The 288,358-nt window shown below is 34.7% G+C and overlaps 3 protein-coding genes across 9 annotated transcripts; 1 reads left to right on the forward strand and 2 right to left on the reverse strand.

Moving 5' to 3' along the window:
• Nucleotides 1–21,019: 21,019 nt before the first annotated feature.
• On the reverse strand, nt 21,020–25,367 carry LOC141548001 (uncharacterized). Its single transcript, XM_074276739.1, has 2 exons — nt 25,243–25,367; nt 21,020–24,378 (listed from the first exon to the last, which is right to left on the reverse strand). The coding sequence occupies exons 1-2, from the start codon at nt 25,362–25,364 to the stop codon at nt 23,292–23,294; spliced, it is 1,209 nt and encodes a 402-aa protein (XP_074132840.1). The 5' UTR covers nt 25,365–25,367; the 3' UTR covers nt 21,020–23,291.
• Nucleotides 25,368–42,764: 17,397 nt separating this feature from the next.
• Nucleotides 42,765–126,063, forward strand: SMARCAD1 (SNF2 related chromatin remodeling ATPase with DExD box 1). Of its 6 annotated transcripts, none has more exons than XM_074274538.1 (24): nt 42,765–42,965; nt 43,500–43,769; nt 60,819–60,996; nt 62,266–62,416; nt 65,414–65,477; nt 71,841–71,935; nt 80,649–80,750; nt 83,049–83,199; nt 84,263–84,654; nt 91,583–91,782; nt 98,640–98,730; nt 99,764–99,863; nt 106,665–106,724; nt 108,327–108,402; nt 109,801–109,936; nt 110,476–110,613; nt 111,357–111,452; nt 111,542–111,659; nt 111,846–111,967; nt 116,149–116,337; nt 119,393–119,511; nt 120,780–120,962; nt 123,737–123,846; nt 124,716–126,063. In XM_074274538.1, exons 2-24 carry the CDS (start codon nt 43,547–43,549, stop codon nt 124,775–124,777), a joined length of 3,156 nt encoding a protein of 1,051 aa, XP_074130639.1. In that variant the 5' UTR covers nt 42,765–42,965; nt 43,500–43,546; the 3' UTR covers nt 124,778–126,063. The 6 variants fall into 6 exon arrangements, with proteins under 6 accessions (XP_074130639.1, XP_074130640.1, XP_074130641.1 ...); XM_074274539.1 differs by lacking the exon at nt 42,765–42,965 and adding an exon at nt 43,010–43,280; XM_074274540.1 differs by lacking the exon at nt 42,765–42,965 and adding an exon at nt 43,010–43,240.
• A 549-nt stretch (nt 126,064–126,612) lies between these two features.
• On the reverse strand, nt 126,613–163,739 carry HPGDS (hematopoietic prostaglandin D synthase). Of its 2 annotated transcripts, XM_074274545.1 has the most exons (6): nt 163,659–163,739; nt 148,521–148,662; nt 145,334–145,426; nt 144,332–144,441; nt 133,477–133,575; nt 126,613–127,099 (listed from the first exon to the last, which is right to left on the reverse strand). In XM_074274545.1, the coding sequence occupies exons 2-6, from the start codon at nt 148,651–148,653 to the stop codon at nt 126,935–126,937; spliced, it is 600 nt and encodes a 199-aa protein (XP_074130646.1). In that variant the 5' UTR covers nt 148,654–148,662; nt 163,659–163,739; the 3' UTR covers nt 126,613–126,934. The 2 variants fall into 2 exon arrangements, with proteins under 2 accessions (XP_074130646.1, XP_074130647.1); XM_074274546.1 differs by lacking the exon at nt 133,477–133,575.
• Nucleotides 163,740–288,358: the final 124,619 nt, after the last annotated feature.

A 288,358-nucleotide genomic window follows, 5' to 3' on the forward strand; every position in this document is an offset into this window, starting at 1 on the left:
AACCTGTAACAACAAAGTCATTGCTGAAATAATGATTTTTCCACTGTTGGAAACTTTCATCAAAAGGATAAATATACTTACATAGCTTAACTTCATTAGGCTGATCATTGCATAAATAGCTTGTAGGATTAAGTTGGTATATACAATGCCCATATTTCTAACTATGCTATTAGGAATTTGGCCATTTATTTTATGATGATTTTTTATTTATATTTTAACCCCTTAATTGGAAGCTCCTAAGAATTTCAATATTGAGGTAGAACACATTATTAAGAGGGCTGTTCTCATAAGGTGGTAAAAAAAGAGCCCTATATTTGAAAATCAGATACTTCAGTCAAAACTCTGCAACTTAGTATCTGTTTGATCTTAACCACTTTGGACATCAGTTTCAATAAAACAGAGGGACTGGATTAGAATTCTTTCTATTTCCAAATTCTATGAAAATAATTAAGTATGAATGAAAATATTGGATTTAGAGTAAAAGGGAGAAAAAAAGATAGAAGTAACATTATAGAAGGTAACCCTGGATTTTGAATCACAAAACCCGGGTTGAACTTTTGACTTTGTCACTTATTTACCAGTGTCACTGTTAAAGTCTCAGTTTCCTTGGCTGTAAAATGAAGAGTGTAGGCACTGGACACTCAGTTGCCAGCCCAAAGCCTTTGATTCTGTGATCCTTCCTTTTCTGTACTGCATTTCAAAGAGGTGATGGCCTTTCCAGAATCTCTGCACTTAATTAAAACCTTGAGTTTCTCCATCTCTAATGACTCTTTCCCCTTACCTATGAACAAATTAGGGTCTCGATGAATATGGATAAATAGGAAGATGCTAAACAAGGTAGTGAAAGCCCTCAAGATTAAAGCTATGAAAAGATAAATGGAAGAAACTTACAATAGGCTGAAGAAGAGATAAATTGGACAAAAGTTGGATGACAACTTTTATTTAAAAAAAAAAAAAAAAAAGATTTCCCTTGACATTACTAATTTCTTTTCCAACATTGTTCTCTCTTTTTACTGCAAATTGTTTTCACTTTTTACTATTTCTTCTTCTGGTCCATGCAATGTTTTTCTTAACTTTATTCTTCTCTTCTTCAACATTATCTTTTAAATGCCAAATTGATAGGTCTTTGTTTTTCAGGCTTCATCCTCCTTCACCTTTTTATCAGTGTTGTTTAACACATTCTCCTCAATACTCTCACCTTTCTTGATTCCAAGTTTTGTTATCTATTTGCAACCTACTTAAATCCCTTCTTCAGTTCAACTTTCTTCTTCCCTCTAGGTGTGGGTATCCCTAAGGCACTGTTCTTTTGCTCTTTTTTTTTTTCTCTCTGTATACTTATTTTCTTAGTGATCTCATTCACTCTTACTTCAACTATTACTTCCACAAAGATGACTCCCAGATATACATCCAATCTATATACTGATCCTCTGAGCTTTCAATTTTTTAACTTCCTTTCAGATTTTTCTGCCTAGTTAATAATACCTTAAATCCAACATGGTTAAAATTTCTAATTTCTAGAGCCCTTGACCCCCTTGATCATCCTTTCTCAATATATCCATGACAGATTTCTCTTTGTCTTCCTACTTGTCTTATCACATCTTGTCACTTTCTTTTACTAGACATACATAGTCTTCTCACTAATTATGGTTGAACTAGAAGGCTCTGCCTTGAGTACTCTTTTTTTTTTTAAATACTTTCAGTGATCTTATCAATTTATATGGTTTTAATTCTCTTTCTCCATCTCTCTCGCTCTCTCCCCCCCTTTCTCTCTCTCTCTCTCTCTCTCTCTCTCTCTCTCTCTCTCTATTTCTCTGTGTGTGTGTGTGTGTGTGTGTGTGTGTGTGTGTGTGTGTGTGTGTCTTTGTGTGTATGTCTGTATGTCTCTCTCTTTCTTTCCACATCCAGTTCACATCCCAAGTCTCTCTCTATATTGCCAGTTGCCTAATGGACATTTCAAAGTAAATTTCCCATTCAATTCTAAAATTCAACATGTCAAAATAGAATTCAGCTTCCCTCCAATATTCATCATTTCCCCAAACTTCTCTATTTTTGTTGATAGCATTATTATTTTTCAGTTTCCTAGGTTCAAAATCTCAGTCATCCCAGACTATACATTTTCCCTTATCTCATGTATTCAATTAGTTACAAAGTCTTGTTGATTCTACCTTTGTAACATCTCTTGCATCCATCTTTTCCTTTCCTATTCATATAGCCATCTCTCTAGTTCAGGCATTGGCTCTTGCCAAAAAGTGTTGCAATGGCCTCTTTTTAAAATTTTTTTATTTTTAAAGGAATCATTTATTTGGATTTGTACTTTGTTTTTCATTTGATTATTTTGACTAATAAGGAGTTGTTTTTTATTTTTATTTTTTAACTTTTTAAAATTAATTTTATAATTATAACTTTTTTTGACAGTACATATGCATGGGTAATTCTTTTAGATGCAATTTTTTTTATTGTTTTTATTTACCAGATATGTGCATGGATAATTTTTTACAACATTATCCCTTGCACTCACTTCTATTCCGAATTTTCCCCTCCTTCTCTCCACCCCCTCACCTAGATGGCAGGCAGTCCCTTACTTGTTAAATATGTTATAGTATATCCTAGATACAATATATGTATGCAAAACCAAATTTCTTATTGCACAGGAAGAATTGGATTCAGAAGGTAAAAAATAACCTGGGAAGAAAAACAAAAATGCAAACAGTTTACACTCATTTCCCACTGTTCCTTCTCTGGATGTAACTGATTCTGTCCATCATTGATCAATTGGAACTGAATTAGATCTTCTCTTTGTTGAAGAAGTCCACTTCCATCAGAATACATCCTCATATAGTATTGTTGTTGAAGTGTATAATGATCTCCTGGTTCTGCTCATTTCACTCAACATCAGTTCATGTAAGTCTCTTCAATCCTCTCTGTATTCATCCTGCTCGTCATTTCTTACAGAACAATAATATTCCATAACATTCATGTACCATAATTTACCCAACCATTTTCCAATTGATGGGCATCCATTCATTTTCCAGTTTCCAGCCACTACATAAAGAGCTGCCACAAACATTTTGGCACATACAGATCCCTTTCCCCTCTTTATCATTTCTTTGGAATATAAGCACAGTAGTAGCACTACTGGATCAAAGGGTATGCACAGTTTGATAACTTTTGGGTCATAATTCCAGATTGCTCTCCAGAATGGTTAGATTCTTTCACAACTCCACCAACAATGTATCAGTGTCCCAGTTTTCCTACATTCCTTCCAACATTCATCATTATTTTTTCCTGTCATCTTAGCCAATCTGACAGGTGTGTAGTGGTATCTCAGAGTTGTCTTAATTTGCATTTCTCTGATCAATAGTGATTTGGAACACTCATATGAGTGGAAATAATTTCAATTTCATCATCTGAAAATTATCTGTTCATATCATTTGACCATTTATCAATTGGAAAATGGCTTGATTTCTTATAAATTAGAGTCAGTTCTCTATATATTTTGGAAATGAGACCTTTATCAGAACCTTTAACCGTAAAAATATTTTCCCAGTTTGTTACTTCCCTTCTAATCTCATTTGCATTAGTTTTGTTTGTACAAAAGCTTTTTAATTTGATGTAATAAAAATTTTCTATTTTGTGATTAATAATGATCTCTAGTTCTACTTTGGTCACAAATTCCTTCCTCCTCCACAAGTCTGAGAGGTAAACTATCCTATGTTCCTCTAATTTATTTATGATCTCATTCTATTTTTTTTTTATTTTATAATTATAACATTTTTTGACAGTACATATGCATAGGTAATTTTTACAACATTATCCCTTGTACTCCCTTCTATTCCGAATTTTTCCCCTCCTTCCCTCCACCCCCCTCCCCTAGATGGCAGGCATTCCCATACATATTAAATATGTTATAGTATATCCTAGGTACAATATATATGTGCAGAACCGAATTTTGTTGTATGTTGTTGCAAAAGAAGAATTGGATTCCAAAGGTAAAAATAACCTGGGGAGAAAAACAAAAAAATGCTAACAGTTTACACTCACTCATTTCCCAGTGTTTCTTCTCTGGGTGTAGCTGATATGATCTCGTTCTTTATGCCTAAATCATGGACTCATTTTGATCTTACCTTGGTATGTGGTGTTAAGTGTGGGTCCATGCCTAATTTCTGCCATATTAATTTCCAGTTTTCCCAGCAGTTCTTTTTTTTTTTTCTTCTAGTAACCCAGGTTTATTATCTTTTTTGTTTGCTTATTTTTTTTAATTTTATAATTATAAATTTTTTGACAGTATATATACATGAGTAATTTTTTTTTATAACATTATCTCTTGTATTCATTTTTCCAAAATTTCCCCTCCTTCCCTCTACTCCTTCCCCTAGATGACAGGCAATCCTATACATTTAACATGTGTTAAACCTAGATACAATATACGTATGTAAATCCAATTGCACGTTAAGTATTAGATTACGAAGGTATAAGTAACTTGGGTAGATAGACAGTAGTGCTAACAATTTACATTCACTTCCCAGTGTTCCTTCTCTGGGTGTAGTTGTTTCTATCCATCATTAATCAACTGGAAGTGAGTTGGATCTTCTTTATGTTGAAGATATCCACTTCCATCAGAATATGTCTTCATACAGTATTGTTGTTGAAGTGTATAGTGATATTCTGGTTCTACTCATTTCACTCAGCATCAGTTCATACAAGTCTCTCCACACCTTTCTGAATTCATCCTGCTAGTCATTTCTTACAGAGCAATAATATTCCATAATTTACCCAACCATTCTCCAATTGATGGGCATCCACTCAGTTTCCAGTTTCTAACCACTACAAAAAGAGCTGCCACAAACATTTTGGCACATACAGGTCCCTTTCCCCTCCTCAGTATTTCTTTGGGATATAAGCCCAATAGCAGCACTGCTGGATCAAAGGGTATGCACAGTTTGATAACTTTTTGGGCATAGTTCCAAATTGCTCTCTAGAATGGCCAGATTCTTTCACAGCTCCACCAACAATGTATTAGTGTCCCAGTTTTCCCACATCCCCTCCAACATTCATCATTATTTGTTCCTGTCATCTTAGCCAATCTGACAAGTGTATTGTGGTATCTCAGAGTTGTCTTAATTTGCATTTCTCTGATCAGTAGTGATTTGGAACACTCATATGAGTAGCAATAGTTTCAATTTCATCATCTGAGAATTGTCTGTTCATATCCTTTGACTATCAATTGGAGAATGGTTTGATTTCTTATAAATTAGGGTCAGTTCCTTTAACTGTAAAAATATTTTCCCAATTTGTTACTTCCCTTCTAATCTTGTTTGAATTAGTATTGTTTGTAAGAAACTTTTAGTTTGATGTAATCAAAATCTTGTATTTTGTGATCAATTATGATCTCTAGTTCTCCTCTGGTCATAAATTCCTTCCTCCTCCACAGGTCTGAGAGGTAGACTATTCTCTGTTCCTCTAATCTATTTATGATCGCATTCTTTATGCCTAGATCATGAACCCATTTTGATCTTATCTTGGTATATGGTGTTAAGTGTGGATCCATATCTAATTTCTACCATATTAATTTCCAGTTTTCCCAACAGTTTTTTTTCAAATAATGAATTTTTATCCCAAATGTTGGTAATCTTTGGGTTTGTTAAACACTAGATTGCTATAGTTCACTATTTTGTCCTATGAACCTAATCTATTCCACTGATCAACTAGTCTTTTTCTTAGCCAATACCAAATGGTTTTGGTGACTGCTGCTTTATAATATAGTTTTAGATCAGGTACAGCTAAGCTACCTTCATTTGATTTTTTTTTTTCATTAATTCCCTTGAAATTTTCAACCTTTTGTTCTTCCATATGAATTTTGTTGTTACTTTTTCTAGGTCATTAAAATAATTTCTTGGGAGTCTGATTGGTATAACACTAAATAAATAGATTAGTTTAGGAGTATTGTCATCTTTATTATATTCACTCAGCCTATCCAAGAGCACTTAATGTCTTTCCAATTATTTAAATCTGACTTTATTTTTGTGGCAAGTGTTTTGTAATTTTGCTCATATAATTCCTGACTTTCCTTTGGTAGATAGATTCCCAAATATTTTATATTATCGACAGTTATTTTGAATGGAATTTCTCTTTGTATCTCTTGGTGTTGGATTTTGTTGGTGATCCAAAAAATGTTGCAATAGCCTCTTTTTTTTTTTTTTTTTTTTTTTAAGAATTTTACATTCAAGAAATGACCAGCAGAATGAATACAGAGAGACTTTGAGAGACTTACATGAACTGATGCTGAGTGAAAGGAGATTATATACTTCAACAACAATACTGTATGAGGATGTATTCTGATGGAATTGGATATCTTCAAAAAAGAGAAGATCTAATTCAGATCCAATTGATTAATGATGGACAGAATCAGCTACACCCAGAGAAGGAACACTGGGAAATGAGTGTAAACTGTTTGCATTTTTTGTTTTCTTCCCAGGTTATTTTTACCTTTGGAATCCAATTCTTCCTTTGCAACAACAACAACAACAAAATTTGATTCTGCACATATATATTGTATCTAGGATATACTATAACATATTTAATATGTATGGGAATGCCTGCCATCTAGGGGAGGGGGTGGAGGGAAAGAGGGGAAAATTCAGAACAGAAGGGAGTACAAGGGATAATGTTGTAAAAAATTACCTATGCAAATGTACTGTCAAAAAATGTTATAATTATAAAATTAAAAAAAAAAAAGAATTTTGCATTCCAAAACTTCCTTTCCTTTATCTTGACAAGTGTGATGTTTTATGTAACCCTGACTCTTGTTGCTTAGTAATTTAATTCATTCTTTGTGACTACTTACAGTATGTTTTTCTTTGACCAGGAAGCTCTGGATTTTGTCTACAACATTCTTGAAATTTTTTATTTTGGGGGTTCTATTAGGTAATTAAAATGTAGCTCTAAAAGGAAGAACTAAGGCAATGCTGACCTAAAACCCAAAGTACTGTGACCTTTCCTTTTCTATATTGTATTTTGAAGAAGTGAGTGCATTTCCAATATGTATACATCACCAAAATTATTATTTAAATTGTTTCTTTGGCTCTGTTTACTTCTCTCTGCATCAATTTATACAAGTCTTCCCAAATGCCTCTAAACCCAATACTTTTTGTCATTTCTTATGGCACAATAGCATTTCATAATCATAATTTGTTCAATGTCTTTCTATTCATAGGAATCTACTTTGTTTTCATTTTGTATTATAACAAAATATAGCTCTCATTTCATTTAAATTACATTTTGTATGTCCTCCACTATTTTTGTATTTTTCTCATTCCATGACAAAACCTTGCTTTATTCTGAGGCTGTACTTGAACTTATGGAATTATTCTCTTCTTAGGAATTTGTCTTTTGGACTTCTCTCAATCTACAGTATTTCTTCATTGTTATTTTCTTTTATTTATTCCTTTCCTATCTCTACTATTCCAACTTTTTGCTCTAATCCATTTTTGTAGATAAGATTGGCAGGCCCTTGTTAGTTCTGGAGATTGTGGCTAATACTAGGTCTTAATTTTGTGGGAGTCCCTGGGTTTTAATTCATTCTCTTAGTGTTATACTATATATATATATATATATATATATAGTTTTAATTTGGACCCCATTTCTGTCTCTTTTCTCAGATCAGAACCAGTTGGTTCCATCTGTTGCTTGAATCTGGCAGACCCCAATTAGATGTTCTCCAAAGTTTCAGATGTTTCAGAAAATAATTTCTTTTTTTTTTTTTTTTTACTTTGTAGACATTGCTGTGACCTTTTATTGTAGTTTTGCTGTAGTTGCCTAGGCATCATACTGACTTTGATTTCCTGGTTACTAGTCTGAGGTATGACTCAGGTATAAACTGTCTAGGTCCTGTACTGCCAGGCATTGGCATGACTCTATCTCCCCCTATAATTCCTTGTAGCTTGTGCTTTATGTCTCTCTCACATATAAGTTGGTAATCTCTATATACATTGCTGTGGAACAAGAAAGCAACCTAAAGGAAACAACAAAGGCACCCTGATGGGGAGCACTCTGAGAAAGCAACATATTTCAAATAATTAATTACTGTCCCTACTATATGTCAGAACATGATGATATATTTAGCCTATGATCTTGAGCCCAAGAGCCCTTCATAACATCAGTTCTTCTTCTAGCAGAGTCATTATCCAGAGAATCAGTATCTGTGAAATGCAATATGGCAATTGTTTCTAATAATGCTGTAGCCCTTAATTCCTTAGCATCCATGGTCATTGAAAACTGGGGGGAGGGAGGAAATCATCAGTCCCTAAGTCCTTTGTTCTATCAAATTAGTCATTATCAGAAATAGATGTGAATTTATGAGTAGTTATGACATTGTTGAATTCTTTCTGCTTTACCGTAAGAGATGTCCTGATTGCCTTAACTGCTAGTGTTCTACTTATCAAAATATTAAACTACTTTGTATCTATTATTTTATATCTGTTCTTTCTCTATATTTATTTATATATGTTTTCTTCCTGTTAGAAATGTAACTTCCTTGAGAGTAAAGATTGTTTCATTCTTTGAAATTGTATCTCGGCATCTCAGACATAGGAAACATTTAAAAGATGCTCGATAGATGACCATAACACCCTCAACATCTACAGACCATATTTTAAGAAATCATAAGTGAAATTGCCAAGAATCATTAAAACCAGACTCAGAAGGCAAAGTAGAATTTGAAAGAATTCACCAGTTAGTTACATCTTGAAAGAAACCACAGGAATCTCATGGCCAAAATCCAGAGCTCCCCAGGTCAAAGAAAAAATATTGAAAACAGCCAAAAATAAAGAATTCAAGTTCCAAGAAATTATAGCCATAATCATACAAGACTAAGTAGCAACTCTTATAAAAGAAAATCTTGGAAATCAATATAACAAAAAGGCAAAAGAGAAATGCTTACTCCCCCCAAAAAAAATTCCAATTTACTTTGTAAGACTAAATATAATCTTAGAGGGGGACAATGAACATATAATGACATGGGAGACTTTCAAATATCTCTGATGAAAGTATTAGAGTTGATAGAAAATCTGAATTGAAAACACAGCAGTAAAGAGAAACCTAGAAGGATAAACCCATTTGAGCAATTATAAAGGGCTAAATGTTTAAGTCATGAAGAAATTCTATCCTAAGAGAAAGAAAAGACAAGAGTCCATTTAAAATCTTAATGTCTTCAAGGGTCACAGAAAAAAATTAAATGAGAAAATCAAGTTAGTTTTTTTGTCCTTTGTCATACAAACTACTATGGCCCTTATAGATAAAAGGTGTTTCCTTAATCTGATTTTCACCCAAGTTCCATTCAGCCACAAACAGTTGGATTTGCTTTTACAAAGAATACTTCAAAAGAGATGATCACAACTATACAAATTTAGTGCCCAACACATGGGGCCTGCTCTCCCTTGCCCCTTATAATGCTTCAATGGTGAAAGGACGTTAGGTTCATAGCCTAATCCAGTTCATTGAAAGCACAATCCCAGCCTCAAATCCAAAACTTCCTTGGGCTTGAGTATCAGCTATCCCAGCTTCTCCTAGCTTCTTGCTGGGTGGCTGGCTGTTACATCCTGCCTGCAATCCTATCTCCAAGGTTGCTATGGTTCCAACTTTTTGGTTCAGTGGGCTTCGTTACCTGTTTTAGAACTGAGGGCAAACAACAAGAATAGAAACAAAAATCCCATGCACATTTCTCAGCCAAAGTAAAAGGAGGAGTGGAAGGTCTTTTCTCTCTCACTGGTTCAGTAGGCAGAGTCCAAAAAGTAGGTGGCCTGTGATCTTCATTCTCTGAATACAGCAGGAAAGAGTTTCAGGCATTAAAAAGTGGTAGAAAAATAGAAGTCATCTCAGTCTCATTAGTTTTTGAACTGACATCTGATTTAGTTAAACAACCAATCAAAAGAGGCTATGCCCACCCACATGTCAGGGGATGAAAAAGTTTACATATTAGGCAATAGATACATGTTTCAAAAGTTCTTCAGGGTGCCTCTATATTAGGTGATCTGTGAATGCCCAGACAAACCCAGATTATATTCTGTTTTGATGGGTTTAAGAGAGGAAAGAAAAGGGAAGGGGGAGAAAAGGAATATACTAAGGAAGAAATGGATAAGAAAAGAAATGGGACTTAATATGTCATATAATTGTAGTATGTGAGAAGATTAGAAAACAAAAATAAAAGATTGGGAATCACATGAACTTACACTTATCTGAAATAGACCAAGGAGAACTAGTCAGTCAATCATTTAATTGCCATTTATTAAGCACCTACTACATTCCAGGCACTATGCTAGGCAGAGTGAGATATACATAGAACACACGATACACTAATACACTAAATTCAATGAGAAAATAGTCATGGATAGGAACCCACAGTTTCCTTTTATTGTCTTGTCTCAGTTTCTCTAAATTGTCCTGTCTCAGACAATGAAATAACATCGATACTTAAAAGATACTCAGTAGTATAGCATCTAAGTACTTCAAGGAAAAATTCAACTAATGTGAAAAATGGACAGAAAAATTGTGCCCCTCTCAGACCTAGACAAATATAACAAAAGATAATTTTGTTATTTGTTTTATTTTATTTAAAGAAGTTAAAAATATGAATGGAACTTCAGAAAAATTGAAATTTAATAGATTTCTAGCAAATAATGAATGGAAACCAAAGGGAATATTAATATTTCCTAGGTATATAGGACACTATTTCAAAAGTTGACAATGTGATGAGGCCTAAAAATCTGACAAATAAATACAGGAAAACATAAATATTATGTTTATTGACCATAATTTTTAAATATTATAATCAATAAAGGTTCTTTGAAGAAAGTATTAACTGAAAATTAAATAACAATGCTAAAAAATTCATGGGAAAGAACAAATTATGAAAACAAATAATTTCATCAAAGAAAATTATAAGGCAACATACATAACTCTTGAACTGAAGTAGAGGTAAGAGAATGAGAAATGGTAGCAAAGGAATAAAGTTTTCATCCTTGAAGCCTTCAACTCAAAATCACAAATATATAGAAGTGAGATAGAATGAATGTGCTAGACTAAGATGATAGGACTTTTTTTTAACCTTTTCAATAAGCAGTTCTAGCCAAACCCCCGTTCCTATATAATGAATATCTATAAGGTTGTTGATTTTTTTTTTTTTTTCACCCTTCCTGGTGGCTGAGGCTTTGATCCCGGATTGGACTCACATAGTTTGAGATTTTATTTTGAGACCTGATATCTTAGGGTACTTAAGGAGACTGAGGTGTTATAAATCTCTGTCTCTATTTCTCAGATTCTCCTTTTCTTCCTCCTTCTCCTCTTTCTCCTCCTCCCTCTCTCTATCCCTCCCCTTTTTCTCTCTCATCACATAAAAATGTGTATTATATTATCTGTATTTTTGTCTTATCTTCTAACATGAGTCCAAGTTCAATGAAGGCAGGTACTGTTTCACTTAAACTTTGTGCACCTAATAGCAATGCATATAGTATAGTACTCTGCACACAGTTGATATTCAGCAAATGTTTATATAGCATTGTTATAGTACCAATTCCCCTTTTCACTAGGTTTTTTTTTTTTTTTATGTTAGCTCACTCAACCTAATATGCACTTGAAGTCTAGTAGATAGGGAGTTCCCAGCTCACTCTTTTTGGGGTAACTTGGATAGAGAGAATTTTCCTAGACCCCCCATCTCTATGTCCCATTTACCAAGTCAGACAAGTTGAACTCCATTAATTCCTAATAAGAGGACAAAACAGAAGACAAAACAAGAAAAAATATAACATTTCACCAATAACTTGGAACATATTCACTCAGTGATGCACACAGTGTTCATGGGAAGATAGTAGGCATAAACTTATAGAGTCATAACAGAGAGGAACCTAAGTTTTTTAAATCACTTATAACTCTGGTTTGCTGTTTTGATGTCTTTTTCTCTTGGACACAGTTTGCCTCATTTGCTTCTTTGATAACTGCCCTATTCAGGAAAATCATCTTCTAAGTCTCTTTAGTCTCCTATTGGACAGGACTGCTCCTCTTTAAGATTGTTGAGGTAGCATTATACTTTTCCAGCAACATTCAGGATCTGAAAAGGATTACCAATTCTTGGCTGGACTCTAAGGGGGGGTTTCTTTATAAAGACAATGAAGGATGAATTCTTGGACAAAAGAGAATGAAAGATAAAAAGATTAGCCATATAGAAGTACACAGAACAGAAACTTTTGATTTTCTTCTGTAATAGTTGATTACGCTAACTTTTGGGCAGCAGAGGCAAAGTAAGTTACATTCTCTCCCAGAGATCTCCAGTTCTCTTAAAGAGGCTTAAAGTCTGCAAAAGACTTACCCCTACTATTGGTGTTCCCCCAATTGTAGGTTTGTGGGTTCCCTGCAAACATTTGTCCATTAACAGATTAGCTTTTACAAAGGAATGTTTGTTTCAAATTCATATTAAGAAATAGACTAATATACTCTACAACGTATGGAAGGCATAATCCCCAATCCCCATTCAACTCAATCTTTGAGGATGGGGAGAAGATTAGATTCATGACTTAGCTCAGTTCTCATAGACCATAGTTTCAAGTTATAAGTCCAAAATTCCCTTAGAAGTTGAGATCCTGGTTTCTCCAGGAGCTGACTAACTAAAACATCCCATCTGGAATCCTGGCTCAGGGGGGTTCATGACTCAAATTCCTGGATCTAGTGTAGATTACTGCCTGCATCTAGAAACAAAGAGCAAATGAAACAGAACAGAAATCAAAACACCTCAAGCCAAGTAGCCTAAAAGGGGGGAGGGGCATGTCTCCTTCCCACTTCAGTTCATGGATCCTATTATGTATATAATATTCACCCTCTGTATGCAGCAGGAACTTACTCTCAGGCAAAAATTTGTCAGTTTGAAAGATGCAGCCTGTTCCAGCTATGCAACTAAAAGATGGAGACTACTCCCGCCTATATGGTTAAGAAAATGAATGGATCTCTATATTATTGATCTGGCTCCATTACAATTCTATGTAGCTATTGGGGGGGAGGGGGAACAGGGAATATTGCTTCAAGATAGAGAAAAAAATAATCCTGACTACATTTTTTCTTGGTAAAGACAGTTAATGAGTTTGACAGTTTTGAAAGAAAAATATATGCATAGAATAAGTTTGGATTACTTCAGAGTTATGAGGGCAGAATTCCCCCTTATGGAAATTGGTATTTACTTTCAAATAAATACTATTTGGCTTGTCTGATGTTTAGTAACCAGGGAAGAAAAATAATATTTACTTTGGTTTTATGGTATTTAGATCTTTCCATTCTGTGACTCATCATAGGAGCTGTATTACATTATACAATATTTCAAAAATATCAAGCAGTTGTAGGATCCATTTTCAAAATGCATTTCTAAATTTCCATCTGGCTATTTTTCACCACAATCATACCACATCAAATATGGGATATGGGAGAAACATCCACCTCCAGTGAGTTAAAAATTAATTACAACATTCTTATTTGAAATTACAAAGCACACACACATACACATACACACAAAATTCCTTCCTTCACCATCAAATCTAATACTATGGTTAAGCATTCTAGAAACATTTTTTTTTTCCACTGCCATTCCCTGAAATGCTAATAACCATAAGGTAGGTACCTTAACCAAAGCATCCTTTTGAAAAATTGACTCCTTTTTTTTTTTTTTACATCATGTTTTTGCTCCTTTTTTATAATCTGAATAAATAGAAACTATTGTCATAGCCTTCTTATGCAAATAAATTCAGAAAAAAATTGTTTTAATTTCAATTTAGGTGTGGGAAAAGGCCCATACACAGGGAGCCCATTTTTAAATAAGCAAAAAGTTTGACTACTAGGAGCTCTTCTCAAATATTCACAGGAGTTTGAAAAAAGGGAAATTATAATGCTATTTGTTCAAAATAGGCAACTAAATTATCTTACTCTTATTAGAGAAGGCTGATGTTTATGCATTCAGCAAAAGCCCATATTTGAGTTAACTTTTCTGAATAAAATGATATTCACTTTGTTTCAATGCTCCAATGTGATGTATACCTATTTGAACCCCTATCCTTTCTTAGGACAGTGATAGGTCAACTGAATACCCCTATATTTGATAGTATACTTATCCAACAACTTGATGGTGGTAACTATCAAGATAAGCTTAGCTTTTTTTTTTCCCTCCTGTACCTGAGAAGCAAATATAGCACCTCTTGTAGTCTGAGATTTTTGAACAGGGACTGTCTTTTTTTCTTTGTAAATTCATTGTTTAACACAGGGTCTGATACATTGTAAGCACTCTCTTTTCATACATACTTAATGATTTGACTTGATTTTTTAAAAAAAATGTAGTTAAATGCAAGTTAAATCTAGATCATGATCCTAAGTAAATTAAAATAAACTTTGTTTTTGGTTCATTAATAAAGACATGCTCTCAGCAAAAGATTAGATACACAATATGCATTAGTAATTGAGCACAATAATTGATCAACAGGATGACCGACAGTTCTGTAGGATTCATGATAAAATACAGCATCCACCTCCAAATAGTTAATAGACTCAAAGTGTAACTTAAATTATATTTTCTTCTTTTATTTGTTTTGGGGAATATGTGGGCATGGTTGGATTAAGACAAGGATAATTCAGGAATTTGCTGTGCATGGTCATGTATTTATAATTTGCTTTTCTTTTCTTGGTTTCTCAATGAGTGGGGGAAGAGTACATGGGGAAAAAAATTCCAAACTGAAAATAAAATTGTATTTAAAAAAAAAAAGAAGACATGATCTTGAGTTTCTTCCTTCTTTTCTCTTGTTTCTTTTGATTTGAGTTGTATGATAATGCCATAGATAAATAAGTTTCTATGAATAAAACTTTTCTTAGCAAAAGAAACAATCTATCTAATGTTTTATCATTCATATAGTTCCAGTATGACAGATGACTATACAATGTTACTATTAAACATACACACAGAACTTCTAGAACAGATTTCTCTTTCATGTAGTTCTTCTGTAAGAGAAGCTATGGCATACTTTGCATTCCTTCTATGCCCTATTGCCTTAGATTAAAAACATAGATTTGCACCCAATGGAAAGCATCAAATACAATAAAATACCATTCCCAGGAGCTGATAACTCAAATTATAGTCATGTCCAGGAATACTATGCACACAGATTCAAATATTTCTTGTGAAGTTTTGCTAAGATGATATGTAGAATCAATGTAGACTATGGCAATTTATAGTTAATGTTTACTTTTCAAGGAATATGTCAGGCAAATTTACTTAAGAGTCTGACCCATCTGTGAACTTTAACTACTATAAACATTGACCTACCTTGGAAATACGTTGGATTTCTACCTGCAATTATTTTTTTTAAATAATATTTTCCCCCAATTACATATAAAAACAAAATTTAACATTTGTTGCTTTTTTTTTTTAAGTTTTGCGTTCCAAATTCTATCCTTCTCTCCTTTCCCATTCTCCTCCATGAAAAGATAAACAGTCTAATATAGGTTAAATATGTGCAACTGTGTAAAACATTTCTGTAATAGTAATTTTATGCAAAAAAAAAAAAAAGAAAAAATATGTTTCATTCTGCATTCAGATATCAGTTCTTTCTCTGGAGGAGGATAGTATTTTTCATCATGAGCTTTTGGGAATGTCTTGGAACATTGTATTGCTAATAGCTATGTCATTCATTTGATCATTATAGAATATTGCTGTTACTGTGTATAATGTTTTCCTGGTCTGCTCATTTCACTTTGCATCAGTTTATATAAATCATTCCAGATTTTTCTGAAAGCATCCTGCTTATCATGTCTTATATTCCAATACAATCATAAACCACAATTTATTCAGCCATTCTCCAATTGATGGGCATTCCTTCAATTTCCAATTCTTAGCCAGCACAGCTGCTATAAATATTTTTGTACAAATAGGTTCTTCTTCCCATCTTTTAAAAAATCTCTCTGGGATACATATTTAGTAGTAATATTGCTGTTTCTAAGAGGGTATGCACAGTTATAGAACTGCTCAAAATTGCTTTCCATAATTGTTGGATTGGTTCAAAATTCCACCAACAATTTTGTCTTTCCCATATTTCCTCTTTTCAAGTCAGGGTACCACTAAACTTCCAGCTATTAAATTTTGCAACTTCATTATTGTAGTGTCCCTGTCGTCTCTCAATTGTAATCTTTCTCTGGGAGGAGGTTTCTTTTCTCTGTGAATCTTTTTCTCTGTAATCAGGTTTCTTGAGAGGCTTCTGGAGCCTCCAGCCAGAGCGAAGGTAGAATCTCAAATCCTCTTCTTCCTGAATCCTGGCTCTGAATCTCCTCCAGCTCTTGTCCTTCCCCAATCCAGACTGCTTGTCCAGGCCTAATGTTGTCTTCTTTTATCCTCCCAGAGATTGGGCCCATGAGAACTCAGGGGCCTTCAGGAAATACTTCAACCAATGAACTTGCTCCTCTTAAAGGTGCAAACTCCTTTAAACATGTAAACTCCCCCCACAGAAGTCCAAAGGTGCAAACTCCTTTCAAAGGCCTGAACCAAAAGTGTGAATTCTGAGCTAGAGAATTGTTTAGATAACCTGAATTATCACCTTGTAATCCTAACACCTCCCCCTTTCTTTTGATTTAGAACATAGGGTGGTCACGGCCTTGAAAAAGACATAATTATAACAAGGAAACTTTGTTAAAGAACTAAAGTAGAATTTCAGTGAAATGGGGCAAATGTTTAGAAAACAGCCTTCTGTTTCTGTTCAAGGAAAATGTTTAGAAAGCATTATCAAGGTTATGAAAAGTAAATGATTGATTAAAATTTTGGAGGAGATTACTGAACTTTTAAAAACTGTGCAGGTCATATGTCCTTGTTTTTCTCTGGAAAAAAAAAATTGGATCTAGATGAATGGGAATTAGTAGGAGAGCTACTAGGAGAGCACTACAATTCCAAATCAAACTTAATTTCCAAAGATACACTTCATACCTACAATTTAATCCAAGTGGCTTTAAAAATTGTTATACTAAAGGGAAAGAAGAAAGAGCCAGAGGGGAAGGATCCAACTAAACTAGGTGAAGAGGATGAATCAGATAACAATGGAGTTAACAATGAAGTAAAATTCTGAACAACAGGAGCATTTCCTATCTCCTCCCTCAATTAACCCTTCAGGGGTGGAGCAAGAAGGAGGAGAGGAAGAGGCAGAAACACAAACAGAATTGCCTGTGAAGCAGCCTATGACAAGATTAGAAAAAGCATTGATTAAGGCTAAGAGAGAAGGAGAGGATACAAATGATTTTACACCTGCATATCCTGTGAATGAAGAGATTGATTCTGTAGGTCAAAAAAAGGAGAAGATATACACCTTTAGATTTGAATAAAATTAAAGATTTGAAAAAAGGTTGTACCCTTTATGGGGCTACATCAGCTTATGTAAAAATGTTACTAGATGGTTTGTCTTATAAAGTCCTAAGCCCAAATGATTGGAAATCCATAGCAAGGACATGTTTAGAACCTGGACAAAATCTGTTGTGGCTTGCGGAGTTTCATGAATTATGTAAGATCCAAGTCAGACACAATTTGGAAACAGGAGTTAACACACAATTCAATTTTGAGCAATTAGCTGGTGAAGGTCAGTATGGAGAGAATTCAGAACAGATTAATTATACCATGACAGTGTATGAGCAAATTTCTAAGGCTGCAATAAAAGCTTGGGGTTCCCTCACCAGACAGAAAGATCGGGGGGAGGCTTTCACTAAAATAGAGCAAGGTCCCAATGAACCTTTTGCAGATTTTGTGGGACGTGTGCAAACTGCTGTCAAAAGAACTATTGGAGAAAATGCAGCTACAGAAATAATGACCAGACATCTGGCTAAGAAAAATGCCAATGAGATTTGCAAAAGAATTACATGGGGACTAGACAAAGATGCTCCTTTAGAGGAGATCATAAGACGCTGTGCTACAGTAGGAACAAATACTTTTTATACCCAGACTATGATGAACGTGGAAAGACAGGGTCCCTCTTGGCAAAGAACTTCTAGAGAAATTCATCAATGTTTCCAATGTGGAAAAGTTGGGCATCTAAGAAAGAGCTCAATCTAGACATGGAGATAGAGTGGGAAGACAGGATGAGAGAAGATCTAAAACCCCATGTCCAAAATGTCACAAGGGCTTCCACTGGGCCTCCGAATGTAGATTGTTCCAGGGCAATGAGAGGCGAACCCCAGCTCCAAGATCTCAATCAAAAGATAGGTGGGGCATGATGGCAGCTGAGGTGATACCCAAAGAGCCTTTCGAAGGTCAGGACTCTTAGTTGATCAACCAGCAAAAAAGCAATCACAAGGCAGAAAGGAATTACCTGATGTCAGCCAAAAAGCAATCAGATAGTAGAAATGGATTACACTTGGGGAGAATATAGGCCTTTTAAACCAACAGGGCAGTGTCCAGTGCAAATAGCCCCAATTTAATTGCCAGATGATGAGAAGAGATTTAGAAAGTGGAAAATAGAAGGAAATTAGATAGGTTAACTGCCTGGGAGAGAGGGTTTGCTTGTATTTATACAGACAGAAGGAAACAGATGGAGAAGGAAACATATGGGTGGCAATAATCACCTGGAGAGAGACAGCAAAAGAAAAAAACCTCAAAACAAAGGAGAAGATCTAAAAAACATCTGACACTGAAAGAACATGGCTGATAAGACTGTTAAAGGATTTGAAAACCAGCAGAGATCATTGGATTCCTTGAGATGAAAAATTGTTGAAGACTTTAAGACATGTAGGACTTTAAAAACTTGCAGGAATTATTGGATTCATGGAACATCAACTAATGGATAATGGACTTATGGATATGTATAAATTCTCAATTTATGATTATTTGATCATGTTATTTGTTACATCACTTCTAGCATGTGTTATTTTACTATGTGTTTATGTAACTTATGTAATTATGTATAATACCCCCCATATTGATGATTTATGTTTCAAGGCCATGATCACCCTATGTTCTAAATCAAAAGAAAGGGGAGATGTTAGGATTACAAGGTGATAACTCAGATTGTCTAAACAATTCTCTAGCTCAGAGTTCACACCTTTAGGAGTTTATACCTTTAGACTTCTGAAAAGGAGTTTACACATTTAAAGGAGTTTACACCTTTAAAAGGAGCAAGTTCATTGGTTGAAGGAGTTCCCACAAGCACCTGGGAGTTCTCACAATTCCATTCTCTTCAAGGATAAAAGAAGACAACATTGGGCCTGGAGAAGCAGTCTGGATTGGGGAAGGACAAGAGCTGGAGGAAATTCAGAGCCAGGATTCAGGAAGAAGAAGAAGAGGCTGGCTGGAGGTTCCAGAAGCCTCTCAAGAAACCTGCACACAGAAAAAAGGATTCACAGAGAAAAGAAACCTCCTCCCAGAGAAGGATTATAACTTAGAGACCACACATTATCGTTCTCAATTCCTCACTCTTACTCACAGCTATCTAATAATTGTTTCTTGTTTCTATCTCTACATCATCTCTCATGTAATGTTCTTTTCTTTCTACTTACAAAAGTCATCATCCTAAATTCAGGCCCTTGTCACCTCTCACATAGACTATTATAAGAGCTAATTAATTGCTACCTCATGTCTTTCCCTCTCTAAATTTGCTGGAAAAGTGATTTTTTCAAAAGTACATATCTTCTCAAATCTACCATACCCTGTAAACTCTAATGGTCTCAAATTACCTTCTCACAAAATGATAAATTTCTGGCACTAAAAATTCTTCACAATCTGGCCCCATCCTATCTTATCTGTTTTATTGTTCATTGCTCCCCTTTCTGTATGCTAAAATTCAGGCAAACTGTCCTTGTCATCTCCCATCTTTAAATGTTGATAGTACAAACAGTATCTTTAGGAGAAATCTAATTTTAATCCTATTCTAGAAACAAAGATCAAGAATGAACTCCAATCCACCCTTAGAATGTCCTCCTGATGCTTTTCTAGTGGCAGTGCAGAGTTGTGGGAATCCCCTTTTGATCAGAGGTACAGGTTCAATATGAAAGAATTCACAAACCCGAAAAGTTTGAATGACAGAGGGAAGTTTTATTGGCACTGAGAAGTCAGCTTTGCTAGGAAGACTGACTTCCTCAGTGTCAAGGTCCTAGCAGAGAAATAACAAGAGGCTTTCGTCTCTTCACAGAGGGCTGGAGTCCTGGTAGGCAGCTGTATTCAAGAGGAGAGATCCCTTGGCAAAGCAACTACTTCAGGCTTCTGCAAAAATGTGGAGTTTAGAATTGTCCTTTAAAGAAGTCTGAGACTAAGACTGAAAAAACAACCACTGCCCCCAGGCCTAGATATTTGGAATTTCAAGCTACTCAATATCAGACCCAGATCTCCTAGTTGAATGTAAATCACTTTCAAGACTTCCTGAATGGGGATCTGGCTTCCCAAAAGATCAGTGTGGAGGGGAGGGAGGAGAGGTGTGATTTGCCTTAGAAAGGCCCAGCCTGGAAAATACACCTTCTTCTAGACTCTCTAGAGTCTGGGAGGCCAGGAATCAAAGGGGACACAATTTCATGGTGATTATTTTATAGAATAAAGGGGTCACAGCTTCACCCCATCACTCCCTCCTCATCTCTACCTTTTAGAATCCCTTGATTCCTTTCAAGATTTAATTCAGGGGCTATCTTTTGTATGAAACTTTTCCTGGTCCTCCTAGCTACTAATATCTTTCTCTCAATGTCACATTGTATTTGTTTGGAATATATCAATTCATGAGCAAATTATTTTTCCCTCTAGATTCTAAGTTCCTTACAGGCAACAACGTTTTTCATTCTTATCCTTGTATTCTCAATGCTTAACACAATGCCAGATACATCATAGGTGTTTGCAGTTAGGTTTCTGTTGTGGGTCTGCTTCCCTGCAGCTTCACTGGAAACTGAAAGTTTCTTACTGCGCGCCTCACGCTATCACCAGCCTTCGGACGTCTCCGGCCCCGCTCCGGAGACAGGAGCGGGGAATAAGCAAACAGAGAGCCAACGTGTAGCAGAACTGGTCTTTATTGTCTGCACCCAAAATGTCTCCCCGAGTTGCCGCTGGCAATTCCTCTTATAGAGGTTCTCGGACCCTCCCCGAAACCTCCCATCGTGGGCGGGGCCAGCTCCCTTATCAATGCCTAGTCGGGTTTCTCCTTTTATGGCCAGGCGACTCATAGCTCTACGCATCCACAGACACGCAGCTCTAATAATCAACCCGGAGCTGGAGTTGACTGACATTAGGGCGGCTCCCTTCCGCACAGAGAAGATCGGTTCTAGGCCCTTTACAATTCCCCCTTTTTGTTTAAAAAGAGGGCGGTCTAATACAGCCATCACAACTCGGAAGGACATAAATGGAGGTAGAGCACCAGGAATATCAATTATGAAAATATCAAAATGGAAAATATTCAGAGCACCAGAAATCGAAACACAAATAGATAATATCAAAATACATGTACAACATTAGGCTCATTGATCAGGGATTGATTACAAATCTCCTTTGGCATTTAAGACATTAGATGCCTTCAGTTCTGTCAGAGACCGACGTAGTGCAAAAAGTATGGCTCGAATCATTAAAGGCAAAAAACACAACATAAATAACACAAGGACGAGGGCAACACACCCGAGAATTAACCAGTGAATTACATTGTGATAGTCAAGCCCATTCAACCATGCCATCAACGAGGAGGTCGATTCCTCCCATTGCTTATTAAAATCAATTGTCACATTCTCCAATCCATTTATAATTTTGTCAAGGGCCATTAATTCATTCTGTAAAGACGTTTGCATAGAAGCATTACGTAAAAGACATTCAAGATATGCATAATCAGAGGAATTATATAACACAGGTAAAATACAAGAGGCACGATATAAAAAGCTACAAGTAAGTTTCACATATCGGGACAACAAAGCTTGTTGTTTCACTAACTCCAAGGAAACATATTGCAGTTGAGTTATTTGAGAAATCAGCATAGAGTCTATGGCCTCCTGGTGTCTCCAGGCCAAGTCATTTTCAGTCATGTACTTCTGTAGCTTCTCCGCCACAATAGTCAATTGTGTATTCAGTTCTCTTATCTGGAATTCCTCTGAGATACTCAGAGCTAAGGCTGCCAGTGATAAAAACATACTGCCACCTTCCCGTTTTCCTCTATGGTGCAGATTTTTCAATAGTCCTCGAAGAACCCCTTCTGCTGGTGATATTGCAAAGTTCTTAGCTAAAATAGGATGAACGGTAAACGGTGGCACTTCCAGCAAAAACAGAGTGCTATCATACAGTAATGATCTTTCAATACCTCCTATAACATTTGTATATGTCCCATTTGTACACACTACCACGTACTCCCCTTCTGCTTTGGTTATCTTATAGTTTGAATTCAAGCATATCAGGAACAAAGCATTACCCAAAGTCCACAATTGTCCTTCAAAACTATAACACAATGTACTATTTGGAAAAACTCCCCCTCTGCAAGTGGAATTCTTGTTGCCAAAAACCCGATGCCATTGGGTAAAAGTCAACTCCCTGTCCTCATTATTAGATATATGTAACTGCATTTTTATCTTATTTGTAACTAATCCCACTTTCCACAGATGTGGCTGTAGGACATGATTAGAATAGAATACAGGAGCAATCAGTTGAGAGTGAGAATCGGCATTCCGATCCCAAAACGTCAAGTTCACAGTGCCATTTTGCAAAGATATGCTTTTCCTCATTAGTCCTGTACTGCATTCCCTTAATTGACCAAAAACTACACCCAACCTTGAGTCTATACAACTCGGCAAATCAGCACGTCTCTGTCTCACAGCATTCATTGTATTTTTTCCATGTATTTCCTTCATCTGCACCATCATACTGGTACTTATATTATTTAACTCATCATTACTGTGTAGCAGATGACTTCTATTCAGCCTTTTCATGGTTGCACACCAATCATTCCCTTGTCCCTCAAGAACTATGCACAGTGGCAAGTGGGTTGTCATAAAAGTTAGGCTGTCTTTACTTTGTTTAAACATTTGAGGTTGTCGCTCTGGGTACCCTGGGTGAATGTGTGAGCCTACCAAGAATGAGCCATTACCAGTCAATTTTAAAGGGATACTTTCATGAACCCATGTCATCATTCGTAATTTGGGAAGATTAGGAGTTATAGCCCAATGAGTTGGTGCCTTAGCCACGTGTAGAGTATACATTGGAATCATACCCTTGCCATCTTGTTTCTTACCCTCCGAAGGAGGGCGTGGGGTGATAGGGGGACTCTTCAATAAAAATATAACCCCGCTGTTAAAGGCTAAGGTCTTTTCCCCAATTTCATTGGTGATAATCGCGTCATAGCAGGATGCCCTCTAGGTATCATTGACGCTATCAAACATAATAAAAAGGCGGCACCGTCAAATGACTGAACTCTACCTTTAAAAGGGAAGCAAGTCTGCATCTGATTAACCCTAGAGTGTTTAAAGCAGGTAGTATTTTTCCCTAGTAAACTTCCAAACCTTTCTCCAAAATCCTTCTTCCAAACTCTATGCGGCAGCACCAGCAGTTTGGTAGGATGTTCATGTAGAGGACCATTAATTATAACTGAAATATTCGTAATTGCTAGTGTCAGACCTATCTTCCATAGGTGATTCTGAATATGCCCTTCCACTATGGGTGTTGGTGCAACCAGTACCGGTGCCTCATCTGTCTCCCCATTCCAAAAGCTGATATTAACTTCTGGCAAAAAGGGCCCTTTACGAAACACGCCCGTGGAACAACTGATCAAAGGTGAAAATAAAGGCGAGTTCATAACCAGGGTACAAGGGGGAAGGGGACTTTCAACTTCATCTTTTATCTCATGTTCCACGTGGGGAACAGCCAACATCTCAACTATCATCTCGCTAGTTAAGTCATTTAGGTCGCTCGTTTTGTGGGATGATTGCTTAATTCTAAAAGGTTCCAGCATAATGCATGAACTTATCTTTAAGTTATATGTCAGGCATAAAGGGACATCCCGAGTAATGAAAGTGAGCTTCTTAAAATGTTCCTTCCATATTTTTGATTCTTTGTACTCCCCTATCCCTTCCAAAAAGGAAACATTTCCTAATGTGGCTAATGGTATAGGCTGATGACGCCAAGTGACCATTTGAAAACTAGACAAATCTGCAATCATATTTCTTTCCTCACTCTTCACCCCTCCTATCAGGCTACTTAATCCTAACAACATGCATGCAATTTGATTCATTTGCATTTGAGTTTCTCGTCTTCCTTCTCTTCTCTTTGCTCGTTGGGTTCGGTTTTTTCCATTTCTCCTCCTTTCTCCTCTGCCCCGATGGATTCGTCTTCTTTTTCTCATACCAACCTGGTCCTTCTGATCGGGATCCATCTTTTCTCTTTTTCCCCTGTTGAGACACAAACAAATCCTTTGCCTCTCACAATAACTTTGTAAGGGCCTTTCCAAACGTTATTCTCATCCTTATACATTATCTTTTCCAATCTTAATTCTTTGGAATCATTTTCCGATTTTTCTGTCATTGATTTTCTTTCTGGTTTATTACCCATGGTATTTTCAACTAAAGCCTTCATGGCCGGTGTTAATCCCTCATTGTCAAATTTCAAAAAATTGATAGTGAAGAGAGCTTTATCAATATCTTGTTGAGTTATTTTCTTGCATCCCATTCCCCCTTTTTGTTTAATGAGCATAGTTTTTAAGGTTCTGTTCATTCTAGTTAATTTTCTTATCATGTCTATAGACAAAGAAGGATTTTTGCCAAAAATTTATATAAGGGTTTGGCACATACATCTGTGCAGGTGCGGGTTACGGAAGGGCTTCACTAGTTGACTCGTTCCGTATCGTCTGTATCTTGACAGTTCTTTATTAATTGTCTATGCCCAGAGAGGGAGCCACTCTTCTCTGGAGCACAAACATCTCTAGGAATGGCTAGTTCCTAGCATCTAGTGTCAAAAATATACGGAGTTCATGGAACGGTCAAGTTCCCATAATTTGGAAGCTGAGGCCTGTTAGATTTGAGTGAGCTTATAATCCTAATATGAAATTTTAAATTTCTTAATCATTTGGCCTTAAGATCACGAAAATAATAAGAGGACTGAGCTAGTGGGGTGAAATTAGAGTAAATTAATTTCATTTTCCAATACATATGACAATTACACATACATAATTACAGAAAGAACAATAATAATAATATGGTATGGCTAAACTATTAAAATAAATGGTAGCGCTACCTGATCTAAATAAGAAATCATACCAATGGTGGTTAGTATCCGATGTTACTAAATGAGAGGCCTCGATAAGTTGTCCTGCAGCTATAAGAGTCTGTATTTGATGTTCATTTAATGCGCGCTGATTAGACTCTAATAGTTTCTTCATAACTTAAGATCTGTTTAGGATATCCATATATATGAAGTAAAGCAAAGTAATCAGGTAAGACAAAAGGTAATACATGAAATTAACACATAACAGCCCATATCTTAACTTGACAATACACAATAGTTCCAGTACACCAAAAAAAAGTACACATAGCATTTTCAGGTCATTGTTTTTCCATGCTTCTGGTAAATTAAACATATAATCCCACATTGCAACAATCTCTGAGCATTTTCTTTTTGTATCTAGGTATACATATTTTGTAAAGAGCATTTGGTCCACTTAAATAATTTACTAATATTTCCAGTAAAACCCAAACTAGTAATAATACTATCATCAAAAATCTGTAGAAATTGGCCTTGATATTATAATGTATTTTGGTGGAGTAGGATCGTCGTGGGCAACTATTTGAGCATTTACAGTCAAAGCCTGAGAAACATCTTGTCCAGCACTGCGCAGTCTGCTGACCAAGATTTCAAAGTCTATTGAATTAACTATACCAAAACCAGTTCCAGCACCACCAAATAAAGTGTCATACCAGGTTCTTTTCTTTCTAACACAATTCATCAGAGGAGGAAAAGTTACATTATTGGTACAAGTTTTAGGAACTCTTATGATTGATGGAGGATGTTTTGTAGGAGGGGGAGGTGTCAGTAATAGATATTTTATCTAATAGTGAGGTTTCAATACCTCTATCAAGATTTTACATGCACAGTTTATCAGTTGCTTTTCAATGTTTGTCTCAGCTTGTTCTCTGCATTCAGTTGGGAAGTCCACACCCTCAGAGTCCACTCTCTTTCCTATGTAGCACTGCTGTATCTGGATCTGGAACAGTCCTTTCCAGCTCAGGGTCAGCTTGTCCTCCTTCCACGTCCTAACCAGGACCCCGTCTCCAAGCTAGAACTCATGCACTGTTGAAACCCTAAGGGAGGAGTCTGAGCAATAAGCCTGTTTAGTTGTAAAGTTTTCAGATGTTAAATAAAGACATAACATATTTCCTTAAAAACAAATCCTTGGCTTCAAATATTGGATATAAGGAAGAATTTTGAATCCCTTTAAATCAGTTTGCTTTCTTCAACCAGAAACAGCTGCAGCTTCCTATTGCTGCTCTACCCCTGCAAAAATACGTTCCGTCTCACAGTCACCTCTCCGTGACTACCTTTTCCAACAAGTTCCTTCTTTTCCCCACTGATTTCTTCTTGAAATCATTTGCTCCCACTAATAAATCCTTCTTAAATCACCTTTATTCTCCTGTCCCATCTCTCTGTTTCTCTCTTCCCAATGCCTACTTGCTCAAACTTTCTCTGACATACTTTAAACACTTCCAAACCAATAACTCTTCTGACTAGATGCTTCATTTAAACTATTAATTAATTTTGCAAATCAATCTCTCTTGTCCCTTTTCTTTAATCACCTTTTTTTTTTTAAACTTTAAACTTCAAGATTCATAACCCATAATGATAACAAATTACCCAATGTTTCAGAAGCAAACCAAATAGTTTTTTTTTTTTTTCTTCTGCCTGAGTGCTTCAAGGCCACTAGTAAGAAGCTTCCCAGGCGGTATTAAGCAGATAAGATTGTAATGCCATTACTCCCCTTTTAGCTTTGAAAATCTGCTTTTCAGAGAAAACTTTCCCACCAGTTTAAAATAGTCAAGTTTTTTTTTTCTTTTGTTTTACTTACAAATTGGTACAACAGGTTAAAAAGTTTAAGATCACAAACAATTTTTAAGACCAATACATTTTGAACCACTCTGAAAGAATTACTATTCTGAATGAATTTCAATTTCCACAATTCAGCCTATTATTTTTCTAAGCCTGTAACACAGAGGCTGAATTCTTATCTCTTATGAGCTTGCTAACTTTTAACACAGAACAAAAAATTCAAAGCAGACAAACATACACAGACAGACCAGAGCTCTATTTTTTCTATCCAGGCTCTGCATGCTTTTAAGTTAAGATCCACTCTATTCTTTTTACGGAGTTTATATAGCTATGAAGCATATACTCCTGAATCTGTTGACTCGATATGGGCTTTAACTATTTTTTGTCCCATGCCTCATCTAACTGCGTCTAAGCAGTCAGGCTGTTTGCTTCTTCTTGATTCTAAAAATCAAGGAGCGCGTCTTTCTACTTACCTTTCCTTGTTCCAGCGAATACACTGCCCAGGTCCCTGTTCAAGGTGCCACTTGTTGTGGGTCTGCTTCCCTGCAGCTTCACTGGAAACTGAAAGTTTCTTACTGCGCGCCTCACGCTATCACCAGCCTTCGGACGTCTCCGGCCCCGCTCCGGAGACAGGAGCGGGGAATAAGCAAACAGAGAGCCAACGTGTAGCAGAACTGGTCTTTATTGTCTGCACCCAAAATGTCTCCCCGAGTTGCCGCTGGCAATTCCTCTTATAGAGGTTCTCGGACCCTCCCCGAAACCTCCCATCGTGGGCGGGGCCAGCTCCCTTATCAATGCCTAGTCGGGTTTCTCCTTTTATGGCCAGGCGACTCATAGCTCTACGCATCCACAGACACGCAGCTCTAATAATCAACCCGGAGCTGGAGTTGACTGACATTAGGGCGGCTCCCTTCCGCACAGAGAAGATCGGTTCTAGGCCCTTTACAGGTTTCCACAAATATTGTTAAAATAGGATAAAGGGAAAGGTGAAATATTTTGTTAAGATATCACTAATCAATCACCATTTGAGTCAAGGAATTGGCTAAACAACAAAATTCCTGACAAAGCAGCCCAGACCTAAGCTGGACCAAACTGACTAAGGTCAGTGACAAGGCACAAGCCTTCTTGATGGAGGTTGAGGTCCCTTTAAGATTCCTTTCTAATTGCCCAAACTATGGCTGACCTTGATTCACAAATCCTGGTCAAAGGCATCCCTTGAATATCCGGGCCCAGCCCCATTATCAGCTCAGCTTCCCCCAACCCTCACCTGATCTGAGCTAACTGAAAAGCCCTTACCCCCCCCCCAAGAACTTGGGGGGTACCGTCCATCATCTTCTAGGTATAAAAGAAACAAGCCAGAACGCCCTCTTTGCAGGAGCCCTCCCAGCCAACACATGGTATCCTTCCAGCCATGTAACGGTTCCTGCCCGCCCAGCGGCCACCTCTGGCCCTGGCATCTTTCTAACTCAGCTTTACTTCCAAATTTCTATAATAAACCTTTTATTTATCAATCTAGGTTTTCGGGCTTGTAAGTTCATTTTACAGGGGACACTGTGCCTCATGGGATTATCTATGCCCCGAGAAATGGGGTTCCCCCTTTCCTTTTCCTCATTAGTTGGTGGTGAGAAGGCCGTTCCTCCTGCTCGAATTCAGGGCAGAGACTGGGGTCTTCTAAGGCTTAAGTCTAGAAGAGATTTGCATAAAAAGGGCATCTCTGCTTTTTTCTGAGTGTCTGGAGGCAGGAGTTGCCTTGAGAAGAGAACTGAGAATCTCAGGTTAGCAAGATAAAGGGAAACCAACAGGTGTTATAAATTAGTTTTGTTTTTACAGATCTCTATTAGTTGTCCAGTAGCAGACAGATGACCAGGCTAAATACTTATTTGGCCAAGCATTTAGGATGCAATGATTACGTATATGACATAATTGAATTGCATTAAAAATTTCTATTGACCATTGCTCTGATCTTAAAACCAGTTACATGAGGAAAAAAATGCAAGAACATAAATTCTAAACAAATATTTATCATAACCTTATGTTGATAACAATAAAGAATTTGTCCCCATAGGTTCATATCCAAGTAGATTATATTCATACAAATTATTTATACAAATCAGTTTGTTTTTAAAATACCCAATGCAAATACAATCATATACAGAATGTCTAATTCCACATAAGAGAATTCAAGAAGTTAGCAGTTAAACTTTTAGAAACAAATAAATATAAATTCATAAATTATGGATGACATTCACAGAAACTCAGGCTAAGTTTGAATATTGCTCTTTTCCCAACCTTTTTGCTTCAAAGGGGATAGATTTGCTGGGTGTGTCCTAACAGCAGGGAGGCCCCGTCAAGGTGGGTAGAGATAGATTTGTTAGTTATTAGTTCAGTGGAATTTATTGAGAGGCAGTAACTGGACCCCGACTCTATAGCTTTCATTCCCTTTAGGTGTCCCTAAGAGAGAGAGAGAAATATGACAAAAACTTTTATTTCGCCAGAGTTGTGCCATGACATCTCAATGAGCAATGCTTGGCTTGAGCGTAGAGCTCCAGACAGCGTCAATCAAGTCCCAGGAAAATGACCTGTCCCACCTCGTTGATAGAGTGTGGAGGGTTTATGTTACCTCATGAACTGGAAGACTGAAATAGAGGCAAGAGCAATATTGGAGTAGGTCTCTAGAGAGATGACATAATCAGTGGAGACAGCATTTTGATAAGAGATTCCCATAGCTTGGGATGGGAGAGGCATTCTGCTATTCTGAAATATAAGATCTTATCAAGTATTCTGATAAAGAGGCAGGGGGAGGTTTTGTAGAACTAAGAGGCAGGGAAATTGAGGCAGGACTGAGTCAGGATAATTAGGGAAACTGAGTCAGGACAATAAAACAAACCAGACTAAAACTAGAAAATGCAAGGACTTGTGGCAAGGACCATTTCTCCTCAATAACCCCAGAATTATTAGCATAGAACAGCACTCCTTATTCAGAGAGAGACACTCGCCTTCCTGTTTGAATCTCTGCAGTTGGGGGGCATCTCAGCCAGAAATGGAGAGTCTTTAGGTCTGTGGTCATTTGTGCATTTAACTCAGCCTCTGCTGTGTAGCAGTGCTCAAGGCAGTCCTGCTGCCCTGAGAAGGCACCCCAAGTCAGGGGCTCCGAGAGAGAGACAAAAAAATGGAGTTTGAGAGCTTCATTCTCTCCTCTCTCTCTCTCTCTCTCTCTCTCTGGCTCTCTCTCTCTCTCTCTCTCTCTCTCTCTCTCTCTCTCTCTCTCTCTCTCTCTCTCTTTCTCGGGAGGACAGATTTCTGAGTAAATTATGCAATTAGACCAAGACAGGCCACCCCAAACCATTAGAGTCCTGATGTCAAAATGCTGAAATAATAAAGGAATTAGGGTAACAGGGGGAGAGAAACAGATCAGAGAGGCTGCCAGTCCTTGGACAGGTGTCTGATTTTTGGTTGTTTCTAAAGAATAATCCCAAAGACTGAATAAGGGATTTCAAAGTTAAAACATAACTCGGCAAATCATAATCTAGCAAATTTTAAGGAAAGAGTAAAATAGTTTCCAATTCGGCCTGAACTGAAATAAGACATCAGTTTTTCCCAATTTCCTGACCAGCTGAAATCTCAGTTTCCTTCCTCCCCTGTTTGCAGAAATTATCAGATTATACATAACAGACTAGTTAATTTCCTGAAACAGCAATAGTAAACAGTTTTATGCAGCAATAGTTAAACAGGTTTATATAGCAATAGTTAAAAGTTTTCTCATACAGAACAATACTCAAACAGTTTTGTGCAAGTCCCCCAGTTTTAACAAGCAGGCCCATATCAAAACCTTCTCTTTGGAAGAGAAATCCCACGTGACCCCTCCCTACTCTGTTAGAAGAGGCAGAGAGAGGGGAAGGCAGCTAGCCTCAGGCTACAGGTACTTAATGCAGAGAATAGTGGCTAAGTGGAGGACAAAAACCCTACTTCCACCCATCTTCTAGTGATTAGGGTGTGGGAGCGTTTGGGGCATTTAGAAAGGTCAGACCCTATTTGGAGATAAGTTACTCCTGAAGCAAGTTGGGGGTTGGTCAAGTAGAGAGAGATTGGAACGCTACATAGAATTCAGGTGTTAATTTAGCCATTCTCTAAAAGGCAGCTTGAGGGAGAGTCTATTCCTATTCTATATCCCGGACTTCCTGGACTGAAGCCAGAGGAATTGAGGCAAGAGAGACAATTTAAGGAAACTGAGGCAATAAAAAGGAACTGTCGCACACCAGAACAGAGAAAGATTCTAGCGAGGTGCCAAATTAAAAGTAGTTAAGGAGCATTTAAATAGTTTCACTCTTTTTAATTCACCCCTGCCTGCCTGAAGTCAGGATGGGAGGGAAAAAAAGGAGAAATCAAAAGAAACTATTCTCACTCTCTTAACAATTAATTTGCCTGGATTCAGAATTTAGTTCCCCAGCCAAAATTACAAAGATGTCCTTTCTGAAATGATAGCGTGGCCAAAGCTGCACTTCAGAAAAGCCCTTAATTATTGGCATATAGGGCATAGGGGGCATAAGATACCAATGCTTGAGAAATAGAGTGCTCTAGGAGTTCCTGAGACAGAGAAAAGCTGTTCAAAAACTGCTCAAAGTTTATAGGCTTTAGAGAGCAGGTAAGTATGCCCTGAGGCTTAGAAAGAAAATGGGCTGTTTTAAAATCCTATATCCAGCCTAGAGAGCATGGTCAGGAAACCAAGTCCCATTTTAAAAGGTATGGGACAAGCTAATTCTCTGAGAGGACTGGAAGCCTTAGCTCCTTTAAGAGCCAGGTAGAAGCTATGAGAGGGGAGTTTCTAGAGATCTTGCAAAGAGTCCCCAAATCTCCCCACTGTACCCCAAGAAGGGGACAGGATGGGAGCATTTAAATGGCAGGTTAAGCCACATGGGAGAGGTTGGAAAAGAGAGAGGATGGGGAAGGGAGAGATGTTATCTTACCCAGTGCTTCTCGGATGGCGAAGGTGAAGGCTCACACAGTTGGGTAGAGACACATCTCCAAGTTCGCCCCAATCCATTGACCATCTCCTTGTGGCTACAGCCCGACCACTACGGTTGAGTTTGAGAAGGGCTCAAACACAGATTTCTCCCCCAGAAGCAAGGAGACTGCTGGCCTGGGACCTGAGAGAGATGGCCACTTGATTGGGGTGAAGGGTGAAGAGACACTCTCTCGTGTGTCAGAGTTGCAGCCTGAGGGCAGGCTTAGAAATGCCTTGGAAAAGGTCTTTTGTCTCTAGAAGAAGTGGCCTGAAATGCAAGTAGTCTCCACGGGAGACTTTGCTCCAAGCCCAAACCTGGTCTGAGTGTCCTATGTTTTAGAGATAGAGTGAGACAAGGGAAGGAACACAGATATTCTTCCCAGAAGCTGCTTGGAACTCCTAAGGACGAAAATTGGTTCTGAGAGACCTGAAAAGGTCTGAAAAGGTTAAGGTTAGTTTTGGGGGGTAACAATTTTCAGGGTCCCCGGGTGGGCCACCAACTAATGAAGGAAAGGAAAGGGGGAACCCCATTTCTCGGGGCATAGATAATCCCATGAGGCACAGTGTCCCCTGTAAAATGAACTTACAGGCCCGAAAACCTAGATTGATAAAGAAAAGGTTTATTGTAGAAATTTGGAAGTAAAGCTCAGTTAGAAAGATGCCAGGGCCAGAGGTGGCCGCTGGGCGGGCAGGAACCCTTACATGGCTGGAAGGATACCATTTGTTGGCTGGGAGGGCTCCTGCAAAGAGGGCGTTCTGGCTTGTTTCTTTTATACCTAGAAGATGATGGACGGTACCCCCCAGGTTCTTGGGGGAGGTAGGGCTTTTCAGTTAGCTCAGATCAGGTGAGGGCTAGGGTAAGCTGAGCTGATAATGGGGCTGGGCCCGGATATTCAAGGGATGCCTTTGATCAGGATTTGTGAATCAAGGTCAGCCATGGGTTGGGCAATTAAAAAGGAATCTTAAAGGGACCTCAACCCCCATCATTCTGACATATAGAAGGGACAAATAAAGAGAATTGTAAATTTGATCAATTGTAACTGTTTGTAAATCCAACCAAATTGTAACTCTGTAAATACGATGAATCTAAACTTTGAAGGGAAGAGTAAGAAACCAAACTAACAATATAATGCTTACTCCCCATTCAATACTAGAGATATCTCTTCCCATGAGCAAACATGCTTGCCATGAGAATCATTGAATAAAGGATTCTTCTCTCTCACTCTAAAAAAGCATTGGTTTTAAAGCTACTCCTGAGCCTGCTTGCAAATGGGGAAGTTGTTGTGGGCCAGAACTCTGTACTTGAAACAAGGATTCTTACAAGGTGCTTACTCAGTGAAATTGATAAGATAATGGTTATCTGGTTTAGCATGGTGATTAATAGTTTTCCAGTTCAATATGATTGATTTAATCTTACAACAGCTAAATGGTTCCCTAGTGATATGATTTGTTTATACTCCATATACTGTAAATTAGTGGTCCTCAACTTTTTAAGTAGGGGGCCAGTTCACTGTCCTTCAGACTGCTGGAGGGTGGACTATAATAAAAACAAAAACTCACACTCTGTCTCCGCCCCTCAGCCAATTTGCCATAACCCTGTGGGCCAAGTAAACATCCTCATCAGGCCACATTTGGCCCTCAGCTGTAGTTTGAGAACCCCAGCTATAAATGACCTAATTATAATAGAGCATATAAACTGGGACAAACTCAATCAGGATGGGACTCAGAGACAGACTCCATCTTACACCACCATGGTGGATGTCTTCATGAATTTACCCCATTGAGACCAAGGCCAGTCTGAAAAGCTCTCCAGAAAGCTGCCCATCCCCAGGCAAGGAGACAATAAAGAATTTGGACTTTATCCCTATTATCCTGGTGATTAATCTGCTAAAACGAAGGCTAGTCCAGAGACCTCCAGAAAACTAACCAGAACACTACAGTAGTAGGCAGTAGCAGCTCATCCAAGGCTTACTCTCCAACCTTGCTGAGTTCCAAGGAGTCTTTTGATAACAATAACTTTTAAATATATACTTGTTAATGGATAGTCATAAGCTAGTTTAGCCATTCTCCATTTTATGGGTATTTATCTTTTCAGTTCTTTTCTATAATAATAATTTTTTAAATGCTACTTTTAGCATTTTGTTGTACATGGAATTTTTTTTTCTGCCTTTGATCTCATTTCAGTTTAACAGTGGAATGTTGAGATTGATTTGATTTTGATTTAAAAGCAATGGATGTTTTAATAGTTTTTTTTTTTTTTTAATGGCAATACCAAATCTAAGCATTGATTTTTAACTGAGGATATAACTTTTGTCCCCATGGTTATCAAGGGACCAATGATCTATTCTGGAATTCTGATGATTGATTTTCCAGATACTTATAATGTTGTGCCACAATTCCCTTTTATTGTCCTGACTCAGTTTCCCTAAATTGTTCTGCCTCAGTTTCCCTAATTGGGTCCTGCCTCAGTTTTCCCAATTGTTCTGCCTCAACCCCCTTAGTTGCACACCCCCCTTGTAAATCCCCCTCCGGTTCATTAAGACTGATATAACTCAGGGCTACTTGCTCTAAGGTAATAAATTGTCAATGTGTAAACTCAAGATAAGGGAAAGTTCAGACTTCCTGGCTCTAAGCTGGACATATCCTTAACTCCCAGTTTGTTAGAATTTATAGTCCTACCCTCCAACCTGTCAGTACTGGATTGACGGTCCCTGCCTGGAGATTCTGACTCACCAGAATTTGGACTCCACCCCCCTGCCTTTGTTTAGCTTCTGGGTATAAATATTTCATGGAGAACTCACTTTCGGCTGAATGTTTTGGAAGTCAGCTCTGGGGGCAGTATGCCCCCAGCATGATCTCTCCCTATCAGAAATACAAATAAATTATTAAAAACTCTGTAATCTCTATCCTGTCTCAGTTTCTCCAGCGTTATCTATGTTTTGTTTTGTTTTTTAATTAAGGAAAAGAAAAAAAGTGTTTTCTTATATCCTAACACTTATTTGTTGAGGATTAAATTCCCCTGATTAGAACTCCAGTTGTGTTACTAAGAAAAAAAAATTTCTTAGAAAAAAAGTTATTTTCTCTGAAAAGTAGGAGAGGAAAAGGGGAAAGGAGAGGAGAAATAACTTCATTTAATGACTTTAAGACTTATGATCACAAATATCAAGTGAAGCATTACACAGGAGATTTGCTGGGGATGTTTGCTAGTTTATGGGGAAAGGAAATATATGGGGGGGTGGCTCTAGTGACAGAAGCAAAAATAGCAACAGCAGCAAAAAAAGAGAAAAAGGAGGAGACAGTCATTAAAGCATTTTTTTAGTGCACAGAAGAAGATAAATTAACAGACACAATGAGAAGTTTTAAAAGTTAAATATATTACATACTAAAAGAGGGAAACAAATTATACATAATAGAGATTCTCACTTGTAAGCATAAACCTTTTTGGGGGCGGATACTCATTTTATTAGTGTTAATTAAGTTCAGAATAATTTTTTTTAACAAAAGAAAATGATAGGCTATTTTTGTCAGCATGCAAGAAGTTATGAAAAAGGTAAAGACAAAAGTTTGCTATTTCAAATCAAATATATTCTGTAAAATGTGAATTTACATCTCAATTCTTTGATTTCCAAAACAATAATCATACAATTGTTAAAATTAGTGAAGGCTTCCAGGGTCAAGTTGGTCTAGTTCAAAGTATTTGGAACGTCAAAGTAATTTTATTCCTTTGGTCCATTGCCTAGTTGATCACTAATTCCATTAAGCTACTTGCTGACACCAAATGTGGGTTCAGAATACTGAAGCTTGGAACTCCATACAAAGATTTAAGTATTCCTGAGGCTTTGCTGAAATTGATCTGGCCCACTTTAGAGAGAAACCCCATTATTCAGTTCAGACTGTCATGCCAGAGAAACTGAAGCAAGATAGAGATAGAGAGTATTTAATATTTTATTGAAAGGGAGAGATTACTGGGACCAAATGGGTCCATGCTTTGGTTCCAGGGCTGAATGAAACTATCATCTCCAAAAATCCAGCAAACAATGTGAGTTCTCAATGACATACATACACTCGACTCAGATACAGGCGGTAGACTGAGGTGGGGGCGGAGTAAGAGTTCTGAAAGAGGGAAGGGACTACCAATCTGGTTCTGACAGGATGTGGGGAGGCATCTTGATAAGAGGATATCTGATATTCTGATAGATTGGGATGGGGAGAGGCATTCTGATATAATAAACTGTAAAATCTTTTATCCTAATAAAATATTCTGGTGATTAAGAGGGAGGGGCTGTTTTGCAGGATTGAGCAAAACAATTGAGGCAGAACAATTCAGGGAAACCAAGGCATGACAATTAGAGAAACCAAGTTAGGACAATTAGGGAAACTGAGTCAGAATGTTGAAGGCGGTAGCCCCTTTGGTATTCCTTGTTTGATCTCCAACTTCTTTTGGGACTTGGACTTTGATGTGGTCAAACTAGTTTGGGCTATCTGAGATGGCCAGGGTTTTACAGCCCCCCATTCTAATCTGTTCAAACAGACCAAATGGCATCAGGAAATTCCTTTTTGGGAAGAGACTTCTGTCTCTACTCAAAAGATAACAAGAGAATCCTTATCTTAATTTACATCACTCTCAGGAACTTCCCTACATCACTGCATAAAAGAGAGAACAGGGATCTTCTCTTTGCAAATGGCCTTGTACCACGCAGCCATTTTGCCCCCCGGCTCTCCAGTGTTTCCATTCTAATCAATAAAGACTGTTTCCTTACAGCATTAAGTAGCAAATTCCTTTGCTGCCGAACCCGCCATTGGTTACTTTGGGGAAGGAAGAAGAGAGAGAAAAGGAACTGACCTATCTCTGTTAGACCACAATTTACTCATCATTTACTACTCATCAAGAACAATAAAAGAGAACTGTGGTACAATGTAACGTGCTCTCCTGGCAGTTACAATTACTAGTCTGTCCTAGACCCACCAGAGTACCTTTGACCACTGTCCTTTGCAGTGTGAGCTCTACCCGGCTCGCCTCCTCTGAGGCCTTCTAAGGTCTCTGGCCACAATCTCTTGAATCTATAGTTTAATAACCGGTAGCGCACTCAAGAACAACCACATGTAATCTTAAAAGCCTTTATTATACCTACTCACATAATGCCCTAGCTGATGCCCTGACTTGTTGGTTCCCTAGTGAACACCTGGTCAGAAGACCCATGTGTTCACTACCAAAACCCTTACCTCTTTCGGCTATCCATCTTGGCTTGGCCACCCAGGCTAGGAGCCAGGGTGAACAGCACGAGGTTAAAGAGGGCGGTTGCTGCCTGCAGTGGGCTTATATAGGGCCTGTGAGGTCACACACACAGCCAATCAGCGAGAGAGTCACCCATTACGAAGCTATCTCAATATGGCCAGGATCCCGCCCAAGGGCAGTCCTAATATCCACAGAAATTACTTCTGGGCCTCAATCCCGATGCACTGTGTCCGCCCATTTAAAGGGCCCTTACAATTCCCTTTCTCTTATTTTGCGGGAACCGCACATCTCACCAAGCTAAACTTTTAGCACCAGCTATAGTTCACTTGGTCCATGAGATGACAGAGTGTTATGCCCAAGGAGGTACAAAGCAGCAGATCAGTAAACAGAAGTATGACAATGAGAACCAGGCTCAACAGTGGCCCAAATGTTCAACCCATTCATCAAAGTCATACTCGAGATAAGCCAAAGAGGTTGGATGCCAATGAGGTAGGATGTCAACACTGAGGTGGGAAGTCAACAAGGTAAAACATCACAATTCTAGTCAACAAATATCAGTAGGTAGGTTGTCACAATTCTAGTTACATTTATCACAGTTCTAGACCAATTCTAGTTTCTTACAATTTTCTGTTGCACTTTTCACACTCCTAGAACAATTCTAGCTTATCACAATTCTCAATTGCACTTGTCACAATCCTAGAACAATTCTAGCTTATCACAATTCTCTATTGCACTTTTCACAATCCTAGAACAATTCTAGCTTATCACAATTCTCTATTGCACTTTTCACAATCCTAGAGCAATTCTAGTTTCTCACAATTCTCTATTATACTTTTCACAATTCTAGAGCAATTCTAGCTTATCACAATTCTCTATTGCACTTTTCACAATTTCTAGAACAATTCTAGTTTCACAGGTGCACATAAGCAAAGTCATGTCCAGTAACATTGTCTCAATAACAATGGCAGGTGGGTGTGTTGGTTTTTCACCCACTAATTTAAAAGCATAGTCCTTCAATAGAAAGCATAGGGCAAAGCCTCTTCCCAGGCCACCATATGTAAGTGGCCACAGGAGAAGCAAGCAGGCCCATTGTCCATTTTTATTGCTTGTGGCACGCCCATAATTGCAAATGCTTGTATAAGGAATTCAGTGACCACTCGGGCTGTCTCTTTTGCTGCTGGTATTGCAAATGTGAATCCTGAAAAGGTGTCTACCACGACATGGATAAAAGATAGACGACCAAAAGATTTATAATGGGTCACATCCATTTGCCAAATTTCATTAGGTCTCAAACCACGAGGGTTCTTCCCTGGAGGGAGTGTAGGAGCATGGAAAGGAAGGCAAGCTGTACAGGCTTTTACTATGCTCCTAGCTTCTTCTCTTGTTATTCCAAACTGCAAACGTAAAGCTCGGGCAGCCTGATGATATTTAGAATGAGACTCTTGTGCTTCTTGAAATAAAGGAGTACTGGCCAGCATGGTTAGAAGGCTATCTGCCTTTGAATTACCATCAAAAATAGGACCTGGAAGTCCACTATGGGAATGGACATGCAAAATATAAATCTTACCTGGATGCTTTCTCACTTGCTCTTGAAGCTCTTTAAAGAGCTGATATATATTGGAGGCTACAAATTTTATTTGGGCTGTGGCAATTCTTTGTACCACACCTACTGAATAGGCTGAATCAGATATTATATTTATGTCTCCTGGATAATAAGCAAGAGCTAGAATGATTGCATACAATTCATTCTGCTGAGTGGACTGAAAAGGAGTTCTGATTACTCTCTTTATAGTTAAGTCACAAGAATACACAGCGCAAATATTATGTTTTGATGCATCTGTAAAGATAGTTGGTCCTTTAAGAGGAACTTTAGAAACCTTTTCTTCAAGAATCCATTGCCAATTATGTAGCAGTCTGGTTATCTTTAATGGAGACCCGTGTGCAAAATTTGGAGCCATGGCTAATAAAATTTGCCACTCTGGGATGGTTTCGCAGCACACATTAACTTGTGCATTAGTATAAAAGGTATATATCTTATCAGGTCTTGTCCCAGATAATTGTACTGCTCGTTTAATGGCCTTTAGAGAAACTTGGGTGGTGGAACTCACGCTCACTTGCACTCGTGACCGGGCGTTGGAGGCGAAGGTAAAGATCTAGAATAAAGACGTTTAGTGATCCTGACTCTTGCTGATTTCTGGAAAGATAGAGTTCCAGCATTTGGCGCCCAACGTGGGGCGCCATTTGTAACGTGCTCTCCTGGCAGTTACAATTACTAGTCTGTCCTAGACCCACCAGAGTACCTTTGACCACTGTCCTTTGCAGTGTGAGCTCTACCCGGCTCGCCTCCTCTGAGGCCTTCTAAGGTCTCTGGCCACAATCTCTTGAATCTATAGTTTAATAACCGGTAGCGCACTCAAGAACAACCACATGTAATCTTAAAAGCCTTTATTATACCTACTCACATAATGCCCTAGCTGATGCCCTGACTTGTTGGTTCCCTAGTGAACACCTGGTCAGAAGACCCATGTGTTCACTACCAAAACCCTTACCTCTTTCGGCTATCCATCTTGGCTTGGCCACCCAGGCTAGGAGCCAGGGTGAACAGCACGAGGTTAAAGAGGGCGGTTGCTGCCTGCAGTGGGCTTATATAGGGCCTGTGAGGTCACACACACAGCCAATCAGCGAGAGAGTCACCCATTACGAAGCTATCTCAATATGGCCAGGATCCCGCCCAAGGGCAGTCCTAATATCCACAGAAATTACTTCTGGGCCTCAATCCCGATGCACTGTGTCCGCCCATTTAAAGGGCCCTTACAGTACAAGACCTCTTTTAGGCAATAGTGGTCATACTCATCCATTAACAAAAACTTGAAGACTCCACTAAGGCACAGAGATTAGGAGACAGAAAGCAAGATGAGAAAAGCTCCAAATCTGGAGGCAACATTCAAGTTATTGGATATACAAATGTCCAGTATAAAAGAATGAAACAATCCTGAAGGATTCTAAAACTATTTCACTTTATCCAGCCCCATTTTATTTTAATTGATCTAATGTAGATGATCTAATTCTGTTTTCTCTCATAGGTATTTCTAATTCTTAGCCTTTTTTTTTTTTTTTTAATGTTATATGATAAATGTAATTCAAAGTCTACAATAGAAGTTGATGTTCAATCAGTCATTTACCAGGAAAAAGCACTTATAATGCAAGGTAATGGGGGTAGAGGGAGTAGTCACTCAAGGAATGAATGGACAGCCTATGCCAAGTTATGGAATCAGGAGAGAATATCCTGTACCGAGAACAACTAGTAGGCCATTATGACTGGAATGTAGACTTTTTGAAGGGTAATGGTAATGTGTAATGTGGGTGTGTGAAGTAAATTAGAGCTTAAATGCCAAAGAGAAGTTTGTATTTTATCATGGAAGCACCTAAGCTTAACAAGGTAAAGATATAATTAGACCTGTTCTTTAGGAATATTATTTGAGGGAAGAGATAAGGACATCAATCAGGGAATCTCCTCCAATAAACCAAGTGCAAGATGATAAGGGCATACATAAATTGGTGGTGACTTTGTGAATGGAGAGAAGGGGTCTGGTACAAGAGAGTTTGCCCTGGTAGAACTGACAAGACGAAAAAATTTTCAAAAATGAGGTATGAGGGATGAGGGATTTTAAAGAATGAAAAATGACTCAAAGTTGCCAATCTGGTGACTGGAAAGATAATGTAATTCCTTGATAGAAATAAACTAGTCTAGAAAAAAGATCTACTTCCATTTCTGATTGGCTGATTGCTGAGAACATATCCTTCCAGTCACCCAGTTTGCCTACCTTAGAATTTCCTCTTATTTTCCTAGACACAATTCCAGGAACAATTTACTTTCTATCGAAAAAACTGTCTGGATCCCCTTAGCAACTAGTAACCTCCTAATCACCTTTTATCTAATTTTTATATACCTATAGAAAAATATCCTTGAGGGCTAAATGGCTAAATGGTGGATTCCAGAATCGTGAAGATTCATTTCCCTGAGGCCCAATCGAGGTTCCGACTCTTATTAGCTATGTGACCCTAGGCAAGTCACTTAACTCTGTTTACTTTAATTTCCTCATTTACAAAATGAGGTGGAATAGGAAAGGGTAAATTGCTCCAATACCTTCGCTCACAAAACCCCAAATTGAGTCCCTAAGAAGACGGCCCAACTAAAAAAGACTACAACAAAAGCAAGGAAATGACGTGGGCATCTTGTTAGGTAGTGCAGTGGAAAGATGGCGGATCTGGAGTTGGGAAAATCTGAATTAAAATCCATTCTGAGAAATTTGTCAGCGGTGGGATACTGGAAACTCTTAATTTATTTGGCTCAGGTTTTTTGTTTGTTTGTTTTTTCTCAACAGTAAAATAGATCACCCCAGCTCTTTCCTAAGAAAACTGCAACAAACTCTAATGAAACCGCAGGATAACAAAAGGATAAACACTTGTCCCTTCCCTCCTTGCCCCACCCCTTAAAAACTGGGGGGGGGGGGGGAGAGGTCTCAGGAACATTGTTTCACTTTTTGCTTTATAACCTCCAGGGCTCAGTTAGTGCTTACTGATTATACTGATTGCAGAAACCATCCTCCTGCCTTTTCTCAGAGATTACTTCCAATTTATCAGCTACAATTTTTATTTAGGGAAGAGTCATTTTCTTGAGGGCAGGGATGGACTATTTCTTCACATTCCTAGCATAGAGGAGCCCTAGTGGCACATAATAGGTGTTTATTAACTGATAACTAGACAACATTCTTTCCATTTGTATCCCCGGCTCTTAGAACAACGCCTAGTCCCACATCAGATGGCAGGATTATGGATTTAGATTTAGAAGAGACCTTCAAGGTATGTCATGCCCTCACCTTAAAACCCTGTAGCTCAGACCTAAAATGATTTATTCAAGGTCCAACAATAGGTGCTTAAAGAGCACTTGACCCCGTGTTTTTGTTTTTGTTTTTTGGGGAGGAACACTGAAAAGCTAAGTGAGTTGATAAATTGACTTCAAGTCCAAGTAGAAAAGAAACAGGATTTTAAACTCAGTTGGGAAGACAAATGCTTGTAGTGTTACTAATTATCTTTTATAGATGAAGAAACCGATGTTCAGAGCAGTTCTGGGCCTCGGGGCCAAAAGAAGGCACCGTTCCTGAAGCTCTTTCCACAACTCCACACATTCAAGGATGGAGGAAAGCAGCCCTCATAAGGAGCATAATCCAAAGGGCTTTCCAGAAGAAGGGACGTGGGAATCCTCCCGCCCCAAACGCAGCACCCAAAGCAGCAATTGTCTGGGAGGGAGCAGCGCTTGCGCTGACCGTAGCTGAGACGGGGTGGAGTGTGTAGAGGGAAAGGGAGACGCGAAGCGGGGAAGGGAAGGGGAGGTAATAGAGTGTCATAGCAACAGCGCGCACTCCGGACTCTTTTCCGCTCGCGGTCGCGGGTGTAGGGGGACGCAAGGGCGGCGCGTTGCGTCATCAGGACGCGCACGCGGAGTTCCTCATCGCCTTCGCCGTTTGTTTAGGTCCCCTCCCGGCTGCCGTCGCCCATCTCCTTCGGTGTTTTAATCTCCCCATTCAGCTTTCTTTCCTCCCTCTTGAGGCTCCAAGACCCCACGTAGTGCGGTCCGAAAAGAAGGACACGGTCCCCGTGCCTCCCTCACCAGTTCCCCGACCTCCCCGGGCCAGCCTCCTGTAGGTCTTCTTGTTCCTGCCCTCTTCCTCTCGGCTGGGTTTGCGTTGCGTCAACTTCCGGGCGGGTCCCCGCCAGCCGCCGCCGGGCCTCTGCCGCTGCCGGGCCGAAGCCCCTTTGTGTACCCGCGGCTTTTCGTGGCGCGGGCCCGACACGTCCCGCGCGGGGCAGGGGGAGGTCAGGACGGGACTGACCGCGAGTTCGGCGGGCCTGCCTTGGCGAGAGTTGGAGCGGGGAGCGCGGTGGCGGGAGCCCGCGGGGCCCGTGGTGCACTGGGGTCAGCGAGCGCGTGCTGCCGGGGAGGGTGATGAAAAGAGGTGTGCCGTCCCCTCCCTCGCTCCCCTATCCCGGGCTAGGCCCCGGCGCGAGGCGGCTGCGGCGACTCCAACTCCGACCCTGCTACATCCCTCCCCCCCCCCCCCCCCCCCAAGCCTGCTGCCCATTGTCCCGCGCTCTGGGTTGGATTGCTGGGCCGCCCTCTGGGCTCTGGGTCTCACGGCCTCTTTGTGTTGTGGTGGTGGTTTTGTTCCCCATAGATTATCCGGGCCAGCTCCCACAGGGTGGTCGGTAGGTTTCCATCACCATGAGCCTCTTCAACCTGGACCGGTTCCGCTTTGAGAAGAGAAATAAAATTCAGGAACAACCCGAACCAGCCCCCCAGTTGCCTCCTCCTCCTCCTACCCCTCCACCTCCTTCTCAGGTTGAGCCTCCTTCACCCGTTTCCACTATTATTGAAGATGACGATCTTGAAGGGGGGAAAGGCAGCAGGCCAGGAACACCAGATTCAGATATAACAGAAAAAACAGGTGAGTCACACCGTTGCAAAATTATGTAATATGTTTGAAAGACTGGGATGATAAGCACAAGCCATTTTTTATTCCTTTTCACAATCACTTAATTGACCATAGTTCACTACATCGTAGACAAGGCCTTGCTGCCTTAGGAGTGGTATACATCTTCACATCTTTTCAGTCCACCATAGAAGGTGAAGGATAATTTCAGGATAATAATCAGGATAATCGCTAAGTCAGAATAATCGCAACTGAAGAAATCACCAGTAAAACAAGGGTATTCTTGGTTTTTGTATACTATTTAGGGTCACTTGAATATGGTGAATTTAAAGGAGCATTGAATCTGGAATCTTGAAAACTTGGGAATCTCATATACCTCTAATTTCTGAAACATTTTTTCTCATCTGCAAAATGGAAATAACAACACTGCAGAGATATACTTCCAGGAAAAATTCCATGGAGATGATGTTTAAGTTGTCACAATTTTGCACCTCAGCCTAGCTGTAATCTAGAAAGGACAGATAGTTCAGGTCCTAGAAACTCCTTCCTTCTAGACATCCTCTAGAATGCAGATGATATATAAAGTCCTTTGTTGAGTTTTTTAGGGGAAGTAAAAAATTTGGATAAAGATCTAACAATTTAGAGTTGTCTGAAAAGTGAGTAGTGAGTTATTGAACATGTTTTAGCAGCAAGTGGATAACATTTTGTTAAGAACATTGTAGAAGGGATTTCTAGTTTTGGTGAGAAGTGGTGAGATTTGGTGAGATTCTATCCTAACTCTTGATTCTATGATTATCAGCTTTTGGAGCAATACAGTTTAGAAAGGAGAAAGCCAGAAGTGGTTTAGTTTTTAGTCCGGATATAGATTGAATAGAAAGAAAAGAAAGAGATTACAGCTTTTTTTTAATTTACAAGAAACTTCATTTTGGTTAGAGTAATCTTCATATTGTACAGACCATTAATAATGCTCTCTGTCTCTTCAGTACTTTTCTTTCTCCCTTCTCCACTCCCCCCCAAGTGTCTTTGTAGTCAGTGGCACTCATTGAGTCTTCTTTGGGCAGCATTTAGGACTGAAGTTTTTAGTTTGTTTAAATTATCTTTTTAAGGGTTAGCTTAAGTGGTCCCATGAATGGAGCACCAGTCCTGAGGTCTGGAGGATCTGAATTCAAATTTGACCTCAGACACTAAATGCTTCCTAGCTGTCTGCTGTCTTGGGAGCCTATGATTGAGTAGATTTAGGTCCCCTGGTTCTTAGCTCCATTTATCTACTATTACTGCACTCACTGACAGAAGTTAACTACCTTACCTCCCATCCTAGCTCCTAATGGATGCTTTTTTTTTTTTTTTGGAAAAAAACAAACAAACAAACAAACAATTTTTTTTTAACTATGAAATGTTTGTCAGAAATGTTTCAGTGATTTCAACTTTACATTTCTTTGAAGATGGATATTGAAGGCAGTTGGTTAGCTTCATTTTTTAATGAATCTTTTCCCTTACTAGACTTATTAAGTTGTTCACTTTTCAGTTCAAGATTTATCTTCTGTTTGTTTTGTATAAAATACTGTACAGATTTTAAAAAGGACGACATTTCTATCCTGCAAGATGCTTACTATTAAGTGTTGTTGGAAGAGGTTTATATTATATCTGTTTTTGTTTGTTTGTTTGTTTGTTTGTTTGTTTTTTAAATAAGACTATTTACATATTTGATGGTAGTCTCAGATTCTGGAAGAGAATTTCTGAGAATTGTTGTAGCTCTTTCAGTAGAGGCTTGTTAATATGCTATAACAGGAAACACTAGTTTTGAAGTCAAAGGATCTGGGTCCAATCCTAATGCCATGTGACCTTGGTCAAGTCATTTCCCCATTTTGGCCTTAAGTTTACTGGTATATAAAATGAGGAGGTTAGACTAGAGTAGTGCTAAGACCCTTTCAAATTCTAAATGTCAGTATTGTGACTTTCACGTGGTTGACTGTCAGTGTATGAAACCAGATAATTTTGAGTTAGAGTGCTATATATTCCCTTCTTTCTCTCAGTCACCTATAAATGGAATGTTCTGCATCTAGAAGATTTGGGGGCATATTGTGTGACTATTGGGAAGTGACTAGCATAGTGTCACATAGTAAATTGTGATAAGGTCAGAATTTCAATATCATTGTTATGGGAAACTTCCTAGATGAGCAAACTCCTTCTACCAGTGCAGGTCAGTACCTTCTTTATACTGAGCTATGAAATGACTCGCACATGGTCACACAGCCAAGATATATTAGACTGGACTAGGGTTTCTTGGCTTTGAAGCTTGCTTTATCCATTAGACCACATTACTTAATTGTAGGATAAAATATTATCCTTGAGAATATGATAATAATATTTGATTCTTGCTGTTTGTTATCTATAGATGTTTTCTGTAATTTTTCCCTCCACATCAGGTTACCTCTTAATGATTCCAATATTATTTTTTTTCCAAAACTTTGAGTTTTCACTTCCTTAAATTCTCCAACTTCCATTTCTTCTCTACTTATCTCCCATCCTAGCTCCTAATTGATGTGGTTGATACACTGGGATGATCATGTCTGATGTCACCATCCCCCTAAACTGTTTTATGTCGAGGATATGGTACAATGCTATGGACTCAAATCCTGATGGTCCCACAATACCTTATTGTTCCCATGTTCTTGCTTCTTCCACAACTTAGAGTTTCTGATTTCCTTTGTTGTTTCTTTTGTTCTTGAAGGGGACCATGATTTCAGGGAAGTGATGCTGTGAAATACAAGTGAATTAGATTTAAGTGAGGGAGGATTGTGCAAGATCACCTGACTCACTTTTCCCTCCAGAGCCATCTGGGTCCATTGGCAAGATGCAGATCCAGACTACGAAAGATGACTCTGGAGGAAATGGGAGATCTTGGCCTTTTTAAGTTAGGGTCTTCAACTAGTCTTGGTTTGACTGAGGCTGTACCCATTCAGTGATTAAGGCTAGGTAACATTTGAGGCAAAGAATTTCCTCTTTCACCTAATCAAAAAAAGTAAAATTCAAATAATTAAATCTGAGAGGGAAAGACCCTCAGGGTTTCTGGTCAAAGCAGAAATGATTATTATTTACATTCAATCAAAGTCAAACAGGACCCTGATATACTTGATTGCCACCTTTTCTGTTTCCAGTTGTGCTTTCTGTATTTTCTTCTTCTGATAGCATTTGCTTTCTGATATTGCCTTATCCCCCAAAAGTTTTTCTCTGGGTTGCCATGTTCATCTCTTTGTGTGTCTCTTTTTTTTGTCTCTGTCTCTCTTTCCATATAGATGTGTATGTATATGTGTATATGTGTGTGTGTGTGTGTATATATATATATATATATATATATATATATATATATATATATATATATATATATATATATATATATACACACACACACACACACACATATACATATATAATGTACAATTAACATATGAGTGGTTTTATATATATATATTTTTTTTTTTTAATTTGTTTTCTCTACCACTAAAATTTCCTTGAGGCAGGAACTTGGGCTTTTGTTTTTGTATGCTCCATCACTTAGCACCAGGTACAATTTGACAAATGCTTGTTGATTGAGTTTTGTGACTAAAGGAAAATCATTTAACTTCTCTGGGTCTCAGTTTTCTTCTCTGTCCCGGGCCCTCTCCTTCTATACTATCTCACTGGGTGATTTTATCAGCTCCCTTGTTAGTTTATCATCTATATGAAGACTGATTCCTAGATCTCTAATTTTGAGCTCTAGTCTCATACCTTTCTGTGCCTTTTGAACTTCTCAAAGGCATCTCAAATTCAAATTCATCTTGTCTAAAATAGAACCAATTCACTTTCTTCCCAAATGTTCCTCTTATTCCTAGCTTTCCTACTGCTATTCAAAAGGGTACCACTAGCTTCTTGTTGAACACTTAGACCAGCAATCTCATCTTCAACTCTTTACTGACACCGCATATATCAAATCTGTTGTGAATTTTCTTGTCATTTCTAGTTTTGCAATATCTTCTTTCCCTTCACAGGGATCATGCCCTCTAACAACTACAGTTGTCTCAGGGTTCTGTTGTGGATCCTGTTCTCTTCTTCCTCTATACTTTATGATCTCACCAGATCCCTTAGATTTAATTGCCACATTAAGCCAATAATTCTCAAATATACTTTTCTTGTCCCAAGGCTCTCTGACCTCTAATCTCACATATCCAACTACCTTCCAGACACTTCAAACTGAGGTAAAAAATTTCTGCCTGGGTCTCCTGTCTCAAGTCCTTCTCCAGTTTTTGCTCTTAAAGTATTTTTCCTAAAATGAAGGTCTCTCCAATCAGTCAATAAGCATTTATTAAAACCAATTTCGAGGCAGAGAGAGAGGTGTTATAACAAGAATTGTCTCTGTTTAGTTACATAGAGTGAGGAGTTGAATAGGACAAGATGAGTAGAAGAGTTATGGTGACCTCAATAATGAGAATGTTTGGAAGAAGGATGGGTTTTGACCAAGAGTTGATAATAGTTATTTTGGACATAATGAATTTGAGATGGATGGAACATCTAGTTTGAAATGTCAGATAGGCAGTTGATATAAGATTAGAACTGGAAAGAGAAACTAAATTATAGAGTTGTGGTAGTCATACATAGAGATTGCTAATTAAACTCATGGAAACTGATGAGAGAGGTTAATAAGAGATCATGGGCAGGACAAAACCTTGATGGCATAACTACAGTTGAGGGTTGTGGTATGAATGATGATTCCAAAAAGATACTGAGAATAAGTCCTTAGGTAGATAAGAGGAAGAGACAAGAGCATATTACTCCCCAAACCTAGAGGAGGCAGTAGTCAGGAACATTAAGTACCATAGTAGACTATTGCAATTAGATATTTTGATAAGGTGAAATCAGCAGGCCATAGCAGCAGCTTGGGGATGGTAGATGAGAATAAAGAATGCAGGAACTTCCAGGTTGTAAACCTTCAAGAATGGGAAACTTGTTTTGCCCTCTATGGTAATAGGGAAGGTAGGAACAGGAGAGGGGTAGGGGGAAAAATAAGTTCTGTTTTGGACCTGTTCAGTTTAAGAGGTCTGCTTGACATTGAGGTCTTTTTTTGACCTCAGTTTGAAGTGTCTGGAAGGTAGTTGGATATGTGAGATTAGAGATCAGAGAGCCTTGGGACAAGAAAAGTATATTAGAGAATTATTGGCTTAGCGTGGCAATTAAATCTAAGGGATCTGGTGAGACCATCAAGTATAGAGGAAAAAGAGAACAGGATCCACAACAGAACCCTGAGACAACGTGGTTGTTAGAGGGCATGATCTAGATAAAGAGTAGGGAACCCCCAGAAGGGGCATTTTGTTGGAGAAGACAAGATGGAATAAGACTGCTTGAATAGGTAGCCTTGCTAAAGAGTAAGGACTCTTTATCATGTCAGACAGAGATGAAAGAAGAGTGGCAGAAGAAATAAAGGAAGAGGGAGCTTACAGTGAATGGCCTCAATTTTTTCTGTGAAATAAGAGGCAAGCCTATCAGCTGAGAAAGTTGGGGTTTGGAGCAGTCATGTTGGGTTTGAACAGATATGAAAATAGAATTATCTAGCAACAGTGAGGGTCCAACAAGGTTGTATAACTTAAAAATACTTCACTACTTTCAATAGCAAGCTCACTTGTTTTGTGAATTTATCTAGTTGAAGTGAATTTTTCTCCTCAAGTTTTGTTATAGTACTTTATCTCGTTCTTTTCTTTCCTTTGATCAAATTTAGCCTGTAAAGTCATAATTTTCACTTGCATGGTCTTGCCCATCAGAGATATTTAATGCGCAATTGAATGTTGTTATAAAGTTAATGTGTTTTATTGATTTAGCCAAGAGGAATGTTTTGAATCATGCTCAAACATGATGATAAATTTTTAAAAAATAATTTTCATCTATTCATTCATTCATTCATTCATTCATTTATTTATTTATTTGCTGAGGCACTTGAACAAGTGACTTGCTCAGGTCAGGAAGCTAGGAAGTGTTAAGTGTTTGAGGTCAGATTTGAACTGGGGTCCTCCTGACTTCAGGGATAGTGTTCTATCCACTGTGCCATCTAGCTGCCCCCAATAATCTTTTATTAATGTCTTTTTTATATCACTATAGATGTCTCCAATTCTCCCCCCACCCCCCCACCCCCCCTTTAGAATTTAGCAGATACATGGAAGGGATTCTATTCTAATCTATCAAAAACATACATTTTCTTTTTTCACATTATTGAGGTAGAAATGCTTCTGAAAAAAATGTTTTTTTGTCCTTGAAGTTAGTATAGATATGTAGGCCTATAAGATTATTTCTTATGGATATTATCTTTGGCTACAATTAGAGCAGATTTTTGTTAGATAAATAGAAGTGTCTACTTTCTGTGGTTCCTAGTCAGAGCAACTACACAGCATTGTTTTGTTCGTTCTTACTTTGAAAATTAGAAATGTCAAGTGATTTCAAGTGGCTTGAATCCTTATGTTGAATCCCCTTCTGTAATTTCTCCCACCGAGATTAACTGATTGCCAGGGCCATATGTACCAGTCTTCCCCAGCAGATAGACAAGAAAAGGAGACTTGCGTGCGTGTGCATGTGTGTGTCTGTGTGTGTGAATCTTTCTACATCTCTGCCTCTCTCTACTTGCCAATGGCAAGGCTGGCCATTTATATTTATTCTCATCTGGGATTACCTTGTGTTTAGCCTACTCAGCACTGCTGAGATGAGTCTGCAGAAGGGAAACACCTGGAGTTAGTGCTGCGGCTTAAGAAAAGGTCTAGCAAGAGGACACATTCCTCACCTTCTCAAGGAAACACCTGTAAGACACAACTCCTGCCTCAGAGGCCAAGCCCCTTTTTACCTCCTGGGTCCACCCTACCATCTGACATGGCATACATGGCAATTCTCAAAAGGAAATTCTCTAACACCCTTCTTCCTTAAGTGGTTGTTAAATATTAAAAGCCAGCCTTGTGTAGGAAGCCCTTTTCAGTGATTTTTCTGCACTATAACTTTTTTCCTTTAGTCTGATTTATCTCCCCTGGGATAGCTAAATGACATAGTGGTTATAAAGTCAGGAGGACATGAGTTAAAATGTGGCCTCTGATACTTAAATTTGTGACTCTGAACAACTCACATAACTGTCTGTTTTGTCATTTATAAAATGAGCTGGAGAAGGAAATGACAAACCATTCTAATATCTTTGCCAAGAAAACCCCAGAATTTTTCTTTTTGGGCTTAGGAGTTCGTTCTGCTCAGAATTTGGTTCTAACTGGTAAATGATGTTAGGAAAGTCAACCAAATGATAAGGTTTATACCTAAATAAAATTAGGATTAATTGAGGTCTAGTGGCAGGTTTGGGGTACTGGGAGTCAAGTGGAGCTCCCTTGCAACCCCTTTGGATTCGGTACAAGGATACAAAGTTAAATGCGGCAGTGAGAGTCCCCTGTAAATGAATTTACAGGCCCAAAAACCTAGATTGATAAAAAGAGGTTTATTGTAGGGTTTGGAAGTAAGGTTAAAGTCTGGTTAGTAAGAGGTTTAAATAGAGGAAGAAATACACCAAAAGCGGCGGCCAGAGAGTCTGTGATGCTGGCATGCTTCAACTCTCTGACTAGAGATGATTCCAGCTTGGTTCTTTTATTTGCTTGAAGGGGCATATGGGTGGAGTTGTAGATTGATTCCTCAAGGTCAGAACCCACCAGGTGGGGGTTGGGCTACCTGAGCAGATAGTGGGGGCTGAAATCTCAGATCGGATAGAGGCTGGGTGCCAATTTGTAATGTTCTGTTGTCTCAGAGACTGCCAATCGCTCTCTGGGAGGAGATCTTATGTCTCAACTCAATCTCTCAGCCGCCAACTCTGACCTAGAGTAGAGACTTCTCTCCTTGCTCAATGGTGTCTTCTTTTATCCTCCCAGAGAATGGGCGTGTGAGAACACAAGGGTTTATGGGAAGATTACTTCTACCAATGAACTTGCTCCTTTTAAACATTAAGCTCCTCCCCAGAAGTTCAAAGGGGTAAAACTCCCTTAAAAGGCCGGAACTAAAGAATTGTTAAGTACCGACTTAGCACTTAGTAAGAAGTAAGAACCTAATATCTCATCTCATTAGCACTTAGTAAGAACCTAATACTTTTCATTTCAGATTTTTAAATTTTCTTGAAAATACTGTTGATGCCATTCTGATTTTTTTTTTATGTACTTTAATCTTGATTACAAAACAAAAACATAAAATATTAATCTTGATCTGTTCAATGGACCGCTTAGACTGTGCTAAGTTTTATATTGATTTCATCTTTGAAAATGTATTTTTGTTTGCAGTTTTTTTCTGTGTCGAGATCTAGTAAATTACTTGAAAATGAATTAATCTAAGAAAGTAGATAAAATGATTTCTCACAGTTGTGAGACACCATTGCTTTTTTTGTGTTGGTCATTCACTAGTCTCAGTTATAGTTCTAATTTCCAGAATATAATAGAACTCTTCCTAACTTTCTTAATCTTTAAGATCAAGCAATGTCTTAATTTTAGAGTCTCAAACAAAAAAGACTTTTAATCTATCTTTATAGCTATATTCTAAGCTAGTCTGCAGTTCAGATACAACTGATTGGCTTCTTGTGATGGTTGTCTTCTGAATACATTGCCAAAAGAGAAAATGAGTGTCTTCTTTCATTTGGTATTGCCAAGCTGCCTGTGAAGATGCTATGATGAGGTTAATGGAGCTTAGAGAGTTGTGCCTTCTGGTCGGCACAGGTGCTTCATGAAGGTTCTTCATGAAAGCATGAACCCAAAATATTGAATGGCAAAAGGGAAATTTATTGTTGGATGAGAAGTCAACTTTGCTAGGAAGACTGACTTCCCAGTGGCAAAGTCCAAACGTAGGCTCTCATTGAGAAGAGAATGTCTTCACAGCGGGCGGGAGTCTTGGCAGGTATGTCAAAAAGGCAAAGCATACTATTTTGGACATTATGCAAAGAATGAGTGAACAGAAACCTATTTTATAAGCAGATCTTGGTGGGGAGCTGGGGGTATTTTGAGCTGATCAGACCAGGATCTCCCATTTGAATGAAATTACTTTGAAGGCTTTTTCCGCCAGAATTTGAATGGGGATCTGGCTATCAATGGGAGCTACGGTTGATTTGATTTAGAAAAGGCCAGCCAGGAGGATAAGCTCTCTCTCTCTTAGACTCCCTGAAGTCTGGGAGGCCAGGAATCAAAGGGCTCAGAATTTCAGAGATTTAATTTTACAGATGACAGTTTTTGTTTTTGGTTTTGTTTTGTTTTGTTTTTTTAACAGAGTTTACCCCCATCAGCCATATAAAAGAACTGGATCATAGAATGCTAGAATCTTAAATTTGGAAATAGCTTTAGCAGTTTCCAGCTAAGTTCCACTTCTTTTTTATTTATTGTTTAGGAATTTACACTAAATACTAAAGATCTGGTGACTTGCTTAAATCCAGTATTAGGATCCATCTTTTCCTATCCCAAAACTAGTACTTTTTCTTTTCTATTTCACTTCCTCCTTTGATATTCATTTGAACCACAATAGTGCTATAGGTGTGTCATCTTCTAGGTAGTCCTGGAGACACCCTACACTTTCGGTAATTTGCCTTTTGTGTTGTCACAGCTAGCCTACTCTCTAATGACTTAATAACTCTTTGTTTTTACTAAGCCCTGAGGGTTATTTAGCTCTTGGGATAGCTTGGTAGGGATGGGGTAAAAGGCTACCTGCAGCTAAACTTTGCTCTAGTTCAGGTATTTTGTTTTTCTGGCAGTCTGGTGTTTGTTGGGGGCAACTGGGAGGGATGTATCCAAGAACCTAGTAACACCAAAAATCCTGTTCCCCCAAAATGTTTTGAGGGTCTTTTTTTTTTTTTTTTTTTAAATAAAGTTTTCCTTTTAAGACTGGCTTATTTACCATTCTTCTTAATGGTCCTTCTTTATCTCCCTTTTGCATAGATAAGATACCCCTCCTCCTTTCCTCTTCCCACTTGTCTGTAACTTAAAAATTCCTGGCTGCTTTCAAGGCTCTGTTCAGCTGCCATCCTCAAAATGAAACTTTTCTTGATCTTGTCCCATCCAGATTGTCAGTGTGCTCTCCCTCCCAAAATTACTTTGTATTTATTTTATCATGCTCCCCTTTCCCCCCATCTTCTGTGTGATACTCTCTATCCTTCCTCTCCCTCCTCCTTGCCTCTTTAGAAATCAGGTCCTAAAAAGAAGGAAGATTTCTCTTTGTTGGTTGTTATATCTACTTGCTGTGCATAAGTTGCAGGATATTAATGGCTATAAATGTTTATAGAATTGAATGTCAAATTTATGTAAATTATCTCTGAACAGTTCAGTTTATAAACTATTCACATATTGAGTTGGTTCATCATTTCTACACCTAGAAGTTTGCTCTAGTTTTTTTTGTTTGTTTTGTTGGTGGGGGCAGGGTGGAGATAATACAGAGTATAGAGAAAGGGAAAAGATGCTTTTCAATTATAGTACTACATTTATTTTTAACCAATTACATACATAAGAGGAGAGCTTTTGTGTAGGATTTATCTACATTTCTTGTACTTTGAGTAGACCAAGTTAAAATATTTTTATAATCTCATGTGGCCTCTCAGCACCTATTTTCAACATTGGAAAAACTACAAACCACAACTTAATTTTGACCCTTTTTTTCTCTTTCCCCCTACTTATTTTTTTTTCCTTTTTAAAAATTGAACTTTACAAAATAAAAAGCAGAATAGAAAAAGAAAATAAAACTAACATTGTTATTTGCTCAGCAAAACATCAAAGAAGATTCAAAATATAGAACCTTTTTTTTTTTTTTAAAGCAAATACTGATAATTCCTTGACTCTACTTGACTATACAGTTCTGAATGTCACTCATCTCAGATATTCAAATGAATCTGTAATCTCATTGATTATAGATTTCTTTTTATAATGTCTATAATAAGGATTTTGTAGGAATCTTCAGCAAACTCTAGTAACATAAGTTTTGAGATTCTCCATCTAGTCTAGGTTTGGAAAAATCACTCAAACTCCATTACAGAATGTGTGTTTCTTGAACTTCTAATAGTTGGTCAGATTGGGGTTTAGGCTAGAAGCAGGAAAAATACTTTATCATGGAAAGCACACTAGACTTGGAGTTAGAACTGAGTGTGAGTGTCTCTACTATTTGATGAGGCTTTTGGATCTGTATTAGGTTTGAACTAGGTTATCCTTCTAGGCTCCAACATTCTGTGATGCTGTGAAAATGAAGATTTATGTTGTGAATTGACCAATGTTAGAAAAATGTTTGAGCTGTGTGTGTGTGTGTGTGTGTGTGTGTGTGTGTGTGTGTGTGTGTGTGTGTGTGTGTGGTTTATAGGACAAAAAAGAAAGAATGACTTTTTCCTTTCTAAAATAAATGGACAAATCAAAAGAAAGACAAAAAAATAGTGACGAGGAGTAAACTGAGGTTCTACTCCTAGGTATGATTATCTCTCTCTCCTTCCCCAAAATAACCAACTGAGTGGGTTTGGCAGCAAATGAATTTGCTACTTAATGCTGTATGGAAACAAAGTCTTTATTGATAGTAAAGGCCTTCAGGAAGACCAGACTGCCTCCAAGGGGACATCAGTTGACGGGCATTGGCTAGTATACACCAAATGCAAAGATTTCATTTTTCAACCTTCCTTATATACATAACTAGAGTCATCAAAACAATGTTTGCACAGAGATATTATCCAAGAGGTTCCGGAAATATTTGTCAATAATACAAGAATTCTCTGTTGTTGTAAATAAGACAGGAATTTTCTTATTATTGTAAATAAGACAAGAATTTTCTGTTATCTTCTTCTGTCTCTCCCCAAAAAGGAATTTCAGATCATTAGAATGGGGCTGAAACCCAAGGTAGCTGGGGGCTGGGTACAGCCCAAACTGGCTCAGATACAGATCTTGTAAATCAAAGGCACAAGGAATCTTAAAGGGGTCTACGCCTGAATCAAATAACTCTCCATACAATACTGTGCTTATTATTGAATTTTTAAAAGAAAAATGCTTCCATTGTCTGGAAATTTAGGGGAAAAAAACCAATGTTCTCTACTCACTTCATGATATTTCATTTAGCATCAGTTTATATAAGTCTTTCTGGGCTTTTCTAAATTCAGCCTGCTCATCATTTCTTATAGAATAAAAATATTCTACTACACTCATATACCATAACTTATTCAACCATTCCCCAACTGAAGAGCATCCACTCAACTGTACAATATTAGGTAAGAGAAAACATATTTATAAGTTATAAAAAAGACTTTTATCATGACTGATGATCTAAATGTTTGTTACTTCAGTTTTCTTGTGAAATCAGTTTTAAAGAACCACTGCTATGGTGTTTAAAACCTTGATCTGTTCCAGAAGTCTCTTGATTCAAGCTTCAAAGTTTATTTATCTATCTCTTTCTCCTCTTCTAATGAAACTTTATTTTCCATTTCGTATATGTATGTATATATATATATGTGTGGGTATATATATATATATATATATATATATATATATATATATATATATATATATATATATACATATATATATATACATATATACTTTAGCTAAATTAGAGATTAAATAGAACTTTTTGGACCAGCCTGAAATCCTAACCACTATAATATTCAAAATAGCTGAGACTCAGAAATGAATTTTGGAATATAACCTATTTGTAAGATCCTATGTATTGGATTATATGGTAGGGAACTTCTGTATCCTGAACATTATAACTTAGCCTTTTCTTGATAACTCATGATTACCATTTTGAAAATGGGATACTGAGACTTGCTGCAGATGTTACTTGTAACTTGGTGGGACATAGCTGGCCATTATTCCTGTGCTTTGAATCCACATTGTTAGAGAATTTATTGGAATTAGCACAATTGTTGACTGGAGTAGGTACTTACTATCTTGTCATTTCTGAATAGTTTTATTAATTGGGTAAAGCTGTATAGGGAATTCAGAAATTCATTGGGAAAAGGAGACCATATGTACAAATATATATATATATATATATATAATATAGACCCATATATACAACAATATTGTGGAGGGAAAGAATTGGAAACTGAAGGGATACTTATCAGATGGGGAAATATCTCTGCAAATTGTGATATGATTGTGAGAAAATCCTAATGTACTATAAGAAATAATGAAAGGGACTGTTTAAGTTTTTTGTTTTTGTTTTTATTTTCGTTTTTGTTTTTATTTTTCCCATTAAAGTCATGTTGTGAAAGAAAACATAAGACTTCCTTCTTCCCCTCAAGAAAAATAAAGTTTAAAAACTATGCTTCAATCTGTATTCAGACAAAATCAGTTCTTTCTCTAGGTTTGGATAGCATTTTTCATCACAAGTCAGCCCTTCAGAGTTATCTTAGATCATTGTATTTTTGAGACTAGCCAAGTCATTTACAACTATATTGCTATATAATATTGCCATCCCTTTATACTTAGTACATTTCACTTTGCATGAGCTCATGGAAGTCTTCCCAAGTTTTTCTGAGAGCATCTTGCAGATAATTTTTTATAGAACAATAGTATTCCATCATAATTACATACCACAATTTTTTTAGTCGTTCCCTTATTGATGAACATCCCCTCAATATTCAATTCTTTAGTTCTGTAAAAGAGCTCCTATAAACATTTTTGTACATATAGGTCCTTGTCCTTTTTGCTTGTCTTTCCTCCCCTTTTTAGGGATATATTCTTAGTAGTGATTTTGCTAGATCAAAGGGTATACATGGTCTTTTATAGCCTAGTTCCTATAATATGGGGCATAGGTCCAAATTGCTCTACAGAATGATTGAATCAGTCCACAATTTCACAAGCAATGCATTTATGTCTCATTTTCCCCACATTCCCTCCAATATTTACCATTTTCCTTTTCTGGCCTTTTAGCCATTCTAATAAATATGAGGTAGTGCTTTAGAATTATTTTAATTTGCATTTTTCTAATCATTGGTGAGTTAGGAGTATTTTTTATATGGCAATGAATAGAATGAATTACTTTATCTCAACACTATTCATATGTTTTGGTCATTTATCAATTGAGGAATGACTCCTTTTATTTTTATAAATTTGAATCAGTTCTTTATTTATTTGAGAAATGAGACATCAGAAAAATTTGCTTCAAAATTCTTTTCACAGTTACTATTGCTAACTATTTCTCCTATTCTGTTCTTTCACTTTTCATCCTGTCCTTCCTCAAAAGTATTTTGCTTTGGACTACCCACTCTCCCAATCTGTCCTTCTTTCTATCACCTTTCCCCTTCTACTATCCTCTAGGGTAAGATAGATTTCTTTCTTTCTTTTTTAAATTAAGGCTTTTTATTTTCAAAATGTATACATAGGAGGCAGCTAGGTGGCACAGTGGATAGAGCACCAGCCCTGAATTCAGGAGGACCCGAGTTCAAATCTGGTCTCAGACACTTCCTAGCTGTGTGACCCTGGGCAAGTCACTTAACCCCAGCCTCAAAAAAATTAAAAAAAATAAAATAAAATAAAAATAAAAACCAAAGTGTGTACATAGATAATTTTCAACATTCACCTTGGCAAAACCTTGTGTTCCAAATTTTTTCCCTCACTTCCTCTCACCCCTCCCCTAGTAAGTATCCAATATATATTAGTAATCCAATATATATTAAACATGTACCATTCTTCTACATATATTTCCACAAATAGTAAGATAGACTCTTATTAATTAATTAATAATAATTATTCCCTCTTTGAGCCAGTTCTGATAAGAGTAAGATTCACTTACTTGCTCCCTTTCCCCAATATGAACTGGTACAAAATGAAGTAAGCAGAATCAGGAGAACAACATACAGGATAACAGCTCATCAATTGTTCTGATCAATATAAAGATTCTCATCAATTCCAGAGGAGTTAGGATGAAAAATGCCATCTACCTCTAGATAGAAAAACAGATGAACTGAATGCAGATTGAAGCATATTTTTTTTCTTTATTTTTCTTGCCTTTTTTCCCCTGTGACTTGACTCATTAGTAAAATATATTTTTCATAACTTCATATATATATATATATATGATGGATAAAATATTTCTTGCCTTCTCAGTTGGTTGGATATCTAAGATTATGTGATCTTGTGGTTCTCTTCCTTTGGGAATTTGGTAAAAAAGAGTTTAGAAACCTTAGTTTTGAAGTGAAATTTTGACATATATGAAGAGGGCGTGGGAGAAAGATTGGAGTTTTCATTGTAGTGAAGGAAGAATAAATAAGAACTAAGAATCTGGGAGACAGGAGATGTTGATGAGTGCTATAGTAGCAGGTGTGGGGACATTGTCTTATATCATAAGTACCAAGAAGTAGAAGAATGGTATGGAAATGGGAGAGTTTCAAGGGTAAATTTTGTGATTTTTGTTTACGGCCAAAAAAGTACTCTTTTGTTCTGATAATGCACAAGTTATGTAATTTCTATTTTAGTTGAGAAGTAACCAATTGAAGTTTGATAGATACTTTATTTTTTTCCCCACTTTAATAGTATTTTTTTCCCCAATTACAAATATAGTTTTCAACATTCATTTTTGTAAGATTCTGAGTTCTAAATTTTGTGCCCTTCCTCTTCCCCAAGACAGCAGACAATCTGATGTAATTATACATGTACAATCATTTTAAACATTTTTTTTAAAGATCATTTTAGTTATATTAAATTAAAAAGTTTTTTACAAACAAAACTAATGCAGAAAAGATTATAAGGGAAACAATAAACTTGGAAAACACTTTTACATCCAAAGGATCTGATAAAGGCCTCATTTCTAAAATATATATAGATTTTTTTTTTTTTTGCTGTGTCTTTCATTTTTTTCTTTTTTTTTTTTATTAATTTTATAATTATAACATTTTTTGACAGTACATATGCATAGGTAATTTTTTACAACATTATGCCTTGTTCTTTCTTCTGTTCCGAATTTTTCCCCTCCCTCCTTCTACCCCCTCCCCTAGATGGCAGGCATTCCCATACATATTAAATATGTTATAGTATATCCTAGGTACAAAATATATGTGCAGAACCGAATTTTGTTGTTGTTCTTGTTGCAAAGGAAGAATTGGATTCAGAAGGTAAAAATAACCTGGGGAGAAAAACAAAAAAAAAATGCTAACAGTTTACACTCATTTCCCAGTGTTCCTTCTCTGGGTGTAGATGATTCTGTCCATCATTGATCAGTTGGAATTGGATTAGCCCTTCTCTATGTTGAAGATATCCACTTCTGTCAGAATACATCCTCATATAGTATTATTGTTGAAGTGTATAATGATCTCCTAGTTCTGCTCATTTCACTCAGCGTCAGTTGATGTAAGTCTCTCCAAGCCTTTCTGTATTCATCATGTTGGTCATTTCTTACAGAACAATAATATTCCATAACATTCATATACCATAATTTACCCAACCATTCTCCAATTGATGGGCATCCATTCATTTTCCAGTTTCTAGCCACTACAAAAAGGGCTGCCACAAACATTTTGGCACATACAGATCCCTTTCCCCTCTTTATTTTTTTGGGGGGATATAAGCCCAGTAGTAGCACTGCTGGATCAAAGGGTATGCATAGTTTGATAACTTTTTGGGCATAATTCCAGATTGCTCTCCAGAATGGTTAGATTCTTTCACAACTCCACCAACAATGCATCAGTGTCCCAGTTAAACATGTTTTTGTATTAATGTTGTAAAAGAAAAATCTTCCCCTACGATACAGACCCAGTAGTAGCACTGCTGGATCAAAGGGTATACAGTTTTATAGCTGTATAAAGGGTATACAGTCCTGTAGGCATACTTCAAATTGCTCTCCAAAATGGTCAGATCACATACAAATATTTTAATCATTATTAAATAATAAATAGGTTCTTGGGGACTTGTAGAAATAGTCTTGCCCCCACTATTATATAAATGACAATATAGCCTCAGATATGTCAGGTGTCATACAAATAATTATTTAGAAGTTTGAGTGACTATATTGCCCTGCCTCATTTTGTTACAAATAGAAACATAAGCTTTGCAGTCTAAATTTCTTTAATAAATAATTTTCTTCATACAGAAGATTCCAGTGTACCAGAAACTCCGGAGCCTGAAAGAAAGTCTGGTGTATCATATTTCAAGAATCAAAAAGGTATACAGTTTATCGATCTGTCTTCTGACAGTGAAGATTTTGGCTCCCCAAATTGTTCCAATATAAATCAAGACGAAAAGTCTGGAAGAGAACCGGTGATTATAGTGTAAGTAGAATATTTTATTTCACAAATATGAAGCATTTGCATTCTATTTTAAAGTGACACTTCATGAATGGTGCTGTATTTGTCCTCTTTCCTCAGTAGTATTGTTTAGTTTGGCCATTTCTTTGGTTCAAGATAGACTTAGATCCAATTTCACTTCATTTATTTATTTAAGTAAAGACTACATTTCCCAATTTTGCCCAGTTTGCAAATACAGGGCCCTACTTGATGCATCCAATCCTCTTTTTTTTTTGCCGTGGCCAGTTCTTGCTTCCTATAACACAATGGTCCCCTATTCCTAGGGGCTTCATTATATTGATAACAAATTTAGTGAGAATGCTTCATCAGCTTAATCTGTTGCAGCACATATTTTCTGAGCTCAAGAGATTCCATTTTTAGCCACCAGATAGTTGGTACTCAGAGATACATTATAGTGCCTAGCTATAAGTTTTATTTTTTAGGGAAGTTTCATGCATGTAATGTCTAAAGACATTTAACTCCCTTATAAATAAATTTTGTATTTGGTTAGCTTGTACAGTTATAGATATTTACTTTACTTTGTGTGTAAAGTAAGTACAGTGATACAGAAGGTAGGCTTCATAAGCCAAATTGCTTTTCCTTTTCTTCCTCCTTCACTATACTTCTAATGAGCAGTTTTCAGAGGGAAAAGAAGATAAGGGAGAATCACTTTCTCATAGAAAATTTGAGGGGCAGCTAGGTGGTGCAGTGGATAGAGGCCAGCCTTGAATTCAGGAGGACCCTGGTTCTGGTCTCAGACACTTAACACTCCCTAGCTGTGTGACCCTGGGCAAGTCACTTAACCCCAGTCTCAAAAAAAAAAGAGAGAGAGAGAGAGAAAATTTGAATAGATTTTAATAATGTGTATATGTGGGGAATGTTGATTTATCCATTTAACTGTTAATTTATGAAAAAAAGTTACATTTCTAGTTAATGTAGACTGATTTTAATATTGGCAAAAAGGAAATTAAAAAAATATTTTATGGAATGCATTATAGGGAAAACTAATTTCTTCAATTGTTAGTACCTTCCCTTTCAAACTCTTCATTATTTTACATTTATTTATATTTAATTTTCTTTATATTATTTTCTGTATATCTATAATTATCCTTGTCTCCCCTTGGCATGTTTCATTGTGTCTCCAGCATAAAAAAAGTGACAACTGGCACATAGTAGTCCATTAATAAATATTTGTTTATTGCTTGAAGTAGCAATTTTAATGAATAGAAATGCCTTTTCTTCTGGAAATGTCAGTTCTGAGCAATCTGAAGATGAACAGACTGAAGAGTATACTAATATGACACAAAGAAATGATGATATCTCAGAATTGGAAGACCTTAAAGATGCAAAGCTTCAGACTTTGAAGGAACTATTTCCACAAGGAAGTGACAGTGATTTAATTAAGGTAACAATTACTTTTCTTGGGGGAGGGGAAAGGGAAGCTTCTTCCATGACTTTGAAGATGTTGCTAATTGGCTTTAAATATCTTACATGTGGAGAGGCAAGCACAGTAAAATTTATTACCTTTTTTGTTTTGGGCAAATATCATTGCATTGTGTAATAATGCTATCATGTATATATTATATCTTATTGTAACGTACAGTATAATACTGTAAAATAAATGCCAATAATGTACTTGTCTTGACATTAAATCTCATGTTATAAAAATATATATATTTGCACATAGTTGGAGAAATAATCTCAGTATTTCTGGCTTAGATTTTGTTCTTGTTTAGTCCAGTTTCCCCACCAAATGTGGGAAAAACCTAGTGAGGAAACATCAATTAGGTATTAGTTATAGTTATGCACTATGAAACACTAACGGGCAGGCTTAGTGACTTGCCCTTCTTCAGGGCTACTTAGCCTAGTGATGTTAGATTTGGAGCTGAATAGCCAGGTACTTCTGACTGAGCTGTTCCTCATCCCATTCTGTCCCTTCCCCAGTTACTCTCTTTCTTGTGTATTGGCTTGGTGATTCATTATAGGAAACCCTCATTAGACAAAGTCATTTCACTCCTCTGGGGTTCACTTTCCTTATCTGTAAAATGATAGCATAGGACTATACCATTTCAAAAGCTACAATCCTAAGAATCAATAAGTTTTACTAGACAAGAGTTTAATATAAGTATCACATTATAAGAAAAAGCAGAAGTCATAATGAAGTCTGTTAGGTAGGGAATATATATTGCAATATAGTGGGGAAACCCTGATTTTGGACCCAGAGAATTTAGGTTTGACTTCTAGCTCTGCCTCTTTTTAACTGTATGACCTGGGGAGTTCTATTTATTTTTTTCAATATTATTCTCCTTATCAAAGATGGTGGAGTTTATATGAAAAGAATCAAAGCTTGCCTAAGTGATGTTTAAGTCTCCTTGAAGCCTGAAAGTTATTTGATTTTTATGTTGTATATTATATTGATCCTTCTAACTATAACTTTTTTCAGTTTCCAGCAGTGCTATCCTGTTGCTGGCTCTAAGTGATAGAAATGTAATTGTTTAAGTAGCCTTTATCTTTTCTTTTATTTGACAAGTTGGGGATGCTACAGCTATTTGATGGTACAGTAGTGATTCAGAGACAGTCCAACTTAAAACTCTGGATTCCTTTCTTTCTCATGAAGACAGTTTCCTTAAAGTATTTTCTATTTTAAAGATTATGAAAGTTCAGAATCAGTTATGGAGTTTTTAGCAAGATAGTGATCAATTTTCATTAATTAGGCATTGAACAAGAAAGTTTTTTTTTAATGTTTTTAAAGAAAATTCTTTGTATAATACACTTTTGAAGGTCTGATGATTAAAAAATGTTCCATCTGTAGAGATAGAACTGATGGACTCTCAATGCAAATTGAAGCATACTTTTTCTTTATTCTTCTTGGGGTTTTTGTTTTGTTTTGGGGGGAGAGTGTTCTTTCACAATATGATTAATGTAGAAATATGTGTGCATAATTGTACATGTATAAATCGTATCAAATTGCTTACCTTAACAAGAAGAAAAGGAGAGAATTTGGAATTCAAATTTTAAAAATTAATAATTGATTCTACACATAAAGGGGGGAAATCCTAAATTAAGAAAAAATTGCTTATATAATTAGAAAATTACTCAAGCTGATAGCAGAAAATTTGAAGGTGGTAGGTTTCCATATCTTTTAAAGGTATTTTAAAAGACTTTAGATTATTGATTTATAGATTATAGTATGAGATTATTATGGTTGTAACAAAAAAAAAAAATCCTGCCATGATTTTATGGTTTCTGGATTTTTCTTTTTATGTCTCTTTCATTTCCAAATGTATCCCTTCATCTTTCTCTTCCATTTCTTATAACAAAGAACAAAAGACACGAAAAAGAAGCAGTTCTACGAGATTAACAAATCACCTGAATCTGATAGTACAATCAAGTGTTCCCTATCTCTGCAAAGAAGAGAAGGAGGTGCTATGCTATGGACATTTTGGAAATGGGGAAGACAAATACCAAAGTAGAACATGTAGAGTATAAACTAGCTGGAAAAAAGTCAGAGCTTAAATTTGAATTGTGATTATTTCATTGTATACAGACAGAATAAATTATAAGATAATCAAAAATAATTTTTTAAAGACATGCTGTTAATATTACCATATGGACAGAGAAAATCTAACTTGTTGAGTCTTTTAGAAGTAAAATATTAACTATGATTTTTGAATCATTTTGATGAAGTGTAAAAATACAATGATCAAGTCTCTGTTCTATTGTGACTCTGACCAAGTCACTTCATTTCCTTGGGTCTGATTTCTTCATGTGTAAAGTGAAGAGATCACACAAGAGTTACTTATAAGAGCCTTTTCCTTTTTTAAAAATCATTAATCTTATGTGGAAAAATTAGTTTATTGATATTTTAAAGATCAGGAAAAAATAAGATCATTGGGGTTTTTTTGTTTTTTTTTTTCTCCTGAGAATATATATGTGTATTTAGATATATATATATACATGCACAATGCTTAGAGATGAAGCAAAGGGATTTTTTTGGGGTGGGGGGGTTGATTTGGTTTGGTTTTAATGCTGTAGAAAATTTCTCATAATACTATAGTAGACAATTTGTCTTTTAAAAGTTTTAACTTTTATGAAGATAGTGGATAATAAAGATGGAAGTTTTTGAGATCTTTGTATTTTTGCCTTTTTATTGTATCGTCTATCACAATGTCTGGGGATGCTTGGGGACTGAATGATCATTTTTGAATTTTTTCCGCACATTTTTAAAAAAGTATCAGAATGAATAACTCATAATTTTGGCATATACCATATATCCTTAAGCTTTTCTTTTATCCATCTGTGGTGTTTATTCCTTAAATATCCTGAACTCTATTACTTAGCAAATTTGGCTTGGAATTTTTGCTTAATTCTCACAATTAACATTTTCTTTCTTTTTAATCAGTTAATTGAGTCAACAAGTACAATGGATGGAGCAATAGCTGCTGCATTGCTGATGTTTGGTGAAGGTATGTCTGACTTGCTCTTAAATTGGGTCAGTTAATAAAGTACAAGAATAAAGAACTTTTTTTCTGAAAGTATCTATTTTGATCAACAAATCTGTTTCTTGTTTTTCAGAAGGTCATACTTAAACCTATATCTCTAAAATTTAATGTTCTCAAAATACTAATTTTGCATTTTGTTCATCAGTTTTCTGCTTCAAAAACAAATTGTCATTCTTTTGTAAAAATTACTTTATTCTTCTAGTGTCATTTTTAAGTTTCAGTGATTTGGTTGCTTTGGAAAATCCCACTACATCTTTATGTGCTTTACATATGTCCTTAATACATGTGTGTGTGTGTGTGTGTGTGTGTGTGTGTGTGTGTGTGTGTGTGTGTGTGTGTGTGTGTGTGTGCGCGTGCGCATATACACATCTTTTACTTTTTTATGTAGACATTTGTAGATCAAAAGAAAACAAATCTCATTGAATCTTAAATTTAGGACTACAAAGAACTCTAGGGATTTTCTAAACTAAACTCAGATTTTGCATATTAGAAAATGGAGGGCTAAGATCCATAGAAGTTAAATAACTCTAGGTTTACATGGGTAGTATGGTAGTATGCTTCAGAGAGAAAGAGAGAGAGAGATTTTTTTTCTTTTGGAGGCAGTTGGGCTTAAGTAACTTATCTGGAGTTATACAACATGGGTCTAAGGCTGATACTCTATTAACTGTGCTGACTAGATGCCTCCTTATTTTTAAAGCAAGAATTTGTGATCAAGACACATTCAAGATCATGTTTTAAACTTTCATTGTCTATATCTGCATTTCAAGTTGATGTTTGGCATAATGACCTTGAGACTTTGAAAAAATCATTAAACTGAGATTGCTTGCTTTTCTCATTATAATGCTCTTAACATTTTAAAAAACATTTTCAATGAAGTAAAACAAGCCTTGGTGAATTTTTGTTTTGGATTACATTGGTCATCATAAACAAATTATATATATTACATTCCATAGTAAAATGGACTTCTGGCAGACATTTATTATGTATCTGTATATTCTAGATGCTATAGTAATCATTGGGAATACAAAGAAAGGGCAAAGGTGGGTTCCTGCTTTCAAGAAGCTTACAATATAATGAACAACAAACAGTTGTGTACTAGCCAGATATATACACAATAAATTGAAAATGATCAACAGACGGAAGACAGAGTTAAGGAGAATTAGCAAAGGCTTCCTTTAGAAGGTGAGATTTTTATTGTCCCTGAAAGGAAGCCAAGAGGTAAAGGTAGGGATATTGAGAATTCCAGGTACAGAGGACAAGCTTGTGAAAATGCCAAGAATTGTGTCTTAGTAGCAAGGAGGCCAGTGTCACTGGATCCTAAATTAAATTGGAGGGGTGTGGCATGGAGTCTGAAAGATATAAGGATGGGGAGATTATAAAAGTAGGAATGCCAAGAGATTTTATATTTGATGTTGGAGATAAGGAGTTGATGAGTTAGTAAAAGGTCAGACCTGTTCTTCTGGAAGATCACAATAGCAGATGATGAGTAGAGAATAGATTAGAATGAAGAAACACTGGTGTCAAGGAAATTAATCAATAGGCTATTGCAGTAGTTTATGCATGGAATGAAGACCTGTACTGGGGTAGTGGGAGGAGAAAAGAGGCATATAGGAGAAAGATGATAAAGGTAAAATCTATAGGCCTTGATAAAGAATTGGATGTAGTGAGAGAGTGTAATAAATCAAGGATGACACCTAAGTTATAAGCATGGGTAATTGGGAGGATGTTGTCAACAATAATAGGAAAATTAATAAGAACAGGAGTTATTTTAAAGGAAACGATAATGAATTCAGTTTTAACTGAACGTTCATTGAATGTTAATACTTCAAGACATCAAGTTCAAGAAAAAGAGAGAAATAAGCGTGGAGATAAGGACTGGATAAGTAAATTTTGAGACTCATCAGTATAATTGAATTCATAAGAGCTAATAACATCACGAAGTAAAAAAGTTTAGAAGAAAAGGAAAGAGTTCAGGTACAGCCGTGCAGTTATACATGACCTAGTTGAAGATCCAGCACAAGAAACAGAAGGAATGGTCAGATGGATCAGAAAAGAACCTGGAAAAAGTAAAGAAACCTAAAGAGAAGAAAACCTAGAATGATTTTTAAGTATAAGGGAGAAGAGAATAGTGGACCTCCTTTTGATACTATAAGGCAGTATCAAAGACCCCAAAAAGTCAAGAAGCAACAAGATTGAGAAAAGGACATTAGATTTGAGAGCAGTTTTTGTTGAATACTTAGGTCAGAAGCCAAGCTGTACAAAATCACAAAGAGATCAAGAGAAAAGGAGATAGAAGTATCTGTTGTAGATGGCTATCTCTTGCAAGTTTGTAACCAAAAGGGATCAGAGTTGTACAAAAAATAGCTGCCAGCAAAGAGTTTTTTTTTAAATATTAGGGAGACATGGATGTTTTTATAGGCAGTAGGGAAACAGCCTACCTTTATTAAGCTGAGTACAAGTTGAAAAGTGCTATTTTTCCTTAGAGTTTACCTCTATATTGCTAGCATGAATCTCCCTTGGAAAAGAAAACACTTGGCCATTATAGTGCTGTCATAAGTCTTTCAATTCAGAGTCTTAAATGGCTCTTTCACATAGTGACTTTAAATATGTTCTTTCTTTGAAAATGGCACTATGCTTTAATTGTAGCAACAAGTGTTTTTCAAGTTAAAATTCTGTGCATTTTGACATTTTTATATTAAAATAATAATTTTGAAGTTTGTATAGTACAGTTTGCCTTTTAGCCATTTTTGGAAAATTTAGGCATCATACTGTTATTTAAACTGCTGAGAGCAGATGTTTAAGGTGGTAAAATTCTTTATTAACAAAAATTACAGCTCTTGTTCTTTTTGGGCAGGAGTAAGCATGTCTAGGGAAATTGGCATAAATCATTTGACTTAAGGCTTGTTTTTTAGACATGGAAATGTCACTGAACACCTGCCTTCTTGCCTCAACAAATATTTCTTTTTATAAGGGGAACTCATTAGATTAGGTGAAAAATAGGTGAACTCTCCTTTAGTAAGTTTTATATATATACACACACAAAGATCAAGAGTACATCTCAGTATTTTAATTGTTATTGCAAAAGCCTATAGTCTTCAGAGGTATGGTATATTGAAATGAACATTAGATAATTAAGAAGCATTTAAGTGCCTGCTATGTGTCAGATACAATGCTAAGGATAGAAACTCAAAAAACAGTTCTGATTTCAAGAAGCTTAGTCTAATGGGAAAGACAACATGCAAACAGCTATGTCCAGGTTTTAGAGGTTAAAAAGACCTGAGTTCTAATAATGATTGTGCCAGAAACAATATGACTTTGGCAGGTAAAAGGGGGGATGCCATTTTTAAAAGATCATTCATCTGTAGCACATTCTGCAAATTGACCTTTCAGCATATTTCTTTCAATTATGAATTTTAATAGGAGATGAAACTTGGGTTATTAATAATCTGTTGACTAGTTCTTAGGGAAGTCTTTGCTTTTATCAGACAAAAATGAAAATTTAGATATCCCATGTACAAAAGAAGAGCAATTCATAAAATTACCTACCACTTAGCAAATTTTTATCTTTTCTGCCTTCAGTGATTTAATATCGCATTACTTTAACCTTCACTCTTGAAGTAAATCTTTAATATCTCTTTTACCATTGATACCTCCTCCTCTCAGCCCAATGTAGCCACATTCAGATCCCCTCTGTCCTAATAATCAAGCAAACCTCTCAGGTTTAAGATTCTTTTAAGCTACTATTTGTGCTTCTAAATTATAGAGGCTTATTTCATTCTGCCCATTTACTTTTTTTTTACTTCTAATTTTCAATCTATTTTTAGTATTTTCTTTTTCAAATTGATTTCCTAATTTTTCTCCCTTTTCTATCCCACTTATTGAGAAGAAGGCAAGCAATGTAATAGCACTTATACGTGTGAGAAATCATGCAAAACATTTTTAATTAGCCATTAAAAAAAGAAAAATTTACTTCATTTTTCACTTAGTTCATTAATTCTCACCCTAGAGTTTAGGATAGCATTTTTATCACGATTTCTTTGTATTGATCATAAAAATCAAGTCTTTCATAGTTAATCATCATTAAAATATTACCATTTATTATGCATAGTGATCTCCTGTTCATTTCACTTCATTTTGCATCAGTTCAAATAAGTCTTGCCATGTTTTTCATTTCTCACAACACATGTCATCAGCATTCCCTCATTTTTCAATTCTTTGTCACCACAAAAAGAGCTATAAATATTTTTGTGCATATAGATCCTTTTCTTTTTCCTTTGATCTTTTTGGAATGTAGACCTGGTATTGAAATCTCTGGGTCAAAGGCTTAGTTTGAAATTGGAATAGTAATAATAGTAGAACCATTTTTCTGTCTTTGATTTTCTATTTGAATGCACACTAAGTAAAATTCTGTTTCTTTTCATTGTTCTTTTATTCTTTTTCTCCCCAACTTTTTTAGCGGTTCTTTTTGGTCTGGTATTTAATAAATATCTAAAAATCTTCAGACCAGGAAGACATATCTTCATATCACCTGATAGTTTGGTTCTCATTGTTTTATTTCCCTGGCATTATAAATAATTGCATATCAGTAGTTTATTAAGCACTTATATAGAGTACTGAAAAGGTGGTATGATCCTGGAAAGAGTTTGTCATCTTCTTGGGGACTGCATTCTGGTCCCCTGTAGCAATAAGTGCTGTCATTCCTCTTTGCTTTAGAACTATGAGTCCCTGCTCTCTTGCAACTAATCACTAATCACCTCTCTGCCTTGGAAATGCAATCCAAAACAATGTAAAGGCAATAGAAGTGCCAATCAGTGCCAGCAAGTAGTCCCCTGTAATCTCTTTTTAACTAATTGTCCAATCCTTTTATCTCTGAGCTTGAGCCTCCACCTAGGTGTCATAATCTTCTGTTGAACTGATAAGGCTTCTTAGGCTGGAAAAGTAAATTACCCTGAGCTTATATTGATTCTAGCACTCCAAATTTTGAATTAAAGTGCTATTTTAAAGTCATTGCCGGGCAATGTTGGGAGAGTTTAGCTATATTGTCTCTAATCTGCCATCTTGACTCCAAGGACCATTTGTTTCTTTGCCCTTGCTTTCTAGCTTTTTTTTTTTTTTTTTTAACCATAATACTTCATTGAAACTATTCTAAAAACTACTGAAACATATTTTTTCCCCCTTCACTGGCTTTAGCGTTCCTCAAAGCTTTTTACCCCCCTTCTTACCCTTTCTCCTCTTTTTCTCTTTTCTCCCTGTGTTTTCCACTGCTTACTGATTTCCCATCTGAATATCCCATTATCTCAAGCTTTTCTTCTGCTTCTTTCCAGAATTACAATATTGACAATTTATCAATAGTACTGCCATTTTCCACTCATCTATTCCAGTAACAGAAACTTATAGTTCATTAAATTTATAGTCATTCCTTATTGTCTGTCTAAAATCCAGATTTCTGGCATTCTTGATTTGATTTCAATCTGTCTTTGCGTTCTTTTTACATCATACATCCTGTACTTTTCCACTTCTGTGATTTTGCTTGTACTGTTGCTTATACTTAGAATGTTCTGTCCTTCAGCTCAAATGCCTCTGTGCAGCCTTCCATAATTCTCCCCAACTAAAAAATATTTTCCCTTCTCTGATATGATTTCTTTTGTTTTGGCATTGTAGCAATTAGATTTTAGTGTTTCATCTTTTTATATTTGGAATCTAGCAAAAAAAAAAAAAAAAACAACCCACAGACTTTGAAAAAATATGCTTTTGGCTCTAAAAGTAGGATAAAGGATGAGTAAATAGAGGGCATTGATGATATCTCTATTGAGATACTTCTTTTCACCTTATTAATTCACCATTGAGATCAAGAACTCCAGGCAGAATATTTTTATAAAGACCTATCCAGACAAAAGATAGAAGTTTAAAATTTATCAGTATTCTAGGCTGAGTGCTCTAGTCTTAGTTAAAATTAACATTTAAAAATGTTATGATACATATTACTAATTATTGGCTAATGACTTGATTTGTCTGTTAAAATAGAAATTTTAGAAGATGTATACAAACATACACATACAATTCATAATGGGTTTTTTTTTTTTTCCACTTTAAAACTTTACATGAACCTTTGTTATCCAAGGGGTGCTAGTTGGCCAACCATGTTAAGAGTAGATTGGAATTAGAAAACACATTGTGTTGTCTATTAGTTTGGGCCACGTTCTAGTAGATGGAAGTAGCTTTTAGAAGTTCCTTATTTGTAAAAGGATTTTACTCATATTCCATAGTACTAATTGTGTGGTCTTGTAGCATTACAAGCTTTTAGTATGATTTTTCTGTTTCTTAAAGGTATACCTCGGAAAAGAAAATTAGATTCATCTTCCTCATACACCTCTGAAGATGAGGATGATGATCAAACTGTAAAAAGGAAACGATTCAATCCTGTAAGTTACACTTTACTCATATTTTTTGGCTCAGAATACTATTATAGCTGATGTTTTCATCTAAAATTAACTTAATTCCTTAATTTCTTTTCTTGGTTAATAATCACATAAGAAAGTTTCCCCTTCTACCCAATAATCTGTGAGGCTTTACAGATATTTTTGTTCATTTCTTTGTTTAGAATTCTAAACAGTATTTGGGTTACAAACTGTTTTGAAGACTTGGTAGTGGTTACAAACATGGTAGCATGTTTAGAAAACTAATCAGTTTTGACAGATCATTTTTTAAATAGATATTTTGAATGAAGATATTAAGACATGTTGGATGTCTTTTTACATCTTTGGATGTGAGTGGTATGGGTCTTGAAAAAATTCTGAAGCCTTTTTATCAAATATCTTAACTGGTATAATAGAGCAGATAACAGGGTTTAACATGGTATTCCTTCTGTTGCTCGTTAATCTGTCATTTTATTTTCAATGTTTCTCACTCCTATGTTTATAACATAGCTGTCAATACCGAATAACTTTTGTTTGAGTTAACAATTTATGGAGATAAGGAAGGCTTTAGCATCTTCAAACTTATGTTTTGGTGTTTTTTGTTTTTACTGAACTTAAATACCAGATGATATGGGAATTTCCATATAGTAGAGCAGAAAAATTATTATACATTTATAAATGAAACTTCAGATTTATAATGTGTATAGCTTGTTTTTTCTGTTTAAGCTTATACATCAAAGTGTCTTGTGCTTCCTTCTGACCTTCTTTCTGTACAATGCAATTTTTTAAAAGATGCCTCATTCACCCTCCTTTCCTTCCCCTTCCCTCTCCCCCCTCCATTCTTTATCAATTTTTCTTTATTATTCCCTGCCCCTAGTGGAGGTGGAGAAAGAAAATTTTTGTAAGCAATTTGCTTTTCAAGCAAAACATTTTCCCACATTTTCTGTTTTGGAAGAAATATGCCTCTTAAAGCCACCTTTTCTGAGGTAGATACCAATCAGTACTTTGGGAATATAATTTTTCTTTCCTCATGACATCAACTTTGGCATCTTGTGACATAACAAAATATCAATTTGATCCTGTGATTTTTAGGACACACAAGGTTAATTTTTTTAAAAGTTTGGAAATGTTTGGAAATCAGTCTAACATACACATTTTATTTTCGTCCTAGTAAAATTTCTTGTAGAAAAGAACTCCATTTTGCTGTATTCAATGGCTAGTGAGGAAAGGCAGTTGTCATCTAAAGCAGGGGTTCTCAAACTACGGCCTGTGGGCCAGATGTGGCCCACTGAGGACGTTTATGTGGCCTGCCGGGTTATGGCAAATGGGCTGAGGGTTGGAGACAGAGTGTGAGTTTTTGTTTTTACTGTAGTCCGGCCCTCCCACAGTCTGAGGGACAGTGAACTGGCCCCCTATTTAAAAAGTTCGAGGACCACTGATCTAAAGAATGCTTTGTGATTTTGAAATCTTCAATGAGTTAGGAAATGAAAACAAGTGTCCTATTTTGAGTATAGGTGTATTTTAGGCACATTATTAGAACTAAATCTCATCAATTTATTTTATAACAAAGGACTTTTGACTTTGAAATCTGTAGGTCTTTCCTTTCTTTATAGAGGATACCTAGCGAAGGATTCATGAAATTATGTGGACCTTGATGAAAAAAATAGCATTCCTACTCTCTAGTTTCTCAACTAGATTTAAAGCAAAGAGAATGATTTGCATAGTAGTACAGATTTCATCATTAAATAATCAGTAGAATCCCTTATTACTTGTTTTTGTTGGATTTGATATTTTTTTTTAATCAGTGCTCAGGCTTGAGGTTTAGATTTGTGCAGCCAAACTTTTTCTCTCCCTTATTATAGCTGCTCTTGATCATTTGTGTCTGCTATTAGTCAAATCAAACAAAGATGATAAACTTAATTTTCTTTTTTTTTTGTGATAGTGATGAAATTTTGAGCCATGTCTTAAAATCTATTAAGAAAATCTAAGTATTCTTGCCTCTCCCAGCTGATTTCTGATAAATTATTTAGAAAGTGATAAGATTAACCTAAAATTGAGTGTGCCTTCTTAAAATGCGTAGCAAATTAATGATTTTCTATTTTCTTTTTCATTAGATTCTTTTGTTCCCCAGAAACTATTGGAATTCCTGAAATGATTAATAATTGCCAAATATTCTGGATAATAATAATAAATTTGACTACCTCTGATAATACATCTAACTTCCTTCTGCAGATAAATGAGAGGCAATATGAAAATGATATATTGGCACACACGCACATATTCATTTATATTAATATATATTTTAAATGTAATAGCAATTTATACTATTTGAAACCAGCACTATTCTAGGTACCTTGGAAAACAAGAAAAATAGACGGATAACACTTGGATTATTAGTATTTCTAAATCAAGAGTATAGTTCGAAGAATCACAAAATAAGAGAGTTGGTAGAGAACTCTATTGTTTCTATTTAAAACCATGCCTGAAAGAAATCTCTACATGTCCGCCCCCCCTACCCCCCTTTACAGGAGCCACCTGCTGGGGATCTAATTCTGTCCAGCAGAATAGATCCCTTCAGGTGAGAGGATGATAATGATAGAAGGAGACTGTGAGAGGCATTATCTGACTTCTCTCCTCTTCCCTCTTTCCTCCAATTTATTTTATTCCCAATTCACAAGCAACATCTGCCTCAGTAAAGGCTGATTTACAATTCATTCACATATGTTATGATTCACAGCTGTAGGGGCTTATAGAGAACCACCTGACCCCTTAATAGTACAGTCCCCTTTAACCCTTTACAGTCTTTGTGGGTTTCACACTTAAGGCAAGTCCTCTACATCTCCTTGCCACATATAATAGTTTCTTTTTGAAGGTCTCCAATTAAATTAAAACTTAATTAAGATGAAAACATCCTTGAGACCTATTTAATCCTGATACAGTTCTCAATATATCTATCCAAAATTTGTCTCTGTAACTTAGACACATCGCTTCTGGTTCTGCCCTTTGAGCTAAAAAGAACATGTCAAATCCCTCTTCTACATGATGCTCCTTCAAATACTCAAAGATAGTTATATCATCCCTGAGTCTTCTCCAACCTAAAATTTCCTACTTGCTTTGTTCATTTGAATATGAAATAGAGCATAAAATCAACATCTTTGGTTTAAAGTGACTGTACTTTTCTCCAAATTATCTATCATGTAAAGTAAAAATAAGCATTTAATTGATAAGATATATCAACATACACATATTTTACCTTTGGGGGGAAAAATCTTATTTTAATGGAATAGTCTATATAAATGTGATATAAATATATGTGTGTAATATATACATGTGCCTACTGTTAATATAGGATATTAGTGCTATGAACTTTCAAGAGAGGATATAAATAGTTTCATAGGAACACAAATTTAGACCTGGAAAGGTGTATTAGAGATCACCATGTCCAATTCCCTTATTTTCCAAAAAGAGGAAATTCAGATTCTAGCAGATTAAATGATTTTCTAATATAGTACAAGTAATTAGTAGACTCATCTAATGCAGTGCAAATAGTAAGTTAGGATTGGATGACGTTAAGATTACAAGATTGAATAACCTGGAAGGATTGTGGTGTCCCTAAAAGAAATAGAAAAGTTTGAAAGAGAATTTAGTTTATGGGGAATTCTGTTTGACATGCCGAGTTTATCTTTATTGCTTAGATTTAAGGAAGTATAAATTTATTTGGAGGAGGACAAGGAGGGAAATAGAAATTCTTTAAGGAGAAGACTGGCTTACAGTATGTAGTATTTTAGATGTTCAACAGTGGGGTATTTTTAACACTGGATAAAGATAATCAATCTCAAGATTGTTTCATGGTTTGTTTGTTTGTTTTTTACTTTATATCTCTGGTGCCCTGCTCAATGCCTGCAGAATTAAACTTAATACCTGCCATATCATTTGTTAAGCACTTATTCTACCAGGCACTGTGCTGTTGGGAAGATAAAGAAAGGCAACAATAATTCCACTCTAATTTTGGGGTGGGAGCACACATAATGCAAATTTGTATGTAGATAAATATATCTGTGTTTGTCATGTTTACACCATGTATAAATGGGGTTATATGGAGATAATCTTAGAGGAAAGGCCTTAACATTAAATAAAAATAGGAAAGTCTTGCAGAATGTAGAATTTTAGTTGACATTTGAGGGAATCTATGAAGTGGAGGTGTGGAGAGAGAGAATTCCAAGCAAAGGGGTAACCAGTGAAAATAAACTGGGTCAGAAATGGAATAAGAAGAGATTTGAAGTAGAGAAGCCAACCAACCGACTATTATAATAGTGATAAAGTGAGACTATACCAGCATAGTTATGATAGCAAATGAGATAAGGGTACATATAGGAGTGATGTTTTTGAAAGTAGAAGAAACGGGGGCAGCTAGGTGGCTCAGTGGATAGAGCACCAGCCCTGAATTCAGGAGGACCTGAGTTCAAATCTGGTCTCAGACACTTCCTAGCTGTGTGACCTTGGGCAAGTCACTTCACCCCAGCCTCAGGGAAAAAAAAAGGTAGAAGAAATAGGACTTAGCAAATGAAATAGAGATAAGCTAAGAGAATGAGGATTTGAGCAGGACATCTGGTTTGTGAGCCACTGATACCTTTGACAGTAACAGGAAAATTAGGAAAAAGGGAGAGGTGAGGAAGAAGATATCTTTGCGTTTGGATGGAAATCTTTGAGTTTAAGATGTTTGTAGGACATTCATTTTAGATATTCAGTAAATAGGCAATTGAAAATGGGACTAGTCAAGAGAAAGATTAGAAGTAGATAAAGACCTTAATCATTTGGTCAGAAATGATAGTTAAATCCTTGGAATTCATTACTAGTAGAAATAATGCAATATAGGCAGAGTGGAAATAATAAAGACAAAAAGAATAAGAGGCCCAAGATGATTTTGGTTAGGCAACAGTGGACAGGACAAGTTTGTTAATTGTTTTTATTGACTTATTCTAATTTTGTCTCCCATATTAGCATCTAGCACAATGTTGATGCCTAATAAATACATATATATATATATATATATATATATATATATATATATATATAATAGTTTTAATAGTATTTCTTTAGGATTTGTTTACTTTTTTTGACTTTTTTTTTTTTGCCCCCATTTATAAATGTTTCACAACATTGTATCACAGGGCCTCTTCATTTTTCTCTTTATCTTTCTCTTGGTAATCTCATCCAATTCCCGGTTTTAAGTGTTCTAAGCAAATAATCATGGCATATCTTCTCTCTCCTTTTTCCCACATATCTAATGCATTCCCAAATTTTGCTGTTTCAGTTCTATAACCTCTCCTCAAAAATCTCCTCTTTAGTTCAATTTTGCCTCTCACCTAGATTATTAAAACAAATCCTCTCTGTATTTTCCAGTCTCAGGTATCTTTCTCCTTCACACTATTTTACATGTTTGTTGCCAAAAATGAATTTCCCTAAGGGCAAACCTGGCCATGGTACTCCCCTATTCAGTCAACTAAAGTTAATTCTCTTGCTTCTGGGATAAAATAGCAACTCCTCTCTTTACTTTTTTAAAGTTCATGCAGACTAGCCCCAAACTATTCCCCACTTTTTACTCTGTCATGAAGCCAAATTGTTCATCTCTCTATTCATCACATATGATACTCCCACCCATCTCCATGCTTTTGCCTATACTTAGAATACTTTCTTTTCTCACTTTTAGAATTCCTCACTTCCTTCAAGTTGCAGTATGAACAGCATCACTTCCTTGGAACGCTTTCTCAATTCTTCCAATTTCTCTCCTCAAAATATCTTGTGTTTGATTACTTTGTATTTAATCTACATTTGCATATTAAAAATAATCTTTCCAATTACATGTAAAAATGTTTTTAAACATTTTAAAAAATGAGTTCCAAGTGTTTTCCTTCTCACCTCCCCTTCTCCTTTGCTATAGGTTTTACATATGCAGTCATGCAGAACATGTTCACATTAGTCATTTTGTTACAGAAGACATAGTAAAAGATAAAAACAAGTCCCCTCATTCTTTGGGTATGGTTAGCATTTTTCATTATGAGTCCTTTGGAATTGTCTTGGCTTACTGTATTGCTGAGAAGAGCTAAGTCATCCACAGTTGATCGTTATTTATTGTGTACCATGTTCTCCTGGTTTTGCTCACTTCACTTTGCATCAGTTCATGTCTTTCCAGGTTTTTCTGAAATCTTCTTGCTTGTTTCTTAAAGCACAATAGTATTCCATTACTATTATATATCACAACTTGTTCAAGCATTCCCCAATTGATGGCATTCCCTCAGTTTTCATTTCTTTGTCACCCTAAAGTGAGCTGCTATAAATATTTTTGTATACCTTAACCTCTTTTAAAAAATCTTTTTGGGAAACAGACCTAGTAGTGGCATTGTTGGGTCAAAGGATACATACACTCTTATAGCCCTTTGGGCATAGTTCCAAATTGCTCTAAAACTATTGGATCAATTTACAACTCCAGCATCAGTGCATGAGTATGCAGTTTTCCCACATTCCCTCCAACATTTCTCATTTTTCTTTTTTGTCATATTAGCCAATCTGATAAGTTTTGAGGTGATACCTCAGAATTGTTTTAATTTACATTTCTTTAATCAGTAGTAATTTAGAGCATTTTTCATTTGACTATAGATAGCTTTAATTTCTTTATTTGAAAGCTGCCTGTTTGTATCTTTTGACCATTTTTGGTCATTTTGACCATCAATTCAGGAATGACATAGTATGAATTTCATTCCATTTTGTATATATTTGTGTGTTTATATGTGTGTATTATCAGAGACACTTGCTATAAAAATTGTTTCCCAGCTTTCTGCTTTCCTTTTCATCTTGGTTGCATTGGTTTTATTTGTATAAAACCTTTTTAAATTTAATATAACCCAAATTAAGTATTATGTGTTATAATACTCTCTTATTTCTTGTTTGGTCAAATTCTTCATAGAATTGACAAACTATTTCTTATTCTTCTCCTAATTTGCTTTTGGTATCACCCTTTATGTCTACATCATATACCCGTTTTAGCCTTAATCTTGATGTATAGTGTAAGATGTTGATCTTCATACATAATTATATATATTTTAGTCTCTGTACTTATATATCAGAGGTAGGATAGGTAATGAATGAAAGAACCAGCTTTGAATCCATAAGGTTCAAGTCCCACCTCTCTGACACTCCCTAATTATGTGACTTAGAGAAGGATGGAAAGAAAGGAATATTTAAGTGTTTACTCTTGTTAGCACTATAATAAGTATACAAATATCTCGGTTTTCACAACAATCCTGAAAGTTAGGTACTGTTACTATCTCCATCTTACAGTTGAGAAAATTGAGGCAAACAGGTCACTTGATTTGTCCAAATCACATAGCTAGTAAGTGAGGTCATAGTTGAACTGGCATCTTATTTCACACTCAGTGTTCTATCTGCTATGCTATCTAGCTTTTCAGTACAGATTTCTTTTCTTTTTTTTTAAATTTTTATAATTATAACATTTTCTTTGACAGTACATATGCATAGGTAATTTTTTTTTCTTTTTTTTTTTTACAACATTATCCCTTGTACTACTCCCTTCTGTTCTGAGTTTTTCCCCTCCTTCCCTCCACCCCCTCCCCTAGATGGCAGGCATTCCCATACATATTAAATATCTTATAGTATATCCTAGGTACAATATATATGTGCAGAACCTAATTTTGTTGTTGTTGTCAGTACAGATTTCTTAACCCCTCTGGAGGAATCTAAGATAATAGATTGCAGAGAAGGTGCTGACTTTCTTTAGTAGAGGAAGTAGTAGTAGAGGAAGGACATCCTAAATCAATTTAATCACAAGTTCAGTCCCTATTCACATTTTTAAACACATGAACGTATACACTCTTCCCCTTTTCAGAATGTGTGGCCCTTGTGAGTAGAGATTGGTCTGTTTTTACACTTGTATCCCAGTGTCTACTACAGTGCTTGGCACAGGGTTTAATAAATACTTACAGATTGAGCACTAAACTGAATTCAAGTATCAACGATAAAATCAAGCAGTTGACTGCAGTTTGGGGACATTTCCCCCCTTCTTTTCTTCCATTGATTGACACTGGCTACTTTAATCTGTCATTGAAGTATAAAAATTATATCCACTTTGTTTTTCTCTATGTTGTAATGTGTCCTTTGCATCATTTATATATGTAATTAAGCCCGATCAAAGAATAGATAAAGTAGGTAAAACTAAATTTGGTTTATGAATGATTGACACTGAATGGAGTATTCAAGTATGAGTGAAACAGAATGTTTTTAATTGTAGGTTTAACTTATCCATACTAATTTTTTTTTTTTTAATTGTCATGGATCTTAAAGAATTTGTTTTGATTTGTTGGGTTTTTGTTAAGAATATCATAATATGTATATCAGATGAACTTACTATAAAATAACCTAATTGGGGAAATATTGTAAATATTTTCTAAATAAAGAATAATTGTATTTTAATTTTAATAATTGTAATTTTAGTATTTTAAATACCTAAACAAGATATTCTAGCTATTTTAATTACCCACTTTTCTTTTTACTCTTTTTGCATTAAAATAAGCACAAATAAACTTTGGATATTATCTTTCCCATTTCTGAGATCTCTAAATATTTAGGTTTCCTAGGCAGGTTAGAACATTAATTTTTTTGATTCTTGCTTTTTAAAAAAACTCCTAATTCTGATCTGAAACAGCTTGAAGAGTCAAAGGATTTTGAAGAATCAGAGGATAAATGGGAAAAACAGGAAGCAATTGTAGCAAAGTTACAGACAGAGTTCCCCAGTTTGGCTAAAGAGGTGAGTAGACCTTGAAAGACATTTAACAAATTCCCACATGTTCATGCTGAAAATGTATTGGGTTTTAAGTTTTTTTTATTCAACTTCTATAGATTATATCATCTTTACTGCTAAATACTTGTCCCATGGTCCCCACACAATTGTTAATTACAACAAAAAAATAAAATAACGGGAAAAAACAGTTTAAAAAAAATTAACTTGAACATCAGACAGTTTTGTACAATGAAAAATTAGGAGTTTGAAGTTAGCCATGTATATATAGCCTTTAAGGAGTGAAGTCAGCGTGTGAAATGCGTTAGCTTGGTTATTGGCATTACTATACTAGTAAATAATTTTCAGATTGACTATTATATAAACAATAGAGAGTTAATCAGAGTTCATGTTTAGAACTCATTGTAAATTATGTGACGGGTAAGAAACTATCAGTGTTTTGAAAAGGCATATTTTTCACTTAGAATTATATAATTAATTTTATTAAATCAAAAAGTATTGGAATGTTGTTTATGTGAATGCATAGAGGTAGTTTATCAGGCAGCTTAGATGGCACAGTGAATGGAGTACTGACCTAAGGTAGAAGACCTTAGTTCAAATATGATTTAGATACTAGCAATTTGACCCATGGCAAGTCACATAAATTTTGTCTGCCTTAATTTTCTCATTTTCAGAATAATAGCACTTATTTCATAGAGTTGTTGAGCTAATATTTGTAAGGTGCTTAGCACAATCCTGGCACATAGTAGGCACTTAATAAATATTTGTCTCTCATATTCCTTTTTAGATTTCATGAGAACAGAGTTTTCATTACCTCAATTTTAGTGCTCCCCCAGGGTCTAGCAAAATATATTTATTTGAAAGGCTAAACTGAGAATATAACATTTGAAACTACAAGAAAATGTTTTTATTTATATTTGGGTGAAGATCTGAAGTAAATTTAATAAATGTTAATTATTTCTTTGTGAATCATTTTATCATCTAATATGGAAATTAACCATTTTAGCATTTATTTTCTAGATTATGATCAACAAATTTATCTTGTCAGCTTAACTTTACTATTCCTCTGCTAGTATTTGTAACACCTATCTGTGTGGTATTTTAGAAATAAATTTAATATAAGTGGAGAAGTAAATCATTTGTGGAAATTATGTAACTTAGTCATGACATTATAAGTTTTTATGACTTTTTGTTTGTTTTGGCATTGTGAACGAAGAAAATGAAGTATGGAAAGTGATTGTGTCATTTACAGCTAGATTTTGATTGGTGCCAATAATGAATCCTAGATATTTCACTACTTAGAATTATAATTATGTAAACTCCAGTAATTGTTTCCATCCCACTGGAAATATGAAGTGAGATTTCATGCTTCAGGGGATTCATTATTTGCATTAATTGTAAATGGCCCACAGAACTAATGCTATCTTCTATCAAGTTACTGTTGGTACCCATTGCTATCAGAGGGATTATTTCAATGACAAGTACAAAAGACAAATAGCTGGATATTTTTTAGAGGTGTCTTATTATTTCTCCACATTAACCACAAGAAACCCCCCCCCCCTCCACACACACTTTATTCTGACACATTCTTCAAGGTATTATTATCAGTTATATTACACCCAAAAATTATTACAAGACTTACACATAGTACCATGACTTTTCGCCATCTCTATACATGATGTGTTGAAATACATAAGAACATATGGTCTTTTCTTCCCCATGCAGCAAAGTTGATGTTGAGGACTGTTCACACTGAAGCTCCATATCTGGGAATTTGACTAAGCCTTGAGAGTTCTTGATCTTGTTTAGGCTAAAACAGACCTTAGAGTTTTTTGTGTATTTTTTGTGCACAGGATATAAACCATATCCTAATTCATGCCTTCAAAAGATTTTTTTTTTTTAAGTGTGCATCCTCTACAGCACAATATTAATTGTTCTGTAGGAATTTTAAACATTAAAAAAAATAATAATACTTAGTCCTAAGGAATCCTTTGTATTCTCCTAAAGAAGAATTTAGGTATAAAATCCTATTTTACTTGTTCTTTAACTTTTAAAACCTTTAAGTGTCTTTAAAACCTACTCTTTTTTTTCCTCTTCTTTAAATATCTGAATGATTAGCTGACTTATGCATAACATAGACAGATGTTAAAAATCATGTTTATTACTGTTAATTGACCCCTTCTCTGATTCAAAATTAGCAATATATATATAAACACCAGAAACATTTTTTTAAAAATCAAAGATATAAGCTGGTTTTTGTGGATTTTATGATTAGGATTTTTGAAAATGCACATGCATTTATTCTAGGAACTAAGAGAAGTACTTAAGGAACACGAATGGATGTATAATGAAGCTTTGGAATCTTTAAGAGTCTTTGCTGAAGATCAACAAGGTAAATCTCTGCCACATATCATCATGAAGCATACAGATTTCACAACTACAAATAAGGTAGCAATGGGTAAGAACACAAGAAGAAGCTTACTAATAGGATTAATTTACCTATGTAATTTTTTTTGTTTTTTTACATCTGTCACTTTTTAAAAAAATCTCTTTTCTTCTATATCTTCTATATCTATATTCTTCACTTTGATATTAAAACAAATTAAGCAAACATAAGTTTCCTCTATACCAGCATAAATTGTTAGCCTACTGTTGGGAACTGTACTCATTTTGTTCAGACAGCTACTACTTTTCCTTTAGAAGTAGAAGAAAGCTCTATCAACAACAACAATAATAATAAGTAATAGCTAACATTTTTATAGCAACTACTATGTGCCAAACATGGTGCTAAGTATTTTATTATTTTATTTGATCTATACACATCCCTAAGAGTTAGGTAATTTTTATCATCCCCATTTTGCTATTGAGGACTTTACGCAAAAGTAAGTGACTTGCCCAAGGTCACACAGCCAGCAAGTTTCTGAGGCAGGATTTTAACTCACACCTTTCTGATTCCAAGATGAGTGGTTTAGTTACTGTGTCACATGCTATCTCAAGATAATATTCTTACTTGAGGTCAGAAGTAGTAGGATGTGGGATGTAGGATGCCTAGCAAATAGATACCATTCTTCTGTTGCTGCATCCATCCTGTTGCTAGTTGAAAGCAAATGGAAAGTAAATAGTGACTAAAATTGGCAAAATATATCAACTTATTTTACAGAGAATTTCACTGCATTTAATTTTGTTAATTGCTCATTTCATTTACATTTATTAGTTCAGCCCAACAAAATTGTACTTATTGTGTGCAAAGTGATTTGTTTGTAGTATTTATCTCATTATATAGCTCTTACCTAAAATATTTAATACCACTTAATATTATTGAATTAGCAAAGCTTAGCTCGTTTTTCACCATTAAAAATATAGCTTTTCAGAACTCAATAATGTAAAGAAGAATCCTTGTATTCAAATGAAAAAATTTGATTATATGTTTACACTCTTATTTCTGAAAAAGCTAAAATGCTTTGATGTTTTGTATTCTTAGCTTATATTTCCAATAGTTTTTGTCTTTATCATATTTACAGATGTACAGTATCCTTCAAAAAGTGAAATTTCAAATGGAAAAGCTATCTCAAGAAAAAGTCAAAATCACCTTAAAAATACTTCTAAAACAAAGATGAAACAAAAATGTGCTGTTAAAGCACAGAATGGTTTTAACAAGAAAGGCAAAAAAACTTTTTTCAATCCTAAAAAGGAAATTCAGGATTCTGAATATGATTCAGGCTCTGATGTTGGGAGCTCTTTGGATGAGGATTATAGCAGTGGTGAGGAGGTGATGGAGGATGGCTACAAAGGTAAAATACTTCACTTCCTACAAGGGGCTTCAATTGGTGAACTCACTTTGATTCCCCAGTGTTCTCAGAAAAAAGCTCAGAAGATAACAGAGCTCCGGCCCTTTAACAGTTGGGAAGCTCTGGTAAGTCTACATTCTTTTTTTTTTTTTTTTCCTGCCCCTTTTTTTTTTTTTATTCACAGTACATTTATAGTCAAGGTATCTTCAGCCCAGAAAAGCATAGATGGGTGGCCTTATCCTGAGTAGGTTCAAACACTACATTTGTTTTAAGCCAATAGCATTTCAAATAGTGTCATATGACCTAATTTTGAATGAATTAAGGGGTGATTTTCCTGAAAAACCCAAGCTGATTGGCCAGCAATACTGTCACTCATTCTTTTGCATAGAAACTTGGTTCATTTCACTGCAGAAGAAGAAATTAGAGCTTACATTTAAGAAGTTGTTGTTTGCTAGCCTGTTCTGATATGTTTCTGCTAAAGAACCATACAGAAAGCAAGAATGTGGCAGAATTTTTATAGCAATTTCTTGAGGAGCAGCAACAACATCCAGGGAATCGCCATGATTCACAATGCCAGCCTAAGTGTTTCAAGCTTCAACATAAAAGAAGCAATTGCTTGTTTTATTTTTCTTTATAAAGCAACTCAATCCTTAACATGTTTTTCCTGGTTAAACAATGCAGTCATTTAATGGAGCCTAGCAAGCTTCAGTATTTTTTTGTTTTTGTTTTTGTTTCTGTTTTTTAAATTCAAAAGATAGAAAAAAAAAGTGTGTGGAAGCGTACAATTGAAACTTTAGTTGAGGAGAAGACATAATTACTGGTAAGTACATTTTACATGTTCATGTTCTAAAATCTCATTTCTTTTTCATGTGTCTTATACATTGTATCTGTGCTTTTTTGAGTTTCATGTGTTTCAACAGAATGTCTTCAAATTTTATTCACGCAAAATGCATAAAAGGAAATCTTTAAAGCTTGTGTCAGGTTTTGCTTAAATTTTTATGAGAACTTGGAGTCTTATAACAGTCATTTTTTTAGGCCTGTGCAGCAATAATACAAACAATTCACTAAAAACTTATTGTCTTGTAATAATTTTAAAATTAAAAAAGAAATGAAACTTATTTTCTAAGAAAGCAAAAGTTATAATTTTGTTTAATCTACAACTATTTTGAGTGGCTTTAAGGGGAAAAGTGATTATGTTGTTTAAAAAAATGAAAAATAGTAAAAATGTATTTGAAAAATACTGAAATGCATCATTACAAGTATTTCATAATGAAATTCGTTTTGCCTGAAGCTTTTGAACAGAACATCTGTCAAAGCAGATCCTTTCAAAACTTGTTTGGTTTTGCCTGAGTGATTTCTTTACACAAGTATTTGCTAAAGGGCTCTCTTTCCTCTTTGCTGTTTTCTTTTACTTGGGAGTAGCAGGTTATTATAGACCTAAATTGCTTGAACTTGTCAGGCCATTATTCATTATTTAATAAAGCAGGCAATTGTCAGTACCCTTATGTTGTTGTAGCCACATGCCCAAATATACCAATACAGAAAAATAACTTGTAATATTGTGGCAGATGTGGATATGCCAGATACTGTTCTATATTCAAAAGATAACAGAGGAATCAAAAAAAGTAGAAAGCATATTTTCCTTACCAATTAATTGGTAATATTGCTTCAAGAGAATTAAATGAGGCTCTAAAATTGTTTGTAATATTTTCCCTGTTTAAAAAAAAGTAAACACAGAGGGTGGATTATGTATTAGATATCTACTTACATTATGATTTTCTTGCCTAACAATTTTTAATTATCTTAATCATGAAAACTAACATTATGTTTTAAGGGATAATACTCTACCTGACCAGAGCCAGGATAAAAATGTTAATGATGATTTGTTAATAATAACATTATTAAACTGAATTGTTAAATTTTCCAGATTTAGGCAAATTAAACATCTTCATATTGTAGAAAGCAATGTGTTTAAAAAAAAAAAAAAAGTATTCTAGTTTGTCTGGAACTTTTAGAACCACCCTAGGAACACTTGAAAAATTTTGCTCATTTTTGAACTTTCACTTTAAAACACTTTAATCAACAAAAGACTTTTTTGTTTGTTTTTAGTTTGGACTGATTTCATCAGTACAGAGATTATTCTAGTGCAGATAAAACAATTCATTTGTAACTCAGGCAATATAGAAAACACAGAGAGTGTTCAAATAGTATGGCTTGAATGTTCAGAAACTGGGGCTTCCTAATTCATGTCTGCTTCTCTATCCAATGTATTATATGCTTTCTTGAAGAAAAAATGTAAATTAATATAAAGCTTTATAATGAGAGCCAGATTGGTATAATAGTGACCTCAATGACCCTAGACAAGTTGACTTAGTCTTTTGAAGCTCTTGTGCACATTTGTAGACTGGTAGTTTTGGAGAATTATCCACCCTTTTTGGTAAAGGCAGATGCCTCCACCAATGAACCCAAAAAGTCTGGCTTTCCTTTCTCTTCATCCTGTAGTTTCCCTATTATCCCATTCCACATAAAATCCCCTTCCAGCTTTAAATTTTATATTTTTGTTATTTTAAACAGAAGGGTGAAAAAGCAACTTGCTATTTCTATTCTGCAGTTACCATAAAAGTACATAGAATTTAGAGCTTTTTTGTGAATATTGATTGAAACAGTACATGTAGTTTGATTTCATACTTACATCTTTTTTCCCCCCAGTGAATTGTAGGAAACAGTTCATTTCAATTCAACAATTTTTATTATTGTTATTATTAAAAGATATAACTGAAAATGAGTGTTGGTCTTTTAGAAATCTGTAATTTGTAATATTATTTTACATAGATTTTACAAACCTTAATAGTTTGCATCCCTCAGTTTTTAAAAAAAATTATGGATTATATGCTATTTTGATCCCTATCCTGGGTTATAGCTCAAAATATTTCTCAGAATCATGAAATTTTAAACTAAAAGAGACATTAGCTTATCTAGCACAACTCATTTTTTAAACAAATATAATTTCTTTGTTGGAAAGCAAATGACACAGTAAGATGTATATTTATTTTAATTATTTTTAAAAATCAAAGCATTGGTTTACTTTCCCCCCAAAAAATCAATAATTCATTCTAGTGACTACATAATATTTAGGTGTTTTTTTTATGATGATGTACCACCGAAAATGTTTTTTTTATTATTTTGAAAGCTAAATTTCTGTTGTTTCTTAATACTCATTTAAAGGGAAACTAAGCAATTATCAAAGAATTTTTTGCCACAAGGCAAAATTTTAATGTAAAAAAATTATTTTGTAAATTTAAGTATTTAAAACAATTCTTATAGATGTATTTAATAAGATCTCTAAAGAATACATCTTTGTTGTTATAGTAGGGATTAGATAATTCATTGGAAATTTTTATATTTTTAAAGTTATACCAACTTTATGTGTTCCTTGATTTTAATGAGTTTCTAACTCTGCAGAATAGTAATGAACTATATTGGTCTTTTGCTAGTATGTTACAAACTAATGAAGATATTTGAAAGGTGCTAAGTTAATGTTAAGTATTTTCATTAAACTTAATATATTTGTCAATATTTTTACATGAGTTTGGGAATAATCTTTATCCAGAATGTTTGTTTATATTTTTTATAAATTAAAATGTTCTGTTAATATTTTTAGAACTATAATTTTAATATTAGATTTCTTCTATTGTCAGGATGTTTAGAATTCTGTAGGAATATAATCAGTTTAAATGTCTTTTCAAGAGAACTAGTAATTAGCTCAGTTTTATAACTTTTCATATATTTATTTAGTGGTCTACTCTTGTGACCAAAGTACTTTGAGTCTTGGATGGTAAACGCAGCCAGAGTCAGCTTCAAAGGCTCATCTTTGATTTAGTTTTTACTATGTACGTCCTGTATACCAAGTTGAATTGAAATTAAGTACAAATTTCCTAAACCCAAAAACATAGCTGCATTTGCTGTGTATGGACCATAAGCTCAAAAGTCTCTTTTTTTTAGTGAGACTCATTTTATTATGTTTTTAAGACTATTTTTAGATACTTAATAATTTATGTAGAAATAGTGACACTTTGTGGCAAAAATGGGTATTTCAGTTACTTGATGTTACAACTGTTGTTTCAGCCTTAAAAGATAAATGAAGTTTTGTTATAATTGTCTTATTATTTTCTTCAGAGTATTACTTTAAATTTGGAGCTAGTAGGAGTTACTTGGATCAATGTATTTAAATATAAATCCATTGAATTTTAGAACTGATAGAGATACAATCCAACTAGTTTTCAGATGAGGAAAATTAAGGTTGTACTTAAACAAGGAGTTAGAGGATTTTGGACTAGTCACCGGGGTATTCTGACTTTGCTTTCAGTCCAATGATTTTGCAACTGTGCCCTATAAAAACTCTGATTTACTGCTGCTAATAATGGTTTTCTCTCAATTCTATATACTAGATGTTTAAAATGGCCGCCAATTTTCATAAGGGTAAAATGCTTAACAATGTTACTAAATATTAAAATTCTGCCATTTGAATTTTGCATAAACTTGGCCATTTTATGATCATGATTTACTTTAACCCGCTAATATGCTTCTTGCTGTTGCTTGGAGGAATGTGTTAAATGAGCCGACATGAATCATAATGTTTTTGTCATAACAGATGATTTCCTTTTCTTTGTGTAGATATAGATTATAGGATTTTCATTTGTACTAACTAAGATTCTTGGCAATCAGGCCATTTTGGGGTCTTTTCTAATGTTATATCATGATGTTCTTTGTAAAAAAATTTTTTTTTCTATTAAGTTGCTCAGAAATTTTATTTGCAAAGTGTCTACATACAGGAGCTTAATAAATCTCACTTAGCTTTATAGTATTCATCATCTGTTCTTAAAAATGAAGTATATACTTTAATTGTAAAAGGAATTTTTAAAATTTATATTTAGTTTTTCAATTAAGGAAGTAACAGATTCAGATCTTATTTTAACTTGGTAAAGCAGCTGTTTATTGAATGGTTCTCCATTTTTACTATTAAATTGATCCATGCTGTAGCACATTTGAAAGCTATTTTATTTACATCAAAGCAAAAGGAAAAGACTGCAATGAAGAATAATTCATGAAGAATCATGATCTTTTCATAGCATAAATGTAGCAATAGTAAAAAAAAATTAGCAAATTCATGAATTAAAGTTCAATTTAGGATGATTTTGAATGAAAATTATTTGTCAGTTAAAAAGACTTTCTCATTTAATTTGATGTATCAGCACACAAACATTAATTTTGGGAGGAACTTAGTGTAAGGTAAAATGACATGTGAAATTCAGATAGATCAAATCTATTAGCATGATATCACTTTGTATTTTTGTCCTATTTCCTCTCTCACCAATTTGTAGTTAATTTAAGTTTTTTGTTTTTACTTTTAATTATAAAAATCATAATTTTTCTTTAGAAAAAGGGATATAGGAGGAAGAACAAAGTAACTGTTTGGACTATTGAATCATTCTGAATTCTTAAAGACTTATGTTAATTGAAGGAGGTGTGAATTCTTTTAAAATTAAAATATTTTTGCTCTGATATATTTCTAGTTAGTAGAATTTGATGTATGCATTAACCTCAGTTTTTCAGTCATCTTTTAGACATTTACTGAAGTGTTCAGTGTTTTCTGTGTTCAATTCAGCACAAACTTGTCTTTGATCTTGAAAAACTCCTCCTTCCTTTCTCTCCCTCCCTCCCTCCCTCCCTCCTTCCTTCTTTCCCTCTTTCCCTCTCTCTTTCTCTTTTTCTTTCTTTTTTTTAAAATTTTATTTCAAAAAACAATGTAAGAAAAAAAGGTAAACAAAAGAAATGCAAACCAGAATAAAGCTAAAAAAAGAGAATATTGTCGTGTGCCCAGTAGAACATCAGGGAGAGTTCAAAATACATAACAAATTACTAGATCAAGAAAGAATATATTAGTAGAAGAGATTATGTTTGTTCATGAATGTCTATTTTTTTCTTTACTTCTTTGTAAAGTATTCCTTGGTTGTTTGCTGAATACTTAATTCTTTTTTTCCCCTTTCATTCCCCTTATCACCCCCAAGCAAGCTACAGTTAAGAAAAGATATATTTTATGTGTATATATATAGATATATACATATTTATACAAACTCACACCCACATATCTCCCACATACATACACATGTTTTTCCTATCCCTGCTGCCTTTTTAATTAAATTTTGTTCCACAACTTGCTTTGCTATTATTTAACCCCACCCACCCAAGGATTCCTATCTTGTCTTCTTCTCTCACCCTTTAAAGCTTACTTATTTCTAAAGGGATAGGATAGTTCATTTATTTTTACGTAATCTGATTTCAAATCTTTAATCTTATCTATATTTTCTCCTCAGACAAATTAGGGTGGGTGTTAGACTTAAATGTGTTTTGCATATTCTTATGGAGAAATTTTAATTTAATTAGAAAAATAAATCTTAACATGTCTTATTGTATATAATAAAGGCTTTAGGCTGCAAAAACTTCATTTCATGGGAACTTCATTTGGGCCTTGAAAGATGAATGGATTTAGCTTCATTTGTATGTAGAGAGGGGGAAAAAGGTCATTTAGTGGGAAACAGGAGCATGGCAATGTGATATATGAACTATACAGTAAGCAGAGATGTTAGAGAAGAGTGTTTGTGTTGAGTAAAAGGAAATTAGATTGCATGAGTAAGATGATATCAGATCATAGAGGCCTTGAAAAATCAAAGAATGACTGGGAGACGTAAATGATAAAGCCATGTTTGTAGGGAAGAGTTCAGTTTTGGACATGCTGAATTTTATGTGACAGTTGTATATCTAAATGTATCTTGAACAAAATGGAAATAGAAGGGCCAAAGTTCAACTGATAGAGGATAAGAGTTTCAGTAAGTCTTGAGAAAATCTTTGTCATTGTACTTTAGGATATTTTGAAAGCTGAAACTAATAAAAGGTACTTTATTCTTCCTAGTAAGGAAGACAGAATAGAATTAGCATTTTTAAAAAATGCTCAAACTATACTGTTGAATTATTTTCTCCTGTTTCCCCCCACAGTTTACAAAAATGTGCAAGACAAATGGGTTGTCAGAAGACTTAATATGGCACTGTAAAACATTGATCCAAGAAAGGGATGTAGTTATAAGACTTATGAACAAATGCGAAGATATTTCAAATAAACTGACAAAGCAGGTGACCAGGCTTACTGAAGGTGGAGGTGGATGGAACATAGATCAACCTTCCATTCTAAACCAAAGGTAATATTTATTGTATATTATGGCCTAATTGATGATTTATATATATGGTCTGAATTTCCTGTTACTAGTTCACAGAATTTAAGAAATTGAAATGGAACTTTAGATTAGAAGAACATACTGAAAACTTTGTAATGATTCTATAATAATGTCAGCAGAATAATATTAGCTTACAATTATAGTGCTTTAGAGTTTACAGAACTCTATATTTCATCTAATCTAATTTTAGCTTTTTTAATAGAAAATAACTTGTTGATATAGCCTGTATGACCTGAAGAAAATGTTTACTGGGGGTTCTAGTCTATATATGTGTGATTTGTATAAAAAAGAAATAATTTTATCAATTTGAAAACTTCATTCTGAACCACATTTTAAAAATCTCTTAGTTTTCAAATTTTAATTCATGCTAGGAGAAAGGAATAAAATCCTTCTTGAACTTAATTATAATATGTCAGAACTTATCCTACTAAAAGTCACTGTCAGTGTTCTTGAAAATGATTTTTTAATTAAAATGACTGTCATTGTAATGAAATTAGAAAAAAATACTTGTCCCATTGTTTTTCTTATTTAAAATATTCAACCCGAATGTCATTTAATTAAAATAGAATTGTTCACTTTTTAGAATCTAGTTAAATAAATTGGAAGGGGAGTCACATATTTAATCAGACTTCTTACACACAAGTATATCTCATTGGTCATAATCACATACATAACTGATATCTATATGATGCTTACAATGTGACAGTCACTGTGCTAAGGTCTTACAATTGATAGTTTCTTTCTTTTTTTTTTTTCTCCCCCCACCTTGAGGCTGGGGTTAAGTGACTTGCCCCAGGGTCACACAGCTAGGAAGTGTTAAGTGTCAGAGACCTTATTTGAACTTGGGTCCTCCTGAATTCAAGGCTGGTGCTCTATCCACTGCGCCACCTAGCTGCCCCCAAGGTCTTACAATTGTATCTCATTTGATCTTCATACAACTCCAGGAGTAAGTGCTGTTATTCAAATTTACAGATGAGGAAACTTAAGAATAGATTTTTAAGATCTCAATTCTACTTTCAGAATTAATTTTTTACTCAGTTTTGCATTTTTAATGTTTTTAATGATCTAAACCAGTGTACTTGGCTCTTTAGTGACTAGTAACAATAAAATGTACTTTTAAAAAATGTCCCTCTTCACTGCCCCCCCCTTCCCAGGGGAGGCTACAATTAAACACACAAACATGTGTATCTGTACATAAAATGTGTAAAAACCATACTATACATACTTCTGTTTATCAGTTCTTTCTCTGGAAATGACTAGCATCTTCCTTTATAGGGCCTTTGTAGTTGATTTTAGTATTTATGAGACTTTTTATTTTTTAATTTTTATTCCTTAAGGTCCCTCTCATACCAGTGAACTCTAGCTCACAAGATGTGCTTTTAATAGTAAAATACATTATCTTTTTTTAGCCATTATGGGAAATCTAGGAAAATAAAGTTGTTTTTCACAGAACTTACTGTCTATGTTGCCTAGAAAAACTGGCTATATCAGCAAATTTATCTTCTATAAGTGTAATTGATACTGCTATTTCCTTTTTCTACAGTAATATGATAATGAAGAGTTTCATTTTGCTAAATCTCTCCTGTTGAGTCTGCTCTATAATGATTTCAGTTATCAAAAAACTCAAACTTTTTCAAATTGTATAACTTTAATATTACTTAACTAAAATTCAAATATTCTAGATGAAAATAAGATAACAATAAGATTCCAAATAAATGAAAATGTCTGTTTGATTGCATGGAGAACTATGTGTGTGAAATGTTTATGAATTAGATCTGAGGTGCCTGTTGAGCTTGCCCAGTGTCTGGGATAATTATTTGGAATTGTTAAAACACATTTTTTTGGGTAAAAAAAAATCATAGTGATTTATTTTACTGGGTTTGGACCTATAAGTCAGTGACTCAAGTAATCCTGACTTAATTTGTCAAATTTTTTCTTTTTTTTTTTTAATCTTGAAGAAAACTCATTTATTTAAGCTGCTTGTATTTTTTTGAATGGGTATTTTATATTGGCTCCTGTGAAGTGTAAGAACCTTCAAGATCCTCTGAATCTTTTTCACTTTTGTTCATGTTCTTTTTGAAACATAAAAAAATTTACGTTTATCCCAAATTAACCTCCTATAGATCTTCAGTGAGTTTCAGTACAACTTTCCAGTCTATTCAAGATCTTTTTGAATCTTGATTCTGTAATCTGAATATTAGCTTTCCTCAGCTTTGCATTATATACACATGTTATATAGGAAGATAATTAGACCAGCTCCATAGTCTTTCTCCAGGTTAACCTAACAGGGCCAGTAGATTATGATTGTGTGACTAAACTCAAATTTCCTTAACAGTTTTGAGTTTACTTAATAGTTACACCAGGAGGAAGAATGAAAGTTAGTTGAGACCTTGGCAGTCAATGCAGCATAATTCTGGAGAGTTTGATTACTTAAATAACTTTGCTTGAATGTATTACTCATTTAGGTGTGGGTTTACATTGCTAGAGAAAATTGTATGCATTGTCTTATTCTGCAGGCTTCTGCAGGTATTGTTGAAAGGTTATAGGCTTAGTGACAATTGCATCCCTATTACAAGCTGAGCCATTCCTCTTTTGAGTATGCAATTGTCACAGGCCATATGTAGTCTCATAAAATTTGTGAGACTTTTACATATAAAACTAACATACAAGGAATTTTCAAACTCATTTACCTTTACTCTGTATTCATATTATCCAATGTTTTATCTGATATTCTGAGAGAGATAATAAGCAGACTATTTTAGAGGATGTCAAAAAGATGACCACTGGTTGGCAAATTGGAAAAATCATTTAATATGTTTCTGAAACTTAAGTCTTCCTGATATAACATAACCATTCATCTATCTCTCTTAAATTTGCTGTGTTCTGTCTTCCAACAAGTATAGAAGTTGACTCTCACTCTTAGAGAACCAGAGATATGCCACTTGAACTCTGATGGATTGTTCTCCAGAAGTAGCAGCCAGAGTCATGTATAACAGAGGGAAGAGAGAAAAGGAAAATTCAAGATTAGCCCTTGGATGAGTTTCTCATAAATTCCTCCTCAGTCTTATATGTTGTGTCTACTTCTCTTCTTTCTCTTGCACCACAATGAAACTCACAGGGGTAGGTCTGGTCTGGTTAGGGTACACTTCAGTTATCTAAGAGCATGCAAATTGGTTTCATTATCTCCTTGAATCTGAATAGAATCCCTTGTGCTCATAGTTACTGTAAGTCCAACTTTGGTTGAGTATCTTCATCCTATGCTTGTTCATAATAATAAAGAATATGAACTTAAAGGTTCTTGAATTTTTTATTTTTTTAATTTTTTTTTTGTCCTTTGGTATAGGAGGAATTTCCCAAACAATTAAGTGGGTTGGGGCCTTTAACAGCATCTACCAACCATGATCCTTTTGCCTGAACTTGTTATTTTTTCACTCTTCAGGGTCCCAGAATTAGAGGAGTAGTATTGTTTTTAAATATTGCAAGCTAGCTTTTCTAAACCTATCTTATCTACTTTTCCAAAAGACATGGTAAGGAGAGTTTTTATTTTGCAAAAATTGATAGGGATGAATACCTTTGGTTGAGTGGCTCCTTTGACATAGGGAATTTCCTTCTGGAGAACTGTAAGTAGGAATCCTGATTTTTAGCATGTGGAATATACATATTCTTCATGTTCTAAATGGGAGGATAGGCTTGTATCCAGCTTCTTACAGTATGGTTCATGACTCATATAGGGTCTCTTAATTGAATGTGTGGGTTATGAAATGATGATTTATTATCAGTAAATGTTTGATTTGTATACTTGTTTTATATATCCATTTACCCAAGATTATGTAAAAATTTCTTAGGCAACAAAGGAGTCGTGAGTGGAAAAAAATTTAAAAGCCCTATTTTATACCACGTGTAAATAAAATCTGCCAGGTATAGAGGCACTTTCTGTTTTCCAGAAGTAGTGCTGATGGAAGTACTTTTAAAAGGTGATGCAAAGGATTGTGGTTGTTTGAACAGACATGTAAGTTCACTTGGGTGACTGTGTGGAAAACAGGAATATGGGATAGGCTCAGTACCACAGGGATGAACAGAGGTCCTGGAGCAGCAAGAGAGCTCTTAATCTGGGCAGTCTGTGGAACAGCCAGAAACAACTTTCCCAAAGAGGGACTAGTTTTCCTAGTGTTATGATCAAAAATGGGATTTTGAATGGATTTCTCATGACTTGAGTTATTCAAGTAGATGCTATAATGCTATAGAAAGGAATTTTTTTTTTTTTTTTTTTTTCGGATCCAGATTGGATTTGGTGATCTCTAAGTTCTCTTTCAGTTCTGATACTTTTATTTTCTTGGTTGTTTTTTTTTTTTTTTTTCTGCTGTTCAGTCTTTATACTATTTATCCAAGTCTTTGTCTTTGGTCCTAATTTATTTTCTCTCCATTTACTTTTACTCTGAACTCATCAGTTCTTATGGATTCAGTTACTACCTATGGATAATTTTGAAAATTGTTCAATATATCTAGTCTTAGACTTATCAACTAACTACCTTTAAATTTTCACTGGATGCCCACCCCTTAGCAATCTCAGATTGAATGTGTTCATAACTTACTATCTGTCTGTAACATGGCCTCAGTCTATTGAAAATAGCCCCATTTTTTTAGTCATTCATGCTTACAACTTTGACACTTCATTCTCCTAGATCAGCCGCTAAATCTAGTTGATGATAACCGGTATCTCCCTTCTCTCCACTCTAGTTACTTTAGTGTCTAGTGTCTCTAATTCAACTGTCATTTAACTTCCAAAGTATAAGCTATAAAATATATCTTTAGCAAGCTCAGTTCAGTCTAGTACACTTCTGATGAGGTCACTCTCAAATTCCTTTGGTTTCCTTCTGAACCCTTAGGTATAAAAACAGTTTTTTGTTTGATATTTCAAGCCTTTCACAATATGTTCCTATTCTGCTTTTTCCTGCTAATAAGCCATTATTTTCTCTCGTGCATCAATTGTTTCAGTAAAACTACTGTGCATAGTTATATTCCAGTAAAATAGAATTAAATTAAAATAACACTTCAAAATGTTGTTCTTCCAAGAACTGATATTTTCAATAGATCAAGTTAAGAATTTGGGGGAGGGGTGTTGGAATACAAGGGAGAGCTGCTGAAATACATGGGAGCCACCTGACAGTGACTGCTGGAGATCCAACCCAGAATGGATCTCCTCTTATGAGAGGATGATACAAGGAGACTGAAAGGCAATTGTTGTTCTCTGATCTCTCTGACTGAGAGGCCATTGCATGGTCTGACCTCTCTCTTCTTCCCTCTGCCTCCAATTTATCTCATTCCTAGTCTGCAACACCTGTGTCAGCAAAGGCTGCCTTGCAGCTCCTTCAGCTGAGGAGGCTCTCGGGGAATTGATCTGTCCCTTAACGGGGGTGGGGGGGGTGGGGGGGTGCTTTTTTTATAGTAAAACTATTTTTTGAGCATATCATGTCCATCACCATATGTAAAAATATACATTATTTTTATATCCTATCTATATATAGTTTTCAGAAAAATCTGCATGTGATCTCTCACAGACACTGCCACTTTTAAATAATTTTTATTCATGTATGTTATATTTATATCATGTTATTTATTACTTTATATTATGTTATTTTTACATATATATATATATACACACACACACACATACACACACACACACATTAGATTTATAAATGCCCCAAAGAAATACTTTTCAACATTCTCAGGCTATTTAGACAAAAGCAATAAAGAGTTGGCCCGCAACCAAGAAAACCTTTTGACAAATATTAAATATGTGGGCAAATAAAACTTTTAATCTCTAGTTCAGAGGTCTCAAAAGTGGCCACTAGCTCACCCAAGTTTAGTCCAAATCAAGGCTCCTTTCTTTTCTTTTCCTTTCTTTTCTTTTCCTTTCTTTTCTTTTCTTTTCCTTTCCTTTCCTTTCCTTTCTTTTCTTTTCTTTTCTTTTCTTTTCTTTTCTTTTCTTTTCTTTTCTTTTCTTTTCTTTTCTTTTCTTTTCTTTTCTTTTCTTTTCTTTTCTTTTCTTTTCTTTTCTTTTCTTTTCTTTTCTTTTCTTTTCTTTTCTTTTCTTTCTTTCTTTTCTTTTTTTTTTTTCCTGAGGCAATTGGTGTTAATTGCCCAGGGTCATACAGATAGGAAGTATTAAGTGTCTGAGACCAGATTTGAACTCAGGTCCTCCTGACTTCAGGGCTGGTGCTCTATCCACTATGCCATCTAGCTTAGCTGTCCCTTACTGTACTTAATTTCAAATATAATTACCATTCCAAAATATATTTCTTAATAAAATTTAGGTAACTCAGAAAAAAAAAGTCTATATTATACCAAAATTAGTAAGTTAAGAATACTTAGATAAATGTGCACGTCAGTCAACTATCCAAGTGTCTTCCCAACTATTTTAACTTATCTTAATGATTAATAAAATCAATTGTTGGCTCTCATCATGGTACTAATTATTGAATTAATCTAGAAATATGTTTTTTATCTTTGTACAGTCCATGTATTGTTTACAATTAACTTCATGGATACTATCTTAGGTATAATGATTGAATTTGTTACTTCTGGTACTGAAAATATTGTTAAATAAGGATTAAAGCTTGTAAAAAATCCTAATGAAGATACTATTCTTTTTAAACTTCATTTTCCTTATAATAATTGGAATATTTAGAGAGAAAATTACCCATTATTCAAGTAACACAAATACTTGGGTCATGATAAAAGTCATAGAAGGATATGCTGTATCTAAATGTAAAGTTGTTATAAAGACACAAAAAGTTAAGAGTTCTTTTTCTTTTCAGTTTGTCTCTCAAGCCATATCAGAAGATTGGTTTGAATTGGCTAGCACTGCTACATAAACATGGACTAAATGGTATTTTGGCTGATGAAATGGTAAGTAGCTTGACTGTTTTTTTTTTTTTTTTAATAATGTGAGAAGAAATAATAACATGAAGCTTTTCATTCCTATGATATAGAATATTTACCTCCAACCCTCATTTAGCAGTTTTTCTTCTATTCTGTCATTAGATTGAAATCCATTTGCCACATCCTTTGATATTCCTGTTTTTGCTGGGTAGTCATATCAATTATTTTGATCTGTCTTTTGTTGACTCTTCATTCAACTGCCTTAATTCCCATGTACTTGCTCTATTCCATCCCTTTGAATCTTGAGACTATTGGTATCTTGGAACTCAGACTAAGATTAGCTTGATAATAAGAATCTAAACATTGATAGGTCATTGCATTTTTTTTAAGGTTCAAAATAAAAAGGGGGGGAAGGAAAATCATAAAGTTTTATAGCAAGAAAGAGACTTAATGATAGTGTAGTCAAATCCCCTCAGTTTTTGGATGAGAAACTGAAATCCTAAAATTGTAAAGCTAGTTAGTTAGTGACTAATCTATGACTACTAGATACAATAAGATGCATTTTCAGATGAATAAGATGAATTTTCTCTCATCTTGTGAAATTTGCCACATTTATTTTTTCTCATTACAGCCTGTAGAGCACATTTCGTCCTGAGAGCAACACTTCTAAAGAACATATATACACATACATATACATGTATGCTAGTACAAAATTAAATGAAAATATTTAAAGGTACTTGCAGACTAAATAGTGAATAGTAACAACATACAGACATGAAAACAGTTTTGTTTTGTTTTATTCCTCCTGCATTTATTATTTGAAAATGTAATGTGGGCTTTGATGTTAATGATATCTGGAAGCAATATAGCAATTTTTATGTCATTATGCTTGCTAAAACAGAATTTCTGCTTTGATCATTATTGAAAAAACTTATCACTGAAATTTATCTCACATGAGGAAAAAGTAGTTTGTTTCTAATGATGATTGACTATAAAGGAAATTTAGTAACATTTATACTAGAAGGCTTTGTTAATTTTCGTTTTTAACTGTACCTTATAGGGATTAGGGAAAACAATTCAAGCCATTTCCTTCCTGGCATACCTCTACCAAGAAGGTAATAGAGGTCCTCATTTAATTGTTGTTCCAGCTTCAACTTTAGGTAGGTATTATGGGGGTGGGGTGGAGAAAATCACCAGTTTAACCACACCCATTTTTTAAAAAAGTGTTTAATATAAGGGAATTGGAGGTGGGTTTCCACATTCTTTTATTTTAAAATGATTCTTAGTGCTAGAGATTTTATGATTCTGTCTTTATTTTCTGTTTTTTTTTTCCCCTTTTCTGATATCTTTAAATCAAAATAGAATAATAACTATTCATTTTAAAGATAACAGCACTTGTTAGAATTTTTGTACTTTGGTATCAATATTAAGTAAAAAATCAGTTTTACATAAATAATTATTTTTTGCTTTTATCTTTATTTACAGGTTGGCTAAACGTTTTCTTTGACAAATACGTATAAGCACTATTTTAGGTTTATGACTTAGTAATTAATAATATTTTATCTTTTTTGGTGCTCTCTAAAAGTAAAAACCAAAATTCTATCTGAATTCATAGGATCTAAATTATGTCATATTAGAATGTAGTATGATTAATTTTGAATGCTTATACATCAAATGAGATATGTGTAAAATACTTAGCAATAGTACCTTTGTACATATTAGGTACTATATAGATGTTAAGCCTCTTCCTTTTTGTTGTCTCTCCGTCTTCTATACAATTTAGTATACATATGTCTAATTAAGGTCAAGTCTTTTGTTGTTCATTTGTGCGGAACTCTTCCTGAGCTTATGAACCATAGTACACCAATGCTATCCATGGGGTTTTTTGGCAAAAATAAATAAATAAACAAACAAATAAGTAAGTAATAGAGTGACTTGCTATTTCCTTCTCCAGTAAAGTAAGGCAAACAGATTAAGTGACTTGCTTGCCTAGGGTCACACAGCTAGCAAGTATTTGAGGCTGTATTTGAACCTGATCTTTCCCGACTACAGCCCCATCTCCTGACCTACCTAGCTACTTTCATTTCTAGCCTAACCAAAATAATATTCTCTCAGTGAAATCTCTAAGTGTCTAATGTGTTTATTTGCCCTCTACTTGGCACGTGAGGTAAGAAGACAAAAATATAACAGTTCCAGTTTTCATAAAGCTCACATTCCATTGGAGGAGACAAGTTGTACATAAGTATTACAGAAGTATGTATTTATGTATACATAGTCCTATTCTTTTTTAACCTCCAGCCCTACATCCCTAACTAACTATTAAAAACTATTTTTATACTAGTTACCCTCAGGTACATCAAACTCATCACCCAAGTCAAAGTGATGACTATGTGAGTAGAGAATAGGCATCAACTGCAAGAAATATTGGGAAGAAATTAGTCTGGGCTGGCTGACCAGAAGAGATTAGGGATATAAAACCCAGCATGGAGAGCGTGTCTACTGATCAAGTAGTAGAAAGTGCATCAGGAGGGGGAGGCCCACAGAAAGATGGAATAGTCAGATACAAAAATAAATCTGACAGAGTTCCTGATGATGGAAGTAAAACATTTGTAGAGTGTCTAAGATAGAATGAAAAAAAATAGTTCATGTGACCTGAGGACTTCGAAGAACTAGAAGCTTAGGATGTTTAAGAAATATCAAATATGAATATCAAATTCCCTCTGAGTTTAGGAAAGAAGAGAGGCATTGAACCCATTTTTTAAAAAGTATCCTGGAGACCAGTAGATAAATCTTTTAAAATATGTACTGGATTTAAAAAAAAAATTAATGAGGAAAGGCTGCTGAAAGTTGTCAGCAAAGGGAGATCTGGCTGTTTCACTAGGGTCCCTTTTCAAGATCAGAGAACACAAGGGAGTGTATGAGACAGTACAGCCAGTGCCGTAGAAGTCCAAGAATAAAATACCATCTGGTAAAAATCACATCATTTATGTTGATATTCATTAGTGATCCTTTTGCTAATAGTTGTAGAATTTTGTCATAAAAACTCAAAACTCTCAGATCTGTAGCTTACAAAATCTGTAATCTGAAATCAGTATTCCTTCTACCAAGTCTTTCATTTCTCCATAGAAAATCTTCCCAATACACTGGCTATTGAGCTGAATTAACAATAATTTTTGACCATCAGTTTATAATTTATTATTATTATTATTATTATTATTATTATTATTATTATTATTATTATTATTATTATTATTATTATTTTATTTATTTGGCTGAGGGAATTGGGGTTAAGTGACTTGCCCAGGGGTCACACAGCTAGGAAGTATTCAGTGTGTGAGGCCAAATTTGAACTCAGGTCCTCTTGACTTCAGGGCTGGTTCTCTATCTTCAGTGCATCTAGCTGCCCCTATCATTTCTTTTTCTTTAAAATTATCATTAAACTATCATTAAATGATAGGTCATCTTTTTTTTTTTTTTCCTTGTTCATAGATTTATTATTTTTTTTAACAGTGTATTTTATGCAACTTTTTTTGGTAATGTGTCATAGCCTGTTTATCCTTTGGACAACCAGTAATATTGAATCTCTTAGAATGTGTTGTTTCATTACTTGTGGCCATATATCATCTTCAGGAATATGTTCATGTTAAAAAGATGAGCTTTTGCAAGAGAATTAGTTTGAAGTTATTGAAAATAATGTAACTTTCCAAATGTACAATTCACTCTCTTTTTAAGTTTAATTCAGGTCATTGTTCATCAGTACTTTACAAGAGACATATTCACACAGAATAAGTCAATGGTCCATATGACTGCTTGTTATAATGTTGGTATTATACATTTTTTATTCACATAATATTTTTTGTATACAGTGTTAGATCATTAAGTGATTATGAATTTCATTGAAGAGGCCCCAGTAGTGTTTTTAGTACTTGCTGAAGTTCCAACAAAGCCATCTGCACCCAAAAGCATATAAAGATTTGCTACCTTGCTTGACATTTCTCAGAATCTTTGAACAAAATTCACTTTGGGCTGTATTTTTCAAGGAATTTTCTGTCTTCTAAACATCTGCCCAAAAGGACATCTTGTTGGAAAGAAAAGGCTTTAATGACTTGTTTTGCTTTAGTTAAATATCTCTCTTCCCCCTTTTAAAAAATCATCACACACACTATGATCTTTATTCTCTTTATCATACTCATTTGTATACCATAATTGATAATTATGAAAGTGATTATAGCTTACATACGCTACGGTTGTTACTGAAGATATTTAGTAGAGAAATTGTATGAAATTTATAAGGCCTTTCAATGTTTTTTAAAAGTTGCAAAAATGAGAATGGTGAAGTAAAGTGGGAAAACATGGTTAAAGAAGAAATATGAGAAGACAGACTTATGGTTAACAGCAGAAACCTCATGCCTTCATATCATGAATTTTATTTTATTTTTTATTTTTGAGAAAATAATTCATAGGCTTGACACAGTGAGTACCAGCTAATACCGTAACAAATGAAATAGATTGTATTTTGATTGACAAGAAAAGACTTGTTAATGGTGTGGTGCTATTACTGATTCAGCTGTACTTTTCAGAGCTAAGATCAGAATTACTTTTTTAAAAACCACAAAAATAACAGTGAAAAATATGGCATAAATTGAAATAGCTTAACTTTGAATTAATCAAGTAATTGAGAATGGAAAATGGACAACGGAATCATTTATTGAGACATTTAACCAATAACAAATTAATTGCCATACTAGGAGATCAAAAGAGCCTAGCAAGAGTTTTATTCAACAAACATCTGACTTCTTTGCCACAACAGCAAGTCAGAATATAAATCTAAACTTATAGTGAATAATGATGCATCATTATGAATAGTAGAGTTTCAAAGCAGAGAAAAACAAGGATAAAACCAATTTTTAAAAGTTTGGCTGGTATCCAACTTTAAAAAAAAAAAAAAAGTTACTCCAAGGGGATTTAAGGATGAAAATGGAAGCAGGACAACAACCAGAAGAAAAATAAGGAAAAAATTATAATAAACTTTTCTCCTTTAAGGACAGTCACATTGGTTGAAATGGCACTAAAGAGAACAAAGGAAAGAAGAACAACTATATTAGACTCCGTATGTATAGAGAAGAACTGTGTTGGAGGTGACACAATGGTGAACATGTTGAGGGACTGGTATATACAAGGTTTCTCAGAAAGGAGGGGAAGATACCAAAGGTATATACCTTGTTAATACTGAAAAGGACTACTGAGAGAATATCCCAAGTACTAACCTTAATAGCTTCACATCTAAACAGAATCCTTGAGAGTCATCTATGTGAATTAAGGGAACCCTTGATGAGAGTATTAAATAAGGAACAAACATTTTTGCAAGTGACATTCAACAGTGTAGCACATCTTTACAATTTTATAACTAAAAGATGTAGAAATTATAAAATCTTTATTGTTTATTGATTTAGAAAAATTACTTCATTTGGTAGAACTAAATATTGTTTTACTAATTCTTACAAGGTCTTTTGTTTAGCAGTCATTCATAAGTCTTTGAAAGGTGGAATAGAACTTGGGTAAGTCTATAATTCCTGCTACTGGTGGGCCTCTGTAGTTCTGAATCTATTAAATGTCTATACATAGACACCAACCAAATAGTGAGCCACTCTAGTAGCAGAGAGCCACCAGGCTGCCTAAAGGTTGGGAATAGATCCAGCTGAGTCTAAGTGGGTTATACTTCTAATTTGGGACACCCAAAATAGAAGAAGAAAGAAGGGGGGAGAATGACTGATCATAAGCATCAGACAAGGCATAAAACCAGGGATATTTATGTTTGTTAAAGCTGTTTGCCATTGTGATGGAAGAGCTTCAGCATAGATGCTGCATTTAAAATTTTTATGCATAATGAGGTCCTCCAGATACTCCTTTTCTTGCAGATGACATCGTGCTAATTGCATTAAGCCCTGAAACTTTGAGCTCTATTGTAAGATCTGAAATCACTCAAGAATTTAGCCTAACTCTTCACATAGAAATAACCAACGTGATAAAGACTGTCTATTGACATCAACAATTTGTATTATAAAATAAAACTCAATTTGAAAGGAAATCCTAGAGAACTTATCTAACATTAAATCTTTTTTTTTTACTTCTTTTTTTTATTTTTCTTTTCTTTATTTTTTATTTTATAGTTATAACTTTTTTTTGACAGCACATATGCATAGGTAATTTTTTACAACATTATCCCTTGCACTCACTTCTGTTCCGATTTTTCCCTTCCCTCCCTCTACCCCCTCCTCTAAATGGCAGCAGTCTTATACATGTTAAATATAACATTAAATCTTGAATCAGACAGCATAAATGGACAAATTGGGCCCGGAGTTCAACAGGAAGAGAATGAGCTAAGATGCAAAGCTTCCCAGAAGAGCAAAGGACCATTTTTTTCAGTAACATTCTATTATTGTTATTATGTAATATTCTCCAAAGAATGTATAACAGATGACAATAGAGTATCATGGACTAACTCGTATGTACAGACTACTTCATATAAGTAATGAGGAATTCTAAAGAAGAATAAGGATAAAAAATAACATCAAAGAAGTATGTAATTAGAAGAAAAGGTGGGCTGCCTCAGGTATTGAAAGTAAGGGGTGATAGATAGAAGACCAGAGTGTCTCACTAACAGAAGAAAATGAAGATTGTAGTACATTGGATGGATGTGGACAAACATTGACTAGAAAGTGTCAGACATGAAAAGTTTGTGTGCTCTATTGAGGGAGAAGTCCTGAATGCATTTGAGATTATATTCCCATGTGAGTTGAGTACAAAGGAAAAATTGAGGGCCAATATAAATCAATAGGGGTAAAAAGTGAAGAATCAAGATATTATATGCTAATACAGAAAGAAAATCTGAAAAATGCATAAAACTATCCAAAAATCAAAAAGCAATGTTTATTTTTATAAATTAATATGTTTTAAAAAATACATTTTAAATTGGGAGTTTGTGGTTTTATTTTGTTTATGTATTTGAATGTTAGCCGTTTTATAGTTATAATATTTCGGATTGATTTATGAAATGTTAGTGATCTAATGGCATAAAACACCTTAGTGTAGTATACAGACCTCTTTCATCTCTTATTCCTGTAACATGTCAACTTTTGCATTTAAGTCACTGAATAATAAGGTATACTTTCAGTTAATTTGCAAGAATTTGCTACTTTATTTCACTGTTCCTACTGTACCCACTACAGTGAGCTAGAAATTAGGTTAATTGTCTTCATACTTAACTGTTTGGTTTTTTGTTTTATGTTCATCAGTTAGCTCTGTGAGGCGTAGTGTCACATGTCCTTTGAAATTATTTTTTTTTTTTTGAAAATCAACTGCTTTGTCACTAAAATATAATTAGATGATTATAAGTAAAACTCATTTACAATAGACTTATATCACAAAATTATGTGAATTGTGAAACAAACAGTCCAAATTACAGATTTTAATGTGTTCAAAATTAGTTTGTGTTTATTTTCTATGCCTTTTGTGATCTACTTATTAATCTGATCATTCTACTAATAAGAATATAAAATTCTAGGATTTTTGTCTTTAGATCTTGTTAATCTTGACAAGATTCATAGAACTTTGGTTAAGAAAAAAGTCTTGAATTTTTTGTTATATTGAAGAACTAATGATTTCTCTTGCAAAGCAAGTCTTTGTGGTTCATTTTATGTTCTTATCTGGTACATTAAATTTAATGACCTGTTTCTTAGTAAATGTTTTAATCATAATAAAATTCAAAGTTGTAAACTACTTTTATAAAGTAAGGTTAATGTTTTCATCTGTGTATAGCAAAAGCCCTATTTGATTTCAATTTATGGTAGAATAAATAGTTTGATGACTTCTTAAATGAAATAAATGCTAGTTACACTGTTGAATTTCTTCTATGCATATCATGTGGCCAAAACAACTAAGAGCTACTTTTTGTTTTTTAGACAACTGGATAAGAGAAGTTAATTTATGGTGCTCTAATCTAGATGTCCTCTTTTATTATGGCAAGTACACTTTTATATTGCTTCTATCATCCAGTATAAAGTCACCTTTGACTCTTTCCTCCTCTCTAACCTTTATTTTTGTTCCTGCTTAATGTAAGATTTTATGCTTTTCCTGGATTATTATGGTAGTTTTCTTTCTCCCAGACAGCTTTCACATACTTATCTAGATAATACTCCTAATGTTTATATATAATAACTACATTACAGTCCAGCTTAAAGTTCTTGAGTATTTCTCTTTTGCTGGTATGACAATACAGAAACTTTTTTTGCCCGTTGAATTTGTAGCTCTTTGTAGTCTAGTTCAAACATGGTTATAGTTTGACTACTTTGCACATACGGTTTCAGCCAAACTGGATCAATAGGACTTAGTTCTTCACATGCCAGCTTTCGAGCATTTGCCATCCTGGCCCTATATATAGATGTGCTCCTTCCCCATTTTTATAAAAATCCTTTTCATTTTTCAAGGCAATGTTCTAATGTAATCTGAAATTTTCATCAGTGTTCCAACTCAAAGAAATCTCTCATTTCACACTTTCTTATGCCATTTTTGTGTAGAACTCTCATGGTAGTTAGTTTACACTAAGTTTACACTTAGCTTACTCTCGCTGGTGTATATGCCTTACCTCTTCCACTAATTCTGTAATCAGATTCTAATTTCTTGAAGATAAACACTGCCCCAGCCTTTTATTTTATTTTATTTTTTAATGCTGCTGCTTATATATTTGAATGTGTGAGATGAGAGGTGGCCTAGACCTAGAATTTAATTAATATAGGGAATTTCTCCAGGAAGGAAAGTCACTTCACTAAAACAGATCAGCAGCTCATCCCTTATTGTTAAGCAATTAAGTGCTTTTTCCTCCATTTCTACAGGGAATATTTGTACATGGCCTGAAAAGAATCCAGGCCTTCCTGATTCAAGGTCAGCCCTTGATTATGTAATGTTATCACTCACTAAGCTTCATATAAAGTACTTAATAAATGCTTGTTGAATTAAAGGCATGTAATCTTTTTATAGTCTACTATAACACTCTGTTGCTTTGCCCATTATAAACTTCCTAAGTAGTCTCACCACTCTCATGCTTTCCCCTCTCAACTATATCCTTCTTTGTTGTATAGTCATTTTTTAAGTCATGTCTGACTTTTAATGACTCCTCTTAGGGTTTTTCTTGGCACCGATATTGGAGTGGTTTTCCATTTCCTTCTCTAGCTCATTTTACAGATGAAGAAACTGAAGCAAAGAGGACTTGCCCTGAGTTACACAGCTATAACTGTCAAAGGCCACATTTGAATATAATTGTGCCTCTTTCCATACAGACTTAACTGTATACCTCTTATTTGTAATGGTCTCCCTCTTCAAATTCCTTCCTCCCTTCTGTATTTATTTTTCTCTACATCTCATCTGTTTGTGCCATGTCCCCCGGTAGAATGAAAACTTCTAGTCTAGCAAGGGCTATTTCATTTTTGTCTTCATATCTCCAGAACCTAACACAGTACCTTGTACTGCCTCGTCATTTAATTGAAATATAGGGAATGAATAATATTCATAATTCATTGCATTTTAACTTGAAAAGATAATTTTTCCAAACAAATTTTTATCTCTAGGTTCTCAAGAAGATCGCAAACAGCTTAGATATGATATTCATAATAAAGTTGTAGACTTCAATGTGATTGTGACTACGTAAGTACTAAAATTATTAGGAAAATTGACGAGAAAAAATTTTGTAATAGTAAGCAGTATATAATAGGAGCAGTGGCAATGATTATGATTTTAGTTTATTTGAGAATTTGAGATCATTTCTCAATTGGGCTTTTTTAGTTCCAGGTCGGACTTTTTACCTCACCTTTCAGGTCAGCAACATCCAGTATGAAAATGTTGATTATTTGGTTACGCTTACATTCAGTCAGTCAACAAAAGAGAGCTAATTCTCTTTGTTCATTGCATTACTTTTATTTTTATCTGTCTGCTTTCATAGCTCATGTGCTTATTTAAGGGCACATCTTTGAGTAGTTAATTTATACACAGTAGTTAGATTTTAAAAAAAACATTATATAAGTAAAAATTGAAGGCAGTAGGAATTATAAAGCAACCATATGGTTATTAAATATATGCTTTTTTCATTGATTTCTATCTGGTTTTTCTAATGTTAAAAATATTTCTCTTAATGATATTAACAGATAATACCTGGCATACTAGTGTAAAACTAGGCTTTTAGTAAATTATTGGTTGAATGTTAGTTGTCTTGGGCTGTCGGTGTAGTATTTGAGGCTTCTATCTTTTGTTAACTAAATATTGGGTATTTTATTTAGCTTAACTATTTATTACAATTTTGATGTGTTAAATTTATTCCATCATTCAATGCCCAGCTATATATATCCTCATATTTGGTTAGAGCTCACTTTTTAAAGTTACAATCAGATTTGTTATTTAAAATATTTTTTTCATTTCTGACTAAAACTCTCCTAATTAGTAAAAAAAAAAAAAAAAAAAAAAAAAAAAAAGTACTTTTCTTCTTAAATTCTGTCAAAATTTTTGACATGATTCCCTTTCACTTTATCCTCAGGATCAAACAAGAAGTCATTTTCTAAGTTGATCCTATAGCAGTGGATTTGCATTTTTTGTTTTGTTTTTGTTTTGTTTTATTTTATTTTGTTTTGAATACCACGTAATTTAAAAATTATAGATAATAGAAATAGATATTTCAAAAAAACAACAAAAACCCCAAATTTAATCTTATCACAAAGATACAGAACTGTTCTTAACCTGTCAGATAAAAACCTTTAAGTTGTCTAAGGAAAGTCCTTAATTTTTTCTTTCCCTTTCAGACTGACTACTCATAGGTATAACTTGAAGCTTTATTGAACAAATTATGATAGAATTTTCTTTTTCCTCATTTATTCTTTGATTAGTAGTTTTTATCTTTATCATAGTTACTTCGAAGGGGAATCCTTCCCATTCCTTTTTTTCCTAATTAATCAAGTCAATACTTCCTTTTGGATGAAATGTTTTATAAAATTTATAGATCTCTGGATTGTCTAAACTCTTAGAACACTGTCCTGTAATTTTCATTTGTAACAGGTACAATTGTGCAATCAGCAGTTCAGATGACCGCAGTTTATTTCGACGGCTGAAACTTAACTATGCAATCTTCGATGAGGGCCACATGTTGAAAAATATGGGTTCTGTGCGCTACCAGCACCTCATGACCATTAATGTATGCAATTCCTTTTCTGTTCTTAATAAATTACAAATTTTTAAAACTTGCAAATCAAATGTATTAACTGTTATATTAGACATACCTTAAGAACATCAAGTATAAAACCTCTTCCCTCAACATGGCAGAAGTGTCATACCTCCTTGGAAAAAAGGAGCAAAGATGGAAATTTCGCATGGTCAGCTTGAATGTAGAACAAGTTTAGACCTGAATTGTTGATCTGAATGACTTATATATTCTGACTCTTTTTATCATAAAAGGAAATTTACATGCTATGAAAAAAAGCTACTGGTCAAAGAGACTAGAGTATGGAATTTTCAAACTAACCATACTGCTAATTGGTTGTATAACCATGGGCAAGTTATCATTTAACCTCATTTTCCTCAGCAAAGTGAGGAAGTTGCAAATATGTGATCTCTGACATCTTTCTGGAACAAATTACTGGCATATTTACTCATGAGATGTTGGGTAAAGGGGAATGTTTGTGCATGCGTGCATGTGTTTAAATACTAATTTATATTTTTCTTTCTTTGTCATAGGCAAAGAATCGTCTGCTACTTACAGGCACTCCTGTTCAGAATAATCTATTGGAACTCATGTCTCTGTTGAATTTTGTGATGCCTCATATGTTCAGTAGTAGCACCAGTGAAATCAGAAGAATGTTCTCTTCCAAAGCAGTAAGCAGAGAACACCTCTCTCCCTTCCATTCATTCATTCATATTCTCTCTCTCTCTCTCTCTCTCTCTCTCTCTCTCTCTCTCTCTCTCTCTCTCTCTCTCTCTCTCTCTCTCACTCTCACTCTCACACACACACACACCTAGGACTAGTTTTCATTCTTTATACCTTTTAATTTTCATTTGTTCAGGGGAAAATTTAAACCATTTAGAATTAGTTCTTGGTGGAAAAACTGAACTGTTATTTATGATTCTTTTATCTAAAATGAACTATAGCTGGGAAAACGTTGGAAAATTAAAGCCAGTCTCTAAACCGGAGCAGCATATTTTTTAGCAATCATATGCTGGGGGTGGGGTGGGGGGGAGAACCCTCATTACTTGGCTTTATTGCAGAAGAAAAATGCCAAATTGGCACATATATTTCAAACAGAAATATATATGTCTCTCTCTGTGTGTGTATGTATTATATAAGCAGAAATAACAATTGCTTTTAATTCCTAAAATATTAAGTGCTCAAAAGTTTAAATTACAATACTTAGCCAGGTCTTCTTTATGAAGCAGATTATAATCTAAAAATTACATCTTGCCTGGAATCAGTTTCAAATATTTGGATAGAGGGAAGGCCCTCTTAGAATGGAGCTGTAAGAGAAGCCAAGAGACCAGTATCTATGAGTGTTTGAATGCTTAAAAAAAAAATCATCTGTATTGTTGAGATTTTCTAAGTTTGGATTTTTTTCTTCCATTAGAAATCAGCTGAAGAACAAAGTATATATGAAAAGGAGAGAATAGCACATGCTAAGCAAATTATAAAGCCATTTATTCTGAGAAGAGTAAAAGAAGAGGTAATCTCTTCCTGTGTGTATTGTTTAGCAGTATTATATTTTGTTTTATTTAAACTAGGAGACCAACATATCCCATTTTATTTTCTTAGGTCCTAAAACAGCTGCCTCCCAAAAAAGACTGTGTTGAACTCTGTGCAATGTCAGAAAAGCAGGAACAGTTATACTTTGGTCTTTTTAACAAAATGAAGAAATCCATCAATGGCATGGGTATAACCTGATTTTTTAATAACAATGTATTTTATATACTGGTTTATTGATGTGTGGTTGCATAGTGGCTCTTTTTTTGTTCTTTAGGTTAATGAACTAAAAGGATTTTTTAAAAATCGAATTATTTACTATCATTTAAAATAATAATTAGATTTAAATTTTAGTATGCACTTTTCTGGCTTGCAGAGAAAAGCTCAGAAATGGGCAATGTGATGATGCAGTTAAGAAAAATGGCCAATCATCCTTTATTACATCGTCAGTATTACACGGCCGAAAAACTCAAAATAATGTCACAGCTGATGCTAAAGGTAAGAATGAATTCATGATGGTATGCATCCTCTTTACTCTCCAATTTATAGCGCTTTTCCTAAGCTACAAATCCCAAATCTTCTATTTGTTTACTATATGATCTTAAGTAAGTCATTTCATTTTTCAGGTATTCCATTTCCTTATTTATTTGGATTAGAGATGCTCTAAGTTCTCTTCTGGCTCTGATAGCATGTAATTCTGTGAAAGTCAGAAACTATGTCAAAACCGAGTAATATATTAATAGATTATTGTCAGAAGCAAAAGTAGTAGTTAGTAGTCATTTGAAAAAGACTCAGCCCCACTAATAGTTAAATGCGTGTTTGGCAATGTTATTATATCTACTTATTCTTTGCTGATTGTATTGCCAGCTTTATAAAATCTTTTTGCTGACAGTATGCAGGAAAAGTTAATAAAAAAAAAATAATAAACTTAGTGATTTAGTAAATGTTGTTGGTTTGGACTACACAGTAAAAGGATATTGATAGCAAAAAAACTTAAAAATAACCATAGTATTTTGTGTATATTTGCATGTGTGGGTGTGTGTATACACACACAGAGATACAAAATAACCTTATACTTTATACTAATGGAATTAAAAATCAACAAATATGAGAAATACAAAGCAGTTCTGTAAAATCTTTATGAAAATGAAACTGAGAAACATTAATGTGCACTAATTACAATCAGCAAAAAGAAATGAAAAAAAAGATTCTGATGGATACATACACAAATGATGTTAGGATATTTTATGAACTGATGTGATGGTTATTAGGAAGGTTTAATTGTTTTGTATTGATCAAAGGTATTGATGTTCAAGAAGTTGAAAATATGTTTAAAACATTTGCAAGTTTAAATGTTTTACAAAATTCTCTCTGTAAAGAAAGAAGGAAAAAGAATTATTTTTATTCCCAAATTTTTGTGATTTATATTCACAGAAATTTGTGAACCAAGCCCAACTATTTCTTCATTTATTTTCTTTAACTTATATAGAAAGTTTGCACAGAATCATAATGCTCTTCTAAGAATTCAGTTTTATTCTGATTTATTACTCTAAATGTTATAAAGCACATCAATGTGCATTTCTAATGAATCTTGGGAGGAAATTACACTACTCACTATTTTCTCTTTCTAAATAGTATGAAATACTTGATATGTGACAAATTTTTAGAATGTCACTAAGCTTAATTTCCACAATTTTCCTTCAAAATTTCTATAGGTTCCTTTTACCACATAATTTTGGGAAGCATTCATCAAATCCAATTCCCTCATTTGATGGATAGAGAGAAACATGCACTCTCCTGCCTCCGCTAAACCAAGATTGCACATGACAAAGCCAAATTGGGGGGTGGAGAGGTTGCCACATAAAATTATCCTCCTAAATGTAACAGTACATTAAGAAAAATTTCCTCACAAGTGTCCAGTATAATTTACCAGGAAAAAACAACCCCAATAAACCATTAAGCATTATTCTGCCCTTCTCCCTGTAATTTAGACATGACCCTGGGTTCTTAAAGCCTCTGCCAAAGTAACCTGAATTTTAATTTTTCTACTAAATCACATAACTAACCATAAAAATTATTATTTTTTTTATTAAAGCTTTTTTGTGAATAATTTTTCAACATTGATCCTTGCAAAACCTTGTTTGTGTTCCAAATTTCACCTCCCCTAAATAGCAAATAATCCAACATGTGTTAAACATGGTAAAAAATATATGTTAAATCCAGTATATGTATAGATATTTATACAATTATCTTGCTGAAGAAGAAAAATCAGAGGATGTTGTGATTTATGCTCAGTTCCCACAGTCCTCTCTCTCGGTGTAGATGGTTCTCTTTATCACAAGATCATTGGAACTAGTCTGAATCATCTCATTGTTGAAAAGAGCCACATCCATCAGAATTGATCATCATATGTTCTTGTTGCCATGTACAGTGTTCTCCTGGTTCTGCTCATTTCACTCAGCATCAGTTCATATAAATTTCTCCAGACTTCTCTGAAATCACTCTCCTGATCATTTCTTATAAAACAATATTCCATAATATTCATATACCATAATTTATTCAGCCATTCTCCAACTGGTGAGCATCCACTCACTTTCCTGTTTCTTACCACTACAAAAAGGGCTGTCACATTTTTGCACATATGCAACCGTAAAATTTTAATAGATTTTTATCAATCTTTTTGGTGATCAATTATTCCATGTATCCCACCTCTTCCCTAAAGTCATCCATTGTAATAGAAACATTTTAAAAGGAAGAAGAGAAAAATAAAATCAGCAAGACCAGTAATTACATTGAAATAATATTTGTGAAACTTAGCACAGTTCCTGAAACAATAGATCCTATGTAAATAGTCATTCCTTGCCTTCCTTTTTTTTAATCATTCCCCATAGAACAATATTACTGCATTACACATGTGTTAAAATTTCTTCATCCTTTCTGCAGTTCACAAGTATTAGTTTCAAATATGTTGTTACTACAATGCTACTGTAATTATTTTGATGTCTATGGAGTTTTGTCAGTGACCTCTTTGAGTGTCTACTACCTAGCAGGGTAGGACAAAAGGACATAGACATTTTAACCACTTTATTTTGCTTAAATTCCAAATTGCTTTCCAAGATGGTTATATTCGCAGATCCATCTGCAGTGCGTTACTGTATCTGTCTTTCAAAAATTCCTACAAGTATTAATAAATAGTTTCTGTCTTTGCCAATTTGCTGGGTATACAGAAAAACTTAAGATTGATTGAATTTTTATACAGTTATTAAGTTTTCCATTTTTTTTTTTTTTTTTTTTGAGAATTATTCCTATTCTTTGACTGCTTAGGACCAACTTCTAAGAAATAGGCGAATGTTTATTAGCAGAATTTAATCTGAAATAATTTATGTATCACTTTAAATTAACTTCCATTATCTAACTTGCTTGTTTGCATAACCTAATTCCTTTTCATTACTAGATATGACAAGGTCTCTCCAGTATCTGTGGGTAGAGTGGTAGATTTATTTACTCTTGTTAAATATCCTATTCTTTCATTAGTCATTTCTTTCTGTCTGTCTGTCTGTCTGTCTGTCCCTCTCTGTCTCTCTCTCTCTCACACACACACACACACACACACACACACACACACACACACACACACACACCCATCCCTTTTAAAAATACTTTTACAAAGTCAGCATTCTCTTTCAATTTTGTACTTTTAAAAGAAATCCTATATTAATAAAAAATATTCTCATCTCTGTCTTCTTTTAGTTATGTCATGCTTTGATGCAGAAAGTTCTTGACTGTATAGCTTCATTTGAATTCATACTTTTTGTTTGTTTCTGCATGCCTATAGGCATTTTATTTATTTTACATCTCTGTGGGAGTAGGAGCCATGGAAATGAAATGAATTTTACCTTCTCTTAGTTTTTAAAAATGTAAATTAAGTAGTAAGTGAATATGTGATGAATGCAAGATTACTTTTATTACATCTTTTTTTTTCTGCCAAAGAAAATTGAACTTAAAACTTGCAAAATATTTTTGTGTTTTTGAGATGTTTCACAAGTTTAGAATTTCATTTATTCATTTCATTTTCATTTTATAAAATCAATTAAGGATATCCAAGTTTGAAGATAGAAATAGAATTGGTTATGGTTATTTTATAATTGTAGTCTTTTAAACTTTTACTAAAATTAGTAATATAAAAAGTCACTGATTAGTATATCAGTGTGAAAAATTGTTTTTTAGGGTTGTGCTTTGAAGAATTAAAGACTGCTTGGCTAAATAAATAGGTTACAATTGAAGTTTCTACTTCTATATTATCAGTGACTCATTCAAGTTACTAAATCAGTGGCATTAGAATATTGTATAATTTAGTATCTGCTGTGTACTTATTTGCTTGTATACTAGTATTAATATTAGTTTACTAATGTATTATAATTAATTTAGAGTTCCCTCATACTTTAGAAGTCATTGAGTTCAGACTTCTTAATTTATAAATGGCAAAACAGAGGCTCAAGATTGTGACTTGCCCAAAGCCACACAACTAGTTAATTTCAAGGGCAGGATTTGAACCTTTGTCTTTTGACTCCATTAACTACATCATGCTGCTTTTCAAGGGACTGAGGAAATTTTTGAGATTAGTTTCCTATGATTGTATTGTAAAGTGCACTTTAAAATAAAATTTCTTTTCTTTTGAGGAACCTACACATTGTGAAGCTAATCCTGACCTGATTTTTGAAGACATGGAAGTCATGACAGACTTTGAACTACATTTACTTTGTAAACAGTATGCACATATCAATGACTTTATGTTAGACATGGATCTCATTTTGGACTCCGGGAAATTCAAGAAACTAGAATGCATTTTATCTGAATTAAAAGAAAAGGTATTACTCAGAAATAAGTCATTGTGTATTTCTTTATCCTCAAGCCTTCATTTTTAATAGTTTGATTTTTTTTTTTTTTAAACATAGTCTGCAGTTGCTAGGACTGCTACTTTTTGTAAGATAATGGAATGTTATTGATTACTGCAAATTCCTATTATATTTTAGTTTTACAATTTTGTTGGAATGGTAAAATTACTATTTTGAAGCTGGGGCATTGTCCATTATATGACTTTATATTTAATGTACTTTGAATCTTATGTGTTAGTAGGACTGTATTATAATTTGTTGCATTATGTTGGCAAAAAAAAATCAATCCTTAATATATTTCAGTATAAGATGTGTGAATTAAAAATGATAAGAATATAAAATAGTTATTCAATTTGAATAGTTTTTCAGTAACTGAAAACAGGTATAACTTAAGAAAGATTTAAAAAGGTAAGATTTAAGAAGCTAAAACCAGGTATGAAAGTAACCTAATTTTGGTTTTTGGAAAATTTTACATATGCACTTGACTTTTTGCCAAAAATTCTCGTCTTGTCCCTTTCCATTTCCTCCAGATGCTCTTCCTTCCTCTCACTCTCATTTTCTTTTTTTCTTTTTTTTTTTTTTAGGTGAACTACATTTGTAGTAAATTTATTAATGAACTGATATGAAAATCTCTAAACTTTTCCATAAGCCCAGGTCCTCCTAACTTTCTTCTTACTTACAAAAATAATACCATCCTTTTAGTCACCCAGGCTCACAAGCTGAGTTATTTATATCTCATCTTTAACTCATCCCTCTTCTTCTCATTATATCCAATGAGATGCTAACTCTTGTTGCACTCTCATTTTCAATCTCTCACTATCTGCTATTTTCTTTCTATTTCATATAAATGCTCTGAACTATCCTGTTGAACATTATTTAAAAAAAAAATTTAAAAGCAGACCCAATCCTTCATTTGATCTCAAGCTATTGTTCTGTTTTTCTTCTCCCTTTGCAACCATACCCCATCATCTACATGTGGTACCTTTTCTTTCTTACCTTTTACTTGGTTTTCATGGAAACCAAGTGCTTTCCACTTCACCAGTCAACTAAAATTGTTGTTTCAAAATTTGCCAGTGTTGTAGCTCTTGTTCTCTAGATAAATTTTGTTATTATTTAAGTTCTACAAAGCAATATTTTATATTTTTTTTTATTATGGCATTGAAGAATAAGTTAATTTAGGTAGTATTGTAATTTTTATTATATTAGCTTGCCTTAACTATTTATTATTACTGTTATTCCAATTATTTAGATCGCGCTCATGTTGTTTCATATAGGAACACTACCAAGTATTTTATATTATCCTTTGTTATTTTATTTTATTTTTTTATTATTTTTCTCCAGTTATATGGAAAAGCAGTTTTAAATATTTATTTTTAAAATTCTGAATTCCAACTTCTTTCCTCTTCTCCCTTCCTACCCTTCCTCATTGAGAATGCAAACAATTCAATATAGACTATACTTATGTACTAATGTAAAACTTTTTTCCATAAAAAACATGTTGTGAAAGAAAATATAGTCTTCTTCTTCCCCTTTAAAAAAAAACATTTCAAGAAAAATAAAGTTTTAAAGAGTATGTTTCAATCTGTATTCACACATAATTCTCAGGGGATGGATAGCAGTTTCATCATAAGTCCTTCAGAGTTGTCTTGGGTGGTCAGTGTATTGCTGAAAATCATAGCTGATCATCTTAACAATATTGTTGTTACTTTGTATATAGTATGTCTTACTTACTTACTGATGCTCATGGAAGTCTTTCTAGGTTTTTCTAAGAGTATCCTGATGATCATTAAAAAAAAATACTAAATAGTATTTTATTTTAAAAAATACATCTAAAGTTAGTTTTCAGCATTTATTTTCATAAGTTTTTTAATGTTCCATAATTTTTTTTCTCTTCTCTTACTTCCCCAAGACAGAATGATCTGAAATAGTTTATGCATGTACAATCATTTTATTTTATATTCTTATTTTCCCCAGTTACATGTAGAATAATGTTTTACATTTGTCAGTTCTTTCTTTGTTATGCATAGCATCATTTATCATGTCTTTCAGAGTAGTCATGTATCACTATATTGCTGAGAATAGCAAAGTCAACAAATTTTTAACATTTTAAACATTTCTGTATTAGTCATATTGTGTAAGAAAAATAAGAACAAAAGGAAAAAAACATGAGAAAGGAAGGGAAAAAATAGATGAAAATACTATGCTTCCATCTGCTTTCAATCTTCCTAATTGTTCTTTCGTTGTGGATGGCATTTTCTATCACAAGTCTATTGGAATTGTCTTACATTATTGCTTTGCTGAAAAGAGCAAAGTCTATCAAAGTTGATCATCTGCATAATATTGCTTTTACTGTGTAATGTTCTGGTTCTGCTCACTTCACTCAGCATCAGTTTGTGTGAGTCTTTTCTTATAGAAAAAGGTATGCTCATATTCCATAACTTATTCACCCATTCCCCAATTGATACACATCCACTCAGTTTCCAATTCCTTGCTGCTATATTTTTTGTACTTCTAATTCCTTCCTTAATTATTTTAAATGGAATTATTCTATTTCTTTTGCACAGTTGTTAATATAGAGAAATGCTGATGATTTGTGTGGGTTTTTTTAGTAGCTTGCAATTTTACTTGATGGTGGCTTTTTCTCAACACTTTATCTTGCTTTCTCTGTTACTTTTGACCTTCAACTTTTGCCTGCAGATGATGAACTTTGATAGAATTTTTTTGATGGCAGAATTCTTGATTTTTTTTTTTTATCCTTAGTACCTAGCCATTTGTATTAGCAATAAATATTAAATTGAGAATAAATCCTTAAGTATTCTAGCTTTAGTTTTTTGTTGTTGTTGTTGTTGTTGTTGTTGTTTAACCATGAAGGAGAGGAAAAACTCCAATAGACTTAGGGTTACATTCTTAAGGAATAAAAGGTTTGTGCTGTAAATAATTGGCCTAATGAATGCAATAAAAATCCAGATATTGAAAATGTTTATATGCTAATTAGAATTTTAATTGATTTGTTTCTTTCTTTTCATAGGGTGACAGGGTTGTATTATTTAGCCAGTTCACAATGATGCTGGACATCTTAGAGGTTCTTCTAAAACACCATCAGCATAGATATCTTAGATTGGATGGAAAGACTCAAATTTCTGAAAGGTTGGCATTTTTACAACTGATTTCTTTCAGTGTCTTTAGAACATTTATTAGGCATTTTCTTATTTCTATTCTTGTAAAAACTGCAACTAAAAACATAAAAATTTCTTTGATAATTGATATGTTCCAGTGCCTTTAGAACATTTATTATGCATTTTCTTATTTCTCTTCTGGTAAAAACTGCAACTAAAAACAATTTAAGATTTCTTGTCTTTGTGTTATTGTTAATTTAAAAACTTTGTTCATGGCATTTAAATGCTTTTTTTTGGAGAAAAGATAATAGGAAATAGTCCAGGCATTTCTAGAACTTAGAATATTTTTCTGTAAGTTGAGTCATTTTTCTAATAGTAATTACTAAATAGATCTTTTTCAAAATATTTTTGGCATTGTCATTTCATTAGTACCATATTTATGGACAATTGCTTATTGAAGATATTATTTCTAAGAACTGTTGTGGAATAATATATTACCCCAAAACTAAAACATGAACTGGAACTTAGTGAAATTTCTTAACAATGCCAACCTTGGAATAGCAACCCAAGAAACATTAATTCTGGACAAGGAAAACCAAGATCCAACCAAAGAATATTAACAGATGGGGACTTTACCTTTGCCTTGTCTTTAAGCCCTGTGATTATGATTATACCTTCTACTTAGAATATCTTGTTCCACAAATAAAGGAGAATGTCTTGGGGCTATATCATCACTAAGGAAAAAACTTTGTCCAACTCTTTGTTAAATGTTATGACACTATTTTTGAGAGGTTGAACTGGCTAGATACTTTAAACTTATAAATATATAATTTGGAGAAAGGAGTCAGTGGAGAAAACAGGAAATGGAGCTCAGGGGGATTGTAAAATTTATAGTTTTAATTACTAAAATACATACTTTTTTAGCTTTTACAAATACTATGCAAAGCTTCAACTATTACTGTGAAGATGACACCAATCCACATGTGTGCTTTGGGTTGGGTTGTTTTTGTTTTTGTTTTTGTTTTTTTGGCAGAGATGGGTTGAGTTTCTTCATGCATACTCAGATATTTATCCCTCCCTTTTTTCAAGTGATACAAAATTTTTTGACTAGCAAGTTTACTGTCTGTGCTTATAGCAGCTTATATCTTAATGTTATATACTAATTCATTGCAGGCAAAAATATTTTTTCATTTGTAGTATTATAAGCATTTTGCTTTTATAGAACTTTATATAGTTTTTTCCAGTTCAAGTGTTTTTATATTCTCTTTGACATCTTAAATTTATGAATTCATTTTTTAGGATTCATCTAATTGACCAGTTCAATACAGACATGGATATCTTTATATTTCTTCTATCAACAAAAGCTGGTGGACTTGGCATAAATTTGACTTCTGCGAATGTTGTCATACTTCATGATATTGACTGTAATCCATACAATGACAAACAAGCTGAAGATCGATGCCACAGAGTAGGTCAGACTAAGTAAGTATACTGAATTTTCCCCTTTCTGTCCTGACTTCTTGCCTCCCCTTCTTTAGCAACCCACCACCTCAACCTGAAAAAAGAAAAAAAATTATTTTAATAGATGTGCGTACTCAAGCACAAAAGAAAAAAAAAAAAAAAACAAACTTCCCACATTAGTGGTGCCAGAAAATTTAAGTTCTATTTCTGAGTGTTGTCTATTACCTCTGTTGCATAGATCATTTGGAATCACAGTTGATGATGACCATTGATCAGAGTACTTGAGTCTTTCTCTACAGTATTATTTTATTCTGCTCATTTTCCTCTGCATCATTTTTTTTTTTTTACAAGTTGTCACATTTCTCTGAAATTTTGTTTTGTCTTTTTTTTTTTTTGTCATTCTTAAAACATAATCTGTTAGCCATTCCCCAATTGATAGGCACTTTCTTAAGTTTCCTTTCTGTAATAGAGATATGCTATAAACATTTTTTGTATTTTCACAAAATATTTTAGTCTCTTTTTTTTCTTTGATTTCTTTGGATTTTAGTGCTATTGCTTGGTCAAAAACTAAGCATAGTTTAGTGACTTTCTCTTGAGATAGTGCCAAATTGCTTTCTATAACTTATAGACCCATTCACAACTTCACCAAAAATGCATTAATGTATCTTTTCTGTAGCTCCTAATTGGTTGTTATTTCCCTTTGTTATTTATAATAATCTGGGATAGAACCTTTGGGTTGCTTGCTGTAAAGTTTTATATATATATATATGTTTATTTTAATTTAAAATTAATTTAATTTTAGATAATTATTTTAAAAATAAAGTCATTTTATTCATAAGGTTGTTAATAGTTTGCATTTATTCCCTTGAAAATTGCTTGCTCATATCTCTTGATTATTGAAAAAAAGAGTCTTTTTCTTATAGATTTGAATCACTTCCTTAAGGGTCTTTGAGATCACTCTAATCAGAAACATATTAGGGGAAAAAAAGGAAAGAAAAATATACTTAATTGTTTCCCTTTTAATTTTAACTATTTTGTTTGTGCAAAATTTTGTTAATTGTATGTAATCAAGAATTTTTCTTTTCCTTTTTTTAATCATGAAATTTTCCCCTATCTGTAATTGGGAAAGGCATTTTTTCCTTCTAATTTTTTTTTGATGTGGGTTTTTTTTTTTTTTTGGTGATTTTTTTTGTTTGTTTTTGTTTTTGAGGTATATGGTACAAGATTGCTCTAATTGCTTCTAATTTTCTATTAAATTCTCATACCACAATTTGCATAGCCATTCTCCAATCAGTGAGCATTTATTTTCATTCTAGTTTTTAACTACCCCAAAAAACTTAAGATAAAAATTTCTTTTTATGAACCATGCCCAAGTGGATCATTTTTATTATGTAAAACTTAGTAAACAAGCACAAGCATCCTATAAAGTTACATAGAACCAAGAAAAAGATTGTATGTATGACAAAATGCTTGAGAAACATAATTTCTATGGATTTAATAACTTTATTAATTATGGCTAGTAAATAATTGATAAAAGAATTGGTCATTTGGCCATCTATTGTGAACCAAAGATGGGTCATGGTGACCTACTGATGCTTACATGCCTTGGCAAGAGTCAATGTTTCCAACAGAAAGCAAACAACTCTGGTCAACAGGAAATCAGAAGAATGGATACTATAATAAGAGATGGGCCTATTTTCTTGTGAGGCTAGGAGAAAATGATTTTGATGCCACTTACTCTCAGACCACCGACATCTCCTGGTAGACTAGATAAAGGATTTATATACATCCTCTTCCTCCAAGCCTGAATAGAAGCCAGTAGGCTTCCCCACTTGGGTGAGCTCTGAACAAGTAATCCAAACTTAACCTATTCTTCAGGAGCTGATTTGACCTAGTAAACAGTTGAGGAAATAGGAAGAGGAAAAAATCCTTCATTTCCCCAATAATAAAAGAGAATAATAATAATAAGAGAAATAATAATTTTTCTCATATATGAAACCATGAACTTCTGATTTATTTTAAAAGGATTTATTAAATTTAACTTAGTAATGACAAAAATTGCCTAGGTTATATACCCTTTGGAATTTTTTTCTTTTTTAAGTTTTAGTGATATTCTTTTTCCTTCTTACTTTTAAAAAAATCTATCCTCTTCCCAGTAATTTTATACTACTCCTCTGCCTTCTCTTGCCCATACTGCTCCTTGTAACAAATAAACATAGCCAACTCAAGAAATGTGTTGGCCACATCTGAAAGTATTTCTTGCATCTTACACTTCTTCTCAGTGTTGTATCTCTACTAAACAATAAGTTCTAATGGCCTTCACAGATGTTTTCTTTTAAGTTATTTTCATCATCTTATAACTTATTCTTCAGATTCTGTTCATTTTTCTCTGCATCAGTTCATCAAATTCTTTCCCTGAAGTTTTCATTTTAAATAAATTTGCTATTTGAAAATATTTTGTTGAATTCTTTTCAGAAATAAGAACCCATTTTTTCATGAACTCATCTAAAAGATTCAGAACAGATTTTAGATATCATTTAGTGTTTTCTCTTTCCAGCTGATCCCTTCCCCTCCATTTTAGAGGTAGAAAACTAAGGACCAGTGAACAGGATGGGGCTAGGAGGGAGTTTTCAGCTTAGGCAGAACTAGAACCCACTATCTGAAATTTAAACCTACAATTAGACTTGGAATTTTAACACATCTGTTAAGAACTCTAAAATAAGTTTTGTAATAACATATGCTGTGTGCAAACGAGTAGGAATAATAAAAATTTCCTGTTTTCCTTCTGATTTTAGAGAAGTACATGTCATAAAGTTAATAAGTCAAGGAACAATAGAAGAGTCTATGCTCAAAATCAACCAACAGAAACTGAAACTAGAACAAGATATGACTACAGTAGATGAAGGTAAGTTCCTAGTATGCTCCATAAAGAATTGTTTGTTCCACTTAATTAGCATCCTAGAAAATAAATTGTAATAACAATTATAATAAAGTAACATTCTCTATTTTAGACTTTTTAGAAACATTCATACTGAAATGAGCATTGTATAAAAAGTTTGAAATATACTTCAGTGAGAATTTTTTTTTTTAATTTTAGTAGTTTGATTCTGTTTGTATATCTTAATATAGTTAATAATATATAGTAGAAGATAATGTTCTTCACTTAGTTCTTTAAAGTTTTCAAAAACACCTATGATATTATTTGATTCTCATAACATTTACTGTGAGGTAGCTTCTATGAGTTTCTCTATTTTATACTTAAGGAAAGTAAGGCCAAGAGAAGTGAAGTGATTTGCTTTAGGGTCACATAGCTACCTAGTAAGTGGGGGTTGGGGGCGCTTCATTTTTCATTTATTTATTTATTTGCTTGTTTGTTTCTTTATGCTGAAGCACTTGGGGTTAAGTGACTTCCCTAGGGTCACACAGCTAGGAAGTGTCTGAGACCAAATTTGAACTCAGGTCCTCCTGACTTCAGGGCTGGTACTCTATCCCTTGTGCCACCTAGCTGCCCCTATTGGGGGTGTTTTAATTGAATGGAAGAAAAACATAAAAAACTATAGTATTCAATTCTTATAACATTTGCTTTAAAATTTTTATTCTCTTCTGTCTTTCTGTGTCTAAATTAGTAATGAGCATCTAGCTGTAATTTGACTGACCCCACTTTTCAAAGACCTGTATGGTGTTAAGTAGGCCTTTGCCTGTTTAGGTTATTTTCCCTTGTACAGTGATGAAAATGTTCCACCTCTGAATGTTCACATTTCTTTTCCTTTGCAGGTGATGAAGGAAATGTACCTGCAGATATAGCTACATTACTAAAGACTTCATTAGGCCTCTAAAAGAAGGATTTCAAATTGAGAAAATACCAACTTGGTGCACCCGAGGACATAAACATTACTGAAGACCATGGGATTTATGAACATTTATAACTTTTTATAATATCCATATTGTATTTCTCATGGTATGAAAGATTTTTGCCACTAAATGAATTCTCCAGTTGCTCAAACCTGAAATATATAATTGCCACAGAAAAGTAGTCCTTAAGATGTTGAATAATCATATTTTACAAAGCAGTTTTCCAAATGGGGATTAGTTGGTGATTGTTTGTAACAGATCTGCTAATGCTTTAGATATGTCAGTATTTTTGTAATTATTTCTACCTCCAAATATATATAATACTGTCTTTCACTGGATAATGTGTGTAGATTTTTACATGTGCCTTATTTGACAATGCTTATGTTTTGTTTTGCCTGTCTTAACTCATTTTTGAAGTACTGTTTTTATATTAACTTAGTCAAATAAAACTGTATAGATTATGTAGCTTTAGTTTTGTTACTGTTTGAAGCAGATGCTCACCATTGTCATCAAGAACTCTGACAAGAATTTTAAGGTTGTGATCTTTTACCAACATCCCCCTTCATCTCCTTGTTTGTCTAAGGACTGTTTAGTTTTCCTAAGAATAGTAATGAAAAAATCCTCATCTTGGATTTTTTCCTAGATGGATGGATTATTACTATGGATTACTCAATTTTTGTTCTTCCCCTTAGCTTTGCACTAGTTATGCACATCCCTTTGGCTAGCCTTATGCATGCCTCTTCATTTGCTTCTCTCGGCATTTGCTGCCCCGATGCTCTTGTTTCAGCCTTTTTTTTTTTTTTTTTTTGCTGTCCAGATCATTATTTATTCCTGCCACATCTCCATACATCAACAGAGTGTTGATGAAATTCTTCTAGGCTGGCAGAATAGATTCACTTATTGAATGTGAATATAGATTGAGGCAGCATTAGGTACTACAAAGGAATTAAATACAAATCCTGGGTGGAGACATTGAGATGAATACATCATCAACTCCACAGCACTATCAAGATTTAATTCACCAGTTTCCAGGATAATAACTCCTGAAGAGTTAGAACTCCAGTGTAGGTGACATAGCGAAGAGTTGGAAGAATTTAAGTTGTCTTTTGGATACCATCTCTCTATGAAGTCTATAAAATTTTGCCTATTGTCAGTCAAAATTGCTGTTTTTATTGTACATCTATTTCTTTGTGTAACTTGTGAGCTTCATGTGTTTTTGTTTCTATTCTGTAAATACTATTATAAATAAACTCTTATTTATAAATGGAAAGTGTTAAAACCTATAGGATGTTAATATTTTGCAAGGGATTGTACATTTACAAATGAAAACATATGAAATAATAACTTGCTATGTATGTTGAAATGATTTGAAATCACCTGAAGCCCCTCAAAATTTTTGAGATAGGTTAGTAGAAGTCTCACAGTAGTGAGTTACATTATGGGAATTTTGATCATATTTTGATTTAGATGTTTGTTTAAACTGTTTGGTAATGTAAAGCCAATGATTTCTTAACTTTCTGAACTATGAGAACTTCTTTTTCACATTTAAAATGTTGGCCCCCATGTGATAGTTCAATTCATGTTGCATGTTTTTGTTGGAGCTAAATAGATCTAGCAAGTTATATTTGGTGTACATATGGATTTAAGGAGGGCTTTCTAGAAGGAGAGACCATTAGCTTAAAATTTACTAGTGAGAGTGTCAATTGTAAATGAAGTAAAGCTATTTAGGATCATAGCTTTTGATCTAGAAGGGACTTTAAAAGTTATTGAGTTTTATTTTACAGATGAGAAGACTTAGGCACAGAGAGGTTAATTATTTGCCCCAAGACACATGTCTAGAGTCAGATACAGGTTTTGAGCCTGGGTGTTCCTGATCCTTTTATATCTAGTACTCTGTCTACTATACCCATGGAGAAAGTACTGGAAGCAAAATATTTTTTTGATTTGTTTTACACAACATATGGCATTAATGGGAAATTAATGCCATATTAATTAATTAATTTTTTCCAACAATTTCAAAGGTAGTGGAGAAAATGTTTAAATTTATAGTTATTATTCTAGAAGACATATAACATAACCAAGAATGGCTTTTACATGGTTCAAGCCAGGGGAAGAAAACTAACCCCAGACCAAATGCTGGTCTACATTCTGGTTTCTGGCCTCTGTTTTATCCAGTCAGAAATTACAGGAATGCTTTGAACTTTTTTTCGTAAGGCTACCAGTTTAGGATGCTTGTCCAACAAGTCATTTTTAAGGACCAAAAGTGTGGTGCTGCAAATGTCCCAGTAGAAATCAGCCCAGGTTACCTAAAGAAGAAGAAAAAAATTGCTTAAGGTTTTCATTTGTGTATAAACTAGTAATCTAACTGAATTGTATTCAAAGGACTTAACTAAATGCAGAATCATTCATCTTCACCTTGCCTCTTAGTGAAAACCAAATAATTTCCCCCAAAATTTCAAGGAGACAATTTCCAGGAAACAATTATTTCAGGAGGAAAGGAATGAGAACTTCAGAGTGGGAGTGATAATATTCTTTCTATAAAGGGTACCCTGAAGAAAAAAATGGAGATATAGGTACAGAAATGAAATCCTCCCTAGAAGAGCCTTTAGATCATAGAATATATATGTAATGGGACCTTGAGTTCTAGAGCTGAGACAAACTAGTCTTTTCCCCCTATTGTAAACTAATCTCTTCCCCCTATTTTACAGATAAGGGAACTGAGGTTCAAAGGGAGGTGACTTGTTCAAGACTTCAAAATAACCCAAACCAGGAAATCGCGTTCTTTCCACCAAAGACCCCCCCCCTTTCTCTGTCACTGATTTCTCATGTTTCTTGAATTTGCTCCTTGTTATCTCTGCTGCTTAATTGGGTAGAAGTTAGTTGATGACAAAGTTCTCAAAGAACCTTTAGATACTTTTCTAAAGGTTTTATAAATTTTTACTTTGTAAAGGTTCTTGTTCTTAGTGGTGAGAGCAGAGTATAGAGCAAAATGAGAAGAAATCAATTCATGGAGCTGTGTGATCTCATTTTTTACAGTGTTCATCTGTAAGATAAAGAGTTGATACTGTAAGGTCCTTTCCAGTTCTAAAATCCTATGAATTCCTATGACGAGGAAATGTGAAGTGATAAGTGAGGGAGGAATGTGTTGGAAGGAGTTGGAGAGAATAATGTGAGATGATAGGCTAAGAGTTAATAACAATATCTGAGCCTATACTTCCCTAATGGTGGTTCTAGCCTTGGCTGATTTGAGCTTCAATAGTCCAGTTCCCACGTCTGCAGCCCTCATACCAGGCCATATTGGGATCTTTTTCTGTAACTTTACTGAAAGGGTCTTCAAGACAACTCCAGTAGCAGATGGGATGAAGGGGGTATAAACCTATGTAGTTTGAGTTTCATAAGCTCAGCATATCCTGAAATACAGTTTCACATTGAAAATGTCCTTAAATTGTTATTAAGATTATGTTCTGGCAGTTATGGACAACAATTCTGTGACTGGTCCATTATAATACAGTTTTATTTTTTGAATTCTCAATATTGTCAGCTTTGTATTTTCAATATGAAGTGTTCTGTTTAGGAAAGATAATTTTTGATGTATTCTGGCCTTGTGGTTGTGTTTGTCTAGGTATTTGGTAGGCGTTAAAATAATGGTTTCTACTGCTTCCTTACATAATCTGCATTGATCAATAAATCTTTTCTCCTCAAGGAAAATCTTTCTGTAACTGGTGGGAATGATTTGGTCTTGTACTATCATAAACCCCTCATTTCAGTACACAAATGTGTATAACCATTGTTAAATTCATGTCAGTTTTGCCCATTAATAGGGCCATTTGATAGGCTCTACCCAAAGGTAACTACATTTGGTTATATTTGATAAATCCAGTGGTATTTACTTTTGCTCTGTGAATAGATTTTTGTTCATTCCAAAAGTATTTTTGTACGTTTTTAATCTGTTTATCTTGTGTTCTGAAAACGTAAATCAATCCAGAGCCTATATTTTACTATTGTATGTTTTTTTATTTGGGTACTTCCTAAATCTGTTATCTATCTTACTGTTCCAAAAATGTACATTAAGTAAAGTATTATGTATATTTTAATATTCTAAATGTGTTCTTCCCATTGAGCTTTTTAGGCAGCTAGGTGCTGCAGTGGATACCTGGAATCAGTAAAATTTTGAGTTCAAAATTGGCCTCAGACACTTATTAGCTGTGTGACCCTAGGCAAGTCACTTAACCTCTGATTGCCTCAGTTTCCTCAACTGTAAAATGGGGATAACAGCACCTACCTCCTGGGGTTGTTGCGGGATCAAATATTTGTGAAGTCATGTATGTTCCTGGCACATAGTAGGCGCTATATAAATACTTATTCCCTTCTATTTGACAATGCCAATCAAGTCTCTTGACATATAACTTTGTGTCTTACTTATCACCTTTGTCCATTGGCTCAATTTGGCTTCAGAATTCGAGCTTAAAGCCATTAGTCTTTTTCTTGGGCATATTTTTTGGGAGGGTGACAGAAGGGATAAACCTCCTATTAATCAGTGAGGGGAACTGAAGGAACTCTGAGGAACTTTATCTACTAGTAAAGATTGGTAATTCCCCTAGAAAGTTGCCTAAGAGAAGTGACTTGCCCAGGCTCCTATAGCTATTATGCCAGAGGCAGCTTTTTATCCATTACTCCATGTTGCACCTCTGACAACCATTAGGACTATTAATGTCATTTCCATTTTTCAGTGAAGTTCAGATGCGAATAGTTCTGGGCCAAGTCTCAACCCTACTTTTTTTTTTTTTTTTTTTTTTTTTTTTTTTCTTTTAATGTTCTGCCAACTTGCATGGATAGGTAAAATAACTATTGTAATTGCATAAAAGTATTGGAATATAAACTCATATTATGTAGGCTCACTGAAAATGTCTTTGGGAAAAACTCCAAAGTAACATAATGAATTTTTATATGCTTTAAAAGAAAAGTAAGCTGTATGTTAGAAATTCAGTTTTCATATAAAACCCTTTCTTTGTATTATGTATGTATGGAAGTTGTCTTTTTGTAACTTGGAGGTTATGGACATTTTGTACAGTGACATCTCTTAAAAATGTTCTTAAAATTTTGGGGGGTAAACTTATGTGGGGAATTGTGGGCAAAAGTCCTGTCTGTTAAAGTGATCCAAGTCCAATGGTTTATTTTTTGATTTCTCAGATATTTTAAGTCCTGTACTTGTAATATGAGGGTTTGTCTTCCATTAATTAGTGAAAATTAATAAGCTGGTATGTGTGTGTGTGTGTGTGTGTGTGTGCGCGTGTGTGTGTGTGTGTATATATATATATATACATACATACATATATATATGTATATATATGTATGTATGTATATATATATATATACATATATACATATATAAAATTCTAGCTACCAGGTCATGTTTTCCTGCATATTTAGTAAAAGCTAAACTTTTGCATCCTGAAGTGATGGGTTCAGTTTCTACTATTTCTTGGCATCATGTAAAGTGACTAATAAGCCCATCTAATTACTAGTGGCAGTGAACTGGTTTAGAATTGCTAGCATAAACACCTGTTTTATGAACACACCTGCATGCCTTGGCCATTTGTTTGATGCTTCTTTTACTAATGTATTTTGGGTTGAGTTTGTGAAGATAGTGATCATGGTGGGCTAATTTCATTCTTAGATCTTAACTATTTTACATTGGCCAAGAACTTGCCAGCAAAGCAATTGACTACCTTCCCCTCAAATATAAGGCAGATCCTATCTTTTGAAGAGCAAGTATTATTTCCAAAAGATACCAGAGACCTGTATATATATCATTTGTATATAAATATATATATATTTTTTTTGTATTCTGTCTCTTCCTCTGCGCCTCCTATCCTGCCCCCAGACTCCCCATTAGACTGTGAGCTCCTTGAGAGCAGATTGATTTGGGGTTTATTAATTTTTTCAGCATTTGTATTTTCATTGCTTAGCACAGTGCCTGGCAATTACTAGGCATTTAATAAATGCTTGTTGATTTGATTTCTCATAATATAGGCTAGTTATGTGTTCATGCATTTGATAGAAAACATTCTCGGTTTAGCCATTTTTTGAGTTTGTTTGCTGTTTTTTGTTTGTTTTTTAAGACTATAAACACTTTAAAACAATATATTGACTGAGAAACAAAAACATTACATCAAAAAACTTCCCAGTTGATTTTCCAAGTTGTTAACAACTTGTCAATTCAATAATTACTGAAAAGGCCTTCTGAGACTAGCAACATTTCTCCTATTTTTTTTTTTTTTTTTGATTATTGTAAAGAATGAGTCTTTCCCACATTCATGGCTTATATGTATTACAAATATAAAATAAACCCAAATACAAAAAGAACTCGCATATTTGGTGTACACATGGAAAGTTTTTTTTTTTTTAAACATTACATCAGCAAAACACTTTTTAAAGAATAATTTATATAAAATATGGCATCACAGAGAGTTTAAATCTGTTATGGTTCTGCTGAGAAACCCCATTACCCATCTTAAATAGAATTGAATTTCTGGCTTGAAAATTGAAAATGAAATTACAATAAAATCACTTGACTCCAAAAAACCCAAAGCTTCAATTTCTGGAGTCTCTCTAATAGTAATAATTATTATATTCATAAATACTGTTGAGATTTTCAAAGTACATGATTTTATTTGATCCTAACAACCTTGTGTGTTATCCCTCTCTTATGGATGAAGAACTATCTATCCATGATTGAATTATATAGTTAGTAACAGAAGCAGGATTTGAATTTATTTCTTCCTGATCCTAATTCCACCCTTCTATGTACCATGCCACCTCTGTCTCTATATCAACCTACCAATAATATCAAAATGTCACTTGTACTTTAAGTATAAAATATTCTATGTCAAAGAAGAGTCTGGAGACTAATTGGACTGTTGGATAAAGATGATAATTACGAGTATCTTATCTATCTTATGGGCAAGATAATAAGAGTATAAAAATGCTGAGGCTGTGTATGTCAAAAAATTTCCTGGTAGTCAGAAATGAAAGCACTATTGGAAGAACAGTTAGAGCTATTGACAAACATGCAATATCAGTACACATTTTAAGTTGCTGATTCATAATCTTCCAACTTCGAAGGTGTAGAGATATCCTTTTGAGGGGCTAAGTTTGAATATTATAATTTCATAACATTTAAGTTTTCATGGATTTGTTGATGTTCTTTCTTTTTTCATTATTGTACTCCTCATGTATTTAGCTTTCCTGATTCTGTTTACTTTGTGTCAATTTATATAAATCTTCCCATGATTCACAGTATTCATTGTAGTTGTTGCTTTAAGTATGGTAATGTTCCATTATATTTGTGGACCACAATTTTGTTTATCCATTGTTCAGTTAATGGGTATTTACTTGGATTCTAGTTCTTCGCTATCACAAAAAGTGCTGCTATCAGTGTTTTTGAGTGTATGTATCCTTGGTTTTTATCATCAAGCTTTCTAATTTTTTTCCAGGGGAGTTTAAAGGGGAACAACCCAAGGACAAGTTAGTCATCTGTTGTTTTTACATGTTTAATGATTTGCAGACATTGTCCAGCAGAGTAAAATGACTGATGTCTTGTTTATAAAAGTGTATTAGACTTTAAGCTTATCTTCTGAATATTTACTTTCAGAAAAATTTTAGTAAAAATAATGAAATAGATATCAAAATTCACTATTATTACTAAGCCAATTATTTTTAAAAGCTTTGCTACACAGAAGCATTCTCATGACTTGATTATGTTTTCTCTTATTTAATGTGAGATCTCTATGATTGATCAGCATTGAAAGGAAGCAATATTGCGACCCTACTCATATAACCAAACAAGTTAACATTTCATTCTCAATCTCATTGGTAAAATGCATATATTAATATCATTAAAATTACAGGATTGTGATGAAGATGAAATTAAATTACATATAATAATGTAGCATTTGGCAAAAATACTAGTATTATTGTTAAATACTAGTATTATTAGTATTATTAGTAGTAGTTATATTATTAGTATAATAATACTAGTAATATTAGTATTAAATAATACTCTTAAATATTACTTATTTAAATATTACTTATTATTATTTTGGTCCATTAGGCCACAGTTGATAAAGTGTTTCTAATAAGGAACAAGAGTTAGAGAATACAGTAGAGTGTCAGAAGATCAAGGTTAAAAACATGATTACTTAATACATGTGTTACCTTGGGCAAGTATTTTGCGTAATTTCCTAATTTTTAAAACATATAATGATATTTACCCAATATACCATTTAACAGTTACCAAAGCTTAATGAAACATATAAATTGCTGTTCTTAAACATCTGAAGGGTCTATGATTTTTTTAGTGTAGAATACTCCCTGTGTGGGAGCTATCAGCTTTTTAGTAGGTAAGTCCTGAGAAGTTACTCAAGGCACATGGAGATTAAATGATTTGCCCAGAATCCCATCACTTGTAAATGCCAGAGATAGGATTTAAATACAAATTTTGACTCTTTAGTCCTCTTCTAGTGAGATTGGCTTGCTAACTAGGTCAGGCTGCCTATTATTTTTTTTTATTACTTTTTATTATATATAAAATATGATCACTACCACTATTATCACTATTATCATCAACAAAAATAAAATTTACCTTAAAAGCATTACTGCAATGATATCTTAAACTACTTACAGAGTTGCCAACAAACCAGTCTTTCTTCCCTAAATAAAGATCTAAATCTTGTAGTAAGCTAGGAGCGTCATTTGTGAGCAATTCGTTAAACATCTGGTCCTAGGAGAGGGGAAAAAAACAATGTTAGAGTTTAAGCTAATCTGTAACTGAAAATTTTATTTATATCTATAAAGTACTGGCTAGTTCCCTGGAGGGCCTCAGAGTCAGCCAGTCAGGATAAATCCAAGTCCTTGGTCTTTAGGGGGAGAAATGAAGGAGGCAGGCAAGCTGCCACTCAGATTGCCAAAGATGTATCCTGGATTGTGGAGTCCGGAGAAGTCTCCAGCCTCTCTCCTCCTTGTCCTGGCACCAAATGCCTCTCACTTCTCTCCTTCTGCCCCGAAATCCTTGCCTGTGATTATCTTACTACCAAACATTCAGCAAGCACCAATGGTGAGGATAGCTATCATTCAAATATATGCTAATAGAGCCATTGTCATATTGAATATGCAGCCTTAAGTGCTCTCTTGTCTGATTCAGAGTTTCAGCCCTCTACATCTCCTGCTTTCTTTTGTTTTAGAACACAGGTGGTCACGCCCTCCCTGACTTCTCAGGGAGGTGAGAACCCCAAAAAGGTGATCATAACCCTCCCCCCCCCCCAACTTCTCAGGAGGAGAGATGAAAAACACCAAAGGAAGTGGGGAATTGAGCCAGATATTGTTAGCAGGTTTCTGGGCTGAAGGGTCTTACTAGAAACAGGTATAAACAAACCCATCAGCATGGGAGGTATTATACAAGTACATAGCAATAAAGCACAGGTTAGTAGTGATAATTTTCCCCAAAGCCAGTGCAGGCTCAATGTGGTATAACAAACATGAATTGTACATGCAAGTAGTGATAAACAATATGAATCAACATGGTATTGAAAAGATTTCCAGAAGTCCTAGAAGGAGGGTGTGTAAATAACAATCACACATAGGCCTCCTTCAGCAGCCAAGAGATAGTCCAAAACCAATCTATTGTCCGTTGCTTCACGTTTCAGGGAGTCCAATGATCCCTGGAAATTTTTCCTTATGTTAGGGAATCTAATGATTCTTGAGGGCTTTCAAGTCCTACAATGATCTTATCATGTCTCAAGGATTGCAAAGATTCCTGAGAGTTTTAAAGTCCTGTATCTGTCTCATTAACGATTTTTTATGTCCATGAGTCAATTGCTATAACTGCATGCAGTTTCAGTGGTGGGCACAATCAGTGAGGGAACCACCTGATGTTTCTTGTATCTTCTCCTTCATTTCAAGGGTCTGCTCTGTTTCTCTCCAATGGACAAGGTGGGCCTGTTGGCACCCATCTGATTCCTTCTCCATCTGTAGAGATACAAGCAAACCCTCTCCCCCAAGCAGTTAACCTATCAGGTCCCTTCCATTTACCACTTTCTGGATCTCTCCACATCACCTGGTGATTATCTAAAGATAGTGGAGCTGCTCACACTGAACACTGCCCTTCTGGTGGGTTGTAAAACCTGTCTGCCGGAACCAGTGCATCTTTATCAAAAATCAAGAAGTTAATTGTATAAAGAGCTAAATTTAGAAGTTCTCTAGAGTTACCTGAGGCTCCCCTTTTCTTTTGTTTTTGGAGTCTTTTTTTGTTTTTGTTTTTGTCTTGATGTCTCTTGTTTCTCCTCTCTACTATTGCCTGTTCTTGAAGATTAAAAGGTATGCCAGTGGTATGCAAAATCCGATACCATGTACAAAATGTTTAGAAGTATATGCAGATCCATTATTTATTTTTATTGCTTGTGGCAGACTCCTAATTGCAAATGCTTGTATAAGGAATTCAGTGACCACTTGGGCTATCTCTTATGCTGCTGATATTGCAAAAGTAAATCCTGAAAAGGTGTCTACCACAACATGGATAAACGACAGATGAATGTTTTTTTTACTGGAGTAAGAGCAGCAGCAACATACATTTGACACATAGTAGGGCTATTTTTCATTCCTTGAGGCAAAACTGTTCATTCATATCTTTTATAAGGCTCAGCTAAATAACACTGGGCACTAACAAGGCAAATCTTTTCATATCCTCCTTATCTAGAGGGATAGAATAGAAACAATCCTTAATGTCTATAACCCAAAGAGGCCATTTTCTAGGCAAGATTGAGTAGGAGATGGAAGTCCAGACTGAAGAGTTCCCATAGTTTCTATCTGTTCACTTACTTTTCTTAAATCAGTCAACATCCCCCATTTTCCAGATTTCTTTCTTACAACAAATACTGAGGAATTCCAAGTACTTAGAGAAGATTGTAAATGTCCTTGGTCAAGTTTCTCCTGAACTATATCTAATAAGGCCTGAATTTTATCTCTAGCTAAGGGCCACTGTTCTATCCACACTGGTGAATCAGTTTTCCATTGAATAGGAACAGGTGAAAGTGTTGGCACTTCAACAGCAGCCCTGCCTAAAAAACCTAAGTACTCATTTGTAATCCTAACTGTTGTAAAAAATATCTCTTCCCCACAGATTGATGGGGATTTTTCAACTACAAAAGGAGTAAAAACTCCTGTTTCACCTTCAAATGTCCATCTCAAAAGAGTAGCACTAACTTCAGCTGCTATTGATCCTTGTACATCAGACATGTAGGTGTCTACCTTAATCTTTGGCCAGTGACTGAGCCAGTTGGCACCTCTAATGACTGTACAATCTGCACCTCTGTCTACCAATTCTTCTAATGATATGCCATTTATATAGATAGTGAGCATAGGCCGATCAGCTGTCACAACTGCTATCCAGCTGGATTCTGTTGCTTGGAGTCAGAATCTGGGCGACCATCACCAGATTGATTAGGAGTATGTATCAGTAAACCTGATGCTACTGCTTCTCCCAGTTAATAAGTCACACATTGTCTACCTATATTAGTGACTGGGATATTATGTACATATTTCCCAGTTTCCCACATCAGAAAGTGCTCTCAGGAGGCGAAATGGTCAAGCCTACTGTGCTTGGAGGCAAGGGATCCATAGGCTGGAGAGGAACAGATTTCACCTCTCCAGGGGATATCTCAGTAGTCCCAGCTGCATACAATTCTATTCTCCCCAATTGTAATCCCTTTCTTCCATCAGATTCCTTCCTGGATGATTGGTCATTTCTGGGTATTGAATTTCTAAAGGTTTTCTGAGTGTAGCATCAGCTGCCATCATGCCCCAAGTATTTTTTGCTTTGGGCCCTTGGGCTGGGCCCCCCATCCCATTTCCCTGAATCAATCTACACTCTGATGCCTAATGGAAGCCTCTGTTGCATTTTGGACATGGGGTTTTGGGTCTTGTTCTCCTACCCTGTTTCCTCACTCTGTCTCTATGCCAACATTGGGCTTTCAAATGAAAGCATTCAAGAGTCTCTCTGGAAGTCCCTTGCCAAAAGGGTCCCTGTCTTCCCATGTTCAGATCTTGGGAAGTCTGCATCATAGCCTGGGTATAAAAGGTATTTGTTCCTACTGTGGCACAGAATCTTATGATCTCCTCTAAAGGAGCATCCTTGTGTAGTCCTAGTATAATTCTTCTACAAACCTCATTAGCATTTTCCTTAGCAATTTGCCTTATCATAATTTCTGTTGTTGCATTTTCACCAATAGTTTGTATGATAGCTGTCTGTAGACATCCCACAAAATCAGCAAAAGGTTCATTTGTTCTATTTCTGTAAAGGCTTCTCCTCTATCTTGTTTACCTGGGAGAAAGCCCCATGCTTTGATAGCAGTAGAAGCAATTTGGTCATATGCTGCTATGGGGTAATTAATCTGTGCTAAAGTGTCTGCAAAAGACCTATACCTGTTAGTTGGTCAGAGATGACTAGTATATTAGCTCCAGGTTGCCTATTTCATTGGTCTTATATTCTACAGAGTTCACTATACTCAGAAAGCCACAAGTTTTGTCCAGGTTCTATGCATGTCCTTGCTATAGATTTCCAGTCACTCAGGGTTAAAATTTCATAAGCCAAATTTTGTAATTACATCTTAATGTAAAATGACTAGACCCATAAAGAGTGCAAGCCTTTTTTAGGTCTTTGATAATTTCTAGATTAAAAGGAGTATATCTTCTTTTTTTCTTGATCTAAAGAGTTAAGCTGTTCAATCACAGGATAAATTTCTATTCTCAAATCAGCTGTATTCTGCCCTTCCTCTTTAGCTTTAAGTAGTGCCTTTTGCAATGGAATCATGGGCAGGGGAGAGGGGCTTGATTGCTGAGGGGGAGGTGCTGGTAATATAACTGCCCCTTCCATTCCTCCTCCTACCTTCATCCAGGAAGGTGAAGTTGATGGGGGAGAGTCAAGAGCCTGCTTGGGCATAGGTGGAGTTGAAACTGGGCTATGAGAGTGAGAATAACCATGACTTTTAAGTACCCTATGCCTTTTGGCTATTTTATCAGTACCTTCCTCCTTCTCTTCTGCTTTCTCCATAGGCTTCCTTGTCTGACTGTTCTCCTTAGAGCTTTTCTTTTTTATAGAATTTGTGGGATTCTTTAAGGCCAATTGTATTATGTTATGTTATATATATATATGTATATATATATATATATATATATATATAAAATGTTTCCTTAGAAATTGAATCAAGACTTTTATCATTGTAATAGTCACATAGTTGATCTACTAGTTTCCAATTATCTGCCTCTATTTCTTCTTCCTTGAAGAATCAAGGGGACATGCATTTTAATGTTTCCAAGAGTCCACCAATCTGCTCCCAAGTTACAAGCAAACTTTATCTCTTTATTAATCTAAGTATGCTTTCTATAGAGCTCTCTCAGGGTGGGGGTGGGGGTGAGGGAGAATCTTTTCCTAATATCTGAGATAATAGAGAGGTTCAAGTCTCACTTCTTACGTGGAAGTAAGGCAACCTGTTTATACCAAGCTATTCCCTGAGATAATTTATTGGAAGAAGGAGTTCCTTCCATTTTCTGGTCTTAGAATTCAGGGATAAAAAAATAAATTGTGAATTTTCAAGACATGAATAATAAAACTCAACACAAAACCCAATTAACAGGTGATTGGGACAATTCTAAGGTTCCCCCTTCTCTGGAATTTGAGGATTCTGGGCAGTGAATTTTACTTTGAATTTTAAGTCTTACTATTCAAAACTGTATCATAGAAGCCATTATCTTTGCTTATTCACTCACTTTTCCGCCATTAATTGCCTGCATTTAGTAAAGCAATAAGTGAATACTCTCATAGAACCTTGTATATTGGTTGTCTTCAGATATTACTTTGTGGTATGAGGTCACTTAAAGAACAGAAGGTCACTTTTCAAGTTATGACATAAGGATTTTGTAACTTAATGAAATAATTTACAATAATGCTCTCTTCAATTGCTTTGTGGGAAGGCAAAAGAGGGATAAATTTAATGTATTTTGTCTAAAAGTATCACATTGCTAGAATTGTGTTCTATGGTTTAGAGTAGACAAACTGATCTTGTCATTGCTCACATGCATCATTCTAGCTCCCATCTCCATATTTTTGTACAGGTTATCCTCTGTGCCTAGAAGATACTCTTGCCTCACCTTTGCTGCTTAAGATCCTTGAGTTTCCTGAAAGCTCAGCTTAAGTACCACCACCTCCTATATGAGGCCTTTTCTGATTCCTCTAAATAACTAGGATATTTGTGTGCATGTGAGCATGCATGTATGTATGCATACACATAGCATGCATACATACTTTTATACATGTGTATACACGTTTGCATGCTATGTATATCTATAGATATATGTATATACATTATATATTCTTGGGTATGTGTATATGTATATATGTGTGTGTGTATATATATATATATATATATATATATATATATATATATATATATATATATATATATATAAATCTTATATGTATTATGGTATTCTCTTATATAGAATGTATACAATCCTTAAAAAAAGGAAACAATTCATTTTTGTCTTTCTCTACTTTAGTGCTTGGCATATAGCAGATGCCTGATAAATGCCTGTTGATTGATTGAATGAATGGATGGGAGGGTAGTTTGATGGATGGATGTTAGAGCTAGGCAGGGCAGCTTAGAGAGTCCCAAGGAAGGGAAGTAAAGTTACAAAGAAAGTTTAATAATATGCCAAATTATTATAAGGGCCATTTGACCTTAAAAGATATTTTGGTTTTTGCTAAATTTTTGCAGTTATTTTTTGACTTATGAAATTTTATTAGAAAAGATGCTGGCCCACTTGAAATTAAATATCTGAAATTTATATATAGTTAGTAGTTTCAGGAAGCTATTATAAGAGAGATATTTTCATAATTTATTCAAATGCAGAATATTTTAGCTCCTTTAAAAAACACAAAGGTAATGAAGTATGAATCGATTAACTAGTAACATCTTTTACACGATGAAATTCAATGGCACAGTTTGTTTGAATCATAAGGTGGGAACAGTGTAACCCATCATAGAAAAAAAGAAATGGGAAGAGAGCAAAAGATTTTTCTTTTTTGTTTGGTTTTGTTTTTGTTTTCAAATGAGTAATGTATTGTTAATACTTGCAATAGGCAGAGATGATATATTCATCAATAGACTAGACTAAAGTGAGCTCCTGGATCTCAGAAAGTTGAGGATAAAGAGATAGCTTGAAAACAAAATGAATACAAATTGATAGTCTAAAAATTATTGAAGTCTTTTCCCCCAAACTCTCAGCAATAATCGGAACTAATGAATTCTGATAATTTTTAATTCTATTTCTAGAATATTAGAGATGGAAGAAAAGTAATGACTCTACAATGCCCATCATCAATAGAAAATTATGTGAGGACAAGGTCGATTTCATTTGTCTCTTAAAGACAGCCTACACAGAGCACAATGCCTACTACAGAGAAGGTGCTTAATCATTGCTTTTTGATTGATTATTTAGTAAATCTGTAGAAGGACTTACCAAAAATATTTTCTAACATTTGTCTATTAGTTTGGTTTACATTTTTTACTGGAAGCTGATGTAGCTATGGTATTATGAAAGAAAATCACAAACCTAATATAGGAATAGGATCATTTAATCTTTAGCTGCAATTCATCTCTTTCATATGCTAATATTTCTTTGGATGTATATTTCATTTCCATACTTAGACTATATTTAGCATTTGTGCTTATTTACCTTTTCTGTGTTTCTATTATCTTAGGGTGCTTGTAAAATAAATAATCTGCCAATGTCTAAATGGTCCCTCCCCCCCACCTCTCCAAAGCCACTCATATAAATTTTTAAAATGCCTCTCTTTTTATTAAATATCAACTTTTTGTACATGTCTCACCATGGGTTACATCTTGAATTCCATTGTTCTTTGGAATATATTATTTCATTCCCTTCTGAGGTTTCTGATGGTTGCAAAATTGTCTTGTTTTACATGGATTTCCTTTCCTTTAAGAAGACTTTTGAAGATCTTTTCCATGGTTATTTGTAAAATAAATAAAATTTGTTGCTATTTGAATTGTTAAATCTAACCAATATATTGTATAGGAGCTTTTCTTTTTTTTTTTCCCTCTTTCCTTTTTTGTTCTTTTTCTTTCTTTTTTCTGGAGGTGGTCTGTAAATTCTTTTGATTAGTACTTTGTTTTCTGTATTCAGACATTCTGGGCAATTTCCTTGTATTATTTCTTGTATTATGTTGTTTGTTTCTTTTTTAATTGTCATGTCCTGGGAAGCTTATGATCCCTAAGTTATTTCAAAGCATCTTGTCTTCAAGATCATATATTTTTGCTTTTGTTATATTTTTTTTCTTCCAGATTGCCCATAACTTTTATGTATTTGCACTGCCAATTAATCAGTTAACTATTTTCATTTCTTTGATTAAGTCTTGCCACTATGGTTTTAAGTATTTATGTTCTGCCAATTATTTCTGCTCTGCAGGCCATAAATCTGTTTTCATAATTCTTACTTCTCTCAAATTATTTGGAAACATCTTAGAGTAATTCCATAATTTTGGGAATCAATATTCTTGCTTCTTGGGGTACTGATTTATTTTCCTTTGCCTTGAAATATCTATTCAGAAAAGTTTGAACTTTTTAAAATGCTCTAGAAGACATTTTTCTATTTTGTCTTCCTATTGATTTAATTGCTTATACTCAAGATCTTTCAGATCTCTCTCAAAGTTATCTCAAAGTGCTAGAGAGTTAATTTTTATCAGCCTCAGTTTCTGCCTCAGGAGATTTCTGGACCCAGCTATATGCTAGTACCTTTCCTTTCTTTCTGGTGCAGCCCCACATAACTTTTGGTCAGATGTTGCAGTGTTCTTTGTTCTTATTTGTCTATGCCCTCTGAACATGGGAGGGAGGGAGAAAGTTACATTCTCCTACTTATTGCACCAGAATGGTAGACTGAGATTAAGATCAGAGTGAGCTGGCAGAGACAAACAGTAGCAAGCAAGAAACCTGCTGAGTGAATCCCAGAGAGTAAGCATTTGTCTGTTCTGCCATTCCAGAGTATGGAAGTGTTTTAGAATTAATTTTTTCTGGTATTAATTCATCAGATTGTGTATGCATTAGATTTCTTATTAGTTGGATATGGAAACAGTTGCAATTGCTTTGCTTCTTGTATATATTTCTTGTTTTGAGTAGTTTTGAGAGTTCAGGAGGAGTCCATCTTATCAATCACATTATCATTCCTCCTGGTTCTACTTTAAAAATAATTTTCCATCTTCAATAGTTTGTTTTTCTCTAATTACATATAAAATTTTTTCTAAAGTTTTGAGTTCCAAATTTTATCCCTTCCTCCTCCCCTTCCATGAGATGGTAAGTAATCTGCACTAGGTCATACATATGCAAACATGTAGAACATTTACATATTAGTAATTTTACAGAAGAAAACATAAAAAAATGAGAGAAAGAAAGTGAAAAACAGTATGCTTCAATCTGTCTTCAAATAGTATCAGTTCTTTTTCTGGAGACATAAAGTATGCTTTATCATAAGTCCTTTGGGATTGTCTTGGATCATCATATTACTAAGGCAATCACAGGTCTTCAGTGTACACTATTGCTGTTCTTGTGACAATGTTCTCTTGATTATGCTCACTCAATTCTGTAATCACTTCACTCAACTGAAACTACTCTCTCCAGAGGCAGTCTTTAATCTTTCTTGACCTTTCCATACACTCAGACACTGTCAAGCATCCTCTTCGCTTTGATGTTCTCTTCTCTGCAGGTTTTAATGACATTGCCCTCTTATGGTCTATCTCCTACATCTAACTGCTCCTTGTGAATATCCTTTGCTGAGTCTTCATACAGGTCATGCCCATTCACCATATATATCCCATATAGCTCTGCTTTAGGTCCTTTTCTTTTCTGTATCCTATTCAAGTTGCTGGATGGCTGTGAATTGGGCTTAGAATCAGGAAGGCTCATTTTCATGAGTTCAAATTTGTCCTCAGACATCTTCTATTTGTGTGACCCTGGACAATTGCCCAGAAATTCCTGAGAAAATTTTACCCTTTTTGCCTCAGTTTCCTCATCTGTAAAATGAACTAGAGGAGGAAGTAGCAAACCTTTCCAGTGTCTTTGCCAAGAAAACTCCAAATAGGATCACAAAGAGTTGGAAACCTGGTGTTCCTATTTTTTAAAAAAATTATATATATACATATGTATATATATATATATACGTACATATATATACATATGTATATATAATAATACATATACATATTTGTATACATATATACATATGTAATAGGATTGGACAACAACATTGACCAAAATCCTATGTGTCATTTGTAAGAACAACTTCAGAAACTGTGGCTTCCACTAGTTTATGTAAGAGTTATGATAGGAATCATAGATCAAAGAGCTCAATCATGAACTCTGAAAGGGAAATCATTGTTTTTTAAATGTTTTAATATTTTTTGAATTCTTTTATGAAGTAACTAATGAATTCTCACAATAATTCTTGTACAGGGAAAGAGATCAATTGAAGGGAGGGAAAGAAGGAAAGGTACTGACCAGTGTACCCTAATGTTGCTCCAAACCTAATCCCCCAGAAGGCCTAAGAGTAGGTTCACTATTAATGACAAAGTTCCTCTAAGTCTCTCCATCCACTGATATTCTGATCTTTACTTATAAATCTATTTAACAGGAGAAAAAAAACTGTAAAATATACTGGTTGTAATAAGCTAGGGAACATCTTCAAACCAGCATGGCAGGTAAATGATTCTCAATGCTTGTGAAAAATCCAAAATATGGGGAATATATGCAATATCTGAGAATTGATGGCCTTTGAATAAATATCATTGCATCATTTGTTATGTAACTGAGGATAGGAAAAATATGATGTCTGTGTGGGACATCTAAGGTTTGTGGATAACATCTGATATATGAGTAGGAGGAATGGTGGGTAAGAGGAAAACAATATGATGGAATAACAAGAGCATAGAGAACAATAGATTATAGCAGCAAGTCACTTCATCTCTCTTTGGGGCCCATTTTCTTCATCTATAAAATGAAGTGCAGTAGTTTAGATGATTCCCAAGATTGCTTCCTGCTCAAAACATTTTGAAAACTTCCTTATCTTTTACATTTTCACGTGTGACAGACTATCATATGAATATAATACCTTAAAATTTTCATTTATGTATTAGGTATCTTTTCATTTATGTAATAAAACATACATGTGTATATATGTATACATGCATATATACATACATATATATATATGTATACATATATACATACTTACCTGTATATGTAGGAGTGTGCCCAGACCTCTGATTTCATTAAGGTAGAGAATTTGTAGTAATACAGCCTATATGTATCAGGTGAGATCTGAATCCAGGTCTTCCTGAATCAGAGGCTAGTTTCCTATATATTCTAATATGCTCCCTATATGTAGTTATTATTTTTATGTGTAATTGATGACATTACTTTGATATCTTTTTTTTTCTCCGCCCAAGGAAACCTTGACATGAAGTCATCCATGGTATCTATGATGGCATCAACTTGACATTGTTCCAACTCTGTCTTCCCTGCCAAACCTATAAAATAGAGAAAGCTTGCTACAGTTCCAGAAAAGCAATTGCTATAATTTATTCTTTTGGGAAAAGGGATACATTGAATATTTACAAAGTTTTCCAATGGTACCTGTGTCTAGATACTGGGGGTTAATATAATATGTAAATATATTATATGTAACATATAATATATAATTTGCATATGTGTGAAGAGGGAAAGAGGGCCAGAAGTGAGCTTTAAAAGAAAATTTCTTCTATTCTTTATTGGGGGGAAAAACAAACCATCATTGCTGGTCCTGAAAGCTTTTTCCATTGAGGTTAATTTAGCATGAATCAGTAGTTAGACTATCTCTACAGACTGTACTTATTTCTTTAGAACAGGAATTCTTAACCTGAGCATCTATGGATAGATTTCAGGGAGTCTATGAAGTTGGATGGGTGAAAAATGTACATCTTTTTTTTTTTTTAAACTAACATTCATTTTTTTTTACAATGCTAATATTTTATTTTATGTACTCAAATACATGTGTTGTGAGAACAGATTCTGAGAATGTATTCAAATACATTATTTCATCAGTCTGCCAAAGAGGGGGTACATTATACAAAACAAAAAAATTAATCACCCTTGACTTAAGAGCATAGTAAACCAACCATTTGGCCATGGCTGTAATACAAATATTAATTAATTTTTGGATCAAGAGACTGTAAGATTTTTAAAAGCAGGGATTTTATTTACCTTTGTAATCGCTACTATCTCTAGCACAGTATTATACTTTTAGGTGCTCAGCAGATACTCTTCCAGTAAATAGGCTTTAATATTTTTATTCAATACAGAACCTAAATGCTAGTGCTTTTCATTGCCCAGAATCAACCAACATCAAAATACATATAATTGCAAAAATCTTAAATGAATTACCTGCTTCTCTAGCCAAAAATCTTCCTATGGCAAGACTCTGGTGAAGGGGAACTCCATCAACTTCTAAAATCGGAATTTTGCCAAATGGAACAGCTTTAAATAAAACAAAATAAATCAATAGATAATACACAAAGTGAAAATGCAATGTGATTTTTTTCAGATGAGTCATGGAAATTTTTAAAAAATATTAGTTAGTAGTGATGAACTTTTTGGCAAAGGGTATAAGGGAAAACTCAGACGGTTTTAGACCTAATTCCAAAGAATCACTTTCATGATGAGATTTCATGTGCCAGGAAAATGACCACGTGCATTCTTGCAGCTCCTAACTGCCTCATAAGTCAACCTAGTATCAAATCAAAGAAATAAACATTAAGTATTTACTTTTTTCCAGGCACTATGCTACAGGGCATAAATGAAATAATTCAATGCCCTTGATGAGCCTACAGTCTATTATATACTGAAAAGTAAATATATAATCAGGAAAGGCAGTCACAAGGATTATGAATAGAACCACAGAGCAGTAGGTTTTCATGCCCTTTCCAGTAGCAATGGCTATTTTGATTGAATTTTCCATGACCAACCAAATATAGTTATTTATTGTAGTTGTAAAATATACTTTAGGAATATCATATCAGGTAAAGTTTTTCAATTTCAAGTATTTCAATATTTTAAAAATTCATAGAATGCAAGCTGTTCTATTATATCATTCTACTTATTTATTTTACATAAAATAAAGGCTTTTTATTTATTTAAAAATTTTTTTTTCAGATAACATACAAGAATCCTTGCTTCCGAATGCTAAAAATTGATTGATACAAACCACATCTCACAACCTAGGACATCTATAGTATAGTAGACAGAGTATTCTTGGAATGAGGAAGAATTGAGTTAGAAAGCTATTTCAGATTTGACCAGTTGGCCTGCAAGGTCTTTTTAACTCTAAATTTATGAGCCTCAGAGCCCATAATCCTCACAAGGCCTCTGGACTAGGACAGATCACTTCCTCTTTTTAGCATACTGGGACTTCCCAATTGAAAAGACTTCTAGACCAGCCCAAAGTCACAAGATGTGAAGTTCCACTTTTTGGCTGGAAAATGATCTATCCTTGCCTAGAGTCACAGTTACCATCTGATGCTGGATTTGAACTTAGGTTTTCCTGACTCCAGGCCCCACTGTGCTATCAGCTAATTAGCTCAGGGATCTGTGCTTTGTAAATTAATTATTTGGATATAAGTACAAAGGCATGAACATCAAATTTGTAAAATAACATACAGCTGAGAGGAAGAGTTAACACACTGACCCACAGAGGCAGGATCCAAAAAAAATCTCCACAAGCTGGAACATTGGATGGAATCTAATATAATGAAATTCAGTGGGAATAAATGTAAAATTTTATACTTAAAAACAATAAAAAGAAAATCAGCTTTCCAAGTATAGGGTGGAGAAGATGTCATCAATAATTAGTTTGTCCAAAAAAAGTCTAGAAGACTAGTAGATTGTCAGCTCAATATGAGTCAGCATGGCAATGTGGCAGCCCAAAAAGGCTAATGCCATCCTGAGTTTGCATAATAGTTTCCAGTACTGAGGAACTGAGAATCTGCACTGTTCTTTGTATGTGGTAAGTCTCATATGCAGTAGTGTATTCATTTCTGAACTCTAGAGTTTCTGAAGTAAGACTATCTAGAAAAAAGGCAGCTCATATAGTGAAAGGCCTTAAGTTGAGTTCGTGCCACATAGGAGTAGAAAGAAAAAGAGAAGAAAAAAGGAGAAAGAGGAGAAAAGAAGATAGAGAAGGGAAAGAAGAAGTTTCAGAGGGATTAGACTTGTTCTGTTTGGGCTCAAAGAACATAGGAGTGATGGAGGATGGGGAATGGGGAAGAAGTTGAAAAGAGGATTAATAATCATCAGGAATCAGGAAAAGCTTAGAATGGTCCAAATGGGGAAGGGGGCTGACTAGAGAGATTGCTCCTCTTTTGGGTTTTTAAGTAGATTCCAAATGTCCAGTTGTTTGGTATATTATTATAGGGATTCTTTTTAGGTAGGGTTTGGACTAATTGGCCATTGAGGTCTACTCCACATTTGTAGAGATTTTGCTTAAAATAACATTCTTATAGAATTAAAATGAAACATTGACTTTGCAATCAGAATATGAATTATGACATTCTGAGAAAATAAGTAGAATTCAATTCTTTGATGTATATTTACTGAAAAAAAATTACTTATGACTAAATGCTGACATCAACACTTAGTTCAGAAACTTGTTATCTAAAAGAAAGAAGCATGGTATAGGACGAAAGAGGAACTGGACCTGAGTTCTCTCTTCTCTGCTTACTATCTATGTGGATACTCTACTCTAGACTTTATATTTTCATTTGAAAAAAGGAAAGAGTTGAATTAAATGATCACTAAATTCCATCGTAACTCTAAATCCTAGGTATTCAATGGAATGTTTTGCTGAAAAGCTTTTAAACTTAGGTTACTCACTTCACTGATATAACTTTCATTTCTTCCCTTGTAAAATAAGGATTTTATAGTCACAAAAAGACAATGAAATGTTGGATGTGGCACAATGGATAGAGAGAGTACACCTCAGACAATCTGGAATCAAGTTCTACTTCTGACATATACTGTACTACCCTGGACATAACTTCTCACTGCTCTAGACAGCTTTGAAAGAATATTAAGTTACCACATATCAGTATCAATCCACTGCCAGAAATAGATCCAGATAGCTAGTGAAATATTATGTATGATTCTAAAAATGAAAAGACAAAATCTAGATAAGATTAAGTATCAGCTTCAATAGAAAAATAAAATGTTAGAATAAGGAAAAAGTTCCTTTAAAATATTTTTAAATGGAGTATATGCAAATTATCTTGCCTTTACAATATTCATTTGAGCATTCTTCAGGACTTGCAAGGTGGATTCTCTTGTTCTTAATGGATATCTCTTTCCTCCCACAATTTTAAACATTTGTGTGCTAATCCAATCCAGTGGTCAAAAATAGCCTCAAAAAAGTGATAACTGTGAGTGTTGATACACTGAATAATCAGCTCTTGCCATTACTCAAAAGTTGGAAATGATCTTTTAATATGTACATGAAATTGCCATTGTTACTGGACATAAGAAGAAACCATCATGGTTCTAAACCCATTGGTTAAATCAATGTCTTACTTATTCCACTTACTTTGTTTGACTGTTGGCCAGTCATCTTGACTTATCCGATGGTCTTCATACTGTATGTCTAAATAGGCAAAAAGGTAACGAATAATTTCTGCTCTTCCTCTCATGTTAAAATAAATGAGTTTGTAGTGTGGCATGGTACAGTTCTAAAAAAGAAGAATAGGAAACATTATTTAAGGGACATTCCAGAGGAAAAACAACACACAAATCACCAATACGTGTAATTAATCACCTCATTGTCTCCCTATTACATCAAAAATCAAATATAAGCTCTAGCATTTAAAGTTTTTTCTGATGCCTTCCCAGCTTTCCAGATTTCTCATATTTCCTTTCCTCAAAATACCTTATGATCCAGACATATTGCCCCACTTGCAAAGTTCTTCCAATATTCCAGTCCATTTCCATACCTTTGGCCTGGTTATCCACATGCATGGAATACTTTGCTCCTTCACCTCTACTTCTTGGTTCCCTGGCTTTCTTCAGCATTCCCCTTAAGTATCATGTTCTGAAGGAAACCTTTCCTAGTCCTTCCAGATGCTAGTGCCTTCTCTTCTCAGATTACCTTTCATCCACTCTGTATATATTTTGTATATACACCTTTATTTATATGTTGTCTATCCCAATGAATATGAACTCCTCCAGGGAAGGGATATTTTGCCTTTCTCTTCTCCATCCTGTTTTCTCTAATTACATGGATAGCATTCTAATTTAGTCCTTACTCATCTCCCAGGTTCTTCTTTGAATCCTCATCTCTCTCAATCCTATCTTTCCATCCAAATCTCTACCTCCCTACCAATATCCAATCTGTTTTCAAGATCTATTAATTTTACCTTCATGACTTTTCTCACCCATATATCCCTTTCTTTTCTCTGAGAGTATCACCGCTTTGGTATAGGTCTTCATCACCTCATGCCTGGACTTTTGCAATAGTCTGCTTATTTGTTTTTGTTATGACACAATTTTCTCTACACTCCAGTTCATCCTACACTCATTTTTTCAGAGTGACTTTTCTAAAGTGCACATCTAACCATGTCACTTTTCTATTTAATAAACTCTAATGACTCTTATCACCTCCAGGATCAAATAAAAATCTTTCTTGGCATTCAAAGCCTTTCATAATATGGCTCCCCTTTTCTAGTCTTCTAATATTTTACATGTGTTACCTTCACTTACTTTATTATCCAATGACACTGGTTGATCTACAAGAAGAAGCTCCATCTCATAGTGTTGGGCATTTTCACCGGCTGTCCTCCATCCTGAGATGTTCTCCCTCTGCATCTCTGCTTTCTAGCTTCTCATACTTCCTTTAAGTCCCAACAAAACATTCTACCTGCTACAGAAAGTTTTTCCTGATCTCCCATAATTCTAGTGTCTTTCTTCAATTGATCACCTCCAATTTATTTTGTGTATAGCTTGCTTGTACATAGTTGTCTGCATGTTGTTTTCCCCTTTAGACTGAAAGCTCTTGAGAACAAGGAGTGATTTTTACCTTTCTTTGCATCCCCATGCTTAACACAGTGCCTGACACATAATATATACCTAATAAATATTTATTACTGACTGACAATTATCACAATGGCTTTTTTGGTTATCCTGCATTAAGTTTCTCCCTTTTCTAATCTGTCATCTACCAGTGGCTGAAGTGTTTTTTCTAAAGCTCTGCTCTATTTCTAAAGCTCTGATCTAATCAAGTAACTCATTGACAAAAAATTCCAGTGACTTCCAGGATTAATAACTCTTTTGTTAGAAATGTTGTGTGGTTCAGTTAAATTAGCTTTGCCGTTTCTTACCTATAGTACTGTTTCCTAGCTCTCCATTTTTGTTTTTATTTTTTTAACTGGCTGTCTTCCATTTATGGAATATCCAACTTCCCCATCTCTACCTTAGGATCTCTAATTTCCTTTCAAATCACTTAAAGTGCCTCGTTTTCCATGAAGCTTTTTTGATACCTTAGCTGATTGTGACTCTCTGTCCCCCAATTACTTTGTATTTATTGGCATATATTTTGTGTGTCTTTGTATGTTGCTTCCCAGTACAGACTAAAATTTCCTTGAGCACAAATGTTGTTTTATTTTAGCCTTTATACCTGAATTGTCTAGTACAGTGCCTAAAATATATTTGGTGCTTAATAAGTCTTTGCTGTTCTTCAAACAAGACATTTTCTTTCACCCTTTCTCCTCATCTCTGCCTCTTGGCTTCCCTGGCTTCCTTCAAGTTGAAATTAAAATACTACCTTTTGCAAGATGCCTTTTCCAGTCCTCCCTAATTGTTTTCCCTCTCAGTTTGTATCCTAACTATAGTTTGTATGGTCATGTTGTTCAATCATTTGATTCTTCATGATCTCATTTGGGGTTTTCTGAACAGGTATACTGAAATAGTTTATCATTTCTTTCTCCAGCTCATTTTACAGATAAGGAAACTGAGGCAAATAGCATTAAGTGATTTGCCCAGGATCACCCAGTAGGTAAGTGTCTGAGGCCAGATTAAATTTACAAAGATAAATCAGCTATTTGCATATTGTCTTCTCCACTAGACTGTAAGCTCTTTGAAGCTCTTTGTCTTTTTTTTATATCTCCAGCACCTAGTAGAGTGCCTAGCACTGACTGATTTAAATAAATATTTTCCTTAAAGGAGAAGTTGAACTCTAACTAAACAAGAAATGGAAATTCCATGTTTTGAACTGTTAATGTTAGTATGAGAAGCCAAATTCATATCATGCAAATTCAGATTAGAAAAATTTATATTAGCATCCTCAAACATACAAAGAGTTTACTTCCAATTTCTAATTTTGACCAAGAAAGACCAAAAGAGGAAATATCTTTCTGGCTATCTAGCGATGTCACCTTGGTCTTTGCTGAAAATAGTAGAAATAATAACTCATATGAAATTCCTCTTATCTCTGTCTTCCATTTAGACACAGTGGTATTAGATACCCTTGCCACAGTGAGATCCACTGCTGCAATTTCAATAAAAAGAGCCTACTTTAACGAAGCTAGTATGGTGTGATAGCATGAAGTGAAATGGGAGTGGAAAATCTTTCATTCCTCTCTTATCCAGAGTATCCAATTAAAATATCACCATCTAATTTACAACTGGTAATTGCCAGATGGAATAAATAGAAATGAATGGTGAAGACTATATAACAAACACAGCATTAGCAACTGTTGACACCTGAAAATGCATTCTGGGAAAAACTCTTTTGTTGTGTGACAAGTTGATTGACATATCAGAACCACAGAAGGTGACTTCAGCATACATTAGTAGGCTAGGAGACATTTCAAGCCATTTACAAATACAGTTATCCCCTCCATATCTGACTTTCCTTATCACAGTTTCGATACTTTTCATGTTGTCATAAGAAATTAAATGGGAATTTGAGGGGAGTTTTGCAGAAGCCACAGACAAAATGCAAAGCCTAGCAGACAGCACAGAAAACGTTTAGAAATTCAAAAAATGCATAAAATACATGTATAGCATCATTTAATACCAATCTATTTTATGTTTTAATATCATAAATATATACATTTTTCTTCTCTGATATGAAGAGAGGGCCAAAATATTTATGTAGATTTTCCAGATCACAAGGCCTCTGTGCTCCTGAACCCCACCCACAATGTGGAAAGGATAGCTGTATTGATTAGATATAAGTGATGGGAAGGATTAATGACAGAATGAAAAGTTAAGTGATGATTCTATAGAAAAATTGAGATTGATGGAAAAATGGGAGTTCTTGGCCCGTAGAAGGGGAAACACAGTGGAGTTCAACTATTGGTGAGAGTGTACCAGCCTAGAGAACAGGGTCTAGCTTAACTCAAGAATCATATGTTCCCCTGGCTAGGGAAGTGGAGAAAGGCAGGAATGATGGATATTGTGGGAAAGGGATATTGAAGGGAGGGGAGAAGAACATAGCATTTGCCCATATAGGAAAATACAAAGAAATTTCTGGAGGGAATGACCACTAAATATCAATCAACAAGGGTTTATTGAGTACTTACTATGTGCTAGGATAAAAAGACACCAAAAAAGGTCCTACTTGTTTAGGAACTTCCCTTCCTTTAGGCAGATTGGAGGGATAATAAAACCTTCCTGGAAGAGTTAGCAGAAGATCTGAATTAGAAAACCTAAAGGATATATAACTGCCATGCACTTAATACTAAATTTATTTTTCATTTGAAATATTTTTAATAGACTGATCAAGTGGATGTTTTATTTTTGATAAAAATATGTATCACAGAATGTCAGAATTGAAACAGACTCCAGAAATATTTTAGTCTATGTTCACCAAGAATCTCATATATATTTTAACAGACAAATGGTCATCTAGTGTTCACTTAAAGACCTTCAATAAGAGTTGGGGGAGGACATTGATTTCTCCCTGAGCTGTGTCTTTTCACTTTAGGGGTGACTCTAATTATTCTTCAATTTCTCCTTACATTTAGCCTGAATCTGTTTGTTGCAACTTTCATCCATTTGTCTTTCTCCTTTTCCTTGGGACCAAGCAAACCAAGTCTGTCTTTCATATGGCAGCTTTTAAAACATTTTTATGCCTCATACTACTTTGTATTCCTGTTCTTTATTCAATTTTTACCATCCAGAATGTTATTTTCATTCATTCATTTATTTTGACATGGCTATTTAAAAAAAAAAAAGACATATTGTGAGATACTAATATATTAGAAATGCTTTTTCAATTCTTTAAAATGGGTGGGTTAAATCAAACACATCTTTAAAGTTTCCCAATCTATGTTTCTATATCTACCTACACAATATAGAAATACATAAGATAACACATTTTAAAAATTTACTCTTATACTCTGAAGAATTTCCATACTTGAGAGGCTTTCTAAACACTCCCTTCCCTTATATATAGGTCACTGCCCATCCACTGCTCTCATTCTATGTTGGTCTAGTCCACATCTTTCTATAAATCTTCCCTACATCTCCTCCAACCAATTGGGAGACTTTCTCTGGTTCTTTTAATATTTTATAAACTATTTCACTGAAGTTTAAAGATTAGTTTTGAATTCTTCACTAAAAGAATTAGAATTCTTCACTAGAAGAACTAGAAGTTGCTAGGCAACTATCTGTCTCTAATTTTGGAACAATCTATAAATCTAATAAATCTAATCAGGGTAACTGTCTCAACTCCACAAACAGAGGAAGAATATTTATCTTTTTTCAAAACATCTTTTCAACAGTCACAGCTCATTTAAGGGGCAGCACCTTTATACTACATTCCTGCCATTACTTGAATAATTATCTTTCCTGGGAAACAAATCTCTATTTTTGGTTCCTATAGATACCAAAATCCCCAACTAGAAGCATTTTTGTTCCTTGGGTATTCATGTGAGTATGTTCATACATGTTTTCAAATCCCAAACCAACTAAAGTAAGCCATATGTTACTAAAAACAATCATTAATACCAAGAAAAACTTTATGTGTTATAACATTCTTTGTTAACAGGTAACAGAGAAAGACAAGAATTCCAGATGAGGATTTCTATGGCCAATTTCACAGAACACAAGAAAACACAAAAAATACAAAGAATATTCCATACATTCTCTTTTGTATTTCACAACAATATTGAGAAGTAAATATTCCAAGTACTATCATTCCTCTTTTTGAAATAGGAAACTGAGGCTGAGAGATTAAGTGACTTGTATAGGGTAACATATTGATAAGAACAGAAGTTGGACCCCAGGTCTATCTGACACCAGACCCAGAACTCTCTCCATTATTCCACATTAACTTTCAAAGGTAGTACAACATTACTAGTAGAGTACATACACTTAAAAAATAAAGCCTGTTCTTAAAGTAACAGAGGCAGAATTTGAAACCAGATCTTGGTTCAAATTTTCTTGATATTACATTTGCAGATGAAAGAAAAACCTGATGCTTTCTTAACACTGAAACAGAAGTCTTTCTCTTCATTTTCTTATTAATAATTTAAAAAGACTAGTAATATAAGGAGGCAGCTGGATGGCTTAGTGAATAGAGTGCTGGGCTTTAAATCAGAAAAATCAGAGTTCAAATAAATCTGTCTTTAGATATTTATGAGCTGTGTAACCCTGGATAGGTCATTTAATCTGTTTATCATAATGCGCTGAAGATGGAAATAGCAAACCACTCTTTGGCAAGAAACATCATGGATAGTGTGGTCTATGGGGTCATAAAGGTAAGAAATTACTAATTGACACAACAACAATAACATTAAGTAAGTCTTTGGTTAGAATTCATGGTAATAGGAAAATATGACATGGGGAATTGTTTGATCATTTTCAACAAATAATAAAATGATTTAAATATTTTAAAACAAAGTTGTAGATATGTTACCAAGTTGCCATTAAAACTTTACATGGCTTAAAGGTACTATATAAGACCCTTATGACTTTAGATGAATATATTTATGTAAATACTAAGGCTTTAGTTTCATTAAGAGTTATTTTTGGAGTGAATTCGGTATCTATTTCCTGAACCTTTGTAGCACACACCAGACTTTGGTCTATGAGACAGTGGATACTTAATCAATGGTTATGGAACTAAATTGTTTTTGAAACCATGAAACTACTCATGCCTTTGGCCAGACAAATTTACAATATATCTTTTAGTACACTGTGACTTGGCAGCTGAACTGGTATGATTCTGGTTAATCTGTTAGTCTAGTGGCCCTCAGAACTTCCCTTCTCAATGAGTTCAGTTTCTGGCTCATGGTCTTGCCTCCCCAACTCTTGCTCTCATTGCAGTGTACTTCAACATACTACTTCCTCATATACCCTAACTTCCTATTCCTCAGTCTACTCATTTTCCATGGTTTCCTTCTCATCTCTCCCTCAGCTACACTCAGACCAAGTCGTATCATTCATCTTGCCATTTATCAACAAAACATATTCCACTTCCATGTTCATGAAGTGTGAAATTCTTTTATCTGAGGATTATCTTCTGTCATTTTTACCTTTTTTTTTTTTTAAACTATACAGTTCTTAATTTCCTTAATCCTCACAGTGACTTCTAATCCTCAAGAAATCATAACCCCTGTACTGGCTACACTCCCTTTAATTCAACTGTTTGGTGAATCGACTCTACCTTCTCATCTTCTCTCAGGATTTATCTCCTTCTATGCCAAGCTATGACTTCAGATTACTACTTCCATGTAGTGCCATCACTCCTATGCTAAATCAAACTGGAGAAAATCACAAAATCATGCTGATTGGGTCTACTATAAATGTATGTTACATAATCTCAACTGCATTGTGATTGTAGCAAGACAAATCATTTATACTTTCCTAACCAGTTTACAAATCCCATTACCACAATAGCTTTTCCAAACTTTTTACCCTTCCTCAAGCTTTGACATCTTTTCCCACTATCCTATCAGCTAAAGATTGATTGCCTCATACTTCCCTGGAAAAAATGGGTCATCCACACAAAGCTTCCAATACTCCCCTTTGCCTCATCTCATGTCACTCAGATGTCTCCCCCTACAATAATCACTCCTTTTTCCACACAAAGAAATAGCTTCTCCTTGGCAAGGGAATCACCTCTACATGTAACTTTGAATCCTTTCCATCTCCTCCAAGAGATTGTTTCCTCTCTCATTCCTACTCTTGATTTGACCATCTCCATTTAGTTACTGTACTAAATCTCTCTTCTTCATGGGAGAGTTTAAGAAGCTAAAAAAGGAAATGGAGGCACCAACTGTAGATGTCTTTGGCATGGGCTATTGTTTTTCTTCTTCTACATTTATCTTGCCTGGTGATCTCATCAGTTCTCATGAATGTGCTTATCATTTCAATACAGATGGTTTTTTGGTTTATTATCTGACCTTAAACTCTCTGCTGACCTCCAGTCTTGAGTAATCTACTCTCTTTTGAACATTTTGTACTAAATGGCCTATAGGCATCTAAAACTCAACCCGTCAAAAATTGAACTCATTAACTTTCCTCTTTAAGTCTTCCTTGCTTACCAATTTTCCTATTATCAAAGGTCCCATCATACTACAAACCATTAGTGTCATTCTTTTTTTTTTTTCCAGGTACAATTATTTCTTTTTATTTGGTTATATTTATTTATTGAAAGGGGACTCCTATTTGGCAAGGAAGTTAGTGAGTTGTAATAAAAGTAAAATCAAAAGAAAAGAGCATTAATAATTAAAAAAACAGAAGGAGGAAAACAAAGTCAAGGGGACATTAGTAGGATAATTTTGTTACTAGTGCTGATTTCCTTTAGAATCATCACTAAATATTAATGGTTCACATTTTGGTTCTTTGCTCAGTTAATGAAGAGAAATGACTAGGCCATTCATTCATTAGCCAGTCATCCTGTACAGAAGTTGGTAAACCAAGGGTCAAATCCCCTAAGAATGGTTTTTAAGAATTATTAGAATAATAAAAATTAACATTTTTATAGCATTTACTATGTGCCAGGCACTTCACTAGTTATTAGCTCATTTGGTCCTCATTACACAATAAAATTTTATATTAAAATGTAAAAAGTATTTTTAGATGATTTCTCAGGTTTGTTGAATCCTGATCAAGGTGTCATTCTTGACTCCTGGTGCTCTTTCTTAGCCCTTCTATTCACTCTATTGCCCAAACCTGTCAATTTTATCTTTCTAACACTTCTTGAATATGTTCCTTTCTTTCCTTTGACACCAGCATTACCCTAATGAAGGCCCTCATTAACTCAACCTGAACCTTGTCTATTGATGAGTCTGCTCGCCTCCAGTCTCCCCATTCTGGACTCCACTATTCCACTAAGCTTCAAAATGACCTTCCTAAAGTGGCTCCCTATTGTCTCAAGACTCATGCTTGGCTTTTAAGCTTTTACAATCTGGCCCCTTCCTACCTTCCCAGTCTTTTTACATTTTACTTCCTCCCACATATTCTTACTTCCCTTCATAGATTCCAAGATTTAACAACATTGGTCCTCTTCATCTTTCTGTCCTCTGCACTTTCACTCATTTTTTCATTCTTGGAATGATATCCCTCTTCACTTCAAATTTCTGACTTTCTTTGCCTTTCTCCAAGGCTAAAGTCCAATCACACCTCATGCAAAAGATTTTTCTTGGGTGTCTCTTTTCCCTGTTTTCCACTGCTGGTGTCTTCTTTTTGTGATTATTTACCATTTATACTGTATATATCTTGAATGTACATAATTATTTGCATACTGTCTCCTCTCCATTAGAATGTGAACTTCTTGAAGGAAGACTCTGTATTTACCTTCCTATTCCTAGTATTTAGTATAGTGTCTGGTATATAGTAAGGACTTAATAAAAGCTTATTGATTGACTAATTAAAATCACTCTCACCCAAACACCCTACTTCTCTGCATTTATTAATGTATCTTCCTGATATGAACTGTTAAATCCAGTTCATATTGAATAATGTGAAATTTAATCTATTGTTAATTCATCTATCCTCTCTCCAATATAATTAGCATCCTTAAAGATAGAGATAACAACCTTTGAGACAACTTAGCTTTCCCAGACTAATTTCTTATTACCATAAGTTAAGAAGTTAAGCTTTCCAGCAGTCATCAAAACCATTTGGTTTTGGCTAAGAAATAGGTCAATTGATTAATGGAATAGATTAGGTTCAGAGGACAAAAAGTTAACAACTATAGTAATCTATTGTTTGATAAACCCATAACCCTCCTCTGGGGGAAACAAATTCACTATTTGACAAAAACTGCTGGGAAATTGGAAACTAGTATGGCAGAAACTGGCATTTACCCATATCTACCACCATATATCAAGATCAAAATGGGTTTATGATCTAGACATAAAGAGTGATATTATAAGCAAATTAGAAGAACAAAGTATAGTTTATCTCTCAGATTTGTAGAGAAGGAACGAATTTGTGGCCAAAGAAGAATTGGAAATCTTTATTGAACGAAAAAATAAAATAGATAATTTTGATTATATTAAGTTAAAAAGTTTTTATGCAAACAAAACTAATGCAAACAAGATTAGAAGGGAAGCAATAAACTGGGAAAACATTTTTTACATCCAAAGGTTCTGATAAAGCCCTCATTTTTAAAATATATAGAGAATTGACTCAAATTTTCAGAATTTAAGCCATTTTCAAATTGATAAATGATCAAAGGATAAGAACAGACAATTTTCAGATGAAGAAATTAAACCGTTCCTAGTCATATGAAAAGATGCTTAAATCACTATTGATCAGAGAAATGCAAATTAAGGCAATTCTGAGGTACCATTACACACCTGTCAGATTGACTAAGATAATAGGAAAAGACAATGACAAATATTGGAGAGGATGTGAGAAAGTAATTGAGATATTAATACTTTATTAGTAGAGTTGTGAACTGATCCAACCATTCTGGAGAGCAATTTGGAACTATGCCCCAAAGGCTATCAAACTGTGCATACCCATATCCAGCAATGTTTCTACTTGGAAATGAATGGCTTGCCCATCAGTTAAAGAGTGGCTAAATAAATTATGAAATATGAATGTTATGGAATATTATTGTTCAATAAGAAAAGATCAGCAGGATGATTTCAGAGAGGCCTGGAGAGAGTTAGATGAACTGATGCTAAGTGAAATGAGCAGAACTAGGAGATCATTGTACACAGCAACAGCACTATTATATGATGATCAAATCTTATAAATGTGGCACTTCTCAACAATGAGACAATTCAGACAAGTTCCAATGATCTTGTGATGAAGAGAGCCATCAATACCCGAAGAGAGGACTGTGGGAACTGAGTGTGAATCACAAACATAGCAATCTCATTCTTTGTTGTTTGCTTGAATTTAATTATCTTTCTCATTTTTTCCCTTTTTGATTTGATTTTTCTTGTGCAGCATGATAATTATATAAATATGTTTACATATATTGGATTTAGTATATATTTTTACCATGTTTAACATAAATTGGATTACTTGCTATTTAGGGGAGAAATGAGGAGAAGAGGGGAATTGAAACACAAGATTTTGCAAGGGTTAATGTTGAAAAATTGTCCATATATATCTTTTGAATAATAAAAAGCTTTAATAAAAAAAATAAAGAAAAAAGAAGTTAAGCTTTCATAGACTATCTTGATTGGCATATCTTTAGGCAGGTCTGGGACCTGGCCTTCCACCTGGCTCCCAGACCTTCCCTCTTCAGTTTGTACCTTCGCAACCCCCAAAGCTACATTTTTTCTATAAAAAATTTTGCTTATAATGAAAATCTTTGCTAATACTCTTCAGGACTAAGCCTATTATGAGGCACTTTCTTTCTTTCCCTCATAGTACCTTCCTTCTAATGACACCAATTTCCTTACTCTAGCTAATTCTGGTCAATGTAACCTGCCAGACAATAGCTTTCTCCCACCTCATGGAGTATTTCTCCTGGTTAATTGTGATTTCCCTTGAGGTAACTTGTCTTTTCCCTTTTCTATCTATATGATCTCCCAACTCTATTTCAGAGTTACCATTCCTGCTCTCTATTGTATCCCTTCATTTTGTCTGAAACCCCTTCCCCTAAATAAATCTACCTTTTGTGAAGAAGAATGGCCATTGTTAATTTGTCACATGTTTATTTTGAACTAGATATTGCTATCTCACCACACAGTAAGCATTTATCTAAATGTTTATTTATTGATTAATGCATGTTTCCTTCCTTCTTTTTTCAATTTTTGACCTCTCACTCTCCTTCATCTCCACCACCTTTAATGTATATATGTCATCTTGATTTATTGTTTTTATCACTAGTTCAGCACATCATTGACTATTATAATATCTTCTTAATTTAGGTCTCTGCCCACTGCCCTGTCTTTACTTTCCAATGTAGCCTCCATATGGCTGCCAAAGATTTCCTGAATCATGTCACACTCCTGCTTAAAACTTCAATGTCTTCCTGTTAGCACTAAGATAAATGATTCCTTATCTTGGCATGAAAGGCTTGCCACAATTTGAGTCCAGTCTACCTTTGTAACCTTATTTTACATTAGTCCCAATATGCAGTTTGCATTCCAGTCATATTAAAGTTTTAGCTGTTTTTCAATCTCAACATGCTGCCTGGATATATCACAGAACATCATTCCCTATGCTTACGCTGTAATCCTCTTGCATTTCTTTCTTTCACAATCTTCCTCACTCCAGGGCTCCTTCCTACATAAAGCCTTACCAGATGCCCCTTGGAAAAAGCATATATTCTCTCATCTTCTCCCCCCTACCCCTCTCCCTCTCTCTCTCTCTCTCTCTCTCTCTCTCTCTCTCTCTCTCTCTCTCTCTCTCTCTCTCTCTCTCCCCCCTAAATAAGGAAATAGAAAAAGGGAAAAACCTTAGTCTTAATTCAATAATTGATTATTAATAAAGGAGAAATGATCATCTCTCATTAAAAAATGAGAGAATGTACAAGGTCCATTTCAGTTCCAATGACTATACATTGACATTCAACAAACAAGATTTGATCAGTGTAAATTGTAAAGAATTTTACTTTTACTTATTACATTTTTGTGTACTTAGCTAACTGTAGGCTATTCCCCATGCTTAAAATATTGGGTCATTTCTGATCAAATTATCTGTTTAGAAATAAATTTTTACTTAGCAAAAATATATATATATTTTTTGCCAGGTGCAATTCCTTATATTTGTATAGAGAATCAGATTTTTTTCCTGGGATTATGCTGCTAGCAAAAATATATTTAAAAAGGCAGTGAAGCTGGCTTGAGGGAAGAAGTAGGGAAGGGAGACCAATATTTATCTCCACAGCTTAGATTTTGTCCTGGCTCAAATTCATTTACATACTAAGTCAGGAAGCATTCAAGATAGTTTGCAAGACAGGACTGTGTCTGCCAGACATTGGGGTCTGAAAATAAATGACTCAGTATTAACTTAGAAACATTCTACTTTGTATGTTGGCTGTGTGTAGTAGCTATGACTAAGCCTTTATTAGGAAGATATTCTAACCACCATACTTTAGCAGACTGGTGAGACAGTAGACAGAGATGAAACCCAGAGAAATTGGTGGTAGAGACCAGAGTCCAGAAGGCTATGTACCTAGTGGCCATTGCAAACCCACTGGAGATTAATAGAACAACATCCAGGTAAGGTTAGGTGCTCACCACACATAAGAAACTATCATGGGACCAATAGAGTGTCACATGCAGTAGAGATGTCACACACAGGGGGACACAATCTCAATTAGAATAGCATGATGAAATCAGAAGACATTTGTGATTGGATAACTGTGTTAGCCTTCCATGAAGGTATCTTGGCCATATTTTTCTCTAAATAAATATGCATGTTACTACTCATGCACTGATAGTGTGCTTATTTATATCTCAGATTTATGGGTGAAAGGTGATGTTCTCTTGTGACCTTATGTCTATTTTTACTATTTGTTAAATATCTATGCTTTGATTATTTATGATCTCCAGATGACTAGAAAAACCCACCCATCATGAACCACTGATTTGAGTTGTGTACTCAGAGAGTACATCGGGCCCAAAAGAGCAATTTTAGGGAGAGTTGGGAGGTGAGGATGTGCTATATTTGCAACTTCTATGTTTTCATTAGCTATTGATTTCAAAATCATTAAAACGTTTGAATAATATTAAAAGCACTGAAATGAAAGTGCTATCATTCAAATAGAAATTCATCACCTGGAAGCTGTGAATTTGAATTCCTTTTCAAAATTCCAATAGAATTTCATTCCATTTAGGGGCTTCTGGATGGTTCAGTGATTAAAGGGCTGTGCCTGGAATCAGGAAGTCTTGAGTTTAAATCTGACCTCAGATACTTACTAGCTGTGTGACCCTAGGCAAGTTACTTAAATTCTATTTGCTTCTGTTTTCTCAACTGTAAAATGGGGATAATAATAGCGTCTACTTCCCAGGGTTGTTGGAAGGATTAAATGAGATAAAAATTGTAAAGGTCTTCACATGATGCATAGCATGTAGTAAGCATATGTAAATGTTAGCTATTATTACCATTATTATTAAATTGTGTCTGACACTAAATTGTGACCAGGAAGCAAATCTGGTTGCACTTACAGTAGTTTTCTTCAAAATCTGAGAATAGTAAAATAGCAAATTTTTAGCAAAATGCTTAAGCATGTTCTTAAAATATACTTCATAAATATACAAATTGTTACAAATTGAATGTTTAAAAGAAAAATAGAAATCAATGGGTTGTACTAGTTTTCAGTTATGCATTTCAAATTAAAGAAAGGAAAATATCAGATAAATTTCTATCAGTTGTTCCAAATGATGAAAGTAGGATTTCTTCTTTACGTCTAAATTTCTTAAAAAAAAAACAAAAAACAAAAAACAAACTACTTCTGTCAATTTTTAAAAATTTAATAGTATTTTATTTTTCCAATTACAAGACAATTTTCATCATTCATTTTTTGAAAGATTTTGAGTTTCAAATTTTTTCCCTCCTTTTCTCTGCTCCTCACTCTACCTGATGGCAAGTGATCTGATATAGGTATTTTATATATATATAAAATCATGTTGTATATATATAATCATGTTGTAAAAGAAGAAGAAAGGAAGAAAGATCAAAAGGAAACATACACATGACACACACAAACACCAAAACAAAGTAAAAATAATAATGTTTCAATATGTATTCAGATACCAGTTCTTTCCCTGGATTACTGTCATTTTAAACATTTGATAGAACAACAGTCCTAGTTAGAATCACAGAAGACTTGGGTTCAGATTCAGCTTTAGACATTGGTTATAGGTTCCTGGGCAAGTCACTTACTCCTGTTTGCCTCAGTTTCCTCCTCTGTAAATTGAGCTGAAGAAGGAAATGGCAAACTACTCCAGGATCTTTGCCAAGAAAACCACAAAAAAATCAGACAAGACCAGAATGATTAAACACAATTTTTAAAATAAAAATCCACTTGGGGGAAATGCATTAAAATTTAGTTTTAATGAATACCTTTTTTTCCTGAAATGAGCTAGGAATTCTGTTCATGAAACAGTAAAAGAAGCGCAGGGCAAAACTAGGTATAGTAAAAATCATGACATATAGAGAGAATAGTTCAACAAGATATTTCAAGAATGTTACAAAATGAGCAATCACAGAATAAAATGTGAATAAAAAAGAGAGAATATGCAAAATGATGATCAAGAAATATATTTCATTCCCTTTTTATCTGTAGCCTAGAAATATCACTTACTTTTGGAGTGTCTTTCTTTCTTCTAGACAACCTGCACTTCAGGCCAAGTGGTGGTCAAATCCACTAACACAGCAGACTGACTATTCCACTTATGTCTTTTTCATTTCCTTAAAAATAAATAGTGCAGTCTGACAGTCACAACTATGCAGAGACTTCCTGTTACACAGGGTATTTTCTAGGACCTTTACATAGATATCAGTGAAACTATTGATGTTAATTTGATATTCAAAGTTCATGGGAGCTTTTTAGTATGTATTACTATGTCATTCCTATTTTAATTCTTAAGCTACCAAGTTCCATTAGAAGAGATCTGTACAATAATTTTTCATTTCCACTATTGATACATATATTTTGATGCTATACATGCTACTACATATAATGTAACATAAATATATTAGCATTTTGGATAGTTATAACGGCAGTTTAGTTATAAGGATCTTGAACTGGACTTGGGGCGACAGTGTCAGAAAACCTCTATTCAAATCGTACCTTAGACCCTTACTCTCTATGTGATCAACTTCTTAAACTTTTTTTTATTGTTTTTTGTGGAAAAGTATAAATATAAAGTTATTTTCAACTTCAAAGAAAAATACATTTGCTTCCAGTAAATAATAATAAAAACAATACTACCAATTGTAAACTATAAAACACATTTCTACAATGCCTTAATTTTTCTTTTTGTAATAATAGATTTTTATTTTCAAAATACATGCAAATATAGTTTTCAACATTCACTCTGGCAAAACCTTGTGTTCCAAATTTTTATCCCTCTCATCCCTTCCCCAACCTAGACATCCATAGTAATTCAATATAGGTTAAATTGCATATGTTATGTACATATTTCCACATTTATCATGCTGCACAAAAAAATCAGATCAAAAAAGAAAAAAAATGAGAAAGAAAAAAGCAAGCAAGAGAACAATAACTAAAAAGGTGAAAAAACCATATTGTATCCACATTAAATTTCCAAAATCCTCTTTCTGGATGCAGATGGCTCTCTCTAAAACAAGTCTATTAGAATTGAGTATCTTAATTTTTCAAAGTGATTTTGGATATAATTATTGCATATATAAGGAATTAATGTTACTTTTACCATAGTAGTTTTCATCTTTGGGAAAATTTAATGTGGAAAGTAAATATTCTTTGAGCTATAAAGGTATGTAACAATATTAAAGACAAATGATTTAAATGATATACTATTACACTTTAAATTTCATAGAATCATCGAATTTCAGAATTGGAAGGGATCTGACCTCTAATCTGGCATCTCCAAATGTCTGTTGGTCATTTAAACTAGATGTGTCATAGTCATCTTAAATCAACTTTTCTAAAAGTGAACTTATTATCTTCCTGCTCCTGCAACTCTCTTCCCTATCCTGCCTTCTAAATTTCCTGTTCCTTACTTATGAGGGTCTTCCCAGTCATCAGGTTTGTAACCTATATGTGATCTTTGACTCCCTGCTCTTTCACTCTCACTTCAACCCCTAATCTATCAGTTGCAAGTCTTGTAATTACTACTTTCAAAACATTTTTTAAATAGTCCTCTTTCTCCCTCTCTTGCTGCTACCACTTCAGTACAGATCCTCATGACCTTATTCCTAGATTATTGTAATAGTCTATTATAATAGGTTGTTCTCTCTTACTCAAGTCTCTCTCCATTCTAGTCCCTTGTCCATTTAATTCTAAAAATTGATCTTCCTAAAGATCAACTCAGAATGTCACTTCCCATTCAATCAATGCCAATGGCTCTCTATTTCTTCCAGGATCAAAAGAGGAATTTTGTTTAACTTTCAAAGCTTTCAGTAACTTAGGCACTTAGTTTTGCAAGGGTCAATACTGGAAAAATTACCCATGCATATGCTTTGTAAATAAAAAGCTTTAATAAAAATAAAAAGAAAAAACTTAGGCACTTTCTATCTTTCTATTCTTATATTTTACACCTTCCTTCCCTTATCTGCATTCCACATACTCTATGATTCAGTGCCACTGGTCTTCTTACTAAACATTCCATCTCTCGACTAAATATTTTCATGTGTCAACCATACTTGAAATGAGGTCTCTCTCTCTCCTCACCCCTGCTGCCTTGGTTCCTTGACTTCAAGTCTCAATTGAAGTCCTACCTTCTACCTAAGAACTTCTACCTAAGAAGCCTTCCCTATCCCCTTGATTCTACTCCTCCTCTCTGTTGATTATCTCTAATTATCCTGTCCTCATTGGACCCCATTGAGCTATGATCCCCTTCAGAGCAGAGGCTCTTTTGTGCTTTTCTTTGTATGCCCAGAATTTAGCACAGAGCTTGTGGACTGATTGATCCTGGAGGGCATCTGGTGTAACTCATCCTGTACAAGAATTCCGGTGGGATCCAACAATTTTCTTTAAGACTTCAATTAGAAGGAATCTACTATCTCCTGATTCAGTTCATTTGACTCTTTTATACTTTAAATTGTTAGAAAGCTTTCCCTTATGCTTTGGTTGAAATCTGCCTGTGAAACCTTGTTCTTTGTTCTAGCCTCTGGAAACAAGCAAAATAAGTCTTCAACCTTCATGTTACTGTTCTTAAAATATGCAAAAATTTGTCATACTTTCAAATTCGTTTCCTCTTACAAAATTGGGTATATCTAAGATTCTGTCTTTTTTTTTCTCTCCATTTATCATGGTTTTCAATCTGACCAGTTTAGCCCTAAATTTTTCTTTATTCTTACAATTTTTTTTTCTATTTCCTTAGTTCCCTTTCCTTTCCATTTCCTTCCCTTCTTCTCCCTTCCCATCCTTCTTGATAAAAATCCATTATCTTCAACTTCCACTTCTATATATATGACTTTTAAATATACAGCTCCAGATTGGACAACCTGAGATCCAGATATGTATTTTTTTCTTGCTCATTACGCTTTTACTAGAGGAGTGAATAGAGAGCTGGACCTGAAGTTAGGAGGAACTGAGTTCAAATCCAGCCTCAGATACTTATTAGCTTTGTGATCCTAGACTCAGTTCCTCATCTGTAAAATGAACTGAAGAAGGAAATTGCAAACTGCTTCAATATCTTTGCCAAGAAAATCCTCAAAGGGGTCACAGAGTCAAACATGATTGTAACAACTAGACAACATTTAGATGTTCTAGCAGCACTTCAAATTCAATATATACAAAATATCACTTAACATCTTCCCCTTCTCATTTCTGTCAGTAATTAGTATCATCCAGTCACCCAAGGCTTGAAATCTCCATATTGTTCTCGTCATTCTCTTTCTCTTTCTTCCACCTCTTTCTGCTCCTCTCCCTCCTTTTTCCCCTTTCTCCTCCTCCAATCAATTACCAGTTCCTATCGACTCTCCCCAATATATAGTCCTTGGACATAGCAGCAGCTAAATAAATGAACCAAATCAATGAATTAATCTTTTAGTAATATTTAACATTCATTAATCCATTTGACCTTTGTAACACTAAAAATATTTCTATTTTACAGACCAAAGACTGAGATATTGAAATTATAAGTAAATTCCCCTAAGTCTTTGGGAAGAAAGACCTGAGATGAAAGCCTAAATCTTTGGATATTCAATTCAATGCTGCCATCCACCATTCTGTGCCCTCCAGCAATACAGTTTTGATCTTATATCACACTATTTCTCTTCTCTGTCATTGTCAGGGGTGTATGTATGTGTGTATATAAATATATACAAACACACATACATACACACACACATATATATATATATGTATAAATATATATTAAATTTAAAAACATCATTATCTGATTAAGTGTAATTTTTTTCTCTAACTGACCAAGCAATTTATATATCAAGACCAACATTTTTTTAAATCTTAGTGATCATCTTGAGAGACTCTGTTTATTTATTTCTTAGATTAAGGAAGCATAATATAGATCAAGGGATACTACATTTAGAATGAGAACACCTGAGCTTGAAAAGCCAGTTTTAGCCATATGACAATGAAAAAAATCATTGTTCCATGTCTAAGTTTTCTTATCAACATAAATAGAATAATAGTAAGTGGAACTTGGACAATAATTATTATTACACTTACCTTTTAAAGTTATTACCAGGGTCAAATATATGCCTATATGTATTACTTTATAGAAATTGTAAGGTATCATAGAAATGTTATATACAATGTTATGTAATTGTTCTCTTAAATCTTGCTGTTCAAGTTCCACTTCTATTAATTGTTTAAAAGGGAAGTTGAATTTGTATTGTTTTGTTTTTTAAGAAACCAACTTCTACTTTTTCTTAGCTATTCTTCTAATTTAGAAGTCTTCAATAAATACATAGAGAAATTTCCTTTGCTCAGATTCTCATTTTCATTTTATTTCCCAAATTTAATTGTCTGAGAATTTAATAACTCTTTTTTGGGTTTGTTTTTATATAACAGCATACCAAACTACTACCTCAGAAATAGCCCCAATTTGGAATATAAAACTGCTCATAATAATGTTCATTAACTCCCTCACACTGCATTTTTCTTTTAGATTACATAGTGTTTGTCCTATGATCTCATAAAATTATGATAACATCAACTTTACAGTAGAAAGTTAGTGTCTATAAACCATGGTAAACAAAAAGCAGGCATAGCAATCATGATTTTAGTCAAAGTTGGTCCCAATTCCTGTGGCCATTTCCTTTTCCTTGCTTCTTCTTTTGTCCTTTCTCTCTTAAATTTTGTGCTTCTCAATCCTGTTTCCTCACGAATTTGCACGAACTTTTCTGGGTAATGCCATGGCATACAAACATGAAGCAACTACTAAATGTGGCTGATGGAAAATATAGCTAGGCTGAGTACATGTCTTCCTTCATTCTAGGGGATACAGCTGAGGGTTCAAGGTTGACTTTCTCTAATATCATTGGTTCAAATCATTAGAAGTGTGATATATTCCCAAGATTACCAGTTGAATATCATTTTAGTTAGACTCAAGTAGCTTTTAGAAATGGGGCATTTACTAAGGTATCATAATAAGAGCAATTATAAAGCCTTTCCCAAAAGTCTGTGATTCACTCTCCCCCAAATACAGAATTCAAGGGAAAAGCGAGTTTAAGGTTAGAGTACATAGGTCCTAATTTCTGAAGTCATTTTCTTTCTATTTTGGAGTAAAAATTCCTTATAAGAAATGTCCTATAGGCATGGTATGGCTTTTTACACATGTACATTCTTGAGTCCAGTCTGAACTTTGTTCCTTAAGATGAAGGCCCTACTTAATCTAATAATGCTATTTAGAACACTGATGGGAGGATGAGAGCCATTGTTTTCCTGGAATTACTATTAGTCCACTGCAGGGAAGATTAGAGTTCCAACACAATTCTCCTGCCAAGAGAACCAGCCAAACCTAAAGATAAAATCTTTACTTCATCCCTCAGGCAGTTTTTTTTTCTCAAGGGTTTCGGAAAGATTTCCATGTTCACTCTAATTTCTGAAATCTCCTTTCTTAACTCTTTTAATAATTTATAGACACTCAGGAATAACCAAGGTTTTTGTTTTGTTTTTTTTTCCCCAGCCCATTTGAATGCTTGTTTATTGTTAAAAGTCAATTAAAGCTTATTCCAAGGACCAATTATGATTGCTGGAGAAATAGTTGGTTAAGTTATTAATGCTAAAATGAGGTGGGATGGTTTCTCTTTTTTTTCAGTTTAAAACCATATTAGTATGCAAAAATTTTACTTACTTGTAAGCAAAGTGATATGGCAGCCAAGAACAAAAGAGGTTTAGAAAATAAATTCATTTGTAATGTCTATCAGAGAAGAATAGTAGAAGATTACGAATAGTATCACATCACAAAATAGAGAGAAGCTTTGGATGATAATGCTATTTTAAAGTTTCTTGGCAAAGGCTGCAACTAAGCAAAATCAAGTATGGAATTGGGACAACAATTAGAATAAAGATGAGCAAGATCTACACAGGTTTTTATGACAAATGTTTCTCATTATCAAGGACAGTGACCTGTCACATATGGAATGCAATTTCACAGTTCCAAACATGCTTACAGAGGAAGTGAAAAGGCTCAAAGAAGAAAGATGGAAAAATTAACCTGAGTTAGATTAATTATACATAGAAAACTTTTCTAGAAGCCACATAATGGCAGTGATACTAAAGGATCAGTTAGTTCACAAGGTGTCTGACAAAGGAGAGGATACCAGAAGTATAGAAATTTTCAAACTTGGTTAAGAGCATTTAAAGTTGACAGAAATAAAAAATTATCAACTTAGATGTCTATTTCTCTTTGAATGTGAATGGGATAAGCTCACCCATAAAATAGAAACAGAGAGCAGAATGGATTAAAATTCAGGATCCAACAATATGTTGCTTATGAGATACATTTAAAGACGAGAAATATGCAATTAAAATTAAGGGTTTGAGTAGAAGTTATTCTGCTTCAGCCAATACAAAAACAAAAAGCAGGCATAGCAATCATGATTTTAGTCAGTTATAATTAAAAATAAATTTAATTAAAAGAAATAAACAGGGAAACTACATTATGATAAAAGGTACTCGATAGTGAAGTAATGTTAATATCAAACCAAAATTCATCAAATATTGTAGCATATAAATTTTTTAAAAGTTAAATTAATTAGAGGGGGAAATAAATAGTATATATAATATTATTATATTAATAATCTTCCTCTCTCAGTATTAGATAAGTTTAATCAAAAAATAAAAAAGAAGTCAAGAAAGTGAATAGAGTTTTGCATAAACTAGATATGATAGTTATCTGGAGAGGATTGAATGGGAATAGATAAAAATACATCTTTTCTCAGCTGTATATAGTATCTTTACAAAGATTGACTAAATATTATAGCATAAAAATTCTACTAACAAACTGCAGAAATATTGTATCCTTTCCCAACCATATGTAATTTTAAAAATTTATTTAATAAGGGACCATGAAAACATAAGAAAAAGCTGATTGGAGACTAAACAACCTAATCTTAAGAATGAGTGGGTTAAAGAACAAATCATAGAAACAACCAATAATTTCATTAAAGAGAATGACAATAATGAGATGACATATCAACATCTATGGGATATAGCAAAAGCAGTAATCAGAGGAGAATGTATGTTTCTAAGTGCTTACAGCAATGAAATAGAGAAAAAGCAGACCAGTGAACTGGATATAAATTTTTTTTAAATCTAGAAAAAGAACACAATCTTTAATTAAACACTAAATTGGAAATCCTAAAAATTAAAGTTGATATTAATAAAACTGATTGTAAGAATAATACATAAATAAAGCTAGAAGTTAGTATTATTGAAGAATCTATGAAATAGATAAACCACTGATTAATATGATTATAAAAGAGAAAAAAACAAATCATTACTATTAAAAATGGAGAAATCAAAGCTTTCAATGGACATATCCCCAAAAGTGTTCAAAATCCAGATTATAGAAATACAAATTAAAACAACTCTGAGATATGACCTTACACCTATGAAATTGTCTAATGTGACAGAAAGGATAAATGAACATTGTAATGTTTGGGCTAGCTTTCTTGAGGGCCTTCTGATGGGCTTTGGTCTTTAGGTAGAGAATTGATGAAGTCAAGACAGCCACCACAAGGCTAGTCAAAGATAGAATGTCTGTCTACCAGTCCTTTGTAGCCCTTACATATCTTATTGCAATTACATCATTATAGTACACTGATTATGTGGGAACTTAGAGAACATCACCACATAAGTACTAAGTATATATGTGAACTAGAGAAACATTATCTCATCAGTTCCACTGAGTTAACACTTTGTTTCAAGTATACTTCTCCAGAGTTCCAGCCCTCTACATCTCCCACTTTCTTTTGTTTTAGAACACAGGTAGTCACGTCCTCCCTGACTTCTCAGAAAGAGAGGTAAAACAAACAAAAAAGGAGACGATCACACCCTCCCTGACACCTCAGGAAAGTGAGAACACCAAACCAGATATTGTTAGCAGGTTTCCTCTGAATTGAAGGGTCTCACTTGAAACAGGTAAACATAAATCCATCAACATGGGAGGTATTACACAAGCACATAGTAATATAACACAGGTTAATAGTGATGTAACAAACAACATGAATCAACAAGAGGAATTATACATGTCCATAAGTCCTAGAGATAGTTCAGAATCAATCTATTGTCCATTACTTCATGTGTCAGAGAATCCAATGATTCCTGCAGATTTTGAAGTCCTGTAACAGTCTCATTAACAATTTTTGATGGTCACTGTCATGCATTTTTAGTGGTGGGCACAGTCAGCAATGGAACCACCCACTGTTTCTTGGGTCTTCTCCTTTGTTTCAAGGGTTTTCTCTGTCTTTCTCTGATGGGCAAGGCAAATACAGCTCATTGGCACCCATCTGATTCCTTCTCCATCTGTAGAGATACAAGCAAACCCTCTCCCCCAAGCAGTTAACCTATCTTGTCCCCTCCATTCACTACTTTCTGGATCTCTCCACATCATCTGGTGATTATCTAAAGATAGTGGAACTGCTACTACTGGACACTGCCCTTCTGGTGGGTTATAAAACTTGTCTGCCAGAGCCAATACATTTCTATCAAAAATCAAAAAATTCATAATGTAAAGAACTAAATTTAAAACTTCTCTGTGACTCTTTCTTTTGTTTTTGGAGGAGTGTCTTGATGTCTCTGTTTCTCCTCTCTACAATTGCCTGCTCTTGGAGGATTAAAAGGTATGCCAGTGGTGTGCAAAATCTGATACTGTACACAAATATGTGCAAAATGTTTAAAAGTATATGCAGGTCCATTATCTGTTTTTATTGCTTGTGGCACACCCATAATTGCAAATGCTTGTATAAGGAATTCAGTGACCACTCAGGCTTTTGCCGCTGGTATTGCAAAAGTAAATCTGAAAAGGTGTCTATTACAACATGGATAAAAGACAGATGATCAAAAGATTTATAAGATGTCACATCCATTTGCCAGATTTCATTGGGCCTCAAAAAACGAGTGTTCTTCCCTGGAGGGAGTGTAGAACCATGGAAAGGAAGGCAAGCTGTAGAGGCTTTTACTATGCTCCTAGCTTCTTCTTTTGTTATCCCAAATTGCAAATGTAAAGCTCGAGCAGCCTGATGATATTTAGAATGAGATTCTTTGGCTGCCTGAAATAAAGGAGTATAGGTTAACATAATTAGAAGGCTGTCTGCCTTTAAATTTCCATCAAAAATAGGACCTGGTAGTCTACTATGAGAGTAGACATGCAAGATATAAATCTTACCTGGATGCTTTCTCACTTGCTCTTGAAGCTTGTTAAAGAGCTGATATATATTAGAAGCTATAAATTTTATTTGGGCGCAATTCTTCATACCATATCTAGTGAATAGGCCAAATCAGATGTTATATTTATATCTCCTAGATAATAAGTAAGGGCTAGCATGATTGTATACAATTCATATTCATTCTGTTGAGTGGACTGAAAAGGAATTCTGACTACTATCTTTATAGTTAAGGCATGAGACTATACAGCACAAATATTATCTTTGGATGTATCTGTAAAAATAGTCGGTCCTTTAAGAGGAACCTTAGAAACCTTTTCTTCAAAAATCCATTGCCAATTATGTAATAGCCGGGTTATCTTTAATGGAGACCTGTGTGTAAAATTTGGAGCTGTGGCCAATAAAATTTGCCACTCTGGGATGGTTTCACAGCATATATTAATTTGTGCATTAGTATAAAAGGTATATATCTTATCAGGTCTTATCCCAGATAATTGTACTGCTCTCTTAATGGCCTTTAATAAAATTCTAGCCACAAGCACTGAGTAAGAAGTAAGGCTTTGTTCTGGTTGTGCTGGGAGGTTTACCCACTCTATCACACTGTCTGCTTGATGAAGGACTGCTGTGGGTGCCTCTTGTATAGCAAAAACTGATATTTCTAAGAGTTTTTGAGTAACTCTTTCAACCACATTGAACAAAGCCAGTTCAACTTCTCTCAAAGCCTCTTGAGCTTCTTTTGTAAGCTGGCATGGTGAGTTTAAAACATTGTCTCCCCTTAAAATGTCATATAAAGGTTGTAATTGATAAGTAGTCAAGCCTAACACTAGATGCATCCGTTGGATATCTCCTATCAATTTCTGAAAGTCATTTATGGTGTTCAACTTCTCTGTTCTTAAAGAAAGCTTTTGTACTTTAAGCACTTTAGGATATACTTCATATCCTAAATATTGAAAAGGAGCATGTCTTTGAATTTTTCTGGAGATATATGTAATTTAAAGTTCCTTAGTGTTTCTATGGTCTTTTGTAGACATGCTTCTAACATTTGCTCCTCAGGAGCTCACTCCAAGATGTCATCCATGTAATGTAATAATATAACTTTTGGAAATGCTTTTCTTACTAGAGTAAGAGCAGCAACAACATACTTTTGGCTCACAGTAGGGCTATTTTTCATTCACTGTGGCAAAACTGTCCATTAATATCTTTTATAAGGCTCAGCTAAATTAATACTGGGCAGGTGGAGCCAAGATGGCAGAAAGGACACACACATCTTTCTGAGCTCTCCTTTACTCTTAAACTATTTTTTTTTTAAAGAACAGCCTAGGAATTAGTGCTTGACTATCTTTTTTTTTTCTCCTGAGGCTGGGGTTAAGTGACTTGCCCAGGATCACACAGCTAGGAAGTGTTAAGTGTCTGAGACCAGATTTGAACTTGGGTCCTCCTGAATTCAAGACTAGTGCTCTATCCACTGTGTCACCTAGCTGTCCCCGTGCTTGACTATCAAACCCACAAATATTGGGAGTACAACACATTACTAACAGAAGATAATCTCAAAATTTACCAGAAAAAGTCTGTTTTTGCTCACACATGGGGACAGAACAGGATTAGGCTAGACACAGCTGTCAGGCTGATAAGGTAGTGAAAGCATAGGAAACAGCTCATGCTGAGCATACTGGAGGGCGGCGGGTGCGGTCTTCACCAGCTGAAAATCTTCAAAGACTATAACCCCAAAATTCTAGAGTCTTTTGGGACCTGACCACCCCCACCCAGCATCAGGACAGACTCAGCACAATCTCAGTGGGCAACCACTGATGCCAGCACAGCCATTGCTGTCCCACTGCTGCTTCACTGCTACTTCCTGTTGTCTGTTGAGGAAGCTTGGTAACCCCACATTGTACCAAAAGCAGGCTGCAACTTTTTTTTTTTTGGTTAAAATGAGTAAAAAGGCAAAGTGGGTTCTAACTATAGATTGCTTCTATACTGAAAGTAACAGATTTCAAACCCTGAGGAGACTAAAAACAGTTTTTCCTCTAGATCCAAAGGTGGATATGATCTGGTCCCCATTACAGAAGGCTCTCATAGAAGAAATTTAAAAGGCTCTTAAAGAGAGCTAGAAGAAAAATGGGAAAAGAAAAGGCAAGCTTTGCAAGAGGGTCTAGATAAGACATGTAACTCATTAAAAGATAGAGTGGAAAAAGAAATCAACTCTTTGAAAAACAGAATTAGTGAATTGGAAAAAGAAAATAACTCCTTAAAAAATAAAATTGGTGAAGTGGAAAAAAATCCCATAGAACAAAACAATTCATTTTAAAACTCAGTGGACAAATACAAAAAAAGATTTTAAAATAAATGAAGAAAACAATTCATTAAAAATCAGAATTGAACAAATGGAAATGAATGACTTGAGGAGACACCAAAAATCAGTCAAGCAAAACCAAAAAAATGAAAAAAATAGAAAAAAAGTTAAATACATACTTGGCAAAACAACAGACATGGAAAAATAGATCTAGGAGAGATAAGCTAAGGATTATTGGACTCCCTGAAAATCATGATGAAAAAAAGAGCCTAGACACTATTTTTCAGGAAATCATTAAAGAGAACTGCCCAGATGTTATAGAAATACCAGGTAAAATAGGCATTGAAAGAATTCATCAATCACCTACTGAAAGAGATCCCACTCCAAGGAATATTATGGCTAAATTCCAGAACTATCACACCAAGGAAAAAATACTAGAAGCAGCCAGGAAAAAACAAAACAAAAACAATTCAAATACAGAGGAGCCATGATAAGGATTACTCAGGATTTGCAGCATCCACATTAAAAGATGGAAGAGCCTGGAATCTGATATTCCAAAAGGCAAAGAAACTTGTTATACAGACAAGAATAAATTACCCAGCCAAACTGAGCATTTTCCAGGAAAGAAGATGGACATTCAATGAAATATGTGAATTCCATTTATTTCTGATGAAAAAACCAGAGCTACTGTAAGAAATGACCAGCAGGAGAAATACAGAGAGGCTTGGAGAGACTTACATCAACTGATGCTGAGTGAAAGGAACAGAACCAGAAGATCACTGTACACTTCAATGCTGTATGAAGAGATATTCTGATGGAAGTGGATATCTTCAACATAAAGAAGATCCAACTCACTTCCAGTTGATCAATGATAGACAGAAATAACTACACCCAGAGAAGGAACACTGGGAAGTGAATGTAAACTGTTAGCACTACTGCCTTTCTACCCGGGTTACTTATACCTTTGGAATCTAATACTTAATGTGCAACAAGAAAATGGTATTTACACACATATATTGTATCTAGGTTATATTGTAACACATGTAAAATGTATGGAATTACCTGTCATCAGGGGGAGGGAATGGAGGGAGGGAGGGAGGGGATAATTTGGAAAAATGAATACAAGGGATAATATTATAAAAATAAATAAATAAAAAATATTAAAAAAAAAAAAAAAAAGAAAAGAAAAAAGAAAAAAAACCAGAGGTAAACAAAAAGTTTGGCCTCCAAATATAGGACTCAAGAAAAGCATAAAAGGTAAAAAGAACTCTTGAGAACTGTATTTCTGTTATGAGTATACATAACGAATATATGTATAATTTGGTTTTACTGTTTTAATATAAAAAAGGATCTAGAGGTGGAAAGGAAATTGTTCCAGAAAAAGGGAAAAGTGGAGGTACTACATCTCATGAAGAGACAAAGGAAACCTCTTAGATCTGAGGGCAGGAAGGGAGAGGGATGAACATAGTATGAATCTTATTCTCATCAGAACTGGCTCAAAGAGAAAATATAAGACATATTTGGTTTACAGAGAAACTACTCCCACCTCACTGAAAAGTGGGAAGGGAAAAGTGAAAAGGGAAGGAATAGGCTAAATAAAAGGGAATACAGAAATTGTAAGGGAAAGGTTTAAGAAAAGGGGAGGGACTCTGAGGGGGGGGAGGGATCCTAAAGAGGGAGGGCTGCATGAGGCAATTGGTGCTCATAAATTTAATACTGGGGAGGGGATAAGGGGGAAAGGAAAGAGAAAAGCATAATCTGGGGTTGACAAGATGTCAGAAAATACAGAATTAGTAATTTTAACTATAAATGTGAATGTGGTAAAGTTCCCCATAAAACAGAGGCAGATAACAGACTGGATTAAAGCCAGAATCCTACAATATTTTGTTTACAGGAAATACACTTGAAGCAGGGTGATGCATACAGAGTAAAGATAAAAGGCTAGAGCAGAAACTAATATGTTTCAGGTGAAGTAAAAAAAGCAGGGGTAGCCATCCTGATCTCAGATGAAGCAAAAGCAAAAAATTATTCTAATTAAAAGAGATAAGGAAGGGCACTATATTTTGCTAAAGGGTAGCATAGCTAATGAAGCAATATCAGTACTAAACACATATGCACCAAGTGGTATAACATCTAAATTCCTAAAAGAGAAGTTAAGAGAGCTGGAAGAAAAAATAGACAGTAAAAACTATAATAGTGGGAGATCTCAACCTTGCACTCTCAGATCTAGATAAATCAAACTACAAAATAAATAAGAAAGAAGTTAAAGAGGTAAATAGAACACTAGAAAAGTTGGGTATAGTAGATCTTTGGAGAAAATTAAATGGAGACAGAAAAGAGTACACTTTCTTCTCAGTAGTTCATGAAACCTATACAAAAATTTACCATATATTAGGACATAAAGACTTCAAATTCAAATGCAGAAAGGCAGAAATAGTAAATGCATCCTTTTAAGATCACGATGCAATAAAAATTACATTCAATAAAAAGGCAAGGGAAAATAGACCAAAAAGTAATTGGAAACTAAATAATCTCATCCTAAAGAATGATTGGGTGAAACAGCAAATCATAGACACAATTAATAATTTCACCCAAGAGAATGACAATAATGAGACAACATACCAAAATGTGTGGGATGCAGCCAAAGTGGTAATAAGGGTAAATTTTATATCTCTAGAGGCCTACTTGCATAAAATAGATAAAGAGAAAATCAATGAATTAGGCTTGCAACTAAAAAAGCTAGAAAAAGAGCAAATTAACCCCTCCCCCCCAGGTCAAACACTAAACTCAAAATTCTAAAAATAAAAAGAGATATTAATAAAATTGAAAGTAAAAAAAATTTGAATTAATAAATAAATTTAAGAGTTTTTTTCTATGAAAAAAAACAACAAAATAGATAAACCCTTGGTAAATTTGATTAGAAAAAGGAAAGAAGAAAATCAAATCATTAGGCTTAAAAATGAAAAGGGAGAACTTGCCATTAAAGAAGAGGAAATTAGAGCGATAATTAGGATTTACTTTGCTCAACTTTATGCCAATAAATTTGATAACTTAAATTAAATAGATGAATATTTTCAAAAATATAGGTTGTCCAGATTAACAGAGGAAGAAGTAAATTGGTGAAATAGTCCCATTTTAGAAAAAAAAAATAGAACAAGCTATTAATCAACTCTCTAAGAAAAAATCCCCAGGATTAGATGAATTTACATGTGAATTCTACCAAACATTTAAAGAACAATTAACTCCAAAATATAAACTATTTGAAAAAATAAGGAATGAAGGAGTCCTACCAAATTCCTTTTATGACACAAACATGATACTGATATCTAAATCAGGTAGGACGAAAATAGAGAAAGAAAATTATAGATCAATCTCCCTAATGAACATCGATGCAAAAATCTTAAATAAAATATGAGCAAAAAGATTACAGAAAATCATCCCCAGGATAATATTCCATGACCAAGTAGGATTTTATACCAGGAATGCAGGGCTGGTTCAATATTAGGAAAACTATCAGCATAATTGACTATCTCAATAACCAAATTAACAAAAACCATATGATCATCTTAATAGATACAGAAAAAGCAGTTCATAAAATCGAACATCCATTCCTATTAAAAACACTTGAGAATATAGGAATAAATGGATTTTCCTTAAAATAATTAGTAGCATTTATTTAAAACTATCAGTAAGCATATGTAATGGGGATAAACTGGAACCATTTCCAATAAAAATCTAGGTTGCCCACTATCACCATTACTATTCAATATATTATTGAAATGCTACTTTCAGCAATAAGAGATGAAAAAGAGATTAAAAGAATTAGAGTAGGTAATAAGGAACCCAAATTATCATTCTTTGCAGATGATATGATGGTATACTTAGAGAACCCCAAAGATTCTACTAAAAGCTATTAGAAATAATCCACAATTAGCAAAATTGCAGGATACAAAATAAATTCACATAAATCCTCAGCATTTTTGTACATCACTAACAAAATCCAACAGCAAGAGATACAAAAAGAAATTCCATTTAAAATAGCTATCGATAATAAAAAATATTTGGGAATCTATCTGCCAAAGGAAAGTCAGGAACTATATGAGCAAAACTTCAAAACACTTTCCACAAAATAAAGTCAGATCTAAACAATTGGAAAAATATTAAGTGCTCTTGGTTAGGTCGAGTGAAGATGACAATACTACCTAAACTAACTAATTTATTTATTTAGTGCTATACCAATCAGATTCCCAAGAAAGTATTTTAATGACCTAGAAAAATAACAACAAAAATTCATATGGAAGAACAAAAGATCAAGAATTTCAAGGGAACTAATGAAAAAAAAAGTCAAATGAAGGTGGCCTAGCTGTACCTAATCTAAAACTATATTATAAAGCAGCAGTCACCAAAACCATTTGATATTGGCTAAGAAATAGACTAGTTGATCAGTGGAATATATTAGGTTCACAAGACAAAATAGTCAATAACTATAGCAATCTAGTGTTTGACAAACCCAAAGACCCCAACTTTTGGGATAAGAATTCACTACTTGACAAAAACTGCTGGGAAAATTGGAAACTAGTATGGCAGAAACTAGGCATTGACCCACACTTAACACCAAGATAAGATCAAAATGGGTTCATGATTTAATCATAAAAAATGAGATTATAAATAAATTAGAAGAACATAGGATAGTTTACCTTTCAGACCTGTGGAGGAGGAAGGAATTTGTGACCAAAGGATAACTAGAGATCATTAGTAATCACAAAATAGAAAATTTTGATTATATCAAGTTAAAAAGTTTTTGTGCAAACAAAACTAATGCAGACCAGATTAGAAGGAAAGCAATAAACTGGGAAGACATTTTTACAGTTAAAAGTTGTGATAAAGGCCTCATCTCCAAAATATACAGAGAATTGACTCTAATTTATAAGAAATCAAGCCATTCTTCAATTGATAAATGGTCAAAGGATATGAACAGACCATTTTCAGATGAAGAAATTAAGCCATTTCTAGTCATATGAAAAGATGCTTAAATCACTATTGATCAGAGAAATGCAAATTAAGACAACTCTGAGGTACCACTACACACCTCTCAGATTGGCTAAGACAACAGAAAAAGATAATGATGAATGTTGGAGGGGATATGGGAAAACTGAGATATTAATACATTGTTGATGGAGTTGTGAACTGATCCAGCCATTCTGGAGAGCAGTTTGGAACTAAGCCCCAAAGGCTATCAAACTGTGTATATCCATAACCAGCAATGTTTCTACTTGGAAACAGTTATCAAACTGTGCATACCTTTTGATCCAAAAGTGTTACTACTGGGCTTATATCCCAAAAAGATATTAAAGAAGGGAAAGGGACCTGTGCATCCAATAATTACTGCAAGTTTTGAAGTCCTGCAATAATCTCATCAACAATTTTTCATCTCAAGGAATCCAATGATCCCTGCTGGTTTTCAAGTCCTTTAACAGTCTTATCTTGTGTTAGGGAATCCAATAATTCTTGCAGATTTTGTTCTTAGGTCTTCTCTTTTGTTTCCAGATTTTTCTCTTTTTCTGTCTCTCTCCACGTGCTTGTTGCCACCCATCTGTTTCCTTCTCTGTTTCCTTCTCTGTCTGTATAAATACAAGCAAACTCTCTCTCCCAAGCAGTTAACTTATCTAATTTCCTTCTATTTTCCACTTTCTAAATCTCTTCTCATCATCTGGCAATTACATTGGGGCTTTTTGCACTGGACACTGCCCTGTTGATTTAAAAGGCCTATATTCTTCCCAAGTGTAATCTATTTCTACTATCTGATTGCTTTTTGGCTGACTGATCAGCTGCCATCATGCCCTACCTATTTTTTGATTGAGTTCTTGGAGCTGGGCCCCCACCACTGATTTCCCTGGGTCAATATACATTTGGAGGCCCAGTGGAAACGCTTGTGGCATTTTTGGACATGAAGTTTTAGGTCTTCTCTCACACTGTCTTCTCACTCTGTCTCCATATCTACATTGAGCTCTTAGATGTCCAACTTTTCCACACTGAAAACATTGATGAGTTTCTCTAGAAGTCCCTTTCCAGGGGGGACCCTGTCTTTCCATGTTCATCATAGTGTGGGTATAATAAGCATTTGTACCCACTGTAGCACAGCATCTTATGATCTCCTCTAAAGGAGCATCTTTGTCTAGTCCCCATATAATTCTTTTGCAAATCTTATTGGCATTTTCCATAGCCAAATGTCTAGTCATTATTTCTGTAGCTGCATTTTCTCCAATAGTTCTTTTGACAGCAGTTTGCAGACGTCCCACAAAGTCAGCAAAAAATTCATTTGGATCTTGCTCTATTTTTGTGAAAGCCTCCCCTCGATTTTTCAGTCCTAGAAGGGAACCCCAAGCTTTTATTGCAGCCTTAGAAATTTGCTCATACACTGTTATGGGATAATAAATCTATTCTGAATTATCTCCATACTGACCTTCACCTGCTAGTTGGTCAAAAGTGAATTGTGTGTTAACTCCTGTTTCCCTGTTGCATCTGGCTTGAATCCTACATAATTCATGATACTCTGAAAGTCACAACAAGTTTTGTCCAGATTCTAAACATGTCCTAGCTATGGATTTCCAATCATTCAGAGGCTTTTCCACTGGAATCAGGATCTTGTCTGCCCCATGTTGGGTGCCAAAATGTAAAGTCTGGGCTAGCTCCCTGAAGGGCTCAGAATCAGCCGGAGTCAGGATAAGCAAAAATTGTTGCCCCACAATGGGCGCCAAAATGTAATGTTCTGTTGTCTCTAAATCATGATCATTCTTCTCCTTCTTTCTCTTTCCCATCCTATCTCATCCCATCAAATCGTAACAGACCTGTATGTGCAAAAATGTTTGTGGCAGCCCTTTTTATAGTGACAAGAAATTGGAAAGTGAGTGGATGCCCATCAATTGGAGAATGGCTGAGTAAATTGTGGTATATGAATGTTATGGATATTATTGTTCTATAAGAAATGACCAGCAGGATGAATTCAGAGAGGCTTGGAGAGAATTACATGAAATGATGCTAAGTGAAATGAGCAGAACAAGGAGATCATTATACACTTTAACAACAATACTATATGAGGATCAATTCTGATGGGAAATGGCTATCTTCAGCAAGGAGAGGATCCAAATCAGTTCCAATTGATCAGTGATGAAAAGAACTAGCTACACCCAGCGAAAGAACACTGGGAAATGAGTGTGGACCACAACATAACATTTGCACTCTTTCTATTGTTATTTGCTTGCATTTTTTTCTTCCCAGGTTATTTTTACCTTCTTTCTAAATCTGATTTTTCTTGTACAGCAAGATAACTGTATAAATATGTATTCCTATATTGTATTTAACATATACTTTAACATATTTAACATGTATAGGACTACTGCCATCTAGGGGAGGGAGTGAAGGGAAGGAGGGGAAAAGTTGGAACAGAAGTTTTTGCAAGGGTCAATATTGAAAAATTACCAATGCATATGTTTTGTCAATAAAAAGTATAATAATAAACAAATTAATAAATAATTACAGTAATAAACATGAAAAAAATTAATGCTGGGCACTGAAAAGGCAAATCTTTTCATATCCTCCTTATCTAGAGGGATAGAATAGAAACAATCCTTAATGTCTATAACCCAAAGAGGTGTTTCTCTAGGCAACTGAGTAGGAGATGGAAGTCTAGGCTGAAGAGTTCTGATAGTTTCCATCTTTTCATTTACTTTTCTTAAATCAGTCAACATCCTCCATTTTTCCAGATTTCTTTTTAACAGAAAATACAGGGGAATTTCAAGGACTTAGATAAGGTATTTAAGTGTCCTTGGTCAAGCTTCTCCTGTAATGTATCTAATAAGGCCTGAATTCTATTACTCACTAAGGGCCACTGTTCTACCCACACTGGTATATCAGTTTTCCATTGAATGATTACAAGTCACAGTGCAGGCAGGCCTTCAACAGCAATCCTGCTTAAAAAGCCAAAGTTATAGGGTTATAAAACCTATAAGTACTCACTTGTAATCCTAACTGTTGTAAAATGTCTCTTCCCCAAAGATTGATAAGGGATTTTTTTCAAACTACATACATACATGACTAAAGAGTCAAAGGGCCTATATCCTTTGACCTGAACTGATCCATTTCCAAAGATGATGAGGGAAAAAGGAAAAGAACCTATATGTTTAAAATGTTTTATAGCATCTCTTTTTTGTGGTGAGAAAGAACTAGAAATTGCAGGGATGCCTATAACTCAAAGAACAACTAAAAAACTTATGGTATATGGTTGTGATGAAATACTACTGTGCAATAAGAAATGAACTGAATGATTTTAGAAAAATATGGAAAGACTTACATGAAATAATGAAGTGAAAATGAGCAGAACTAAGAGAACATAATATACAATTACAATACTGTTTTAAAGATAACTTTGAATGAATCTTTTATTGTGTCTATTATAAAGATCTGAATTAATTACAAAGGACGTATGAAGATACTAAATGTATTCATAGAAAGAACTGATAAATAGAAGTATGTATAGAATAATTTTACATATATATAATTTGTATATTGATTTATATCTAATGGTAGCTATTTCTAAGGTGGAGGGCAGGGGAAAGGAAGAGAAAAAAAGAAAAATATTTACATGACAATTTTGTTGTATCTTTGAAAGAAATAGCAAATTATACATAATTGATTCATAGTTTTATGTACAATTATGTTTTTTATTGTACTATATCATGGAAATGCTTATTTTACTTGTTTACTTTACTTTTACATAAATTAAAAATAAAGTAAACTAAAATAAGATATGCACTTAATGATATCAAATACTCTGTTAATTTATAACAAAAAATTTGAACTGTAATATATAAACTCATAAGTATTCAATTGTAATCCTAACTGTTGTAAGATGTAGACTGATGGGGATTTTTTCAACTATAAAAGGTGTGAAAACTCTGTTTCACCTTCAAATATCTATCTCAAAGGGGATAATATTAATTTCAGCTGCTATTGATCTTCCTATGCCAGACATATAGGTGTCTGACTTAATCTTTGGCTAATGACTCGGTCAGTTGGCACCTCTAATGATTGTACCTGTGTCTACTAACCCTTCCAGTGGTATATCATTTACATGGGATAGTGAGCATAGGATGATCATCTGTAACAGCTACAGTCCAAAATATCCCTGGATTCTGTTGTTGGGAGTCAAAATCTGAGCAAATATCACCAAATTGCCTATTAGGAGTCTGGTATCAATAAACCTGATGCTACTATTTCTCCTGGTTGATAAGTCACACATTGTCTACCTGTATTAGTGACTGGGATATTAGCTATACATTCCCCAGTTTCCCAAAATCAGTATATGGATGGATACTGTTTTGTAAGCACTCTCAGGAGGTGAAATGGTCAAGCCTACTGTGCCTGGAGGCAAAACACTCCATAGGGCCAGACAGGGACAGATTTTCACCTCTCTAGGTAATATCTCAGTAGTCCCAGTTGCATACAACTGTATTTCTCCCATTAGATTGCTTCTCGGCTGATTGATCATGTAATCCCTTTCTCCCATCAAGTTGCTTCTTGGCTGATTGATCATGTCAGAATACTGAACTTCTAAATACTTTCTAGGTGTAACATTGGCTGCCATCATGCCCCAAATGTTTTTTGCCTGGTGCCCTAGAGCTAGGCCTTGTTTCCCATTTCCCCAAGTCATTCTATATTCTGATGCCTAATGGAAGCCTCTGTTGCATTTTGGACATGGGGTTTTGGGTTTTGAAAGCATTGACGAGTCTCTCTGGCAGTCCCTTGCCAAAAGAGACACTGTTTTTCCATGTTCAGATTTTGAGAAGTCTCCATCATATCCTGGTTATAAAAGATATTTGTGTCCATTATGGCACAGCATCTTATGATCTCCTCTAAAGGAGCATCCTTGTGTAGTCCTAATATAATTCTTCTACAAACCTCATTAGCATTTTCTTTAGCAAGTTGTCTTATCATAATTTCTGGTTGATGAATTTTTCACCAATAGTTCCTATGACAGCTGTCTGCAGATGTCCCACAAAATCAGCAAAGGGTTCATTTGGACCTTGCACTGTTTTCATGAAGGCTTCCCTTATATCTTGTCTTCCTGGAGGGTACCCCATGCTTTGATAGCAACAGAAGCTATTTGCTCATAGGCTGCTATAGGGTAATTAATCTGTGCTAAAGTGTCTGCATAATAGCCTATACCTGTTAGTTTGGTCAGAGGTGACTAGTATATTAGCTCCAGGTTGCCTATTTCATTGGTCTTGTATTCTGCAGAGTTCACTATACTCAGAAAGCCACAACAAGTTTTGCCAGGTTCTAAACATGTCCTTGCTATAGATTTCCAATCATTAGGGTTAAAACTTCAAAAGCCAAATTTTCTAATATCATGTTAACATAAGGTGATGTAGAGCCATAAAAAGTACAAGCCTTTTTCAGATCTTTGATAATTTCTAGATTAAACAGAATGTATTTTCTTTTTTCTTGACATGAAGAGTCAAACTCTTCAATCACAGGGTATGCTTCTATTTTTAAATCAGACATATCATGTCCTTTCATTTTTAGCCTTAATTAGTGCCCTTTGAAATAGGGTCATAAAGGGTGGACAAAGCTTCTGCATGGGTGGTCCTGATGGTGTCACTGTCCTTCCCCCTCCTCCTTCTCCCTTCATCCACAAGGGCGAAATTAAGGGGGGGTGGTCAGGAATTGGGGAATACCCTAATGGTGCCTGCTTGGGTGTACCTGAGCTATGAAATTGAGAAGCACCACAGTCTTTAAGCTTATTGGTATGGTACTTAAAATCCAACTCTTCATGCCTTTCAGCTGCTTTGTCAGTACCATATCCCCCCTCCTCTTTCTTCTCTTTCTTTATTTTAAAACTTGTGGGATTCCTTAAAGCCAATTGTATTATGTTGTATATATAGAATGTTTCCTTAGGAATTGAATCAGTACCATTATTATTGTAATATTCAATTAGTTGCTCTCCCACTAGTTTCCACTTATCTAGCTGTAATTTTTCTTTCTTAGAGAACCAAGGAGATTGTATTTTAATGTATCTAATAGTCCAATGACCTACTCCCAAGTTACAGTCAAACCTTGCCATGTTTTTAACCTAGCTATGCTTTCTACACACTTCCCGTGGGTGTGGGGAAGGCTCTTTTCTTAGTATTTGCCCTCTACAATAAATCTTGGAGAGAATATAGAAAAGTTGAGACAGTAGTACTGGTGGAGTTGTAAACTGGTTTAACCATTCTGGAGAGCAATTTGGAAATAATGCCCACAGGGCTACAAAATAATACATACCTTTTGATAACAGCAATGCCACTGTTGGCATTGGTATTACAAAAAATTTTTTTAAAAAGAAAAAGTATCACCTATATAATAATATTTATAGCAACTCATTTTGTGATGGCAAAAAATATAAAATCAATAGTATGCCCATTTATGGGGAATGGCTAAATAAGTTATGGCATATGATTGTGATGGAACCCTATTATGCTATAAAAAATGAGGAATAAGATGTTTTCATTAAAACAAAAAAAACTGAAAAGACTTAAATGAACTGAAGCAAAGGGAAGTGAGTAGAACCAGAAGAACATTGTGCTCAGTAACAGCAATATTGTATGATCAACTGTGAATAACTTAGCTATTCTCAGAAATATAATAATCCAAGCCAATTTCAAAGGACCTATGAGGAAAAATGCTAGCTCCAGAAAAAAAGAATTAATGGAGTCTAAATACAGATTAAAGCATATTTAAATTTTTTTTTTTTTTGGAGGGAGGTGTGATCTGTGCTTTCTGGCTAATATAGCCAGAATATGTTATATGCTATATAATATATTTGGTAAATTCTGTGTTACAATTGCAAGTTATTTGTATAGAAATGGTAATTGAGCTCATACTAATTCCATTGTTTGAACTTTATACTTAAATTATCATTTAAAAAATTTATTTATTTCTTTGTTTTGCTGAGGCAATTGAGGTTAAGTGGCTTGCCCAGGGTCATACAGCTAGGAAGTGTTAAGCTTCTGAGATCAGATTTGAACTCAGGTCCTCCTGACTTCAGGATTGGTTGCCCCTAAAATATCATTTTAAAAGCCTAACTATACAAAAACATTCATAGCTATTTCATTTCTAATAGCAAACATTTGGGAACCCTCGATGTAAATAGAAGGATAATTGAATAAATATTACATAGACAGAATATTGTGGTGTTATAAAAATGATAAATATGAAGAATATATGGAAATGGAGAAGAGCCTATAGAAAGTGATAAACAACCACAAGACAATCAGAATCAGAAATCTATCTCTTTCTTTTTTTTTTCTGTTTCCTGTCTCTGCTTCTTGTCTCTGTCTCATATATCTTTACATATACATATATACACTACATTTTGTGTTTAAAAAGTAAAAAAAAAAAAAAGAAATGTGATTTTGCAATGGAACATCAATCAAATACATTTTTGTTTATTAGTCTATTCACTTATTTCATTCTTTTTCATTAAATGCTAAGACTTTTGATATTTTATCCCTTATTTTGTACCTTCTTTTTCTTGATTGGTTATTAGGTATATAGCAATTTAAAAACAAAGGAAAAGATATTTAGCAACATGCTACTTTTAAAGTATAGATAATCTAAAGCATTATCTGTTTCTGACTATAAGAGGATGCTAGAGTAAGATTCACAAAATATTTCGTGCAGTTGTGGTTCCCAGGCCACAAGTACTCAGGCAACACTCAGTGTTGTGCTCATTTCAGATTGCTGAGGGATTGTAGAGGAACTGCAGAAAGTGGTAGTAGCTGCATAAACAGCAATAGCAACTGCAGCTGTAAAAAGACAGCTAAGGGATTGGACTCTGTTGCTGGGAGAAGCCAGAGGAGGCAGAGTTTTATACCAGTTATCAGGGAATCTGGAAGTATTCTCAGCCCAGGAAAGAAGTTTGAAATTTCCTCAAACAGTTTGAATTAAAAAAAAAAAACCCAACATTACCTTGATATATTGGTAATATAAAGAACTTTTATTTTGAAACCATACTTGAATGGCTTGTTATTTTTTGAGAAGCTATTTTCCATGATAATCAAACATTTATTCCAACAACATTTGTCCTCAAATTTGCTGAAGGCATAATTATTAGAATCTTTGAAATGGAAAATGTCTATGTGAACTCTATTACTTACTCCAGTGTCTTAGATTGTGGGAATACAAAAATATTCTTAGACTGATCCCAGCACAAGGTAGATGGCATAGAATTGGCATTGCAATAAGTTTCAATGGGGAGCTTTGAATAGGGAGCATGAAGAGGTAAAGATGTTTTATTAATGCATATTTTCACCAAATTAAATACAGGGGTGGGTTTTTTCCCCCTAAAGCAGACTCTAAGGAGATTGCTTTTCTCAAATGGAGAATTTAATGTTCTCTTTGGTAATTAGCCCTTTTCAATTTAAAAAAGAATTAAATGTGTTACTGAATATAGGTTTTTAATGAACTCTTTAAAATGATCTCATGTAGGAGTCCATAATTTATTTAAATTTTAAGACTTTAATAATACATTTAAAAGTACCTTGTATCCTATATCTGAAACAGCTTTATACCACATCTACCTATAGGGATCACAGATTTAGAACCTAAAAGGACCTTAGAGATCACTCCTTCCCAATTTATAGATGAGGGAAAAAATTTATAAAAGGTAAAAAAGTCTATCTCAGGACATACATCAAGGATGTCAAATGGTAAGCTGCCTATAAGGAAATATTCAGTGTTCCCCATATAATCATATTGTTAATCATATTATTTTGGATTTTCTTGTTAGACCAAAATGGCCCAGATCACAATGTGCATATCTTTAGAGATTGCTTTCGTTCATCTGGGACTGTTTGGCATTTTGGGGAACCTCTTGGCTTTTTGTTCATTTTAGAGTGATAGATCTTTAGATCTTAAACCTAATCACTGATTACCTTTTGCTTAAAATGCTATTTTCACTATAAAGCACTATGTAAGTTTCATCATAAAGTATCAGTTGTTAAAAGGAAAGTTACTCCAATATTTTGCTTAACTCCTTAACTCTATGACATTCTAATGAGTATAGACATATAAAGCTTTTGGAATTATTTTAGATTTAAATTCTAATTAGGCTCTAGAATGCATTTGTAATTATTTTTCATTCAACACAAATAAATATTAGTGTGTTTATGGCAAAGCGCACTGGGTTCAAATTCTGTCCCTGACACTTTCTAGCTATGTGATTATGGTCATGTCATTTGATATTTTTTATTTCCTTATCTGGAAAATATAGGAAATATTATTTCTGGTAATTATTCAGAGGGTTATTTTAATGTTCAAATGAGGTAATTTATATATGGCACTTTGTAAACCTGGAAATATTGCATGCATAAATATCTATGGTTGTTTTTATAGTTTAGACTGTATCTTAGTTTTTTGTGATGCATTAAATTTCTTCAAAAAAGATTAAACTTTATAACGTGCATTAATTTTGTTCAGTCAACAGTATTTATTGAGTGATCACTTTCCTAGGTACCATCTATCAAGTAGCAACACTTTGTTTGGGGTTTTTTTGAGTGAAGGAGAGTGAATGTTAAAATTAAATAGTTTGAAAAACCAAACATGTCATGTGGGAAAAAAATGTACTTTCTCCAATACTGTTTTTCTTTTTAATTAATGGTTTGATTTTTTTAAAGACATTTTTTTCAAGTTCTTTGATCTTTTTTTTTTCTGAAGAGTATTTTTAGGTTTATTTATTTGTTGTACTTTAAATGAATTTAAGCTCATACTTTATATTTGAGTCCTAGAGGCTACAATATATATAAACATATATCAGATACATACACACACACACACACATATATATATACCTAAATGCATGCATACACATATAAACATGCATAAATATATATACATGCACATTTATACATACATAAATATGCATCTAAAACAATATCAATATAGCTGACATATAATAAAGATTTCTCTCTTGATTAAATCTCTAAATTTAACTTTGTCTGAGATCAATAATTACTCATCTATTTCTCCTCCCAATATATCTCTTATTTCCTGTCCCTGCTCACTCTTCTACTTCAATTCTATTCCTTAACTTGTCTTGCTATTACTTAACCTCTCCTCCCCCAATCTGGATCCCTCTCTTATCTTCTGCCTCTACCTTTTCCCTCCTCTTTATCCCTTTCCTATTAATCTAACATCTTGTCCCACTGCCATAAAATCTACACATTCATTTATACCTCACCTTATCGTATTCACTCCCCTCATTTCTTTATAGATTTCTGAAGGTGTGTGTGTGTGTGTGTGCGCGCGCGCATTGTTCCCTATTTAACCAGAACTACCAGCCCTCCTCCCCATGTGTGCTTCTGTGGTGCTTCTTCCACTGCACCTCATGAATGTAGCATAATTACTATTTTTACTTTTTAAAAGATGCTTTTGCTTTTTAGAATTAGTTTATATTCAGCTGAGTCCCAATCTTTCTTTTAGACTATCCAACTACTTATGTCAATCTTAGACATATGGCTTACATTTTCACATACAGAACATAAACAGTTTGTCCTTATTGAGTCCCTTGAAATTAGTCTTTTATGTAGGCTCTTATATGTTAAATTTTCTATTGAGTTCAGATTGGTTTGAGACAAAATCCTGAAAATCTCTGAATTTATTGAATGTCCATTTTTTCATTCAATAATATACTTAAATCTGATAGATACAATATTTTTGGTCACAGGCCTCATTCTTTTGATTGTCGACATATAATATTCCAAGGTCTTTTATTGAAGCTGCTCATAAATCCTGTACAATTTTAATTGTAGTTCCAACATATTTGGATTTTTTTTTCCTTGTAAAATTTTCTCTATAATCTGGGGTTTTTGAAATTTAGCAATAATGTTCCAATGTGTTTTCTTTGTAGGATCTCTTTGAGGTAGTAACTGGGAGATTTTTTTTCTATTTTTACTTTCCCTTTTTGTTCTATTACCTCACAACAATTTTCTTTGATTATTTCTTGTATTATTGTATCAAGGCTTTTTGATGGTCATAGTTTTCAGGTAGTACAATTATTGTTATGTTTTCTCTTCTTGATCTGTTCTCCAGAACAGGTTTGTTTGTTTGGTTTTTTTTTTGGGGGGGGGGAGAATTGCATTTCACATTTTTTTCTATTTTCTTCTTCTTCTTCTTCTTCTTCTTCTTCTTCTTCTTCTTCTTCTTCTTCTTCTTCTTCTTCTTCTTCTTCTTCTTCTTCTTCTTCTTCTTCTTCTTCTTCTTTTTTTGGTTATTTCTTGATCTCTTATAGCTTCCAATTCTAATTTGCAAAGAATTATTTTCTTCTTTAAGGCTCTGAGTCTTCTTTTCTAGTTGGTTGATTTTTTGTTTTCTTGGGGGTTTTTTGTTGGTATTTTTAGTTTTAGTTTTTCCTCAATCTCTCTCACTTGCTTTTTAAAGTCTTTTTGAGTTTATGTATAAATTCTTTCTGGAGAGGTAGCCATTTAAAATTACTCTTTGGAAGGAGACCTTTTTTATTTTAATGTCCTCCTCTGAAGATGAACCCCAGTGTTCCTTGTTCCTATAATAACTTTCTATGGTTGGGTTCTTTATCCTTTGCCTGCTCATTTTTTTTTTAAATAAGCACCTTTAGTCCTGAGGTGGGAATTGGGGGCAGTTCTCTCCTCTAACCAGAAACCCCAAACCAAGAACTCTACCATCCTGTAAATGTCTGCAGCCAGCAACATTCTCCCCACTGTTTCTGCAATCCCAAGGCATGTACGGTTCCTTCTCACCCAGGGCCCCACACTTGGACTTGGCATCTATTATCAGAACTTCCTTCAATCTTCCTGAACTAACTCCCAATTCCCCATGCAGTAGAGAGGTGAAAATTCCTGTGGTTTGGGCTGAGGCTCCTTTGAAATCTTGCTAGCTGTTTCTGAGGAGCTAGCCTGAAGGTATTTACATTTCACACTGGTTAAAGCTCAATTTTAGGGTCTTTCTTTGGATCTTTTTGGAAATCTCAGCAGGAATCCTGATCTGCCCCCCCCCCATTTTTATTTATTTTTCACCAAACTATGTCATCCTGAGGTGCAATTTAGTTTCATTTGTGGGGGAAATTGGGAATGCTTGGAATTTTCTGACCTACACTATTATCTTCTCAGAATCCTCCCTCAAGCCTAGAATTTTAAAAAAGAAACAAATAACAGAGGGTTACAGGAGACAAAGATGAAAATTTGTGACAATTATGTTTTTGTTATTATTCAATACTCAGAGGTTCTTAATCTGAGGTGTGTGAACTTGATTTTTTAAAAATTTTAACTATATTTCAGCAAAATTGGTTACTTTTATAATATGTGTATTTTATTTTGTGCATTTCAAAATATTATTCTGAGAAGGGGCCACGGGGCTTCACTAGACTATCAGAGGGTTATGTACTTCACCAAAAATATTAAGAACTCTTGTACTAAAGCATCTGGAGCAAGTTGAAGAATCAGGTCTATTAAACCCTGAAAATACATGGGAAGAAATTAAATATTTTCTTTTTATTTCAAGATTTCATTAGGAGTTTTAGGCACTGTAACAGATACTTCCTAAATATTTACAGTTATAGCTATCTAGCATTTACATAGTGCTGTAAGGTTTGCAGAGTCCTTTATATGATGCACATAACCATCCTATGAAGTAATGTTATTATTATAATCCCATTTTACATATTGAGAAACTGAAACTGTTAGATGACTTGCCCAGAGTCATACAGCTACTGAGTTTCTGTGGCAGAGTTGAACTTGGGTCTTCTTGAGTCCAAGTCCATCAATATAATCACTGGGCCACCTAAATGCTTATTGAATTTATTGAAGCCAGAGGAGCAGAAGATTCAGCAAAAACATTACCATTTCCTTGCCTTGAATTTGACTGAGATTGTTAACTCATTTGGGTTTGGGGGAGGGGGACATGGCTTTTTCCATCCACCAAATGGACATGATGAGGACACAGTCCCCTAGCTCATAGCAAAGCTATTTTGGTATCATCAATTGCTTGGGTAAGACTAGTAAAAAGCAACAACCTAGTGATTGTATGATAGTGTGATGAATCTTGTATTAGAAGCAAAAAAATTTGAAAAGATTTAGGAGCTGACTTCAAGGAAGATGGAGTCAGTCAAAAGCAGAGAGCTCAGACACAGAGAATCAATTTTGTATTTATTTGTGTGGAAGAATAGTTACTTCTGAAGACTTTTGTAATTTTCCCTTTGCTATTTAAATACTTAAGTTACTTCTCTGTAAATGAAACCTACAAAAAAATCCTTAAGATACCTAAAGGAGGATGGGTATTTATATGACGAAGGGGAAGTTATAATGGAAATATGGGGAAGGATAATTCAGAATTTGGAGAAGTGGTTGTAACAGTGATAAACAGAGCTATAATGAGGAAGGAAGAAAAAAGAAGGAAAGCATCTTTGCAGAGCCCACAAAGTGCTAAGAGCTTTATAAATATAATCTCCATGATCTTCACAATAACCCTATAAGATAGGTGCATGACAGGGAATTATTTCACCAAAGGCAAGAGCAGTAGTTTTAGTCATATGTTGGTGGGGACAGGGAAAGAGGAGATCAAGGGGCAAAATGTCACTGAATGGATGGCAATGATGGAGAGAAGGAGGGTAACACTGAGGACAATCCGAGTTTAGGTGAAATCATACTAGGAAAGGAACCTACTCTATGTTAGAGAACCTGGGTCCCTAAGAAACTAGATTTGGAGATGGGGAGGAGAAGTGCTGTTCTGGAAGAGAGCTGCCATCCAGAGGGATGGGAGGGTGACTTAGGGAGCAGATATCAGGGTTACTCCATAAAGAGCAGGCTTGTGGAGAACCAAAGATGAAAGCCACAGTGGAGAAACCACATGGAGAAAGTATTGCCATCTTCAGGAAAAAGTAGTTACCTCTGAGGAAGAATTAGTTAAACACTAGTTATGGTTCTGGTCGTATTCTTAAGTTGGCAACTAATTGTGTATAGTTATCAATGCATTAAGTTTAGGAAATTAGCAGGTTAAGTTAGAGATCCTAATACAAAAAGATAAATTTGGCCCCACAGGTGTGAGAGTTGGTAGAATGAAATATTGCTTATTTAAAAGAACTAGATTTTAAAAGGGGGCTGGTATAATATTCTGAAGACATACCGTTCTGTTGAAGAGAAAAAAACTGATTCAAAGGTACTTACTGACTTAGATTTTAGAACTGCATACAGAGAAGGCAAAATGTGAGATCATTCAAAAACAGCTAAATATTGAGTTCTAGTTCAGTTCTATCAAAATAATGGCAAGACTAAATAAATAAAAAAGAGAAAGAATGTGAAAAAAAAAAGGGGAAATGCAAACTATGGAAACCATGTAGAAGACTGGATTTACACTGATTAATAATCCAGAGAAATCTAAAATAAAGCTTCAGTGTAGCTACCCAAAGTGGGTAACAGGGTCCTCTCACAAAGCTTCTCCATATGGATATGGATATCAAGTATGGGATCAACTCCTCAATTACAAAACATATAGGAATCACAGGCATATATAAAAACCAGAAAAACTACACACAGCAATTCATTTTGCCCTCCAAAAATATAAAGACCTTTTGTGGAACTTTTGTGGAATGAATATGGAACTACTGGGCCTGAAATATCTGAAAAGGTGAAATCTTGACCTACTGGATCACTGACTAATTTTAGTTATCTGCTGGGAAATCCTTACCTCTGGGAAGCTAGTGCCAGACTCTCAAACTAAGGATCTTTTAGATTCAGGGATGACCCAAGAGATAACCCTAAGGATAAATTCATCTATTCTCAAGATCTGATCTCTGATCTGTGATCAGAAGTGAGGAGGAGGTAGCCACAGAAGTGGGAGGTCTAAGCTCTCAGACTCACCTGGGTAATGTGACATTTAAGGATTTCAAGAGAAAAAATTTCTGAGTTTTATCAATGATGCTAGCATTTTAATAAAAGAGGTCAATGACATTCTTGAATACCAAAGATCCCTTATGATCGTAGGCTCATAGTATAATATGCCCTTGAAAGAGTAGATGTTCCTGAGGTTGGCAATCAACTCTGATTGGTTAATAATTAATGAAAGAATGAATATTATAATGAGAGGTAGATTATAGTCCAATGAGGGTCTTGAGGTACATGACACTGAGCACCCAAATCTCTGTTAAAGAGACTTATCAAAAGATAAGATTAAAATGGGTCCATTATTTAGGCATAAAGAATGAGATCTTAAATAGATTAGAGGAACATAGGATAATCTACCTCTCAGACTTGTGGAGGAGGAAGGAATTTATGACCAAAAGAGAACTAGAGATAATTATTGATCACAAGATAGAAGATTTTGATTATATCAAATTAAAAAGCTTTTGTACAAACAAAACTAATGCAAACAAGATTAGAAGAGAAGTAACAAATTGGGAAAATATTTTTAAAGTTAAAGGTTCTGATAAAGGCCTCATTTCCAAAATATATAGAGAACTGACTAATTTATAAGAAATCAAACCATTCTCCAATTGATAAATGGTCAAAGGATATGAACAGACAATTTTCAGATGATGAAATTGAAACTATATCCACTCATATGAAAGAGTGTTCCAAATCACTACTGATCAGAGAAATGCAAATTAAGACAACTCTGAGACACCACTACATACCTGTCAGATTGGCTAAGATGATAGGAAAAGATAATGATGAATATTGGAGGGGCTGTGGGAAAACTGGGACACTGATGCATTGTTGGTGGAGTTGTTAAAGAATCCAGCCATTCTGGAGAGCAATTTGGAATTATGCCCAAAAAGTTATCAAATTGTGCATACCCTTTGATCCAGCAGTGCTACTACTGGGCTTATATCCCAAGGAAATACTAAAGAAGGGAAAGGGACCTGTATGTGCCAAAATGTTTGTGGCAGCCCTTTTCATAGTGGCTAGAAGCTGGAAAATGAATGGATGCCCATCAATTGGAGAATGGTTGGGTAAATGATGGTATATGAATGTTATGGAATATTATTGCTCTGTCAGATATGACCAGCAGGATGAATACAGAGAGGCTTGGAGAGACTTACATCAACTGATGCTGAGTGAAATGAGCAGAACCAGAAGATCTCTGTACACTTCAATGTTGTATGAAGATGTATTCTGATGGAAGTGGATATCTTCAACATAAAGAAGATCCAATTCATTTCCAGTTGATCAATGATGAACAGAAACAACTACACCCAGAGAAGGAACACTGGAAAATGAGTGTAAAATGTTTACACTATTGTCTTTCTACCCAGGTTACTTATACTTATACCTTCGGAATCCAATTCTTGCTGTGCAACAAGAAATTTGGTTTTACACACTTATCTAGGATATACTGTAACACATTTATTATGTATGGGATTGCCTGTCATCTAGGGGAGGGAATCGAAGGAGGGAGGGGAAATTTTGGAAAAGTGAATACAAGGGATAATGCTGTAAAAAAATTACCCATGCTGTCCAAAAAATTATAATTATAAAATTAATTTTAAAAAATTAAGAGACTTACCCAATTTCCATATTACATGCCTGACAAAAGAAAGCATCCACATTTTCTTAGATCTGTCTGAGTAAACACAATGAGCAGGAATCTATCCATTAGCCTAATCTTAAAATTTCTTTTGCTTTAAGATTAGATCTTAGCCTGGTTAAGTCTTTGTCTAAAATTTCCTATACTTGTTGATTTCTGGATGAAAAGGCAAAAAAGGGAAAAAAACTTGGTCCTGATTTAATAATTTATTTTTAATACAAGAAAGAAATAATCATTTCTATCAGCAAACACAACTCACATTCAACATGTGCTTTCCTATAAGTTACCATTGCTGCTCCTGGTTGGAAAAGGATGCTGAAGAAATCTTTCTCACGCATTTGCTTGACTGGTCTGTAGATCCAAAAGCAAAGGGAATAAGAGAGTATATCCAATTCATAGGTCATTCTTATAGTCCACAGGGGAAGACACTCATCCATCATCCTGGACTCCTAGCAATCAATAAGCAAAAGGCAACTCCAGCCACTGAGGACCAATCAAAGGTTTTTTTTCTGAGTTGTATTTTCTCAATTCATCAGTTTTCATGAGTCAATTATTATCCCTAAACAGATGATTTCCAGATCTATTTATCCAGCTCTAATTTTTCTCTTTTACCAAAGTCCCAAATCCAAATTTGCCAAATTTGAGAATTGTACCAAAAATGTCAAACCAAAATGTGTAAGACATCTCAAATTCAACATATCCCAAACAGAATTTATTATTTCTCCCTCCCACCCCCAATGCACTCTTGTCTTATAATTTCCTATTGGCATCAAGGGTACTACCATTCTTCCAATCTTCTAAGGTTAAAAATCTTGGTTCCTACCTGACTCCTCACTCTACTCCACCTTACATATCCAAGTAGTTGCCAAATGTGTCATTTCTAATGTTCACATTTCTTTAGTACTTACCATAGTGCCTGGCACATAGTAAATGCTTAAGAAATGTTTGTTGACTGATGTATATCCCCTTCTTTTCATTCACCCTTGGCCAAGGCCTTCATCTGCATTATTGCAATAGCCTCCTAATTATTCTCCACTCAAATCTCTCTTTGCTTTCTACCCAGCTGCCAGTGATTTTCCTAAAATATAGAGCATTGTCAGTCTCACCCAACCTACTTATTAAGTTCTATTTGTTTCCTATTATCCAAGATGCTCCATTTCCTTTCCTCATGATTTTTCACTGCATGAAATACTCCTCCTCACCTCAACTTCTTAGAATTATTTACTTCCTTTAGGACTCACCTTGAACACTTTTAGGTAGGAGGCCTTTATTGAACTGCCAGTTGTTAATGACTTCCTCTTGAATTTCATATTTTATCAATGATGTATGCCCTTGTTGACTGTCTATGTACATGTTAGAATACAAGGTCTTCTCTACTTTCCCTTTTATCTCTAGAGTAAAACAAAGTGGATGTGGCACACAGTAATCATTTAATAATTGTTTCTTAATTGATTGTCCTTTCCCCAAGTAGCTAGGTTGTATCTCTTTCTTGGAAATGGTCAAAGATCCATGTCTAATTTAATAAGAGGTTATCCTTCTCTGCAAAGTTTTTGTTCTACAGTTTAATCAGTCTTAGCCTCACTAAGCTAGTCTCTGCTCTAGGAGTCTACCAGCCTAAGGCAAATCCTGCCATGTCCTCTCACAAGGTTTCTCAATTAGACAACAGAGCTAAGATCACAAATCTATCAGGTTTGCCCCAATTCACCACAACAGACTAGGTCAGGCATCTGAAGATTGCAATAGCATAAATTATTTATCTTGTACCTTTTAAATCACCTTTCTAAATCAGCACATATTCCCATGTCCTCTAATCTCCCTATCTCTAATAATGAACTCTGTAGTTAGATGGTTCAATTGATAGAGTGTTGGGTCTGGAATCAAGAAGCCTTAAATTCAAATCCAACCTCAGTCACTTGATAGCAGTGGCCAAGTCACTTAAATTCTGTTTGCCTTAATCCACTGGAAAAGAAAATGGCACTTCTGCTAAGAAAAACCCATTCAGGGTCACAAAGAATTCTCCTATTCAATTTTTCTGTTCACTTCTTCACACTCCTCTCTTTCAGACCTACTGTCACAGTATTCCATTCCAAATATTCCATTCCAGACCTTCCTGCCACCCTCCATTGTGCCCTCTGGAATGCCTGTTATGGCTTCTTTTTCTCATTTCTTTCATTTTCTGGCACTCACAAAGACCTGGCTCACTTTTGATTTTACTGCTTCCCTTGATACTCTTCCTGGTTCTGCTTGCACTTTCCCTCATATCCCTCACTTTGGTCATAGTAATGTCTTTGGGGTTTTCCTTGTCCTTCCAGGCTCTCTATTTACTGCCATCACTCAGCAATATTTCCATATTTGAGAATGTCCCCAAATGTGCAGAAGTAAAGAAAGTGGATCTCTGGGAGAAGATCAAGTTTGCCTGTAATGTGGAAGGGAATAACAGGAACAAATAATTTTGGTACTGGAAATATATCCAATTGTGTAGTAAGATGGTACCAGGTCTAGAGTGGGGAAAAGAGAAATAAGGCTGTTTTCAATGGTCACATCAACACTGAGGTTGGCAACTTAAGTCTGGAGAATGTTACATACTACATACTTCCATAAGGCATCTGAAATCTCTCAAGCAGGGATTCCTAGGGCAAGCTAATTTACTACAGTTATTATTTACTTCAACTTTATGTGTTCTGAGTTCATAGATCTAGAACTTTTCCTGCCAGTTATGTGACTGCTTTATTCTTCATCTTTACTCTGCCCAGGAGGGGCAGTCTCAGAGGCTGGCTATCAACTGTGGTGTATGGGCAGCTCTGAGGTGATCCCAAATCATTATTCTGATCTGAGAAGTTCTACTCAGGCTTCATTTTATCTTCTGCCACAATCATTCCCTCCGTTCAGACCAAGGCTATTCCAAGCCTACAGCTGACTTTCCAAACCAACTTCCAGAGTTGGAATTGTGGATTCTACTTACTGCCTTTCTCTTTTTTTCCCACATTAATCAGAAAATGTATTATGTACAATTTGCTCTTTCTTTTAAATATATAACAAAGTTATTAATTAATTTTTCTTTTTCCTCTTTTTTTCTTCCCTCTCTCCACTCTAAAGATGGCCATCATTAGGCACACACATATGCCTATCCAAAATCATTCTACACATACTTCTTTTTATGAGTTCTTTCTCTGAATACAGATAGTATCTTCCTCTATTTATTCCTTGCAGTTAATTTGGATATTTTATACCCAAATAAATCAAATTACTTATTTGTTCAAAGTTGCTCTTAAAACAATATTGTTGGGACAGCTAAGTGGTATAGTGAATAGAGCACAGCTCTGAGGTCAGAAACACCTGAGATCAAATCTGGCTTCAGACATTCAACATTGATTAGCTATATGATCCTGAGCAAGTCACAACTCCAGTTGACTTACAAAAATCCAACCAATCAAATAAAAATATATTGTTGTTATATACAATGTTGTCTAAGTTCTGCCCACTTCATTATTTCATGCAAGTCTATCCATATGTTTCTAAGATCATTGAGCTGATAATTTCTTATAGTACAGTAGTATTCCATCTCTATCATACACCACAACTATTCAACCACTCCTTCCTTTCTCAAATAATTCAATGCCTAGCTCACAGTGTCTTATTCTTGATGTTCCATCAAACACCTTAGCTTCTCAACTACTCCATTTTACTCAACATGAAAGACCAATTCCTTACTTCTATTTTAGCTACTTATGATATAAGTCATTACCCAGAAGTGTTACACTCCATATTTAAAAGCATTTCCTTTATTCAATCATAACCATTTATTTTTCTATCTCTTTATAGCCTCAAACCTCCTAAATCTACTCTTCATCTTCACTATGACTTCCACTCCCATCATCATCATCAATACTATACCAGGCCACCATTCCAGTTCTAATTTTACTTTATTTTTTCCCAATCTTAATCTCTTGGTAGGACCTCTTCTGTTCTATGCTATCCTCTTCTCTTGAATACTTTTATCCTACTGCCTTGCCAAATTCTACACATGGATTTTCCCCAATATCTGCCTAATTTATTCTCACTTAAATGTTGCTGAATGGAGTTAGAGAAAAAATTGTAAAACTGTGTTGCTTGGATCCACTATAGTTTATATCATGTGATCTCGACCAGTCCCTCTCTAAAGCAAGGTAATCCTATTCTCCCTAATCAATCCCCTCTCCTACTCACTACTGCCTCTGTTCCATATATTTATTTTTCTTTTTAGGCCTCTGTTGTCACTTCTTTCTTCCACTGTTTCTGCTGAGAATCTCATTTCATACGTAATTGAAAAAAATGTAGATCACTTATTGAAATATCACTCAGTCTCTCATATGAGGCATGCTTTCTTGCAAAGGGCAAGAAAAGGAAATGGGTTTTCTACCTATATCTTTAATTCTGAGATTCTCTTTTCTCTCACTTATCTAGCAGATTGCCTTTCCTATCATTCCCACTCTCTCTTTAATCCTCAACCTCTCCCTATCTACTAGCTCCTTCCCTAGCACCTTCAACCACACCCAAGCATCACTTATCCAAAATTAAAAAAAAAAAAGAACATCAATAATCATATTAGATGATTCAATCAAAGCTATCAGCTCCCATCATATAGTTCTTCTTTCCTTTTCCCTGGAAAAAAAGTCATCCATAAATGATGTTTCCATTTCTCTCACACCCTTTTAAATGTCCTTTAATCTTTCTACTTCATCATTCAATTGAAGTCTTGTGTCATACTTTATAGCAAAATTCACAGTGAAATCCCTCTTCTCTATTCTATGTCTCAAAGCTTATTGACATCATTCCCCATTCTTGGCTCTAATGAACAGATGGCACTAATGCTTAATAAGGACAATATCCCTACTTGAACAAATAATATAATCTCCTTCCCTTTCCTCCATTAGATCACCCCCACAATCTCCCCTCTCAATATCTAGTCTTCATTTCTCCCTTCTGTTGGCTCAGCTCTGCTGCTTCCCAATATGCCTAGGTTTCCCCCATCCTTCAAAACATCTTTTTTGACTCTCAATCAGTGGTCCAATATGTCCTATTACTCCACGTCTTTCTACAGATAAATTTCTAGAAAAATCTGCTACACTTGTGATTTCTATTTCCTTTCCTCTTATTCATTTCTCTAAACTCTTTTCAATCTGGCTTCCAAATTTATCACTCAATTAAAACTTCCCACCCTAAAGTCATTGGTGACTTCATAATTGCCAAATACCATAGATTTTTTTTTTGAGTTTTTAGATATCTTGACTACTGTAGGATTGGACACTGCTTACTATTGTCTCCTTCAGGTCACTCTCTTCTCTACTTTTTGTGATATTGCTCTGTTCTGGTTTTCTTCTTCCCTGGTATAAATGGTATTTGAGATCCCTTTTGGCTCTAGATCAATAATCTTATAAATATAGAAAAACTGTGATCTATATTGATATATGTAAAACCTCAATAATGAAATCATGTATCCATCATAATATATTGCAAAGAAATTTTATTTTAAAGATGCATTTATATATTTATGTGCCTAAAGAGTAATTAAACTGCCTATATCCTTTGACCCAGCAATACCACCAACTGATCCATTTTCAAAGATGATGAGGGAAAAATGAAAAGAACCTATATGCTCTAAAATGTTTATAGCAGCTCTCTTTTTGGTAGGAGAGAACTAGAAATTGCAGGGATGCCCATAACTCAAGGAATAACTGAAAAACATGGCATATGATCGTGATGAAATACTACTATGAAATAAGAAATGATAAACTGAATGATTTTAGAAAAATATGGAAAGATTTATATGAAATAATGAAGAGAAAATGAGCAGAATCAAGAGAACATTATATGTAGTTACAATACTATTTTAAAGATAACTTTGAGTGAATCATTAATTTTGTCTATTATAAAGATCTGAATTAATTACAAAGGATGTATGAAGATAACTATCTGTATCCAGAGAAAGAAGTGATAAATTGAAGTGTGTATAGAATAATTTTACATATATATATAATTTATATATTGATTTATATCTAATGGTAGCCATTTCTAAGGTGGGGCAGGGGATAGGAAGAGAAAGAAGAAAAATATTTACATGAGAATTTTGTTGTATATTTGAAAGAAATAGCAAGTTGTACATAATTGATTCATAGTTTTATGTACAACTGTATTTTTTATTGTACTATATCAGTTTGTTTTACTCCATAAATTAAAAATAAAGTAAAATAAAACAAGATATATGCATTTAGTGATATCAAATACTCTGTTAAGGTTATAACAACAAATTTGAACTGTAATATGTGACTCATAAGTACTCAATTGTAATCCTAACTGTGGTAAGATGTCTTTTCCCTGTAGACTGATAGGGATTTTTTTCAACTATAAAAGGAGTAAAAACTCCTGTTTCACCTTCAAATACCCATCTTAAAGGGGTAGCACTAACTTTAGCTGTTATTGATCTTCCTGTGAGGGATGTAGAAGACCCTTATCCAAAATGATTACTCAGAGATCACTCACTAGAAAGCAGAAAGGTTGTTTATTAATAAATTCTCATGACACGGAATATTGTGGCTAAGCTGAAGAATTACCACACAAAGGAGAAAATCCTGCAAGCAGCTAGAAAAAAACAATTTAAATACCAAGGTGCCACAATAAGGGTCACACAAGATCTGGCTGCCTCCACATTAAAAGATAGAAGGGCCTGGAACCTGATATTCCGAAAGGCAAAAGATCAAGGATTGCAATCAAGAATAAACTACCCAGCTAAGTTTAGCATCTTTTCCCATGGAAGAAGATGGTCATTCAATGAAATAGAGGAATTCCATATGTTTCTAAGAAAAAACCCAGACTTAAACAAAAAATTTGATCTACATCCACAAGACTGAAGAGAAACAGAAAAAGGTACACAGAACCCTTGAGAACTGTATCTCTGTTGTGGATATATAGAAAGTGCACATGGATAATTTGATTTTACTGATATAAGAAAAGGGGGTGTAGTAAAGGGAAGGGGGTAGTCTCAGAAAAAGGGGAAGGAGTGATAAAAAGAGGGAAACTACATCCCAGGAAGAGGCATAGAAAATACACCATATCTGAGGGAATTTAGAGAGGGGGAGAAACATTGTGTGAATCTTACTCTCATCAGAAGAGGCTCAAAGAGTAAATAATTGACATATTTGTTTTTCAGAGAATTCTCTCTCACCTCATTAAAAGGGCGGAGAGGAAAAGGGAAAAGGAAAAGGAGAATAAGGAAAGGGACTTGGAGGGAGGGGGGAGGGATACTAAAAAAAGGGAGGGCTGCGCATCACAAGTGGGGTCTATAAATTAAATATCGGGGAAGGGGTTCAGAGGGGTCAAGGGAAAAAGCATAATCTGGGGATAACATGATGGCAGGAAATACAGAATTAGTAATTTTAACTGTAAATGTGAATGGGATGAACGCTCCCATCAAAGGGAGACGGATAGCAGACTGGATCAAAAATCAGAACCCTACAATATGTTGTTTACAGGAAACACACTTAAAGCAGGGAGATACATACAGAGTAAAGGTAAAAGGTTGGAGCAGAATCTATTATGCTTCAGGTAAAGCCAAAAAAGCAGGGGTAGCTATACTTATCTCAGATCAAGCAAAAGCAGAAGTTGCTCTAATTAAAAGAGATAAGGAAGGAAACTATATCCTGCTGAAAGGTAGCATAAATAACGAAGCCATATCAATACTAAACATATATGCACCAAGTGGTATAGCATCTAACTTTCTAAAGGAAAAGTTAAGAGAATTGCAAGAAGAAATAGATAGTAAAACTATAATAGTGGGAGATCTCAACCTTGCACTCTCAGATTTAGAAAAATCAAACCACAAAACAAATAAGAAAGAAATTTAAAAAGTAAATAGAACATTAGAAAAACTAGGTGTGATAGACCTTTGGAGAAAACTGAATGGCAATAGAAAGGAATATACTTTCTTCTCAGTAGTTCATGGATCCTATACAAAAATTGACCATATATTAGGACATAAAGATCTCAAAATTAAATGTAGGAAGGCAGAAATAATAAATGCCTTCTTCTCAGATCACAATGCAATAAAATCTACATTCAATAAGAAGTTAGGGGTAAATAGACCAAAAAGTAATTGGAAACTGAATAATCTCATCTTAAAGAATGACTGGGTGAAACAGCAAATTATAGAAACAATTAATAATTTCACCCAAGATAATGACAATGATGAGACATCATACCAAAATCTGTGGGATACAGCTAAAGCCGTAATAAGGGGAAATAAATTCTCATGAGAACGAGCAATTCCACTTCGAGGAGGGAAAAAGAGAAAGCTCGCAGTAAAAGGGCTAAAGAATTATTAAAGATATACAATTTTTATAGGTTCTGTTATAAAGAATTATATCATAAGTACTGAACTTCTAAAGACTCTCTAGGTGTAACATCAGCTGCCATCATGCCCCAAGTGTTTTTCACCTGGGGCCCTGGAAGTGGGCCCCACTTCCCATTTCCCTGAGTCAATATACATTCTGATGCCCAATGGAAGCTTCTGTTGTATTTTGGACATAAGGTTTTGTGTCTTGTTCTCCCACCTGTCTTCTCTAGCAACACTGAACTTTCAGATGCCCTACTTTACCACATTGAAAGCATTGATGAGTCTTCTGGAAGTCCCTTGCCAAAAGGGACCTTGTCTCCCCATGCTCAGATCTTGAGAAGTCTGCATCATAGCATGGGTATAAAAGGAATTTGTGTCCATTGTGGCATAGCATCTTATGCTCTCTAAAGGAGATCCTTGTGTAGTCCTAGTATAATTCTTCTACAAACCTCACTAGCATTTTCTTTAGCAAGTTGTCTTATCACAATTTCTGTTGCTGAATTTTCACCAACAGTTCCTATGATAGCTGTTTGCAGACATCCCATAAAATCAGCAAAGGGTTCATTTGGACCTTGTGCTATTTTCATGAAGGCTTCCCCTCTATCTTGTTTTCCTGGGAGGGTGTTCCATGCTTTGATAGCAGCAGAAGCAATTTGCTCATGTGCTGTCAAAGGGTAATTAATCTGAGCTAAAGTGTCTGCATAATAGCCTACACCTGTTAGTTGGTCAGAGGTGACTGGTATATTAATTCCAGGTTGCCTATTTCATTGAGCTTGCATTCTACAGAGTTCACTATACTCAGAAAGCCACAACAAGTTTTGTCCAGGTTCTAAACATGTTGTTGCTATAGATTTTCAATCATTAGGGGTTAAAACTTCAAAAGCCAAATTCTCTAATATCATCTTAACATAAGGGCGATATAGATACAGAAAGAGTGCAAGACTTTTTCAGAGATTTTGATAATTTCTAGATTAAACAGAGTGAATTTTCTTTTTTCTTGACCCAGAGTCAAACTCTTCAATCACAGGGTATGCTTCTATTTTCAAATCACATATATCCTGTTCTTCCTCTTTAGGTTTAATTAGTGCCCATTGTAATAGTGTCATAGTAGGTGTATGGGTGGTGCTGATGGTGTCACTGCCCTTCCCCGTCCTCCTTCTCCTTCCACCCACTAGGGTGAAATTGAGAGAGGATGATCAACAGATGGGGAATGCCCTAATGGCACCTGCTCAGGTGTAACTGAGCTGTGAAAGTGAGAAGCACCACACCCCTTAAGTTCATAAGCACTGTTCTTGTCCAATTCTCCATGCTTTTCAGCTGCTTTGTCCATACCATAACCCCTCTTCCTCTTTCTCTTCACACTTCCTTGTATGGCTGTTCTCCGTAAAATTTTTCCTTTTTTTAAAGAACTTGTGGGATTCTTTAAAGCCAATTGTATTATATTGTACATAAGGAATGTTTCTTCAGTGTTGTACCCTGCTTTTTACATCTGCCAAGTTCGAGTGATTAAAATACTGAGTCCTGTTTTCTAGAACTTCCAAATTGGGGTGATAAAATGTACTGTTGCTTTCTAGAGCCCCCATGCCAGGCTGATTAAAATACCCCTTCCTAATAGAGAAGTGATGAGGCGGGACTCCGAGGATGGTGGGAAAATGAAGTCTATTTATTTCAAGGACTTTCCCCTTTATATTATGTAACAAAAACAACACTGTGCACATGGGGCCACATAAACAACTTGCTATTGTATGTAGTTTGCCACTTGGTATCACTCTTCCATCTGGCATCACTCTGCTTCAATCTCAACACAGGTTGTCACTGCCCCCTGACTTCTCAGGAAAGCCAAGAGCACTTAGGGGAGATGTAGAGCTGAACCAGATATTGTTAGCAGGTTCCCTCTGGCCTGAAGGGCCTTATGCTTTACCCAGAGTTTCCCCACTAACTGTGGCCTTCTATATCTTGACATTTCTTTTATTTTACTTGAAGCAGGTATATACCAGTTTATTGACTCTAGCTAGGCCTGGCACTCAGTGCCAGTGAATGAATGCAAAAACATTTATTACGTGTAAAGTTTGTGCCAAGCACTATTCTAAAGTGCTGAAATACAAACAAAAAAAGCAAAATTATCTTGTTTTTTTCCCCTAAAGCTCTCACATTCTAATTCAGGGAGATAGCAAAGTAAATGTAACATCAATAGCTGTTTGATGTAAATTATTCTCTAATTCCATTTATCTTATCAATAGACCCCACAAAGCACAGATGCACAGGGAATCAGGTGCTTTTGAGTATGATACATATGTACATAAAGGCTTATTTTTGCTTATTTTATAAAATGCAAAGTACTATCTAGTCAAAAGACCATGCAAATTAAGTGTGATCTGAAGCATCATTGTATTTGGTGTTGGATGGATATTTCCCTTTCACAATAGTGACACACCCTCCTCATGGATCCAGAGATTAAATTCTATTCCCCACCTCCCACTATACAATTAGTATTCAGAACACATCTCTTACATATGACCCTTCATCTACATTCACACAGCTATCAGCTTAGGTCATGCTCTCATTAACTCTTTCCTATAGTATTACAACAGTCTCCTATTTAGTCTCCTTGCCTCAATTATAACTCCAGTCCATCCTATTCAATGTTGTCAGAGAGACAGCCAGATAGAGATGGAGATAGACAGAGAGCTAAAAGTCAGGGGAGAGAGAAATTATGAGAGAAACAGAAAGACAGAGACTTGAGACATAGAGTCAGATAAAGAGTCAGAGAGCCAATAGAAACTTAGTTTGACAAAAACTGATCTGATGCTGGAAAAAAGCAATGAAACAAAGCCTATCTCAACCAAAGCCCCCAAACTAAATACTAAATACCTCAAATACTAAGTCATGTATTTATTTGCATATTTATTTGCATATCCCTCAATAATCTTTCCTGGATCCTTTCTCTATGGATTTCAAGGACTTCAGGTTTGAAAATGGAGTGTTTTATCCTGTATTAAATAACGGGTCCCAAGTAACAATAAAATTCCAGTCTCTTTACAAAAAACTTTAAAATAATATCTCAAAAACTTTTCAGAGGCTAAGCTTCTATGGATTGGGTAAGAAAAATTACACATACATGACCTATATCAACACAAGTTTGGAATTATTGGGGGAAATTATGAGTATCAGAAAGTAAAAAGGGATTAAAAACTGGCCCTAGTATGTCTAGATCCACAGTATAGGTTTGGTTTATCGATATTGATTCAGACAAACTCAAATCTATTTGAAAGAGAGGCAAAATATTGTAGGCGATGAGTTGGAACTCAATATCTGGCAATCAAAGCACTTTATCACTTATGGTCAGACTTATAAGATGAGAAAGTGTTAAGAAAACACTGAAACTTCCCCCTCAAGACTGGATTCAAAGATTCTTTTTTTTTCTTTCTCTACAGTTTTTTTTTGGTGACCTCATTAGCTAACCGCAGTTATCATCTCTAAGCATTTGCCTCAAAGATAGCTAGATCCAGTAAAAGTCTCTTCCATTGCTGTATCACCAAATGCTTAACAGACATTTTCTCCTGAGTATTACATAAGCATATTTAATGCAACAAGTCTGAAGAACAACTCATTGTCTTTCCCCCAAACTCCACCTTCCCTTCAAAATGCTTTATTTCAAAATGAAGGTGCTACTTTCCTTCCTATCATATGAGTTAGCAATCTTAGCTTCAAACTTAATAGCTCATTTTCCTCACATCTAATAAGTTGCCAAGTCATGTCAATTCTCTTGAATCTATCTCCTTCTCTTCATTCAAACTATTGCTACTCTAGTTCAGGCTCCTGATTTTTCATCTAAAATATTTCAATAGCCTTATACTTGGTCTTCCTGCTTCAAGTCTCTCCCCTTTCCAATTTATCCTCCACAGAGCTACCAGGGATTTTATCTAAAGCGGAGATCACTTCCCTGATTAATAAATTCCAGCACCTTTCTATTATCTATAGAACAAAATTTAAACTTGTCTACCATTTAGTACTCTTCACTACTTGGTTTCAATCTTCATCCCAGGAATAGTATACATTACTCCCCCTCACTATTCTTCAATTTGGATAAACTAACTTTCTCAATGGTCTTCATACATGACATTTCTTCTTTCATATTTATGCCTTTGTATAGGTTCTCTCTCATGTTTGTGGTGTTTTCTCTCCTCATTGCTACTACTGAAAATCTCTGGTTTTCTTCAAAATTTAGTTCAAAGTCTGCTTCTCACATGAGGCCTTTCCCAATTTCATCAGCTGCTAATGTCTTCCTTGTCTTTATTTTGCATATATCTACCTATTTATAATGTTATCAAACACATAGAATCAGATCCTTGTAGGCTACATATTGATTTAGAAAACCTCAAATTAGCATTATCTATCTATACTCTGGAGTAGTTTTCCTGGAACATGAGCTTGATACCTCTGGTGTCCATGATACTCTTGTTAATAGAAGGATTAATTTTTATTTTTGTAATATATCCTACCAGAGTGTCTGGCACAAAACAGATGATTAATAATTGTTGATTCGGTGACTGAATGGCCATTTTCAGAGTCTATGAAATGGAAAGATTATTTAAGAAGAAAGTCATCATGAAGAATACTATGTGCTGTGCGTGACTGTATCAATGAAATGTATGGTATACTTGGGGAGCAAGAGACCCATCCATTGTGATTCACTGTTTTTTCCAGAGTGGAAAATTTCCCTTTCTGAGATGGAAGATCCAAAGGACTGCCTCAAAGAGTAATTAATCAATGAAATAATCAGAGTCCCACAGTCTATCTTCTTTATACATAGTCCATATTCTTCTTTATATAAGATAGAAAAAGTATGAGAAGTTGTCATATGGTCTAAGTTGTCATGAGTGCAATGTGCAACATTTCTGAATGTGGCCACAACCTGATTAAATTGAAATTGAAAAATATTTAACAAAATAAATAAGAATACAATCCAACATAAATAGTGTTCATATGTGGAGAAGCTAAGTAGAGCAGTGGGTAGAAGGCAGGGTCTGAAGTCAAGATTACCTGAGTTCAAAGTCAGCCTCAGGCACTTACTATGTGACTAGGCAAGTCACTTAAACCTGTTTGCCTCAGTTGAGCTGGAGTTGAGAAGGAAATGACAAACCATTCCAGTATCTTTGCCAAGAAAACTCCTCAAAGCATCAGATATGACTAAAACAATTAAACAATAATAATAAATCAATCTTCATATGTGGTTTTCTAAGTCAATATGGAATCCACAGGGATCCTTACATACAATTTGGTAATCCCCATTTCTATTTGAGTTTGACACCACTGGTATAGACTGGCAGATTTTGTACAAGAGAACTAAAATGGACAAATTACCATAACATGAGTTTAAGATTAATGTAGGGAACCCCAATACTTTCCTGACTTGGGGGAGGCCATGAGGTAGAAATTCCTTGAAGGAGAGACTTTTCTTGAACCCTTCTCTCTGTAAAAGACCTGCCCCAGGGAATTAAGATAAGTGGTTTCATTCTGTTATCTAGGTGGGACTAGTTGAGTCCAGGACCACTCCTACTTAGCCTGAGCTGGAGATCTAGATTTCTATTGACCTCTATTGAGTTGGAGATTAATCCAGGGACACTCATTCAAATGGAAGACTTCAATTCGAAGACTTCAGTCTACTCAAAACTCAACTCAAACTGTACCCACCTCCTAGCCAAGTTTCAATTATAAAAAGGGGCAACTCCTTGCAGAGAGGCCAAAGCAGGAATCATGCCAGGCCAAGAGACCTTCGAGGACCCTCTCTGCCCACTGAGATGTTTCATTGTTAATCCCTCTTTATCTCTCTCATCTACAGGACCACTCTCTGAAGGGATTTCTCTGCAAGGAACTCTAACCCTCTCTTCCAGGACTCCTATACTAGACCTTTACTTCTCTATCAGGGCCTTGCCACTAAGGAAGTCAGCCTCCTAGCAAAAGCTGACTTCCCAGTGCCAATAAACTTCTTTTGCCAGTCTAACTTTATGGGTTCGTAAATTCATTTACAAAGGATCTGCACCAACCAGAAGGAGTTCTCACAACTTTCTGCTCTGTGCCGAATCTCATCAAGATCCTTTAAATGTTTTCTTAATTAATTCAACAACTTTTAAGTGCCTACTACACATCAGGTGCTTATGTACTTACTATATGAAAGGCAACATGGCTTAGCAGATAATGTGCTGATTTTGAAACCTAGAAATTCCACCATTAATATGTACTTGCCAAGTTATCCTGGAAAATCATGTAACCTCTTACTTTTCCAGGCTTTTAAAACTATCTGATGCTGAGAAGATATCACCCTTTACTGACAAAAGTATCCTCCTTACATAGGAGCCCACTATTCTAACGAAATCATAGGTACAGTATACTTTTTAATCTTTGTGTTAAGCATCATTCTAGTCACTGAAGACATGGTGACTAAAATGAAACAGTTCATGCATTGAGGTTGGAGAGGGAAATACTGTGCATATAGATTATAAAGACAAAATATACACAAAGTCTGCGTGTTTTGAGAAAATAGTTTAGGTGACTCAGGGTTCAGAGAGCAAGGATGGCATTGTAATGCCAAAGAAACTGAAGCAAGATAAAGATTAGAGAGTTTTAATATTTTATTTATTGGAGAGTTTAATTAATTGACTGGATCAGACTTTTATCTCAAAATATCCAGTATAGAATGTGAGATTCCAGAGATTCTTTATAGGACTTTAGTGATTAGGGAGAACAAAGACAGAAGAGGGGGAGGCAGAATGAGCACTGGATATTCAGATAAGTTGGAAAGGCCCAGAGCCATGATGTCTAAAATAGAAGATCTTCCCTTTATCTGAGATTAAACAAACCTTAAGGTAGCCATCCCTAAGTTATATCAGTCCTAATGGTCAAGGGGGGATGTGGGCTTACAACCAGCGGGACTGAGGCAGAAAAATTCAGGGAAATTGAGGTAGAACAATCAAAGGAAACTGGCATGACAACATGAGAGGATCTTTCTTCTCACCTGTTCCTTTTGAAATCTCTGGCTCTCTTTAAGGCTCAGCTCAAATGTTCCTCCTTCAGAGAAGTCCTTCCTGATTCCCTAGCCGTCCCTTACCCTAATTACTTTGCATTTATTTTTCATATATTTTTCATTTGCTTATTTGTGCACATTTTCTCAGACAATAGAACACAAGCTTCTTGAAGACAGATGCTGTCTCCTTTTTGTATTCCTAGTGCATGAGACATTGTAGGTATCTAATAAATGCTTATTTGAATGACTTGGAATTCACTTGCTATGTCTATGATATTTCTCTGATGCTAATCTAGTAACCTTTTAAAAAAGGAAATTAGTTTTATCTGGCATGATCTTTATTTTATGAACCTACATAGCTCTTAGTAATCACTTGACCTTATGTGTTCACACATTATCCTTTTACCAAGTTCTTGCCAGAAACCAAAGTCATGTCTAGTCTACTATCTTAAAAGAATGAAAATCTTCTTAATCATATTATGCTGGTTTAATTCAACTAGTCACTGGCCATTTGGTTCATTTTTAGGACATTATAACACTATGATCATCTAAGGAGCACTGAGGAATCAATGTAATTTCCTTTTTGCTTAAGGAATGCTTAAGCATTGTCCAAAGTCTGTCTCTGTATCTATTTGTCTTGTTTTGAAGTGCAACATTTATTGAAACCAAAATTCCCTTCATAGTTTAAAAGGAAATAGACCTATTGTCCAAAAAGAGTTCAGTTTAAAATTGAATATCATATTTTGTGCTATAGACAATGCCTTTTGCTTTCCCGGCATGTTTGTTCAAAATTATATTCAGATTTTGCCAGGAAATCCTCTCTCTAAAGATAGTATATAAGTGCTTTTAATTGAAACAATTCCCCTCCTGATGTTCAATCTCTGTTAATTTATTTGAAAAACTTGATCATGTCTTCAGGCCAAGTGTACTCAAATCTTGATTTAATCTGGATTAATGAATTTCTAAAATGTAGTATAGACATTTATTAACCTCAGGAATCTCTGGTATAATATCTCAGCTATTACTTTGAAACCATCACCACTTGTTTCTACCTCATGCAATAATTCCCCACAAATTTTCATTGATCATAATACTGGCTGCTCCTAAGATATGCTCTTCTTTCCTTTATGGAAGCTATGATTTTTTCTTTCCTTTAATCTTTCTTTTTAATAACAAATCTCTACATCCAACCTTGGTTCCATCCTTTCCCATTTTCTATACCAGATTGCCCTCCACAATCCTTCTTATTTTAATCTTTTCCTTATAACAATTATAGTAGCTAATATTTATATGGTACCTATTATGTGCCAAGGATTGTACTAAATATTTTACAATTGTTATTACATTTGATCTTCACAACACTCCTGGAAGAAAGCGGCTATTATTATCCTTAGGTTACAGATGAGGAAACAAGTTAAGTGATTTGCTCAAGGTCACACTGCTATTGAGTATTTGAGGTCCAGTGGTCCAGCACTCTTTTCTACTGTGCCATCTAGCTACCCTATCTCTTGTTCCTTTTCAACTGCCTAAAAGTATGTCTAAATTTCCACCATCCCAGGGGGAAAGAGAGAAAAAAACCTCCCTAAACTCTATCTCATCAAGTCTGAAATCTCTCCTTTCACAGTTGGTTATTCAGAAAAAAATGTCTCTTCTTCTCTAGTTCATCTTGTAAACTGGCTTCTATTTTCATCACTCAACTTCCATTATTTTCATAAAATTATTTTCTTCAGTGATCTCTTAATGATCTAATCTCACTGATGCTTCTCAATCCTCACTTTTCTTGATCTTGCCATGCCTTTTGATGCTGTTGACTATGTTCTTTTTCTGGATCTTCTCCTCTATATTTTTGTGGCACTGCTTTCTTTCATATCTCCTTTGCTTGTTCACCATCCAAATCATGCCTCCTAATTGTTTCCCAAGATTCTCTATCTTTTTTTTTTCCTTTCTCTACCTTGACTCAGTGACCATGCTCAATTTTATAGATATAACTCTAGTCTCTTGAGCTCCGATTGTGTATCTCCATCTCCCTCTTGAATTTTTCCAATGAACTCTCCTGTAGGCTTAATTTTCTTTTTCCCTCCAAACCAGCTTTTCTCTCAATCTTCCCCTTCTATTAAGAGTACCACCATCCTTCAAGTCACCCATGTTTACAATATTAGCTTTTATCCTTGATTTCTAACTCTGTAATCTCTTGCCATCCCTCTCAGATCCATCCCCTTTTCTTGTTCTCACCTGTAGCCTGAATTTTTGCTCATAACTTTCAAATCAGTCTCTTTATCTCAATCCATTTTCCACTCAACTGTCAATTTCTTTTCCTAAGGGGCAGAGTTTTATTATATCACTCCACAAATCAAAGTATTCTGATAGTTTCCTCTTACCTCTAGGTTCAATTATAAACTGTTTTGCTTTGAAAGTCTTTCACTTTTTGACCTCTTACTACCTTTTTGACCTCATTCCTGCAGTTTTTAGTTCAACCAGACTGACCTACTTTACTGTTATTCACATAGAATACTCTTGTCCCATTTCTAAACTTTTCCTCTGGTGGTCTCACCTAGAATGCCCTCACTACTTACTTCCCTCTCTCAGAATCCCCTTTTCTTCAAAATTACCCCAATGCTACCTTCTCTGTGAAATTTTGCTTCATCCCCTTGCTGCTTGTGCCTTCCTTCACTAAATTATCTTATATTTATTTTATTTGGGTTTTGTGTATATTTATTTATGTAATGTTGTCTTCCCTGATAGCATAGGAACTCCTTGAAGTTCACACTGTTTTCACTTATATTCCTAGTGCTTAGCAAAGAGTATTATTAGGTACATCATAAATGCTTGCTTACTTGCTGGGTTTTGCTTGACTGCTACTGACTGGATTTTCTTTATTACAATTTTTCTATTAATAGTAATTGAAATCTGTGAGGGTATAAATTCTAGTTAATATAAATGAAAATTGAAGCTAATTTTTATGGCATTGATTTAGTTGTCATTCATTGACATTTCAAATCTCAACAACACGGGTTCTCTTTAATGTTATCTACTAAGAAGAAAGCTTTATTGGACATATCATGGAGCAGATTCATGAATGGGCCTAGTCCAACATTCACTGGACTGGATTAAATGACTCAAAGTCCTTCCTCTCTCCAATATTCTGTGATCCAAAAGCCTTCATTTTAACTATGCTTTTTATTACTAAAACAAAACTACAAACTTCAATCTTTTACCTTTTTTTCTGATTTAAATTTAGGTATCATAGGTAAATTCCGAGAACAATCAATCAACTTACCCAGGCAACAATGTCACACATTTATGAAGAGCCTACTGTGTACAAAGGTGCTCTGTTCAGTCCCACCAAGAGTACATGATATTTTAAATAAAGTCACTTCAAGTACCCTGTGATCATGTAGGCCCTCTCCAGCTAACTTTCAAGAGAAAAATATATCTAATAATCATTCTTTCCAGGAAGAAATTATGTTTTTGTTGTACCTGTGAGTTCATTAGTACAGGGAGCTTCAAGTGAGGGTACTCTCCTTCAGGGCTAAACAACAATGATTCTATGACTTAAAATCTTAGAAAGTGAGAGAAGTTAAAATGATTTTCTCAGGCTGCTGGTAAGTGGCAGAGATGGGATTGAACCCAAGACTCCCTAATTCTGAGGTTTGATCATTATCCTCCACTAAAGCAGAATCATTTCCTTTCTGGTAAGAAATATTCCTTCATCACTTGCATGGAGTAATTATTTTTTGTTTTCTTATTTTTATAATAGTTATAGAGTCCGGGTAGGTAAATTATTTAGTTAAGGAAAATAGTAATTACGTTGTGGATAAAATACACAGGGATTCTGGTAAGTTTTGCTTTATTGATTCTGATTTCCTCTATAACCAGTGGGTCTTAATTTCCCCAGCTGTCAATTAAGAATATTTCTCATCACCTTCATTACAAAGATAGAGAAAAATTAGGAAGGTATTAAAATACATTTTTTGAAAAGCCTAAACTATCCAATAGGAAAGAAAGGATACTTTCATGACTTTTTAAACATTACCCCCAAAAGTACTGACCCTAGAGTCAGAGGATTTGATTTCAAATCTTGCCTCTGATGCTTTATTATCAAAGCATTTGCTTATTATTAAGCAAAATAAATTCCTAACTTTGACCTCCATGGGCCTCAGGTTCATTATCTATAAAGTGGGAGAGTAGAGGTTTGGGGTAGATGGCCTCTAAGGTTGTTTTAAGTTCCAGGTTTATGTTCTTATGACAAGACCAGTTTTACAAAATAGCAGTGAATCAGGGCAGAAAACTGAAGATATCATCTTAACAATGTGACAAAATCATTTCAGCTGTCCATGCAATTAGGGTCAAATCAAGACCAGTGTAACCAAATCCTCTAAGTTGCTTTATTGACCAAAATAGATTGACTATGTCAAAAGGCAATCAATCTTTTGTGAAATATAATTCTATCAGGGAAAAAAGAGGCAGGGACAGGGGAAGGAAGAGTTTTTTAGTTCCTTAATGGACTGGTACGTGGATATGGGCCATTTAATCTAACATCTTCATGCTACAGGTAAGGAAACTCAGATCCAGAAATTCTTATACAATAAAAACTTCATATTTTCAGATGACCAATAGTGGTTTGACTTCTCTCACAGTAACTTATGGGTTTTGTAGAGTGGGGATTTCTCTATAATGTGAATTTAATAATGATAACATATTCACTTCAGTGACTCATAAGAATTATGATTTCATAGGGTCATAAATGTAGACCTAGAAGAGTTGTTAATGGCATTCTTATTTTATGAATGAGATAACTGAGGTCCAGAAAGATTAGGTACTTACTCACAGTCATATATGTATTAAACATCAGAAGATAGATTTGAATATAGATTCTCAACTATAAATGCTATGATTTTTCTTTCCACCATAGCAAACCACCTCACCTGTGTGAGAGAGCAGATATTCTTTCAATTAGTGAAGAAGACAATCCTTTCCTATCTTAGTAAAAAATTGTGTGAGTTTCCAGGGCCTATAAGATTCATAAGCCAACTTTCTAATAACAAATATATAGCCTCTCTTCTACTTTTAAAAAATTTCAACAAACATCAAATAAAACGAAAATTTCCATATACAAAGATGAACAAAAAAAGATTGTGCATAAATGCACAAATCAATATTATGTATATCTTGCTTTTGCTTTTAAGTATACAATAAATTCAATATCTATTTTTAAATTTTAATTTATATTTTTCAATTAACAAAAACCTCTCTTCTCTTCTTTATATGTTTTACCATTATTGCAGACCAAGAGGAAAAACAAAAACCCTTATAATAAATATTGGTGGTTAAGCAAAATAAATTCCTAAATTTACTATGTCTCAATCTGAACCCTGAGTTCATCACTTCTATATTAAGCAGGTGGGTAGCATGACTTATTGTGTTTCCTCTAGAATTGCAGTTGATCAGAGTTATCAGAGTTCTTAAGTCTTAAGTTCTTAAGTTTTTCAAAATTTACAATGTTTTTGTTATCTAAATTATTTTCTTGGTTCTCACTTAATTCTGCATCAGTTCATATAAATCTTTCTAGGTTTCTCTGAAACCATCTCCTTCATTATTTCTTATACAACAGTAATATTCCATTACCTTCATATTATTGTGCCACAGTTTCCTTAAATTGTCTTGTCTCAATTCCCCTTATTATTCTGCCTTAATTTCCCTAAATTGTTCTGCCTCAGTTAACCTGAATTGTTCTGCTTCAGTTCCTTGAATTGTTCTGCCTCAATCCCTCTGGTTGCAACTCCCCCCTTTTTTTTTTTACTCATTAGGACTGAGATAATTAGGGCTATGGACATCTGACATTCCAAAAGATAAGACTCCAAATGTCCTATCTCAGATACTTAATTGACATCCTTTATATCTCTAAGTTTCAGACTTCCTGCCTCTAGTTGGACATCTTCTAAGTCCTCCCAATTTGTAAGAATTTATATTCCTACCCCACAACGTGCCAGAACCGGACTGATGGTTCCTGCCTGAAAATTCCTGCTCTCAGTGTTCTGACTCTGCCCCTGCCTTTGTCTACCTGAGCTTAGACCCATGTGTATATAGATTTCAGGGAAACCTCACATTTCCTGGTGGATTCTTTGAGATGAAAGTCTGATTCAGTCTTGAGACCAAAAAAGGATCCTTTTGGTCCCAGAAAATCTCTCCCTCTCAGAAATCCAAATAAAATATTAAAAACTCTCTAATCTCTATCTTGCCTTAGTTTCTCTGGCATTACAATATACCACAATTTGTTCATCCATCATCTAATTGATGGGTATCCCCTCAAGGTTGTAGGCCTTTATCACCACAAAAAGAGGTGCTATAAATATTAATGGCTTATATGGTTCCTTTTCTCCTTTTTTGATCTTTTTGGAATATAGGCTTAGAAGTAGTATTGCTAGGGCAAAGGATATATACAGTTTAGAAATTTGGGGCATAGTTATAGGTCATTTTCCAGAGTGATTATACCCAACTTACAATCCCATCAACAGTGTAGTCATGTGCCTCTCTTCCTATACAATAGCATTTGTTCTTTTCTTTTCTTTTCTTTTTGGTCATCTTTGCCAATCTGATAGTTAGTTGTGACATGGAATTTCAGAGTTTTAAAATTTGCATTTCTTTGATTATTAAAGATAAGGAATTTTTTTCATTTGCTTGTTTGAAAGCTTGAATTTTTGCTTTGGAAAACTACCTGTTCATATTCTTTGACCATTTATCTATTGAATAAAGGCTTCTGTAATTAAAGATTTGAATTAATTCTTTATATACCTTGAATATTAAGCCTCTGATAAATTTATTGGAAACATTTTTGCAATTAATTGTTTCCTTTATATAATCTTATATACATTAATTTTGTTTGTACACACACTCACTTTTTAATTTTATGTAGCAAAATTATTCATTTTATCTTCTGTGATCCTTTTTATCTCATTTGGTCTCTATCTATTGCTAGGGAAGATATTTTTCCTTGCTCTTCTAATCTGTTCATTTTATGATCTTTTATAGCTGATTCATGTATTTGTTTGGAGCTAATCTTGGCATATGATATGAAACATTGGTCTAAACCCAATTTTTATCAATTTACTTTCCAATTATCATAACAATTTTTGTTGAATAGTGACTCCTAACCCAGTTAGGTCTTTCAGTTCCTTGATCACTATGCTAAAAGGTTCATCTCAACTTTTCTGTTTTTTAATTCCAAAATTGGTTTGATGATTATTCCTTTGTTGTATTGTTTAAGATCTGGTACTGCTTGGCCTACTTTCTTTCCAGTTTTTTTTTTTTTTTTTCATTATTTCCCTTGTGATCCATAACCTCTTATTTTTCCAGATGAATTTCATTATCATTTTTCCTAGCTCTTTGAAGTAAACATTTTTAGCTTGATTTAGCATGATACAGAAGAGGTAACATGAAGTTAGTATTGACACTTTTATTATATTGCCATTGCCTAACCATGAGTAACATTTCTCTAATTATGCAGGTCTTTGTGAAGGCTGTTTTGTAGTTGCATTTCTATTTATGGTTCTTGTTAGATATACTTTCAAATATTTTAAAATATCTATATTTATTTTGAATGGATTTTTTTCCATCTCTTCTTTATGGGTTGTATTGGTAATATATATTTTTGTGAATTTATTCTGCATATTATTGTCTTGCTCAGTAATTCTTTCAATTAATTTTTAGTTGCTTCTCCAGGGTTCTCTAAATAAATCATTATGTCCCCTGCAAAAAGTATTAATTTTCTTTCCTTTTTGCCCATGTTTATTCTCTCAATTTCTTTTTCTTGTCTACTGTTATAGCTACCTTTCTAGAACTATATCAAATAGTGGTAACGTTGAACAGTCTTGCTTTATCCCAGATCTTATTAAAAAGACTTCTAGCCTTTCTTCGTTACAAATAAAATGTTGGCTTTTGGTGTTAGATACATATTATCTGTCACATTTAAGAGAAATATGTTTATTCTGTTTCTCTAAAGCCTCTGACAGTAATACCCAAATAGGTGCGGTTTCAAATTTTGTTTGGAATAACAAATGCCTTGCCTGACTTTTTGTGTGGCCTTGATTAAGACACTTTCAACTTCAATTTCTTCTTTTATAAAATGGAGAAACAATAGTTCTACTGCCTATATCACTCACATAGTTTTATTAGTCCCAAGTAAAATAATGTGGATGAAATAATTTATAATCATATTACCTTAATTGAGCATTAAGGAATGTCAGAAATTTTGGGGAGCCTATCTTGAGATAGGTTTTTTAAGACAATTTCTGGGGGATAATTCTCATCTCTCTTGGCCTATTCCCACCCCCTTCCACACATTAAATATCATTTGATTCCATTTTCAGAAATAGAATCCTGTTCTAGGGGGACCAAGCAGTTACACAGCATAACATTTCTTATGCACAATTTAACTTTTCCCAGAAGAGTGATTTATCCTTTTAAACTTTTCCACAACATTTTTGTCCTATCATTTTCCACAAAAGCAATTCTGGCTAAAAAACAGTTTCTTCCTTGAGGCAAAGGAAAGATTTATGGTGAATGAGGCAATTATAAAACATTTCTTTCTTTTCTCAGGTAAAAAAAGACAATTAATTCAAATGGACCTTTAAAAGACAAATTGCTTAAACTGGGAAAACATTTTTACCTTCATAGGTTCTGATAAAGGCCTCATTTCCAAAATATATAGGGAATTGACTTAAATTCATAAGAAATCAAGCCATTCTCCAATTGATAAATGTTCAAAAGATGAAGAAATTGAAACTATTTCTAGTCATATGAAAAGGTGTTCCAAATCCCTATTGATCAGAGAAATGCAAATTAAGACAACTCTGAGATACCACTACACACCTCTCAGATTAGCTAAGATGACAAGAAAAAATAATGATGAATGTTGGAGAGGATGCGGGGAAATTGGGACACTGTTACATTGTTGTTGGAACTGTGAATGGATCCGACCATTCTGGAGAGCAATTTGGAACTAGGCTCAAAAAGTTATCAAACTTTGATCCATACCCTTTGATCCAGCAGTGCTACTACTGGGCTTATATTCCAAAGAGATTTTAAATAAGGGAAAGAGACCTGTATGTGCCAAAATGTTTGTGGCAATCCTTTCTGTAGTGTCCAGAAACTGGAAACTATCAGTTGGAGAATGGCTGAATAAATTATGGTATATGAAAGTTATGGAATATATGGATGATTTCAGAGAGTCCTGGAGAGACTTACATGAACTGATGCTGAGTGAAATGAGCAGAACCAGGAGATCATTGTACACAGCAACAAGACTATACAATGATCAATTCTGATGGAAGCGGCTCTATTCAACAATGAAATGATTCAAACAAGTTCCAATTGTTTAGTAATGAAGAGAGCCATCTACACCCAGAGAGAGGACTATGGGAACTGAGTGTGGACTACAATGTAGTATTTTCACTCTTTCTGGTTTTTTTGTTTTCCTTCTCAGGTTTTTTTTTTCTTTCTAGATCCAAATTTTTTTTGTGCAGCAAGATAATTCTAAATATGTATACATGTGTTGGATTTATATATTTTAACATATTTAACACGTATTGGACTATCTGCCATTTAGGGGAAATGGTGGAAGGAAGGAGGGGAAAATTTGGAACAGAAGGTTTTACAAGGATCAATGTAAAGGGCTGAAACTGAGCAGATGCACTTGGATAACCTAGCACTTGAGGCTAAGTATCAATTGGACAATGCTCTATTAGTATATGTTTGGAGAATGGCCTGGCCCACTATCCTGTGCTGGCTCAGTCTGTAGGTATATACAGAGAATTGTAAGAGGCATCGGAGGGTGGAGTAAGACAAGGGGAAATCACTTTTTGGTGGTGGAGAGAGAGAAAGAAGGTGTGAAGATTCCTAAATCTATTTCTCTGACTGCGACCCCAAAAGACCAAGAATAAAGATCAAGGACTTTTGCTTATCCTGACTCTGGCTGATTCTAAGATATCCAGGGTGCTAACCCGGACTTCACATTTGGCACCCAAGGTGTGGACCAAAGACCTTACTTTCACTGAAGAAGTTCCCCCCCCCACCAGGAAATTAGATGAGTATTTTAATAGACAAACAGAGAAGTTATTTTGTTAAGGGCTAAACTAGTAACTTTTTCTAGCTAAAACGGGGCAGATGTTAGGAAAAGATTCTTCTCCCATCCCTAGTTCCACCCCCACCCCCGCCCCAAAGGGGCACTTAAGTTGATTAAGGGACAAGGTTTAATTATAACTTGGGAACAAATTGCTAGACTCTTGGGCACACTAGAATGCACGTCCCCTTGGTTCTTATAGGAAGAAGAAATAGATGCAGATAATTGGAAGCTGGTAGGAGAAAAACTATGTGAATATTATGATGATAAAGGTCCTCACTCAATTTCCATGGAAGCATTCTATATATACAACATAATACAATTGGCCTTAAAGAATCCTGCAAGTTATAGAAAAAGGAAAAGTTTTAGGAATGGCCAGATGAGGAAATGTGAGAAAAAAGAGGAAGACAAAGAACAGTTTAATGACCATATAGCCAGAGAGCATGGGGACTTATATGAGGTTCAAGGGTGTGGTGATTTTCACTCTCATAAGGCAGCTTCAACCCCACCTAGGGAGCAGATTATTAACATGCCCCCATCAACTTCACCTTCCAGGATGGAGGGAGGAGGAGTAGTGAGAGGGGCAGTGATACCACCAGCACCTCCCCCCCCAGCAATCACCCCCTCCTATAACTAGATTGCAAAAGGCTGTACTTAAAGCCACTGAGGAAGGAAAGCATATATGTGATGATTCAACAGTTTAACTCTTCAGGTCAAGAAAGTAGAAGATAAACTCCTTTTGATATAGAAATCCTCAAAGACCTGATAAAGGTTTGTATTGCACTCTTTATGGGGCTACATCAGCTTATGTTAAGATGCTATTACAGAATTTGGCTTATGAAGTCTTAACCCCTAGTGACTGGAAATCTATAGCAAGGACATGCTTAGAACCTGGACAAAACTTGTTGTGGCTTTCTGAATATAGTGAGCACTGTAGGATACGAGCCCAACAAAATAATCATAGTGGAGTTAATACTTCAATCACCTGTGACCAACTAACAGATGTAGGTTCTTATGCAGAAATTTCAGTACAGACTAATTACTTTATAGCAGCATATGAGTAAATTGCTGCTGTTACTTTCAAAGCATGGGCTTCTTTCCCCAATAAAAATGACAAGGGTGAGACTTTCACAAAAATTGCACAAGGATAAAAGAACCCTTTGCTGATTTTGTGGAATGTTTGCAGACAGCTATCATATGAACTAATGGTGAAAATGCAGTAACAGACATTATGATAAGGCAACTTGCTAAAGAAAATGCTAATGAGGTTTCGAGAAGGATTATACTAGGATTACACAAGGATGCTCCTTTAGAGGAGATCATAAGACGCTGTGCCACAGTGGGTACAAATGCCTTTTATAGACAGACTATAATGCAGTCTTCCCAAGATCCCAACATGGGAAGGCAGGGTCCCTTTTGGCAAGGGACTTCCAGAGAGACTCGTCAATGCTTTCAATCTGGTAAAGTAGGCCATCTGAAAGCTCAACCTTAGCATAGAGACAGAGTGAGAAAACAGAGTGGGAGAACAAGACCCAATACCCCATGTCCAAAATGCAACATAGGCTTCTATTGGGCATCAGAATGTAGACTGATTCAGGGAAATGGGATGAGTGCCCAGCGCCAGGGATCCAGGCAAAAAAAAACAACACTTGGGGCATGATGGTAGCTGATGTCACACCCAAAGAGTGCCTAGAAGTCCAGTACCCAGACATGACCAATCAGCTAGGGAACTTTCTCATGGGAGAAGGGGATTATAATTGGGGAGGATAGAGTTGTATGCAGCTGAGATACCCCCTGGAGAAGTGAAATCTGTTCCTCTCCAGCCTATGGATCTCTTGCCTCCAGGCACATAGGCTTGATTATTTCACCTCCTGAGAGTACTGAGTGTCCATCCATACACTGCTGTGGGAAACTGGGGAATATGTAGATAATATCCCAGTCACTAACACAGGTAGACAATGTGTGACTTATCACCCAGGAGAAGTATCATCAGGTTTATTGATAAGCAATCTGGTGATAGTCGCCCATATTCTGACTCCAAGCAACAAAATCCAGGAATATTCTTGACAGCAGATGTGACAACTGACCAACCTATTCTCACCATCTATATAAATGGCATACCATTAGAAGGACTGGTGGACACAGGTGCAGATCGCACAGTCATTAGAAGTGCCAACTGGCCCAGTTACTGGCCAAAGATTAAGGCAGACACTTATATGTCTGGCATAGGAGGATCAATAGCAGCTGAAGTTACAGCTACCCCTTTGAGATGGATATTTGAAGGTGAAACAGGAGTTTTTACTCCTTTTATAGTTGAAAAAAAAATCCCCATCAATCTGTGGGGAAGAGACATTTTACAACAATTAGGGTTAAAAATGAGTATTTCAGTTTTTTAGGCAGGGCTGTTGTTGAAGGCCTGCCACCACTTTCATCTGTTCCTATTCAATGGAAAACTGATACACCAGTGTGGATAGAACAGTGGGCCTTAGGTAGTGATAAAATTCAGGCCTTATTAGATATAGTACAGGAACAACTTGACCAAGGACACTTACAACCTTCTCAAAGTACTTGGAATTCCCCAGTATTTGTTGTAAAAAGAAATCTGGAAAATGGAGAATGTTGACTGATTTAAGAAAGGTGAATGAACAGATGGAAACTATGGGAACTCTTCAACCTGGACTTCCATTTCCTACTCAGTTGCCTAGAGAATGGCCTCTGTGGGTTATAGACATTAAGGATTGTTTCTATTCTATCCCTCTAGATAAGGAGGATATGAAAAGATTTGCCTTATTAGTGCCCAGTGTTAACTTAGCTGAGCCTTATAAAAGATATGAATGGACAATTTTGCCACAGGGAATGAAAAACAGCCCTACTATGTGTCAAATGTATGTTGCTGCTGCTCTTGGTCCAGTAAGAAAAGCATTTCCAAAAGTAATGTTATTACATTACATGGATGATATATTGGGATGTGCACCTGAGGAACAAATGTTAGAAGCATGTCTGCAAAAGACCATAAAAATGCTAAGGAATTATAAATTGCACATAGCTCCAGAAAAAATTCAAAGACATGCTCCTTTTCAATATTTAGGATATGAAGTACATCCTAAGTACTTACAGTACAAAAAACTCTCCTTAAGAACAGAGAAGCTAAACACCTTAAATGACTTCCAGAAATTGATAGGAGATATCCAATGGATGCGTCCCGTGCTAGGCTTGACTACCTGTCAATTGCAACCATTATATGACATTTTAAGGGGAGACAGTGCTTTAAATTCACCACGCCAGCTTACAAAAGAAGCACAAAAGGCTTTGAGAGAAGTTGAACTGGATTTATCCAATGTGGTTGAAAGAGTCACTCAAAAACCCTTGGAAATATCAGTTTTTGCTACACAAGAGGCACCCACAGCAGTCCATCAAGGAGACAGTGTGATAGAGTGGGTGAACCTCCCAGCACAACCAGAACAAAGCCTTACTCCTTACCCAGTTCTTGTGGCTAGAATTTTATTAAAGGCAATTAAGTGAGCAGTAAAATTATCTGGGATTAGACACCTGTTATACTAATGCACAAATTAATGTGAGCTGTGAAACCATTCCAGAGTGGCAAATTTTATTAGCCATGATGTGATGTTCTGTTTCTCTCAATCGTAATCCTTCTCTGGGAGGAGGTTTCTTGGGGAGCTTCTGGAGGCAGCCTTCCTTTCAGTTCAGCTCAATAATCCCAAAATGCAGACAATAGTTAAAGTCCAGATCCTATATTGTGTCCTTCAAAATCTTGAATCTTTTCCTGGGGTCTGGCTAGCTTTAATAGAGGCCTATCTCTCTCCTTGGTTCCCTGATGAGCTCTTGTCAGAATGTCTCCAGCCAGCTCTAAGGTAGATGTGGGAATGAATCAGACTCCTCCCCCCAAAGAGTGTGGGATTGTGGGTTTCCCAGAAGTCAATCCTAGTTATAAATCTCCTGGAAGTCCATGAGCAGACTTTTCCTTTTAACTTGTGAATCTGCTGGACTTGCGAATCCACTGAATCCTGGCTCTCTGAATCTCCTCCAGCTTCCCTGAAGTTGTCTTGTGAAGTCCTCTCCTTGACTCAATCCAGACTGACTGTCCTTACTGAATCTTGGCTCCTTATATCCTCCCAGAGAATGGGTTTGTGGGTACTCCCTGGACTTGTGGGAACTCCTTAAAGGACCAACGAGCGAGCGAGCTTTAAAGGTGTAAACTCCTTTAAAGGTGTGAACTAAGTGCTTAGGTACCTTGTAAGAATCCTAACACCATGGCCCCAAATTTTAAACACGGGTCTCCATTAAAGATAACTAGACTGTAACATAATTGGTGATGGATTCTTGAAGAAAAGGTTTCTAAAGTTCCTCTTAAAGGACCAACTATCTTTACAGATGCATCTAAATGTAATATTTGCGCTGTATACTCTCATGACTTAACTATGAAGAGAGTAGTCAGAACTTCTTTTCAGTCCATTCAGCAGAATGAATTGTATGCAATCATGCTAGCTCTTAAAACAAAGGAAAGCAGGAGATATAAAGGGCTGAAACTGAGCAGATGCACTTGGATAACCAAGCACTTGAGGCTAATTATCAATTGGACAATACTCTTAGCATATGCTTGGAGAATGTTCCAGCCCACTATCCTGTGTTGACTCTATCTCTAGGTATATATAGAGAATTGTAAGAGGCATAGGAGGGTGGAATAAGACAAACGAGAATCACTTTTTGGTGGTGGAGAGAGAGAAAGAAGGTGTGGAGATTCCTATATCTATTCCCCTGACTGCAACCCCAAAAGACCAAGAATAAAGATAAAGGATTTTTGCTTATCCTGACTCTGGCTGATTCTAAAGTATCCAGGGTGCTAACTCGGTCTTCATAGGTCAATGTTGAAAAAAATTACCCATGCATATGTTCTGTAAATAAAAAGTTAATAATTAAAAAAAAAAAGGACAAATTGCTTACCAACTCAGGGAATGATTCTTCCTGAAAAAACATGTATTAAAAACTGATGGTGGAAAATTGCATTGTGAAAGTTTTTCTGGGATAAAGAATTTCAAGTGGCCTGTTTCTATTCGGCATGTTTTTGGCAGAACATTTTGGAGACTGTTAAGATTCTGGGTTATGTTAATTTCAGTGTTCACTCAAACATACACACACACACACACACACACACACACACACACACACACGATGTTAAACAATCATTCTTTTGATATAAGTTGATCACAAATGATGAGTTGTTAAATTATGCCCCTTCTTTTCTACAAACAGAAAGATGTAGGGAGGGTACTAAGAATCATAGTTTCAGCATTAATTTATCTGATGGTACTTTAAATAAATATAAGATCTATGACTGTGTTTCAGCTACATAATACCGGAGAAAGTGAACCATACCATAAATCATATTCTCCCTTGAAAGAACAAAAAAAAAATTAAGTCAAATGGAAAGATAGCTCACAAGTATTACATAGAAAATTAAACAAAGGAGGCAATGGATTTGATTCCATTGTGTGTTCCTAAATAACAAAGAATATTATGTGGTAGAATATATGATTATCAATTCTCCTCCTAGATTCATAAATAGTATAAGCAAAAATTTCTGCCCTGAAGGTTCTTATATTCTATTGGAGGGAAATCAAAATGTGCCCTTCTTTCTTCTTCTCCTACCCACTACTCATCTTGGTCTGAGGCAAAGTGATAGAAAGGTTGTATCCCAAACTTTGCTGGGGCTCTGCAGTGGTAAGCTGGGAAGGAGAGGTCTATGAAAATCCAAAGAGACACAAAAAATGAGGCTAAGAAAGTGTTTAATTCCACCCACCTGGGCATTTGTATGGGACAAATGTAATACAAGCATATAAGTAGAGAGAATGTTTTTCCAATACCTTTTACCTATTAAAATTGTTTTCAGACATTTAAGGAAAAATACATAAGATATCAACGGAAACTTTAATGTCTCTGCATTTCAAAATTACAAATATATTGATTGCATTTACTGACAAATCTTTTTTCTTAATTCTCTAAGAATATCCCAGGAATGCAAGGTTCTATGAGTAAGGGTTTTTTTTTTTTTTTTGGGGGGGGGAATTGGGTTTTTGTGTTTGTTTCTACATAACTAGAGAGGAAATTAAAGGCTTAGTTCCAAAATAACTGAAAAGAATACATACAGGTATTCAGAAATGTCCTTAAGCACAAGCATTCCTACTAGTGCTTTAGAAAAAAGCACCTAAATAAATAGGTTCTTCCTTTCTAAAAAAAGATTTCTTGTGATTTACTTTAGGACAAGAAAAATGCTCATTCTGGGTTTTTCATTCCCAATGCTTTTGTATTGAAACTTTTATTTCCTTATAATCCCCTACAACCAAAAAGGGGGAAAAGTAAGAATACGTTAGGATCCTCATATGCAGGAAATTCCATTTGTTTTTGCTTTAGAACTTCCCTTAGAACCTAGGACCTTCTCACCCTAGAATATCCTTCCAATTCCTATAGCTCCGTTCTCTCATTAGTGTGTTTTTCCTTGGGCCTCCAGATCCTGCCCCCTATTTACTCCTTCTCCCCATATTTTTCTACTTGTTTTTGTGTGTTATCTTCCCCCTTAATGAATGTAAGCTCCTTTTGGGCAGAGAATGTCTTTTTCTGCTTATTTTTGTACACAGTACACTATACATTCACACAGTGACTGATATACAGTAAATATTTAATAAATGTTGTAAATATTTAATAAATGTTTGTTGGTTTTTGCCTAGGTTGTTGCCTAGTTTGCCTGCTTATATCCATATTTTTCAAAAATATTTGTTTTAATGACTTTTTCATTGTTATACCTAAACTTTTACTTCATTTTTAGAATGAAATTCACCTTTGTTACTTTGTTCTCAAATTATTTTTAATTCTATTAAACATTTCTGGAAAGTTATGCTTCTTTCAGACTTTAAGTGGCCTAATTTGCAAGTTGTAAAATTAGAGGCAAAAATCCCTTTCAGAATTCTAGTGACTTTATTTGCATATGGAAAAGACTGAAAAATTTGCTGAGAAATAGTGGCCATGCTCTTGTATCCTTTGTACCTTTTCTCAGTCCATTTACTTATAGAGGTAAACAAGAGAGATGTAGAGTTTAAAAACACCCACACACATTCACAAAAAAACTGGGGAACCTCAAACTGTAGATCCAATTTAGGATGATTAGGCAAATAAAATTTAACTAGTTTATAACCTAGCTTGCAAAAAATCTACATTTGCAGTTACTATAAATTAGGGTAATATTTCTGACCAAAGAGAACCAGTCCTGTGCCATGGAGAATAGTTACCTTAAAAGCTAAGTCAAGTCTTAGTTTTCTGGGATAACAATCCTCTTTGTTCCAAAGACTAAAAATGTCTTGCTTGATGGGCTTCAGAGCTATGACTCTTAAACAATAGATTTGGAGAAGCTTCTAAAGATCTTATGGTAAGGGTGACAGCCATTATTATTTTTTAAATTTATGAAATAAAACAAGTATTTCCAAACCCAAGAACTATGTAAGCAAAATTATTTTTAAAATTTTATACAAATAAAATCAGATTTAAATAATTGGAGAAATATTAATTGTTCATGGATAGACAAAGCCAATATAATTAGAATGGCAATTTCACCTAATTTATATATTCAACATCATCCTAATTAAATGATCAGAAAAGTTAATTTATTGAACTAGAAAAAAATAACAAAATTCATTTGAAAGTACAAAAAGCCAAGAACATCAAAAGAACAAATGAGGAAGTTCAGCAGTATTAGATTTAAAACTATATTATAAGACACACATTATCAAAACTATCTGGTTCTAGCTAAGAAATAGAAAGTAGGTCAATGGAACAAAGTAGACATACAATTTACAATAGCAAATAAATATGATAACTTTGTATTTAACAAATATAAAGAGTTAAGATTTGGGGATAAGATTCATCATTTGTTAAAAATTGTTGGGAAAACTAGAAAGAAGTATGACAGAAAATGGGCACAGGCTTTTATCTTATACCATTTACCAAGAAGAGGTCAAAATGGATACATGACCTAGATACAAAAAGAGATATAAGAAAATGTGAAGAGCATGGATATATTACTTATCAGACTTACAGATAGGTGAACAACTTATAAATATAAAACAGAGAACAAAGTTAAATATAAAACAGATAATTTCTATTCCATTAAATTAAAGATATTTTGTACAAATAAAAAAAATAATCAAGATCAGAAGAAAGACAAAAAATTGGGGGGGGGAATTTATAGATAATTTCTCAGATAACGTTTTCATATCTTAAATAAATAAAGAACTTTGTCATATCTATAAGAATTCTCCAATTGATAAATGGTCAAAGGATGTGAACACTCAGTTTCCATTGACTGCTTTTTTCTAAAAAAGGGTTGCCATTTTTGGCAACCCTAGCCAAATTGGAGGCATGAAGCATCAGCCAAAGAAATACAAATGACATCCGCATCCGAAGCATGAATTTATCCCATTTTGCATGTACCTTTGCCACACATATTCACTACGTATGTGCCTCTGCATTTGTGTCTTCTAGCTTTACCCATTCTCTCTTCTGATGAGAAATGTATATAGGAGAGCATACTCTAACTTAATGGGAAAGATATTTCATAGGTACTTTTCTTGCTAATATATCATTAAATCCTTTTGCTTTGAGCCTACTGTGCCTTCTGACTAGTAAACATATTGGTTGGGGAGGACCTGTGACTTATAGTTTTAGAAGCATGTACTCTAAGTATCTTGGATCTGGATTAGCTATCTTCAGGGAGACATTTTGGGGGGGTTATGTCCTTGCTTATTGTCATTTACTTACTTAAAGTGCATGATTCCACTTAATAACTCATTTGATAAGCAGCTGTTATCTACTTCATCATGATATTGGTTTTTCAATTGTAATGCTACCAATGTTTGAGCTGGGTTTTTCCATGCTGGAAAGACTTTGATATGTATAGTCCAGGCAGCAGAGTGACTTTATTAGACATGGCAAGGACCACAAGAAATTGGTAGAATTGGTTTTTTTTTTTTTGTTTGTTTGCTTTTTTAATCATCTACCGATATACTTGTTACTGATGTTGGATGAAATAATATCAGAATCAGCTATGTGAATGCAATCAAGTCATCAATTGTTAGAACATTCAATCATAAGAAAAGCTAAATAGGAGAACAATCACAACAACTTTAACTTCACATTCAAATGAGAAAAGTAGGAAACAGGAAAAAGACGAAGAATAATTTGTTGTTAACATTTAAACAATGTAAAGCAATGACCACAAGGAGGTATCCATTAGAGCCCAGAAAACTGCCTTTGCCATGAAACCCTTGATGTCCTGGAGAAATGGGAAAAGATCATAGCCCTTAATGACTACATTAAGATCAAAGAAGATTCCTGGACATATGTGGCTACAGAAATAATTCTATTCTTTGATTAATAATGTCAAATGAGCCATAAAATAAGGAGACATATACTTGCCTTAAGTGTTCAACAGTATCATGAAAGATGTCTTTTACAAAATAAAAATGGAAGAGGGATTCCATAGCAACGGAAAGTCTTCCACATACTATTGATTACTGACAGTATTGTAATCATATAGTAATGTTAAAGTTTAGTATTTGTGAGTTTATTCATTTTAATAGGGTTAAGAAAAAGTGATTATATTTTCTTGTTTGTATGCCCTCACTACCCATTTTAAAAGATATCCTACCCATACAACTTAGGTAATTGAAAGCAAATTTATTAGAAAGATATTTGAGGCTGTAGTTTCTTGACCCTCTGATCTGATAGCAGAGGCACAGGGACATGGTTATTAGGGGATGCTTGACTGTTTTTAGAAAGGAAAATGTTTTAGATCTGTGGAGTCTCTTACTTCAAGTTTCTTACTGATTTCACTTTTGTAAGTACTAAAACCTGGGAAGCATATTCACAAAGAAAGCAGCCAAAGGTGGGAATTTTTAGCTCTTCCTTTAATTTAAAAGAGTTCATCTTAGAGAAATAACAACCTTATTAATTTTTCCTATTTCCAAAATTTATACAGTGTGGTACCAGAGTCAGAGTCAAGGCTTAAATTTAATTTTATAATAATTCCTTGGGCATGGATTTTGAAGAGACAATATCTGTTCACTGTCCTGAGATAGCAAGGAAAATTTCCAGCTAGTCACATAAAGGCCCATAACTTTTATGATTAGAAAGGGATCCCTTAGCTTTAGTAATTCAAGGTTAAAAAGGCACAAATCAGTGCAGCATCTTATCAGAAGTAGAATATAGAGAAATATCATTTTTATTTCTGCAAAAATGATTTCCTAGCTAAAGTTTACTTTAAAGTAAGAAAGAGGCAAATAAGGAATACAATACACACAAATTCATAAAATATTTGGCAAGAAATGGTTTATTTTAGTAATTGCTAATGAAAGAAGCCTCTGGACTTCTCCTGGAAGAGCTAATATGTTTGCCTCTCTCACTTTGAGCTAGGATAGTTTAACAGAAAAAGCAAAGATGATATTTTAACAACTGACAAAACAATTATAATGTTTCTTAAACACATGAAGAATCTTGTAGGAGGATGGAAGCATTTTTCAGGAAATCTCTTCAGTGTGGGGAGTTTGTGCTTATATTGCTAAATAGAGATGACTTGGACAAATAATTCAACAATTGTGATATTCAAAATGGAGAGAGAGATAATAATGGTTTACAGAAAATTTTAAAAACACAGTAATACATTCTACTTATTAAGAAGCATCTTTGTTTTGTTTTTATTGAGAGTAATCTGGGGACTTCAAAATAATACAAGTCATCCATTTTAGGAATTGAAGTTTTCTTTTTGAGTAGTTTTTCATTCACATAATAGCATTAAAGGACAGAAAATAACTAAAAGGATAATATGTGAAAAGAAAAGATTTTGATTATCTTCTCATTTGCCAATTTTTATCTTAGCTAATAACTAATTGGAGAAAACAGAACTTGAACTTGGGGGAAAATTGTTAGCTCAAGCATATGCTTTTCTCTACAGCATACTCAAAAGGGTGTTTGTAATCTGGATATTTTGTTTATGTTTATGTTTAATATTTTGTTTATGATTGCTTTGAAATCTCTTCCAGAGGAAATAACTAACAGAACTTATCCTGGATACTTAGTCATTTCTCTTCTTAGATGCCTATTTATCCCCAAGAACACAGCCATGGGTAGATCTACTATTGAGAACATCTGGAAAACAAAAGGTAGAAGTTATTTGGAGAGGATGTAGGAAGAGTTATAGTTTGTTGCTAGAAGATAGACTAATGAAAGGAACTCTTCTTTATTTTTGTCATGCAAAGCACCTCTGAGTCTGGTTTGTGACTTTGAATGCATGTCCTTTTCAAACTTCAAGATCTTTTTCCCAGGATGTTAAGCTTAAAAGTATATAACACAATTTAGAAAATGCTTTTTTAAAATTTATTTTTGGTACTAGCATAAAAGGATCTCCAAAACTAGGATTCAGCATCCATATACAGCAAAATCAGAAAAAAAATCCACACATTATAAATTACTTAGCTATATCTATGATTATTCAAAATAAAACAGTCTGATAAGCTATACAGAAAAAGCAAAATATTTTTAAATGTCTATTGCCTCAAAGTCATACAGATGAGTGGCCAACTCTTTGAGTTAGTGCTTCAGTAGATATATGTTGGTTCGAACAGATACTGCACATGGAAAATTAATTGAACTCAGGACTGAATAACTGGAACAGAATAGGTTGAATTGCATTGGCAAATAGTGCTATCCTTTTAACAGTCACGAGCTGCTTCTTGGTGTAAAGATTCATATTTTAAGTGAAAATGTATTCTCAGTGGTGTTTGAGGCTGCAAATCTTTCAAGTTGTGGGTGATCCAAAAGTTAATAAATAGAAATATCCTGGATTCAGCAGTAAGCTAAACCACAATTCCAATAATGACCTACAAGAAGAAGTGGATCACTCCAATGGATCCCTCATGTCACTGGTGCAGATATTACTTCCAACAATGCAGATTGCAATACCTCCATACCCACCTATCCTATCATTCATATTCTTCCACAAGCATAACCCAACATAACAAAGGCCTTCCTCCATTATATTTGCATCACAAGGATAGCAGCAGGTCACACAACATGATGCTATGAGAGATTAGCAATCCATGAAACAAAAAAGTGTGACATCATAAAATCAGAAATGGAGGTGGACTGGTTATATGTCAATGAAAGAAATGTTCCTTGAAATGTAAAATTTATCAAAATGTAAAAAAGGAGGGCCTTTAGTATAGCAGACAGATCCTTTGTGAAGGTTGTATAGAACATAGACAAAAAGTGTCACAAAATGAGAAGATGTAGACAGGTCTCAATCCTCACTATTAGAAGAAATATATACATTGATAAGAGCCATTAGAATTCACACTAAGAAACAGAATAGAAATAGAAATAGACTAGAAATAGAGTACTACATGGTATTCATTTTATGGATACAGTATAAAAAGTCAAGGGAGTATTTCAGTCATGCAGGCAAAGTTGTTAACAAAATATTTTTGCTACTCAAGAAAACAGATGCTCAGGGATAACAGTCTAGGAATGGGTCCTCTATTGTCCTTGCTTAGGCAGGGAGCAGTGTGGGGATTCAAGTGTTTATTTAGTAGGATGCACCCTACAATCACAGGGCTAAAGCTACTCAAGACTTAAACTTAAATCGATTTTTGAGGCAAAGAATTGATTTAGCACCAACAGGAGCTTGGCTAGTCACTAATGAGGCAAGTCAGGAAGCAGCCTGGATCACTGATATGAAGATATTTTCTGAATTGCCTAATGAGTACCCAGGGACAGAAAGCCAGGAAATAACTTAACTGTGCCACAGCATAAAAATGGTTAGGGCAAAAAGAAGCATTGGTCTCCCAGGTCAATTAAGTCTTAACATACATGCAGACTTGGGGGCTGGGGCCAAAGCAGTCAGGCAAAGTTTCACTGGTCCACAATGAAACAATTTAAGAGTTGTACAGTTATCCAAAAATGGGATGGGCTGCCTTGGGAAAGAGTGAGATTTTGTTCTATCCCCACCACCCACCCACCTCCACTCTCACTACACCCCTGTTCCCTGTTCCTTGCAAGTTTTTAAGAAGCTGAATAACTAGTTCTCAGTCATCGTATTTACTTCTTCTTTGGATTCTTCTTTGGATATGGGTTGAACTATATGGCCACAGAGTACCTTCTAATTCTGAAAGTCTTTTGTGTTCTGAAAATGTTACCTAGAATTAATGATAAAAAAAATCAATATGCAGATGCTTGAGGGAAACAATTAAATAATCAGCATGATTTTATGAAAAACATCAGACAATGATAGTCCAGGTAAACTGAATGAAGCAGCAAGTATAATTTAACTTCTTTTTCACAAGGCTCTTGATTCAGTACTATGTAGAATAGTCATTAAAATTCAATATTTCAATGGACCCATGCACTTAGTAGGGATGCAAATAGCAAGTCACCCATTTCCTTTAATCTTATGTGATTTTTGTATATGTCCTCCAATAAATACACCAAAATCTCTCTATTCTATATAGGTAGACTTTTCTCTGAGTCTTAAAAGTGGGAACTCTAATTCAGGCTGATTCTCTCTATATATGACTAGCCTATATCCTTTCTCAATTTATGATAAGATCACTTACTTCTGCAGATGACTCAACAGCCTCTTTTATATCTGTTGACAGCATGTCTAGTGTCCAGGGAAGCAGGGAAACAGTTCTGAAGATAATTTAATTGTTTTTCTTGTATATTTGTGAAGGACCCCTTGAGGGTACATGATAGAGGGTGTCTTATCCTCACATACACTTCAGAACAGGTATAAATATCTGGTCACTGCTTCCTGTCAGCCCTGAGAACTTATTTAATTGGATGCAGAGCAAAAACTCCATGGACATATTAAAGGAGTAACTTCTGCCCTTCAGATTCTTTTGTCCCCTTCTGGTCAAGTCTCAACTCCTAAACTGTGTCTACTTAGGGAGCTATCTCATTGGTCCATGGAGGCTTATAGGAGGGATTATACATGTGATTTTCTCTGCAAAATAATTCAAAATTCATTCTTCAAAAGAGGGCAGAGAGCCTGCTGTTTAGGGGAGCAAAAAGTAATACTTTATTATCAATGGCAAACTAAAATAAGACAGAGACATCTCATCTTCACAAGTCAAATCAGAAAGTTTGCTACAGTTGTTATTCCCCCAAAATTTAGTTAAGAGAGCTATCTAGAAGAGGACTAAGGAGTGTAAATTTTGTTTTCTGAAACTATGGAGGCCAAAGAGAACTTTTCTATGACCTCCAAAGAATGTGTTGGGTTTGCATTCTGACAATGCTATGCAACAGTTATATATGTGAGGTAAAAAAAAAAAATGGAAGATATTTTTCTACTTTCTAGGTTACCTAAACGTATAAAGTGTACCTTAAAAGAATGAAAGAGGTCCTTCAAGGAGAAAACAAAGCAGAAAAAGATCTAAAGAGGCCACAGGGAATTCTTGACTTGTGTCTAGAGGCTGTAATTGGGAAGAATGTAATATACAGGAGAAAAAAAGAATACAGGGGAAAAAAAGAAAAAGAATCAGTAAATGAATCCAACAGAATAAAACGAATTCCTGATCCATTTAACAATCTTTCAAATACTTGAAAAGCACTAAATATTCTCTTCTCTAGAATAAATACCCCCAATTCTTTCAAATGATCCTAATATGAAATCCTCTTAAGATCCTTCACAATACTGGCCCCCCTCCTCTGAATGCTCTCTAGTTTAGGTGATCTTCATTTGGCATAAACTAATTATTATTTAATTGACAGAAGAGATATTTTACATACTCCATTCTCTTCCCTTTTTTTCAAATTAGAATTTATTTCTTCTCTAATCCTATGCTATCTGTCAGTATAATTTTTCAAACACCACTGATTTTAATAACATCTACCAGTTTTTTTTTTCCTTTTGCAAATCAGATTCATCTCAGATTAGTGATTTGAACTCATCTAAGAGATTACTCTCTCCCACCTAATCTTGTTTATCAATTCTTTATTAGACATTTTAACTATTTCCTTTTCAGTTCAAAGTTAATTCTTCTTGACAAAGAAAATAGAAACAAAATCAAAGTTGAGTATTTTTGGCTTCCTTCTGTTATGGTATTTGTCCTATCCATTAGACAATAGTCTTATCACTTCTTTGATCCTCTTCATTAATTCTAGTATAGCTCAAAATATTCTTTTTATTGTACTTTAAGTTGTTGTTGTTGTTCAATTATTTAATCATGTCCAATTCTTTATGAACCTTGTAGACCATAGCATGTCAGGCCCTTTTACCACTATCTTCTGAAGTCTGGCTATGCTTCCGTGACATTATCTATTCCTCTCATCCTCTGTCTTCCTTCTCCTTCTCCTTTTGCCTTCAGTCTTTTCCAACAGCAAGATTTTGGTTGTTTTTTGTTAAATGTATCCTATCTTCTTCTTATGTGGCCAAAGTATTTAAGTTTTAGTATTTGTCCTTCTAATGAATAATCTGAATTAATTTTTAAAACATTAATTGCTTTGGTGTTCTTGATGTCCAGCAGACTCTCAAAAGTGTTTTCCAGCACCACAATTTGAAATTATTGGTTATGCAGTACTCAATTTTCCTTACAATACAACTCTCATAGCCATATATTATTACTGAAAAAAAATAAACATAGTTTTGATAATTTGGACACTTGTTAGCAAGATGATGTCTCTGCTTTTTAATATGCTGTCCAGATTTGCATAACTTTCCTTCCAAAGAGCAAATGCCTTTATTTCATGGATGCAATTACTGATTGCAGTGATCTTTGAGCTCAAGAATACAAAACTTGACACAGCTTCCATCTATCTCTTTTCTTCTTGCCAGGAAGTGATGGGATCAGTTGCCATGATCTTAGGCCTTTATAATATTACTTAATTCTGAAGTTTAATACTTCTATCATTATTCTTACAGGTCTCTGTTATGTTTTTGTTCCTATTGATCCTGTTATTTGACCTTGCCTTTATAATGTGTACTCTTAAATTAAGATCTAAAACAGGAATCTTAAAAGTCATCATTCAACTCCCTCATTTTACAGACAAGGAAACCAAAACCAAAATATATAAATATATAAAAATATTCTAAAGTCATATAAGTAGTAAGCATCTAAGCCAGGTTTGAATTAAGGTCCTGTGACTCCAAATTCTAAGTTTTTTTCACTGTTTCATATCCCTCTTTTTCCAATGGATCTGTGATATCATCAATGTGAATCCCTCCAATGATACAGATTGCAACCTCATCTATACCTTTCCATCTTGTTTAGATGTCATTTTATAAGTTCAGTATCGAGGATCTTTATTATATTTTCTTGACATTAAGTGGATATAAATGGAAAACAGGAATATCAGTTTTCCCTATTTTATTCTACATGACTATAACCTTTTGCTTCCAACCATTTCTTGGATGAATTTTTTTACACCACTCCCAAAGTATAATTCTCTTTCTTTCTTTCTCTCTCTCTTTCTTTCTTTCTCTCTCTCTCTGTCTTTCTTTCTTTCTTTTTCTTTCTTTTTCTTTCTTTTTTTTTTCTTTCTTTTTTTCTTTCTTTCACACAGTAGATGGAGCATTGGGCTGGAGTCAGGAAGAACTGAGCTCAATTCTAGGCTCAGATACTTATTAGTTGTATAACCTTAGGTAAATTAATACTTCTGCTTACCTCAGTTTCCTCATATATGAAAGAAGGATAATAATACCCACCTCCTAAGGTTGTTATAAGGATCAATTGAGATAATATTTCTAAGTATTATAATAATGCCTGCACATAGTAGAAATTATATAAATGTTTGCAATTATCATTGGGTCAAGATTGCAGTATAGTTATTTGTTTTGAAGGGTTCTTTTTGGTTTTGCATTTCCTTTTTTTAATAGCATTTTACTTTTTTCTCAATTATATGTTGAGACAATTTTTAGGATTCTTTCTTTTTGAAGCAAGGATTTAGTGACTTGCCCAGAGTCATATAGCTAGTAAGTATTAAGCTTTGAATTCAGGTTCTCCTGATTCCAAGGTTGGTGTTCTATTTATTGCACCTAGATGCCTCTAAAATTAATTTTTTTAACAACATTTTGAGTTCCAATTTTTTTCTCTTCCTTCTTCCCCTCCCCTCTTCTAAAAATGGTGGGTAATCCGAGATAGTTTATACATGTGCATCATGTAAAGCACATTTCCATATTCCACATTTCACAACTGTGAAAAAGAAACAGATCAAAAGGAAAAAAAAAACAGGAAAAAAATAAAGTAAATGAAGAAATATGCTTCAATCTGTATTTAGAGTCCCTCAGTTCTTTATCTGGATAAGCATTTTCCAGTTGAGTATCAAACAATGTTGCTGGTACTATATAAAATGTTTTCCTAGTTTTGCTCATTTCACTTTGTCTCAGTCCATGCAAGTCTTTCCAGGTTTTTCTGAAATCCAGGTTTTTCCTTGTTCATCATTTCTTATTGCACAATATTATTCTGTTGCATTTGGAAATGCATGGGCATTTCCAAAATTTCCAATATTTTGTCACTATAAAAAGGGATGCTATAAATATTTTTATATATGCATGTCTTTCCCCTTTGTTTTGATCTCTTTGGAATATAGATCTAGTAGAGGTATGACTGGATCAAACAATTTGGTTGCCTTTTGGGCATAGTTCCAAATAGATCTTTGAAATGATTGGATTATTTCACAATGCCTCTAATAGTGCATTAGTGTCACAATTTTCCCACATCCTCTCCAACATTTATCACTTTCCTTTTTTGTCATATTAGCCAATCTAATGAGTGTGAGGTGATATTTCAGAGTTGTTTTAATTTGCATTTTTCTAATAAAAGTTATTTAGAACACATCTTTATATGTCTATAGTTTTAATTTCTTCATCTGAAAACTGCCTGTTTATAACCTTTGACCATTTATTAATTGGAGAGTGGCCTATATTCTTATAAATTTGATTCAATTCTCCATATATTTGTAAAATGAGGCCTTTATCAGAGATACTTACTATAAAGATTGTTTTCCAGCTTTCTATTTTCTTTCAAATCTTGGCTGCATAAATTTTGTTTGTGCAAAAACTTTTTACTTTAATGTAATCAAAATTATCTATTTTACATTTCATAATATAACTTTTAAGAATTTGAATGCTACATGTTTAACATATATTGGATTACTTGCCACCTAGGGAAGGGGGTGAGGAGAAGGGAAGAAAAATATTAGAACAGAAGGTTTTGCTTTAATAAAAAAAAATAGAATCTCTTCCAGTGGTTTTTCTTTTAAACACTTTTGGATGCCATACTATTTGGTGCATATAAATATATTTGGAATTGATCTTGCTTCATTGTTTATGATACCTTTTAGCAAGGTGTAATTTCCTTCTTTATTTCTTTTAATTAGGTCCATTTTTGCTTTTTCTTTGTCTAAGATCAGGATTGCTACCCCTACTTTTTTTTTTTTTAACTTTAGCTGAAGTATAATAGATTCTGTTCCAGTCTCTTATCTTTACTAGGTGTCTTTTTGCTTCAAGTATGTTTCTTGTAAACAACATATTGTAGGATTCTGGTTTTATTTTTTTTTTGTCTACTTCACTGTCTTTTTCCATTTTATGGGAGAATTCATCTCATTCACATTCACAGTTATCATAACTACCTGGGTATTTCTCTTCATCCAATTTTTCCTCCTGTTTGTCTTCTCCATTCACTCTTTCCCTCTTCACCAATGTTTTGTTTCTGTCTATCACCGCCCCCAATCTGCCCTCCCTTCTGTCAATTCCTCCTTTTTCCTTCTTCCATCCTTGTTCCCTGATAGGTAAAATAGATTTCTATATTCAACTGATTATGTATATTATCCCTTTTCTGAGCCATTACTGCTTAGAATAAGGCTCAAGTGATGCTCATTGCCCTCCACACCTGTCATCTCATCTTCACCTCCATTGCAATAGATTTTTCATAATACTTCATATGAAATAATTTACCCCATTCTGCCCCTTCCTTCTTACTGTACCCACACTTTTTCTTTCTCATCCATAATTTTTTATACCTTTTTCTCAAATTTACCCTATACCTTTACCTTTTATTTATATTCCTTCTAGCTATACTATACAATTTAAAAGAATTGCAGATATCATCTTCTCATGTAGGAATATAGAGAGTTTAGGTATATTAAATCCCTTCATTTTTTTCCTTTAAATCTTTGTTTCTCTTTGATCTTGATATTGGAGATAAATATTTTGGTTTAATTCTGGTCTCCTTATGGAAACTTGAAATCCTTTGATTTCATTGAATGGCCATTTTTTCCCTTGAAATATTAAGCTTAATTTTGGCAAATAAGTAATTCTCAGCTGTATTCCTAGCACTTTTACCTTCTGGAATTGTTAGGTTCTTACTAAGTGCTAATGAGATAATGAAATATTAGGTTTTTACTAAGTGCTAAGTCTGTACTTAACAATTCTCTAGTTCTGGCCATTACTGGGAGTTTTACTTGTGAACTCCTGGGGAGGAGCAAGTTCATTGGTTGAAGTAATTTTTTCCAGAAGCCCTTGCGTTATCCCATGCCCATTCTCTGGGAGGATAAAAGAGGGCAGCACTCCAGAGATAGAGAGTCTCTGCTCTAGGCCAGACTTGAGGCGGCACTCTGGAGGAAGAAGTCTCTCCTCTAGACCAGAGATCAGCAGTCTCTGGAGACAACAACACGTTACATGGAATGTCATGTCCATGATCTCTAATCTTTTAATGTTGTAGCTGCTAAGTCCTGTGTAATTCTGATTGTTTCTCCCTGATATTTGAATTGTTTCTTTCTGGCCATTTATAGTATTCTTTCCTTGACTTGATAGTTCTGTAAATTTAGCTATAGAGTTCCTTGGAATTTTTATTTTGGGAAAACTTTTCCGAGGTGATCAGTGGATTATTTTAATGCTTGTTTTGCCTTCTACTTCCAGAATATCAGGGCCTTTTTCTTTGATAATTTTCTGAAAGATGCTTTCCAGGCTCTCCTTTTGATTATGGCTTTCAGGTAGTCTAATGATTCTGATATTGTCTCTCTGGGATCTCTTTTTCAGGTCAGTGGTTTTCCCCATGAGGTATTTTCATTTTCTTCTATTTTTTTCATCTCCTTAAATTTGTTTGATTGATTTTCGATGTTTCATAGAGTCACTAGTTTCTACTTACCCAATTCTAACTTTAAGGAGTTGTTTTCCTCAATTAACTTTTGTATTACTTTTCTATGTGACCAATTGTACTTTTTAAGCAGCAGCTGTTTTCTTTTTTTCCAAACATCTGACTCTTTTTTCATAATTCTCTTGGATCACTCATTTCTTTTTCCAATTTTTCTTCTACTTTTCTTACATTATTTTAAAGTTTTTTGGCTTCTTCCTTAAATTCTTTCTGGGCTTGAGATCACCTCCCATTTTTCTTTGTGGTTTTGCCCATAGGAGTCTTGATACTGTTGTCATTTTCTTCTGAGTTTGTATCTTAATATTCCCTGTCATCATAATAGCTTTCAGATTCTTTTTTTTGTTGTATTTTGCTCATCTATTTTGGCCTTTTCCCTTTCTTTTCAATTTAATCTCTGCTCCTGGGATGAAAGGCTACTGTCTTAGGCTTCTTGTGAGAGGGACTGAAGGCTCTGGCTATTTATCTGATGTTGGCCTGAGGCACATGGGGCCCCTCATGTCTGGTGCTTCTGGAGGTTGCAAAAGATATGGCAGCTTCCTTGATGATGAGCTGGGGTCCTAGTATTGGTGCCTAGGGCATGCTAAGGTTGGTGGGGTATTTCTATGTTTCTCCAGGGCTATACTGAAGCATGTAGTGGTTCTCAAACTTCGAGTCTTTCAGATCTCCTGGCTATGCTGAGGAGCATGAGGAGACCTGGTGTTGGCTTTTCCTGTTTGACCACCCTGGGTTCAAGATCTACTGCTGGTTTGCCGAAGTGGGACTTGCTGCTAGTTTGCTGGAATGCTTTCTGTCTTGAATTGTGCTCCCTTTTTATCTGAGACAGACTTTTCCTGTTGATCTTCTAAGTTTTGGGGGCTCAAACATTGTTTTTACCCCATCTTTTTTTCTAGTTCTGCTGTTCTAGGATTTGTTTGGGGACTCAGTTTTATAGTATTTGAAGGTGAATGTGGGAGAGTTATGGCAATTTATTGTTTACAATGCCATCTTCTGCAGTATAGTTATCTTAAACATAATTATCCTACCCTAATGCTTGTTTTGCCTTCTACTTCCAGAATATCAGGGCCTTTTTCTTTGATAATTTTCTGAAAGATGCTTTCCAGGCTCTTGGAAAAAGAGGTAGTCCATATCTATAGTACTTTAAACTGCCAAACAAGCTACGAAAAATGTTATTCATTCTGAGCCTGGCTCTCACTGCCCACCAGTTTTTATTTCTCCCTAATTGACGCTCCTTCAAATTCCCTACAAATGTTCCAAACCTCTTCTTACTTTAATCTTACCCAGGGGGTGTGCTGGAGCCAGTTCAAAATGGCTTGCAAGAGCCAATTATTATTTTTTTTTTTTAGAGTAAGAATCTGCACCTTCGATCCTATAAATATGGGCTTGATTTATTTCTTTGTTGATTATAGGCTTAAGAAATTAATAGATGCAGATCAAACTCAAAAGTGTGTTGTTAAATATTTATCAGCATACACCTGACCCTACTTCAATACTAGTTCTCCACTTCCTCTAAACAAAAGGCTGCCACATACTTTACTGAAAAAGAGTCCATTCACAATGACCGCTCTCATCTTTCTGTACTCCATGTTTTACAATATATTTATTATCTTCTATTCTGTCCTCTTTTATTCTAATCTTTTCTTTTTTCCTATTTTTGGCTTTTTAAATTCAGTCATGTGAAACTTTCTCCCATCATTTTACCTTATTATTCCATTAAGTTCTCATCATTTATTTTCCTTTCCAAAATTCACAGAAAAATCTGTATTGTATGCATTTGTAGCCTCAGCTTCCTTTCCTTCTCACTTCTAACCTTTGCAATCTAGCTTCCAACTTCATTTTTTAACTGAATCTGTTCTTTCCAAAGTTACCAATGATCTCTTAATTGCCATATCCAATGGCCTTTTTTCAATCCTTGATTGGTGACAATTCTATTGATCATCACGATCTAATTTGTCTCCTGAAAAGCAGATTGGACCACGCTTTGTATCCCATGCAGCCATCTGTCCCAATAGTCTCACATCCCTCTTCCCTCTGTACTGTCACATTCAAGTGTCCTTCCTACTTGTAATCTTCTAACTCCTTTCTTCTCCCTATTCTGGATTTAGCATTCAAATAAACATTATTATCTTGTCATTTTTCTTGGAAAGTGCAGGTCATCATCTCACAATCCTTGTCACTCCCCTATCTTGGCCACCATTTCTATATACATATTGTTTGTCCCCAATAGAAAGTGTCTCAAGAAAGGAACTGTGTTTATATTCCTATTACAGTTTTTTACATATAAATATATTTTTTCATTCATTTATTCCTTCATTGCAATAGAGTTTTTATTGATCTCTCTGCCTCATTTTATCTTTTCTAATCCATCCTCCACACATAGCTACCACAGTGATGTTCCTAAAGAACAAGTCTAACTGTTATTCCCCAACTCAAAGAGCTACAGAGGTTGCTTGTAGGATACACATAAATTCCCTATTTGATTTTTGAGGCCCTTCCAGGCTTATTACACCTTATTCTTCTTCACCTACTTTGTCTTCCAATCTACTTACTTCTCTGTACTTCATATTCTATCTCCTACATCTGTGCTTTTGCAGAGGCAGTCTTGCACACTCAGGATGCTCCTCCCACTCCTCCCTGCCACCTTTTAGAATCACTAGTATTCTTCAGAATTTAGCTCAGTTGTCATATCCAGCATGAGACCTTCCCACCCTCAAATAGAAAAAAAAGAAAAATGTTTTTGTCTTTATTGAATTTTATTCTGATGATTATAAAACCTTACAGAAATGAAAGCAACATTTTCAAGAGTGTTTGGTGAATCTTATGAAGAAAAGTGAAAAGGAGCCTGAGCCAGGGCCAGATCATTTAGGTCTGTTTCTGCAGCTTATATTGCATCATTTTCGTTTTGACACATTGCCATCTGCTGGCGATATGTTAGGCTAAAACTATCTCAAAATCATAGTTAACACTGGGTCAAAGAAGGTGAATTGTGCTGTAAACAATTTTTTTTAATTACTCAAAAATAACTAACAATATGCAACAGAAGAAATTTTTGTTTTACTTTGAATTGTGTATATAGATAGATAGATAGATAGATAGATAGATAGATAGATAGATAGAGAGATAGAGAGATAGAGAGATATAGATATAGATATATGTGTGTGAGCATGGCAATACTGAAATATTTTGTTTGTTTTGTGCTTTGTGCTGGGGGAATTAAATAATATTTTAAAGAGACATAAACTTGATTATCTTTTATAGTTGTATTTACCTTTTAAAATTCACATATGAAATTATAAGAAAATAAAACTATAATAAAATAAAAAGTGTGTTTTTCATTATATCTCAAAAAGTTAAAAATAAATTCCTTTAACAACATAGAGAACTCTATTGTGTTTGATTGCCATCTGGAAGTCATTAGATTTACTCTAGCAAAAATGATTTCCAATTTTTAAAATTGAAAGTTTATAAAAACAATCTTTATGATAAGATACTAAATTTATTTCCTATATTTTAGAAAATCTAGTAAAAAAGTGACCTGCCCTTTAATTTTAGAATATTTATAGTAAAATAGATTGTGTATATATATATATGTTGTAAACTCACATCTAAAATTACTTTCATGAAATATTAATTTAAGCATATTGACTTGATAAATCTCAGAAGTATGCATGTACAAGAACATTTTACATGCTGACATTTAAAAATTAATAGTCTTCATTTAAGTACCTATGTTATCTAATATATATGTAGTATATTTGTACATATATAACCACATTTTGTTAGAAGGGAAAAGGGAGGAGGTAAAGGAAGGATAGAGTATCAGAAAGAATTGTATCTCTCCTATCTCTTGATTTTTATAGCTCCTTAATTATGTAACATACTCTTACAGAAAGGTTTGGGGGCACCACCATGCCCCTTTCCTGTTATTTCCCAAGGCCCAAGTCATCTCAAGCTCCAGATTCGAGTCATAAAAATATGAAAAGGAAAATTGGCTCATTTTGTCCCCATTCCCTTGTGATTTCCTTCTCCTTCAATCACAGAATTTCAGAGTTGGAAGGGACCTCATTGGCCATCTAAGCCATACTTTAATAAGTGCTTAATAAATGATCATTTAACCTCTGTTTGAATTCCTACAAGTGAAAGAGAAATCACCACCTCCTTAGGTGCCCATTCCACTTTTGGGTAGGTAATTGTTTTTAAGTTGGTCATGACATCAAACTTAAATGTTCCTCTTTCCAGTTCTACCCATTATTTCTTCTTGTTCCCTTGAGGACCAATCAGAATAATTATAATCCAACCCTTTAAATACTTTAAAACATACATAATACCCATACTAGAATTTTCACAACAGCATGGTCTATTGGACAAAGCACTGGGTTCAAAATTTTCTCAGGTACTTATTAATTATTTGACTTTGGGCAACTCAACAAATCTTTCTGGTGACTCATTTTCTTCCTCAAGGTTCTTTTTCATTGTAAATCTATAGTCTCCTCTTCAAATTATAAAGCTCTTTAATATAAAGTTCTCTTCAAAGGATTTGTATGTCATGGACTTCAGGCATTTTATCAGATATGAAGAGTACACTCTGGATACTGTCTATCTAGTTTTTCAATGTCTTTCCTAAACTGCTTGCAGTCATAATTAAATACAATACTCTAAATATGGTCTGAGCAAGAAATAGCAGGGTGGTACTATCAGCTTCTCATTCCTGGAAACTATGTAGAATTTAATGCAACCCAAGACTACATTAACTTGTTTAGTTGCTGTAGTATGCTCTTAAATCATTTTGCTCTTGTAGTTAGTCCACTTTAGCTCCCAGCTATTCTTTATACAAACTTCTATCCAACCATTCTTTGTACATGAGAAGCTTATTTAATTTCATCCTGTGTGATCTGGTCCTAGGGTTAGCTAGAATATGTATTCATCCACAAACTTGACATAGGATCTTTGTTCTTTCATGGGAAGCACAGTTTACCTGGATAAACTTAGAATGTAAAGAGTTTGTAAATCAGGCATCAGAAGGAATAACAAAAATCTTCCAGTACCCCCCTGAGGTGATATCCAATGACCAATCTCAGAAGAAAGGAAGGAAAAGTCTTAATTCCCCAAACTCCATGTGGTTTTCTGTGGCATTTTTCTTCTCCTAAATTCCTTTTTCCCAATTTTGTTTTATTTTTATTGAATTTATTTAGGAAACCCACTAAATGAGTGCTAAATCTATTCAAAATCCATACCCTTCAGGTGTTAAATAGCCTTGGCAGTAAAAAGCAGAAAGTCAGAATCTGTTTTGCTTGACTATACATATTTGGTGCAAGGACTTTGTTTTTCTTTTTCCCAAAGGAGTATGTGAGAGGACAAAGGAGGATAGGGTAGGCTAAGGATAGAGAGAGAGAGAGAGAGAGAGAGAGAGAGAGAGAGAGAGAGAGAGAGAGAGAGAGAGAGAGAGAGAGAGAGAGAGAGGAGGGGCAGGAGGGGGAGGAGAAGATGAAGAAGAAAGAAAAAGAAGAAAGAAGAGGAAGAATAAAAAGAAGAACAAAAACAACAAGAATAAGAACAAGAAGAATAAATTAACTAGGTTTGGAAAGCTAAAAAGTGTCTTGAGGCCATATACCAGCTCAGATTTTGCTAACTCCAGGTCGAACACTTGATCCACTACCACCAGCCACCCCTAAAACAAATAGGCAATTTTTGAAGCTATAGATTGAACTTACTTTATACTTTAAAAGAAAAGAAAGTTGTACACAAGCTGTTCAAATTCATGTTGTTATATGTATATTATATATATATATATATATATATATATATATATATATATATATATATACACACACACACACACACACACACACACACACACACACCTATTTTATTTGTGCTTATTAAGTTCAGGATAAAAATAAACATGTAGGGGAAGAGAATAAAAAAGGCAGATCTATTGGCCACTCATGCTACTTCTCGTCACATATTGACTTTTTATTGCACTTTGTGATTTGCCTTCCTCCCTTGCTAGTTTATAAACTTCTTGAGGGCAAGATCTCAGCTTTGCTCAGAGAATCCCAGAATTGGAGCATTGAGCCCTTCTTTCAGTATGCTCACTGGGCCTTTGTTTGAAGATTTCTGCCATCCAAGGCACTCACTATATTTTGGGGTGGCTTATTGTGACAATCCATAGTGGGGTGCCAGAGACTGATCCACCCTACTCCAATCTGGAATATGCCAATACATTGCCAAAAATGCAAAATTCCCTCTCATCTCTGAGCTTTAAGTTCCCATGCCATGACACGAGTGGCACAAATAGAAAGGTAAGGTAGTATAGGAGTTCACTGGTACCTTGACAAGAACTTCCTGATTAGACAGAGCTTTCTTTCTACCCTTTACTTCCTCCCCATCTCCAATCCCAATATTTATTGTTATTCTAAGATAGAGTTTGTTCTTCCTCCGTATTCTCCATTCATCAGTTCAACAGATTCAACAATTCACTCTTAATGGTCATACAATTTATTTAAACAATCAGATCTCATATAAGCATCAAGTTACCCGATCCGTTTCAGCTCTTATCTACTTCCCTTCCCTTTCACTGCTCCTTCCAGCTACTAAAAATTGGAGACAAAAGGAATCTGGCAAGTTTGCAAACCCGCCAATGATTTCTTTCTTTTTAAAAAAGTTTTTATTTATTAAAATTTTAATTTATGGATAAAACAAGCATTTCCGTAATGTAGAAGAATAAAAACAATTTCATATGAAACTGTTATTTGCTATTTCTTTCAAATATATAATAAATAAAATAACAAAATTATCGTTTAAATTTATCAGTATTTCTTCAGTAGATAATCTGAATGAATCTAGATCAAACAGGTAAGTGACATGGTGAACAGATTCAGAGAGATATGCACTTGAATCTGGCTTCAGATACTTAATAGCAGCACTACTACTAATTAACCTCAATTTCCTCAATTCTAAAATGGGATAATACTATCTACCTCATGGTATTGTGTAAGAATAAAATAGCATTTGTAAGGCACTTGGCAAATTTAGAGTGCTTCATAAATGTTAGCTATTATTTATACCAGCAAGAAAGGCAAATCAATGGTTCAAGCTCATCTTCTGAGCCAATCAAACCCCAAGATTACCTGCCCCCTTAAAGAGAAACCAATTTACATCCCAATTTTGCCATTCTAATATACTTTGAGCAACAATATACACTTAATAGTAACAATAAAAATAGCCTCACACGATATGTACATAATCATTAGCATATTGCAAATAAGCAAAAAAAAAAACAAAAACAAAACACCAAGCTACTGCATAACTAAGAAATTGTAGCAAAACATGAAGATATGCAGGACACTAGTCTCCTAGCAAACAAACTAAAACAGTTTAAAAACTCAGAAATAAGTAATAGTTGAGATATTCAACAACATCTATATACATGTACTCATGTTGTGCCCAAAATACAGATTATATGGTTAGCCATTGATATTAGAAGTTCCTTCTTTCGAGCCAATATGTAATTTTGACTATTATAAATACCCAAAGTAACTACAATGGACAATTGAAGACAGATCCTATCCATATCCAGAGAAAGAAGTGAAAAATAGAAGTATGTATAGAATAATTATACATATGTTTACATAAGTATGTATATACAAATATATATATACATACATATGTAGACATTTGTATCTAATGGTAGCCTGTTATAGGGTAAGAAGGAAGAAAAAAAAGGAAAAAAAAAGAAATTTGCATGATTTTATATTTAAAAGGAATAGCAAATTGTACATAATAGATTTTCTGTTTCATGTGCAATTATATTTTTATTATACTGTTATGAAAATGCTTGTTTTATTCCATAAATTAAAAATAAAATAAAATTTAAAAAAAGAAGTTCTTTCCAAATAGAGTTTGTTTCAAATATTATATTTGTATCCTCAGTGGCTAACGTAGTTAATACTTGTTAATTGATTGATTGTCCTCTGGCTGTATGTTTAACGATTTCTCCGGCTCCTACTGCAACATCAAGTTATAGTCATAAGTCACAGGTTGTATAGTTCTATCCCTTTTGTTATTTGCTGTCACAGTGGTATACTGATAAATATTTAACAAGAAAAACAAATTTATGAATCTACAATATTATTAATATTTTCTCAATCACTTTCTTAACTCTAGACAATCAAAAAACAATAAATCAAAACTTGATTTGTAGTGTTTGCCTATTTATGAGCTATAAATACACTGGAAATTTGGGATTCTTTTTCTTGTGAGTTCTTTATCCTTAGATGTATTTTATTTTATAATCCTGAATTATATGAGATCTCTATCTGGTCTTCTAATAGTTTGAAGGTATTCCTTTATTTTTGAATGTATTTTTGAAGATATTCCTCTATTTCTTTTGTGTTCTGTTTGCAATTATGCATAATATCTTCAGATTGTATTTTTTATTTTTTCTGGTTTTACTGTTATTTCATTTTATTCATTTGCCATTAATTAAGATTAACCACTATTTTATTTTGTCTTTTAAATTTTTAAAAATTTTATCATTTCTATATATTTTTTCCAATTTGTCCATTTCCCTCTAGTATCCCTCTAGTATTCCCTCTAGCATTCTTTTGTGTTAATTTTAAGTTTGTTTATTTGTTGGCTTTCTAATGTTTTAAAACACACAGTTAATTAATCATTTTTTCTATTTTATTGATGAATATTTGTAAAGATATTATTTTCCAGGGGCAGAACCAAGAGAGCAGAGAATAGACAGGTCTTTGTCTGGGCTCTTCCTGGCTTCTCTCAGTTCAATATCAGATCAAACCTTTGAATGGATTTTGGAGTGACAGAACCCACAAATATTTTGAGTGCAACAAATTTTCAGCAGAAGATATTTTGGAAGAGCTTCAGAAAAGAACTGTCTCAATTGGACATTGCCCTCACAGGTACAGCACAGAAAGCCCCAATACAGAAAAGCCTCTGAGTGCCAGGGGAATTTAATGGGAAGCTCTTAGACAAAATACAGCAGCTTTGGCTACTTTAGTTCTGAAGCCAGTGTAGCATCAGACTAGCTGTGAGACCTCCAATGCAGCTACAGAAGGTAAATAATAAGCCTCTGAACCCCAGCATAATAAGCAGAACTTGGCCATACCTATCCCGCAGGGGAAGGAAGCTGGCAGTATCAGCCCTAGGGCAATGTGAAATCCTTGTCTTCTGCAGAGGAAGCTTGGAACTATCTTTCCTAAGAGCAAACCTCAACTTTTAAAAATGAGCAAAAATGCAAAAATAATTCTGACCATAGATAGCTTTTATGGAGACAGGGAAGAGCAGACTTCAAACTTTGAGGACACTAAAGGCAAACTGTCTCCAAATGAAGCTCCAAAAGATGATATGAGATGGCCTCTATCTTACAAGACTCTCTTGGAAGAATTCAAAAATGATTTTAAAAGAGAGTTGAAGAAAAATGGAGAAAGGAAATGAGAGGTTTGGAAAAGAAGACACAGAAATTGAGCAAAACCACTCCTTAAAAATTAGATTTGGCAAAATACAAAAAGGAAACAACTACTTGAAAAACAAAATTGGTGAAATGGAAAAAGAGAAGATATTGTTTCCCTTCTGAGGATTGTGTTAACTGTATCCCAGAAATTTTACTATGTTGTTCCAATATTATCATTTTTTTTACAAAGTTATTATTTCTATGACGTGCTTTGACCCACTTATTATTTTTTAGTTTTCATTTGGGTCTGCATCTTTTATTTGTGGTCACTAAACTAATTTCTATTTTTATTATGCTTCTACAAAGAGTGCAGTAGCTATTTCTTTCTTTTTACATTTGTTTGTAATATGTCTCTGACCCCGTACAAAGTTAATTTATTGCAAAAGTTCTTTGTGGTACAGAAAATTATGAATACTATTTTGTTGTCCTCTGTAGATGATGCCATCAGCTTTTTAACACTATTTTTTTCCACCAATTTGTTCAATTCCAAAGTTCCCCTTTTATTTATCTTTTTTGTTAGAATTATTCAAAATTCATAGAGGTATATTGCAATAGTTGTCTATTTTGTTACAGCCTAGATATTTTTGAAGCTCAGATGTTTCCTTTTTGAATATGGATGTTAAGGTACTCAGATCATATAACTTTGTTATTGATGTTCATTTGTTATTCAGAGTTCCATTTAGCACAATATAATTTTCTTCTTTATGCCTTTTTTATGTTCGCTTTTGCTTTATGTGATAGCATTTTGACATTCCCTGTTTTTTAAAAATTCATTTGATGAATAATAATTTTTTTTCCATTCTATCACTTTTATTTTTTGTATGTCTTCATTTTTTAAAAAGGTTTCACATAAGAAATAGATTGTAATGTTTTATTTTCACTTTTTAGCTTTATTATATTGTTTAAATCTATTCATATTCAAATTATATGAGTTAGGTTTGTATTTTCCTCTGCCTATCTCTACTATGGGCTTTTTAAAAGCTTTAAACACCACCCCCCTTCTGCAACACAGTGTTAAGTTCCTTCAGTTCTTGTCCTCTTTAATAAGCCCCATTCATTCATTGTTTTGTTTCTTTTTCATTCATTCTTTCTTTTTTCATGAAGATGTCCAGAAGAAACATGATATGTCTGAGTGGGAACTAGTTATGATAAATATCTGAGATTATCTTATTGTTCAGACAGCCTTCTTTTTTCGGTACTATAATTTTCCAATATTATTCATTGGAAAGCTTGATACTATGGTTATGTAACATAGATGCATGTGTGTACATATATGTGTATATATGTAGATATATAGATATATATATATCACATCTTTGTTTTTAAATTTTGTGAAGTTCTAGAAGTATAGGATATTAGAGTTAAGAGGGATTACGATTTGACCAAGGTCACAGAAGCTGACATTTTCAAAGAAAATTACTTAAGAAAAAATCAATATGTGTATATCTATAGAGATATTTATAGCTCACAGAATTTTGTTTTTACATACAATGTATGTATGACTAACATCATAACATGTTTTGCAAAAACATGTTAAGAGAAACCGATGGAAGGAATAATTGGTTCCAGGAACAGTGAATAAATAAGCAGTCAACCATATATATTATGAGTTTATATTGGGTTTTGGTCATAGTTTATGGATGATGTTATTGAAACTGACTTTACTTTTGATAATTTTTGCTTATATGCTTTGAAAAGAGGCCTCTCCACTTTCCCTCAAAAGACAGGCCAATATTTTCTATGTTTTCTCTAATCAATGCTTTCATTATGTAAAAAAAAAAAAACCTCAAGCTTCTTTAAGGAAAATCCTAAGTTAATGATGTCTATTCTCTTCTTTTGCCATTTGTTAGTAATTCAAAGTTACAGTTTGATTACTTCCAGTTCTCTTGCTTCATGATCATCAAAAAGAAATTATGTTTTTGTCCATATGAATTTTGTAAGGAAATGTGCTTTGTCAAATTTCTTTGTCATTCTTTTGGAATTCTGTGAGTATGAAGGTGCGTCCTAGGGAGTATACCTTGAAATTTTATTTTAAATTTTCCAAAAACTAACTCACCTGGATGGATTTTTATACTTCCCCCTTTGCTTATTATTTTTTTTTTTCACTAGGAAGGTCACAAATCATGGAATAGTTTCTCACTGCCATAAATGGTTATTATTTTTCCCATGTAAGTACCCACTATGCCTTAACCTTACTTAGCTTCCAAGTTCAGATGCGAATGAGTTCAGGATAGGATGATTGGAGACAAAAATTTATTATGTCCAAACTTATATTCTCCTAGCTATGAATCATTTGAAAGTGATCCAATTGGAACTAGAGTGTTACATGTTGAGTACAAACATGTTATAGCATATTAACAAAAATTATGTGCAATGTAAAGGTTTAAAAGTTATTGTCAAGGATATGAAGGACCAGAAAAGAAGGTGACCTAATCATAGTATAAGAAGAAGGGCTACAGAAGACATTTATTAAGCATTCATTATGTGCTATGAAAAAATATAGCACTAAGGTCTTTGCTGCGTCTTAGATAGTAAAACACAAAACAAATTCTTAATAATCTGAAATTTTTAGTATTCTTTGATGAACTTGAATGAATCTTCTATTCATGAAAGTTTGATTAGATTAGATAAAATCAGAATGGGACACTGTTTCCTTGAAGCTAAATAAGTCATCTTTTCAAGAAAGACTTATTAGGTTTTCCATTCAGACCAAAGACTTCAGACTGTAATTCTGTCAGAATACCATTTCTTGCTCTTTATTTGATGTGGAAACTGTGAGACTGTCAGTGGAATATGCTACACACCAAAAATGTAACGAACTCTTGTTCTAAAGGAAAGCCTCCAGAGACCTGGGTAAGACATGGGCAAAAATCTCATGAAACAAAAAACCATGAGTAGGTAAACATCTTGTACTTGTAGGAAGATTGCCCATAGTGATGAGAATCCAGATCCAAAGTCTATGTACACAGTTAATTTTGTGAAAGTGATTTATTCTGTAAATTTAGCTAGATTTTTAAAGCTTAAACATGATTTGACTAGAATATCCTTGAACTGTCTTTTCAGGTAGCCAAGAAACAGTATTCATTGAACACTATAATTTCCACAAGCCTTACCAAAAGGTTGGAAGAATTTTGCATAGTGGACAATGGCAAAATGATGAGGAAAAGCATGGCCTTCCTTCAAGAATGCCAAAACCTCAGGAAGTTAATCTTCAATCTCTTTTAATCACTCTAGAAGCTGAGGCAGAATGAGATTTAAGTGATTTATCCAAGTTCACAAAGGACATGAGACAGGTTTGAACTCAAATCTTCCTGATTCCATGACTAGCACCCTATCCTCTATGCCTCTGTAAATCTGGAGTTTACCAGTTTCAGGTGAGTGAAGCCAGAAACCAGATTATAAGGGATTAAGAGTAAGAGATAAGAAAGCAGGAGCAACAAGAGTAGTAAACTAAAAAGGAGATATGAGTAAAGGAGATGTGGATGCCACCTAATAGGATGGCACCTTTTAAGGGATTTGTGATTACTATTTTTTGTTCCTTTTTTCAGGTGCTACTCTAGCCTCAAAGTCAATTGCTATGAGACTCTGTCCTTATTAAGAGAACAATGTTCTACATCCACAGAAGAGCATGAATGTGATGAAAGTAGGAGAGAAGAGAGCTCTTCAGTTTTCTTCTAGTCTTTTAGTCACTTCAAGTTATGCATCTGGTTTGAGTGTTTTTGACTTTTGGCTTTGAGAAAGAAAATGGACAAAGCCAAACCTGCTTGCTGAAGGAAAAGATTATTGGAAGACATGAGAACACTAACAGCCTCCATCTTCACCCTATCCTCAGTTTGCTACATCAGAGACTTCTAGGAAGTTAGTTCCCGTTAGGCAAGATTTAAGATTCTCTGGATTGAGCCAGTGAAGTTGTCTTGAACCCAGTGGGAAAGCTCCTTCTCTCTGTATTTTCTGGCATATATTCTTCTATGTATACTTTTTTTTCTGATTTCTGTTTCTATCGAAATGGATGAATTTATTTCTTTGATAATTTATATGTGTGCTCATTGTATAACTGGTATTTGGTAGTAATGAGGTGAAACCTTGGAACTCTGCTTTTTACATTACTGAAAATCATGCCTCTATTTAAGGGAGCAAACTCATATCATTCTAATCCAATATAGCCTTTCCTTCTGAGAAGAACAGAGAAACAAGCTTCTGGTTCCAACTTACTGATTCCTTTCCTGACAGGAATTAATCTCCTTGGGAGAAGGTTGGAGGAAGAAAAAGCTAGAGATATCTATTTTGCTTCCTTTCAAACTGCACAATGACAATCCATGTTACATATTAACTATACCCCTGGCCACATAGAATAGAAGAAATAACTGTAGGTATAGAGGGCAAGAACTCTGAAAAGATGTATTTGAATCAAGGACAGCAGGGTGCTTATAGTTAAGCACCTACTCAGTGTGAGATAATGGTTCTCTAAACATATACTTAATGTGCTGTAGTGATGTTGTCCCGTCCACCGGGACTCAGTTATTCGGGGAGTCGAGGGGGGACCCAGCCTGAAAGAGAAATGGGTGAGAAAGAAGAGCGAGACCAAGCAGATTCTTGTCAAGGTCTCAGTTTATTGCTCTTGGGGTACAGCCTATATAGCAAAAAGCATGAGAAAGAGAAGTAGGGTTGGGCCTGGAAAAGGAGCAGGAGTGATGGAGAAGTAGGGTTGGGCCTGGGAAAGGAACATGGGGATGGCTGGTTCAATGAACAGGAACAGTATACAATGTTGGAATATTCTATGGTCGGCCGATTCTCAAAACTATTTGTCTGAGGGTAAGACCGACCACCTGTGGTCGGTCGATTCTCAGAACAATTTGTCTGAGGGTAAGGCCCACTTAGGTGGGAGAGACACCTGGGCAGGCCCACTTGGGGGGGGGGGGGAAACACCTGGGCCAAAGCCGTTGGCTCTCAACATGATGTAATTTTACTTTGGTATTTAAGGGCTGAGAGAACTGGGAGTCTCAGACACAGAAGACTCTCAAGCCACAGACACAGAGGATTCTCTCAGCCACAGACATAAAGAAGATTCTGGATTTCATTTTTGACCATCCATCCTTGTGAGTCTCCTGCCTCCTTCACTCCTCTAGTAAGAGAGGTCCTCCAGAGAGCTAGTCTGGACATTACATGTAGGTGATATGAAAGGAGATAATAGATCAAGAAAATTAGAAAAGGAGATGAGATAGTCAAAAGGAGGAAATTACTTTCTTCCTTCAACTTTCATGATGTTTCTCTCTTCTGGCTATTCTCTTAAATTTGTAAGCATGTGATAAATTTCTTTTGTGGTGACATCCTACATATTCCATGCCATATTCCCAGAATCCCAAATAGAACCCTGCATTTCAACAAATTATAACAAATACAGTTGATGGTGTATAATGTCATAATCCCTTTCATAGACTCTTCAGAGAGAAGTTGTGTTTCATTATTCAAGGCTTATAATGTTTTTTGTTTTTTTTTTTCATTTTTCAGGTTAGCTTCTTTTCACCAATATTTTCATTTACAAGGTCATATTCATTCATATTGATATTTTGTTTTTTATTTCACTCTGTACCTCAAACTGATATTCTAAAAACACTGCCCTGACCATATCAACTCTTTCTTCCAGAGGATTCAGGGTTGCCAATTACAGTTAAACTAAAATACAAATTCCTCAGCTTTATATTGAATACTCTTCACAATATGGTTTACCTTCCTATTATAAGTTTCACATTACTGATCCTCACTCATTCTATCCTCACTCATTTTTACATTCTCATTAAAACTGGCTCTCAGTGCACTTGTGTACAACATGGATCTCACATAATTGTTTTACCCATACTGCAGGCACTCCTCATATCTCCCTCAAGTCTCTTGTTACTCCCTTTTCCTTCTTCTATTGTCTCATTTCCTTCAATTTTCAACTTAAGGGCCATCTCTTACTTGAGACTTTTTCTGACCCCCACAATTCATGCCCCCAAATTACTTTGTATTTGCATATATACACACATTTACTTATATGCATACATATGTATATATGCATGTATGTGTATGTTATTGTCACCCTCAAGGAGAGCAGGACATTTTGTTGTTATTTTGCTTTTTATCTTTGCATAACAATACTTAATATAGGATCCTGTGAATATGTTCACTAAATAATTATTGTTTAACCAAATCATTTCATTGGCTTGTATTAAGGTTGTAGTTAACTAAAACTCTCCTGATCTCCCCCTCCCACCTTCCACCCCATCATAACATGACACAAAGCTTTGTCTACTCTCCATTCTGTTTATATATTTTCTTTTTGAGATATAAGCAAATTTAATTTCAAGTAGTCTTCACCTAGGAAATATTTAAATGTAAGTGTTTAACAAGAATTATTTAAGCATATGTCCACATTATATAGGAGGAAAGGTTTCCCAGTGGGTAGAATATAAAAATAGGACCCAGAAATCAATGTTTGAGTCTTCAATTGCTGTATGTATGTAATCTTAATCTCCTTATCTGTAAGGCAGTACTTCTATTTTAGAAGGTTTTAAAGATTAAATAAGATCCTCTTCCTCAGCAACCAACCTTGCCACTCCCACCAGAGACCCTGTCTTGGAAATTCTACTCTGGAACTTTCTAATTGGTGACTGTTTTTCCTTAATCCACTATTTTTTTTTTAATTTTAATTTTAATTTTTTTTTTAGGTTTTCATTCAAAGGCATTTATTATTTTTTTATTATAGAATTTTATTTACCTATATGCATAGGTAATTTTTCAGCATTGACAATTGCAAAACCTTTTATTCCAACTTTTCCCCTCTTTCCCCCCACCCCTTCCCCCAGATGGCAGGTTGACCAATACATGTTAAATATGTTAAAGTATAAGTTAAATACAATATATGTATACATGTCCAAACAGTTATTTTGCTGTACAAAAAGAATCAGACTTAGAAATAGTGTACAATTAGCCTGTGAAGAAAATAAAAAATGCAGGTGGACAAAAATTCTTGATTTGGGAATTTTCTTGGATTGGGAATTCTATGTAGTAGTTCATAGTTATCTCCCAGAGTTCTTTCCCTGGGTGTAGCTGGTTCAGTTCATTACTGCTCTATTGGAACTGATTTGGTTCTTGATCTACTATTTCAGGAAAGTTTCATCCTTCCTTCACTTCACTCTCTCCTCCCCATCCCTAACTCTGGATTCATGGTCAAATCAACTTTCCCATTGTTCTCAAATAGGTTGTGTTAGAATACTCTCCTGTAACCCCATTCTCCTCCCAAAAAGTTTCAGATCCAAAGTGCTAATCCTTGGCCATCCTTCCTTATGTGTCCTGTCTCCCCTATTAAACTATAAGATTATTGAGGACAGAACCAACTTTGATTTTCTATTTGTATTCTCAGCTCTTAGCACTGTGCTTTGCACATAGTAAGCACATAATAAATGTTTTTAAAAATTCATTCCTTTTGAATGGGTGCCCATCAATTGGGGAATGGATGAATAAGTTATGGTATATGAGTGTGATGAAATATTTTTCTATAAAAAATGATGAGCAGGTTGATTTCAGAAAAATTTGGGGAAATGTACATGAACTGTTACTGAGTGAAATGAACTTCTGCAGGAAGAACATTGCACACAGTAACAGCAAAATTATGTGATGATCAACTATGACAGACTTAGCTTTTCTCAGCTAAAGAAGCTTCCTTCCCAAGGGAGGGAGAGTGAAAAAATTTGGATCGCAAAATCTTACAAAAATGAATGTCAAAAACTAATTTTACAGTTATTTGCAAAAATAAAATACTATTGACAAAATAATTCATTCCTAATGTTAATAAAGCAATTTATAAAACTCAAAGAACTCATCCATTTTTTTATCAGACTTGTCATTTCATTGGCATAGGAATTCCCCAATAAGAAAATTCCCTCTGCCAATGTGCATTGGCATTTGCTTTACAATTTTGAGGCTTCAACAGACTTTTGGGGTCTGAAAGGCTGAATGACTTGCTCAGGGTCACACAACCAGCATGTTCCTGCAGCATGCGTAACTCAGATATTCCTGATCCTGAGGCTTGATTTGTATCCACGAAAGCATGATACCTCCTTTACAATTAAGTTGTTCAAAATGTAAAAGAAGTCAATCATAAAGAGCATTATTTTTCATCAAATTAAAGAAATTAAAACTAAAATTTGCTTTAAAAATTAACTACTAACCTTTAAAAAGTTTAAACATAAACATTGGGCATGAGATACAAAATACACACTTTTCAAGTTGTTGGGCTATGCCTAGTTACATTGGACACACCTTGGAAGTATGCCTGTGTAGACTTCTTTTTTGATGTGGTCAGTAATTCTAAGAATACAGGGAGAAGTTTCACTTCAAAAGCAGTCCTGCCATATTTTTACTTGCATTCTGCCAAGTACTCTACATGCATGGCCTCTTGAATCTTCTCCAAACACTTCTGTTCTGTTCTCGACTGCTACCAATGGCATAAAGAATTTAAAACCATTTGATCTGAAGCCCCAGCAAGCCAAAATTTTATTGGACTAAAAGCATATGACAATGTTTCCACCCCCCTAGATGGTATCAGGATGACAATAAGTAGTACTCTATGGCTACAGGGGGTTGAGGAGGGGAAGAAATGTCCTTTTAATGACCTGGAAAAGGAATGAAAACCATCAGCAACAGCTTATATCAGTTTTTCATCTTCTGTCAAGCAAGGCCATGACACTATGACAGTGTGAGAACAGGTGTATGTAAGAGAGACACTAGCATCTCTCTTCCCTCCATGGTAACACATATCTCAATGCCCAGTTCTATTTTAACTTGAGCAATACTTGTAACACTCATAGAATCATACTTTCCTCAAAGTCAAGAATTCTTGAGAGCTTAATATATGTCAGGCACAAGGAATACAAATACAAAACAAGCAAAGCAGGCCCTGACTTCAAGGAGCAACATTAGAATGTATTCTAATCAGGAAATACAGAACAGAAAAGGTAGCTGGAATGGGATTGTGGCTAGCTTAAGCAACATAGTGTAAAAATGACCAAGTAGCAAACTGAAGGCCTGTTTGTAGAGTTCTGATTGGTTTTCTGGAGGTCTTTGGACCAGCCTTTACTTCAGCAGAGTAATCACCACTAGAACAGCCAGGTGTTAAAGTCCAAATTCTTTATTATCTCCTTCAAAATCTAGTTTCCTTGCCTAGGCCCCAGACCAGCTTTCTTGAGGTCCTCTGGAATGTGTCTTGGTTTCTGTGGGGGAGGCAGGAGGACTACCATCTTTTCTGTCTCTCTCTGAGTCTGTCTCAGAGTCTTTCTGAGTCTCTCTCTGGCTCAGATGGGCCTTGGCCTCAGTGGAGAAATGAAGGAGGATAGACCTGCCATGGTGGTGTGAGATAGAATGAATGAATCTGGCTGAGTTTGTCCCAACTTTATATGCTCTATTTTAGTTTCACCATAGGTGTGAATCTTATAGAACTAAGTTACATACTAAGTACCTGTACTGAACTAGAGAACTATTAATCACTGTGCTAAACTAGATAACTATTGTCTTATCAATTCCACTGACATTCCTGCTAAGAATGTCATTCCTATGACATTCCTTCTAAGAATGAATCTTTGTTTCAAGTACAGAGTTCTGGCCCATAACACCTGGTGAGCAAATAAAGAACAAAAAAAAAATTAAGACAGAGAACCTGACCAACAAGCTTTTACACAGTGCACTAAGGTCAATCAAGTTGTACTCAGAGAACTTCTTTCACTATGCCTCCAAGGTAGTTACCCCCTGTCCCCTTTTCAGATTCCTTTTATTTTGTCTTCTCCCATTAGAATGTAAGTTCCTGGAGAGCAGGGACTACTTTATATATATTTATATTCCCAGAACTTAACAGTGCTTTTTAAAAAATATAATGTTTTCCCTAATTACATGTAAATGCATATATACATTTTGGTGTGTATATGTACACACATGTCTAATGTTGTTACTCAATTGTTTGCAATTCTTCATGACCCCATTTGGAGTTTTCTTGGCAAAGATATTGGAGTGGTTTGCCCTTTCCTTCTCCAGCTCCTTTTACAAATAAGGAACAAGATTGAATGACTTGCTCAGAATCACACAACTATTACTAGTTGTGTGCAGATGTTTTTGCATCTGCAGCTGGATTTGAGTTCACAAAGATGAGTTTTCTTAAGTCCAGGTCCAGCACTCCACTGTGCAAACTAGCTGCCTCTATGCCTAATGAAGTTATTATAAGTATAAAGAAAATTGGAAAATATATATAAAAGAAAGTCAGATTCTGAAGAGCTAGAAAATCTGTCCTACAGAACAAAAAATGAAACTTACCTCCTTCCTTTCAGAGAGGGAGAGGAATAGTAGAAGAGAATGTTGCATTTGTTATCAGATGTCTTAACTACATTATGCTTTATTGCAAGAGCTGGCTTAATTTCAAAAAAAAAAGAGAGAGAGAAAAAGGAGGAAAGAGAAATAGGATACTTCCACAGATGCTTGTGAGAAGAGAACAAAAGGCTAAAAAACCGCTTCTTTAAAAAACCAAATTTCTAGAATGTATAGCAGATAGGGAAGGCAAATAATATTAGAGAGTGAAGAGGACTTGGGTTTGCATGTAGTTTAATGTGAGGCTAAATAGGATAAGCTACTTTTGCCACTGAGAGAAGAAAAGGGGGAAGGAATAAATATTTAATAGGCATTTAGAGAATGTGCCAGGCACTATACTAAGTGCTTTACAAATGCTATCTCATTTAATTCTTTCAACAACCCTATGAGCTAGGTATTGCTACTATCCCCATTTTACAATTGAGGAAACTGAGGCAGAAGAGACTAAATGACTTCCCTAGGGTCACAGATCTAGGAATTGTCTATTATGAACTCATAACAGCCCCAAGCATCCTCCTAAGTATGGTTCTCACCAGTAGTAATTTATCCTAGGAGTTGCCATGAGGAGAGGAGGAAGAGAGATCTCTTCCTGGATGTCAACACACAGGACATAGTCCTGCCCTGGGATGTACCAGGCTCTGGATTTAGGAAGTAAATGTAATGCATGATGAAGACTGCACATGCATTTGATGGGTTTCACAAATGACAGCTGAAGTGATGTAGCAGCTGTGGCACCCCCACATTGGCTCAAGGCCTACTTCCTTGTAAGCCAATTAAAAGACAAGGTATCACTTTACCAATTCACCAGCAAAAAGAGTGTAGTTGATAATTTGGCCCACCAAATGTCGAGCTACTCTAGCCATCCATCAAATTCTCTTAGATGCCTATACTAAATATACACTATAGGCATAGGTCTGGCTTCAAAGGATTCAACAGGAAAGAAACTCTTACTTACTTGACTTGAGTGAATCTAGAGTACTATATAATTAGAAATGCCTCACAATTAATCATATGTGAAAATATCTTAGCTGTAGCCCCTATCCTATCTCTAAGAATTTTCTTTTAGCTCTTTTTATTTTCAAATGATGATCCACTTTCTTTCTTCCCGTATACCTGGTCCTCCCTGCCACTCACCATCTCCACAAAGAGAAAGCAAGAGAAACAAAATCCCTATTATATACATGTATAGTCAAGCAAAACAAATTCCTACATTGGTTCCTTTATTTCTTAGAAATGAAACATTTGTCAGTTTTCTGCAAAGATTTTTTTCAAGGAACTTTCTTACTTTAATTTTATTTACATTAAAAGATCATCACTTTTGTGACCATAAGCTAACAAAATTGCTAATGTAGTGAAGAGGCATTTCTAGGAATGGACTCACAGTGGGGCCATCCCATGGAGCATTCATTCAATTGACCTACTTGGGTCACTTTTCATGTACTCATGGCATACAGGCTTTGAGATTATATTACAATCTCCTGGTCCTCTTGATGGCAGCAAGAGCAATCAAACTACCTCAAAGAGTATTTGCCATTGAGACAGGAAAAGTGGCCAGCTTAGTAGAACTTAAATAAAATGACTACACCCTCTGATATTCTCCCTCTTCTCATCAATTAAATATGTAGGGACCCTTTAAGCCTCACTGTAGGATTTCCTGTGATTGGTGAATCCTAACTACAGCATCCATTTACAGCAACTATCACCTATGGCAATAAACACATATGATAGCTGCTTTATTCTTCTTTTCCTAAGTACTGATAGTCAAACAATGATCCTGATTAGAATATTTTCCTTCTCAGATGCAGTCTTGTAAGTTCTAGGAGTTCAAAATTCTGGGGCTTTCCAATCAGAGTAGCATGCTCAGCAAATGGGGCTTTTGGCAACTACAGTGTAGAACAGTTTCAAGCCATATCCAGACTTGCCAAGAGATAAGGAACTTAAAGGAGTTGTTTGGACAATGCCAAGCCAAAGTGAAGGTGAAATGGCTGTTTTATTAGTCCTATTGTCTCATGTTTTAATGTTCTAACTATTAGCTTAAAAGAAGTTATAGTTTATTATCCAATGTTGAGAATTTATCAATGTGAACTTAGCAGCTTTTTGTGTCTTAAGCATTTCTATCATCTGGAGGAAATAAATAGTTGTCCTATGCTTCATCTAAAGTGTATATTACTTTGTTGTTTAACTCTTTTTGAAGAAAATTCTAAAAATAAGCCATATCTAAGATTTAAGTTATTTTTTGGGGAGGATTTCAGGTTGGAGTGTAAAGAACCAGAGACATCAAAAAAGGCGTTTACCCCTTATCCCTAGTTTTCCTGAAAACTGAACCTAGCTTGACTAAGCACAAAGATTATGGGTCTTAGAGGTAGAATGAAGCTGACCAGCTTCAATCTGTATCAACACAAGAAGCTATCAAGCATCTTTTTGGGAATCTTTTACCGATTTATCACCCAAACCTTCTACTGTCCCTTGAGATTATAGGAAAAGCAATGGAGGGTAGGACAAAGTAAAGGCAATACTGTGGTCCAGGGCTCATCTCCATGTCCTACTCAATGAAAGTAACAAAACAGAAGAGTACAGGAAAGTGAATGGTTTTCCCAGTCTTTTCATCTGAGTTTTTTGGAGACTGTTCTCACTTTCCTTGCAGACTAGTTTCAGTTTCTGACTGATTATTCTATATGAGTAGAATCTCATCTCATCTCTCCCAGAGTCAATCAAGCAGCAAGAAGCATCAGCCACCATGACCATTTCCCACTCCACTCCTTTCAACTCTCAAAAAAAAGTTCTTAGATACAAATTTATATGTGCATATATATATATATATATATATATTTAAATAATAGCTTTTTTATTTTCAAAGTACATGCAAAGATAGTTTTCAACATTCACCCTTGCAAAACCTTGTGTTCCAAATTTTTCTCTCCCCCTTCTTTCCATTCCCTCCCCTTGTCAGCAAGTAATCCAATATATGTTAAACATGTGCAGTTCTTCTATACATATTTCCACATTTATCATGCTGTACAATAAAAATCAGAACAGATTCAAGTTTAAACTGAAAAAAAATAAATAATCTCTTTTTCTCTTCCTCTCTCTGTTTTATACATATATGCACATATAATATAAACATATACGTATATGTATATAGTATGTAAATATATAATATATATATATATAAATATGTATGTAGCTGAATGTCTAAATGTATTTAAACATTATCATATAGAAAGAGAGGACGGAGGGGGGAAAGAGAAAGAGAGGGAAAAAACCAGAAACATTAAGAGTTTACCTCTTATCCCTAGGTACATTGAAGATTGACTCAGCTCAACCCTCTTAACTTTCAAGCTTAAAATAAATAAATTTTTCCCTTAACATCCATTATTACAGACCATTATTTATTAGTGTTCCTTGACATCTTTATTCACTGACCCCAAGCTTACGCTCTTTCCCTCTCTCTATATATATGCACATAAAGGTATATACAACACAAACATAATATGTGTATATATATTAGAATATACATATGTACACATATGTAATATAGGGGTGTCTGTGTGTGTGGGAGAGAGAGAGAAAGACATTCAGACAAACAGAATGAGAGAGAGAAAGTGCTCTTGGGATTATGCCAATTATTTAATTAGACTTTGATTATAGAAGTTATGGGAAACTTTTAACTCATAGGATAGAAAAAAACACTAGAATGTAGGAAGTTAAAATGGTGTACTAGCATATAAAGAAGCCCAGATTCCCTGTAAATTCTCCAATTAATTTAGAAACATACCACTCAATAAAAAATTAAGAAAAGTTAGTGTAAACTGTGGGGCCTTGGACCAATTGTAAACATCAGCCCAGGAATCCACAGAAATCTCTTGTGGAGATCATGGTTTAGCCAATCCCAGTAAGCAGAAAGAAGAGCCCAGACTGGAGCAGGTAGGTGGTACAGTGAATAGAGTACCAGCCCTGAAGTCAGGAGGACCTGAGTTCAAATTTGGCCTCAGACACTTAACACTTTCTAGCTGTGTGACTCTAGACAAGTCATTTAACCCCAATTGCCTTAGCAAAAAAAAAAAAAAAAAAAAAAAAAAAGAAGAAGAAGAGCCCAGACCAACAGAACAACTTTTTGGTGTTAGAGATGAGTTTCAATGTGAGTTCAGAGTTTAGAATAGCAATCTAAGGCCAGCAACCCTAGAGCTCATCCCAATCTGTCCTAAAATCACAATATAGAACTACAACAGACTCAAAAAGGAAATAGGGAGGGACAAGGACAAGGGAAAAGTAAAATGAGTTATAAGAAGGGAGATCAGGATAGGTAAGGAAATAGTCATAAGCAAAACAAACTCAAATGTTGGGGGGAAGAACATGTGGAAGGATTAAAAGGAGGAAAAAGTAAAAACCTATGATGATAGGTGGAATAAGAAAGAGAGAGTGTATTAGGAAACAGGCTTGTTTTCTTTAGTACCTTCATAAAAGATTTATAAAGTGGGAAGTAGAATCAAAATTTAGAAAAAGTACAAAGAAACATAATAAGCAGTCATAAATGTGAGTAGGAATGGGATGAACATATACATAAAACCAATGAGGATAGTACAATAGATTAGAAAATAGAATCTAACATCAAATTGTTTACAAGAAACATAAAGATTCACAGAATTAGGATGAAGGATTAAAGCAAAATCTGTTATGTTTCAGCTGAACTAAAAAAACAAAACAAAACAAAAAAACAGAGGTAGCAATTTCTTTTTTTCCTTTTTTCTTTTTGACCATGGCAACACATGAAGACTATTTATTAAAATACAAGGGGAATTTGATCTGTATTAGTAAAGGGAGCACCTGCTAAAATTACATCACCTCAAAATAAATTTAGAAGTTACTAAAGTTTAAAAAAAAAGAAGAAAAAGAATTTTATAGAAATTTACAATACAACTTTTATTAACGTATCAAATTTATATGCAAGAGTTTAAACCATGACCAAGGAAATCCAAGGCAATTTATGCTATAAAAATATAGTAGATGGACAAGATCTTGAATGCTTCACTCACTTCTCCAAAAGAGTCTTTGATTTCAGCCTTTAGGATTGTGGTTTGGTTTGAACTCCTTTACTCTTCTAACTCCATTTGGGATATAAGACTAGAATTATAAGTGACCCTCATTATTGTGGTAGATTTGTTTTTTGCCAATATGCCTACTCACTAAAATTTATTTGTAATTTCAAAATAAATATTCACAAAGCTTTCTAAGATATTTGAAAAATTCATGTCCCCTGACACATATATTCTCAGATGAGGCTGAACAAGGCTCTGCTTTTTTTTTTTTTATTTGTTTGTTTGTTTCAGTGCTCATACTGTAAACAAATGCCATTTTCTTGGTCTATGGAAAAAAGGTGCCACATTTTTCATATTTTTGAGGTTATTCTTGATGACATCACTGTTTAAAATAATCTCCAAGCATAGTACAGAAGTGGTATCCCTTGTTACTAGTCTCAACAAGGATGTTACATGCCTTATAAAGAAAAGATGTGTTAGAAAAGCTTCATTCAGGCCTGAGTTGTAATTTTGTTGGCTGTAAGTTCACTGTCAATGTATCAACAATGCAGTACATTTAGGAAAAGGGATAAAAATTTTACTGATCAATATATAAGACCAATCCAGGAAGTTAATGTTGTGACCAGAGGCTCACAAGAATCCAACTCTATATTTTTTCTAGGAGCAATGATTCAATATTAGCTAATTCAGTTTTCATGACAAAAGGCATATTCCTTGATAATTTCAAAAGGGAAGTAATTCCAGGATTCTACATGGGCTATAGTTTCTAAACCAAATTACTCTTTCACTTGTTACTTGTTACACAGAAGAAAAATCATTGATGGTAAGCAAATTTATTTATCAAATAAATGGAGAAACAGAAATAAAGGGACATTATACAGATTTGTATAGACAATAGGACACACAAGAGTAAATTGGATCTTAGGATCAGGAGTAAAATTAAATTTCCACTCAATCACAGTTTTACCCACAAAGTCCTTTCTTAGAAGTCTTTGGAGGGCAAGGCCAAGATGGCTGAGAAGACACACAGGACTTTCTAAGCTCCTTTCATACCCTCATTACTAATTACTAAATTCAGCTTCAGAAATAGTACTTGACTGGTAAAATTCATGAAGGTTGGAAGTACAACAACTTATCAGTCAAAGATAATCTGGAAGATCACCAAAAAAGGTTTGTCCTGAGCTGTGGGAACAGGCCAGCACAAGCAGGAATAGAACCAGAGGCTAGCATACAGAATGGAGGGGGGGATGGGGATGGTCTCTGTGGTTGGAAAATTTACAGAGAGGACTCTACCATAGGTTGACTGCTCTGCTTTGGTTGCAAAGCAATAGACCAGCAGAAAAATTAAAGCCAAATGTAGAGGGTACTTTTAAAAATGCCAGAACCTAACAGGATCTGACCATAGCCACCTAAAACTGGAAGTAAGTGACTCAGCACAGACCACAGCACAACTGTGCAAATGCATTCTGCAGCACAGGGCTTTCACTGGGGCAGTCACAAACCTTGCATAGCAGGGGCGCAGCCCAGGGCAACCTCTAATCTGCACAGTGTGGGGCTCAGCCTGGGGCAATAGAACTTCCACAGCATGACTGTGCTCCCCAGGGCAGAGACACTTCTGGTGCAGTGAGGGGCTATTAGCAGGGCAACTGCTAATACCCACAGCAGGCTTTTGTCTGGGGTAATGATACTTTCACTGCTCAGCTTCTAGGGCCAAGGCAGTCGCTAATCCCCACAGTGGGGCTCTTTGCCATTCCACAGACTCATACCTAGGTCTGAGTCACTTCTGGTTCAGAGCTTTTCTTAGAGCACTTCTGCAGCTCAGCATCTCTTTGCAGCCCTTGGCAGTATAGCTACTGGCCATATACCCATTCCTGCTCTACAGAAGTAGCTGTCCTGAAGGCAGACCCTAATGGCTTAAAAAAATGAGTTAAAAAAGCCAAGCAAATGCTAACCATCAATAGCTTCTATATAGAAAGAGAGCAGAACCATAATAAGGATCACTCAAGATCTAGCTGCTTCTACATTAAAAGATTGAAGGAACTGGAATCTGATATTCCAAAAAGCAAAAGAACTTGAAATGCAGCCAAGAATAAACTACCCAGCTAAGCTGAGCATTTTCTTCCACTGAAGAAGATGGACATTCAAGGAAAAGGATGAATTCTATTTGTTTCTAAGAAAAAAGCCAGAACTAAACAAAAAATTTGATCTCCAACTATAGGACTCAACAGAAGCAAAAAAGGGTACAAAGAACTCTTGAGAACTGTATATTTCTGTTATGGATATACATAAAGAGTGCATGTATAATTTGATTTTACTGATATAGCTTAAAAAAGGGAAATAGAAATGGAAAGGGGATTGTATCAGAAAAAGGGAAAAGGGGAGATAAAAAGAGGAAAATTAATCCCAAGAAGAGGCAAAGGAAACCTATCCTATCTGAGGGAATTTAGGGAGGGGGGAGGAACATTGTGTGAATTACTCTCATCAGAGTTGGCTCAAAGAGAAAATAATTGACATATTTGGTTTACAGAGAAACTTCTCTCACCTCATTAAAAAGTGGGAAAGGAAAAGGGAAAAGGAAAAGAGTAATAAGGGAAAGGTACTAGAAAGAGGAAAGGATTCAAAGGGGGTGAGCTGCGTGAGGCAAGTGGTGCCTGTTAGGATTCTTACAAGGTACTAAAACACTGGAATTGAAAGAGACAATAATTATCTAATTTAGCATGGTTCAATATGATTGATCTGATCCTACAAGGAGATGTTATGGGCCAGAACTTGAAACAAGGTACTAAGTGAAATTGAGGAGACAGTGATTTAATCCTACAACAAATAATGGTTTACTAGTGATATAATGATTGGTGTGTATTCAGTGTACAGCATATAAGCAAAAAGCTCTCATAGAAGCCCACTAGAAGCTCTCACACAAGCCCACTAAAGGATAAGCCCACTCTCAAAGGCAAAGACAGATTCATTCCATCTTCCACCTTTGTGCTGGATGGAGACATTTGGAGGAACGTAGAGACAGAAGCTAGCAGAGGCAAAGGACTAGCAGCAGGAACCAAGGAGAGAGATAGGCCTCTAAGAAAGCTAACCGGTCCCAAGGAAGGAGACAATAAAGGATTTGGACTTTAACTTCTGGCTGCATTTGGGGTGATTATTACACTGAACTGAAACTAAGGCTGCCTCTAGAAGTCTCCTAAGAAACCTGCTCCCAGAGAATATTATATTTTAGAGAATAATATTATAGGTGCCCATAAGTTTAATATTGGGAAAGGGAGTAAGAGGGGGAAAGAAAAAGAAAAGCATAATCTGAGGATAATAAGATGGCAGGAAATATAGAATTAGTCATTTTAACCATAAATGTGAAAACCATAAAGCGGAGGCAAATAACAAACTGGATCAAAAGTCAGAACCCTACAATATGTTGTTTACAGGAAAGACATTTAAAGCAGGGCGATACATACAGAGTAAAGGTAAAAGGTTGGAGCAGAATCTATTACACTTCAGGTAAAGTAAAAAAAAGCAGGGGTAGCCATCCTTATCTCAGATCAAACAAAAGTAAAAATTGATCTAATTAAAAGAGGAAGGAAACTACATCCTGCTAAAAGGTAGCATAAAAAATGAAGCCATATCAATACTAAACATATATGTACCAAGTGGTATAGCATATAACTTTCTAAAGGAAAAGTTAAGAGAGTTGCAAGAAAAAATAGACAGTAAAACTATAATAGTGGGAGACCTCAACCTTGCACTCTAAGATTTAGACAAATCAAACCACAAAACAAATAAGAAAGAAATTTAAAAAGTAAATAGAACATTAGAAAAACTAGGTATGATAGACCTTTGGAGAAAACTGAATGGCAATAGAAAGGAGATATGGAAGGAAACCATCTTGCTAAAGGGTAGCATAGATAATGAAGCAATATCAATACTAAATACATATGCAACCAAGTGGTATAGCATCTAACTTCCTAAAGGAGATGTTAAGAGAGTTGCAAGAAAAAATAGACAGTGCGAATTTAGGGTTAGTTTAGGGTTAAACTATCCTAGTGGGAGATCTCAATCTTGCACTTTCAGAATTAGATAAATCAAACCACAAAACAAATAAGAAAGAAATTAAAGAGGTAAATAGAATATTAGAAAAATTAGGTATAATAGATCTTTGGAGAAAGCTGAATGGTGACAGAAAGGAGTATACTTTCTTCTCAGCAGTTCATGGAACCTATACAAAAATTGACTATATATTAGAACATAAAGACTTCAAAATTAAATGCAGGAAGGCAGAAATAGCAAATGCTTTCTTTTCAGATCACAATGCAATAAAAACTACATTCAATAAAAATTTAGGGATAAATAGACCAAAAAGTAATTGGAAACTAAATAATCTCATCTTACAGAATGATTGGGTGAAATAGCAAATTATAGACACAATTAATAATTTCACCCAAGATAATGACAATGATGGGACATCATACCAAAATTTGTGGGATGCAGCCAAAGCGGTAATAAGGGGAAATTTTATATCTTTAGAGGCTTACTTAAATAAAATAGAGAAAAAGAAGATCAATGAATTGGGCTTGCAACTTAAAAAGCTAGAAAAAGACCAAATTAAAAACTCCTAATTAAATACTAAACTTGAAATTCTAAAATTAAAAGGAGAAATTAATAATATTGAAAGTAAAAATACTGTTAAATTAATAAATAAAACTAAGAGTTGGTTTTATGAAAAAAAACATAAAATAGATAAATCTTTGGCAAATCTTATTAGAAAAAAAGAAAGAAGAAAATCAAATTGTTAGTCTTAAAAATGAAAAGGGAGAACTTTCCACCAATGAAAAGGAAATTAGAGTAATAATAAGGAGTTACTTTGCCCAACTTTATGCCAATAAATTTGATAACCTAAGTGAAATGGATGACTACCTCCAAAAAATAGGCTATTAACAGAGGAGAAAGTAAATTGCTTAAATAGTCCCATTTCAGAAAAAGAAATAGAACAAGCTATTAATCCAATGCCCTAAGAAAAAATCCCTAGGATCAGATGGATTTTCATGTGAATTCTACCAAACATTTAAAAAACAATTAACTCCAATGCTATATAAACTATTTGAAAAAATAGGGAATGAAGGAGTCCTACCAAATTTCTTTTATGACACAGACATGGTACTGATACATAAACCACATAGCTTGAAAACAGAGAAAGAAAATTATAGATCAATCTCCCTAATGAATATTGATGCTAAAATCTTGAAAAATATATTAGCAAAAAGACTACAGAAAATCATCCCCAGGATAATACACCATGATCAAGTTCTTTTCTTCTCAAGTCCCCTATATGATTTTCTATCCTGCCTTATCAAGAAAATTAAGACAGTTTCTTCATCTTCCCTATTTCATACTTCAGATTCTCTCTACATTTACTATTCTCTATTCTCTTGTTTCTTCCCAAAAGCAACTCTTTACTTATCCCATCTTCATACGTGTCCTTTGGCAGGTTCCATTTCTCTTTATGGTTTTCTATGGCTTTTCTCTGCTATCAACAAATATTCCAGTTTCTTTTTCCATTTTTAAAAAAAGTCCTTCTTTGATCCCCAAGTTATTATCATAGATCTTTTCTCCTTTTCAGCCAAACTAGAAAAACTCATCTACATTGTTTCCACTTCCTCATCTAGCTTTCAGTTTTCTAGTCTCTCACTATCCAATTCCACCATTTGACTGAAACTATTACCAAGTTTATCAGTAGTCTCATAATTACCCAATAAGATGACCTTTTCCAATTGTCATCCTTTTTGATTTCTCTGCACCTATTAACACCTGTTGCCTTGGACGCTCTCACCCCTCTTGGCATTGGTGACAATGATGTCTCTTAACTTTTCTTCTGCCTTTCTCATTGCTTTTTCTCAGTTATCTGTGAAAGATTACTATCCATCTCTGATGCATTAAGCAAACACCTTTTTTCTTTCTATATTCTCTTGATGTTCTCATCAGTTCTGATGGGTTCAGTTACTATTTCTATGCAGATAATCTCTACAAATCTCTATGTTCAGGGTAGTAACAATTTCTCTCCAGAGCTATTGCCCCATCTTACCAACTCTGTAATGAATGTCTCCAACTAGATGCCCCATTATCAACCTATGTCGAGAAGTTAATATGAATATAGACTGGAAAAGAGATATTTGAGGCAGGGCAACAGATTGGTTACTGTGAGAAATATAGGCACAGGACGATGAAGACCTGAACCAGAATGGTGGCAATGAACACGGTGGGAAGAGAGCATATACAAAAATTGTTATGAACGTAGAATCACCGGGACTTTGTAACTGATTGAATGTGGGTTTTGAGAGAATGAGGAATTGATGATGACACCTAAATTGGATGACTGGACGAACAGTGGTATCCTTCATGATAATAGGGAAGTTAGGAAGAGAGGAGAGTTTAGGGAAGAAAAATAATGAGTTCAGTTTTGGACATGTTGAGTTATCTTAAACTGAATATGATGTCAAATATGCAATTGGAACTATGAGATTGAAGATCAAAAGAGAGGTTAGGGCTATAAAAATAGATCTGAGAATCATCTCCACAAAGCTAACAATCTGCATGGAGAACTGAATGCATAGGAATTAATGAGGTCACCAAGTGAAATAGTGTAGAGGGAAAAGAAAAGAAGGACAGAAAGAAGAAGGAAGAAGATTTAAAAAAAAAGACTCCAAGACCTTTGGTAATTTTGGAAAGAACAGTTTCAATTTGAGAGAAATGATTATTTCTCTTTTGTTCATAATAACTTATTACTGAATTAGGGCCAAGGTTTTTCTTCTTTTCTACTTCCTTATCAAAAATCAATCAGTATGGGAAATCTTAGGTAAAGATTTATCCAGGACAGTAAAAGAAATTCTAAGTATAGGCTAATGGGTAAATTCCTGTTCATTGTTTTTGCTCAGGTAGTCTGAAAAAATATGTATTCTCCCTTTTGTCAGAAGGATAAATGGAAATTGATGAATCTCTTTGACCAAGACATGGTCACATGTCACATACATTCTTATTTGAATCTCCTAATAATATTCACTTTCTCATTAATTGTTGACCAATTAGAACTGATTGCCTCCCTCAAGAACATCCACTTTTCTAAGGACATATAAGTTGTGAGCTGTCACCATGAGAGTCTTTGGCATTAATCTTTTTTAATAATAAAATGCTAACATGACTAATTGAAACTTTTAAAATGTCATAAATTGACACAATGATAAAGTTGTAAGCAAATGAGAAAAGAATTAGTTCAAAATGGAAATTTCCCCCCTAAACTCAACATTCTTTCTAAATATCTTTATTTCTACTGAGGAAAAACTTGCCACCAAAGCATCTTTACAACTTTAGGGTTATCCTTGAATTTTCCTTCTCCTTCACTTTCCTACCAAATCTTCACTTTAAGACCTTTATCATTAATTCCCTTCTCTCCCTTTACAGGGACACCCCCCTCCACCCCTAGTAGAGACCTTCACCTTGAAATCACAATATTGTTATTATCTTTTAATTAGTCTCTCTATTTCTAGTTTCTCCTTTCTCGAATCCATCTTCCATGTAGCTGCCAAATATTATAAAGCTCAGGTCTGACTCAATTACAGTATTTTCTTGCTAAAAGTCTTCAGCACATTCCCCAAACATGACTTTCAAAGCTCATCAGAATCTGATTTCAATCTGCCATTCTAGACTTACTTCACTTTACTATCCTTTCTGGACTTTGTGTTCCAGCCAAACTGGCCTACTAATATTCCCCTGTACTCAGCATTCCACTTCCTGCACAAGCTGTTCCTCACAGCTGAAATGTGTTCCCTTATCACTAACCCTTATCACCTTAGAATCTGTAGTTCCCTTCAAGGATTTAGTTAGATGCCAATTCCCAAGCAAAATCTTTATTAGTGCTGTTTCTCTCCTCAATTAATCTTTTTTTTTTAATTAAAGCTTTTTATTTTCAAAATATATATAGATAGATAATTTTTGACATTCACTCCTACAAAACACTGTGTTCTAATTTTTCCCTCCCTTCACCCCACCCAATCAGCAAGTGATCCAATATGTGCAATTCCTCTATACATATTTCCACAAATATCATGCTACACAAGAAAAATCAGACCAAAAAGGAAAAGAAAACAAAATGCAAGTAAACAGCATCAAAAAGAATGAAAATACTATTTTGTAGTCCGCATTCAGTTCCACAGTCCTCTCTGAGTGCAGATGGCTTTCTTTATCACAACGCCATTGGAAATGGTCTGAATCACCTCATTAGTGCAAAAGCCATGTCTATCAGAACTGATCAGTTCAGTATAATCTTGCTGTTGCTGTGTATAATGATTTCCTGGTTGTGCACATTTCATTTAGCATCAGTTCATATGACTTTATCCAAGTTTCTCTGAAATCATCCTGCTGATCATTTCTTATAGGACAATAATATTCCATAGCATTTATATACCATAACTTCTTCAGCCATTCTCCAACTGATGGGCATTCACTCAGTTTCCAGTTTCTTGCCACTATACAAAAGGGCTGCGACAGATATTTTTGTACATGTGGGTCCCTTTCCCTCCTTTATGATCTCTTTAGGTTACAAGCCCAGTAGAAACACTGCTAGATCAAATGGTATGCATAGTTTGATAGCTATTTTTAGGCATAGTTCTAAATTGATCTCCAGAATGGTTGAAACAATTCACAATTCCACCAACAATCTATTAGTATCCCAGTTTCCCCACTTCCCTTCCAATATTCGCAATCATCTTTCCTGTCATTTTAGCCAATTGGAGAGGTGTGTAGTGATATTTTAATTTGCATTTCTCTGATAAACAATGATTTAGAACGTTTTTTCATATGACTAGAAATAGTTTTAATGTCTTCATCTGAAAATTGCCTGTTTATATCCTTTTCCCTTATCAATTAGAAAATAACTTGAATTCTTATAAATTTGAGTCAATTCTCTATATATTTTATAAATGAGGCCTTTATCAGAACCTTTAACTGTAAAAAATGATTTCCCAATTTATTGCTTCCCTTTGGATCTTGTCTGCATTGGTTTTGTTTGTACAAAAGCTTTCTAAATTAATATATTCAAAATTATCCATTTTGCATTCAGTTATGCACCCAAGTTCTTCTTTGACCACAAATTCCTTCATTCTCCATAGACTTGAGAGGTAAATATTCTTTGTTCTTCTAATTTGTTATAATATCACTTTTTAAGTCTAAATCATGAACCCATTGTGATATTATCTTGGTTAGATGTAAGTCAATGTTTCTGCCATACTAATTTCTAATTTTCCCAGAAGTTTTTGTCAAATAATGAGTTTTTATCCCAAAAGCTGGGGTCTTTCCTTAAGTTTGTCAATCACTAGATTTCTATAGTCATTGACTATTTTGTCATGTGAACTTAACCTATTCAACTGATCAACTACTCTATATCTTAGTACTATATGGTTTTGATGACCACTGCTTTATAGTATAGCTAGACCACCTTTGTTTTCATTTTTTTCATTAATTCCCTTTAAATTCTTGATCTTTTGTTTTTCCAGATGAATTTTGTTATTTTTCCTAGTGAAGTAATTTCTTGGGAGTTTGATTGGTATGGCCCTGAATGAGTATATTAATTTAGGTAATGTTGTCATTTTTATTATATTAGTTTGGTCTATCCATGATCACTTGATATTTTTCCAAGAAATTAAATCTGTGCCTCTCATCTAGGGGAGGGAGTCGAGGGAGGGAGGAGATAATTTGGAAAAATGAATACAAGGGATAATGTTATAAAAAATTATTCATGGATATATACTGTCAAAAATTTATAATTATAAAATAAAAAAAATCCAAAAAAAAAAAAAAAAAAGAAATTAAATCTGACTTTATTTGTGTGGAAAGTGTTTTGTAATTGTGTTCATAGAGTTTCTGGCTTTGCCTTGGCAGGAATATTTATATTATATCTCAAATATATAATCTATAGTTATTTTAAATGGAATTTTTCTTTTTGTCTCTTGCTATTGGTAATATATAAGAATGTTAATGATTTGTGTAGATTTATTTTGTAAACTGAAATTTTGCTAAAGTTTTGAATTATTTCTAGTAGTTTTTAAGTTGATTCTCTAGGATTCTCTAAGTATAATATCATCTGCAAGGAATGATAATTTGGTTTCTTCCTTTTTAAAAAAAAATTCTTTAATTTCTTTTTCTTCTCTTATTGCCAATGCTACTATTTCTAATGTAATATTGAATAGTAATGGTGATAGTGAGAAACCTTGTTTCATCTTTGATCTTATTGGGAATGGTTCCGTTTATCCTAATTTTATCTGATGCTAGCTGATCACTTTAAATAGATGCTATTGATCATTTTAAGGACTCCATTTATTCCTACATTCTCTAGTGTTTTTAAAAGGAATGGGAGTTGGATTTGTCAAATACTTTTTCTGCATCTATTGAGATAATCATATGATTTTTGTTAGTGTTGTTATTGATATAGTTAATTATGCTAATTGTTTTCCTAATATTGAACTAGTCCTGCATTCCTGATATGAATCCTACTTGATCATAGTATATTATCCTGGGGATAACTTTCTGTAATCTCTTTGCTAATATTTTATTTGAGATTTTTGCATCAATATTCATTTGAGAAATTGGCTTATAATTTTCTTTCTCTATTTTGATTCTACCTGGTTTAGATTTTAATACTATATCTGTGTGATAAAAAAATAGGATTATTTTCCCTATTTTTACAAAGAGTTTGCATAATATTGCAATAAATTGTTCTTTAAATGTTTGGTAGAATTCACATATCAATCCATCAGGCTATCTCATGAAGAGGCATTATTTTTTCATTTTATTTCCATTTTCCTTTTTTTTTCCAGTACCATCTCTTTATCACCTGTAGTTTCTTTGTTATCACAATAAAATCAGATTATACCTGCACTTTCTTAGCATACCCAAGAGTTCTTTCCTTTTTTACCCTTTTATGCTTCTTTTAATTTCTGTATTTAGAGATTAAATTTTTTGTTCAACTCTGGTCTTTTCATCAAAAATAAATGAAATTCAACTGTACCATTAAATGTCATCTTCTCTGAAAGATACTCCTCATTTTGTAGGATAGTTGATTCTTGACTGCAATCCAAGTTCCTTTGTCTTTCAGAATATCAGATTCCAGGTCCTTCGATCTTTTAAGGTGCAAGTTTCTAGGTCCTGGGTAATTCTGATTGTGGCTCCTCGATGTTTTCATTGTTTCTTTCTTTTCATGAAATATTTTTTCCTTGATCCAATGATTCTGAAATTCAACTATGATATTCCTCAGAGTTTTTATTTTGGGGAATTCTTTCAATAGCTATTTTATTTTCTGGTTCTAGGATATCAGGGCAGTTTTCCTTGATGATTGCCTAAAAGATAATGTCTAGGTTCTCTTTTTCATTGTAGCTTTCAGGAAACCCAATGATCCTTAGATTGTCTCTCCTAGGTCTATTTTCCAGGTCAGTTGTTTTTCCAATGAGGTATTTTACATTTTCTTCTATTTTTTCATTTTTTGGGGGTTTTGTTTGACTGATTTTTGATGTCTCAATGAGACATTCATTTTCATTTGTTCAATTCTAATTTTTAGTGAATTATTTTCTTCAGTTACCTTTTTAGCTGCTTTTGCATTTGGCCAATTGAATTTTTAAATGAGTTGTTTTGTTCAATGGATTTTTTTTTCATTTTACAAATTCTGTTTTTCAAGAAGTTGTTTTCTTATCTCATTTTATCAAATTTATTTTGTAAGGAGTTATATGGTTTTTCCATTTCACTAAATCTATTTTGTAAGGAATTTTCTTTGATAATTTACATATTTCCTTTTCCAATTTCTCCTGCAATGTTATCATTTCCTTTACCCATTTTTCTTCTAACTCTCTTTTAAGATCCTTTTTGAATTCTTCCAAGAGAGTCTTGTGGGATGGGAACCAACTCATAGCACCATTTGGGGCTTCATCTGGTGATTATCTGCTTTTAGTGTTCTTAGGGTTTGAGGTCTGTTCTTTTCTTTCTCCATAAAAATTATCTATGGTCAGAGTTCTTTTTTACTTTTTTGCTCATTTTAAAAATAAAAGCTTGAGGACTGCTTTTAGGGCAAAAGGGAGATTGTCCAAGCTTCCTCTACAGGTGATAGTGGCTGCACTGGATCAGTGCTGACTAATTTATGGTTCTGGGTGGGCATGGCCAGGTCCCACATTATTCTGGGGTTCAGGGCTCATTATTTGCCTTTTTTATTTGTGTTGGATATCTCACAGCTAATGTGCTGATCTACTGGCTTGCAGCGAGGACAGAGAAGTCAATACTGCTATAGATTTCTCCCTGTAGATTCCTTGGAGCACAGACCCCATACTGCCCTGGGTCTCTGCACTCTGCACTCAGGCATCTCCCTCCATGTCTGATTGAAGCAGACCTTTTCAAAAGTTCTTCCAAAATATCTTCTGCTGGAAATTGATTATACTCCAAATATTTATAGGTTCAGAGGCTTGATTTGGTGTTGATCTAAGGGACATCAGGGAAAGCTTGGATAAAGATGTGCTTCCCTCTCCACCATTTTGGCTCTGTCCCCTCCTCAAACTTAATATATATTGTATTTCTGGTAGACTATAAATTCCTTGAACTATTTGCAACCCACTTAATTTCAAGCCTCTGATGAGAAGAAAAGCAACCTTCCTCTGGAAACTTGCCTTGAGTATCCCTGATAGAAAGCTATTACGAACTACTACTAAATCCCTTTATTCGACCATAATCTTTTGGCTTTTCACCTTTTCCTCTGCTTTCCTTTACCAGATTATATTTCTTACCTACACAATATTCTCTATCTTTTGACCCTTCCTCAGCATCTCCTTTGACTATCTCCTAAGTACTTGTCACACTCTCCTTCTTTTGCTTCCCTAATTGTGCTCTACACTGATCTATTCTCTTAAGTCCCTGACCCTTATCATATCCTCCACTCATACACACACAAGCTGTTAAACTTGTAGAGAAAATCATGCAAATGAGTCTACTACAAATTCATTACAGTTGGACTTTCATTACTATTATCCAATCCTTCTTCATTTCCTTTATTAATTTCCCACTTTCTATGACAACTATCCCAAACATTTTGATCCTTCCTTAAACCGTTCATAGTTCTCCCTCCTCCTCACAGAGGTTGTTGTTTGTCCTTTGTTCTCAAAGAGGATCATGACATCAGGAAGGTGAAGCCATGACATGCAAGTGAATTGGACTGAAGAAAGGAAGAGCTGTGCAAAGTCACCTGCCTCACTTTCTCCTTCAGAGCCATCTGGATTCAGTAGCAAGATATACATTAAGACAACTGGAGGTGACCCTGGATGAAATGGGAGAAATTAGCCTTTTTTAGAATTTTGCCACAAATTTTAATTGAAAAAAATGAGTCCATATATGGTGGATTCCCTCTTCTCCTATCTTCTTCATCTCATCTCATTCAGATGCCTTCTACCACTATCTCCTATCTCACAGGAAGAGATGGCCTTATTATTTACAAAGACAAATGCCACTATCAACATAAGTGATCCCATTCATTCTATCTGTTTCAGCAGATAGACTTCCCCCTCTTTCAGTTTCACTCTAACTTGTCTCCAAATGACTGTCTACTAGGTCCTTCCTTACTACCCACAAAGAGGGTCATCTTCCCCTCCCTACCCCAATCTTCATGGCCTTTCCTAACCCCTTTTAATTTTAGTGCCTTCCTTCTTGTAATTATTTTTCCATTTATCCTGTTAGGATTTTTTGGTATTTGTTTGCTTTTTTTGTTTCCCCCATTAGTGCAGAATAAATATAGAGACTGTCATTTGCCTTTTTTTTATACCCCCAGCACTTAGCAAAGGACTTGGTACAAAGTAGGTGTTTATTAACTAACTGACTGATCCTAATAGCTAGTATAGTTACATTATCAATATATTAAGGACTGTCATTTTGTTCTTATCAATATGTTAAAGACTACCATTTTGTTGGAACAGGAAATCGTAGGGCAAATAGTGGCTACATTCCATCTATAATTTATTATTCTACAGAACTATATGAGGTTCAGGAAGGCTAAATTACTTGCACATGATGGTATAATTCTAAGTATCAGAGGCAGAAATTGAACCAGGTCTTCCTAACAACAAAAATCTTCTGGCATGTAAAGCCTTTTACTACCTGAATACAACCTGTCTTTCCAGCCTTATTATAAATTAATTACTATCTTTTACTTTCTTTATAGATATCTTTTGAAATTTAAGATTTTTAAAATTCCTGTCAAGAATGATATGTCAGATAGCTTGCTTTCAAAAATTTGATGTGGTTCAAAATAAATTTCATCTCACCAGTCTTACAAAGATGTATTTCTCCTATAGCATCATGGCTAGAACTATTCTAATTCTTAGCTAGGCATTTTTGCTCATAAATGTGATGGGAGCAATATCCTGACTTTCTAGCCTCATATAAGTCAGTTTTTCCTGAATAGTTTTTGAAGAAGACTAAAGACTTAAAATATTGATGTCATTTGCTGGTTTCCAGAGTGAGAAATAACCCCAAGGATCTCCAGGCATGCTCTGACACTTTGTTGGCAGATCTCCATTGGCAACTCAGGCAGAAGGATCTTCACTCAACTGAATCAATTGAGAGTCCTCAACACCTATTTTTGTTAAATACCTTTCTGTTAAAACTAAGTAAATCTTCTTTTGAAGAATTTAAGAATATTTCATTTGGAGGCTTGGCCTAAACCGGATCAAATTAAAACACTTTAGAACTTCATACCTAGATCCCTTTCTCTCTTTCCACATGTATCTTCTTCCTCATCAATTGTGCCTCCTGGATTCCCTGGCTTATTTTTAAGTTTCAGTTAAAATCCTACCTTCTTTAGGAGTCCTGTTCCTTATTAATGCTGGTGCCTTCTCTCTGAGATTATTTCTATCACATCTATCTATTTATCTGTCTGTCTCTGTCTATCTACATATCTTATATGTATATAATAATTTTATGTTGTTCCTTCATTTAGAAAGTTGACTTTTTGACATAATAAAAGAGGGAAAAGGGCCTTCATGTGCAAAAATGTTTGTAGCAGCTCTTTTTGTAGTGGCAAGGTATTGGAAATTGAGTGGATACCCATCAGTTGGAGAATGGCTGAATAAATTACAGTATATGAGTATAATGAACTATTATAGTTCTATAAGAAATGATGAGCAGGCTTATTTCAGAAAAATCTGGACAGACTTACATGAACTGATGCTGAGTAAAATGAGCAGAACCAGCAGAACATTGTACACAATAGCAAAGATTATGTTATGATCACAACTGTGTTAGACTTGGCTCCTTTCAGCAATGTGATGATCTTAGACAATTCCAAAAGACTTGTGCTGGAAAATGCCATCGGCATCCAAAGTGAGAACTATCTTTTTTATTTGTTTGTTTGCTTTTTCTTTCTCATGGTTTTTGTCCTTTGGTCTGATTTTTTTGTACAATTGTGGAAATGTGGTTTTTTTTTTTAAAAGAAAAGAAAGTGAATTCCTTGAAAATAGGAATCAATTTTTTTGCTTTTCTTTCAAACCCAGAATTTATAATACAGTCCAGCACATAGTCATTAATGCTTGTTGATTCATTAACTGATATGCAATCAAATCTTTAGAATTTTACTTGATAGATAAAGACAATGTTTTCCTTATTTACTTCTCTCTTAGACACTTGACAGTGGTAAACTCTGAAAATCACAGGCATCACCTACGAGAATCCCAAGGCATTTTGTTCCCTTGCCATGGTATATCAGCCTTCCTTAGAGTTCTTACTCAAAAACTAATACTTTTTCCATACAATCACTATGTGTGAAGCATAGAGACCAGATGAGTCATGATGATAAGGTGTACTAACAGTTTCTTTAGGTTGTTACTTGAATTCCTACACAATTGAAAGGGAAGTTTTATAAGATCTTGAAAAAATTTAGAATCACTACAGTGAATTGTGTCCATTGTACCTTGAATAATTCTATATCCTACTTATATAGTGAGATCACTGATCTTGCACAGTGCTTCTGATAGTCTTTGCAATTCTCAGAATCATATAAACTCTGTAAAATGCTTGTAGGGTCTCCAAAATCAAATTGCTCATGCCTCTTCTTGAACTGAAGTGTTCAGTTCTGTTCTGATCTAGCCTTCAGCAATGTCATCCAACATTCTGTAAGCTTTTGTCCAGGAGATACAGATCACCAGGGTATTCCAATATCTGATCAAGGTCACCATTTCCAATAAATACTTTTCAAGTATTTTAAATAGGTTAAGGCTGATCTTAATCAGCATTAAAACTACAATGTATTTGTTGGGTCTGGATATACCAGGGTTATGCTAGACTGATATATCTATGATGGAATAATTTTTTGTTTTAACTCTTATCCAGTCCTTAGTCATTGAATTGGTACACAAACTGAGATCTGGGAAATACATAAATTTAAAAAGTCCAAGGCCACACACTACATTCAGGGCTATCAATTGTCTTGATCTTTGTCTTGCCACTTCAATGACTTTAGAGGAGAGAGTGAGTATGTCAGTCTTTCTACAATCCCTTCCAGTATTCATATCATAGATTTTTCATTGAAGTAGACTAGTATAGTTGCAAAGTTGGCTCATACTTAGAATTCATAACGTATTTTCTTTAAATGCAATATATTTATTGGAGAACCATAAGTCTCTATGTACCTACATAGGCATAACTAATGTGAACAATAACTTTCAAGCTATAAAGATATCATAATCATTATTTCTTCAAAGTATCACTATGAAGCCAGGAAGTGACTCCAAAGTAAGTATGGCAGCTACTAGTTTCAGAGTTATTATACCCTGAAATACATCAAATGACCTGTAGAAAGTCAGCTAGAATTTTTCAAACTCTGGAACCAAAGCCAGGTAGGTACTTTTTGAAGAGGAAAAAAAATTGAATAATTAAAAAAAAAGAATTTGTGAATTTTTCTCCTGGATAAAGAAACCATCACAATATACATTCCTGGGGCAGCTAGGTGGTGCAGTGGATAGAGTACCAACCCTGAAGTTGGGAGGACCTGAGTTCAAATGTGAACTCACACTTAACACTTCCTGGCTGTGTGACCCTGGGCAAGTTATTTAACCCCAATTGCCTCAGCAAAAAAAAAAAAAAAAATACACACACACACACACATTCCAGCACAGATTCACAAAGTGTGTAAAAGTGACAAATCAAAATCAACTAACAAAGTCTGCAATTAAGAAAGAATAGTAATATAATTTATATATGGAAACAAATGAATAATGGAGTCATTTGACCCACCTTCTACCATATGTGTGTGTATATATATCTATATATATCTATATATAGATATATATAGATATATATACACACACACACACACACACACACACACACACCTTGATGACAAAGGTCCACTTGTATATATTTGTGCTCAAGGAAAGCTGAATGCCCATGTAATCATTACTTTTGGTCTGTAGTATTAGAGAAGATTTTTGAGAATCCCTTAGACAACAAAGGATAAAATAAGCTCCCCTCTAAGGGAAAAGAATTCTCATTACAGGAAGAATAATAATCTGAGCCAGATAAGGTGCCATAGAAGATTCCTGAAATCAACAATGTTGTCATAAAAGCATGGGGAGAAAGCTAAAGGAAGAAGAAGTGGGAAGGTCATGGAGACAAAGTTTTCTGGCTTCACCTTTTTCTATAGAACTAGCCTGATCTTCCCTGAGTTCAGGCTCAGTACTCTGTCTCTTTTATATTAAGAAATAGTATAATCTTCTTCCTTTCTTAATAGAAAGGACTCTCTAATCAACCTTCTTGCTACTAATTTAGAAAGTTCTGTTATCAAATTTTGACTTTAGAAACACGATTTCATTGATGTCAGGAATTTTCTTTATCAACACAGACCAGCAATTATTTTGTAATTTGTGATCCTGGAGTATTGACAAAAGAATTCAGGTCAAATATCAAATGTAAACTGTTTCAAAACAGATTGAAGAATACTATTTTTCACTTTCTTTCTTCAATTTTTTTTGCTTTATTTGAGTCTTCTTGTACAAAATGACTAATATGGAAATGCTTTACATGATTGAAAAAAAAGGAAGAAGGAAAATGCTTCATAGGAAGCATTAATTAATTAATTAATAGGTATCCATTCATTAATATTAATAATTAAGTTATACTTTACTTAGGTTGAAATTATTAATTAATATGTATCCATTAATTAATATTAATAAGTAAGTTACACTTTACTTAGGCTGAAGTTTTTAAAATATTGTTGAATCATTGATCTTATGATTCCAAAATATTTTCCAAAGACGTAATTCCAAATGCAAGTACTTAACCTGCATAGTTTCAGTGACTTTTTCTGGTGCTCTGCTGTATATATGATATGCATTCTCATCTCATATGTCCTGAGAGTTCTGATGTCATGGATGGATGAAACATCTTACTTCATTAAAATAGTATCTGACACACTGTCACCAGAACAGGAGCCAAGATCTCTTAACTCATATAACCTGAGAGGGGAATGCCATTCCTGAATTCTGAGAAGTATCAAATTAAAACTTTTACATAAGTAATTTACTGTATACTCAGTTCTAATATCCATCGGGATTCATCATTTATTCTGTAATGTATAGTGAAGAATAAAATTCAACTAAATCAGGTTCATAACTACATTTATACTAGTGCTAGTAATACTGAGCTATAAAATATAATTGAAAAGAAAAACAGCCTGAGCTACAGAATACAAATATGGACAAGAATCAGAATATTGGGATTTAATTTCTAAATCAACCAATCCTTTAGTGTATTCTTGGGTAAATTAAGGTAATAAATTTTGCTTGTGTAGAGACAACTTGGTGACATAGAGCTTTTGGGCCTGGAGTCAAACTTAGAATGCCTGAGTAACTAGTTGTTTAAGTGGCAAGTCCCTAAAATTTTTTCTGTCTTACTTTCCCCAATTATAAAATGGGGGTAATCAAAACACCTCTATTATAGGGTTGTTTTGAAGATCAAATAAGATAGAATTTGTGAAAACAAATGCTGTAGGCAATTAAGAAATGCCTGTCCCCTCCTTTTCCCTCTGCTCCACCATCTTGGACATTAGTTTACCTCAGTATAAGATGAAATTTACTATACTCAGTCATGTCTTTTTTTTTCTTTTTGGAAAGTGTCAAGAGATCACCAGTTCATATGGAACACACCTTTTGGGTTCACTCCACTAATTCAGACTGAATTTGGGGAGGTTATATCAATTTCTAAGGGGTCACCGCTATAAGTGACCTCTCCTATCACTATAGTTCATGAGTCACTATAAGATTGCTTCCCCTTAACAATCAGTGATAGGCTTAATAAACTTGTAGAAAATAATTTTCTCAAATTCTAGAGCTAGAACAATAGTTACAAAGCATTTCCCCCCAAAAAATAGGGGTGTAATTTCACACAAAGATACCCAAAGTTGGGTGACATATATGAGGGAGCACAAACTAAAAATACAATGTAATTAAGGCTTACTTCTAATGAACACTTACAGAGAAAGAAACTGACAATTCTGGAGGGTCTTCAAGTCATTTCTTTTGCCCATTTCTAAGCACAGCTGACTTTCCACAGAGTAATAAATAGTAGCTCTGTAGGATTCATGACTTAGATGAACTTGCTCCTCACAGGAAGTGGGATCTTTGCTTTGTAATTCAACTCACTCCTGAGCTGAATGAGCTGAATGGTACATTGGACATGGGAGTTCAGAAACACTCTGCTGCTGAACTGGCCTGGGCAGGCAGCTCCAACGTTGGACATGGCCCCTGCTGAAGTGGGTCAATCAGACAGGTCACTCTCTGGGCCATCACGAGACTGGTTCAACTGGTTTCTTCTATGAGTATTTGCAATTGTGGTTTTTCAGAAAGAGTAGTAATTCAGCTGAAAGTGATTTCTCTAATGATTTTCTTGGAGGCTTTGCCTCCATCATATTCTACATTGTATCATAAGGTACTACACAGTGTTAAGAGGGAAGAAAAAGCATTTATATTATGTGCCAGGAACTCTGCTGAGAAGTTTACAAGTATTATCTCATTTGATCCTCCTAGCAACATTGGGAATAGTAGCCATGACATGGGTGATGGTTGATTTCAATAAAGATGATTGATTGAACTATGACATTATTTGATTGGCGATAGCCAACATAGAACTGATTAGCATTCTGATTTATTTTTTATTGCAACCCAGAATTTGGGCCTATGAAAAGAAAAAAAAAAACACCAGTGAAAAGATGGAGAGAGAGCTGAGCACATATGAAACCAGATCCTTGAAGAGGCAGAGTCTCATTATCTACTCAGTCCTATCTAGGGAACCCCTCAGCTCCAGACATGGTATGCATGTAATTATTATTCAGTTATTTCAGTCATATCTGACTCTTCATGATCCATATGGAATTTTCTTGACAAAGAAGAATTTTCTTTTCTAATTTACTTTATAGATGAGAAAACTGAGGCAAACAGGGTCACAAGGCTAGTAAGTGTCTGAGGCTATATCTGAACTCAGGAAGATGAGTCTCTGTTTCCATGTCTACCATCATATCATTTAGCTGTCTAGCAATAATAATAATGATCTTCAAAAAGATCACCTGATAGTATATCTTCTCTCCATTAAAATATATGCTTTAAATGAGTCTAGATCTATACATATTCTCATAGAATATAGAAATATCAGAAATATTAAAGATAACTTCAAAACAATAATCGAGATAATATGATTATTATTCCACTTGTTAATTAGCACAAGGCCAGAATACATAAGTTACACTATGTAGAATATAGAGAACTGGCCTCCAAGTGAAGATGACTCAATTTCAAGTTCCCTCTTGGCCACAGAGATAGTAACCATGGAGGTAGGAAACCCATACTCCCAGAAGAGTAGTGAACTCTAGTAATATAAAAGGACAGCAATTAGAGAGAGTAGAGTACCATCCTGGGTCTAGCCATTCCAGAAAAA

Source organism: Sminthopsis crassicaudata, chromosome 6 (assembly GCF_048593235.1).
Source record: "Sminthopsis crassicaudata isolate SCR6 chromosome 6, ASM4859323v1, whole genome shotgun sequence".
NCBI classification, from domain to species: domain Eukaryota; kingdom Metazoa; phylum Chordata; class Mammalia; order Dasyuromorphia; family Dasyuridae; genus Sminthopsis; species Sminthopsis crassicaudata.

What these genes read in the sequence shown, in the direction of transcription:
- LOC141548001 (XM_074276739.1), bottom strand. Translation starts at nt 25,364, where the DNA reads ATGAAGAAACTATTAGAGTCTAATCAGCGCGCATTAAATGAACATCAA. An exon ending in TCGGATACTAACCACCATTG is followed by an intron (nt 24,379 to 25,242) that starts GTATGATTTCTT and finishes GTGTCTCAACAG; the next exon opens with GGGAAAAAGAGAAAAGATGG.
- SMARCAD1 (XM_074274538.1), top strand. Translation starts at nt 43,547, where the DNA reads ATGAGCCTCTTCAACCTGGACCGGTTCCGCTTTGAGAAGAGAAATAAA. An exon ending in TTCAATGTGATTGTGACTAC is followed by an intron (nt 108,403 to 109,800) that starts GTAAGTACTAAA and finishes CATTTGTAACAG; the next exon opens with GTACAATTGTGCAATCAGCA. An exon ending in AGCACCTCATGACCATTAAT is followed by an intron (nt 109,937 to 110,475) that starts GTATGCAATTCC and finishes TCTTTGTCATAG; the next exon opens with GCAAAGAATCGTCTGCTACT.
- HPGDS (XM_074274545.1), bottom strand. Translation starts at nt 148,653, where the DNA reads ATGCCACACTACAAACTCATTTATTTTAACATGAGAGGAAGAGCAGAA. An exon ending in AGAAAAAAAAAGATATCAAA is followed by an intron (nt 133,576 to 144,331) that starts GTAATGTCATCA and finishes CCCCTCTCCTAG; the next exon opens with GACCAGATGTTTAACGAATT. An exon ending in ACTGGTTTGTTGGCAACTCT is followed by an intron (nt 127,100 to 133,476) that starts GTAAGTAGTTTA and finishes CTTCTTCTTTAG; the next exon opens with GTAACCTGGGCTGATTTCTA.